The following is a 288,358-nucleotide window of genomic DNA, read 5'->3' as shown; positions in this document are numbered from 1 at the left end:
CAAGGAAAATCAAAATGAAACACTAAAAGGCTTTTTCTCATAAAAGTTGAGAAGAACTGGAATAAACAGGGGAAAGGATAAAAGAGGCTGTTATTGGCAAACTGTGAAAGTTCATGTTTAGGTTTGGGGGGGGGGGCTGGCAGCAGCAAAGAGACTTATGGCATGGCAGCACCGATGTGGTTGTGTGCATCTCTGAGGTAAATAAAAGGAAAAACAAACTAATCAAAAAAGGAAAATATTCTGGAGCAAAGGAAGAGATTAAGGAGAAAGAATTGTGAAAGCCTGTGATTTTTCTCATTATTCTTGTTATTTTTATGTCTTTTTTTTTATTGTCCTTCAGTTCTTCAAGCCTTCTGCAAGTCTTCAGTGAAATGTAAGTTTTAAATAGTTGCAAATAAATGGAACTCTGTTCCCATTCTCCCTGCAAAACAACTCAAAACCCACAAGACCATATAAACACAATCCCAATTTAGAGTTTTTTGAAATGCCATGAATTTTAAACTAATTTTATTACAGGGAGAGAGATGGTGGGCTGGCACATGAACTCTGACTCCTTTTTTCATAAAAAACTAGTGCCTCACAAATAGCAGCGCTTGTGATAACGAAAACTTGAACACATAAACACATACACATGCACACACATAGCTGGAAGGTTCTGAGAATGTGAAGCAGGGATAACAAAAGGGGCTGAGAAGAGATGAAATGGAGGATTTTCTTTTAACAGGCTTTTACAGAAGCTTATTTAATGTCATGCTTGCTTCTAAATTAGGGGTGATTTGGCTGCCTCAAGTGATGCAACCTCCAAAAATGTTTCCAGAATGTAGATAGCAAAAGCAAAACACACTTACGGGTACTGCCCCTCAGCATCTCTCTCTGTGTTTAGGGCCAACTATTTTCTTTTGAGAAATCTGTCAGGTAGTTTGTAACCATAAGTGTGTGTTATCTTGGAAGGTGTCTTTGTTTCACATTTTGTTTTAGTAGTTTAGTGCTACACTGTAGCACTTTTTTAAGAGTCTCTGTAAATTTACTTTTAGGAACAAATTCTTATTAATCAAAATCATCTGCTGGGTTTACAGACTGCTTTCTTTGCAGAATTGTGTTTGGAAGCTTAACCAGTGTAATTCCAGGGATGATTTTGGCCCCAGTGCTTTAGAATCTGTGCCTGCAGAGGGACTCCTCCTCTTTGGGAGGAAGAACTTATACTGCCAATACATAGTCCTCTGCCAGAATTAGACCCTGATTCTGCAAACTACCTCTATTATTTATGCTTCTGCTTAATTTTAAGCATGTGCTCACTGACACAAATGTTAAATACTTGAATTCTTTATGCATTAAGGTCCCCAGAACACTGTATTTGCTCAGGACACAGAAGGTCAGAAAGAATTCAAATATATGGACTGAGGGATTGGACTGGGCTGCTGGCGGCCCTAACCTTGAAGGAATGGAGCTATGTCCTTGAAACAGTTAAACCTGAGAGTGAAAAGGAATTTAGCAAGAAAACAGGATGTGAGAAAAACAAGATACAGAATGATATTCCAGCTGCCAACTATGGACTCGTGGCCAGCGCGTGATGGCCAATCAGCGGTTGTGGTCAGGCGCATGAACAGCGAGTGCAACCAATCATAAAGCTAGCCAGCTAGAGGAGGGAAGATATAAAAAAATGGAGTAAAATAAACGCAGGTGCTCTTTTTGCTTTTGCTCTTGCTTTGCTGCCTGCTTGGAACTATCCTTCTGTCTCCTGTTTTTAGTTGACTGCTGTGACAAATATAACGACAATGGACCAATTATGGCAGGCGACGACATGGGAGTAGATTGCTTCTTGGAGAGCATACCTGGTGTACCATGTAGCCCCTCCTCGTACAGCTTCTTCTGTCCCCAGGTGGAGAGGAGGCAATGAAAAGAGGCAAGAGACAAAAGGAGGGAGTCAGCTGGATGGACAAAAGAGTCTTAAGATGTTGTGGTAGGCAAGGCATGGGATAGTGCTGGTTGCAAAGGTGGGTAGCGGTTCATTTTCAGGGAGGAGGAAGTAAATACAAAGCCTTTGATGTTACAAATTTTAGTGTATATGTTCTACCATTCCTCTGCCTTCCCTGCTGTAAGAAGCGAGTACAGATACTGGTGACTGCTGGTGTTTTAGCACTATCTATCTATTGACTTTGTGCTGAGAAGTGTTTAAACTGTTAAGATATATCTGTCCAAGGATAAGTCCGGACCTGCTCATAGTAGTGAGGAAGAGCAGGCTTACAGCCCACCCTTAGTACAGCTATACCTGTGTCACGGTTTAAAGCTGGGCCAGCTATTAACCAGGTGGCAGATGCTCTCTGTTAACCCTCTCCCCCCCCCCCAAGGGAAAGGGAAAAGGGAGAGAGACTTATGGGTTGGAAAGTTAAAACAGTTTTAATAAACTATAATAATGAACAAGAATATAATAACAATAATAATAGAAATAACCAAATATATACAAATATGTACAAAACCAAGATCAAGAGCTTGGAAATCCTCCTCAGGCAGAGTTGCTCCCCCCAGCACAGGCAGAGGGGAAAATGCAGTAGCTCCACCCAGCACGGGCAGAGGGCAAAATGCAATAGCCCCCCTGCCATCACACCTGCAGGCTTTTAACTGGAGATTTGGCAAAGCTGGTACCAATCAGTGGGAGACAGGAGGGCCCCTCCCTCCTGGGCCCCACCTCCAGGAGGCAGTGGGTTAGTGATAAGCAGGAAAGTGAGAATGACATGTATGGGATGGAATACCTTGCCGGTCAATGCTGGGTCACCTGCCCCGTCCACCCCTCCCTGCAGGTACAACCCCCTTCGGCTCTTCACTCATAAGCAGTGAGGAATTTAGCAGTGACCTTGGTTTCTCTAAGACTAATTGGCCTGGTTTGGGCCAAACCAGGACAACCTGCTCTCTTCCCTCCGCTTGAATGGTAAAATGAGCTTAGACACTTGGAAAGGAAAGTTGAGCTTTTCAAAATCATTTATGGGATTGAATTTTTTAAGTTTTTCTGAAATCCCAGATGCTACATCTTAGAGAGTTTAAGTTTTGTTAGGGAATGGAAAACAAAACTAGAGTAGATCTAAAGTAATCACTATATATATATATATATATATATTTGTAGGTTAAAGCCCTAAACCAAACTGTTAATTTGAAATGGGGATATTTTAGTGTAGAAGAGGAAATAAAGGAGCAATAAATGCTATAAATATTTTACCCTATGCACCATGCTGTCAAATAAAAACCAAAAAATGAAGGACATTTTCTGGTTCCAACTGCTGACTCCACTTCTTTTAGAATCAAACAAAAATATCATTTGTTGATGTATAACAGGCCATGTGTGATAGCAGCAGGTTTTTAAAAGCAACTTTTTTTTTTCTGAAAGAAAAGTGGGAGAAAAAAAGCAATTCAGGCTCAGTGTTAAATATTTTTAAACATTTAACATCTGAGAAGAAGAAAATTAGAAAATTGAAGGAGGGAAAGTGTAAATTGGTGGACACAAAGAAAGGTACAGTGTAGGCAAATGGAGGTAAATCAGAGATCACAACATTTCAGATGTCATTCTAGCAAAGGCACTAAAATAAGGGGGGAAAAAAGGTACATTGTCCAACAGGAAATTCTGTTATGTTGAAACTTATTCCCATTCTGGACTGGCATGAAAAGATGAATTTTTTTTTTTTTTTGTGGAAAAAAAAAAGTTTTTTAAAGGAAGTTTCTGTCCCATATAGTTATAGAGAACTCTGAAAACAACGTGTTCTGAGTGATTCCAGTGTCTCAAAATCCAGACAGAAAACAAAGCTGTTTTTTAGATTCTTCAATTTTGGTAGCTGAAACCTGTTTTATCTGAATACTTGCTATTAGTTAATAACTGAATAACAAGCTCAGCCTTTTCAGGTATCTGAATGATGCATAAATCTAATTCAGAGTTTTCTGAATGAAAATGCAGACTTTTCACTGCTTCCAGTAGGTTTTGGCTGTACCTCAGCACTATATAGGCAGTTGCCCAGAGTAGCACACTTGCAGGAACTGCACAATGATTCCTCTTCTTGCTTTGCATAAATCACAACCCCAGGGCAAGCCACCTGCTGCTGGGGCAACTGTGAGAGGGGCAGGGGCATGCAGAGGCAGTTACTGCAGGGGGCCAGGGCATTCCCTCCAGAAAGCAATAGCTGCCTCATCCCCTTGGCAGGAAGAATAGCAAGTGCCTCATTTGTGTCACAGTAAAGTTCAAGTTTTTCTACAGTGCTAAAACACCTTTAGCTGCCTTTGTCCAACCCTAATGTGTTAGCTTGTTGCAAATACTCTGATAAAATAATCAAGATTTGATCATATAGAAGAGTCAGATTTGAAATAGGTAACTATAGGCACTGTTTGAAACAGATAATCATAGGCACTGTTAGGTTTGAAATAGGTAACTGTTAGGTTTGAAATAGGTAACCAGAGAAATCTCACCAGGAAGTTACTGGAGTTTTCTATATTTTGTTTAAGAAACTAAGGAGACTGTCATGGACACCAGTTATGCTGCTTGGAAACCCCCTTACCCTTCCCATCCTGATTTGAATATCAGGGATAGTTTCCAATCAGTAGAGTAGAACTAAGCAATGATTGTTTTAGAATAAGAATATTGATAAGGTTAAAATTAACAGAACCAATTGTTGTAAAGGTTAAATTTAAGAGTGAGCGTACTATGCATTTTTATGTAAAAGAACTTATATAATAGAGACTCAGTGTATAAAAACTGATGGATTTTAATGTTTGGTTTGACACGTATGGTGGAGCTATCCCCCGTGTCCCCAGCGCTGCAATAAAGAAGTGCCTGCTTATCTGCTTTGTGTGGATGAGTTTTCTTCCCAATTGCTAACAAGCTGAAGAAAAGGTACTATCTGCATAAGTGATCTGGGATGGATTCAGCTTTGGTGTCTACCAGGTGTGTGTCTACTGTGGTGGCTGGATGCATAATTTCTCATTACAGAGAATAGCCAGAGAGCTTACTCAGCTGACTAAATGTAGGTGTCTACGAGAGAGAAATCGCCTTCTAGACTCCACTGACTGGGTTGACTAGATATCCACTGACTATAAGGGAAGCCTGGACAACTTACCTAACCTAAACACCTGCTCAGTAGATACTAATAATTTGATGAGATGAATTTTACCCAGGATGTCCTTCAAATGACTACATAAAATGCACCGTATGTAAACTTTAAAAATGTATAAAGTAAAAATAGTAAATGTTTCTTTGGTTAGCCCTAGGGCTGCCCATTGAACATTTTTGACTATGGTTTTAAAAGCTCATTTAAAGGGTTATGATTTCTTGACAAAACTCATGAAATGTCAATTTGTATACTTCATCCTCATCTAAAACCTCATACATGTGTGTTTATGAACTGATCTCATCTGGAGACAGTAAGAAGGAACTTCAGAGTGGACTTCTGAATCTGAGAAGAATATGACAGTTTGCTAATATTGTATTTATACTTGAACCTTGCCCTAGTCACCATCTTTTTGTTTTTCTTTACAACATTCTGAATATACAGTTACCTGTTCACGATATGTCTCTGTGCAAAAAGGCTTGTTTAAGAAAGGATGTTCCTCTATATTCTAATCTACAACAGATATAAATATATTATGATTTCTTTTTTTTATAGTATTATATGTATTTTGGAGAAACAAGATTACTCACTTTTGCTTCTTTAGCAGTGAATTTTCTATCCATGCTATAACATATTCCCTGCATGGTTGTCATGTTAAAATAATGCTAAGAGTGGAAGAGCTGACATATCTACAGAGCTTTTGGTGGAAGTGCAATTGCAATTTTCGATTGTCTCATTTAATGAACAAGTAGCAACATCTTGTCACCCATATTCAGATCTCCTGTGAGCAAAATCTGGTCGTCTTTAGCAGTCTATTGTAAAGGCCATTATTCAATCTTTTATATGTTAATGATTTTGAATGCCTTCATTTTTCTGAAACCACAAAGCTATACATTTTTGCCTGATGACACTGCCATTTGCAGTATTGCTACTAATCCTGCCATGGCTACTAGAGCAATATGGTATAACAGTGTTGAAATGAATTATCAGAAACCAAGTGCATGTAAAACCAACTGTATAGAAATTGCCTTCTTCCTAATCCAACTTTAGCATAACAGCTTTCTCCGAGGGAAGCTCCAGACCATTTGCTTTTTAACAAATGGCTCTGAAATAGGAGTTGAAAGCCATTTAAATGTGTTATGCACTACACATCACAATGTTGCATAAAGAATAAAAGCTTATTGTGTGACATAATGACCATCTCATTCGAAATGGTTGGGGTACTGAGTATCTGACAGCTTTCACTGGACACAACAGGTCAGATTCATTCAGGGAGTAATCCTGTGGTTGACCAATGTCTGTCAAACACTTTGTCACAGAAGACTATGGAGTTCCTGTATTTTGAAAGTATCCCTGGTGTTGTGGTTTTATGAATATATTTCAAATCTAGTATTGGAATATAAGAAATTTTTCCTTTGGTCATTTCAGAATATGTAATGCTAGAACTGTGTGTTTGCAGAAAAATTATGCATGACGGGCTGGGAGTTTATTTACATGGTGCCTATTTTAAACTAAAGTCTGTGAGATCTTATGTGGCTTTATTGCTGTTTCTTCTGCAGTCTGTGTGTTGTTTTCCATCCTGTGTGTCATTCCAAACTGAGCAGCCTCCAGGGGACAGTGTGGACTACTACTTTGTGTTGTCACCTAGTGTGCTGACAGGATTAAGAAAAATATTTGGCACAGCTTTTCATTGGTAACATATACTGATAGACATGTGTGTCTCAGTCAAGCTGTTCAACATTTAAATGTGTAATTAAATATAATCACTATCCATATTAGAGCTGACAGTTGTGATGTAAATGTGTTCTTTTTTTTTAGGAAGTATTTAGTAACCCTTGTACTTTTCCTCATCAGTCACTTTTTGTTCTAGTAATTCATGCTGCAGTCGTAATGGGACAGGTCAGTTGGCTCAAAAAATCCTGTTCTTCAGATCCAAAATACAGTATTCTCATCAGCACATGAAAGGAGCCTTTCATGTTTGAGGTCTTACCTGCTCATACCTGATAATATGGGATCTTAAGGTGATGATCACTGCAGGAGTGAGGGGGGACTGTCAGTGGGAAAATGAGTGCTCCATATTGAGCATGTTTGTTTGGGTCTGTGTTTGGAGTATACATACTTGATTTGACTTTAGCTATGGCCTTTTCTGTTGTGGGTTTTGTGCAGTTATTTTTGTGTGAACAAAAACACTTAATGGAATAAGATGGGAGAAAATTCAAATGTGGGGAAGGCTACATTTTCTCACCATTGTCTTATTAATCATGAGAATAGATATTTCCCCTTAAGTTCCAAATGATCAGATCTATCATTGAGAAAAGAAAGATCTTACCGATGAGACTTTTTTAATAATGTTCCACTTAATCATATTTCTATGAAAGACAGTGATGAAAAAAACAAGTAGGAAACCCCATCCTGGATCAGAGCAGATAAAGATGGATGGCCTATCCAGGAGATGAACTGAATTCGGCTCCTATTTGTATCAGATAGGATATTACAAACTTAAACCTGAATGCAAGGTGAGGCCACTCAGTGGAATAAAATGAGAGGGAGCAGGAACTGATGACTTCAGATGTTTAGTACTAAGTGGTTCCACAAAGTCCTCTAACCCCAGCCCTGGCTCTAAGGAAGTTTCAGAGAGTAATGAGTAAGGGGGTAATGAGTAAGGCTAGAATAGGGGGTAGATATCTCTCTCCAGCATTTTTCTCAGCTGGACCTATATAGCTATTTTTTTCTGACCCTTTGTGCAATAGTTGTCACTGAAGTAGGATAAAGATAATCCAACAAAGATATGACTGGGCATAGTAAATGGAAAATAGAAAAGCTAAGGTGAAATGGCTTGCCAAAGTCATATAGTAGATCAGTAACAGAGATGGGAATAGTGTCTCGACTTCGTACTTTCCACCAATCCACTGTCATCTGGACTGTGCTACAGCAGCAGCACCAGATGAAGTTAACTGGCAATGTTTCCTTTTAGATTCGTGAACCCCAAATTTGGTTCTCATCTGAGAATTAGCCTTTTAAAACTATCTAAACACAATGCCACCAGAAAGAAATGATATCACATAGCTTTTGACTGAATTACAAACCAACAGAGCTGGCAAACCGTGACCTAAGGCTTCAGCTAGGTGTGTTGTTGGTAGAACCAGTGGTACTTGTAAATCATACTCAGGAAAAGCTAGCTGGTTGCTGATGAATTTTCGGTGGAAGGATGGTGACATCTAGTGGTATTGCTCTTTGCTCAGTCCACATTATGTCTCAAAGCACGTTGGAAATAGTTCAGCGACTTTTTATTTTATATGCTTAATTAATTCTCTTTTTGAAAGCTTTAATACTTTATGCAGTATCAGCTTTTCACCAAACACACTTGCTTCTGAATTTTTCAAATGCAATTGCTTCATTTGTCATTGTACTGAAAAACATAACTTGTCATAAAGGAGTGATTCAGTAGTCTGCAAATAATGCTGTATCATAAAACACTTTGTAAATATTGTGATAACAGCTTAGCCTTTTCTCTCTAAATTCATGACAAGTTGTCCTGGTTTGGCCTAAACCAGACCAATTTTCCTTTCAGTGATTTTTACTTTCAGCTAAGTCTCTTCTAAGTAACTGCACTTTCTGAAACTAACTGCATGTTTTGCAGACAGTGTCTGCTTCCAGGACTGATAACACTCGAAGTTTGTAGTTATCACTGAGGCACCGGTAGGGATGTTATGCAGAAAGGCTCTTGCTGTACTTATTCTTAGAGAAACCAAGGTCACTGCTAAATTCCTCACTGATTATGAGTGAAGAGCCGCAGGAGGGTTGCACCTGCAGGGAGGAGCGGACAGGGCAGGTGACCCAAAATTGACCAACGAGGTATTCTATCCCATACATGTCATTCTCAGTATAAAGCTGAGGGATCACAAGGGTCTCGCTGTCTTCTGCTATGGCCGGTGTCCGAAGAGGACTCTGTCCGTTTACCTGCTGCCCCCGATCCTAATCTGTGCATCCCTGAATCCAGTTCCCGTCCATCTCTGGGCCCAGCCTGGGCCTTCCTGGAGCCTGCCCTGCAGTGCCGGTGGTGACGTGACTAACATTGGAGGAGCTCGATCTTGGTTTTGTATATATTTCTATATATTTGATTATTTCTATTATTATACTCTTTTTCATTATTATAGTTTATTAAAACTGTTTTAACTTTCCAACCCATAAGTGTCTCTCCCTTGTCTCTTTTCCTTCCCCTTCTGGCAGGGTGGGGGGGGAGGGTTAACAGAGAGCATCTGCCATTGGTTTAATAGCTGGCCCAGCTTTAAACCGTGACACAATTTCATGAGTTACTTGCATCAGAATGACATGATGGATTCTGTTTCAGTAAGGATGTAGCTCCAGGGAGTGATTTATCCCTCATAAAGAAAGTGTTAAGAAAGAATGGAACAAATCACCCTTAAGGTGCTTTTCTCTCTCAGGTTTGGTAATTAGTATAGTCGAGATGCCTATACTTCGTGACAGTAAGATGAGTCATACCTAAAGTGACTTTGGTGCTTATCTCTCATTCAAAGTCAATAAAGTCTAGTCTGTTAAGTCATTGAAAGAACTGCTAGAAGTGTGGCTTAAAGAGAAGTTTGGACAATGAAAGATAAAATATAGGGGTGTGAAGAGAAACCAAAGTAATATGTATAACAGAAAATTAACCAGTGACAGGGCTTGTTTTTATTGCTGGAGATCAACTATATGAATTACTAACCTGCTGGACCAGCCCATGATCTGGGCCAGCTGGACCCTCCCAGATGGTTGTTGGACATGGGCAGGGGACATTCCCAATGAGCTGTGTGTACAGGCTGCCCTGGTTTGGGAGCAAAGACAGATTCATAGTATGGAGGTATGCTGTTCTGTGCCAGTTGCTTTACTAGTACAGTTGTAGTATAAATGTTAGTCTGCTAATGTGAGATGTATCGGTGAGATGCTCTCCAAACACAATAGTGGTAATTGCTTATAATGTTTTTGATGCAGCTTGAAAATGTAACAATGAAGAAGAATTCCTAAAAATTTTCAGCATACACTGACTCCCTCTTCCTTTGTCTTCACCTTTAGCTAGCCCAATACTAGGTTCCCAAGCGGTTTTGGTATCATATGTGTGCGGAGAAAAGGACTCAGCACACGATTCAATGTGAATCAAGCATAAGCTGTTTATTACAAAAAAAAGCCCCTTTTTATAACATATTTGCTTCCGTACATGCAGCCAGGCACTGTCCATGCAAAACCCGATTGGTCGCCCCGCTTCTGCCACACGCTGTCCATGCGCCCCCCCCGCAACCTCCCATTGGTCAGTCCTTTCACCATCCCCCTGTGCTGTAACATGATCCTGCAGGTGCCAAGTCCGGCACTGTTCACAGTGATGTCTGCGGTCAAGTATGCAGAGGCTCCATGGGAAGCACACAGGAGATTGGCCTGTGGCTCAAACTTGGAGAGCTTGTTGACTTCAGCTCTTGATTCTTTCCGTTAGCTGCAACAATATCCCCCAACAATTCCCCCTTTTTGTTTTAAAAAGATCATGGATACATCCGTATTTCCTTCATTCCCACCATTTCCTCAGGCATCATAGGATCAGCAGATCCCGTAAGTTCTTGAACCATCCATACCTTTTTCACTGATGATTCTATCATGCCTGAGATACACCGCAACAAACAACATCCAAACAACAATATCAAAAATATTACAAGGATAACACCCAATCCCATCTTGACTAATCCCAATAACCATCCCTTAATGCCCCAACCTGATAGAAGAGAATTCAACCATCCAAATCCATCTGATTCTTTCAGCTTGCTGACCCCATCTTTCAATGTTTGAATCGCCTTATGTATAGACTCTGAGTGATCTGACAGATTCATGCAACACATTCCCTCAAAATCTTCACACCCGTGCTCATGGGCTAATAGAAGAAAATCAATAGCAGCCCTATTTTGCAGTGTAGCGTGTCTAACTGAGTCTACATCTAACAGCAAATTACTTAAGGCCGCAGAAGTAGCATTGGTCTGTTTTGAAAGCCAGCATCCCAACTTATTCAAGGTACTTAATGCTCTAGCAGCAGCTGCTCCAGGCACTAGTAAAGAAGCTGCAAAAATTTTACCCTTATTCCATAGGGTGACATGGTCATCACATTCCTCAGTAAAGGCATGAATGTTTCTCTTGGTTCATTTATAGCGATGTTGATAAATCATAGAAGTGTTAGGAGCCAAAAGAGTTAAGCGTCCTAAGCTACATGGTCCTCCTTTTATGTGAGAAGGTATGGCCCCCCACGCTCGATCTCCATATAGAAAAAATACTCCTGAGGGCAGAGCCAGGGGGGCATTAGAAGATCTAGAGATGTTAGTAGAAGTGAAATTACACCACTCACTATCGTTCCTGTAGACAGCTAGACTCAAATTAACTACCCATGCCAAGGATTGATCTTTCCCTGTATAGTTGAAGTACAAGCAATAGTCCATTTTAACTGCCCCTAAAAGTTCAAGCTCCCGAGCTTCTAAGGGTGCTCGAGGCAAATAAGGCACCCATGCATCCCAGGTATTCACCAATGATTCATTCTGAAAGGTCACTTTAGCCTCTGATGGTACAGGCCACCTATCCAACGGAACACCCACCAAACAGGTGGAGAAAGGATTCTCAGGGGATGCAGTGGCAAGACAAACAGTGTCCTGCCTTGTGACATTTGCTAATGTGACCCAGACATTGGTTTTCGGTTGAGATGGTATCCATGCTGTAAGGCTTGCTATGAGAGTATATAGAAAAACAGCTATATACAACCCTCCCATCTTCAAGTGACTGTCTCCTGATTCTGAGTTTCTTCTTTTTCCTTTCCCACGGCAGGACGCACACACCTGGCTGGCATCCAACAAGGTCCTACATCTGTGGAAACACAAGCATAACTCCGTCCCCAGGTTAACAAATCATGTGGTCCCGTCCATTACCCTGTTTGCAAATCTCGAATAAAAACTTTTACACCAGGTTCCATCTGTGATCGTCCTTTCATTGATCCAAAGTGCATTACAACAGGAGGATCAGTTTTATCAGTTCGAATTTGGAGAAAGTTCAATACATATACTGCCTTGTCCAGTCTAGCTTCAGGTGTCTCACCACTCATTCCCCCTTTTTGTTTTAAAAGCATGTGTTTCAGAGTCTGATGTGCTCGCTCGATGATCGCTTGTCCCGTGGGAGAATGAGGGATTCCAGTGATATGAGTAACACCCCATGCCAGTAAAAAAGCCTGAACTTTAGTGGATCGATAAGCAGGTCCATTATCAGTCTTTATCTGTTTAGGGATGCCCACAGTTGCAAAAGCTTTCCGCCAGTGTCGAATGACGTGGCCAGCATGCTCACCTGTTTGCGCTGTAGCAATAAGTAAGGAAGAAAAAGTGTCAATCGTTACATGAACATATTTTAACCTGCCAAATTCAGCAATGTGAGTTACATCTGTTTGCCAAATGTCCAAGGCCTGCAGTCCACGAGGATTAGTTCCTCATATCTGCATAGGTCGTGGTAGTTGTTGACAATCAGGACACATAGCCACGATATTCCGAGCATCACTGTGTGACAAATGAAATTGTCGTCGTAATGCCCGATATCCTTGATGAAAAAACTCATGTGACATACGTGCCTGCTGTTTAATGTCCGGCACCTGTACAGTCATTGCAGTAGAATTTGTAGGGTCAGAAACTAAAGAGTCCACTCGGGCATTGCCTTCTGCAATCAACCCAGGCAAATTAGCATGACTTCTTACATGTAGAACATAAAACAATGCAGTTTGGACTTGAATTTCTTGCCACAGAGCTCGCAGCAATTCAAAAATACACTGATTACGTGTATGCTCTATGACAGATCTGTCCAATTGTTTTACAATGCCAGCTACATATGCTGAATCAGTAACCAAATTAAAGGGAGTGAGGAAATTTTGAAATACTTCTAATACAGCTTGCAATTTTACCACCTGAGGTGAACCCTCTTGTTGCACTACTATAGATTCCCACTTGCCCTCAAAATACCAGACAAGGCCCGCCTTGCCTGTTTTCCCAGATCCATCTGTAAAAATGGTAATTCCCTCCACAGGAGTGTCTGAGCACAACACTCTCGTGGCAATTGGAAGTTCTGCACTCAATTTTACAACAGGATGGGAGGGCAAGTGGTAAACAACCTGTCCCGAGAAATTCTCCATGGCTGTTTGCAAAGCAAAGCTATTAGCCATACACCACTCAAAATATTGAGCTGCAATAGGAACGGTTAGTGATGCTGGATCCCTGGCCACAAGCTCCCGACATCGCATCTATCCTTTGACGATAATCTGTGCCAACAGCTCTGCAATCATGCGGACAGTTTTCTTTGTTTTCAAAGGCAGAAACAACCATTCCAATATGTGTAACGGATCTGACCATTCTGAATTCCATTGACCAATTATTGCATACGGAATTTGCCTATCAAACAAAGTGACAATTTGTATTTCCTGATTCAAATCAATACGATGTATAAATTTGGAATGTAGCCTGCTTTCTACTTCTGTAATCAGTTGCTGTACCTCTGCAGTAGTCTGTTGTGGCGCTGTTAAATTTGTGTCCCCTGCTAACAATTGGAATAGAGGCTGCAATTGTGACGACGTAAGCCCCAAGTATGGCCGCAGCCAATTTATCGTTCCAGCGAGTTTCTGAACATCATTTAATGTCTGAATATTAACTTCTAATTTTACTGGTTGAGGGATAATCTGTTTTTCCAATACTTTTAAACCTAAGCAGAGCCATGGAGCTTTTCTCTGAACTTTCTCAGGTGCGATACAGAGTCCAAATGCATGAAGACTACTTATAGTACATTTTTCCATTTCTTGTAGTTTCTGATCTGTTGAAGCAGCCAATAAGATATCATCCATGTAATGATAACAATATTCCTGATTGAATTGTTCTCTAATTGGACTAAGGGCCTGAGCTACAAACCATTGGCATATTGTGGGTGAATTTTTCATACCCTGAGGTAATACTTTCCAATGATACCTCTTTGCAGGGCCACTGTTGTTTATTGCAGGTACAGTGAAAGCAAATTTTTCATTATCTTGTGGTGCCAAAGGACTGGTAAAAAAACAGTCTTTTAGGTCTATAACCAAAATTCTCCATTCTGAAGGGAGCATGGTGGGAGAAGGTAACCCAGGTTGTAGTGCTCCCATGGTAGCCATTACCTTATTAACTGCTCTCAAATCCTGCAATAGCCTCCATTTCCCTGATTTCTTTTTGATTACAAAGACGGGAGCATTCCAAGGACTTTGTGATTCTTCAATGTGTCCAGCAGTGAGTTGTTCATGCACCAGAAGATGGAGGGCATCAAGCTTTTCTTTTGTTAGGGGCCACTGATCCACCCACACCGGAGTGTCGGTGGTCCATGTTAACGCCAATGTAGGTTGCTTGACACCAAATAAGACAGCGACCCCTGTCAAAAATCCGTGGTGACACGAACACTCCACTGGGACGACACATCCCTTCCCCATAGGGTAATTGGTGCAGATGTTACATATGGACGAACAGTAGCATGCTGTCCCTCAGGATTAGTGATTGTTACTACCTCTGTTTAAATCAGTCCTATAGTGACGCCACCCACCCCCATCACTCCTTGAGTAGTAGTCTTTAGAGGCCAGGAATGTGGCCATGCAGTTAGCGCAATCAAAGTAACATCTGCGCCTGTGTCCAATATTCCACTCAAGGTGATGGACCAGGGTAGGTGTGTGTCTGACTGAATAGTGCATATCAAATTTGGCTTTTTTGCAGTAATGTCTTGTGTCCAGTAAACAGCTGGAGGTCCCGTAGATCCAAACCCTTGATCCCCTCTTTCATTTTCAAGGGTTTTTGCAACTGCACTCCTGAATGGTATCAATTGTGCTATGCGTGTATTGGCAGGAATAGTTACAGGAGGTGTTGCTGTAGAGACCATAGCTGATATTCTCCCAGTGTAATCTGCATCAATCACCCCTACATGTACTGTAAGTCCCATAATTGTGCTACTAGATCTACCTATTAACAAAGCACTTAGCCCTTTGCCAATTGGTCCCTTTGCATTTAATGGTACTTTATGGACTGCCATGTCCGTGATTGTTATTGACTTGGCAGTGGATACATCCACCCCTGCTGCCCCTGAGGTCTCCCCATGGAGGGTGTCGATAAGTTCTGATTCTTGAGTCCTGTCTGAGTTTTGGGTATTTGTGTCTGAGCCCGCCCATTCGCGCTCCTCCACCCATTTCCCAACTTTGCTCTACATTCTTTCGCAAAATGTCCAGACCTTCCTCATCGGTAACATAGCACATTAGGTCGAGTCATTTTGCCTTCATTCCTTGAACACTGTGTTTTATTGTGTCCTTTTTTCCCACATCTATAACATTGCATCTCCTGAGTTCTAATCGCAGCCATAACTTGAGCCTTATGTTCCACAGTACCCACTTTTGCACATGCCTTTATCATAGCATTCAAATCTGGCTCTCCAGGTAAAGTTTCAATAATTTTTTGACAATCAGCATTAGTATTATCCCTAGCTAATTGCTTAACTAGAGTATCTCGTAAACCAACATCAAAAACTTGCTTTTCAACTGCTTCTTGTAGCCTCTCAACAAAGGATAAAAAGGGCTCCTTGGGTCCTTGTCTTACGGGAGTATATCTGTGTATTGGGGATGCCAATTGTGCAGTTTTTACAATTGCATTCATACCCAGCGCTTTTATTTGTTCCAGGATAAGAGGGTCCCATTGAGCCTGATGGCTAGGATTAGCAAATTGACCCTCTCCCATTAAAACATCCACCCCATTACCATACCTAGGGTCATTCTGATTGATTTGAAAATTTACTACAGCTTGCGCTTCACATGCACTTCTCCAATTTGACATAAACACTGAAAATTGCACAGGTTGAAAAATTATCCTCCTTAGTTGCTTAAAATCCCAAGGAGTCAAAGTATCCATTGTCAACAGCCTTAACATTTGCATACATGGGGGAGAATTCACCCCATATCAAGCTACATTTCTTTGTAGATCTTGTACCACCTTCCATGAAAAAGGAACATGTGAATGAGGCTGTCCTGCTGCAGGGTCATTGAAAATGACAGGATAAGCAGAAGGACCAGTACTAAAAGACCCAGATTCACCCGCTGCACCTCCCTTGCCTCCCAGTTTCTCTACCACCTCCCACTCCCCCTCCTGAGCTGCCGATGATTTTACAGCCTCCCAAAATTTCCCATGATCCCGAGGGAACACAGTAATCCCAGGTAAACTAAGTAATTTATCTGGTGTGGGTTGAGGGGTTTTAATACTTAGCCGACTAAGCGCCTGAGACAGTTCTTCATCGTCAGCAGGTGGCGCAGAAGGAGAAGGATGTGCAAGCATATGAATCAAGCATAAGCCATTTATTACAAAAAAAAAAGCCCCTTTTTATAACATATTTGTTTCCGTACATGCAGCCAGGCACTGTCCATACAAAACCCGATTGGTCGCCCCGCTTCTGCCACATGCTGTCCACGCGCCCCCCTGCAACCTCCCATTGGTCAGTCCTTTCACCATCCCCCTGTGCTGTAACATGGTCCTGCAAGTGCCAAGTCCGGCACTGTTCACAGTGCTGTCTGCGGTCAAGTATGCAGAGGCTCCGTGGGAAGGACACAGGAGATTGGCCTGTGGCTCAAACTTGGAGAGCTTGTTGACTTCAGCTCTTGATTCTTTCCGTTAGCTGTAACAATATCCCCCAACAACATAGGATGCCAACTAGTTTAGATGTTCCCATAAATGCACGGGGAATGTGCGAGGTATTCTTTTGTAATTGCTACAATAGCACTGAAATACTATATAAAACTGACTAAGAAATCTAGTTTTCCCAAAGAATTTCTGTATTTTTTAGATAATGGGCATTGATGCAGTGAAATTGAGCTTTGTCAAAGCATGTCTTCAAGATAAACTTTTATCTTTACAGCACTATGAAGTCAGAGTGGTCTTAAATGTCATCACCATTCTCAGCTGCCCTGCTCTAATGGTATCTAAATCCACAGAAAGCAGAATATGCCTGTGCATCTTTTGAATTCCCAGCTGGAAGGCTCCTTACTTTAAAACAATGTGAGGGGCTTTCATTAAATTCATCTGGAATCTCGGCTCTCACACGAGAACTAGAAAGTGGTCCAAATTTTAAGTCAATTCTTTTAACATTTTTTTCCTAATTAAAGGGAAGGTTTGGTCAGAAATACATCTATTTTCCTTCCATTTCCATAGTCCTGTAACAAAGGTGCTTTGATTTTGCTTCAAATGGAGGTGGTGGTGATCTTTGAACTATAGATGAACATAGGCAATTTTAGCCCCAAAGGAACTGGTTTTGAGAAACTACTATTAAAATAGCAGTTGAAAAATAATACAAACTTAATTCTAGTTGGTGCTGCTTAGAGCATTATGTAGTTCTAGAAGCACTTTAATTTTGAAGGATGTGTAATAGAAGAGTTCAGCCTATCAATCATATGCATTTTAGCCTCTATAGGTACATTGGTGATAAAAAGGAAGGCTAGGTAAAATGTGGGCCCTCTGTGGAAGGAAATAGGAGATCTGGTTACCCAGGTTATGGAGAAGGCTGAGGTACTCAATGACTTTTTTGCCTCAGTCTTCACCAGCAAGTGCTCTAGCCTCACCACCCAAGTCACAGAAGGCAAAGGCAGGGACTGGAAGGATGAAGAACCGCCCACTGTAGGAGAAGATCAGGTTCGAGACCATCTAAGGAACCTGAAGGTGCACAAGTCCATGGGACCTGATGAGGTGCATCCACGAGTCCTGAGGGAACTGGCGGATGAAGTTGCTAAGCTGCTATCCATCATTTTTGAGAAGTCGTGGTAGTCTGGTGAAGTCCCCACTGACTGGAAAAGGGGAAATATAACCCCCATTTTCAAGAAGGGAAAAAAGGAAGACCCAGGGAACTACAGGCTAGTCAGTCTCACCTCTGTGCCTGGCAAGATCATGGAGCAGATCCTCCTGGAAACTATACTGAGGTACACAGAAATCAAGGAGGTGATTGGTGACAGCCAACATTGCTTCACCAAGGGCAAATCATGCCTGACAAATTTGGTGGCCTTCTATGACGGGGTTACAGTGCTGATGGATAGAGGTAGAGCAACTGGTTGAGTCCGTAGGTTAGCTGCATCACCCATCACTGGGGGCCGATTAGCTGCAGCCCTTGTGGCCAAGGTCTGGGTCATCACAGCAAGTGCTTCCTGTAGTTGGGTAATCACACTGCCCAGTGCAGAGATTTGAATAGCCTCTGGGGTAGCTGGGGTGCTTGCTGTAGGACTGGCAGGGTCTAGGTATCTGCAATTCCAGTTGTGGGGATCAGGGCAGCTGCAGTGGTCGCAGCAGCTGTGCCGTATCTGCCCTTATACCCATGTTGAAGCAAGAGCAGGAACTGAACAACATTCAAAAGGCCTGACAATATGACCATGGTGGTCGAAACATCCCATGGGTATTCAAAATTTTCAAAAGCCAGTGAGATCCGCTTCAAGGGAAAAAGAACATACAGATTACTCATTCCCATTCCATAGAAAGCAGAAATGGTCCCAGTTCCAAATGAATTTATAATACCATAAACCAATGTCAAACCACATAGCAGACTAATACCTTTATGTCCATGCCCAGAAGTGACAAACCACACAAAAACAGTGACAAACAACAGCCAAACCACACATTTCATTAGCCATCCCAAAAGCAACTGTAAAACTAAACACCAGAGAATGCCACCCAGTGGCCCTGCTACCACCACCAGCATGATGAAGACTCATACCAAAAAACAGTCAAATCTGTGAAAACTTCAACCTTTCAAGACTCTTAGACCAAAAGTCTATGGGTCTCCCAGGTGAGTTATTTACATTGGGCACCAAATAAACTGTCTTTGTTTAGCCCACACCCGGGGCTAAACAATAGCAGTTTTTCTATCATCCAATATCCCTTCCCCAAATGAGGAAGGGAATTGGGAAAAAGAGAGGGAGACTTGTGGAATGAAGTTAACCAGATTTAATGAAATGCAGAAAGTCAGTATAAATGACAACACAAAGCAGACAACAGTATAATCATCCACAGATCACCAGCCAGTTGCTCCAGGAATCACAGCAAGGAAGAAGGAAGAAAGGCAACAAGAACAGGAAAAATAAATCCCACCTCTTTCCTACAAACCCTCTCTTTTATAGTGAGCTTGATGTCAATGATATAGAATACACCTGTGGGCCAGCCAGGGTCAGCTGCCCCAGATTTAACTGCTCAGGGCCTTGATCACCCTGGCTGGCCACAAACTGAAACCAAATCCCAGTGAAACCAGGACAACAAGCCAGAAAGGACTATGCAGCAAAACTTGACCATTCAAGAGCTCAGTTTTGCCACCCATATGCAGCTAAAATTCTCTTTGATTTCAACCAGAAATGTGCTTGTGGGGTTGAGTCAGATGAGTTGTTCTCACCTGATTCATTTGGGAGGTTTCTACACATGTATTATGAGGAATCTTGCATGGGAAATTAGATGACTGTAATCAGCCCATCAGAGGAAAAATACCTGTTTGCACTATTGATCTTCATAAGCATCTGTTTACGCAAACTGTCATGTCATTCTTTGTCAAAACATTTTTTTCCCTTCCCGTGCTCATTTTCCCCCTTGCTGTGTTCATTGTATACACATCAAGTAGTATTGTTTTCTGACATTTTCACGTGATTACTTCATTCTTTCTTTCAGTCATACTTGAAAAATTATGACTGCATTGCACAACACAAGCCAAAAAGCAGTGTCTCAGCTGGTGTAAACCTACCTGGCTCCATTTTTCCATTTACGCAAGCTGAGAATCTCTTTCGATACCGATCCAAGCTGCAGCAATTTGAACCATATAGCAGCTGGTTCCAGGGGTCTGATTCCTGCCTTGTGTGGAGAGGGGTAAGATCAGAATCAGACCACAGAAGCCTAGTTTTAAAATCAGTGGGTTATTTACATTCATTTGCTGATGGTTACATTACTGGTTTTGTAGGTTCTGCCATTTCAAGCCATTCTTTTAAACATACACATGTGTATGCATATGTGCGTGAGAGGGAATGTATGATCCTGTATGCTGGGCTAAGTCTTTCTGTCATACTGGTACAAATCTAGACCATTTCTACTAATTTCAAAGCAGTTACTAAAGTTTTACCCTGAGATGAAAGGGAGTAGGTAGTCAGTGTATAGTACGTATATGCTGTGTTGCAAAGGAAACTTAAAATTGTGGAGGATAACTCCACAATATCAAAAAAGTGGAGTGCCCTGAAAACACAGCTCCAGTCCAGGGAGGACGGTAAAAATCCTTATTAGTGTGAGCTCAGCTTCAGTCAGACCCACCTGGGCAGTGATTGAGGGAAGGCAGAAGTCTGATTTCAGACCCTCTTCTGTTATCTTTGTCTACTTAAAATGCAATATCTTCCCACTCCTTTGCTTCTACTCAGTGCTTCTTATCTCAGCTTCTGCATACTCATCCCTTTAACTGCCAGCTGTGAGCAACACTGCTCAAAGTGAATATTATAGATTTGTCATCCTCAGTTCACCATCACAATCCAGAAGTTCTTATAAGGTGTTGAGTACAAGGCTAAAAGATGGCAGTGTCCTACATCTGATGTCCCGGGATGGTTTATCTCCACACTCCAAGTTATGTACACACGTCCTCTTAGATGGGCCTCACCTTGGCTGATGAGAATTCAGTTTTAAATTTTCTCTCCCCAAATTAAAAACAGATTGGATGGTACACCAATGAGTATCTCCTAAGATGGAGGTACACTTAGGCTTTTTCTTCTGCAGTGAGATGACATGTACTAGTCTCTTCCCTCAGCTCTTGGTCCTACAAAAGTCAATTTGATCGGCAGCAATTCCTAGACTAGCTGAAATGCTCGATACTAGCAAATCAGTTTTGCTGTGAAGCTGGGATCCTTAAAGCAGAATCCTGGGCTTTATATGTAATTATTATTATTGAAAATAAAAATACCAGTTAAAAAAAAAAAATAAATAGCTGGGCTGTCAGGTTCCGAATCAAGCTCATCGAATCAAGCTTGAATCACACGGTATGCTTTACCTGCCTGCAGGTAAAGCACCCCCAAAACCCTGACCGAAAATAAAATAGATCCGAGATCCTTGAGTTCAGACAAAGCACAACCGAGGCATGGTATCGATAAACTTAACCTTTGGCTTTATTGATTAGGGCAACTTCTTAAGATAAAGTGAACAAGAGAGAGAGAGGGAGAGGGAGAGAGGTAAATAAAAGCAAGAGGGAGAAAGAGATCAGTCAAGAGGGAAAGAATAGTCACCACCCTGGATCCCGCGGCGTCCCGTGGGTCCTCCGTTGATTCTCAGCAGTCGGTGGTGGGTGCACACATGGTGCAACAAAATGGCTCCTTTTTATAGAGCTGCAGAGCCACCAGTCACAGTCACAAAGGTGTGGTTACCGTTTCGCACCACTCACAGTCATGAAGGCGTGGCATGTGCAGTTCCCGCACCGTAGGATTGGTTTGTCACTAGGCTGTCGCCTGATCTCCTTGATGGATCTCTCAGAGGGGGTGGAGGGCTGTAGGGCTGGGACACCATACATCATTCACCCTTAGCCGGTAGGTAATTCCTTGCCTCAGAAAATGTCGTCCAGGTCAGGTAGTCCTTCATCCCAGAAGATGGCGTCCAAGCACATGGGATAGGATGGTTTCTGAGACAATGCCGAAGGGTAAGGCAAGGCATATCCAGGAGCAGATCCCCACATGGGCTTGTCAGGACAAGGAACTCCCTATGTTTTGTGCCCACAAAGGTTCACAGAGCTGCACTTTCTCTTTTTAGGATCTATTCAATGGTACTTTAATAAATGTTGTGTAAAAAATGCCTACAGTTCTGTATAGCAAATGTGAATTTTTATGACAAGAATGTGTATTTAATGTAAAAAAAAAAAAAGAATAATATAAAATCCAGTTTCTTTGTATCCAATGAAACATCTAATAAAGCTCTGGTACCTGTATTCTTGGTTTATAGCTTCATTGCTGCATTCAAGACGTTACATGTTGGAGGCTTCTTAAACACAATTTTGCAATATGGGATGGAGTCGGATGTTAGACCCAGGCTGTGCTATTATGTTACAGGTGTACGTGGACTGCCCCATGAGGGCATCACAGTGGGCGTACCATTTCCACGTGGTTACTGTGGGACCCTTGAATACCACAGGGCACTGTGATGTGTTCATGCTGTTGAGGATGCAGCAGGCTCTCGGGTACCTCTTCTTGGTACCAGCCCCAATTTGCCTCAAGCACCAAAGCGTATGACCCATCTCTGTAGCCTGCTGCTGACTCTTGCCGGTGGCAGTATCTTGTAATAAGGAGCGAGATGGAAAGCAGGAACTAGACCTCCAAAGTGTTAGTCTCTCCCACTGCTTCCCTGGGCCCTCTTGGCATTGCTGCCTGGCAGCTCATGTAGGCACGGTGACACAAACTCATCTTGCCTGCAGGTGCTGGTGGAGCAGACTAGCCGCTGCCTCAAGCCTAGCTCCAGGACGTGCCAGGCAGCAGGTGAGTTCCTTGGAGGGGGACACAGTCAAGCCCCGCACCAAGGGCTCTCTGCACCCAGGAGCACAGCCAGCAAGGCTGGGCTTTGCAGCATCCTGCTAAGTTGAAGCATGGCATGTTAGAAGCTAAAGCCTTTCCACATGGCAACAGCTTGGAGTTTAAGGTTCGTATTACCTTGTATTCCTAGCGAGACCAGAAGTGTTGCTTGTTTTCCAGGACAGACCTCTCTTGCTCACCTCTCGTACTGAGTCACAGGCAAACCCAGCTCAAGTGCTCTGCTCCTGCGCTCTTCATGCCCTCTCACTTGGCCCATTTTGAAGTTAAGGAGCCAGGTGCAGGCTGCCAGGGTTGCAGAAGAAGATGCCATGAAAGATAAACAATGACAAGGAGGCCTCTCTGTCAATGTCTCCCTGCAGAAACCCATGGATTAAATTTGCCTGCTGCTTAAAATGTCTCCCCTCCTCTTCCTACCCCACCAGTACTGTCTTACCAATGGGAGCATATGGGTTGCTCAGTACACAGAATGAATTTTCCTCACTGCAAAAGTGATTCTCTCTTTCTCTCTCTCTACTACTCCAATAAAAGAATCATCAGGCCAACTTTATCCTGCTGTTGTAATAACTACTTTACTTCAAATATGGGATGCCTCTATCCTGGTTAATATAGTAGTCTGATGATATGTGAGAATGCAGCCAGCTGAGATGCTGATGCCTTTAAGAAAGCATGTGTAACACTAGGTGAAACAGGTATTTAGCAAATGGTTCTGATTCCAGAAAGTAATTGTGTATTAAGTCACTGGATTTGGGTGGGGAAAAAAAAAGAAAAATGTTTTACCCTTATTTGTTTTTCATTTGATGTGTGCTATTAAAATGCAACTTTTCTCTCAGAAGGTCAATTTTAAATAGATTTTATGGAAATAAGCAGTTTGTGGGCATAGGCACAGTGTAAGTGATAAATAGGACTTCCACATTTTTGGCCTATTTTCTCACTCCTTAGTGCCCCAGCTGCAGTTTCTGGCTTTATTCATTTATTTTTGTTTTTCTCCCAGCAAGTGGGAAATTTACGAGGAAAAAATAATTGCAATGTAAGTGTATTGATTGAAATCAAAGTAATTTAAATAACTGGTCTTAATCAGGTTTAAATCTTCAAGTACAAAACATTGATTTAGATAATCAATTTTAGTCTTATATGACAGGTTAATCCTTACAGATAACCATTAAGACCTGGTTAGCACATTAGACTTGGTATGTCTATGGGGTAAACAAGTTTCCATTTTAACATACATTCATGTAGATTGTTATTTCACCTTTTATTTTGTGAGGAAACAGTAAACGACATTTCGTATTTATTAAATGATTTTTTTTTTGAGTTTTTTTTCATGCTGTCTCCTGAAGATGATTAGATTGAATTAACACATATAAAATCAGCACTATGGCTAATAAAAAAAAAAGTGTTGTAAATAAAATTGAGCTAAATATGCTGGATCCCAAAGAAAATCTATATCAACACTGAAATCTATGGAAAGTAATTTACTAAATGAAAAACTTTTTATCTAGAATTAAGGATTTGAGTAGGATTTTTTTTTTATAATTATAAAGTTCTCTTATTTTTTTTAGGACCAAAAGGCCCCAAAAACTTGCATATACTTTTTGTTCATAGATGAGCAGAAAGGGGAAGTGTTCCTGTCTTTTAAGTCAATTTTTCAGCTTTGAAAAAGCTAATTATTGAATTAAACTAAAGAGAAGAAAGTTTATTGATTTCTGCTGCAGAGATCCCACATGTCAAAAAGTCAGGGCTTCTTCACTTCAGGAAGCTTTATTCCCCAGTACTTAGAGCAGGAGACCTCACCCGTTTCAGCTTTTTACATTTGTCCATGTTTCAGTGCGAATAAAGTGTAAATGATTTTACAGTACTAAATAGGAAATGTGAGCTTTAATTTGGATCAGTATCAATCAACAAAGCTTCCATTTCTCCTTTAAAATGGTGGGATACCTAATTTTCATATAATCATTAATAGCTAGCAAACTTGCCAGGAAATGAGGGCAGCTGGAATAAAATCTGCAGCTCTTGGGAGAGAGGGAGAATTTGACTCCTGTGCTGTTGGAGAGGAGAGTGGTAGAGGTGGCAAAAACAGCAGAAGGAGCTGATCAGCTGGAAGGGACCCAAACATGGGGTTGAATTTCACAGGATGGCTCTGAACAGGACGTCCCAGGGGGCTGTGGTGTGTAAAGGGAAATTATCTTGGGGAGAGTCAATGAGAAAGTGGGAAAACCTAGGAACAGGGGGTGTTTCATTCACCTGAGAGGGGAATTGCCTCAGGAGGCATCAGATGGGAGGGGGCTGAGTTTGCTTCTTGGTAAAATGCAACAGTAAATGCTCCAGGTGTTTTGTTTCTCTGGGAGACGCAGATGTAAATACACTGCTCGGTTGATCACACAGATTCAGCCCAGCCAATATGTCCTGGCATACCTGAGCACCTTCACCTTCATATAAGCATATTTGAGTCAGAATGACCCATGGAAATACAAAAAATTATGACTGAACAATGAGCTGCAGGCAGATGGGAGCTCGCAGGGCTTCGGGAGAGCCATTGCTCCCTCACAGCATTCAGAGGAGTGCATGATGCATGCAGTCCTTGCTCATTAGCACCATGCAATCTATGCAAATATATTCTATTTTCTTGTTACCGTGTGGTTTGCACAGTCGAGGAAGTGTCATCCTCATTAGCAAAACTATTGTCTGACCAAACCACTTCCCATTCCCCGAGTAGCCGTCACATTTCCGAAACGCCTAAACAGCTTAAAATAAAACTTGTACAATTTGCAAGGAAGAATTGGAGGGCATGAGCTGGGGCGTATTTTAGATACGTCCAGTACCACATGGACGAAACAGCCAGAATAGATCTTACCTTGGAGTACAAAAGCTTATTATTAGCCAATTATCTAAGTCCTCTGGCTTTGCTTTTCTAGTAACTCAGAAAAAACACGAAACGCATCTCTCAGCTTGCATTCAAATCCAGGAGGACAGTGCATTATGTTACTGGGTGATACCTGAATGAATTGCTTATTCCTGAGCTTCCAACCTCTGCCTGCCCCGGTGCAGATCTAGCCTGTAGACAAGGTGCTGCAGGTGAGAGCACTGACACTAGCCATGGTTTAGCGCTTTTATCTTTCTCTAATGCTGTACTTGTCAACCTGGCAGTAGTCTGACCAGAGTCATCAAAGATCTTGCAAAAGGTTTTTGAGGGTTTGTTTCTTGATAGCAAATCACTATCTATTTCCCTGCAGTAATGGGAAGATTTGCCCGTGTTCATTAAAACACTCAACCTTAAATACGAGCGAACTCCTTTTCCACTGTATCTGCTACCCCATAAAATTCACATCTACTCTTACTCCAATTACAGAATTAAAAAATAGGAAGTGTGAGACATTGTCAGAAATAAAACATACTGGATGTACTTTTACATGCTTAAGCCTTGTAACTCATATAGAGTCACTGCAAGCTCCTAAAGTGGCTAATACATTTTAATAATTCCATTGGCATTGGCTTGTTTCAAGAATAAGTGTCTGATTCTATATTTTAACTGAAATTAAATATGCAATTAGCAGGGAATACAGACAGTGAATGGCTGTAGCCTATTCTCTGGGCTATTGAGAAATGTGTTTGTCATCTCTACCTTTCAATCCTCTAATGACTGTTAACATCACCACTGAAACAAACTGTAAATAATGGAGCAATAAAATTCATTTGATTTGGTGGTCAAAAAAGCGAATCACAGTAGGGATCATGAGGAATCACTGTGTTCATCTAAGCAGCGTCTGCATCTCGACTATTGAGTGCAGTTTGGTTAGCCAGTCTTAAGGAGGATGTGACAGATCTGAAGAAGACTTAGAGAAGGGCAACAAGGATGAGTAAAGTTGCGTCTAACTTCCACTTCAGGAAAGAGTAAGGCAGGACTCTTCAGGCTGGAAAAGCAGCTGATACAAGGAGGTATGACAGACAGCTGTGAAAACGTGAGTGGCATGGAAAGGATGGACTGCAACTGGTGGCCTACAAGAAGAAGGAGGCATCAGCTGAATCTTGCTGGAGGCATGTTCAGAGCAAACAAAAGGAGGGAGGGTTTCACCCACTGTGTAGTTACACCACAGAGCTCCTTGCCGCAGGATGCTGGGATGGGTGTTGAATGTTTTCATCAGCCCAAAAGGAGACTAGGCAAGTTCATGAAAAAGAAATTTATTACTAAATACATAGACACTGAATTAATCTTAGGGAGATCCTAAACTGAGAATAGTTTGGGGCTGGAAGGGTGCTTAGGAGCTGTTGTTTCATAACAGAAAGAAAAGTTATTACTTTTGACTGGTAAATAAAGTGTAATCTTTCACACAAAGCAAAATCCGATAGCACTTATCTAGTGATAAATAGGAAAAAAGTTAATTCGTGTTATATTGATGTGAAGGTAAACTCTGCTTGGATAGCTTGCTCTTGAGTACCCCACTGATTTGTTTTCATAGGGTCACAGAATAATTCAGGTTCATCGGTGCCCAGCAACAGGACAAGGGGCAACTGGCACAAACTGAAACATGAGAAGTTCCATATGAATATGAGGAAAAACTTCTTTACTTTGAGGGTGACAGAGCACTGGAACAGGCTGCCCAGGGAGGGTGGGGAGTCTCCTTCTCTGGAGATATTCAAAACCCACCTGGATGCGACCCTGTGCAACATGCTCTAGGGGAACCTGCTTTGGGAGAGGGTTGGACTAGATGATCTCCAGAGATTCCTTCCAACCCTAACCATTCTGTGATTCTGTGATCTATTTCCATATTGAATACTTCCTAATACCCTTGGCTAGACAGGATTATCAGATGCTGAAAACATTATCTTGGAGGAAAAGATCCTGCTATGCGTTCATTCATCTATTTGATGTACTGACTTTCATAAAACTGTCTGGCTATTTACCCAACATGCATTTGTGTAATAGTATTTTGTGGGCTAAAGATTTGTGCATATAATTTACAACAGAGTGGAGAACCAGGAGTACTTTATTAGCTGTAATTACGGCTTGTCGCAGGGCATGGTATCAAACTGACCTGTATGTCTTGTCTCCATAGTCCAATCTAATAAGCTATTGTGTCTTCATGCTCCGTGTTCAATGAAACAGACTGCAATAGCCTTTTCCAGATGAAAAGCAAGCTTCCACATTGAATGTTTTGGGATGATTAACTACATAGTTATACAAATAAGTAATCATATCTATGATTTATGGACTCAGACAAAATAGCAGCGCCTCAATTAATCAAACCTTTTAGAGACAAGTTTGTCATCTGCTTGAATTACTGCATTACTAAAGCTCTAATATGATCAGATCAGGTGGGTTTTTTTGTAATACAAGGACTATTACTCCATGCATCTGTTTGTGCAGACAATGTACTCTGCAAGAAAATCAGGTGATCTGTATCCTACTTACTAGAACAGTTAAATGTGCAAGCTAAACTTGGCTGAACCTTTTTGTACATATGCATAATCATGGAAAGGAGGGGGAACTTCTTCAACAGCCGCTTGCAAAATCTGACAGCACCACCATAAGCACTGACTACATAGTCTGAACACTGGGATTTTAGCTTGCATATATCAAAAACAAAGTTGAAAGTGAGGGAAGGGTTGGGGCAATTAGCTGACTCCTCTTCGAAATACAGCAAGGCAAAGCTGGTGTATCTCAAGGCTAGTAAAAATTAATGGGGGCTTTTATATCACGCATTTCCAGCTAGTGCTGGAAGTACACTTGCTTTTTTAGTGAGAACTAAGTCTCCTTGCATTTACTGCAGAAGAGCGTGGACCACCCAGCCAGCTGTTACAGAGTACTTAGGAGAAATTTAGGCTTTTGGGTTTTTCAGCAATAATTTATTGAAAAGCTGTTGCCCTAGGCTACCCCACCACTCTGTCCAGAAGAAAGCACATCAGGTAGGATCTTAACTTTCTAAGGGTTCAACTAAATGGTTCTGGTTTTATAAAATATGGCTGCAATTTAGCCTGATGATGACAAATTGGCCATTTAAAACCAGAAATAGGGGCAGCTGAAAACAAATGCAACCCCACCCTTGGAGTCATGTAAGAGGAGTCTGTTTGCTGGTGAAGGGAGTAAACATGGCTGCTGCTGCTCTCAGACATTTGTTGTCTTCCCTCTGCTTTCTTTTTAATAAAGCTTGAGTCCTAAATTAGAGCTTGCTAAAAGGACTTGACAAAGAGAAATGTAAATCAACAATTTATGATGAAGCTACTTGTCAACTTTCAGGGATGCTCTTTCTGTACATTGAAAGTGTCACTTGTGCAAAGGCTGCAGTTAACAAATATGTGTAAAGTGTGTTAATTTGCCTGTAATCATAATGTTTAACATGGTAGAGCTCTGAGGAGGTTTTCCCTGGTGTTCTCTTTGTGCAGCTAAGGTTAGATTTTGGATTAAATAAATACAACTTTAGAGTTAAAAAAGTAGCTTAATTTAAAAGACCAAGTTACTGATGTGAGAATTTGTATATATGCTACTAAATTAATTACTCGGTGAACCTCCTGATACTTTTTTTTTTAATTTGCCCTTTTTCCAGACATTCAGAAAAAGCTCTCGACCTTCTAGAAAAAGTAAATAAATAACTTGGAGAATTATGCTGATAATTTTGTGGTAACTTTTAGTTCCATAGCATTGTGCAGAAGAATAGAGAATTGGACTGGAATGTCTCACTTTTCATATCAAACCAAATGCTTGACCTGCTGCTGCCACTGCAAGGAGCTCTTTTTTTTCCTCTTTCTTGGGCATAGTGGAAAAAACAGGACAAAAACCTGATACTGTTAGCCAGTGATGTTTAATGCCAACATCTTGAGGCTCCTGTTACAGCCTTTGCTGCATCGATCAGATCAGGTGAGTGGATGGAAGTGGTTTAGTGGAACCTTCATGTGTTGACGCTTGTCTGCAGCAAGCTCTGTTCGGTTGCTGGCTGGCCTGAGGCTATCCGCACCCCAGGGCCATTGAGCACTGACACCAATGTGAGGATGCAACAAATGGCGTTTATTTAACTGCGCAACAGCCTTATATAGTCGTCTTGTCCCGTACGAACTCACACGATAATGACACATCCTGCTCCTTTCGCCACGCCTACCTTTCCGTTACAGCCTGAGATTTTCCGGTCGCCGTACCCTAATCTACCTACATTTCCCCCTCCCCATGCTTCAAGTCATGCGAAGTAAAGCGTATCGCTGATTCTGGAGCCTTGCGTCAAAGCATAAGCGTAGCTGGTGGATACAACATCCCGAGCCCAGGTTCTCCAGTAAGATTCCCCTGCAACTCCTGAGATGCAAAGCAAAAGCAAGCTAATCATAAGCGCATTGTTTAAAGCTTTTGTTTCACTCAGCAACGGCCGCCGTTCCTCATCTTTCTTGGCGCCCCGCCGCTTTACCAGACTCTCTGTACTGTCATGACTCCTCACGTCTGAAGGTCGAGGCTGGTGCTGTTTCGGCTTCCCCCACAGGTACTCCTGCAAAACATAAAGCTCAGACAGCGTACATATTACTTCGGGTTAGGATTTTGTTTTAAATCAGGGCGCAAACAGCGTGTAGGGACCCACTGTATAACATCATCCCGTTTGATGGCGGCATACCCCCTCCCGTGATGTAGCAGCTCCCAACCTGTTTCCCACTCCGCTGTCCCAGGGAACCGAACCTTGACTGGGGGGCCCACTTCTGGCACCCCTGGACCCCAATGTCACTCAATTGGGGCACGCTCTTGGTCTCCCCGGGCAAAATGATTTAAAGAATAAAGAGCGCGATGTAAAATGTGAGATTGGTAGTTGACAGGAATTACGTCTGGGAATCCTTCCCCCTCCCCAAGAATCTTAATTCCCTGTTTTTGTTTCTTACTCAAACCTGGTTCCCTGTGTCTCGCAGAGCCCAGTCAGAGAATCCCAGCCTTGGTTACCCATAAATCCTGCTCTCTGTTGTTGAGCCACAAAGGTTGTATTGACCATTCGTTGCACAGTTTTCTGCAAACATGCAAACAAACAGGGTAACACAAGTAGGATAATGCCTATTATAAACATTCCCATAAGCAGACTCTATCTACAAAACATGCAGTTTACTTCAGAACATACTGTTATTCTCTGTTATTCTAGCTGAAAGGAAAACTACTGACAGGAAAGCTGATTCTGTTTAAAGGTAACACAGATCAGGCCTTTCAGAGCCTACTCTGAGGCCTACTCTTGCTAAACCGTTGCTAAACCATCCGGTATCAATTTCCCCCTTTGGAAGTAGTTAGATTTATTATCTCACTACTTCCATATACTATTCTCAATGATTGCCTCAACACAACCCACGCAGATCCCTATGATAACTATAATCACAACTACATAAACTATTCCCTCTAATAATGTGGCTAATCATCCTTTTAGAAACAATCCACCGTACTCCTGTGCCTGTAGAGACAGAAACATAACCTCGACCCATTAGTAATAGTTCCCCTGGTCCCAACCACTCGTTAGTACCTGGTTCCCTATACCACACTTTGCCTTTGTTTTTCACATAGCTTGCTCCCTGTCAAACTGCCTCCCAATGTATTACAATTGGGGGTCGTTCCTTATCTCCTGCTAAAGTTAAATGGTTAAGTACATAAACAGCTTTTGCAAGTCTCTCAGAAGGTTCAGTCACCTCTCCCCCTTTTTGTTTTTGCAGAAGCTGTTTCAATGTACTATGAGCATGTTCCACAATCGCCTGACCCGTAGGCGAATGAGGGATCCCGGTGACATGTGTAATACCCCATAGTTGACAAAATTGACAAAAAATTTATGAACAGTATGCTGGTCCATTTTCAGTCTTAAGTTGTTGTGGAACCCCAAGACTTGTAAAGCAAGCAAGTAAATGTCATTTGACATGACGACCTGTTTCCCCAGTTTGTGCTGTTGCCCATATTATATGTGAAAACATATCAACGGATACATGAACATATTTGAGCCTTCCAAATTCTGCAATGTGAGTAACATCCATTTGCCACAGTTGCAACGCCCTCAATCCTTGAGGATTTACCCCTATTCCAATTCCCATGCCAATTTTCTGACAACTAGGACAAGCACTAACTAATTCACGTGCTTGTGCCATGGTGAGGTGAAATTGTTTCGCTAACATTTTTGCTGATTGATGAAAGAATTGATGGGATAGGCGAGCTTGTTCAAATAAATTTGGTGATATTTGCGTATAGGACACAAGTGTGTCTGCTTTATTATTTCCAATGCTCAAACCTTGATCAAATTGATGACTACGAATGTGGGTGACAAAATAAGGTATCTTTCTGAGGTTTATTGCTTGATGCAACTGTAGCAAAATGGTGTAAAGTCGCATATTTCTTATTGGTCGTATAAAAGCTCTTTCAATTCGATTTACAATGCCTGCTGCATAAAGAGAGTCTGTTACAATATTGACAGGTAAATCCTTCCATTTTACAAAGACCTGATATATCGCAAAAAGTTCAAGTGTCTGCAATGAGTCCTCAGTTTGTCCTGAGAATTTGCAATGTTTCCATTGTCCATCCTCTTGCCAGGTAATAACTGCTGAATGTGATCGCTTTCCTGCATCAGTAAAAACAGTTAGTCCAGTCACAGGTATCTCTGATCTGATAGGTTTTTCTTCCCAATCCTGTTTGCAAATAAACTGTAGCTTTTTATCTTTTGGCAAATGTGTTAACAATTGTCCAGTAAAGTCCTGTAAGGCCATTTGAAAAAGAGTTGACTGATTTGTTAACCACTGTAGATATTCCTTTCTGATAGGTAAATAGATAGCATCTGAGTCTAGTCCGGTAATGTCTGTAATCCTTTTATGTACTTTGATAAGCAATTGTGCTATTGCTTCCACTCTGGTACAAAGTGTTGTTTTAGGATGAAAAACCAAAGAGTCCACTCGAGCATTGTCTTCTGCAATAAACCCAGGCAAATTAGTATGATTTCTTACATGTAAAACACAAAACAATGCAGTTTGGATTTGAATTTCTTGCCACAGAGCTCGCAGCAATTGAAAAACACACTGATTACATATATGCTCTATAACAGATCTATCCAATTGCTTTATAATGCCAGCTACATATGCTGAATCAGTAACCAAATTAAAGGGAATGGGAAAATTCTGAAATATTTTTAATACAGCTCGTAATTCTATCACCTGAGGTGAACCCTTTTGTTGTACTACCATAGATTCCCACCTGCCATCAGAATACCAAACAAGGCCCGCCTTGCCTGTGTTCCCAGATCCATCCATAAAAATGGTAGTTCCATCCACAGGAGTGTCTGCACACCACACTCCTGTGGCAATTGGAAGTTCCGCACTCAATTTTATAACAGGATGGGAGGGCAAGTGGTAAATAACCTGTCCCGAGAAATTCTCCATAGCTGTTTGCAAAGCAAAGCTATTAGCCATACACCACTCAAAATATTGAGCTGCAATAGGAACGGTTAGTGATGCAGGGATCTCTGGCCACAAGCTCCCGACATCGCATCTATCCTTTGATGAATAATCTGTGCCAATAGCTCTGTAACGAATCTGATAATTCTGAATTCCATTGACCAATTATTGCATACGGAATTTGCCTATCAAACGAAGTGACAATTTGTATTTCCTGATTCAAATCAATACGATGTACAAATTTGGAATGTAGCCTGCTTTCTATTTCTGTAATCAGTTGCTGTACCTCTGAAGTAGTGTGTCGTGGTGCTGTTAAAGTTGTGTCCCCTGCTAACAATTGGAATAGAGACTGCAATTGTGACGACGTAAGCCCCAAGTACAGCCGCAGCCATAACTTGAGCCTTATGTTCCACAGTACCCACTTTTGCACATGCCTTTATCATAGCATTCAAATCTGTTTTTCCAGGTAAAGCTTCAATGATCTTTTGACAATCAGCATTAGCATTATCCCTGTTTGCCACAGGTCCAAGGCTTGGCAGCCGCACAGGTTAATCCTGCGTGGAAACACCAGTCCTGCGCTCCCTGCGGTTCGGGCTGCGAGTTAACTGCATGTCCTGGTTTGGCCCAAACCAGGCCAATTAGTCTTAGAGAAACCAAGGTCACTGCTAAATTCCTCACTGCTTATGAGTGAAGAGACAAAGGGGGTCACACCTGCAGGGAGGAGCAGACAGGGCAGGTGGCCCAGAATTGACCAACAAGGTATTCCATCCCATACATGTCATTCTCACTTTCCTATTTATCACTAACCCACTGCCTCCTGGAGGTGGGGCCCAGGAGGGAGGGGCCCTCCTGTCTCCCACTGATTGGTACCAGCTTTGCCAATTTTCCAGTTAAAAGCCTGCAGGTGTAATGGCAGGGGGAGCTATTGCATTTTGCCCTCTGCCCGTGCTGGGTGGAGCTATTACATTTTCCCCTCTGCCCGTGCTGGGGGGAGGTACTGCATTTTCCCCTCTGTCTGTGCTGGGGGAGCAACTCTGCCTGAGGAGGATTTCCAAGCTCTCAGTCTTGGCTTTGTATATATTTGTATATATTTGATTATTTCTATTATTATTGTTATTATACTCTTTTTCATTATTATAGTTTATTAAAACTGTTTTAACTTTTCAACCCATAAGTCTCTCTCCCTTTTCCCTTTTCCTTTCCCTTGGGGGGGGGGAGAGGGTTAACAGAGAGCATCTGCCACCTGGTTAATAGCCAGCCCAGCTTTAAACCGTGACAGATTTATTGGTGCCCAATGTGGGGCTCGAGAGAAGCTCCAACAGGTTACTCTGATAAGTTGAATCCTGGCTCTGGTGGGAGGAGACCCGGAGAGCTCAGCTGAGAGAATATCAGATTTCTTCCTTTGAGATTTACAAGGGGTTGGAAAGTTAAAACAGATAGTGAAGATGGTGATGTCATTTTTGAATGCTGTGTTATCTCATCTTTTTATGGAGTTTCTTTCACAATTTAGTATTGCAATGATGCCTTACCTGCCGTGGGCACTGTGTTATTGCTTGCTTCTTATGAATGTTTACATGCAGTTTAGCAGTGGGCGCTGGTCGAAATGTATTGTTTTGGTATGGGGTTTGATACTGATTTATGCTGTGATAAACTGGGCAGTTAATATTCTGATCTGTTATCTCTATGACACAATGATGGGCAGCTTTAATCGCGAATCAGTAACAGCGACTTCATCTGCACGCTCCAGGCATCCTTTAGCAGATTCTGTTAATGATTACACTTCCAGTTTTACTTCGGGAAATAGCACCTTCTCCTTTTCTGCCAAGCTGATTCCACTAGATTTTGCGAAATTAGGATGGTGCTGTCTAGGTGGCATGTTTTTATTTTCGGTTGTCCTGAATGTGTTTCTGATGTGGGATAAGATTAAATATCGGTGCAGGGACAGTTGTAGGTGTTATGCAGCCACCTCAGATCCTACAGTGTGTACTACCGCTACAGCCACTAAACCCACTGAAGCCTCGGCAACCTCTACCACAGCTGCTACACCCCCCAAGATGGCCACTGCAGCTACTCAGACTCTCAGCACTCCCCCGACAGCCACTGCATCTACTCAGACCCCAGCATCTATCGAATCTGTACCAATTGCTCCTGTAACCAGGAAGAAATACCAAAAGAAATCAGCTCGTGAAGTGAAGGATGATGACTCAGAGCTTTCTAAGGCAGAGCCATCATATGACCCAGGTGAGGGCCCTTCTCAGGCAGAGTTAGGGCCTGACACAGATGGGGGTTTCATCGATCGTCCTTTTAAAGCAGACCCATCACAGAAGAAAGGTCCTTCTAAGGCAGAACTATCACAGGAGGAGGACTCGGACGTAGAGATAACCTACCACTCCTTATCCCTGAAGGACCTGAGAAATATAAGGAAAGACTTCAGCCGTTATGACGGTGAACCTATTATTACCTGGTTGCTCCGATGCTGGGACAATGGGGCAGACAGCATGCAATTGGATGGCAGAGAAGCCAGATAGCTGGGATCCCTGTCCAGAGATGGTGGTATTGATAAGGCGCTTGCAAGAAAGTCAAACACTATCAGTCTCTGGAGGCGACTCTTGTCAGCTGTAAAGAGCAGGTATCCCTATAAAGATGATGTTCTGAGCCACCTAAGCAAATGGACCACTATAGAAAAAGGTATTAACTACCTTAGAGAACTGGCTGTGCAAGAGATCATTTATAGACACCCACGGGAAATTGTAGATCCTGTAGATCCTGATGAAGTGGAATGCAATCGATCCATGTTCCGGAAGGTTGTGAAGAATGCTCCACCGACATATACCCATACATTGTCAATATTAGTCTGGGGAGAAGATGCTATGGCATGACCTAGTGTGGATGAAATGGCTAACTGTATGCGACAGTATGAAGATAGTATTTCTTCCCCACTGCAGTCCCGTGTCTCGGCTGTGGAAAAACTGACTAAGGAGAACAAGGACTCATTTAAACAACTGTCAGACAAACTGTCCAGGATAGAGAATAAACTTGACTCTCTACCTACACAGGCGCGCGTTGCAGCTGTTAAGAGAAAACGTTCTCCTACAGGACCAGCTCAAAGGAAACGGAACACATCACGAGGTATCCTGTGGTTTGCCCTGCGTGGTTATGGGGAGGACATGAGCAGATGGCATGGACAACCTACCAGTACCCTACAGGCACGAGTACGTGAGTTGCAAGCTAACAGAAATACCAGAGAGAATTTTTCTAGGAGGATGGCTGCTCCAGTTACCAGTGAGCAGGACCCCAGTCAGGGGAGATGGGCCTCAAATCACTTTTTCCCAAGTGTGAATAGGAGAAATGAAGGTCCAGTCCCTGTGAGCAGCACGAATCCATTTCTTAATTAGGGGGGCCCTGCCTCCAGCCAGGTGGAGGAGAGGGACAACCGGATTTATTGGACTGTGTGGATTCGATGGCCTGGCACCTTTGTGGTTTTAATGTATCGAGCCTTGGTAGACACTGGTGCACAGTGCACCCTAATGCCTTCGGATCATAAAGGGACAGAACCTATCAGTATTTCAGGAATAACAGGAGGATCTCAAGTGTTATCTGTATTGGAGGCCGAAGTGAGCCTAACTAAAAATGAATGGAAAAAGCACCCCATTGTGACTGGCCCAGATGCTCCGTGCATCCTTGGCATAGACTACCTTAAGAAAGGGTATTTTAAGGACCCAAAAGGGTACAGATGGGCCTTTGGTATAGCAGCTGTAGAGACTGAGGACATTAAACAGCTGTCTACCTTGCCTGGCCTCTCAGAAGATCCTTCTGTTGTGGGGTTGCTGAAGGTTGAAGAACAACAGGTGCCAATTGCTACAACGACAGTGCACCGACGACAATATCGCACCAATCGAGACTCCCTGATCCCCATTCATAAACTGATTAGACAATTAGAAAATCAAGGAGTGATTGGCAAGACTCGCTCACCCTTTAATAGTCCTATATGGCCAGTGCGAAACTCTAATGGAGGATGGAGATTAACTGTGGACTATCGTGGCCTAAATGAAGTTACGCCACCGCTGAGTGCTGCTGTGCCAGACATGCTAGAACTTCAATACGAACTGGAGTCAAAGGCAGCCAAGTGGTATGCCACCATAGATATTGCTAATGCATTTTTCTCTATTCCTTTGGCACCAAAGTGCAGGCCGCAGTTTGCTTTTACCTGGAGAGGTATCCAGTATACCTGGAATCGACTGCCCCAGGGGTGGAAACACAGTCCTACTATTTGCCATGGACTGATCCAGACTGCACTAGAAAAGGGTGGAGCTCCAGAACATTTGCAATACATTGATGACATCATTGTGTGGGGTGATACAGAAGCAGAAGTTTTTGACAAAGGAGAGAAAATAATCCAAATTCTTCTGCAAGCTGGTTTTGCCATAAAAAGAGGTAAGGTCAAGGGACCTGCCCGGGAGATCCAGTTTTTAGGGATTAAATGGCAAGATGGGCGTTGCCAGATCCCGATAGAGGTGATCAACAAAATAACAGCTATGTCCCCACCAACTAACAAAAAGGAAACACAAGCCTTCTTAGGCGTTGCGGGTTTCTGGAGAATGCATATTCCAGATTACAGCCAGATTGTACGCCCTCTTTATCAAGTGACCAGAAAGAAGAATGATTTTCAGTGGGGCCCTGAACAATTGCAGGCTTTTGAACAGATTAAACAAGAGATTGTGCATGCAGTAGCCCTTGGACCAGTCCGTATGGGACAAGATGTTAAAAATGTGCTCTACACCTCAGCTGGGGACAATGGTCCTACCTGGAGCCTCTGGCAGAAAGTGCCAGGGGAGACTCGAGGTCGACCCCTAGGATTTTGGAGTCGAGGATACAAGGGCTCTGAGGCCAATTACACCCCAACTGAAAAAGAGATACTGGCAGCATATGAAGGAGTTAGAGCTGCTTCAGAGGTAATCGGTACTGAAGCACAACTTCTTCTGGCACCTCGATTACCAGTACTAGGCTGGATGTTCAAGGGTAAGGTTCCTACTACTCATCATGCAGCTGATGCTACATGGAGTAAATGGATTGCATTAATTACACAGAGGGCTTGAATAGGAAACCCTAATCGCCCAGGAATCTTAGAAGTGATCATGGACTGGCCAGAAGGCAAAGACTTCGGAATGCCACCAGAAAAGGAGGTGACACGTGCTGAAGAAGCCCCACCATATAATGAACTACCAGAGGATGAAAAGCAGTATGCCCTGTTCACCGATGGATCCTGCCGTCTTGTAGGAAAGCATCGGAAGTGGAAAGCTGCTGTATGGAGTCCTATACGACGAGTCACAGAAGCCACAGAAGGACAAGGTGAATCAAGTCAATTTGCAGAGGTAAAAGCCATCCCGCTGGCTTTAGACATTGCTGAACGAGAAAAGTGGCCAAGGCTGTATCTTTATACTGACTCATGGATGGTAGCAAATGCCTTGTGGGGGTGGTTAAAGCAGTGGAAGCGAAGCAACTGGCAGCGCAAAGGTAAACCTATTTGGGCTGCTAAATTGTGGCAAGATATTGCTGCTCGGCTAGAGAAACTAGTCGTGAAGGCACGTCATGTAGATGCTCACGTACCTAAAAGTCGGGCAACTGAGGAACATCGAAACAACCAACAAGCGGATCAGGCTGCTAAAGTGTTCCAAATAGATTTGGACTGGGAACACAAAGGTGAACTATTTTTAGCTCGGTGGGCTCATGACACTTCAGGTCATCAAGGAAGAGATGCAACATACAGATGGGCTTGTGACCGAGGGGTGGACTTAACCATGGACTCTATTGCACAGGTTATCCATGATTGTGAAACATGCGCCGCAATTAAGCAAGCCAAACGGTTAAAACCTTTGTGGTATGGGGGGCGGTGGTTGAAATATAAATATGGGGAGGCCTGGCAAATTGACTATATCACACTCCCTCAAACCCGCCAGGGTAAACGCTATGTGCTTACCATGGTGGAGGCGACCACCGGATGGTTGGAAACATACTCTGTGCCCCATGCCACTGCCCGGAACACTATTCTGGGCCTTGAAAAGCAAATCTTGTGGCGACATGGCACACCAGAGAGAATTGAGTCGGACAATGGGACTCATTTCAAAAACAGTCTCATAGACAACTGGGCCAAAGAGCATGGCGTCGAATGGGTATATCACATCCCCTATCATGCACCAGCCTCTGGGAAAATTGAACGGTATAATGGGCTGTTAAAAACTACCCTGAAAGCAATGGGGGGTGGAACCTTTAAAAACTGGGATAAACATCTGGCACAAGCTACCTGGTTAGTTAACACCAGGGGATCTATCAATCGAGCTGGCCCTGCTCAGTCAGACCTTCTACATACAGTAGAAGGAGATAAAGTCCCTGTGGTGCATGAAAGGAATCTATTGGGAAAAACTGTCTGGATTCTTCCTGTAACGGGCAAAGGTAAACCCATTCGTGGGATTGCTTTTGCTCAGGGACCTGGATGTACTTGGTGGGTGATGTTGCAAGATGATGAAGTCCGATGTGTCCCTGAAGGTGATCTGATTCTGGGTGAGACTACTTAAGTCAGAACTGTATGTCGTTGCTGCATAAGTGTCTTTCAGGTTAAGACAGTGGTGATGAGACCGGAACTAGCTTCATCAAGAGGCGTCCAGTAACCTCCTCGAGTCTGACATCTTTAACCTGCAACCCGTGGGCACGAACCATGACGAAAGAGAGACTGCTAGCCAGAGAGACTGCTGAGAGACTGCTAGCCAGATGGAAACCCACAATCCTGAACCAAATGAACTTAATGAACTTTTTGTATAGAGAAGAATCATAAACTAGTAATATGTATATATATATTTGAAAATGAAAAGGTAGTGGTGATCTGAGTATGACGTGAATGGTATGGAATAAGGGGTGGAATGTCCTGGTTTGGCCCAAACCAGGCCCATTAGTCTTAGAGAAACCAAGGTCACTGCTAAATTCCTCACTGCTTACGAGTGAAGAGCCGAAGGGGGTCGCACCTGCAGGGAGGAGCAGACAGGGCAGGTGGCCCAGAATTGACCAACGAGGCCTGGAACTGGTTGGGAAGATTCATTTGTGTCAGCCCACAGTTTCTCCCCGTGTTTTTTCTCCAGTTTCCCTGCACTCTGTAGCTGGTTGTTATCAGCTGACCTTGAGCATTATACTGAGACCTGCACAGCTTCACAAAATGCCCTAGCTTCCCACAGCAATGACACATCAAAACAGAGTTATCTCTCCCACTCAGCTTCAACTTCTTAAGGCAGTTTTTCTTAAAGTGACCTTCCTGTTCGCATGTATAACAACGATGAACTACCTTAACTGCCGCCGCAAAAGTTTTTGCTAAATGCTCCATCTGAGATGTGGTGGTTCCTACTTTCTCACAAGCATCCATTAGCTCACTTAAGGTGGGGTTACGATTTGCCATCCCTGCAACAACTTTCCTGCAGTCCTCACCTGTGTTGTCTTTCGCTAACTATAGTGGTAATGCTTCTTTTACAATTTTCCAATCTAACAGTTGCCAAATATTTCTCCCCTCAGGACCCGCACCCACAATCACCGGATATGCTTGTGGAATTATAACTCCTTCTAATAACGCATCTCGAATGACCCATTTCACTCCTCCCTCACCTCCCCCCCCCTTCCCCTGTATACGCGGGCGGAAGCTGACCCTCTCCCTCACCTCCCACATTACCAGATGGACGCAAACCTCCCCCCCCCGCCCTGATCTAAAGGTGGAATAGGGAGTTGTAAAGGAGGTTGAGGTGGCCCTAATACTTGTCTCGAACACAGAGGGGGGTTTTTGGGGGAGACATAGTCACGTGTCCCGAGGCGTTGGCTGAACGGTGCTGCTGCAATTCCGTCTTTAATTCTTCCAGTCGTCTACCAAGCTCTGTCATGTCAAGTTCGTGTCCATTTCGTGATGGTAACAGTCCTTTAAGTCCTTGTGACTCTGGTACTGCTGACTCCGTAAATGGCTAATCCGGTAAAGGTGGGTACAAAGCATGTTTACCCTCCTTCTTGTCCTCCTGCTCAGCCTCATCCGTAGAGAGATCAATGAGAGGGAGGGGGTTTCGGAGGGGGTTTCTGCCAAGTCTCCTGTTCAGCGTCTGAATCAATTAGTTCAAATCAAGTTTGTGTTTTAGGGCGCACTACCGGTTCTAATGGATCTGTATCTATTTTTCTCGCTCCCCGCTCCTCAGCTTTTTTCGGAGCCGTCCGTACCCACGGTGATAAAGGAGCTGCCACCGGTACAGCCACCGGGGCCGTGGGAGGTGTTGGTCCCGCAAACAGTGAGGGGGTAGTAGGCGCCTGTGGTCCTAGAGCCATAAAAGCTGTATGTGTGACTTCTCTCTCTGCTTTTATTCCTTTTAACGCTTCACTAACCAGCCTCCATGTAGCAGACAATTTAAAGGCTTCCTTATCATCACTTGACACCGCATTCCAGAGACAGTCACCAATCTTCTCCCATAAAGGCACTTCAAAGACATCATTAAAGGTTGTAAAATGTCCTTTATCTTTTGCCCAGAACAGTAACTGCTTTAACACAGCTTCGTCATATTTAATTCCTCTCTCAGAGAGTATATGTTGGAGGAGTTTCACCACTGCCACTTCTGTCTTGGTCAGGGTAGACCCCATGTAAACACGTCCGAGCCGCATCCCATGTCGCCCAGTCCTCCCGCGCAGCCCGTAGCAGCCACAAGATAACTCCCCATGTTTTTAATTCTTTGGCAGAACCCGCTGCCATAGCTCGCTCAGCGAGCTGCATCGAGCACTGCTCCCAGGCACTCGGCTGTAAACAATCAGCCGGTCCTGCCACCGCCCCCCCCCTTTAACGAGACGGTCCACACACTGGGCTACGTCTTTCGATTTCACAGAAATCTTAAATTCCCCGCCCAGTAACAAAAATCACCTTTATCAAGGTTTCCATGGCTTGCGAACCCACTCCGACCGCCTGCGGTCCGCCAGCCCAGCAATCACGTCGGGGTCACCATTTGTTGCCGCTTGTCTGCGGCAAGCTCCGTTCGGTTGCTGGCTGGCCTGAGGCTATCCGCACCCCAGGGCCATTGAGCACTGACACCAATGTGAGGATGCAACAAATGGCGTTTATTTAACTGCGCAACAGCCTTATATAGTCGTCTTGTCCCGTACGAACTCGCACGATAATGACACATCCTGCTCCTTTCGCCACGCCTACCTTCCGTTACAGCCCGAGATTTTCCGGTCGCCGTACCCTAATCTACCTACATCATGGAGGCAAAATATCTGTGGTAACTTTTGGTCTTGTGGGACTCAGTGCATGCTCAGAAATAGTTTGTTAATAAATATAAATGGGATCTATTTACAGGTCTGCACAAGTTCTCTCTTACTTCAAAGTAAACATGTGGTAAATATTGTAGCATTGATGATCTGAGTGCTATTTTCACAGAATCACAGAATCAATCAGGTTGGAAGAGACCTCGGGGATCATCGAGTCCAACCATTGCCCTGACACCACCCTGTCAACTAGATCATGGCACTAAGTGCCATGTCCAGTCTGTTCTTCAACACATCCAGAGATGGTGACTCCACCACCTCCCTGGGCAGCCCATTCCAATGTCTAATGACCCTTTCTGTGAAGAGATGCTTCCTAATGTCCAACCTGAACCTCCCCTGGCTAAGCTTGAGGCTATGTCCTCTTGTCCTATCGCTAATTGCCTGGGAGAAGAGGCCGACTCCCACTCCACTACAACCTCCCTTCAGGTAGTTGTAGACTGCAATAAGATCACCTCTGAGCCTCCTCTTCTCCAGGCTAAACAACTCCAGCTCCTTCAGCCGTTCCTCGTAGGTCATACTCTCCAGACCCTTCACCAGCTTGGTCGTCCTCCTCTGGACTCGCTCCAACAATCAGATGTTTTTTGCATATGTATTTGCATATGTGCAACTGTTTGGGGGTTAGGTGCCATCTTTTAACATGGGATTGCCTTGTGCTTGCCTCTTACAGCATTTCTGGTGTGAGGATGTGCCCAGGTTTTGCTCTGTTTTGCCTGCTCTCAGTTTATTTGCTCCGCTATCTCAGAGCTTGCCTGCCATTTATACCTCTACAAAGTGAGGGTAAGATATTGGTGCTCTAATTTGCTAGCACTTCACATTCAGTTGGCAAAAGCATAAAGCCTTGGGAATGGGCGTCTCTCTGTGGATTTTGCAGGCAGACCGGGATGGCGGTGGTGGGAGGCTTGGGGTCCAGCATGCACCCAGCTGCCCATGGGTGAGCAGAAACAGCCTTCCCATCTGCTGGGGAAGGCAACCTCTGCTACATCAAAAAGATGTGGAAAAGGATTATCTTTTAAACTACAATATAACTGCCAGTTTCTATGCCTTCAAGCTGTTCTTAAACAAGAGTGTTTTCTTTGGCTGTCCGACTCTGGGGATTTTGCTGTTGTATCAAAGCTGTGTTATTTGGGATCCCATTAATTGCATTTTTTTTTAAAGACGGAGATGGCACTTCCAATTCTTTGCTATATCTCGGAGTTTTCCTTTCTGAGGTGCAGCTGCTCTCCTGTATAGGTAACACCTCACTTGTATTCCCGTTCATGTCAGGATATAAGCATGGCTCCATAACACATCCAGGTGCCTCTATGTTGCAGCTGTGTGTCCAGATGGCAGATAGAATACTTGCTTTAAAACACCATCTGCAAACTATACTAATCCTGTTGCTTTGAAGATGATGAACTGTACAATTCTGAGTGTGTATTGCTGAAAAAATAAGAATTTTCGGGAAATTCAGGTGCAGAGAAAAGGACTCAGCACACGATTCAATGTGAATCAAGCATAAGCCGTTTATTACAAAAAAAAAGCCCCTTTTTATAACATATTTGCTTCCGTACATGCAGCCAGGCACTGTCCATGCAAAACCCGATTGGTCGCCCTGCTTCTGCCACACGCTGTCCACGCGCCCCCCTGCAACCTCCCATTGGTCAGTCCTTTCACCATCCCCCTGTGCTGTAACATGATCCTGCAGGTGCCAAGTCCAGCACTGTTCACAGTGATGTTTACAGTCAAGTATGCAGAGGCTCCATGGGAAGCACACAGGAGATTGGCCTGTGACCTTGCAGGTGCTAAGTCTGGCAGAGGCTCTGTGGGAAGCACACAGGAGATAGGCCTGTGGCCTTGCTTGGAGAGCTTGTTGACTTCAGCTCTTGATTCTTTCCGTTAGCTGCAACAATATCCCCCAACATTCAGGAGAGACATATGACTCTGAAATGAGCTCCTTCTTCAAACCAGACCTGGGGCTTGGATAAATCTCAGCCATTAAGGACCTGGTTCTTGGTTACTATAAATCTATGTGGTCCCATTGCCATTACTAAAGCAGCATATATACCAGTTTATTGCCTGGCTCTCACCTATGTTTATGTCTCATCTATGTTTAATCATGTTGCCCAAAAGTGGGATGTTCTACCCGGTATGCAAGCCAATATACACAGGGTTGAGGTATTCCTTTTCTTGCATATTTGTACAAAGCTGGGAGCTAGGTGGTATTCCACAAAAACTAGCTCAATGTGAATACAAAATCATCACAAATTTATAGGGAACAAATTATCATATTCTCTTAATACACTTTCCTATTGGTGCTATTCAAATTATTCCTTTCTCTGATTGGAGTATCTTTTCCTCGCTTCAATTTAAAGTGATCGCTACCCAGAAAAACATTGCGCGTGCTCTTTCGGAAGGGGGGGGGCAGTGGGTCTACTCCTTCCTTTTGAGTCGGAGGTCTCGATCTCCCCCTGCCACTTTTAACTTTACCCTACTTGTCTTTTCTTGCAAGTCTCCTGGCAATCCTCCAGTTAAGACCAGATGTTCCCTTCTTGTCCCCTAGACCTATAATAAGTAAATGTTCCTGCATAATATGCAACTACTCATTCTTGACAGTTTTACATTAGTAGATTAGGTAATGCTCAATCAGTAACCAAATTAACCTATTCTTGTATTTGATCAATTATATGGGATTAGTAAAGCATAAGATTAATAAAATTTTCTCATGAGATTACAATCACACTGAATCCATTCCCCTGGGAATCATCAAGGGTTCAAAATATTGCTACTTAGGCTGACCTGCAAGTCAGATGCAAAGAATGTTGCACTGGTATTGGGGTTTTTACAGGAATTTTACTGTAGAGGGGTTTTTGGAGGAGAATGGTCATGTAATGAGCCAGAAGTATGAGAGTATGGAGTGAGGGCCTAGCTGCGTGACAAGATTCATGTAGCTAGTGTCAACAAGCCGACCTTGGAGAGATGAGGAAAAACAGTAGCTGAGCAAACAAGAATTGAGGGAGTAGCCAGTGGGAGCCGAACACGGAGGAGAAGAAACAAGAACTGATGGAGCCAATTAAGAAAAGACCAGTGGCAGAGCAGTGACCAATCAACACATCAAAGAAGAGTATGTTTAGTAATATTAACCAGTAGCAATGCACATGCTTACAGCCAGGGACAGTACGAAATGTATAAAAGGGACAGCTTATGCTTAATAAAGCGTCTTCACTTTGATTCACATTGGATTTTGTGGAGGCGTGTTCCTTCTACTCAGATGGTGACCCCGATGAGACGCTGATCAACGGCAAGTTCAGGGAATAGCCCAGAAGGAGGTACACCGGCTGGAGTACGGCTCAGCGGGACTGAAGACCGGGGCGAGCCGAAGAACGACTCGCAAGAAAAGAATAGTACATTGCAACGGGACACCCAGTGAGGTGAGCAGCCGGGGAAAAGGAGATGGGACAAAATATTTCTAAAGAAGAAAGTGCGATAGTAAGGCTTCTCCTACATATCCTCTCTAAGAGAGGGGTAAAATACGATGAGCACTTGCTCCAGAGACTATTGATGTAAATAATTGGTGTAAATAATTGTAAATAATGGTGTAAAAAGAATAATTTGCCAGCTACAGCGCAGACTGCTTTCGAAGTTAGTACGTGGCAAAGCGCTGGAACTTCTCTGTTTGAGGCTGCCTCAAGGAGGGACAAGATCGCCACTGTGTCGTTTGACGACGTGGAGATTAGTTATAGACTCACTGGAGCAATTGAAGGAGGACAGAGAGGCAAAGGCGGCGGCTGAGGCGGCTACAGCTCCTTTCACAGTGACTTCACCCTCCGCACCGCCAGAGCCCCCCCCACCGCCCAGGGAACAGCAGCGGAACATTGATCCTTCTACCGTCCTGTTACCCGAATCTGAGACTGAGCCACCCTTAATAGACCTTTCTGAAGAGGTGGAAGCGGGACATAATTGCTGCAGAGCCCGAGGGTCGGGAAAGTCAGGCAGTAGTGTGGAGGAGTTATTCGCGCTGCAGCCAGTCCAGGTTACTGTGTCTGGCCTGGACCTGGCCAGGTTCTGGAGAAAATTACGAGAGCACGCACTTGCGGACGGTGATTTCGGGGCCGCGGCTGCTATGGGTGGCGGGGTATTGGCTTGTCCGGTATATCGAGGGGACGGAAGCGGCCCACCCGAATGGGAGCCATTCAGTTGGGGAGTGATTTGCCTTAGACAAACAAACACAAAACAGGGCTGCTAAAGAAGCGTTGTTGTTAGAGTTAGCGAAGGACAACGCAAACGAGGACTGCAGGAAAGTTATTGCAGGGATGGCAAATCGTAACCCCACCTTAACTGAACTAATGGATGCTTGCGGGAAAGTGGGAACCACCATGTTTCAGATGGAGCATTTAGCAAAAACTTTTGCAGCAGCAGTTAAGGTAGTTCATTGTTGTTATACATGCGGGCAAGAAGGTCACTTTAAGAAAAACTGCCTTAAGAAGTCGAAGCTGAGTGGGAGAGATAACTCTGTTTTGATGTGTCATTGCTGTGGGAAGCTGGGGCATCTTGTGAAGCAGTGCAGGTTTAAGTATAATGCTCAAGGTCAGCTGATAACAAGCAGCTGCAGAGTGCAGGGAAACTGGAGAAAGAACGTGGGGAGGAACCGCGTGCTGACACAAATGAATCTTCCCAACCAGTTCCAGGCCTAAGCAGTCAACTCGCAGCCCGAACCGCAGGGAGCGCCGGGCTGGATGTTACCACAGCAACCGCAATCACAACAGAGAATAGCAGAGTGCATAAGGTACCAATGAATGCCGTGGGACCCACTAGAAATGGGCTAAGTGCACTATTACTCGGACGTCCTAGTGTAATCTTGCAAGGTCTATTTGTTTTACCAGGAGTTATTGATGCAGACTATACGTTTTGGTTATTGATCTGAAAGATTGTTTTTTTCACTATCCCTTTACATGAAACTGACAAATGCTAATTTGCTTTTTCAATACCTAGTAGGAACAACATGGTGCCTTGTCAATGATATCAGTGGACGGTATTGCCGCAGGGCATGAGGGGCAGTCCCACAATATGTCAATGGTATGCAAAAGAAAAAGGTACATCGTGTGGATTTAGAGACACCAGTAAGTTTATATGTAGCCATTGCCAACTATCATCCCATGGGATTACTGGGCCAGTGGAAGGAGCCCTGGCAGGATCCGCTACACGTTCTAGAGTGGCTGTTTTTATCCGTTCAATCACCAAAAAAAAAAAAAAAAAGCGCTGGGTATGAATGCAATTATATACTACTGTAAGACAAGGACCCAAGGAGCTCTTTTTATCCTTTGTTGAGAGGCTACAAGAAGCAGTTGAAAAGCAAGTTTTTGATGGTGGTTTACGAGATACTCTAGTTATGCAATTAGCTAGGGATAATGCTGATGCTGATTGTCAGGGGATCGTTGGAGCTTTACCTGGAAAACCAGATTTGAATGCTATGATAAAGGCATGTGCAAAAGTGGGTACTGTGGAACATAAGGCTCAAGTTATGGCTGCGGCCGTACTTGGGGCTTACGTCATCACAATTGCAGCCTCTATTCCAATTGTTAGCAGGGGACACAACTTTAACAGCACCACGACACACTACTGCAGAGGTACAGCAACTGATTACAGAAGTAGAAAGCAGGCTACATTACAAATTTATACATCGTATTGATTTGAATCAGGAAATACAAATTATCACTTTGTTTGATAGGCAAATTCCGTATGCAATAATTGGTCAATGGAATTCAGAATGGTCAGATTTGTTACATGTATTGGAATTGGTTGTTTCTACCTTCAAGAACAAAGAAAACTGTCCCCATGATTGCAGAGCTATTGGCACAGATTATCATCAAAGGACGGATGCGGTGTCGGGAGCTTGTGGCCAGAGATCCTGCATCACTAACCGTTCCTATTGCAGCTCAATATTTTGAGTGGTGTATGGCTAATAGCTTTGCTTTGCAAACAGCCATGGAGAATTTCTCGGGACAGGTTGTTTACCACTTGCCCTCCCATCCTGTTATAAAATTGAGTGCGGAACTTCCAATTGCCACAGGAGTGTGGTGCGCAGACACTCCTGTGGATGGAATTACCATTTTTACAGATAGATCTGGAAAAACAGGCAAGGTGGGCCTTGTCTGGTATTCTGACGGCAAGTGGGAATCTATGGTAGTACAACAAAAGGGTTCACCTCAGGTGGTAGAATTACGAGCTGTATTAGAAGTATTTCAGAATTTTCCCATTCCCTTTAATTTGGTTACTGATTCAGCATATGTAGCTGGCATTGTAAAGCAATTGGATAGATCTGTTATAGAGCATATATGTAATCAGTGTGTTTTTGAATTGCTGCGAGCTCTGTGGCAAGAAATTCAAATCCGAACTGCATTGTTTTATGTTTTATATGTAAGAAATCATACTAATTTGCCTGGGTTTATTGCAGAAGGCAATGCTCGAGTGGACTCTTTGGTTTCTGACCCTACAAATTCTACTGCAATGACTGTACAGGTGCCGGACATTAAACAGCAGGCACGTATATCACATGAATTTTTTCATCAAGGACATCAGGCACTGCGATGACAATTTCATTTGTCACACAGTGATGCTCGGAATATCGTGGCTATGTGTCCTGATTGTCAGCAACTGCCGCAACCTACGCCGATACAAGGAACCAATCCTCGAGGACTGCAGGCCTTGGACATTTGGCAAACAGATGTAACTCACATTGCTGAATTTGGCAGGTTAAAATATGTTCATGTAACGATTGACACTTTTTCTTCCTTACTTATTGCTACAGCGCAAACAGGCGAATCCAGCAAACACGTTCAACGACACAGGCGTTCTGCTATTGCGGCCCTGGGCATTCCACAGACGATTAAAACGGATAATGGCCCAGGCTATGTGGCATGCGCCACACAGGACTTTTTCCAACTGTGGGGTATAACACATGTAACGGGCGTCCCACATTCACCAACGGGACAAGCTATTGTGGAGCGCATGAATCAAACTCTGAAACACCTTTTACAAAAACAAAAAGGGGGAGAGCCAGGGCTATCTCCTCCTGACAGGTTGTGTAAAGCGCTTTATGTACTAAACCTTTTACGCTTGCCACAGGACTACTCTGTACCCCCAGCGGTAAAACATGGTGCAGGGTTAAAGGGAGGTATGGAGGCTTTTCAGAAAGAACAGGAACAAGCCAAAGTGATGGTAAAACATGGGGTGACTGGTGTGTGGGAAGGTCCAATGAAATTAATAACGTTGGGTCGAGGGTATGCATGTGTCGTTACAGATACAGGAGCCAAATGGGTACCAGCTAAGTGGGTGAAGCCGTGGCTACAAAAACAACCTGAACTACATGAGCCAACTCAGGATCTGCCTCGGAACACTGACCTCTCGAGAGATCCAGTGCCCTGACTGCGGGAAGTGTGAAAAAAGGTTTGCGTGGGAGGTATAGAAAAGGGAGCAAAAGGCGCAGTCATGATGAAGCAAGGGGTTGTTTTTTCTGTGTTAAGCCTGCTTTGGATCCTGGACCTGACAAAAGGTCATCAACCGATAGTCCTTCCACCGACACCGTGGAAGGGGAGTCACAACGTTTGGGTGACTCTGATGCGGAGCCTGAACCCGACACAGTTTTGTGCCTCCTTAGCTCAGCCTGAACAACCCTTTCATACATGTCTAGTGGGGGTCCCCTTAAAGGGATCTGAAAGCAAAAATTACCAAAGGGTCTATTCCTAATTTGTGGGGATAGGACTTGGCCAAGGTTGCCAGTAAGAAGGTGGGAGGTTCATGTACGATAAGCAAATTAAGTCTACTAATGCCTATGTGAAAAGTCATACTAACCATACTAACCTACATAAGGCCAGGTAGAAAAGAAGTGTCACTAACATAGGGATAGAATGTAACGATGCTGCACAAGGACTAACACAATTGCGAAATTTAGCTTGCTGGGTTGCAAAAAGAGCTGATCAAACTTCTAGAATTTTAGGAACATTAGCCAATGATGTAGATAGTATCTGACATGCTACCTTACAAAATAGAGCTGCTATAGACTTTTTATTATTAGTGCATGGTCATGGATGTCAGGATTTTGATGGGATGTGTTGCATGGATCTGAATGATCACTCCAAGTCAATTCATAAGCAGATCAAAGAGCTCATGGATACCACGCAGAAAATACGGGAACAGCATGGGTTCCTGGATGGCTGGTCGGATTGATTAAAATGCTATTGATGGGATTGTTCATGATTTGTATTATCATGCTTATATTACCGTGTTTATTCTCCTGCTTGCAAAGGGCCCTGCAGCGGACAATAAACACGGCCTTTCTGGCTCAAGAAAAGAAAGGGGGAATTGTAGAGGGGTTTTTGGAGGAGAATGGTCATGTAATGAGCCAGAAGTATGAGAATATGGAGTGAGGGCCTAGCTGCGTGACAAGATTCATGTAGCTAGTGTCAACAAGCCGACCTTGGAGAGATGAGGAAAAACAGTAGCTGAGCAAACAAGAATTGAGGGAGTAGCCGGTGGGAGCCGAACACGGAGGAGAAGAAACAAGAACTGATGGAGCCAATTAAGAAAAGACCAGTGGCAGAGCAGTGACCAATCAACACATCAAAGAAGAGTATGTTTAGTAATATTAACCAGTAGCAATGCACATGCTTACAGCCAGGGACAGTACAAAATGTATAAAAGGGACAGCTTATGCTTAATAAAGCGTCTTCACTTTGATTCACATTGGATTGTGTGGAGGCGTGTTCCTTCTCCTCATTTTACAGTGGCTAATTGTGAACTAAGCTATCCCCAGGCACTTCTACTGGTCCTTCTGTTTTCAAACCCAAAAGTCTAGCATGGAATTCTTTTTTTTTTGGGGGCGGGACGACAAGAAAATATCTACTTTCAGGACAGTGGTCATGTGTGTGTCCCCCGCCCAAAAATATGCTTGTGAAATCTAAATACACTGATGTTTGATAGGATTTAGAAGATCTGCGCTGCATCAGTCTGTGATAATTCCTTTCACAATGTTGCTCAAGGACCAAATCAAGAGAAAATGGGCTGTTGGAAAACAAACAATGAATGTGCAATGTGGTCAGTTGTGAGACTGCCAGGACAATTTACCTTAGTGCTACCAGCCAAACATTCAAATGTGTTTGTGTGGTACTTCAAACAATTCAAGACTTAAATCAAGATGAGTGGTCAGGCTTAGCAACCTATAAAATCCTACATTAAAGAGCCAAACACACATAATGCAAGATGTGGTTGTTTTGTCTTGAAGTTCATAACTCTGTTGTTCTGCAAGTGCTCAGTATATTATTTCCAGTGCCAGCTACTGTTAAGGGTGGCATGACTTGCTTTTTAAGTCTCTCCTGTTTGATTCAGCAGTGTTGTGATCTAAAAGATATATTGTTATGAATTATAAAATGCAGTAATTCTTACAGAAACACTGATCCATACAGTCTCAGCATATGTTAGTCCTGGACTTAACACTGAATACTAAGGCATTAAATGGCAGTGTTTGCTTCCCCTTACAAGGGGTGATGGTGCAGCTGCAAATCACTCACCTGAATGCAGATAACAAGGTTCTGCTGTGATTTAATTAATACAGATCCAGTTTTCATGGTTATCCCTGAGGACTTGAAAAAGATCAGTTATTGCTCATGTTTGTAAATTCTCAAGTGAATAGTGCAATTAGGCTTCAAGTAATATTTAAAACCTTAAATCAATATTTTTAGGAGCATCTCTTCAGCATTCTTGCATTGTGTTAGGCAGAAAAGAGTAAGCCTGGCTATAATAAACACACATGCATGCACATATACACGAGGCAATATTTGTATTAAATGTCATGATTTCTCTTGGGAGAACATTCAGCACAAGCTCCCTGTTGTACAGAACTGTTCTCTCACTTCAGCTGTAGCTGAATGTGTCCTACAAATCCACAATAGTACCTCGCAAACCAGGGGATCTCCGAAGCAGCACCCAGGGCAAAGGCACGCAAGTGGGGATGCAGGCACCATAGAGCTCAGTTCCTGCTAGAGAGAGAGATTCCGGGCCTGCTGCCTTCGCTTGTATATTAAGGGTTTCTTGCAGGAGGCAGTTTTCCACCGTGCTTTGATCTTGCTCACGGCAGGGCAGGAATCTCAGGCATGAACAATTAGGTGCCTCTGAGTCTTATCACAGGCCTATGTTATCTAAACGTGGATGTTCTACTTGTCAAGCACACAAGACTAAACAACAGTTAGCAGTATGATATATGTGTTTTTCGACACCCCAGGTGCAAGTCACTTGAGCGTGTTTACAATCCTTCTCGCCAATCTTCCGTTATATTCCCACAGTGAATAAAAATAAAGAAAAGCGCACGAAAAGTAAGCGACTCGGCAAAATCCATAGAAAAGGAGGCATGGGACTGAGTGTTGTAATTTCTAATTCCTAATCTTGTCTTTGGTTGTCTGGACTACACTTCCTCTGCTGCCCTATCTTGAATTTCATTAATTTAATTACTTCAGTGGGAACAGGAGCAAGACCTTAGGCCAGGATTTTCAAGGATAGTTGAGGGACTCACTGCTGGTTTCCAGAGGGATTTTGTCGTCTTTAAAACCTATTGAAAAGCTGTCGTGTTAAAAGAGGTAATGAGTCTGTAAGGTGGCTGGGGAAAGCCCTCTCGTTGAGTCACGAGGTTCAGAAAGGATCCCCTTGCTTTCTAAACTCCTTCTCAGAGAGAAGTCTAGGTGCGGCTGGATTGGACCACTTGGTCAATTTCCGGTGTGTCTTTCGAAGAATGAGAGAGTCTGATTTAAGGTGCAATTGTCTGGCATTCGAAGTATCTGTGAACACATGAGAATGAAAAAGTGCTTGGTTGTTATTCAACCGGCATACTTTATATTAAAAGGTAGGTACTATCCATCGGGTACTGATTCGATGGAGTTTCCCGGGAACATCTTTTGCTTCTCAAGCATAAAGATTCTTTGGGGTTGTTAGCACCATTGCCACTGTCGCAATTTGAGGCATTTTAACCAGTACAGGCTGGCCTGTATAAAAACCAGTAGGGTATTCCCCCGGTTTTACGTTTGCCTTTGGCACCAAAGTTGTTGCAGAAGGACAGAAAGCCTTCATCTTTGGACAACCATCCCCACTCCATCTATTGTTTAATTGATAGATGGCATCGGACTGTCGCAGATGCCACCCGGATTCATGAGTTTTAGCAAATTGTTTGACCAACCCATTTGTTCATTCAACAATACTGTTGGCTTGGGGGTAGTATGGAGTATGGAATACCCACCAGATCTCTCCCTCCTTTGCCCAGTCTTGTACCACCGTAGCTAAAAAGTGCAGTTCATTATCGCTTTGAATCTCCTCAGGAAGGGGAAGCGTGCTGTCATGGTTTAAAGCTGGGCTGGCTATTAAACCTGTGGCAGACGCTCTCTGTTAACCCTCCCCCCCACCCGAAGGGAAAGAGAAAAGGGAGAGAGAGACTTACGGGTTGGAAAGTTAAAACAGTTTTAGTAAACTATAATAATGAAAAAGAGTATAATAATAATATTGGAATAATCAAATATATACAAAACCAAGATCAAGCTCCCCCTATGTCGGCCACGTCACCACCGGCACTGCAGGGCAGGCTCCGGGAAGGCCAAGTCTGGGCCCAGCGACGGTCGAGAGCTGGATTCAGGGATGCACAGATTGGGATCGGGGGCAGCAGGAAAACAGACAGAGTCCTTCTTGGACACTGGCCAACGGCTCAAGCCGCAGAAGCAGCCCGAAGCAGCAGAAGCAGCCCAAGCAGGCAGAAGCACCCAAAAACAGCAGGCGGAAGGAGGAAAAGGAAGGGGCCGAGACCCTTGTGATCCCCCAGCTTTATACTGAGAATGATGTGTATGGGATGGAATACCTTCGTTGGTCAATTTTGGGTCACCTGCCCTGTCCGCTCCTCCCTGCAGGTGCGACCCCCCCTTCGGCTCTTCACTCTAAGCAGTGAGGAATTTAGCAGTGACCTTGGTTTCTCTAAGACTAAGTACAGCAAGAGCCTTTCTGCATAACATCCCTACCGGTGCCTCAGTGATAACTACAAACTTCGAGCGTTATCAGTCCTGGAAGCAGACACTGTCTGCAAAACATGCAGTTAGTTTCAGAAAGTGCAGTTACTTAGAAGAGACTTAGCTGAAAGTAAAAATCACTGAAAGGAAAATTGGCCTGATTTAGGCCAAACCAGGACACGTGCTAAACCATCCTTCAAACTACAGACTGTATTTTCCCCAGCGGCAGCTGCAACAGCTACGGCCATGGTAATTCCTGAAATGACTTCCACCCCCACCAATATGTATTTTTTTTTACCCCCTGAGGGTCACAGTGGGCCTATGTAGTCAATCTGCCAGGTGTGCCACAGTGTCTTCTTGTCCCAGATATGCAGGGGAGGTGCCTTACTCAGATGGTCTTTGTTAAGTCACAAGCGACATTGTGAACAGGCAGTTACCACTTGTTCACGCAGTCTTACTGATACAGGCCATCCTCAGGCTATGCCTTCCGGATATAAATCGGCTCATCCAGTGTGGCCTTGTTTTACGTGTAACCATTCAAGTAAGCATTCCCATTCGTGGTCATCACTCATGACATCAATTTTTTTGTAGTCGTGTGAGGCTGTCGACCTGTTGATTGAACTGGGCAGTGATAGAGGCTGACCGATCATGTCCTTTCACCCAACCAATATGCAGTGCTCTTTGTTCTCCTATTTCGAGCAATTATTTCCAGCTGTTGATTTGCCAGACTGGGACTCTATTTACCTGCCAGTCGTTAGCAGCCCAGTGGCCTACCCACTTTGTGGCTCATTTGAAAACAGCATATGAGTCAGTACAGATATGGCTGGCACTGTGTTGTGTGGCTAGTAGGACTGCCCTAAGCTCCCCTACTTGTGCATCTCCTTTCCCTGTTTCACTTACCCTTTCCCCTGTGGTCACCTCCAGTGCCACAGCCTAATAATTCCACTCATTATTCTGTCTATAAGATGATACATCAGTGAACCATACCCCCTTAAGATCACTACCTTCCTTCAAAGTAGGTGCCTCCTGGATTGGAGATGGTTTGCTTGGCGGGGTTTGGAATAACAATGTGCTGTCTACATCTTTCTGCAATTTAGACACTTTAATTCTGCCTCCCGTAATGGGCATAATTTCATTGATACCTTCTAGATAGGCATACCACTTGTGGACTGTGGGTTTCTGGGCAATGCCTGCAGGTGGCGCCGTACCCTTGCGAACTATGTCTAGGAGACGGAAAGGGCCCCAATGATCCCACTCTGTCCTTTTCTTATCTGTTCCACCAGCTGCACTGCTCACACTAGGAATAGCAAACCTTTTTCAAGATCTGAATATCTCATTTCGGTATCATTAAAAGAGTGGGAGCTAAATTCTAGTGATCTCTCGGGCCCTTCTGGTCCCTTTTGCCATTCCACATGGATAGGGTCAGTCGGGTGTATGGGACCTAGTTGTTGGAATAGCCTCAGTTCTTTTATTAGTAATTCTAATGCATTTACATGCTGTTTAGTCCATTCCCATGTTTTTCCTTTTCTGAGCAAATTATACAAGGGATGGGCAATAATAGAAACCCCAGGAATATGCTTACGCCAGTAACCTAAGGTTTCCAGAATTTGTTATAACTCCTTCATGCTAGATGGATTCTGCCCATTTTCTATTCTTTCTAAAGTGTCAGGGAGAATAGAAACGGCTCCTTTAATCCACCAGACTCCCAGGAATTTAACCTCCTGCATGGGCCCCTGACATTTAGACTGAGGAATTTCTAATCCTAGTTTTGTCAACTCTCCTCATACAGCTTCCGTACTATGCCTCACCTCTTCTGGGTTTTCTCCTTCTATTAGTATGTCATCAATATATTGATACACTGTGATCTCTGGCAGAATAAGATTTTGGTTAGAATTTTCACCAGGGCATTATGGGCAATAGCGAGAGAGTGTTTATATCCTTGCAGTAGCCTATTAAAGGTATACTGCACTCCCTTCCAGGTAAAAGCAAATTGAGCCTTATCGCTTTCCTGGAGTGGGATCATAAAAAACATGTCTTTTACATCTAGGGTTGCCATCCATAAATGAGACGCTCCCTTGTAGGTAGATTAGGGTACGGCGACCGGAAAATCTCGCGTTGTAACGGAAAGGTAGGTGTGGCGAAAGGAGCAGGAAGTGCAAGTATCACGCGAGTTCGTACGGGACAAGATGACTATATAAGGCTGTTACGCAGTTAAATAAACGCCATTTGTTGCATCCTCACATTGGTGTCAGTGCTCAATGGCCCTGGGGTGCGGATAGCCTCAGGCCAGCCAGCAACCGAACGGAGCTTGCCGCAGACAAGCGGCAACAAATGGTGACCCCGACGTGATTGCTGGACTGGCGGACCGCAGGCGGTTGGAGTGGGTTCGCGAGCCATGGAAACCTTGATAAAGGTGATTTCGTTACTGGGCGAGGAGTTTAAGATTTCTGTGAAATCGAAAGACGTAGTCCAGTGTGTGGATCGCCTCATTAAAGAGGGGGCGGTGGCAGAACCGGCTGATTGTTTACAGCCGAGTGCCTGGGAGCGGTGCTCGATGAAGCTCGCTGAGCGAGCTATGGCAGTGGGTTCTGCCAAAGAATTAAAAACATGGGGAGTTATCTTGCGGCTGCTACGGGCTGTGCGGGAGGACCGGGCGACATGGAATGCGGCTCAGGCGTGCTTATATGGGGAACCAGGGCTGGATACACGTTCGCGGGATGTGAGTGATCGCGACACGCAAACGGAGCCCTTACCTCCGGAGAAGGAGGGGGAGGAATCCGGGCCAGGGGGTGGGCGCGGGGAGGGGGATCAGCGTCCCGAGCCCTCGGCTCCAATGTATGCCTGGGGTGAGATGAATGCTCAGCCGCTGGCTCCCCCGGAGGACGGGGTACAGGCGTGGCCGGTGAATAAGCCGACGCCGTTGTATTCCTGGGGTGAGATGCATGATCGGGACCCCGCGGTTCAGCCCCCTCAGTATACACCACCAGCGGGTAACCCCCCCGCGGAACCAGTGGTCGTGACCGACCCATTAGACGGGCTCCCCGGGACATACATAAAGATGGCGCCGGAGGAAGCGGGGGAGGGTCGGTCGCGAGCCTCAGGGGCGCGGCCTAAGACTTGCCCCAATCCACCTTCTGACCATAAAAGGCAACAGAACTTAGAAACCCTGCCCCTCCCGGAACAAAGCGGGGGGCAGGAGGTGGAGGAGCTCACCACCCACTTGCAACAAGCGTGGAGCCCCGCCTCGGTACAGCGGACGCGCGAGGTGGGGGGAAACCGCCACAACCGACGCGACCGCACTTGGAGGTAGTCGACCAACTCGTGGAGGCATTAGAGGAAATAAAGAGGGAGGTTTTGCACCAAAAACAGGTGTTGCAGCAAGTAGAGAAAGCAGGGGACAGAAAAGAGACCAGGGAGGCACCAAAGATCCCATTGACTAATTGGAGGATCATTGCAGAAAACTGTGCTTTGGAAGGGATCCAGCTACAACGCATGCCTGCTGTTTTTCCCGTCCGCGTGCAGGCAGGGGGCGTTGCAGAATGGGTCCCCTTGGAACCCAAGATAGTGCAGTCGCTGTTGCAAGCCATAAAAGACCATGGGCTGAAACATCCCTCCACGCGGATACTGTTAGATAGCATACATGCTCAGGGCCTGTTGCCCACAGATATACGACAGCTAGCACAATCTGTACTGACCCCAAGCTCATGGGTAATCTGGAAGGAGGCCTGGCAGACAAGGTGTTATCGATTAGCTGCCGCTGCAGCCTCCAGTGAAGACCATCCACTTGCAGGAACCACTTATGACAGGCTTGTGGGGAAAGCTGCGAACATGTTAACACCACAACAGCAGGCAGGAGGCTTGCGGCCTAGAGAAATAACTGCTACAACAGAGGCCTCAAGAATTGCTTATGAGGAAGTGGCTAGGGTGGTGAAATCGGAGCCTCCCTGGACAAAAATCAAGCAGGCAAACACGGAGCAATTTGAGGTGTTTTGTGATCGGCTACAAAGGGCAATAGAGGACTCTGATTTGCCAGAGGAGGCTCGCCCTGCCGTAATGATAGAGTGCATAAAGCAACAGAGTAATGACTCCGTGAAGGATATATTACAGCATTTACCTAAAGGATCCAATTTGGCACAAATAATTAGGTTTGTATTAGAACGTCAGTCCCGAGTTTCTGACACAACTGTCCAGACACTGTTGCAAGTTGCAGCAGCTTTTCCTCGCGATAACCAGTCTAGAGGCAGATGTTACAACTGTGGAGGAAAAGGTCACATAAAGATGCACTGTCCTACTAAAAGAGGATATGAGACCAGAAATGCACCGGGGCCGTGTTGGGCATGTGGAAGAACAGGACATATGGCCCGAGATTGTAGAAAAACCCAGGGAAACGGGAGATGGGGAGGCCAGACCCAGGGGCCAGCCTTCCCGCAGAACCCAGTTTTTGCCCCCGGAATCCCTTCATACGGCCCTCCGGGCAAGCAGGACCAAATAGGGGGCCATCAGTGGCCCTGGCACTAGATTTTAAACAACGACCGATCACCCGAGTTTGCATGGAAATAATCGAACACCCCGAGGCAGGATCTATCGCTTTGAATATGTTGCTTGATTCCGGAGCAGATGTTTCTGCCATATCCTTCCATATATGGCTGCCGCAGTGGCAGTTGGAAGGCGCCGGCTACATAGCCGGGGTGGGAGGCACCACCTCCACGTATAAAAGTAAGGAACTCATTCGATTCACCCTGTATGAACCTGATGGGCGCAGACTACAAGCCATCTCACAACCTTATGTAACAGATCTGTCAGAGTCCCTGATAGGCCGCGATGTGCTTGCTGCCCTGGGGATGCAAATCACCAATGTTGCTCCCGGCTTCCAGCATCAAGAAAAAGAGGTAACAAATTTATCCTAAGGGCCACTGCCCCAGCAGTTTCACCGATACCGCTGCAATGGAAAACCAATGATCCTGTCTGGGTGGAGCAGTGGCCATTAAACAAGGAAAAGCTTACAGCCGCGCAGCAAATAATACAACGAGAGTTAGAGCAAGGCCACCTTGAGGAGAGCTTTAGCCCTTGGAACACACCCATATTTGTTATAAAAAAGAAGTCTGGTAAATTTCGTCTTTTGCATGACCTACGAGCAGTGAACCAACAAATGTGTGACATGGGGGCACTGCAACCTGGCCTGCCCTTTTCCTCAGCAATCCCTAGGGGATGGCCAATTGTGGTAATGGATATTCAAGATTGTTTCTTCTCCATCCCATTACATCCTAAGGACTGGCACAGGTTTGCATTCTCTGTCCCAACTACGAATTTGGAGGAGCCAGCTACACGCTATCAATGGAAGGTCCTTCCTCAAGGCATGAAGAACTCACCAACCATCTGCCAATATGTGGTGGCCCAAGTGCTCTCACCGGTGCGCGCACACTTTCCTGAAGCAGTGATTATTCATTACATGGACGACATCCTGCTGGCGGCCCCAGAAACACCCCAAGTGGAAAAAATGGAGGAAGAAGTAAAAGCATCACTCCAGAGTGTCGGCCTTTTCATCGCAGACGCAAAAACCCAAAGAGGAGATGACGTTTCCTACCTGGGCACCTGTATAACAGGGAACACGGTACGTCCTATGAACATCCAGTTAAATCCAAAAATTTCCACCCTGCATGATGTGCAGAAGTTAGTCAGAGCCCTGCAATGGATGCGACCGATCATCGGGATCCCTCCAGAGGTCATGGCGCCATTTTACGAGCTGTTAAAAGGGAAACACCTATGGGAACCAAGAACAATGTCAAAAGCGGGAGAAGAGAGCCTGAGACAAATTGAGAAGCTTCTGGCCACGGCAAGCCTCAGCAGATGGGATCCCAAAGAACCTATTGTTGCCCTGGTCATGTTGGGTTCAGAGGGGGCAATGGGAGCCCTCACACAACAGCTAGGACGATGTCCTCAAGTCTTATTGTGGCTTTTCTCTAACCAAATGACGACCGCGTACATGACATACATTAGAGCCACCGCGTTGCTACTCCAAAAGGTTAGAACGGCTGCTGTTCGACACTTTGGATGTGATCCAGAGGAGATTCATGTGCCGTTCAAAAGAAAGGTATGGGATACCTTAGTTGTAACTGATGACGAAATTATGCTAGCTCTGCACACATATCATGGAAGGATAATCCCTGGCCAGTCACACCCCTTGCTCCAGCATCTCCAGACCTGCCAACCCACGATCAGGATTCGAGTGCTCTCAACTCCAAAGCCTGGGACCACCTATTTCACCGATGCATCTTCGCGTACTAGTACGGCCGCTGTGGTATGGGTCTCAGAAAAACAATGGAGGAAGGTCACATACACGGACAGCAATTCAAGCGTGCAACACCTAGAAGCTAAGGCAGTGTCATTGGCAGTGCAGATGGAACCCAATCAACACATTAACATCGTCACAGACTCCATTTTCGTTTGGAAATTGGCACAAAAAATGACTACTGCAGGGTACACTGGTTCAGCCATAGCCTGTATGCTAGAGGATGCGCTACAGCAGCGCCAACAAACATGTTCAATCATCCATGTTAACGGACATCAACGCTATCCAGGCCCCTTTACGGAAGGCAACGCGATGGCGGACAAAGCAGCGAATAAGATATGGACACTATCTGAAGCCAAAGATCTCCACGGCTTTCTGCATATTGGAGCACGAGCGCTCGCAAAATGCTGTGGCATCCCTCTCGCAGGCTCGAGAGGTCGTTGCAACCTGCCCGTACTGTCAGCATTCACCGTTATGGCGTGCGGGGGTCAACCCCCGTGGACTGAAGCCTAACGGCATATGGCAATCAGACTTCACCCTATGTCCTCAGCTCAGACCTCAACCATGGCTGGCAGTCACAGTGGATACTTACAGTATGATGATTGTGGCCACCCCGCATTGGAAACAAACAGCACGCTCCATTCAGCTACATTGGAATCTTGCAATCGCTTGGCTAGGCCTACCTGTCGAGATCAAAACTGATAATGGCCCCTGTTTTATTGCTCATACCACACGTCAGTGGTGTCAGCGGTGGGGTATCACGCTCAAACACAGCATTCCGTATAATTCTACCGGGCAGGCCATTGTAGAGCGCGCTAATCAGACGCTAAAACACAGAATTAAGATTCTTGGGGAGTGGGAAGGATTCCCAGACGTAATTCCTGTCAACTACCAATCTCACATTTTACATCGCGCTCTTTATTCTTTAAATCATTTTGCCCGGGGAGACCAAGAGCGTGCCCCAATTGAGTGACATTGGGGTCCAGGGGTGCCAGAAGTGGGCCCCCCAGTCAAGGTTCGGTTCCCTGGGACAGCGGAGTGGGAAACAGGTTGGGAGCTGCTACATCACGGGAGGGGGTATGCCGCCATCAAACGGGATGATGTTATACAGTGGGTCCCTACACGCTGTTTGCGCCCTGATTTAAAACAAAATCCTAACCCGAAGTAATATGTACGCTGTCCGAGCTTTATGTTTTGCAGGAGTACCTGTGGGGGAAGCCGAAGCAACATCAGCCTCTACCTTCGGAAAGGAGGTGTCCCGGCAGCACAGAGAGTCTGGTAAAGCGGTGGGGCGCCAAGAAAGATGAGGAACAGCGACCGTTGCTGAGTGAAACAAAAGCTTTGAACAATGCACTCATGATTAGCTTGCTTTTACTTTGCATCTCAGGAGTTGCAGGGGAATCTTACTGGAGAACCTGGGCTCGGGTACATAACCAGACACGGTACTGTCGAGGACCAAAGCTCTGGGGGGAACGTTTCCAGCCAGGGCGGAACACTACTGTAAATAGTTCCCTCGTTGTGGATGAAATAGATATAAGGGATACTCCCTTTTTGTCTGCAGCACCCGTTAGTATTATTATTATGTAATGGTACTGTTCACAAATGTTTCTACCCAAGAGAACCATGTGGGTGGTGCATATTTGGCACTCTAGAACCCATGGGCATCTTCCTGAAACCTGAGAGACGAGGCAGTTGATTGTCTCGATGAAGGAAGAGGGACTTAGGGACATTGAGAGTGGAACTGGATGATGGCGAGGTAATAACCGGTGAGAACTGTTATGCAGGGGAGTTCTTGTCTTTCCCTGTCTGGAAAGGCACTGCGGGAGTCTTTACATTAGCTTTAACAGATCCAGGAACGTAATGTAATCCTCCAGAAGGCAGCAGATAGCTTGGTAGAAATAGCTAAGGAGGATCCAGTTAAATGGCAATGGCTAGCTGATATCGGAGCTAGTGTCTGGGGGTGGGTAATGTCTTGGTTTTCTTGGGACAAACTCATAATAGTTGTTGCTGTTGTTGTTGGAGTTATTCTCCTAACATGATTTGGTTTTCCTATTTTAGGATGTTGTATCCGCCAGTTACGCTTACGCTTTGACGCAAGGCACCAGAATCAGCAATACGCTTTACTTCGCATGACTTGAAGCATGGGGAGGGGGAAATGTAGGTAGATTAGGGTACGGCGACCGGAAAATCTCGCGTTGTAACGGAAAGGTAGGTGTGGCGAAAGGAGCAGGATGTGCAAGTATCGTGCAAGTTCGTACGGGACAAGACGACTATATAAGGCTGTTGCGCAGTTAAATAAACGCCATTTGTTGCATCCTCACATTGGTGTCAGTGCTCAATGGCCCTGGGGTGCGGATAGCCTCAGGCCAGCCAGCAACCGAACGGAGCTTGCCGCAGACAAGCAGCAACACTCCCTGAATTTGAGTTACCAGCTCTGCAATATTTGGCACCACGGCAGTTAAAGGTGTGGTGTTGGCATTCAGTCGCCTATAATCAATTGTAAGCCGCCACTTTCCATCTGGTTATTTTACCGGCCAGACAGGAGAATTATAGGGGGAGTGTGCACGGGTGATAATGCCTCTTTTTTCCAGGTCTGTTACCACCCCGTCAATGCCCAAATGTGTGGCTGCTGGCAGAGGATATTGCCTTACATTAGTAATTTTTGATGGGGGTAAAGATATAGACATCTCTAATAAATTTATAGTTTTAGGTTTGTCTCCCCAGGGGTCATCTCCTTCAAACCATGCAGTATCTCAATATGCAATATCTCCATTGCCTCATCCAGCAAAACTCCAGACTGACCCATCAAGGAGTTTCCATGTTCTGCCATATAACAAATCAAACCCCAATATGTTAGAGCTGGCAGCACTGACCAGTACTTCGGTGCGGGTCATTTTCTTTTCACCTGTGAGCCACAAGGTAATTTATGCTGTAGGGCATTCCCTTATGACCCCATCAATTCCTGTAAATTTTACTTTATGGCAACTGGGTTTCACATTTAAGCTTTCCGTGGTCTCCTTGGTAATTACTGACATTTGAGCATCCATATCAATGAAAAAATCTGTATAAATCTTCCTTGTTCTCACCGGGATGGCAATGACAGTTTCATAATGTTTATCAAAGAGCCATTGTATAGCTAACACCCACTGGGCAGGGTGGCTCACTGCCCTCCCTGGGGATGCAAGTTTTTTTGCAGAGTATCTGCTAAATCAATTAAGTCCCTCTGCGGGGCCGAGGGCACTGGTCTAACAGGAACTGATTTATTTCCTGCCAGCTGACTTCTCCCTGCTGAATTGATTCTTCGGCTTAGTGATTGTACCAGAGCTCGGAGATCAGCAGTGGATGTGCCATATAATAACTGCTGAGGTACTCCCAACGCTAAAGCTCTACGCCAGAGATCGTTATGTTCTTTGTCAAACTTTGGCTTAAACTCTGACTTGGGCTTAGTGGTTTGAACCTGGCATACCTGTCAGGCATGGTCTGGCGGTTTCCCGGTGGTTGCTCCGACCCAACCCATGCAGCACCCGTAATTCACTCTCTCTTGCACAAACTAGCTCCAGGTGGTTACATGGACCTGCTCCTGTGGGGGCTGCATGGCAGCTGTGGCAGCATTCATAGCACGAGTAGTTTGTATGCGGTCCTGAGCATTAGCTACATATATCTTTAGGCTATCTGGGAGGCCATGGAGAAGGGGAGTTAATTTTGCCGGATCAATAGGGGCTAGCATTGGAGAGTTCCTTAACACACCCCTCTCATACATTGCTTGTATGCAGGCCGCCTTTTGTACAGATGCAGCCAAATCGGAGAACCCTGAGGTTTTAATAGCAAGGGGATCTCCTCTTTCTTGCGAGTCTATGCTGCCAGCCCAATAGACAGCCTGTGTGGTCAATGAATAATTGTGGTTGCCTGGTGTAGTGGTTAAAAACACTCCAGGGCCCCAATAGCCTCCTGCTTCTTCCTCACTTAATAGGACTCGGTCTCCCCCCCCGTAAGGGAGATTCGCCACACGTATTCCATCTTGGATTCCTCTGGATGCCTGGAATACTTTTCCTGCAACTTTGCCAATTCAGCAGGAGACCGGGGATGGTTCATACAGCAGTAAGGGCATCGTCATTTCCCTCGTTTGAGATTTTGGTTTTGATCAGCGATCTTATAGGTACGAGCTCTGGGGTAAGTTCATAATCCGAATCTTCCACCAGGTCATCGCTGTCATTATCACCCCAGATGTCTCCATCCCATAGGTCAGGATCTGCACAGTGTATTAATTTGCGGATTTATTTAGCCGAGATCGAGGATGGCATCTGGGCTACTAAGAGATTTAATTTTTCCTTTAATTGTTTTTCTCGCCTTTCAGCTGAGGCTAATAGCATTTTAAGTTCCCCATTTTTGGTTTTTAAGTTTTGGATTTCAATCATGAGGGTATCTACTCGTGTCCCCAATTTCTCTCGGTTCTCCCTTTCAAAGGTCAGTGATGCTTTCAATAATTCATTTTCTGACTTCAACACAGTATATTCTACATTTGCAATTTTTTCGGGGGAAGGGGAGTTTTTAATTTCCTTTTGTGCACAAGATAAGCAAGCCTCCAATACTGCACAAACAATTCCTTTACCTTTACCTTTTATGATCTTTTGTTCCTTTCTACATTGTTCAATCCGCTCTACCACTTTGTTCTCATCATTCCAAAATTGTTGGGCCCATTCTATTCCCACTTGGGATGGTGTACACTTGTATTTTTGCAGCAGTTTATCCATGGTAATCCTGCTGACTACATCAATTTTTTTCTGTCACGTTAAAAGGGATAATGAGTCTGTAAGGTGGCTGGGGAAAGCCCCCCCCTGTTGAGTCACAAGACTCAGAAAGGACCCCCTTGCTTTCTAAACTCCTTTTCAGAGAGGAGTCTAGGTGTGGCTGGATCCAATCCTAGTCCCAGACTTGGTCAACAGTTTATGTCTAAAGGATTATGTGTGCAGCCACCTACCAGAGTCAGCATTTGCCTGTTTCAGAGCCTTGTCCAGGACTTTCATTGAGACAGTTTGTCCTGGTTTCACTGGGGTTTGGTTTCAGTTTGTGGCCAGCCATGGTGATCAAGGCCCTTAGCAGTTAAATCCAGGGCAGCTGACCCTGGCTGGCCCACAGGTGTATTCTATATCATTGACATCAAGCTCAATATAAAAGAGAAGGTTTGCTAGGAAGAGATGGGGGTTTTTTTTCTGCTTTCTTTGCCTTTCCTCTCTGCTTGGTGTTGTGATTCTTGGGGTAACTTGCTAGTGATTTATGGATGAGTATATTTCTGTCTGTTTTGTGTTGTCATTTATATTGATTTTCTTCATTTCATTAAATCTGGTTAACTTCATCCCATGAGTCTCCCTTTCTTTTTCCCAATTCCCTTCCTCATTGGGGGAAGGGACACTAGGTGAGAGAAAAAACTGCTATTGTGTATTCCTGGGTGTGGGCTAAATGAAGACAGTTTATTTGGTGCCCAATGTAAATAGCTCACCTGGGAGACCCATAGACTTTTGGTCTAAGAGTCTTAGAGAATTGAAGTTTTTAGATTTGACTGTTCTTTGGTACAGGCATTCCTCATGTTGGTGGCAGTAGCAGGGCCACTGGGTAGCATTTTCTGGTTTTACAGTCACTTTTGGGATGGCTAATCAAATGGGTGGTTTGGCTGTTGTTTGTTACTGGTTTTGTGCAGTTTGTCACTTCTGGGCATGGACTTAAAGGTATTAGTCTGCTATGTGGTTTGGCATTGGTTTATGGCATTATAAATTCATTTGGAACTGGGACTGTTTCTGATTTCTATGGAAAGGGAATGAGTAATCTGTACGTTCTCTTTCCCTTGAAGCGGATCTCACTGGCTTTTGAGAATTTTGAATACCCGTGGGATGTTTCGACCACTATGCTCATATTGTCAGGCCTTCTGAATGTTGTTCAGTTCCTGCTCTTGCTTTAACAGGGGTATAAGGGCAGATACGGCACAGCTGCTGTAACTGCTGTAACAGAAACTGCAGCTGCCTGGTCCCCACAACTGGAATTACAGATACCTGGACCCTGCCAGTCCCTACAGCAGGCACCCCGGCTACCCCAGAGGCTATTCAGATCTCCGCACTGGGCAGCGCAATCACCCAACTCCAGGAAGTACTTACTGTGATGACCCAGACCTTAGCAACAAGGGCTGCAGCTAATCAGCCCCCAGTGATGGGTGATGCAGCTAACCTAGGGACTCAACCAGTGCCAGTATTGGTTGCCCCTGTACAGAAGACGAAAACCATGAAAAGGGCAAGCCGTGATGGCCAACCAGGGACATCACAGGAGGCTGAGCCAGAGGTGACTGCTCGATCCCTATCCCTCAGTGAGCTGTGAGACATACGTAGATATTACAGCTGTCATGTAGGCGAGCAGCTTGTTACTTGTCTGCTCCACTGATGGGATAATGGAGCTGATGGTCTCAAGTTAGAGGGTAGGAAAGCCAAGCAGCTGGAACCAATGACTAGAGAAGCAGGTATTGATAGAGGTCTTGCAACAGGTGCAGAGCCAATCGCCCTCTGGCGTTGACTCCTGCAAAGTGTGAAGAACAGGTATCCCTTTAGGGATGATGTTGTATACCACCCAGGCAAGTGGACAACCATGGAGAGAGGTGTTAAGAATCTCAGGGAATTAGCTGTGCGGGAGCTGATTTTTGCTGAGCTGGATGACCTGCAGATGCCACTAGATCCAGATAAACTCAAAGTTACCAGACCCATGTGGCACAAGTGAGTATAGACTGCACCACTGTCTTATGGCATCTCATTAGCATTACTTAGCTGGGCAGATGCCGATGCACCAACAGTGGGTGATGTAGATAATCATATGCGGCAATATGCAGTCTCGTTTCCTCCACACGGGCCAGCATCTCTGCTGTAGAAAAACCATCTAACAAATCCACAGAAATGCTCAGTAAGGTGTGGGACAAATTGTCCCAGATAGAGGATAGACCCTGATTCCCACCTGCACCGAAGAATGTCTCAGCCATCAGGAGACAGCATTCCCCTGCAAGACCTACTCGGGAGAGACTGTATGCATCACCAGGCACCCTGTAGTTTTTTTCTGCACAACCACAGAGAAGACATAAGGAAATGGGATGGAAAACCTACCTCGGCTTTGCAGAAACGTGTACATGAGTTACAACATAAACTGATTAGGAATGGGGCTTCTTCCAGGAGATTTGTTGCTCCATTTTCCAATGGGAAGGTCTCCATACAGCGTTGTCCTGGTTTGGCCTAAACCAGGCCGATTTTCCTTTCAGTGATTTTTGCTTTCAGCTAAGTCTCCTCTAAGTAACTGCACTTTCTGAAACTAACTGCATGTTTTTGCAGACAGTGTCTGCCTCCAGGACTGATAACGCTCGAAGTTTGTAGTTATCGCTGAGGCACCGGTAGGGATGTTGTGCAGAAAGGCTCTTGCTGTACTTAGTCTTAGAGAAACCAAGGTCACTGCTGAATTCCTCACTGCTTACAAGTGAAGAGCCGAAGGGGGGTCGCAGCTGCAGTGGGGAGCAGACAGGGCAGGTGACCCAAAATTGACCAACGAGGGTATTCCATCCCACACACGTCATTCTCGGTATAAAGGGGGGGGATCACGAGGGTCTCGCTCTTTTCTGCTATGGCCGGTGTCCAAGGAGGACTCCGTCTGTTTTCCTGCTGCCCCCGATCCCGATCCGTGCATCCCTGAATACAGCTCTCGACCGTTGCTAGGCCCAGCCTGGGCCTTCCCGGAGCCTGCCCTGCAGTGCCGGTGGTGACGTGGCTGACTTCAGGGGAGCTCAATCTTGGTTTTGTATATATATTTGTATATATTTGATTATTTCTATTATTATTATTATACTCTTTTTCATTATTATAGTTTATTAAAACTGTTTTAACTTTCCAACCCGGAAGTCTCTTTCCCTTTTCCCTTTCCCTTTCCCTTTGGGGGGAGGGGGGGGGGGGAGTAACAGAGGGCATCTGCCACAGGTTTAATAACAGGCCCAGCTTTAAACTGTGACAGATTTATTGGCGCCCAACGTGGGGCTCGAAAGAAGCTCCGACAGGTTGCTCTGATAAGTCGAATCCCAGCTCCAGTGGGAGGAGACCCGGAGAGCTCAGCTGAGAGAGTATCGGAGTTCTTCCTTTGAGATTTACAAGGGGTTGGAAATTAAAACAGATAGCGAAGATGGTAATGTCATTTTTGATTGCTGTGCTATCTCGTCTCTTTATTAAGCCTTTTACAGAGTTAAGTGTAATAATACCTTACTTGCCGTTGTTTGTTAGTGTTTATGTGCAGTTTATCATTGCTGGGTACTGGTCAACATGCATTGTTTTGTTATGGCGTTTCGTACGGATTTATGTCGTGATAAACTGGGTTGTTACTGCTCTGACCTCGGTAGCAGAGATTTTATCTGCGCACTCTGGGAGTCCTTTAGCTGATTCTGTTAATGATTATACTTCCAATTTTACTTTGGGAAATAGTACCTTCTCCTTTTCTGCCAAGGTGATTCCACTAGATTTTGCGAAATTAGGATGGTGCTGTCTAGGTGGCATGGTTTTATTTTCGTGTGTCCTGAATGTGTTTCTGGTGTGGTATGTGATTAGATGTCAGTGCAGCAACAGTGGTAGGTATCATGCTGCCCCTGTAACCAGGAGAAAACACCGAAAGAAATCAGCTAGTAAAGTGAAGGATGATGACTCAGAGCCTTCTAAGGCAGAGCCAGCACAGGACCCAGGTGAGGGCCCTTCTCAGTCAGAGTCAGGGCCTGACACAGAGGGGGGTTTCCTTGATCGTCTTTTTAAAGCAGACCCATTACACAAGAAGGACAAGAAAGGTCCTTCTAAAGCAGAACAATCACAGGAGGACTCGGACTCGGAAGTAGAGATAACCTACCACTCCTTATCCCTGAAAGAACTGCAAAATATAAGAAAAGATTTTAGTCGTTATGACGATGAGCCAATTATTACCTGGTTGCTCCGATGCTGGGATAATGGGGCAGATAGCATAGAACTGGATGGTAGAGAAGCCAGACAGTTGGGATCCCTGTCCAGAGATGGTGGTATTGATAAGGCGCTTGCAAGAAGGTCGAACAGTATCAGTCTCTGGAGGCGACTCTTGTCAGCTGTAAAGAGCAGGTATCCCTATAAAGATGATGTTATGAGCCACCTAAGCAAATGGACCACTATAGAAAAAGGTATTAACTACCTTAGAGAACTAGCTGTGCAAGAGATCATTTATAAACACCCTCAGGACATTGTAGATCCTGTAAATCCTGATGAAGTGGAATGCAACCGATCCATGTTCCGGAAGGTTGTGAAGAATGCTCCACCAACACATGCCCATACATTGTCAATATTAGTCTGGGGAGAAGATGCTATGGCACGACCTAGTGTGGGCGAAATGGCTAACTATATGCGACAGTATGAAGATAGTATTTCTTCCCCACTGCAGGCCCGTGTCTCGGCTGTGGAAAAACTGACTAAGGAAAACAAGGACTCATTTAAACAACTGTCAGACAAACTGTCCAGGATCGAGAATAAACTTGACTCTCTACCTACACAGGCCCGTGTTGCAGCCTTTAGGAGGAAACGCCCTCCTACTGGACCGGCTCAAAGGAAACGGAACATGTCACGAGGTATCCTGTGGTTTACCCTGCGTGATTATGGGGAGGACATGAACAGATGGCATGGACAACCTACCAGTACCCTACAGGCATGAGTACGTGAGTTGCAAGCTAACAGAAATACCAGTGAGAATTTTCCTAGGAGGATGGCTGCTCCAGTTACCAATGAGCAGGACCCCAGTCAGGGTAGATGGGCCTCAAATCCTTTTTTTCCAAGAATGAATAGGGGAAATGAAGGTCCAGTCCCCGTGAGCTGCACGAATCCAGTCTTTAATTAGAGGGGCCCTGCCTCCAGCCAGGAGGAGGAGAGGGACAACCGAGTTTATTGGACTGTGTGGATTCGATGGCCTGGCACATTAGAACCACAAAAGTATCGAGCCCTGGTAGACACTGGTGCACAGTGCACCCTCATGCCATCGAATCATAAAGGGACAGAATCTGTCAGTATCTCGGGAATAACAGGGGGATCTCAAGAGTTATCTGTATTGGAGGCCGAAGTGAGCCTAACTGAAAATGAATGGAAAAAGCACCCCATTGTGACTGGTCCAGATGCTCCATGCATCCTTGGCATAGACTACCTTAAGAAAGGGTATTTTAAGGACCCAAAAGGGTATAGATGGGCCTTTGGTGTAGCAGCTGTAGAGACTGAGGATATTCAACAGCTGTCTACCTTGCCTGGCCTCTCAGAGGATCCTTCTGTTGTGGGGTTGCTGAAGGTTGAAGAACAACAGGTGCCAATTGCTACTGCCACCGTGCACCGACGACAATATCGCACCAATCGAGACTCCCTGATCCCCATTCATAAACTGATTAGACAATTAGAAAATCAAGGAGTGATTAGCAAGACTCGCTCACCCTTTAATAGTCCTATATGGCCAGTGCAAAAGTCTAATGGAGAATGGAGATTAACTGTGGACTATCGTGGCCTAAATGAAGTTACGCCACCGTTGAGTGCTGCCGTGCCAGACATGCTAGAACTTCAATACGAACTGGAGTCAAAGGCAGCCAAGTGGTATGCCACTATAGACATTGCTAATGCATTTTTCTCTATTCCCTTGGCACCAAAGTGCAGGCCACAGTTTGCTTTTACCTGGAGAGGTATCCAGTACACCTGGAATCGACTGCCCCAGGGGTGGAAACACAGTCCTACTATTTGCCACGGACTGATCCAGACTGCACTAGAAGAGGGTGGAGCTCCAGAACATTTGCAATATATTGATGACATCATTGTATGGGGTGATACAGAAGCAGAAGTCTTTGAGAAAGGGGAGAAAATAATTCAAATTCTTCCGCAAGCTGGTTTTGCCATAAAAAGAGGTAAGGTCAAGGGGCCTGCCCGGGAGATCCAGTTTTTAGTGATTAAATGGCAAGATGGGCGTCGCCAGATCCCGATAGAGGTGATCAACAAAATAACAGCTATGTCCCCACCAACTAACAAAAAGGAAACACAAGCCTTCTTAGGCGTTGTGGGTTTCTGGAGAATGCATAATCCAGATTACAGCCAGATTGTATGCCCTCTTTATCAGGTGACCAGAAAGAAAAATGATTTTCAGTGGGGCCCTGAACAACAACAGGCTTTTGAACAGATTAAACAAGAGATTGTGCATGCAGTAGCCCTTGGACCAGTCCGTATGGGACAAGATGTTAAAAATGTGCTCTACACCGCAGCTGGGGACAATGGTCCTACCTGGAGCCTCTGGCAGAAAGTGCCAGGGGAGACTCGAGGTCGACCCCTAGGATTTTGGAGTCGAGGATACAAGGGCTCGGAGGCCAATTACACCCCAACTGAAAAAGATACTGGCAGCATATGAAGGAGTTAGAGCTGCTTCAGAGGTAATTGGTACTGAAGCACAACTTCTCCTGGCACCCCGATTACTAGTACTAGGCTGGATGTTCAAGGGTAAGGTTCCTACTACTCATCATGCAACTGATGCTACATGGAGTAAATGGATTGCATTAATTACACAGAGGGCTCGAATAGGAAACCCTAATCGCCCAGGAATCTTAGAAGTGATCATGGACTGGCCAGAAGGCAAAGACTTCGGAATGCCACCAGAAAAGGAGGTGACACGTGCTGAAGAAGCCCCACCGTATAACGAACTACCAGAGGATGAAAAGCAGTATGCCCTGTTCACCGATGGATCCTGCCGTCTTGTAGGAAAGCATCGGAAGTGGAAAGCTGCTGTATGGAGTCCCATACGACGAGTCACAGAAGCCACAGAAGGACAAGGTGAATCAAGTCAATTTGCAGAGGTAAAAGCCATCCCGCTGGCTTTAGACATTGCTGAACGAGAAAAGTGGCCAAGGCTGTATCTTTATACTGACTCATGGATGGTGGCAAATGCCTTGTGGGGGTGGTTAAAACAGTGGAAGCGAAGCAACTGGCAGCGTAAAGGTAAACCTATTTGGGCTGTTGAACTGTGGCAAGATATTGCTGCTCGGCTAGAGAAACTAGTCTTGAAGGTACGTCATGTAGATGCTCACGTACCTAAAAGTCGGGCAACTGAGGAACATCGAAACAACCAACAAGCAGATCAGGCTGCTAAAGTGTTCCAAATAGATTTGGACTGGGAACATAAAGGTGAACTATTTTTAGCTCGGTGGGCTCATGACACTTCAGGTCATCAAGGGAGAGATGCAACATACAGATGGGCTCGTGACCGAGGGGTGGACTTAACCATGGACTCTATTGCACAGGTCATCCATGATTGTGAAACATGCGCCGCAATTAAGCAAGCCAAACGGTTAAAACCTTTGTGGTATGGGGGGCGGTGGTTGAAATATAAATATGGGGAGGCCTGGCAAATTGACTACATCACACTCCCTCAAACCCGCCAGGGTAAATGTTATGTACTTACCATGGTGGAGGCGACCACCGGATGGCTGGAAACATACTCTGTGCCCCATGCCACTGCCCGGAACACTTTTCTGGGCCTTGAAAAGCAAATCTTGTGGCGACATGGCACACCAGAGAGAATTGAGTCGGACAATGGGACTCATTTCAAAAACAGTCTCATAGATAACTGGGCCAAAGAGCATGGCATCGAATGGGTATATCACATCCCCTATCACGCACCAGCATCTGGGAAAGTGGAATGGTATAATGGGCTGTTAAAAACTACCCTAAAAGCAATGGGGGGTGGAACCTTTAAAAACTGGGATAAGCATTTGGCACAAGCTACCTGGCTAGTCAACACCAGAGGATCTATCAACCGAGCTGGCCCTGCTCAGTCAGACCTTTTACATACAGTAGAAGGGGATAAAGTCCCTGTGGTGCATGAAAGGAATCTGTTGGGAAAAACTGTCTGGGTTCTTCCTGCTACGGGCAAAGGTAAACCCATTCATGGGATTGCTTTTGCTCAAGGACCTGGATGTACTTGGTGGGTGATGCTGCAGGATGGTGGAGTCCGATGTGTCCCTGAAGGTGATCTGATCTTGGGTGAGAATACTTAATTCTGAACTGCATGATGTTAATTGCTGCATAATCCTAACAGTGTTCATAAGTGTCTTTCAGGTTGAAGCAGTGGTGATGAGACCGGAGCTAGCTGCAAGTGGCGTCCAGTAACCTCCTCGAGACTGACATCTTTAACCTGCAACCCGTGGGCACGAACTGTGACAAAGCTCATACCATCTTTCCTACCCTGGGAGACTCCTAGCCAGATGGAAACCCACAATCCTGAACTAAATGAACTTGATGAACTTTTTTTTCTGTATAGAGATGAATCATAAACTAATGTTATCTGTATATATTTTAAAATGAAAAGTTAGTGGTGATCTGAGTATGATGTGAATGGTATGGAATAAGGGGTGGAATGTCCTGGTTTGGCCTAAACCAGGTCGATTTTCCTTTCAGTGATTTTTCCTTTCAGCTAAGTCTCCTCTAAGTAACTGCACTTTCTGAAACTAACTGCATGTTTGCAGACAGTGTCTGCCTCCAGGACTGATAACGCCCGAAGTTTGTAGTTATTGCTGAGGCACCGGTAGGGATGTTGTGCAGAAAGGCTCTTGCTGTACTTAAGAACCAAGGTCACTGCTGAATTCCTCACTGCTTACAAGTGAAGAGCCGAAGGGGGGTTGCAGCTGCAGTGGGGAGCAGACAGGGCAGGTGACCCAAAATTGACCAACGAGGGTATTCCATCCCACACACGTCATTCTCGGTATAAAGGGGGGGGATCACGAGGGTCTTGCTCTTTTCTGCTATGGCCGGTGTCCAAGGAGGACTCCGTCTGTTTTCCTGCTGCCCCCGATCCCGATCTGTGCATCCCTGAATACAGCTCTCGACCGTTGCTAGGCCCAGCCTGGGCCTTCCCGGAGCCTGCCCTGCAGTGCCGGTGGTGACGTGGCTGACTTCAGGGGAGCTCAGTCTTGGTTTTGTGTATATATTTGATTATTTCTATTATTATTATACTCTTTTTCATTATTATAGTTTATTAAAACTCTTTTAACTTTCCAACCCAGAAGTCTCTTTCCCTTTTCCCTTTCCCTTTCCCTCTGGGGGGAGGGGGGGGGGATAACAGAGGGCATCTGCCACAGGTTTAATAACTGGCCCAGCTTTAAACCGTGACAAGCGTAGATGGGCCTCGGATCCCTATTTACCAGATGTGAATAACGGAGATCAAATCTACATGAGCTGCTCGAACAGAGATGTTGATAATGAACACTATGTTCAGGATTAGAGGGGCCCTGCCTCCAGCCAGGTGGAGGAGAGGGGCAACCATGTTTTTTGGACTGTGTGGGTTCGATGGCCGGGCACATAAGAAATATAGCAGTATGTTCTAGTGGACACTGGTGCACAATGCACAATAATACTGTCAAACTATAAAGGGACTGAATCGATTTCTGTCATCTCTAGCGTGACAGGGGGCTCCCAAGAGCTGACTGTATTGGGAGCTGAAGTGAGTCTGACTGGGACTGAGTGGCAGATGCACCCTATTGTGACTGGCCCAGATGCCCCATGCATTCTTGGCATAGATTGCCTGAGGAGAGGGTATTTCAAGGACCTGAGGGGATACCGGTGGGCATTTGGTGTAGCGGCTGGGGAGAGAGAAGAAATTAGACAGCTGTCTACCCTGCCCGGTCTATCAGAGGACCTTTCTATTTTGGGCCTGCTGAGGGTCGAGGAGCAAAAGGTGCCTATTTCTACTAGAACGGTCCACCGACTATATCGGACTAACAGAGACTCACTGATCCCCATCCACGAGCTGATCTGTCAACTGGAGAACCAAGGAGTGATCAGCACAACGCGCTCCCCCTTCAACAGTCCCATATGGGCAGTGCGAAAATCCAGTGGGGGAATGGAGACTAACTGTGGACTATCGTGGCCTGGACGAAGTCACACCACCACTGGGTGCTGCCGTGCTGGACATGTTAGAACTCCATTATGAACTAGAGTCAAAGGCAGTGAAGTGGTAGGCCACGATTGACATTGCAAATGCGTTTTTCTCCATTCCTTTGGCAGTGGAGTGTAGGCAACAGTTTGCCTTCACCTGGAGGGGCATCCAGTACACCTGGAATTGACTGCCCCAGGGGTGGAAACATAGCCCCACCATTTGCCATGGACTGGTCCAGACTGCACTGGAGAAGGGTGGAGCTCTGGAACACCTGCAATACATTGACAACATCATTGTATGGGGTAATACAGCAGGAGAAGTTTTTGAGAAAGGGGGAAAAAGTCATTCAAATCCTTCTAGAAGCTGGTTTTGCCATCAAACACGCTAAGGTCAAGGGACCTGCAAAAGAGATCCAGTTTTTAGGGATCAAGTGGCAAGATGGCTGCCGTCAGATCCCAAGGGATGTGATTAACAAAATAACAGCCATGTCTCCACCGACTAACAAAAGGGAGACACAGGCTTTCCTAGGCGTAGTAGGCTTCTGGAGGATGCACATTCCCCATTACAGTCAGATTGTGAGCCCTCTCTATGAAGTAGCTGGAAAGAAGAATGACTTTAAATGGGGCCCTGAGCAACAACAGGCTTTTGAGCAAATTAAACAAGAGATAGTCCATACTGTGGTCCTTGGACCAGTTTGGATGGGACCAGAAGTAAAGTATGTCCTCTATACTGCAGCCAGGGAGTATGGTCCTACCTGGAGCCCCTGGACGTCCATAAATCCATGGGCCCTGATGGGATGCACCCGCGGGTGCTGAGGGAGCTGGCGGAAGTCATTGATAGGCCACTCTCCATCATCTTTACTAAGTCGTGGGCAATCTTCAGATTGAGTCCTGCTCAATCTGAACTGTTGTGCACTGTAGAGGGCGATGAAGTCCCTGTATTTCATGTGAGAAATATGTTGGCAAAACAGTTTGGATTACTCCTGCCTTGAGCAAAGGCAAACCTATGCATGGAATTGCTTTTGCTCAAGGACCTGAGTGCATGTGGTAGATGATGCAGGAGGATGGGCAAGTTGAATGTGTACCCCAAGGAGCTTTGATTCTGGGTGAGAATAGCCAGTAACTGTATGATGCTAAGTGTCATTTCTTATAGTAAGAATCACCCCAGACCCTGAACATGGGCTGCAGCAGATACATGCACTGCAAGATCAAGATGCAATACACCATCCTGCTGTGCCCAACTTCAACAGTCCATAACACCATATGGAGGCCTGGTCCTGAGCTCCTAACTGAGTGGATCCGATACCAGTGTTTTTTTCCTGCCCTGAGAAATACTATGAGAAATGGAACCCACGTATTCAGACTGAATTGATTCAATGGACTGGAGAGAGTATCTGTGTGGATATGTATTTATGTTGAGGGATGGGGAAAAATGGTAGTGACTTGATGTAAATGATATAGAATAAGGGGTGGAATCCTGTCCTGGTTTCACTGGGGTTTGGTTTCAGTTTGTGGCCAGCCATGGTGATCAAGGCCCTTACAAGTTAAATCTGGGGCAGCTGACCCTGGCTGCCCCACAGGTGTATTCTATATTGTTGATATCAAGCTCACTATAAAAGAGAGGGTTTGCTGGGAAGAGCTGGGGGTTTTTCCTGCTCTTCTTGCCTCTTCTCTCTGTTTGTTGTTGTGATTCCTGGAGCAACTTGCCAGAGATTTGTGGATGAGTATATTTTTCTGTTTTGTGTTGTCATTTATATTGATTTCTTCATTTCATTAAATCTGGTTAACTTCATCCCACGAGTCTCCCTCTCTTTTTCCCAATTCCCTTCCTCATTTGGGAAAGAGTTATTGGGTGGGAGAAAAACTGCTATTGTGTATCCCTGGGTGTGGGCTAAATGAATACACAGTTTCACAAAGTTGAAAAGATAAATGTTGCTTGGAGGGGGAGATAGGTCCAGGCCTGTTGACCCATCCAATAATTGGAGTTCTCATCTTCCCAAAAAAGAAACTCCTGAAGGCCAGATTTATACTCTTGAGGAGGTGGGGCTGAGTCATATGTACTATCTCTTTAACAAGGCTTGTTATGTTAAGGATAAGGTGAGGAGAGGGAGGATGAGGATAGATGTGCAATTGCTACATAAGGCAGCTTTCATGATCCCTCCAGCTTGACTGATGGAGTAGTGGGCTGTAAGGCCTCCACCGAACCCCAGGCACCACTCAGCTATCTGCTGGTCTTTGTAGTACTCATTATCTTTAAGCACATTGCAGATTTACTGTCCTTCCCCACATCTGGTATAAGATAAGCACATCGCCTAACTCCTGTCTTTGCTCCTTTAATTTATCACTGGCAATTTGACACACTAAGCCTGGTTATTTTTTACAGAAGCCAAGATCCCAGTTAATTGTAAATGGTGGCTTAGGGAATGTGAAGTTCTTTTGCTTTCCTTTTGCTTGCAAAGCAGGAGGACCCTGGTAGAGCTGTCAGTTGATTGTTGTGTTTGTTGGCCATTGCATGTAGCCATCAGGTTCCTTGACAGTAAGTGTACATTTATGCTTTCTACAGTACATTTTTAAGACAATTCCAAAGAAATGTAAAACCAAGAGTTGTGTGACAGGTAGACTTACAAAAACAAAATCACAGTATGACCTACTGGATCCGCCTCTTGCATGCCTCAAGATGTGTTGATACAGGTAATTGGTGGTAAGGCTGAAGATCATAAACCATTCAAAAATGAGTCCCTGAGAACCTACCAATGCCTTGAGCAGGGGAAAGGACAGCCTGTGACTGCATGGACATTCATAGCAGGAAACAAGGGAGGAGTTAGTTCTCCCTCTTCATCAGTCTAACTGTGTGGGTTTCCACCCATGTCTGCTATGGAGGACCTAGCAGCACGAGTAGATAGTGTAGGCATAAGGGAGATCCCCCTTTATTTTCCTGAATATGCACAGATTTATAGTGCAGCTCAGGAGATTAAGGCTGCCAGATGTGGCCAAGCTGGGAGTTGAGTCAGCTTGAGGATCTCGCCATGCACTCTGAAGGAGCGCAGTGGGAAGGATGAGAAGGAGGGTTTCTGGCAGAATGACTGTCTGAGCCAGATGACCTGGCATATAATTTTTCACCCATCTTCATACAGGTGTTCAAGGAGTCGTGCACACTGTTATCCTTGGATACAGAGACATACACATTAAATTTGTACAGCCAGCTGTACTCTCTATGCATATCACATGCAGGTTAATGCACATGCAGCAAGTTTGGCATGCAACTCTCCACACAAATGTCAGTGTAAGGCATGACAATTAGTGACCCACAGCTGAAAACCTAGCCATTAGCATGCAAAGGAGCTTCAGTACCATGAGTCTCCTCTGTGCTTTGTCTTACCATAAATGAATCATGAATAAAACATTCTGAATCATGGAGAAGAGCACAGTTCCCATAATTGCAGGTGAGCGATGTAAAGATGAAATGGCAACACCACCAATTCCATCCCACTAGGGGACATGGGGAGTGACAGAGAAATAGTCATCTCTGCTCTGTCAGCAGAGCCATTTCAGGAGCTTGTCTGCCTGCCATGGAGGCATGTGTGCACCTGCAAATTGTCATCAGATAAATCTACAACCACAGCTCCTGCTCTGCTGATGGGATGCTGGACCAGTTTAGGTCCATCACAAGGCTTGGGTGGGGAGCTGAGAGCATGCCTTTCTAATGCAACACCTCCATCGACTTTTGCCTGAACAGGTTTCATCAGTAAATTCTGTCCAGCATCAAGATTATCTCACCACAAAAATGTATACAGGTTTATTCATGTTTGCAGAACTGTAACTAAAAAGGAGACACAGCTGCATTTGAGACAAAATTCTCCCAGGATTTGTGAAAAGCTGTGGTACCTTACCACCCTCATCATGCCCAGGGCAAGGATGGTACCACCCAGCAGGAACTGTGGTGTGATCTGCCATCTCTAAAGCATTTCCATAGGGGTAGGGACTCTAATGGCAGAAGATAGAAGTGACGTTTAGTCCTAGGGAAAGGAAAGCAAAGCACCATTTCCAGACTTGCCCTTTTTTCTGGACATACTTTGTACAGCGTTTCCTATGCAAAGAAGGACCCATTGCTTGTTCCTCTGCTTCTGTTGTGGGTGACCTGTAAAACAAGCACACAAATATGCATGCACATGTCTGTCATTCCATCTGATACCGGGTGGTTTAGCAAAAGTAGGCCTCAAAGTAGGCCCTAAAAGGCCTGCTTTGTGTAACCTTTGAACAGAACCAATTTTTCTTTTTTACTTTCAGCTAAATAACTGCACTTTCTGAAGCTAACTGCATGTTTTGCAGACAGTGTCTGCTTCTAGGACTGATAACACTTAAAGTTATAGTTATCACTGACTCTTGCTTGCGCTTATTCTTAGAGAATCCAAGGTCTGGCCTTCTTGGCCACAAGGGCACACTGCTGGCTCATGGTCATCCTGCTGTCCACTAGGACCCCCAGGTCCCTTTCCCCTACGCTGGTCTCCAACAGGTCTGCCCCCAACTTGTACTGGTACATGGGGTTGTTCTTGCCCAGATGCAGGACTCTACATTCTGTGATTCTGTCTCTGTTAAATTCCTCACTAATTACAAAGAAGGGCTAAAGATAAACAAGACTGCGAACAATATCTTTATTGTGTCTTAAATGACTTGATTCACAGCTCTGGCGCCAGGAGAAGAGAGAAATCCTGTAAGAACCAGAACAGTATCTTTTCCTTGGAGCCACCTGCATGTGTCAACAGAAAGGCCTCAACCATGCTTGTGCAGAAGCAGGTTCATACAGCGGACAGCATAACTAGGGGGGGATTACCACCACGAGAGCCCACCCAAGACCCCTTCCCCAATTAGTACGCATGTGCAAAGACAGTTACATAATGTATTAGCATATGCACAAGGTTTCTTGGAATAGGCAGACTTTTCTCAGGAATTATATGAATATTCATTTTGCTATAATGTATATAATGAGTGTGCTTTTGTCCCTGGGTGTGCATGCTAGGAGGAGAGATTCCCCCATGCACCCAGCGCTGCAATAAACCAATGTCGGCTTTCTAAACTATCATTTGGTTTCGAGAGTTTCCTTGGTTACTATTTTCCGGTAACACACTGGAGGATGTGTGGCTGTCTCCTGAGATAGATCAGCTTAGGTGCTCTTCTTTCAGATGCTGCTTCCTCCTTCCTTGGTGGCTGGTTTGGCAAGCATGGTGTTGTGCAAAGGGTCACTGACTTTCCATCTACCCTCCGTGAGGAGGCTGGGTACTGAGTGAATGTCTTTATGCAATGTTTCTGGTTGGTTCCCTGTCCTCTCCTCTGCTGGTAATGATAACATAGTGCTTATTGCTGAGTTAAAAGTTAACCATGGTTTTTGCAGGTGAGCTAATTAGGAAAACAATAAACAATTGCCAAGCTGAGGCCAAGAACAGATAAACTGAATTCTGGAACATCAAGTCCAGAACAAAGACATAAGATTTCTTATGCAGGTGGTCAACTTGGCAAAGAAAGCAGGGATTTAAGTATCCTTAGCTGAACTACCTTCATTATAATACTAAAAAATCACACCCACAGGTCAAAAAGACCCTTGCCCGGGTGAAGACCCTTCCCCTGAGCATGCGTAGATCATATAGGAAAGACTAAGCGTTTATGTTAATTGTAATCAGATATATTAACCAATGAAAAGTATGTTATGCAAATAGAGGGATGATTTAATGTAATTCTTTGTGTATAAAAAGGTACTGGGATTTGCAGTACAGGTGCTTGATTTGTGGATGATTCCACCGAGCACCCTGCGCAGAATAAATACAATCTCTCTCCTGAGCGTGTAAGATTGGTTCATTGCACGCCAGGCATGAATCTGCTTTTTGGAGAACAGTTTTGGCGACCCAGATGGGACTGCTGTGATGCCTTGCCCGGATCGACTTGCCGGCTCCCAGAGGGGAGAGACTCACTGGATTCCAGCACGCACCGAGCTGTTTGTTTGGGGACTCCACGAGTACTCTCCCCACCCAGAGCAGGTAAGTGACACAACGGTTCAATGCTAGAATAAGAGATATGGTTTCTGATTAATGTGCATGCAAAGGTGGGTTACTGGAATATAGTTCGTATACGCTTGACAGTGACTACTGGAGTATATGAAATCATGATTAACGTGCATGCAAATGGAGGTTATTGAAATATAATTCATCTACGCTTGACAGTGACAACTGGAGTATATGAAATTGTGGTTGAGAACATTCTTTTTTTTTGGAAACGATATGGGTGGTCAACAGTCTAAATTAGGTCTGTGTTCTTCTCTTGGGTGTATTGTGAAAAATTGGGGAAAATCTGGAGGAGTTCCATTAACAAAAAAATGGTTGATTGATTACTGTACTAAGTGGTGGCCACTATATAAGTTGGATGGTGAGGAAAAGTGGCCGGAAAAAGGGTCATTGAAATATAACACCATTTTACAATTAATGTTGTTTTGCAGAAGGCAAAACAAGTGGGATGAGGTACCGTATTTGGTTTCCTCTCAGGAATGACCATGATATTAGGAAAAAAATGTAAACTTCTGGATTCTGATGCAAATGTGATCTTAATGTTGGATGATAAGGATACTGAATCGCATTGCTATTTGGCTTTTAGTATTAGCAATAGATGTTTGAAATATGGGGATGAGGAGGAGGATATTCAGATGTTGGTACCCTGTTATAGAAATTTTCACATAATTAATGTAAAAGTTCTTATGAGTTAGGGAGACAAGGATCAATAGGGATGAAATAGAATGAAGAATAGAATAATTAATATAAGTCTATCTGAATAAACACAGGTGGGCTTTCACAATCCATGAATATTGTTCTCAAAGCTCCTTGTGTAATCCTGACCTATGACTGAACAAATCATCAATCAAAGCTTAATGAGTAGCTAAGCAGGAGTAGGCCTAGAAGTATTACCTTCTGATGATTTTAGTAAAGGGGATGTGTGCTTAACCTTTTCTTTACCTTAAAAGAAATATAGGATACTTAGAAATAAACATTAATAGAAATAAAGTTCTAAATAGACTTTAGCTATTTTAGGTTAATACTTAGGAGACGCTGGCAGTGGAAACCAGACTCTGGTCAACCCGAATCAAGATGGGATGCTGATCACAGCAAGAACATTAAGGATGGGGTGTCGACTGGAGTCGGAGCGGAACCAGAACATAAAGATCAGCTAAGCAATGGAAAAGAATGGACTTTTGTGGACTCTTGACGAAGGAAGAAAAAGGAATTGAAATAGTTAGTGGATTATTAACAGAAGCTCGTGAGAAGTTTATGATGTAATTGATTATTAGTTTCTATATAAACCGATAGTGAATTTGAGTCAGGTACCATTCACTGTGGTGGTGGTCCAACTCTGAGTTGTTTAATAAAACCAGCAAACCTAGAGACCTGGACTCTGCCAATTTTCTTTAACATACCCCCACTGTCAGATAAAAGAAGGGAAACCAAGGGGGGCAGAGAAGGGAGTGAGACCTTTAGCCCCATTGCAGGGGGAACTAGAGCACAAAAGAATCCTGTTCTGTTGGGCCAGGAGAGCCATTTTCTACTTCAGATCTGAGAAACTGGAAAAAGTCTGCAGGATCTTGTATGGAAAATCTGGAAAAGATGTATCGTTGTTTTAGAATGATAGTTGAAAACCATAACCCAGATTGGCAGGATATACAGGTCCTATTAAATAATTTGCTTACCCCTGAGGAAAGAAGGATGGTCTTAGAAAAGGCAAACATGGAAAATGAAAGAGTAAATGCTAGAGAAGGTCCAGTACATTTTATGCCAACTCAGGAGCCAAATTGGAATCAAAACACCAATGATGGGAGGTTAATGATTAAGCAATATCAACAGTTAATCTTGCATGGAATTAAAAATGGTATATCTTGACCAAAGAATCTTGCAAAGTTAACACAGGTAGTCCAGTGTCCTGGTTTTGTGGGGATAAAATTTATAGAATCAAGGTTCTGTTACATTTTGTTTGTGGCCAGCTGTGATATGGTGATCCATTAGCAGTTAAATCCAGGGCAGCTGACCCAGGCTGGCCCACAGGTGTATTCTATAACATTAACATCAGGTTCACTATAAAAGGGAAAGCTTGGGGGGATGGATGGATTGAGCTCTTTTTGCTCTGTTATCTTTTCATATTGCTCTTTTTAATGATTGCTGTCCCTGGAGTGACTTGCCAGCACTCTGTGGGCTAAGTATAATTTTGTGTGTTTTGTATTAGTATTGATATTGGTTTTCCTTATTTTATTAAATCTGTTTAAATTTTAACCCACAAGTATCCTTCCCTTTTCCCAATTCCCTTTCTCAGTTGGGGAAGGAACATTGGGTGATAGAATAACTGCTTATTGTTTAGCCCTGTGTGGGAGCTAAATGAAGACAGTTTATTTGGTGCCCAATAGAAATAGATCACCCTGGGAGAACTATGGACTTTTGACCTAAGAGTCTTGGACGGTTGAGGTTTTCACAGATTTGACTGGTTTTGTTATGAACATTCATTATGCTGGTGTCGGCAGCATGGTCAATGGGTGGAATTCTCTGGTGTTTGGTTTTACAGTTGCTTTTGGTGTGGCTAATCAAATGTGTGGCTTTGCCGCTGTTTGTTACTGGTTTTGTGTGGTTTATCACTTCTGGGCATGGACTTAGAGGTATCAATCTGCTATGTTGTTTGGCATTGGTTTATGGTATTATAAATTATTTTGTAACTGTACCCATTTCTGATTTCTATGGAATGGGAGTGGGTGACATGTACTTTCCTTTTCCCTTGAGGCTGATCTCACCAGCTTTTAAGAATTTTGAATACCCTTGGGATGTTTCAACCATTACGCTCATGTTGTCAGGCCTTTTGATTGTCTTTCAGCTCTTGCTCTTCCTTAGAGTAAAACATTGGTATAGAGGTGATGTTATAGAAATTTTCACATAATTAATGTAAAAGTTCTTATGAGTTAGGGAGACAAGGATCAATAGGGATGAAATAGAATGAAGAATAGAATAATTAATATAAGTCTATCTGAATAAACACAGGTGGGCTTTCACAATCCATGAATATTGTTCTCAAAGCTCCTTGTGTAATCCTGACCTATGACTGAACAAATCATCAATCAAAGCTTAATGAGTAGCTAAGCAGGAGTAGGCCTAGAAGTATTACCTTCTGATGATTTTAGTAAAGGGGATGTGTGCTTAACCTTTTCTTTACCTTAAAAGAAATATAGGATACTTAGAAATAAACATTAATAGAAATAAAGTTCTAAATAGACTTTAGCTATTTTAGGTTAATACTTAGGAGACGCTGGCAGTGGAAACCAGACTCTGGTCAACCCGAATCAAGATGGGATGCTGATCACAGCAAGAACATTAAGGATGGGGTGTCGACCAGAGTCGGAGTGGAACCAGAACATAAAGATCAGCTAAGCAATGGAAAAGAATGGACTTTTGTGGACATCTAACAATTGAAGAAAAAAAGAATTGAAATAGCTAGTAGAATTTTCATAAGCTTCTGTTAAAAGTTTATGATGTAATTGATTATTAGTTTCTATATAAACCGATAGTGAATTTGAGTCAGGTACCATTCACTGTGGTGGTGGTCCAACTCTGAGTTGTATAATAAAACCAGCAAACCTAGAGACCTGGACTCTGCCAATTTTCTTTAACAGGTGAATACAGCACAGCTGCTGCAACCACTGTAAGGGGCCCTGCAGCTGCCCTGGCCCCTACACGAGGCACCACAGCAGTTCCAGCCCCTATGACAGACACTGCAGCTGCCCCAGCACCCATGACTAGCATTGCAGATACTTAGACCCTGCCAGCCTGTCGGGTTCCGGATTTAGGTCCGCCTCCAAAGCAAATTTAGAAATAAAATGCAGACAGCCTACGTAGGTCGTAGGCTCGCCTAATTAGTTCTCAAAAGCAAATCTAGAAATAAAATGCAGTCAATCTCCCTCCCAAGAGAGAGAGATCCGCCTAATTAGTAAAAAAGGAGCAAATGTAGAAATAAAATGCAGTCAATCTCCCTCCCCGAGAGAGAGATCCGCCTAATTAGTAACTCCAGTGCAGCCCACATGCGGCGTGCCTGGTCCAAAGCAGACAGCCCGCACGCAGGGCCCGCAAAAAATATAAATAATTCCAGTGCAGCCCACGTGAGGCGTGCCTGGTTCAATATCACCCGGAATGCTTAACCTGCCTGCAGGTAAAGCACCCCCAAAAATCCTGACCCGAAATATTAAAGATTCGTGATCCTTGAGTTCGGACAAAGCACAACCGAGGCACGGTATCAACAAACTTAACTCTGACTTTATTAGGTCCAACAATGAGGCAACTCAATATTCAAGGAAGAGAGAGAGAGGTAAAAGAAAGAAAGAAACAGAGAAAACAGTTGAAAGAGAAAGAATATTCACCACCCTGAGATCCAGCGGCATCCCGCGGGAATCCTTTGTTGTTAGTTGGAAGATGGCGGTGAGGGTCCTCTTTTATAGAGTTTTTCGGCAGAGTCATGTGACTTGAAGCCGTCGGTCAACAGTTCGCACCAATCACAGGTCCGAAGGTGGGACATGTCCGGTTCCTGCGCCGTAGGATTGGCCCCTTGCCAGGCTGTCACCGGAGACACACATCCGGAGGCGGGCGCAGGGCGGGCGCCTAGCTTATTGCGTCATCGAGCGTTGCCGAGATCGGGCATTCCAGGCAGCCGCCACAAGATGTCGCCCGAGCCCATGGTATACGATTTCTGAGACAATGCCGAAAGGAAGGGGACAGTTCCCCACACAGCCCCTACAGCAGGCATCCTGGCTACTCCAGAGGTTATTCAAGTTTCTGCACTGGGTACTGTGATTACTCAACTCCAGGCAGCACTTGCTGCGATTACCCAGACTTTGGCAACAAGGGCTGCAGCTAATCAGCCCCCAGCAATGGGTGGTGCAGTTAACCTAGGGATTAAATCAGTCCTGGTATCAGTTGCCCCTGTACAGAAGATGAAAACCACAAAAAGAGCAGGTTGTGATGGCCTACCAGGGACATCAAAGGAGGATGAGGCAGGGGTAACCACTCGATCCCTATCCCTAAGAGAGCTGTGAGATACATGTAAAGATTACAGCTGTCATGAAGGTGAGCAACTTGTTACTTGGGTGCTCTGATGCTGGGATAATGGAGCCGATAGTTTTGAGTTAGAGGGTAGAGAAGCCAAGCAGCTGGGACCAATGGCTAGAGAAGTGGGTATTGATAGGGGTATTGTGACAGATGCACAGCCCCTCACTCTCTGGTGGCAACTCCTGTGAAGCAGGAGGAACAGGCATCCCTTTAAGGATGATGTCATATACCACCCAGGCAAGTGGACAACCATTGAGAGAGGTGTTAAGAATCTGAGGGAAATAGCTGTGTGGGAGATGACTTTTGCTGACCTGAATGACCCGCACACACCACTAGATCCAGATGCACTCAGAGTTACCAGACCCATGTGGTGCAAGTGGGTACTGAGCGCGTCACTGTCGTATACCAACACATGAGCATTATTTAGCTGGGCAGATGCTGATGCACCAACAGTGGGCAACATAGATAATCGGATGTGGCAATATGCAATCTCTTTTTTTTCCCTGTGGGTAAAACCGTCTGACAAATCAGCAGAACTCCTCGGTGAGGTGTTGGACAAATTGTCCCAGATGGAGGACAGACCCTGCTCCACACCTGCACCGATGAATGTCTCACCCATCAGGAGACAGCATTCCCCTTCAAGATGTACTCAGGAGATGTGTTTTTTCCTGCGTGACCATGGAGAAGAGATGAGATAATGGGATGAAAAACCTACCTCAGCTTTACGGACATGTGTACGTGAGTTGCAAGGTGAACTGATTATGAATGGGGGTTCTTCCAGGAAATGTGTTGCTCTAGTTTCCGATGGGAATCTCTCCAGAAAGTGTAGATGGGCTTTGGATCCCTATTTACCAGAGGTGATTAAGAGGGATCAAATATACGTGAGCTGTTTGAACCAAGATGTTGACAATGAACACTATGTTTCGGATTAGAGGGGACCTGCCTCCAGCCAAGTGCAGGATAGGGACAACTGTGGTTTTTGGACTGTGAGGATTCCATGGCCTGGCATATCAGAACCACAGCAGTATAAGGCTCTAGTGGACACTGGTGCATGAAGCACCACAATACCATCAAACTATAAAGGGACAGAATTAATTTGTATCTCTGGCATGACAGGGGGCTCCCAAGAGCTGACTATATTGGAAGCTGAAGTGAGTCTGACTGGGACTGAGTGGCAGAGGCACCCTATTGTGACTGGCCCAGATGCCCCATGCATTTTTGGTATAGATTACCTGAGAGGTTATTTCAAGGACGAGAGGGGGTACCGGTGGGTGTTTGGTGTAGCGGCCATGGAGATGGAAGAAATTAAACAGCTGTCTACCCTGCCTGATCTATCAGAGGACCCTTCTACTGTGGGGCTGCTGAGGGTCGAGGAGCAAAAGGTGCCTATTGCTACTAAAACGGTCCAACAGCGGCGATATCGTACTAATAGACACTCGCTGATTCCCATCCACGAGCTGATCTGTCAACTGAACAACCAAGGAGTGATCAGCAAAACGTGCTCCCCCTTTAACAGTCCCATATGGCCAGTGTGACAGTCCAATGGGGAATGGAGACTAACTGTGGACTATCGTGGCCTGAATGAAGTCATGCCACTGCTGAGTGCTGCTGTACTGGACATGTTGGAACTCCATTACAAACTGGAGTCAAAGGCAGCAAAGTGGTATGCCACGACTGATATTGCTAATGCATTTTTCTCCATTTCTTTGGCAGCAGAGTATAAGCAACAGTTTGCTTTCACCTGGAGGGGCATCCAGTACACCTGGAATCGACTGCCCCAGGGGTGGAAACATAGCCCCACCATTTGCCATGGACTGGTCCAGACTGCACTGGAGAATGGTGGAGCTCCAGAACACCTGCAATACATTGATGACATCATTGTATGGGGTAATACAGTGGGACAAGTTTTTGAGAAAGGGGAAAAAGTAATTCAAATCCTTCTAGAAGCTGGTTTTGCCATCAAACACGCTAAGGTCAAGGGACCTGCAAAAGAGATCCAGCTTTTAGGAATCAAGTGGAAGATGGCCGCTGTCAGATCCCAATGGGTGCGATTAACAAAATAACAGCCATGTCTCTGCCAATGAACAAAAAGGAGACACAGGCTTTCCTAGGCGTAGTAGGCTTCTGGAGGATGCATGTTCCCCATTACAGTCAGATTGTGAGCCCTCTCTATGAAGTAACTCGAAAGAAGAATGACTTTAAAGGGGGCCCTGAGCACCAACAGGCTTTCGAGCAAATTAAACAAGAGATAGTCCATGCAGTGGTCCTTGGACCAGTCCGGATGGGACCAGAAGTAAAGTATGTCCTCTATACTGCAGCTGGGGAGAAGAGACACAGAATCACAGAATCACAGAATCAACCAGGTTGGAAGAGACTTCAGGGATCATCGAGTCCAACCGCTGCCCCTACACCACCCTGTCAACTAGACCATGGCACTAAGTGCCATGTCCAGTCTTTTCTTAAACACATCCAGAGATGGTGACTCCACCACCTCCCTCTGGCAAAAGGCACCAGGGGAGAGTTGTGGCTGACCCCTGGGGTTTTGGAATTAGGGATACAGAGGATCAGAAGACCATTATACTCCAACAAAAAAAGAGATACTGGCAGCCTATGAAGGAGTTGGAGCTGCCTCACAAGCAATTGGCACTGAGGCACAGCTCCTCCTGGCACCCAGATTGCCAGTGTTGAACTGGATGTTTAAAGGGCAGACCCCCTCTACACATCATGCAACTGATGCCACATGAAGTGGGTTGCATTGGTTACTCAGCGGGCCCGAACAGGGAACCGGAGTTGCCCAGGAATTTTGGAAGTCATCATGGACTGGCCAGAAGGCAAAGATTTTAGAATGTTGCCAGAGGAGGAGGTGATGCATGCTGAAGAGGCCCCACCATACAATAAACTATCAGAGAATGAGAAGCATCATGCCTTGTTCACTGATGGATCTTGTCATATTGTAGGCAAACAGCGAAGGTAGAAAGCTGCTATGTGTTGTCCTATGCGACGAGTGGCAGAAGCAGCTGAGGGAGAAGGTGAGTTGAGTCAGTATGCAGAAGTAAAATCCATCCAGCTGGCTCTAGATATTGCTGAGCGAGAAAAATGGACAGTACTTTACCTGTATACTGACTCATGGATGGTGACAAATGCCCTCTAGGGATGGCTGAAGCAATGGAAGAGAAACAACTGGCAGTGCAGAGGCAAACCCATCTGGGCAACTGAATTATGGCAGGATATTGCTACCTGATTAGAGAAGCTGGTTGTGAAGGTATATCATGTAGATGCTCACGTACCCAAGAGCAGAGCCACTGAGGAACAGCAAAACAACCAGCAGGTGGATCAAGCTGCTAAGATTACAGTGTCTCAAGTAGACCTAGACTGGCAGCATAAAGGTGAATTATTTTTTAGCTCGGTGGGCCCATTATACATCAGGACATCAGGGCAGAGATGCAAAATATACATAGGCCTGTGACTGAGGGGTGGATTTGACCATGGACACCATCTCACAGGTCATCCATGAATGTGAAACATGTGTTGCAATTAAACAAGCCAAATGGCTGAAACCCCTGTGGTATGGAGGACGATGGCTGAAATATAAGTATGGAGAGGCCTGGCAGATTGATTACATCTCGGTTCCACGGACCCGGCAAGGCATGCACCATATGCTCACAATGGTGGAAGCAAGTACCAGCTGGTTGGAAACATAACCTGTTCTTCATGTGACTGCCAAATACACTATTATGGGCCTTGAAAAGCAAATTTTGTGGTGACATGGCACTCTGGAAAAAAATTGAGTCAAACAAGGGGACTCATTTCCGAAATAGCCTTATAGACACCTGGGCTAAAGAGCATGGTATTGAATGGATATATCGCATCCCCTACCATGCACCAACCACCAGGCAAGTGGAATGATGCAATGGACTATTGAAGACTACCCTGAAAGCAGTGGGTGCTGGGACATTCGAAAACTGGGATGAACACTTAGCAAAGGCCACCTGGTTAGTTAATACCAGGGGATCTGTCAGTCGGGCTGGCCCTGCTCAGTCAGAGCTGTTGCGCACTGTAGAGGGGGATAAAGCCCCTGTGGTTCATGCAAGAAATATGTTGGGGGAAACAGTTTGGATTATTCCTGCCTTGAGCAAAGGCAAACCCACTTGTGGAATTGCTTTTGCTCAAGGACCTAGGTGCATGTGGTAGATGATTCAGGAGGATGGGTAAGTTAAATGTGTACCCCAAGGAGATTTGATTTTGGGCGAGAATAGCTAATAACTGTATGATGCTAAGTGTCATTTCTTATAGTAAGAATCACCCCAGACCCTGAACATGGGCTGCAGCAGATACATGCACTGCAAGATCAAGATGCTCATTCCCCCTTTTTGTTTTTCGAGAAGTTGCTTCAGAGTGTGGTGCACCCGTTCCACAATGGCCTGGCCGGTCGGGGAATGAGGAATGCCAGTAACATGTTCCACGCCTCAGGAGGCGAGAAATAGGGTCATGTGTGCAGATACGTACGCCGGCCCATTGTCCGTCTTAATATGTTTCGGAATCCCAAGGGCAGCTCAGGCTTGTCAAAGATGTGAGATGACGTCGATTGCTTTCTCGCCGGCATGGGCTGATGCCCACACGACCTTAGAAAAAGTATCCACAGAGACGTGAACATATTGTAGGCGACCAAAAGAGGGAATATGTGTTACGTCCGTTTGCCACAGGTCCAAGGCTTGGCAGTCGCGCGGTTTAACCCTGCATGGAAACACCAGTCCAGGTCCTAGGCGTTGACACTCCGGACAAGCGACGGTGATAGATTTCGCGTCTGCAAAAGAATTGACGGACTAATGCCTGAGCCCCTTGGTGAAAAACTGGTGAGACAGAAACGCTTGATGAACTAGGTCTGGCACTGGAGGGGTCCAAGCGGGGGCTGCGAGAGCGTCGGCACGTGTGTTCCCTTCACATATGAATCCTGGCAGACCGGCGTGGCTGCGAATATGCAAGATTTAATACCTATGCATACGTTGGTTCATTACAGTCCATAGCATTTTTAGCAACAAAAATAATTGTTCTGAGTTTACCTCTTTGAGTAGTGCACTATCAACACGCTGCACAATATCTGCTACATAAGCAGAATCCGTAACAATGTTTACAGCACAATGTGAAAATGTTTTAAAAGCAACAATGGCAGCACTAAGTTCAACCAATTGAGGCGATCCCTGTACTAAATGCACCAATTCCTTCCATTGCCTTCCGTCATACCAGGTAACTACTGCTTTTCCCGATTTTCCAGAGCTATCAGTAAAGACCGTGGGGCCTTGTACTGGGCTATCCGCTGCCAGTGGCTTTTGAATCACTTGTAACTCTGAATGAGCTTGTAATAATTTGTGACTGGGAAGATGATAAGATACCTGCCCTTCAAATCCTTCCAGGGCCAATTGAAATGGTAAACTGTTTGCCATACACCAGCTTACATAATTGCATTCAATGGGAATTATCAGTCGACCGGGGTCTCGGCCCATGAGTTGAATGCATCGTGTGCGTCTTTTCGTGATTATTTTCGATATCAGCTCAATCTGAGTGCTCACTGTTTTTCGTGGTTGAACGGATAAAAACAGCCACCCTAGAACGTGTAGCGGACCCTGCCAGCGCTCATTCCACTGGCCCAGTAATCCCATGGGATGATAGTTGGCAATGGCTACATATAAACTTACTGGCGTCTCTAAATCCACAGGATGTACCTTTTTCTGCCACATACCATTGGCCACTTCCTCTAAAGCCAAGGTGGCTTCCACTCTCAATGACCGGGGAGACATCAAATCAGTGTCTCCTTTCAACAGGTCAAAGAGCGGCTTCAATTGAGCAGTTGGGAGGCCCAAGTATGGCCTTACCCAATTGATGATCCCCAATAATTTTTGCACATCATTCAGGGTTTTTACATTTACTCGGAACTGGATGGATTGTGGCTCAATTGTCTGATCCAAGACCTTAACTCCCAAGTACTTCCATGGGGCCTGCTGCTGAACCTTTTCCGGTGCTATACACAGCCTGAAAGCGGCCAATGATTGCTGCAGAACTGGATATACTTGTTGAAGTTCTGCTTTATCTGCAGCTGACACAAGAATATCATCCATGTAATGCTAACAGTATACCTGTGGAAATTGCTCCCGTACTGGTGTCAACGCCTTAGCTACATACCATTGACATATTGTGGGACTGTTTTTCATGCCTTGCGGTAATACCGTCCACTGATATCATTGACAAGGCGCCATGTTGTTCCTACCAGGTATTGAAAAAGCAAATTTGCATTTGTCAGTTTCATGTAAAGGGATGGTGAAAAAACAATCTTTCAGATCAATAACCAAAATGTATAGTCTGCATCAATAACTCCTGGTAAAACAAATAGACCTTGCAAGGTTACACTAGGATGTCCGAGTAATAGTGCACTTAACCCGTTTCCTGTCATTGTTCGTGAGAGGGCACGGAGTAAATGCACGCAGACCAATATGATCGTTAAGCAGATCTCGTTTATTCGCATATCTGAGGGTACATTTATACTATTCTATTGAGGGTACATTTATACTATTCTATTTTTGTACACGCACTGTGTACATGTCATTTCTATTATGATTGGTTAGTATGCTTTGTTCACACGCCTCTACATTAGTTCTGATTGGCTTATGCTAAAAAGTTATATCTTGCAGGTGCAGCATTCTTTCTTATTTTTCAACTTCCCTATATCTTATTTTTCTCATAGCCAAGGCCCTTGTTCTGTATTATGATTGGCTAGTTCATTACCACCCCATTACCACCCCCTGGACATGCCTGGACATAGCTCGTTCAGTACGTGACCATTGTCCTGTGGGAACCCCACAAATCCCCCTTTTTGTTTTTGAACGAGCTATGTCCTGTCTCGTCCTTTTTGTCTTTGTTTCTTACTTAAACCCGGTTCCCTGTGTCTCGCAGAGTCCGGTCAGAGAATCCCAGCCTTGGTTACCCATAAATCCTGCTCTCTGTTGTTGTGCCAAAAAGGCTGTATTGACCATTCGTTGCAGTTTTCTGCAAACATGCAAACAAACAGGGTAATACAAGTAGGATAATGCCTATTACAAACAGTCCCATAAGTAGACTCTATCTACAAAACATGCAGTTTACTTCAGAACATACTGTTATTCTCTATTATTCTAGCTGAAAGGAAAATTACTGACAGGAAAGCTGATTCTGTGTAAAGGTAACACAGAGCAAGCCTTTTAGAGCCTACTCTGAGGCCTACTCTTGCTAAACCATTGCTAAACCATCCGGTATCAATTTCCCCTTTTGGAAGTAGTTAGATTTATTATCTCACTACTTCCATATACTATTCTCAATGATTGTCTCAGCACAACCCACGCAGATCCCTATGATAACTATAATCACAACTACATAAACTATTCCCTCTAACAATGTGGCTAACCATCCTTTTAGAGACAATCCACCTAATTCTTGCAGGATTTTGTTGAGCCAATTATTTTCTGCTGTATCCCTGATTGCCCTGCTGTCTTCTGCTACTCTCTGTCGGATCTCCGGATCTGGATTCCACCTCCACATATGGTTTAATACATTTGATCGGAAACCACCGTACTCCTGTGCCTGTAGAGACAGAAGCATAACCTCGACCCATTAGTAATAGTTCCCCTGGTCCCAACCACTCGTTAGTACCTGGTTCCCTATACCACACTTTGCCTTTGTTTTTCACATAGCTTGCTCCCTGTCAAACTGCCTCCCAATGTATTACAATTGGGGGTCGCTCCTTATCTCCTGCTAAAGTTAAATGGTTAAGTATATAAACAGCTTTTGCAAGTCTCTCAGAAGGTTCAGTCACCTCTCCCCCTTTTTGTTTTTACAGAAGCTGTTTCAATGTACTATGAGCACGTTCCACAATCGCCTGACCCGTAGGCAAATGAGGAATCCCGGTGACATGTGTAATAACCCATAGTTGACAAAATTGACGAAAAATCTGTGAACAGTATGTTGGTCCATTATCAGTCTTAAGTTGTTGTGGAACCCCAAGACTTGCAAAGCAAGCAAGTAAATGTCGTTTGACATGACGACCTGTTTCCCCAGTTTGTGCTGTTGCCCATATTACATGTGAAAACGTATCAACAGATACATTAACATATTTGAGCCTTCCAAATTCTGCAATGTGAGTAACATCCATTTGCCACAGTTGCAACGCACTCAATCCTCGAGGATTTACCCCTATTCCAATTCCCATGCCAATTTTCTGACAACTAGGACAAGCACTGACCAATTCACGTGCTTGTGCCATGGTGAGCTGAAATTGTTTTGCTAGCATTTTCGCTGATTGATGAAAGAATTGATGGGATAGGCGAGCTTGTTCAAATAAATTTGGTGATATTTGCGTATAGGACACAAGTGTGTCTGCTTTATTATTTCCAATGCTCAAACCTTGATCAAATTGATGACTACGAATGTGAGTGACAAAATAAGGTACCTCTCTGAGGTTTATTGCTTGATGCAACTGTAGCAAAATGGTGTAAAGTCGCATATTCTTCACTGGTCGTATAAAAGCTCTGTCAATTAAATTTACAATGCCTGCTGCATAAAGAGAGTCTGTTACAATATTGACAGGTAAGTCCTTCCATTTTAGAAAGACCTGATATATCACAAAAAGTTCAAGTGTCTGCAATGAGTCCTCAGTTTGTCCTGAGAATTTGCAATGTTTCCATTGTCCATCCTCTTGCCAGGTAATAACTGCTGAATGTGATCGCTTTCCTGCATCAGTAAAAACAGTTAGTCCAGTCACAGGTATCTCTGATCTGATAGGTTTTTTCTTCCCAATCCTGTTTGCAAATAAACTGTAGCTTTTTATCTTTTGGCAAACGTGTTAACAATTGTCCAGTAAAGTCCTGTAAGGCCATTTGAAAAAGAGTTGACTGATTTGTTAACCACTGTAGATATTCCTTCTTGATAGGTAAATAGATATAATCTGGGTCTAGTCCGGTAATGTCTGTAATTCTTTTACGCACTTTGACAAGCAGTTGTGCTATTGCTTCCACTCTGGTACAAATTGTTGTTTTTGGATGAAAAGGTGGAAAAACCCATTCTATGATTTGCTGTGTAATGTCCGGCACCTGCACAGCCATTGCAGTAGGATTTGCTTATATATAAAACATAAAACAATGCAGTTCGGATTTGAATTTCTTGCCACAGAGCTCGCAGCAATTCAAAAACACACTGATTACATATATGCTCTATAACAGATCTATCCAATTGCTTTACAATGCCAGCTACATATGCTGAATCAGTAACCAAGTTAAAGGGAGTGGGAAAATTTTGAAATACTTCTAATACAGCTCGTAATTCTACCACCTGAGGTGAACCATTTTGTTGTACTACCATAGATTCTCACTTGCCGTCAAAATACCAGACAAGGCACGCCTTGCCTGTGTTCCCAGATCCATCCGTAAAAATGGTAATTCCATCCACGGGAGTGTTCGTACGCAACACTCTCGTGGCAATTGGAAGTTCCGCAGCAATTTTACAACAGGATGGGAGGGCAAGTGGTAAACAACCTGTCCCGAGAAATTCTCCATGGCTGTTTGCAAAGCAAAGCTATTAGCCATACACCACTCAAAATATTGAGCTGCAATAGGAACAGTTAGTGATGCAGGATCTCTGGCCACAAGCTCCTGACATCGCATCCGTCCTTTGATGATAATCTGTGCCAATAGCTCTGCAATCATGGGAACAGGTAGGTAGAAACAACCATTCCAATATATGTAACGAATTTGATTATTCTGGATTCCATTGACCAATTATTGCATACGGAATTTGCCTATTAAACAAAGTGATAATTTGTATTTCCTGATTCAAATCAATACGATGTACAAATTTGGAATGTAGCCTGCTTTCTACTTCTGCAATCAGTTGCTGTACCTCTGCAGTAGTCTGTCGTGGTGCTGTTAAATTTGTGTCCCTCGCTAACAATTGGAATAGAGGCTGCGAGTTGACTGCTTAGGCCTGGAACTGGTTGGGAAGATTCATTTGGGTCAGCACACAATTCCGCCCCACGTTCTTTCTCCAGTTTCCCTGCACTCTGCAGCTGCTTGTTATCAGCTGACCTTGAGCATTATACTTAGACCTGCACTGCTTCACAAGATGCCCCAGCTTCCCACAGCAATGACACATCAAAACAGAGTTATCTCTCCCACTCAGCTTCGATTTCTTAAGGCAGTTTTTCTTAAAGTGATCTTCTTGCTCGCATGTATAACAACGATGAACTACCTTAACTGCTGCCACAAAAGTTTTTGCTAAATGCTCCATCTGAAATGTGGTGGTTCCTACTTTCTCACAAGCATCCATTAGCTCGGTTAAGGTGGGGCCACGATTCGCCATCCCTGCAATAACTTTCCTGCCGTCCTCACCTGTGTTGTCCCTCGCTAACTATAGTAACAATGCTTCTTTTACAATTTTCCAATCTAATGGTTGCCAAATATTTCTCCCCTCAGGACCCGCACCCACAATCACCGGATATGCTTGTGGAATTATAACCCCTTCTAATAACGCATTCGGAATGATCCCTTTCCATTTCACTCCTCCTCCACCTCCCCCCCTTTCCCCGTACACACGGGCAAATGCCGTCCCCCTCCCCATCCCTGACCTAAAGGAGGAGTAGGGAGTTGCAAAGGGGGTTGAGGTGACCCTAACACTTGTCCCGAATACGGAGGGGGGTTTGGGGGAGACATAGTCATGTGTCCCGAGGCGTTGGCTGAACGGTGCTGCTGCAATTCTGTCTTTAATTCTTCCAGTCGCCTATCAAGCTCTGTCATGTCAAGTTCGTGTCCATTTCGTGATGGTAACGGTCCTTTAATTCCTTGTGACTCTGGTACTGCTGACTCCGTAAATGGCGACTTTAACGGTAGTCGTTTAGTGCCGGAATGTAAACTTTGTTCAACAGACTCAGGAAACAGTGAATCCGGTAAAGGTGGATACGAAGCAGGTTTACCCTCCTTCTTGTTCTCCTGCTCAGCCTCATCCGTAGAGAGATCAATGAGAGGAGGGGGTTTCGGAGGGGGTTTCGGCCAAGTCTCCTGTTCAGCGTCTGAATCAATTAGTCCAAATCGAGTTCGTGTTTTAGGGTGCACTACCGGTCCTGATGGATCTGTATCTATTTTACTCGCTCCCCACTCCTCGGCTTTTTTCGGAGCTCTCCGTACCGACGGCGATAAAGGAGCTGCCACTGGTACAGCCACCGGGGCCGTGGGAGGTTTTGATCCCGCAAACAGCGACGGGGTAGTAGGCGCCTGTGGTCCTAAAGCCATAAAAGCTGTATGTGTGACTTCTCTCTCTGCTTTTATTCCTTTTAACGCTTCGCTAACCAGCCTCCATGTAGAGGACAATTTATAGGCTTCCTTATCACCACTTGATACCGCATCCCAGAGAGAGTCACCAATCTTCTCCTATAAAGGCACTTCAAAGACATCATTAAAGGTTGTAAAATGTCCTTTATCTTTTGCCCAGGACAGTAACTGCTTTAACGCAGCTTCATCGTATTTAATTCCTCTCACAGAGAGTATATGTTGAAGGAGTTTCACCACTGCCACTTCTGTCTTGGTCAGGGTAGACCCCATTCCTCCCCCAGCTGCCTGGGAAGCCCTACCCAGGTTTTTCTTTGCTAGCAAAACTCAGGCTTACCGCATCCGTTTCCCGGTGCGAACCGCATCAGTTTCTTTTTCCCAGTGCGAAAATCCAGTGCCGGGGCAGCACTCTACAGCTGGCTTCCTCTCATCCCCCTTTCGGTCCGTTGTCCGCTGCTTCTCCGCAGTCTCCGGGCCGAAGAGTCCCTGTTCTGGGCGCCACTTGTCAGTGTTCACGAGAGGGCACGGAGTAAATGCACGCAGACCAATATGATCGTTAAGCAGATCTCGTTTATTCGCATATCTGAGGGTACATTTATACTATTCTATTGAGGGTACATTTATACTATTCTATTTTTGTACACACTCTGTGTACATGTCATTTCTATTATGATTGGTTAGTATGCTTTGTTCACACGCCTCTACATTAGTTCTGATTGGCTTATGCTAAAAAGTTATATCTTGCAGGTGCAGCATTCTTTCTTATTTTTCAACTTCTCTATATCTTATTTTTCTCATAGCCAAGGCCCTTGTTCTGTATTATGATTGGCTAGTTCATTACCACCCCATTACCACCCCCTGGACATGCCTGGACATAGCTCGTTCAGTACGTGACCATTGTCCCGTGGGAACCCCACAGTTTCCAATGGGTCCCACGGCATTCATTGGTACCTTATGCACTCTGCTATTCTCTATTGTGATTGCGGTTGCTGTGGTAACATCCAGTCCGGCACTCCCTGCGGTTCGGGCTGCGAGTTGACTGCATAGGCCTGGAACTGGTTGGGAAGATTCATTTGTGTCATCATGCGGTTCCCCCCCACGTTCTTTCTCCAGTTTCCCTGCACTCTGCAGCTGCTTGTTATCAGCTGACCTTGAGCATTATACTTAGACCTGCACTGCTTCACAAAATGCCCCAGCTTCCCACAGCGATGACACATCAAAACAGAGTTACCTCCCCCACTCAGCTTCGACTTCTTAGGGCAATTTTTCTTAGTGACCTTCTTGCCCGCATGTATAACAACGATTCCTGTGTGATATGGTCTAGGCAATCCTGCCCCGGCAGGGGGATTGGACTAGATGATCTTTCGAGGTCCCTTCCAATCCCTAACATTCTGTGATTCTGTGATTCTGTGATTCTGTGATTCTGTGAACTACCTTAACTGCTGCCGCAAATGCTTTTGCTAAATGCTCCATCTGAAATGTGGTGGTTCCTACTTTCCCGCAAGCATCCATTAGCTCGGTTAAGGTGGGGTTACGATTTGCCATCCCTGCAATAACTTTCCTGCAGTCCTCGTTTGTGTTGTCCTTCGTTAACTGTAACAACAATGCTTCTTTAGCAGCCCCGTTTTGTATTTGTTTTTCTAAGGCATCTCTCAACCTATCTAAAAAGGACATGTATCCCTCACCTGGACCTTGTTTTATTGTGGTCCAAGATCGTTGAGGAGCACCGTTATCTGGGACCTGAAACAGGGCATGGAAGGCCAGATTTTTTCCCTGTTGCAGGATTAAAGGATGCAAGCGAGCTTGCAATTGGGGAGAATTCATCGGAGGATCTCCCATCAGCTGCGGTATCCCGGCCCCAAAACAGGGATCATCTTGTGGATATTCCAAATTCATCAATGCCTGTTCATTAGCCAATTGCCTCCAGTTTGCCTCAAAAAGCAACATTTGCATAGGGGTCAGTATCACTTGAGCAATCGCGCGGCAGTCGTGGGCTGTCAAGTCTCCCATAAAAATACTACGCAATAACGATTGAGCATAGGGCAAGCCCAGACCATGTTGCATACATGTAGCTCTTAACTCCTTAATAACGTCCCAATTGAATCGCTCCCATTCGGGTGGGCCGTTCCCGTCCCCTCGATATACCAGGCAAGCTAATACCCCGCCACCCATAGCAGCCGCAGCCCCGAAATCACCGTCTGCAAGTGCATGTTCTCTTAATTTTCTCCAGAACCTGGCCGGGTCCAGGACAGTCACAGTAACCTGGACTGGCTGCAACGTGAATAACTCCTCCACGCTACCGCCTGACTTTCCCGACCCTCGGGCTCTGCAGCAATTATGTCCCGCTTCCACCTCTTCAGAAAGGTCTATTAAGGGTGGCTCAGTCTCAGATTTGGGTAACTGGATGGTAGAAGGATCAATGTTCCGCTGCTGTTCTCTGGGCGGTGGGGGGAGCTCTGGCGGCACGGAGGGCCGTGGGGAGAGGGGGGGCTCTGGCGGCGCGGAGGGCGAAGTCACTGTGAAAGGAGCTGTAGCCGCCTCAGCCGCCGCCTTTGCCTCTCTGTCCTCCTTCAATTGCTCCAGTGAGTCTATAACTAATCTCCACGTCGTCAACGACACGGTGGCGATCTTGTCCCCCTTGAGGCAGCCTCAAACAGAGACGTTGCAGCGCTTTGCCACGTACTAACTTCGAAAGCAGTCCGCAACGTAGCTGGCAAATTATTCTTTTTACACCATACCAGCAATGTTCTCAGGGCATTCTCCTCATATTCAATGCCCCTTCTTTCAAGTATGCTTATCAGTATCGTTAGTATGGAATTTTCCTCGGCTGAAATTTTAGCACCCATGTTAATTAGTCCCCAACGGCTCACCTCTTCAGGTGTCTGTTACAGTGGTCCGGACCTCAAGCTCAACTCTGCATGTCTCAGCTACGTTGGGCACCGCCATCACCGCTCGTCGTCCGCGGTCTCTTAGCACCTCTAAATGCTCCGGTCCTTCCTCGCACACCCTGGTTGTGCTTCACACGCCCCGGTCGTGCCTCACACGGGGCACCATTTGTCGTTATATTTGTCATGGCGATCAAATAAAAACAGGAGACAGAAGGATAGTTTCAAGCAGGCAGCAAAGCAAGAGCAAAAGCAAAAAGAGCGCCTGTGTTTATTTTACTCCATTTTTTATATCTCCCCACTCTAGCTGGCTAGCTTTATGATTGGTTGCGCTCGCTGTTCACGCGCCCGACCACAACCGCTGATTGGCCATCACGCGCCGGCCACGAGTCCATAGTTGGCAGCTGGAATATCACTCTGTATCTTGTTTTTCTCACATCCTGTTTTCTAGCTAAATTCCTTCAAGTTCAGGGCCGCCAGCAGCCCAGTCCAATCCCTCACACCACCTCCCTGGGCAGCCCCTTCCAATGTCTAATGACCCTTTCTGAGAAGAGATGCTTCCTAATGTCCAACCTGAACCTCCCCTGGCGAAGCTTGAGGCTATGTCCTCTTGTCCTATCGCTAGGTGCCTGGGAGAAGAGGCCGACTCCCACTTCACTACAACCTCCCTTCAGGTAGTTGTAGACTGTAATAAGGTCACCTCTGAGCCTCCTCTTCTCCAGGCTAAACAACCCCAGCTCCCTCAGCCATTCCTCATAGGTCATACACTCCAGACCCTTCACCAGCTTGGTCGCCCTCCTCTGGACTCGCTCCAACACCTCAACATCTTTCTTGAAGTGTGGGGCCCAGAACTGGACACAGTACTCAAGGTGCGGCCTCACCAGTGCTGAGTACAGGGGGATGATCACTTCCCTAGACCGGCTAGCTACACTATTCCTAATAGAGGCCAGGATGCCATTGGCCTTCTTGGCCACCTGGGCACACTGCTGGCTCATGTTTAGCCGTCTGTCGATCAGCACCCCCAGGTCTCTTTCCACCGGGCCGCTTTCTAACCACTCTTCCCTCAGCCTGTAGCGCTGCATGGGGTTGTTGTAGCCGAAGTGTAAGACCTGGCACTTGTTGTTGTTGAACCTCATGCCGTTGGACTCAGCCCATCTATCTAACCTGTCCAGATCCCTCTGTAGGGCCTTCCTACCCTCCAGCAGATCGACACTCCCACCCAGCTTGGTGTCATCTGCAAATTTGCTGAGGGTGCACTCAATCCCTACGTCTAGATCATCTATAAAGATATTGAACAGCACCGACCCCAGAACTGAGCCCTGGGGAACACCGCTAGTGACCGGCCGCCAGCTGGACTTTGCCCCATTCACCACCACTCTCTGGGCTCGGCCATCCAGCCAGTTTTTAACCCATTGAAGAGTTCACCCATCCAAGCCCCGGGCAGCCAGTTTGTCTAGGAGGATGCTGTGGGAGACAGTGTCGAATGCCTTACTGAAGTCTAGATAGACTACATCCACAGCCCTGCCCTCATCTACTAAGCGGGTCACTTGGTCATAGAAGGAGACCAAGTTGGTCAAGCAGGACCTGCCTTTCATGAATCCATGTTGGCTGGCCCCGATTGTCCTGCATGTGCCATGTAATGGCACTCAGGATGATCTCTTCCATCACCTTGCCTGGCACCGAGGTCAGGCTGACAGGCCTATAGTTCCCTGGATCATCCTTCCGGCCCTTCTTGTAGATGGGCGTTACATTTGCTAATTTCCAGTCAGCTGGACCTTCTCCAGTTAACCAGGACTGCCGGTAGATAATAGAGAGTGGTTTGGCAAGTTCATCTGCCAGTTCCTTCATTACTCTGGGGTGAATCCCATCCGGGCCCATAGCCTTGTGGGTGTCCAACTGGCACAGCAGGTCACTAACCATCTCCTCCTGGATTACGGGGGGTTCACACAGCCCCCCGTCCCTAACTTCAGGCTCTGGGGGCTGTGTGAGCCGACACAGGCAGGACGCAGGAACAGCCACAAGACCACGGATAAAATGCAAAGAGCAAATTTATTCCAGTTACCTCGCAAACCGGGGGATCTCCGAAGCAGCACCCGGGGCAAAGGCACGCAAGCGGGGACGCAGACACCGCGGAGCTCGGTTCCTGCTAGACAGAGAGCGAGAGAGATTTCGGGCCTGCTGCTTTTGCCTGTATATAAAGGATTTCTAGCAGGCGGTAGTTTTCCACAGTGCTTTGATCTTCTTGCAGCAGGGCTGGAATCTCCAGCCTCAGCAATTAGGTGTCCCTGAGTCTTATCACAGGCCCCTGTTATCTAACTGCAGATGTTCTACTTGTCAGGCACACAAGACTAAACAACCATTAGTAGTATGATATATGTGTTTTTCGATACCCCAGGTGCAAGTCACTTGAGCGTGTTTACAATCCTCCTCGCCAATCTTCCATTATATTCCCACAGGGGCCGAGTCTCCTGAGGACAACTAAAGACCGAGGCAAAGAAGGCATTGAGCACCTCTGCCTTTTCCTCATCCCCTGACACTACACTACCCTCCTCATTCAGCAAGTGGTGGAGGCTCTCCTTGACCCTCCTTTTGCTGTTGATGTATTTGTAGAAGCTTTTTTTGTTATCTTTGACCGTAGCAGCCAAACCAAGCTCTAATCTTCCCCCTACACGACCTGGCAACGTCCCTATAGACCTCCCAGGTTACCCGATCCTTCTTCCGGAGCAAATAGGTTCTCTTTTTTTCCTTAAGTTCTAGCCTAAGTTCTCTGTTTAACCAGGCCGGTCTTTTTCCCCGACGGCTTGTCTTCCTACACACCGGGACAGCCTGCTCCTGAATATTTAGCAATTCCCTTTTGAAGCATGTCCAGCCTTCCTTGACTCCTTTGCCCTTCAGGACCAACTCCCAGGGGACTCGGTCCACCAACCTCTTAAACAGGCTAAAGTCTGCCCGCCAGAAATCTAAGGCAGAAGTTCTGCTCTTGCCCCTCCTTACTTCCCCCACTATCGAAAACTCTAACATTTCGTGGTCGCTATTCCCAAGACGGCCACCGACCCTCACATCTCCCACTAGTCCTTCTCTGTTCACAAACAACAGGTCAAGCAGGACCCCTCCTCTAGTGGGCTCATTTACCACTTGCATGAGGAAGTTGTCCTCCACACATTCGAGGAATCTCCTAGATTGCTTCCTCTCTGCCATGTTGTATTTCCAGCAGACATCTGGCAAGTTGAAGTCGCCCACGAGTACAAGGGCCGGCGACCGGGCGGCTTCCGACAGCCGCTTGTAAAACGCCTCATCCGCCTGCTCATCCTGGTTGGGTGGTCTATAACAGACTCCCACCGTAATGTCCGCCCTGCCGACCTGTCACAGTTTAAAGCTGGACTGGCTATTAAGATGTCAGTCTCGAGGAGGTTACTGGACGCCACTTGCAGCTAGCTCCGGTCTCATCACCACTGCTTCAACCTGAAAGACACTTATGAACACTGTTAGGATTATGCAGCAATTAACATCATGCAGTTCAGAATTAAGTATTCTCACCCAAGATCAGATCACCTTCAGGGACACATCAGACTCCACCATCCTGCAGCATCACCCACCAAGTACATCCAGGTCCTTGAGCAAAAGCAATCCCATGAACGGGTTTACCTTTGCCCGTAGCAGGAAGAACCCAGACAGTTTTTCCCAACAGATTCCTTTCATGCACCACAGGGACTTTATCCCCTTCTACTGTATGTAAAAGGTCTGACTGAGCAGGGCCAGCTCGGTTGATAGATCCTCTGGTGTTGACTAGCCAGGTAGCTTGTGCCAAATGCTTATCCCAGTTTTTAAAGGTTCCACCCCCCATTGCTTTTAGGGTAGTTTTTAACAGCCCATTATACCGTTCAACTTTCCCAGAGGCTGGTGCATGATAGGGGATGTGATATACCCATTCGATGCCATGCTCTTTGGCCCAGTTATCTATGAGACTGTTCTTGAAATGAGTACCATTGTCCGACTCAATTCTCTCTGGTGTGCCATGTCGCCACAAGATTTGCTTTTCAAGGCCCAGAAAAGTGTTCCGGGCAGTGGCATGGGGCACAGAGTATGTTTCCAACCATCCGGTGGTCGCCTCCACCATGGTAAGCACATAACGTTTACCCTGGCGGGTTTGAGGGAGTGTGATGTAGTCAATTTGCCAGGCCTCCCCATATTTATATTTCAACCACCGTCCCCCATACCACAAAGGTTTTAACCGTTTGGCTTGCTTAATTGCGGCGCACGTTTCACAATCATGGATGACCTGTGCAATAGAGTCCATAGTTAAGTCCACCCCTCAGTCACGAGCCCATCTGTATGTTGCATCTCTCCCTTGATGACCTGAAGTGTCATGAGCCCACCGAGCTAAAAATAGTTCACCTTTATGTTCCCAGTCCAAATCTATTTGGAACACTTTAGCAGCCTGATCTGCTTGTTGGTTGTTTCGATGTTCCTCAGTTGCCCGACTTTTAGGTACGTGAGCATCTACGTGACGTACCTTCAAGACTAGTTTCTCTAGCCGAGCAGCAATATCTTGCCACAGTTCAACAGCCCAAATAGGTTTACCTTTACGCTGCCAGTTGCTTCGCTTCCACTGTTTTAACCACCCCCACAAGGCATTTGCCACCATCCATGAGTCAGTATAAAGATACAGCCTTGGCCACTTTTCTCGTTCAGCAATGTCTAAAGCCAGCGGGATGGCTTTTACCTCTGCAAATTGACTTGATTCACCTTGTCCTTCTGTGGCTTCTGTGACTCGTCGTATGGGACTCCATACAGCAGCTTTCCACTTCCGATGCTTTCCTACAAGACGGCAGGATCCATCGGTGAACAGGGCATACTGCTTTTCATCCTCTGGTAGTTCATTATATGGTGGGGCTTCTTCAGCACGTGTCACCTTCTTTTCTGGTGGCATTCCGAAGTCTTTGCCTTCTGGCCAGTCCATAATCACTTCTAAGATTCCTGGGCGATTAGGGTTTCCTATTCGAGCCCTCTGTGTAATTAATGCAATCCATTTGCTCCATGTAGCATCAGTTGCATGATGAGTAGTAGGAACCTTACCCTTGAACATCCAGCCTAGTACTGGTAATCGAGGTGCCAGGAGAAGCTGTGCTTCAGTACCGATTACCTCTGAGGCAGCTCTAACTCCTTCATATGCTGCCAGTATCCCTTTTTCAGTTGGGGTGTAATTGGCCTCCGAGCCCTTGTATCCTCGACTCCAAAATCCTAGGGGTCGACCTCGAGTCTCCCCTGGCACTTTCTGCCAGAGGCTCCAGGTAGGACCATTGTCCCCAGCTGCGGTGTAGAGCACATTTTTAACATCTTGTCCCATACGGACTGGTCCAAGGGCTACTGCATGCACAATTTCTTGTTTAATCTGTTCAAAAGCCTGTTGTTCAGGGCCCCACTGAAAATCATTTTTCTTTCTGGTCACCTGATAAAGAGGGCGTATAATCTGGCTGTAATCTGGAATATGCATTCTCCAGAAACCCACAACGCCTAAGAAGGCTTGTGTTTCCTTTTTGTTAGTTGGTGGGGACATAGCTGTTATTTTGTTGATCACCTCTATCGGGATCTGGCGACGCCCATCTTGCCATTTAATCACTAAAAACTGGATCTCCCGGGCAGGCCCCTTGACCTTGCCTCTTTTTATGGCAAAACCAGCTTGCAGAAGAATTTGAATTATTTTCTCCCCTTTGTCAAAAACTTCTGCTGCTGTATCACCCCATACAATGATGTCATCAATATATTGCAAATGTTCTGGAGCTCCACCCTCTTCTAGTGCAGTCTGGATCAGTCCGTGGCAAATTGTAGGACTGTGTTTCCACCCCTGGGGCAATCGATTCCAGGTGTACTGGATACCTCTCCAGGTAAAAGCAAACTGTGGCCTGCACTTTGGTGCCAAGGGAATAGAGAAAAATGCATTAGCAATGTCTATAGTGGCGTACCACTTGGCTGCCTTTGACTCCAGTTCGTATTGAAGTTCTAGCATGTCTGGCACAGCAGCACTCAGCGGTGGTGTAACTTCATTTAGGCCACGATAGTCCACAGTTAATCTCCATTCTCCATTAGACTTTTGCACTGGCCATATAGGACTATTAAAGGTTGAGAGAGTCTTGCTAATCACTCCTTGATTTTCTAATTGTCTAATCAGTTTATGAATGGGGATCAGGGAGTCTCGATTGGTGCGATATTGTCATCGGTGCACCGTGGCAGTAGCAGTTGGCACCTGTTGTTCTTCAACTTTCAGCAACCCCACAACAGAAGGATCCTCTGAGAGGCCAGGCAAGGTAGACAGCTGTTTAATGTCCTCAGTCTCTACAGCTGCTATACCAAAGGCCCATCTATACCCTTTTGGGTCCTTAAAATACCCTTTCTTAAGGTAGTCTATGCCAAGGATGCACGGAGCATCTGGACCAGTCACAATGGGGTGCTTTTTCCATTCATTTTCAGTTAGGCTCACTTCGGCCTCCAATACAGATAACACTTGAGATCCCCCTGTTATTCCCAAAATACTGACAGATTCTGTCCCTTTATGATTTGATGGCATGAGGGTGCACTGTGCACCAGTGTCTACCAGGGCTCGATACTTTTGTGGTTCTAATGTGCCAGGCCATCGAATCCACACAGTCCAATAAATCCGGTTATCCCTCTCCTCCTCCTGGCTGGAGGCAGGGCCCCTCTAATTAAAGATTGGATTCGTGCAGCTCACGGGGATTGGACCTTCATTTCCCCTATTCACTCTTGGAAAAAAGGGATTTGAGGCCCATCTACCCTGACTGGGGTCCTGCTCACTGGTAACTGGAGCAGCCATCCTCCTAGGAAAATTCTCTCTGGTATTTCTGTTAGCTTGCAACTCACGTACTCGTGCCTGTAGGGTACTGGTAGGTTGTCCATGCCATCTGTTCATGTCCTCCCCATAATCACGCAGGGTAAACCACAGGATACCTCGTGACATGTTCGGTTTCCTTTGAGCCGGTCCAGTAGGAGGGCGTTTCCTCCTAAAGGCTGCAACACGGGCCTGTGTAGGTAGAGAGTCAAGTTTATTCTCGATCCTGGACAGTTTGTCTGACAGTTGTTTAAATGAGTCCTTGTTTTCCTTAGTCAGTTTTTCCACAGCCGAGACACGGGCCTGCAGTGGGGAAGAAATACTATCTTCATACTGTCGCATATAGTTAGCCATTTCGCCCACACTAGGTCGTGCCATAGCATCTTCTCCCCAGACTAATATTGACAATGTATGGGCATGTGTTGGTGGAGCATTCTCCACAACCTTCCGGAACATGGATCGGTTGCATTCCACTTCATCAGGATTTACAGGATCTACAATGTCCTGAGGGTGTTTATAAATGATCTCTTGCACAGCTAGTTCTCTAAGGTAGTTAATACCTTTTTCTATAGTGGTCCATTTGCTTAGGTGGCTCATAACATCATCTTTATAGGGATACCTGCTCTTTACAGCTGACAAGAGTCGCCTCCAGAGACTGATACTGTTCGACCTTCTTGGAAGCATCTTATCAATACCACCATCTCTGGACAGGGATCCCAACTGTCTGGCTTCTCTACCATCCAATTCTATGCTATCTGCCCCATTATCCCAGCATCGGAGCAACCAGGTAATAATTGGCTCACCGTCATAACGACTAAAATCTTTTCTTATATTTCGCAGTTCTTTCAGGGATAAGGAGTGGTAGGTTATCTCTACTTCCGAGTCCGAGTCCTCCTGTGATTGTTCTGCTTTAGAAGGACCTTTCTTGTCCTTCTTGTGTAATGGGTCTGCTTTAAAAAGACGATCAAGGAAACCCCCCTCTGTGTCAGGCCCTGACTCTGACTGAGAAGGGCCCTCACCTGGGTCCTGTGCTGGCTCTGCCTTAGAAGCCTCTGAGTCATCATCCTTCACTTTACTAGCTGATTTCTTTCGGTGTTTTCTCCTGGTTACAGGGGCAGCATGATACCTCCCGCTGTTGCTGCACTGACATCTAATCACATAGCACACCAGTAACACATTCAGGACACACGAAAATAACGACATGCCCTGTTCGAATTTTGCAGGAATCAGCTTGGCAAAAAAGGAGCAGATACTATCAAAATCAGTTAAAAGACGCCCGGTGTGCGCAGCTACGGATTCGCGATTAAAGCTGCCCATCATTGTATCATAGAGATAAGAGATCGGAATAATAACTGCCCAGTTTATCACGACATAAATCAGTATCACAACCCATACCAAAATGACACATTTTGACCAGCACGCCCTGTTAGACCACATGAAAGCACTAACACACAGCGCATACGGCAAGTAAGGTATGATTACACTTAACTCTAAAACAAGCTTTAGAAAGAAAAGAGGTAACACAAGGCTCACAAATAACATTATCATCTTCGCTATCTGTTTTAATTTCCAACCCCTCGTAAATCTCAAAGGAAGAAATCTGATACTCTCTTGGCTGAGCTCTCCGGGTCTCCTCCCACTGGAGCTGGGATTCGACTTATCAGAGCAACCTGTCGGAGCTTCTCTCGGGCCCCACGTTGGGCGCCAATAAATCTGTCACAGTTTAAAGCTGGACTGGCTATTAAACCTGCGGCAGATGCTCTCTGTTATCCCCCCCCCTCCCCCCAGAGGGAAAGGGAAAGGGAAAAGGGAGAGAGACTTCTGGGTTGGAAAATTAAAACAGTTTTAATAAACTATAATAATGAAAAAAAAAGTATAATAACAATAATAGAAATAATCAAATATATACAAATATATATACAAAACCAAGATTGAGCTCCCCTGAAGTCAGCCACGTCACCACCGGCACTGCAGGGCAGGCTCCGGGAAGGCCCAGGCTGGGCCTAGCGACGGTCGAGAGCTGGATTCAGGAATGCACGGATCGGGATCGGGGGCAGCAGGAAAACAGACGGAGTCCTCCTTGGACACCGGCCATAGCAGAAAGAGAGCGAGACCCTCGTGATCCCCCTGCTTTATACCGAGAATGACGTGTATGGGATGGAATACCCTCGTTGGTCAATTTTGGGTCACCTGCCCTGTCCGCTCCCCCCTGCAGCTGCGACCCCCCTTCGGCTCTTCACTCATAAGCAGTGAGGAATTCAGCAGTGACCTTGGTTTCTCTCAAGAACAAGTACAGCAAGAGCCTTACTGCACAACATCCCTACCGGTGCCTCAGTGATAACTACAAACTTCGAGCGTTATCAGTCCTGGAAGCAAACACTGTCCGCAAAAACATGCAGTTAGTTTCAGAAAGTGCAGTTACTTAGAGGAGACTTAGCTGAAAGTAAAAATCACTGAAAGGAAAATCGTCCTGGTTTAGGCCAAACCAGGACACGACCTTTCCCCTGATCTTCGCCCATAGACATTCAACCTTGTCATCCTCACCATCTTCCTCAATTTTGACACAGTCCAAGCACTCCCTAACATACAGCGCTACTCCACCGCCTCTCCTGCTTCGCCTGTCCCTCTTAAAGAGCTTATAGCCATCCATAGTTGCACTCCAGTCATGAGAGTCATCCCACCACGTTTCTGTGATGGCAACCACATCATAACCTTCCTGCTGTACAGTGGCTTCTAGCTCTTCCTGTTTGTTGCCCATACTGCGTGCATTGGTGTAAATGCACTTCAGCTGGGCTAGCGGCCTTGCCCCTGACGCAGGCCTGTCGCCCCTAGGTTCATTTGCAGTTGCCCTGGTCTTATCCCCCTCCCCCATCAAACCTTGTTTAAAGACCTCTTGATCAGCCCTGCCAACTTCTGGGCCATAACCCTTTTCCCCTTCTGATTCCGCTGTTCCCCATCCGGCATAAGCAGGCCTGGTGCCATGAAAGCCGCCCCATGGTCAACGAACCCAAAATCCCACCTACGGCACCAGTCTCTTAGCCACATATTAATCTGTTGTATTTTCATAGTCCTTTCCCTATTTTCACCTAACACCGAAGGAATTGAAGAGAATATAACCTGTGCACCTACCCCCTTTACCAAACGCCCCAGGGCCCTGAAGTCCCTTTTGATTGCCCTGGGACTTCTCTCTTCAATCTCATCCCTACCCACCTGGGGGGTGGGTAGTAGTCAGAGGGCCTCACCAGTTCAGGAATCCTCCTGGCTACATCCCTTACCCGAGCAGACTTCCCTGTGAGTTGGGTCTGGCCTGCATATGGGGCCCTCCGTTCCCCTTAGCAGGGAGTCGCCTATAACAATTACTTTTCTTTTCTCCTTTTTGGAGCTGGTTGCAACCCTCCTACTTGGTTGCTTCTGTTTACGTAGCCCCGTAGAAGGTCTTTCACCTAGATGCGTGTCTTCCTGACACTCAGGAAGACGCTCAGGCTCCAGCACCTCATACCTATTTTTCAGGGGGACGTGGGGAGGGGAGGAAGGTCGGGATGGGATTCACCTGCCACCCTAAGCAGGGACCTGCCTCCATTCCCCCCCATCCCCCAGGTCTCCTCCTGCTCCTTGTGGAGGAGGAAGAGGATCCTCAATTTCAAACCATGAGTCTCCCTCCTTTTCCCAATTCCCTTTCTTGGCTGGGGAAGGGTCATTGGGTGATAGAACAACTAATTATTGTTCAACCCTGGATGCGGGATAAATGGAGACAGTTTATTTAGTGCCCAATTGAAATAGCTTACCTGAGAGAACTGCAGACTTTTAATCTGAGAGTCTTGAAGGGTTGAAGTTTTAATTGATTTAACAGTGTTTGTTACAAGCATTCATTATGTTGGTGTGGGTAGGATAATTGCTTGGTGGATTTCTCTGGGAGTTGTTTTTGGAGCAGCTAATCAACTTTGTGGCTTTACTGTTATTTGTTACTGGTTTTGTGTGGCTTATCACTTCTGTGTGTGGGGTTAGAGGTATTGTTCTGCTATGTTATTTGGTGTTGTTTTATGGTATTATAAGTTCTTTTGTAACTGTGCCCATTTCTAATTACTATGGAATGGGAGTGAGTGAAGAGTACTTTCATTTTCCCTCAAGGCTGATTTCAATAGCTTTTGAGAATTTTGGATACCCTTTGGATGCTTCCACCACCATTGTCGTATTGTCAGGCCTTTTGAGTGTCTTTTCAGTTCTTGGTCTTGCTTAGAGTAAAACATCAGTATAGGTGTGAGTACAGCACAGCTGCTGCAACCACTGTAAGGGGCACTGCAGCAGCCCCTGCCCCTACACCAGGCACTGTAGCTGCCCTGGCCCCCATGACAGGCATCGAAGATATATAGACCCTGCCAGCCCATGAGGCAGGCATCACAGCTACCCCAGATGATAATCAGATTTCTGCAATGGGTACTGCAATTACTCAACTCCAGGTGGTAGTTGCTGTGATTACCTAGACTTTGTCAACAAACATGGCAGCTATTCAGACCCCAGTGATGGATGATTCAGCTGAACTAGGGATTCAACGAGTGCCAGTATTGGTCACCCCTATACAGAAGAAATACACAAAAAGAGCAGGTTGTGATGACCTACTGGGAACATCACAGGAGAAAGAACCAGAGGTAACCACTTGATCACTATCCTTGAGTGAGCTGTGACATATATGTAAAGATTACAGCCATCATGAATCATAGAATCATTTTGGTTGGAAAGGGCCTTTAAGATCATTGAGTCCAACCATTAACCTAACACTACCAAGTCCACCACTAAACCATATCACTAAGCACCACATCTACTCGTCTTTTAAATATCTCCAGGGATGGTGACTACACCACTTCCCTGGGCAGCCTGTTCCAATGCTTGATAACCCTTTCTGCAAAAAAATTTTTCCTAATACCCAGTCTAAATCTCCCCTGGCAAAACTTGAGGCCGTTTCCTCTCATCCTGTCACTTCTTACCTGGGAGAAGAGACTGACACCCTCCTTGCTACAACCTCCTTTCAGGTAGTTGTAGAGAGCAATAAGGTCTCCCCTGAGCCTCCTTGTCTCCAGGCTAAACAACCCCAGTTCCCTCAGCTGCTCCTCATAAGACTTGTGCTCTAGACCCTTCAACTTCATTGCCCTTCTTTGGACTCACTCCAGCACCTCAATGTCTTTCTTGTAGTAAGGGGCCCAAAACTGAACACAGTACTCAAGATGCAGCCTCACCAGTGCTGAGTACAAAGGGAGGATCACTTCCCTAGTCCTGTTGGCCACACTATTTCTGATACAAGCCAGGATGCTGTTGGCCTTCTTGGCCACCTGGCCACACTGCTGGCTCATATTCAGCCAGCCATTGATCAACACCCCCAGGTCCTTTTCTGCCAGGCAGCTTTCCAGCCACTCTTCCCCAAGCCCTGTAGCGTTGCATCAGGTTGTTGTGCCCCAAGTGTAGGACCTGATACTTGGCCTTGTTGAACCTCATACAGTTGGCCTTGCCCCATCGATCAAGCCTGTCCAGATCCCTCTGCAGAGCCTTCCTACCCTCAAGCACATCAACACTCCCGTCCAACTTGGTGTCATCTGCGAACTTCCTGAGGGTGCACTCGATCCCCTCATCCAGATCACTGATAAAGATAATAAAGAGAACTGGCCCCAATACTGAGCCCTGGGGAACACCATCTGTGACCGGCCGCCAACTGGATTTAATTCCATTCACCACAGCTCTTTGGGCCTGGCCATCCAGCCAGTTTTTTACCCAGCGAAGAGTACACCCATCCAAGCCATGAGCAGCCAGTTTCTCCAGGAGAATGCTGTGAGAGACTGTGTCAAAGGCTTTACTAAAGTCCAGGTACACAACATCCACAGCCTTGCCCTCATCCACTAAGTGGGTCACCTTGTCATAGAAGGAGATCAGGTTAGTCAAGCAGGACCTGCCTTTCATAAACCCATGCTGACTGGGTCTGATTGCCTGTTTGTCCTGTATGTGCCCCATGATAGCACTCAAGATGATCTGCTCTGTAATCTTCCCTGGCACTGAGATCAGGCTGACAGGCCTGTAGTTCCCCAGATCCTCCTTCTGGCCCTTCTTGTAGATGAGCATCACATTTGCTAGCCTCCAGTCATCTGGGACCTCCCTGGTTAGCCAGGACTGCTGATAAATGATGGAAAGTGTCTTGGTGAGCAGTTCTGCCCACTCCGTCAGTACCCTTGGGTGGATACTATCTGGCCCCATAGACTTGTGTGTGTCTAAGTGGTGTAGCAGGTCACTAACCATTTCCCCTTGGTTTATGGGGGCTTTGTTCTGATCCCCTTCCCTGTCCTCCAGCTCACGAGGCAGGGTAATGAAGGCAAGCAACATGTTACTTGGCTGCTCTGCTGCTGGGATAAGGGAGCTGATGGTTTTGAGTTAAAGGGTAGAGAAGCCAAGCAGCTGGGACCAATGGCTAGAGGAGTGGGTATTGACAGGGGTCTTGGAACAGACACACATCCGCTCACTCTCTGACTGCGACTCCTGTGAAGCGTAAGGAACAGGTATCCCATTAGGGATGATGTCATATACCACCCAGGCAAGTGGACAACCATTGAGAAAGGTGTTAAGAATCTGAGGGAAATAGCTGTGTGGGAGCTGATTTTTGAGGACCTGGATGACCCACAGACACCGGTAGATCCAGATGCACTCAAAGTTACCAGACCCATGTGACACAAGTGGGTACTGATTGCGCCACCGTTGTATGCCAACACATTAGCATTATTTAGCTGGAAAGACAACGAGGCACCAATGGTGGGTGACATAGATAATCAGATGCAGCAATATGCAGACAATCTCTTTTCTTCCCCATGGGCCATCATCTCAGCTGTGGAAAAAAAATCTGACAAATTAGCAGAACTGCTCAGTAAGGTGTTGGACAAATTGTCCCAGATGGAGGACAGACCCCGCTCCCCACCTGCACTGAAGAATGTCTCAGCCCTCAGAAGACAGCGTTCCCCTGCAAGACCTACTCGGGAGAGACAGTACACATCACGAGGTGCCCTGTGGTTTCTCCTACGTGACCATGGGGAGGACATGAGGAAATGGGATGGAAAACCTACCTCAGCTTTACAGGCACGTGTACATGAGTTGCGAGGTAAAACGATCGCAAAAGGAGGTTCTTGGAAAGAAATTGCTGCTCCAGTTTCCAATGGGAAGCTCTCCAGACAGCATAGATGGGCTTTGGATCCCTATTTACCAAATGTGAATAATAGGGATGGGGTTCTAATCCACGTGAGCAGCTCGAAGCCATATGTCAATAACAGATACTATATTCAAAATTAGAGGGGCCCTGCCTCCAGCCAGGTGGAGGAGAGGAATTCCTCATAAGACTTGTGCTCTAGACCCTTCACTAGCTTCATTGCCTTTCTTTGGACTCACCCCAGCACTTCAATGTCCTTCTTGTGGTAAGGGGCCCAAAACAGAACACAGTATTCAAGGTGTGGCCTCAACAGTGCCAAGTACAGGGGGAGAAGTCACACCACTGCTGAGTGCAGCTGTGTTAGAACTTCTTTATAAACTGGAGTCAAAGGCAGCCAAGTGGTATGCCACAACTGATATCGCAAATGCATTTTTCTCTACTCCTTTGGAGCAGAGTGCAGGCCACAGTTGGCTTTCACCTGGAGAGGCATCCAGTACACCTGGAATCGACTGCCCCAGGGGTGGAAACATAGCCCCACCATTTGCCATGGACTGGTCCAGACTGCACTGGAGAAGGGTGGAGCTTCAGAACACCTGTAGTACATTGATGACATCATTGTGTGGGGTGATACAGCAGGAGACGTTTTTGAGAAAGGGGAAAAAGTAAATGGAATCCCTCTAGAATCTGGTTTTGCCATCAAATGCAATAAGGTCAAGGGACCTGCAAAAGAGATCCAGTTTTTAGGAATCAAGTGGCAAGATGGCTGCCGTCAGATCCCAATGGATGTGATCAACAAAATAACAGCCGTGTCTCCGCCAAATAACAAAAAGGAGACACAAGCTTTCCTAGGCGTAGTAGGCTTCTGGAGGATGCACATTCCCCATTATAGTCAGATTGTGAGCCCTCTCTGTGAAGTGACTTGGAAGAAGAATGACTTTAAATGGGGCCCTGAGCAACAACAGGCTTTTGAGCAAATTAAACAAAAGAGAGTTCATGCAGTAGCCCTTTGGCCAGTCCGGATGGGACCAGATTTAAAAAATGTGCTCTGCAGTGCAGCCAGGGAGAACAGCCCTACCTGGAGCCTCTGGCAAAAAACACCAGGGGAGACTCAAGACTGACCCCTGGGGTTTTGGAGTCAGGGATACAGAGGATCAGAGGACGATTATAATCCGACTGAAGAATAGATACAGGCAGCCTATGAAGGAGTTGGAGCTGCCTCGGAAGTAATTGGCACTGAGGCACAGCTCCTCCTGGCGCCTCGATTGCCAGTGTTGAACTGGATGTTTAAAGGGCAGACCCCCTCTACACATCATGCAACTGATGCTACCTGGAGTAAGTGGGTTGCATTGATTACTCAGCGGGCCTGCATAGGGAACCTTAATCACCCAGGAATTCTGGAAGTAATCATGGACTGGCCGGAAGGAATCTCGCCAGAGAAGGAGGTGATGCGCACTGAAGAGGCCCCACCATACAATAAACTATCAGAGAATGAGAAGCATCATCCTTGTTTACTGATGGATCTTGTCGTATTGTAGGCAAACAGCAAAGGTGGATGAGTTGCTGAAGCAGCTGAGGGAGAAGGTGAGTCGAGTCAGTTTGCAGAAGTAAAAGCCATCCAGCTGGCTCTAGATATTGTTGAGTGAGGAAAATGGCCACTACTTTACCAGTACACTGACTCATGGATGGTGGCAAATGCCCTGTGGGGATGGCTGAATCAATGGAAGAGAAACAACTGGCAGCGCAGAGGCAAACCCATCTGGGCAGCTGACTTGTGGCAGGATATTGCTGCCCAATTAGAGAAGCTGGTTGTGAAGGTACGTCATGTAGATGCCCACGTACCCAAGAGCAGAGCCCCTGAGGAACAGCAAAAGAACCATCAGGTGGATCAGGCTGCTAAGATCAAAGTGTCTCAAGTAGACCTGGACTGGCAGCATAAAGGTGAATTATTTTAGGTGTGGGTTAAATTGAAAGATCGGGTAAGGAAAAATATCTAATACCTGTTCTCCTCTTGGTTCATTGGCAAGACTGCTCATTTCTGTCTTGAGTTTTAGCATACTTCTTGTTTTGATTATACTTAATTCCCTCTGAATGACTTATTCATTGATGAATTATTGTGTAAAGAGTACTCTGAGTTCTCACTACAACAGCTGTGTGAAGACTTATTGCCGTTCTTTACTAAAGGATGAAGCAATGTTTTGACTTGACACAACTTCTTTTTTTCTCAACAAGGTATAAAAATCATAATAGTGTATATGACTAAAAATCTAAAATAGAAAATGATTGCTCATTTCCCTTTAAATTATTCAAAATGAACACTTTTGGAGCATTGTTTTAAAATAAATACTTTGCTTTTAAAACTTCCTATTGGGTTTTCTTTTTTTGAGGCAAAACAAAATGGTAATGTTCTACCATAATAGCCTATCAAATTTAGTGTTGATTCAATTTCACAATGAGGGGGAAAAAAAAACTCTTGCATTTTTCAATGAATAAATAGCTTGTCTGGGAAATGTTTTTCAAGTTTACTAAGCATTATTCCTTCCCAAAGCCTGTCTATAACCTTCTGCCTCATCAAATAAAGTTTGACCACTGGAGTGAGAAATAGGCTAGCTGTTCTGTCTTCTGCTGTTGCTAGAAAATTCGGATAAACTTTCAATAGAGATGGTTTGTAGTTTAGACAGGCTTGTCAAAACCAAGAACAACAAAATGCTGAAGGAAGGATTCACTGCAGCAAAGCGCTTATGCAAAGGGGGATTATAGGCACATGAAAATGAATTGGTAACAGGGTAATATATTGGGGCTGTTTACTCTTAGGGTTCTATTCTTTGACATGTTATATAGGAAGAACTTTTTCATGCTTTTATTCTTATTCCTAGAAAATATTTTTGAGAATACTTTTAAGATCAATAGCAGGTTTTTATTTCACAGAATCAGCTAGGTTGGAAGAGACCTCGGGGACCATCGAGTCTAACCTTTGACCTAACACCACTGTGTCAACTAGACCATGGCACTAAGTGCCACATCCAGTCTTTTCTTAAACACATCCAGGGATGGTGACTCCACCACCTCCCTGGGCAGCCTGTTCCAATGCCTAATAGCCCTTTCTGTGAAGAAGTTTTTCTTAATGTCTAGCCTGAACCTCCCCTGGCGCAGCTTGAGGCTATGTCCTCTAGTCCTGTTGCTAGTTGCCTGAGAGAAGGGGCCGACCCCCACCCCTCTACAACCTCCTTTCAGGTAGTTGTGGAGAGCAATAAGGTCTCCCCTCAGCCTCCTTTTCTCCAGGCTAAACAATCCCAGTTCCCCCAGACACTCCTCATAGGACATACCCTCCAGACCCTTCACCAGCTTTGTTGCCCTCCTCTGGACTCGCTCCAGCACCTCAATGTCTTTCTTGAAGTGAGGGGCCCAGAACTGGACACAGTACTCAAGGTGGGGCCTCACCAGGGCTGAGTACAGGGGGACAATTACTTCCCTAGTCCTGCTGGCCACACTATTCCTGATACAAGCCAGGATGCTGTTGGCCTTCTTGACCACCTGGGCACACTGCTGGCTTGTGTTCAGTCAGCTGTCCACCAATACCCCAAGGTCCTTTTCCACCGGGCCGCTCTCTAACCACTCTTCCCCCAGCCTGTAGTGCTGTATGGGGTTGTTATGGCCAAAGTGTAGGACCTGGCACTTGGCCTTGTTGAGCTTCATGCCATTGGTCTCGGCCCATCTATCTAACCTGTCCAGATCCCTCTGCAGAGCCTTCCTACCCTCAGGCAGATCAACACTCCCACCCAACTTAGTGTCATCCACAAATTTACTGAGGGTGCACTCAATACCCTCATCCAGCTCATCGATAAAGAAATTAAACAGGACTGGGCCCAGTATTGAGCCCTGGGGGACACCACTAGTGACCAGATGCCAACTGGATGCAGTGCTGTTCACCACCACTCTCTGGGCCCAGCCATCCAGCCAGTTCTTAACCCAGCGAAGAGTGCACCTGTCCAAGCCGTGGGCTGCCAGCTTATCCAGGAGAATGCTGTGAGAGACAGTATCAAAGGCTTTGCTGAAGTCCCAGTATACTACATCCACAGCCTTTCCCTCATCCATACATCTGTCATGTATGCGGAATGATTTATAAGCAACTTCTTAAATAGAAATAATGTGCAGTCGTGATTAGTACTCCTGATAAATAAGTGGCCAAAAAAGCCATTGTGACTTCTGGTCCTTAAAGTATTAACTAAATTACTGATAAATGTGTATCTTGCATTATTGCCCCTTTCTAGTTACACTGCTTAGTAACTTTGTTTTGTGAAGCAGATTTGTAGACTCTGCAAATCAGAAGAGATGTGTCACTAAGATACAGGCACAACTGCTAGTGATAGTTTCTTGAGCTTTTGTTATCTGTCCACGTGCTGTAGATGGACACCTTTACTACAGACAAGACTATGTTAATGCACCTGAGCCTGGTGATTGGGAGAAGCCAGGGTTGCTACTGTGAACATTACCTGTGGGGGTCGTGGTCTGCCTGTTCACAAACCTGCAATTATGGCACAAGACAAGGCACAGGTAGGGCCAAATTGTCATGCTGCTTCTATGTTTCTATTTTCCCCTGAGAAAATACCACTTCTGAGGAAGGGAGGGCCTATATCTGAAGCTCCAGATTTCATAATATACTGAGAAAGAAAAATTGTCATATCAAAGTGTTTATCAGATGAATAGATTGTATTTTAAATGCAAGATTTAAAAATTACACAACTATGTGTATAGGGCATTACGGTGCATACAGACAAGCCTATATCTCCCAACACACATAATGAGGAGAGAATGGCCAGGTCCTACAATAGCCTTGCCAGCAGCGTGCATTCAGCAACCAGCCCCTGTGAGCAAACAGGGCCGGTGCTCAGTGCCTTGCTCTGGGAGCTCTGCCCAGTGTAGAACAATGCTGTGGGAGGTGTGAGCTCCAGTATGGCAAGACTACAGAAAGTTCCTCTCTGTACAATTAATTTTGTGACAACAGTTAAAGTCAAATAAAGATTCAGCAGCACCAAATTAGATCAATTCAGTGGTTGTAGAGGGGTTTTTGGAGCAGAATGGTCATGTAATGAGCCATAAGTATGAGAGTATGGAGTGAGGGCCTAGCTGCGTGAGAAGATTCATGTAGCTAGTGTCAACAAGCCGACCTTCGAGAGATGAGGAAAAACAGTAGCTGAGCAAACAAGAATTGAGGGAGTAGCCGGTGGGAGCCGAACACGGAGGAGAAGAAACAAGAACTGATGGAGCCAATTAAGGAAGGACCAGTGGCAGAGCAGTGACCAATCAACACATCAAAGAAGAGTATGTTTAGTAATATTAACGAATAGCAATGCACATGCTTACAGCCAGGGAAAGTACAAAATGTATAAAAGGGACAGCTTATGCTTAATAAATGTCTTCACTTTGATTCACATTGGATTTTGTGGAGGCGTGTTCCTTCTCCTCAGATGGTGACCCTGATGAGACGCTGATCGACGGCAAGTTCGGGGAATAGCCCAGAAGGAGGTACACCGGCTGGAGTACGGCTCAGCAGGTCTGAAGACCGGGGCGAGACGGAGGACGACTCGCAAGAAAAGAAAAGAACGTTGCAACGGGACACTTAGTGAGGTGAGCAGCCGGGGGAAAAAGGAGATGGGCCAAAATATTTCTAAAGAAGAAAGTGCGATAGTAAGGCTTCTCCTACATATCCTCTCTAAGAGAGGAGTGAAACATGATGAGCATTTGCTCCGGAGACTGTTAGTTTGGTGTCGAGAGCATGGGTTCCCTTCGGACCCCCAGAGCGCTTTTAAGGTGGACACTTGGGAAGATATTGGAAAGGGTTTATGGGACGCGATAAGCAGTGGGGAAAAGGAGGCAATAGAACTGGCAACTGCATGGAGGGCTGTTCTTACTGCTCTTCAAGAAATGAAAGCAGAGAGGGCTGTTGCAGCAGGGGCTTTTACGGCTCTGCGTCCAACAGAGGTTAACCCTGGGGCGAGAGGTCTTCGTGTTTTTGGTCAGCCGCCAATACCGTTTTTTTCAAACCCCTCCGCACCACCAGAAGAGCAGGAGAAAATTGAAATACCCCCTAAACCAACAGGGGAGCCCCCTAAACCGGAGGAAATGGAGGTTGATGAGCATCAGCCTGAGCCCACCCCCCCACCCTTCAAGCCTCCGCGAGCCGCCAATCTCGCAAATCGCGCCGAATACGAATATCCCCCTCTGCCCCCGTCGTCTCCCCCATCGCCTGCCGGCGGTCCAGGGAAATTTAAGGATCTGGTGGCTTGGGCGGAAAAATTGTTAGCAAAATTACAAGACCTGGAAAGACAGACGACCTTAACTGAGCGACAGCATAAGGAGGAGCAGAGGAGAGAAGAAGAAAGGGAACGCCTACGCGGGGGGGTCAGGGGGGCCGGGGGGGGTGCTGAGGCGGCTGGGACTAGCCGCATGAGAAATATGGATGGGAATGTTGGCATGCACTCTGTCATGGGGGGCGGGGGAGGAGACGATCCGCGATTACGGTGGCGAGGAGTTATACAGAATGCGCTAGTGGAGGGGGAGATTCTGCCCACAGCTTTCCCAGTTATTTTGGGAAATCGGAGAGAACCACCGCGCTGGGTAGGATTACAGTGGGAGATTGTTAAGGAGGCACGGAAAGCGGTACAACAAAATGGGTTGCATGCACCTTATACCCAAGCATTTATAAATAGTATCTTTATGTCTACGCTTTTAACACCTTTTGATTTTAAGCAATTGATGGCGATGATTTTAACCCCGATGCAGGAACTCTTGTGGCGGATGAGGTGGCATGACGCAGCACAGGCTGCAGCGGTGGAAAACCTGGGGAGGGGAGATAATGATCCTCTTTTAGGGATAACATTTGACCAACTGGTGGGAGAAGGGCAGTTTAGTGATCCACAACGACAGGCATGACTTAGACCAGAAGCCTTGGCACTTACTGCCACCTTAGCCCGAGAGGCTTTTAAAACCCTCCTAGAAGATGGGAAAGTAATTCCTGCCTATACAAAAATAAGGCAAGGTCCATCTGAGCCTTATATGACATTTTTAGAAAGATTGCGTGAAGCATTGGAAAGGGCATCGCTGACCGATGTAGCTCGAGAGGCGTTGCTAATGTCGTTGGCAGTCGACAATGCTAATCCTACTTGTAAGCGCATTTTACAGACATTACCCAAAAATTCTAGCCTGGCAGAAATGATGGATGCGTGTGAGCGCGTAGGAACAACGGAAGAAACAGCAGGATACATGGCGTCAGCCTTTGCGGCTGCGGTGAAACCTCTAGTATGATCAGGGAGAGGCGATCAGGGACCAAAATGTTACAGCTGTGGCAAACCGGGACACCTTAAGGCTCAATGCCGAGTAAAAAGTCACGAGTTTGCAGGGACCTGCAATCGCTGCCGGAAATACGGTCACCGTGCAGATGAATGCCGATCTAGATTCACTAAGCAGGGAACTCGGCTGGGAAACGGGGGGGGCGAGCGCGAGGAGACCCAGCGCGATGACACAAAACAGGTCTTCCACCCGGGCTGCCTGGATGGCGTCGCCGCCGCCACAAGAGGGAGTGCTGGGGTGGACATTGCCACAGCAGTAGAGGTGACTCTGATAGACCCGCAAGTACAATGTATACCCACCGATATGAAAGGCCCACTGGGTCACGGGTTGAGTGCCTTACTTATCGGGCGATCCTCTACGACCCGAAAAGGTCTTTTTGTTTTACCCGGTATAATCGATGCCGATTTTACAGGGGTCATATCTATTATGGTATGGACCCCCCCTGCCACCAATTCATATACCCAAAGGAGAAAAAATTGGACAACTGGTCCCCTTTAAATCAGCTGTGCCCACAGCTGGGAATCAGATAAGAGGGGCTGGGGGTTTTGGATCAACAGGCCAGGCTGACATTTATCTGGCAATGGATATCAGCAAGGCAAAACCAACAGAACGGGTAACACTAAAAGAACCTGGTGGGAAAACTTGCGTGGTCATTATGCTGATTGATACTGGAGCAGACGTTACAATAATCAGTCAAGCAGCGTGGCCTCATTCGTGGCCATTGGAGATCCCCCCTACGCCCATTTTGGGGGTCGGGGGAATACAGACCACTAAAATCAGTACAAATGTGATTTGTTGCAAATTGCAGGATGGGAGTACCTGTACAGTAAGACCATATGTGATGCCTGTCCCCATTTGTTTACTGGGGAGAGATGCATTAAGTCAATTAGGGGCACGTTTGGTAACTAACAGTGAGGGTTTTTAGAGGCGGCCATTGATGAAGGGCGACCAATCCTAAAACTAACCTGGAAAACAGAAACCCCAGTTTGGGTTGATCAATGGCCGCTGTCTGCAGAAAAAATCGCCCACCTTGAAAGCTTGGTACAGGAGCAACTGGAAAAAGGTCATATTGAGCCCACAACAAGCCCATGGAACACCCCAATATTTACTATTCCGAAAAAAAGTGGCAAATGGCGTTTGTTACATGACCTTCGAAAAATCAATGAGGTCATGGATGATATGGGAACCCTACAACCAGGGCTCCCATCCCCCAATATGATCCCTAAAGACTGGGACATTTTAATCATTGACTTAAAAGATTGTTTCTTCACCATCCCTTTGCACCCTGATGACTATCAGAAATTTGCTTTTTCGGTGCCATCAGTGAACAAAGCTGCACCTATGAAACGCTATCATTGGGTTGTGTTACCACAGGGAATGAAAAATTCACCGACAATGTGTCAAATGTATGTGGCCTGGGCACTTGCTCCTGTGCGAAGGAATTTTCCAAATTTGATTATATACCATTATATGGATGACATTCTAATAGCAGGGAAACAATTGGATAAAAAACAATTGATTAATACACTGCAGACTGAACTAGCAAAAGGTGGATTGCAAATAGCCCCAGAAAAGGTACAACAGGAGGAAAACTGGAAGTACCTTGGGTGGGAAATTACCAAAACAACTGTTAGACCCCAAAAACTAGAAATTCGTGTGAATATCAGTACTTTAAATGATGTACAAAAACTGTTGGGAGACCTCAATTGGGTGCGAACCCTGTGTGGTCTCACCAATGCTGAATTGGCACCTTTGATGCAATTGCTAAAGGGAGGAGGCGGTGCAGATGCCCCCCGCACATTGACACAGGAAGCTGAGCAGGCATTGAAACACCTGAGTACCAAAATAGCTATGGCATACACTCACCGTTGGGACCCAGATTACAGTATTGGAGTATTGGTTATCAATCACGATCGCCACCCCCTGGCATTAATTATGCAGTGGGTGACTGACAAGGATCCTCTACATGTGCTGGAATGGATCTTTTTGCCTATGCAACCAAAATGTACCATCACTACGAAAGTAGAGGCCATAGCACAACTTGTAATGAAAGGAAGGCAGAGGGTTGTAGAGATAGCAGGTGTCGAACCTGCTTTTTTGGTTATTCCACTGGTTGCAGAGTATCTACAATGGGCATTACAAAATTCCATACCATTACAAGTTGCGTTATTGGATTATAGGGGCGAGTTGAAGGTACATCTACCCCCTCACAAATACTTCTCCGTGCTGCAATTGGGTCAATGGGAAGAATTACCAAAAAGGTCAGAACGTCCGGTCAGTGGTGTCACCGTTTTTACAGATGCTGGAGGCAAAGCTCAAAAAGCAGCACTAACATGGTTAGACAATGGGAAGTGGCATGATGTAATTTTATCTGACATTCAAGGGTCTACACAACAATTAGAATTGCGAGCTGTGGTGGAGGTCTTCAGGCGATGGAACACAGCACCTGTTAATGTGGTATGTGACTCTTTATATGTCGTAGGGATTGTCCAGAGGATGGAGCGTGCTCTGCTCAAAGAGATAGCTAATGAACAACTATACCAACTTTTTCATGAATTATGGCTTTTGCTGACAGAGCGACTGCATCCATATTTCATCACACATATCCGTAGTCACACAGGACTCCTGGAAGGCTTAGCTGAAGGCAATGCTCGGGCAGACAAACTTGTCGCACCTGCCTGGGCTGCGCCTTCAATTGATCGCTTCGCTCAAGCACAACGATCCCATGCCTTTTTCCATCAATCTGCTAAGGTATTGCGGCGTCAGTTTGGGCTACGCAGTGCAGATGCACGTGGGATAGTCCAGTCCTGTCCAGACTGTCAACATCTTGGGGGTGGTTTAGCACCTGGTGTCAACCCCCGCGGTACTGGACCGTTGGAGATATGGCAAATGGATGTAACACACATCCCCGAATTTGGACGGCTGAAATATGTCCACGTGAGTGTTGACTGTTTCTCCCTTGCTACCTGGGCTACAGCACAAACAGGCGAATCCAGCAAACACGTTCAACGACACATGCGTTCTGCTATTGCAGCCCTGGGCATTCCACAGACGATTAAAACGGATAATGGCCCAGGCTATGTGGCATGCGCCACACAGGACTTTTTCCAACTGTGGGGTATAACACATATAACAGGTGTCCCACATTCACCAACGGGACAAGCTATTGTGGAGCGCATGAATCAAACTCTGAAACACCTTTTACAAAAACAAAAAGGGGGAGAGCCAGGGCTATCTCCTCCTGACAGGTTGTGTAAAGCGCTTTATGTACTAAACTTTTTACGCTTGCCACAGGACTACTCTGTACCTCCAGCAGTAAAACATGGTGCAGGGTTAAAGGGAGGTATGGAGGCTTTTCAGAAAGAACAGGAACAAGCCAAAGTGATGGTAAAACATGGGGTGACTGGTGTGTGGGAAGGTCCAATGAAATTAATAACGTTGGGTCGAGGGTATGCATGTGTTGTTACAGATACAGGAGCCAAATGGGTACCAGCTAAGTGGGTGAAGCCGTGGCTACAAAAACAACCTGAACTACAGGAGCCAACTCAGGATCTGCCTCGGAACACTGACCTCTCGAGAGATCCAGTGCCCTGACTGCGGGAAGTGTGAAAAAAGGTTTGCGTGGGAGGTATAGAAAAGGGAGCAAAAGGCGCAGTCATGATGAAGCAAGGGGTTGTTTTTTCTGTGTTAAGCCTGCTTTGGATCCTGGACCTGACAAAAGGTCATCAACCGATAGTCCTTCCACCGACACCGTGGAAGGGGAGTCACAACGTTTGGGTGACTCTGATGCGGAGCTTGAACCAGACGCAGTTTTGTGCCTCCTTAGCTCAGCCTGAACAACCCTTTCATACATTTCTAGTGGGGGTCCCCTTAAACAGATCTGAAAGTAAGGAGATAGTGGCAGGGTTGAATGTGCTGAAACAGAGCCTCTGTGAGAATGCAATGAAATGTGGCGAACATTGGGATTTATGGGACGATAGCTTGCCTGTCAGTCCCTTAGAGCCCCAAGAACTTGACATCCTAGGAACTTTAGAGGCAGAATCCTGTGTGTTTTTTCAATTACACAGAGGGATCAAACATTTATCAGAACGACATAAAGAGATTACAAAATGTCACACCCAGTAATCCATTGTGGCAAAATGAATCTATCTGGTGTGCAAACGTAGGGCGTAGTCGAACAGAGCCAGCACCGGATTTGGCCATGCCTAGAAAATTACCAGAAGGTTTATTCCTAATTTGTGGAGATAGGGCTTGGCCAGGGCTGCCCAGTAAAATACTGGGAGGTCCGTGTACCATAGGTAAATTAAGCTTACTAATGCCTACACGAAAGGTCATATTAAACCACACTAACCTACACAAGATTAAAAGAAGTGTCACTACCTTAGGGAAAGAATGTAAAGATGAGGTAGAACTATGGTCTAGGACCAAAGTAGTTCTTTCTTCTATTTTTGCACCGGGTGTGGCTGCTGCACAAGGACTAACACAATTGTGAAATTTAGCTTGCTGGGTTGCAAAAAGAGCTGATCAAACTTCTAGAATTTTAGGAACATTAGCCAATGATGTAGATAGTATCCGACATGCTACCTTATAAAATAGAGCTGCTATAGATTTTTTATTATTCGTGCACGGTCACGGATGTCAGGAGTTTGATGGGATGTGTTGCATGGATCTGAACGATCATTCCAAGTCAATTCATAAGCAGATCAAAGAGCTCATGGATGCCACACAGAAAATACGGGAACAGCATGGGTTCCTGGATGACTGGTTGGGTAATTTGGGAATTGGAGGGTGGCTGGTCAGATTGATTAAAATGCTATTGATGGGATTGTTTGTGATTTGTATTATCATCCTTGTATTACCGTGTTTATTCTCCTGCTTGCAAAGGGCCCTGCAGCGGACAATAAACATGGCCTTTCTGGCTCAAGAAAAGAAAGGGGGAATTGTAGAGGGGTTTTTGGAGCAGAATGGTCATGTAATGAGCCAGAAGTATGAGAGTATGGAGTGAAGGCCTAGCTGCGTGAGAAGATTCATGTAGCTAGTGTCAACAAGCCGACCTTCGAGAGATGAGGAAAAACAGTAGCTGAGCAAACAAGAATTGAGGGAGTAGCCGGTGGGAGCCGAACACGGAGGAGAAGAAACAAGAACTGATGGAGCCAATTAAGGAAGGACCAGTGGCAGAGCAGTGACCAATCAACACATCAAAGAAGAGTATGTTTAGTAATATTAACGAATAGCAATGCACATGCTTACAGCCAGGGAAAGTACAAAATGTATAAAAGGGACAGCTTATGCTTAATAAATGTCTTCACTTTGATTCACATTGGATTTTGTGGAGGCGTGTTCCTTCTCCTCAAGTGGTATACTCTAAACTTGTGAGAAATCTCCTGTTTCATTCCTGGCTCTTTATGTAGCCATTCTCTGGGATATTTGAAGTGAGATGAATCACTCTTTCTTGCTCTGTAAATTTTAAGGTGTATTTGGATTTTTCTTTTAATCAACATTCCAATACTTCCTGTTATCACTCAAGTTTTTCTTCATTGGGTTCAAATAATTTTATCAACCTTCATCCACAGTTAGAGAACAACTAAAATCTGTCTATGCTTCTTTCCTAGCATAACTTGTTTAATTTTTAGGCAAATAAGAATGGATGAATATTATATCCAAAACTTCTGTGACTAGCTGTGCACAAAGTGGGAATCTCATGCACGTAACCAGCAAACATATCCTATCAGCTGTTGACTTGGAGGCTTCGGCCCTTAGTCAGAATGTGACCCATGCATTAAAAAACAAGTAGGTAGAAAATGCATTATATGGGTTAAATGCAAGAAATTATGCTTAGGAGATCTCCTCATTTTGGACATTCAACTTATGGAAATTGATCTGCAAAATGACAGTTTAAGTTAACAAGGGAAATTGGTTATGAATTATAACTGTAGAAGATGGAGGGAACAAGTTAAAATAAGCAGATCAAAACAGAAAGAGGCAATTTAGTAGCATAAATCCATTTATGAGAACTTGCTTCAAAAGTTCCATTGTCACAATTAAAGATGAGTTTTCCACATGAAGGATAAATTAAGCTGTAGAATTTGCATGTCTGTTTAAGCAGGAGAAAGTCACAGAATCTTTAATTTATCCATAGCATTTTATATGTTTTAAAGACAAGAAAAATAATAGGAACAAATCATCTGTTGAAGAGTTAACTGGCAAATCCTAACCAGCACTGGCTAGAAATGCTCAGGCTATATCTTACACTGATAGTGATACAACCTGGTCGCAACTAGTTCGTGAATCCCTTGGAGTAAATTAAGGTGAAATGACACCAAATAACTGGTATGGAATTAAGAACAATTTATTAATACGGGGAAAGCAGCATGGCCATAAGTGTCTTAGATTTCTAAAGGCACTGAGAAAAGAGAGAGAGGGGAAAAAGAGAGAGAGGATAGAGAATATGAGAGAGAAAGAGATATCACCACCCTTGGATCCAGCGATGTAAGTTGTTTGTAGAGTTGGTCCTCTGGTAAATTGCTTGCAGAGTCGGTCCTCTGGTAAGTCGCTTGCAGGATCGGTCCTCAGGTGGTGGGCGGGAGGGTGCACTGGCATCCCAAGCAGGAAGTTCTAAATACTTTAGGTCATTTGCATGTGAGATAGGAGAGGGTGGTAACATCCCTCTTGTCTCCCCCCTCTGCTCGCTTCTCATGCTAATTGGGACGCCTGCGCATTTGTAGTCTTAGATTGTTCTTGAAATGAGTCGGTGGACCCCCAGAGGTCTCTGGTGGTCGTGATCCCCCATAGTTGTTGTGACTGCTGTATGACCCCCGCTTCTGCACAAGCGTGGTTGATGCCTTGATGTTGCAAAGATGTTGCACATGTAGGTTGACCCCAAGGAAAAGATACTGTTCTGCCTCTGCAGGACTTATCTCTTCCTCCAGCCAGAGTTGTAAATCAAAGGTATTGTTCTGCACCCCCCGCCCCCCCCCCCCCCCCCCCCGCCCAGGCCCTTATCTCTTCCTCTGGCCAGAGTTGCAAGCCTCTGCAGCACCCATCCCCTCCTCCAGCCAGAGTTGTAAAACAAGTTGTTTAAGGCATACAAACTGTGTCCGTCACAGATAGTCAGTATCAGTTTGAGATTGCTGTTAAGAAATCCAGAGGACCATTTCCCCAACCTTTATAGCCTATGCAAAAAACAGGTGGATGTGCTTAATATTTGTGGAACAAAGTCCTCCTGGGAGCAGGTCCCTGGATGGTCTTTTCCTCTTGAGCTTCTGTCTATTGACTGATGGTAGAGCTAGGCATTAGATGTACCTTCCCTGGCAGAGAAGGAAGAGGTGAAAGGGCAGGTTCAAGTGGATTTGACCTAAAGAAACCAAGCCCTGGCAAATGTAAGGTTGTAGGGAGTGGAATGCAGGTTGTTTGGGGTAGTTATGTGGTTGGCGGGTCTGAGCTTTGAGGCTGACCATAATAGCAGTTCTGAGCTTCTGTGCAGACACAGCCTACAGCTCTCCTCTGAATGTCCTGCTCAGCTTCAGAAATTCATCCCTGAAAAGCAATCTTGAAAAACCTGTCAGATACCATAAGTATATCTTTACATACATGTATACCTCTCTGATGCCCATGCAGGATGAGGGAGACATGGAGAAGCCATTCTAGGTGCGAGATATGTGAAACAACCTGTGGGGTTCCCATCCTGTAACTGGGATGGAGAGCATGATAGCAGAGCAGGGAAAAACAGTGGGAGAGTGAGAGATCTCAAACCAGCTGCAAGAGCTGAAAGGGGGCATTGCTCTCAATTGAACAGATTATTTTGTAATCAATATTCTCTCGTTAGGTTGCTGGGTTTCTTACCTACGCATCCATATATAGAAGCATTGTTCATTTTTAACTTTAAATATTGATGCAACATACTTGCTGCTTCAAGCAAAAAGGTACTTTTGTGGACTGTCATCCATTTTTTCCCTCCAAACTATAAAGATCACTCCTTGTGATACCAGACGGTTTAGCAACGGTTTAGCAAGAGTAGGCCTCAGAGTAGGCTCTAAAAGGCCTACTCTGTGTTACCTTTACACAGAATCAACTTTCCTGTCAGTAATTTTCCCTTCAGCTAGAATAACAGAGAACAGCAGTATGTTCTGAAGCAAACTGCATGTTTTGTAGATAGAGTCTGCTTATGGGACTGATAACAGTGTTATAGTCGTCAATGATTCTTGCTTGCCCTTAGTCTTAGAAAATCCAAGGTCTCTGTTAAATTCCTTGCTAATTATAAAGAAGGGCCAAAGACAGGACTGTGAAAAACAACTTTGTGATGTCTAAATTAACTTGATTCACAAACTCTGGCGCCAGAGGAGAGAGAAGTCCAGTGAGAACCAGAACAATATCTTCTCCTTGAGGCCACCTGCACTTGTCAACAAGAAGGCCTCGACCACGCTTGCACAGAAGCACAATTAAGGGGGTTTGCGACCACTAGAGACCCCCAGAGACCAGCCAAGACCCCTTCCCCCAATTTAGTACGCATGCGCAAAGACAATTACATAATGTATTAGCATATGCATGTTTCTTGGAATAGGTGGGTTTTTCCTGGAATTATATGAATATTCACTTTCTGTAATGTATATAATGAGCAACCTTTTGTGTCGGTGTTCGCGAGACGGCACAGAGTAAATGCACACAGACCAATATGATCGTTAAGCAGATCTCGTTTATTTACGTATCTGAGGGTACATTTATACTATTCTATTTTTGTACACGCTCTGTGTACATGTCATTTCTATTATGATTGGTTAGTATGCTTTGTTCACACGCCTCTATATTAGTTCTTATTGGCTTATGCTAAAAAGTTATATCTTGCAGGTGCAGCATTCTTTCTTATTTTTCAAATTCCCTATATCTTATTTTTCTCATAGCCAAGGCCCTTGTTCTGTATTATGATTGGCTAGTTCATCACCACCCCATTACCACCCCCTGGACATGCCTGGACATAGCTCATTCAGTACGTGATCATTGTCCCGTGGGAACCCCACAATTTTGTTCCTAGGTGTGCATGCTAGGAGGAGAGATCCCCCATGCACCCAGCACTGCAATAAACCAATGTCGGCTTTCTAAACTATCATTTGGTTTAGAGAGTTTTCTTGATTACTATTTTCCAGTAACAATGTGATCATCATCAGGAGGAGCTCAATAGTGGTTTTGTATATAGTTCATTATTTATTATAATCTTTTCATTGTTATTGTTTATTTAAACTGTTTTAACTTTCCAACCCATAAGCCTCTCCCTTTTCTGTTTTCCTTTTCCCCTCTGGGGAAAGGAAAAGTTAATAGAGAGCGTCTGTTGTCTGCTTAACAGCCCGCCCAGCCTTAAATGGTGACGGATTTATTGGTGCCCAACGTGGGGCTCCAGCGGGGCTCCAACCGGTCCCCTGAATAATTTGCATTCCGGCTCTGGTGGGAGGAGACCTGGACAGCTGAGTGGAGGGAGTATCAGATTTTTTCCTTTGAGTCTCCAGGGGTTGGAAACTAAAACAGCTTGAAACGTGCCGATGTCTCTGTCACTGGGCACAGTTCTTCATCATGTTTTCGTACAGCTTTCTTCTGAGTTAAGTGTCTTAATGTTGCCTTACCTGCCTTATGCAGGTTGTTTACTAGTGTTTACCTGCTGTTTGTCAGTTCTGGGGGCTGGGTGAAAGGCATTGCTTTGTTATGGGTTTTAGTGTCAATCTACTCGATGATAAAGTGGGCCATTACCACCTCGATTGCTTATCTCTATGGAACAATGGAACAACTCTAGGGCAGCAGGGAACACAACTTGGTAGCAGCAGCTTTAGCACTTCGGGTGCCTCCTGTCGGCCATCATAGAATCCTTTTGGTTGGAAAGGACCTTTAAGATCATCAAGTCCAACCATTAACCTAACACTGCCAAGTCCAACACTAAACCACATCCCTAAGTACCACATCTACTTGTCTTTTAAATACCTCCAGGGATGGTGACTCAGCCACTTCCCTGGTGTTTAAATCTGGGCCAGCTATTAAACTGATGCCAGACGCTCTCTATTAACCCTCCTCCCCCCTCCGAGAAGGGGAAGGAAAAGAGAAAAGGGAGAGAGACTTATGGGTTGGAAAGTTAAAACATTTTTCATAAATAATGAAAAAGAGTATAATAGTAATAATGGAAATAATTAAATATATACAAATATATACAAAACCAAGAACGAGCTCCCCTGATGTCAGTCACGTCATCACCGGCACTGCAGGGCAGGCTCTGGGAAGGCCCAGAGTGGGCCCAGCGATGGACAGGAACTGGATTCTGAGGAGAAAGAACACGCCTCCACACAATCCAATGTGAATCAAAGTGAAGACACTTTATTAAGCATAAGCTGTCCCTTTTATACATTTTGTACTTTCCCTGGCTGTAAGCATGTGCATTGCTACTGGTTAATATTACTAAACATACTCTTCTTTGATGTGTTGATTGGTCACTGCTCTGCCACTGGTCTTTTCTTAATTGGCTCCATCAGTTCTTGTTTCTTCTCCTCCGTGTTCGGCTCCCACCGGCTACTCCCTCAATTCTTGTTTGCTCAGCTACTGTTTTTCCTCATCTCTCCAAGGTCGGCTTGTTGACACTAGCTACATGAATCTTGTCACGCAGCTAGGCCCTCACTCCATATTCTCATACTTCTGGCTCATTACATGACCATTCTCCTCCAAAAACCCCTCTACAATTCCCCCTTTCTTTTCTTGAGCCAGAAAGGCCGTGTTTATCATCCGCTGCAGGGCCCTTTGCAAGCAGGAGAATAAACACGGTAATACAAGCATGATAATACAAATCACGAACAATCCCATCAATAGCATTTTAATCAATCCGACCAGCCATCCAGGAACCCATGCTGTTCCCGTATTTTCTGCGTGGTATCCATGAGCTCTTTGATCTGCTTATGAATTGACTTGGAGTGATCATTCAGATCCATGCAACACATCCCATCAAAATCCTGACATCCATGACCATGCGCTAATAATAAAAAGTCTATAGCAGCTCTATTTTGTAAGGTAGCATGTCGGATATTATCTACATCATTGGCTAATGTTCCTAAAATTCTAGAAGTTTGGTTAGCTCTTTTTGCAACCTAGCAAGCTAAATTTCACAATTGTGTTAACCCTTGGTCAGCATTGTTACATTCTATCCCTATGTTAGTGACACTTCTTTTTTACCTGGCCTTATGTAGGTTAGTATGGTTAGTATGACTTTTTGCGTAGGCATTAGTAGACTTAATTTACCTATGTGTCACGGTTTAAAGCTGGGCTGGCTATTAAACCTGCGGCAGATGCTCTCTGTTATCCCCCCCCCTCCCCCCAGAGGGAAAGGGAAAGGGAAAAGGGAGAGAGACTTCTGGGTTGGAAAATTAAAACAGTTTTAATAAACTATAATAATGAAAAAGAGTATAATAACAATAATAGAAATAATCAAATATATACAAATATATATACAAAACCAAGATTGAGCTCCCCTGAAGTCAGCCACGTCACCACCGGCGCTGCAGGGCAGGCTCCGGGAAGGCCCAGGCTGGGCCTAGCAACGGTCGAGAGCTGGATTCAGGAACGCACGGATCGGGATCGGGGGCAGCAGGAAAACAGACGGAGTCCTCCTTGGACACCGGCCATAGCAGAAAGAGAGCGAGACCCTCGTGATCCCCCCGCTTTATACCGAGAATGACGTGTATGGGATGGAATACCCTCGTTGGTCAATTTTGGGTCACCTGCCCTGTCCGCTCCCCCCTGCAGCTGCGACCCCGCTTCGGCTCTTCACTCATAAGCAGTGAGGAATTTAGCAGTGACCTTGGTTTCTCTCAAGAACAAGTACAGCAAGAGCCTTACTGCACAACATCCCTACCGGTGCCTCAGTGATAACTACAAACTTCAAGCGTTATCAGTCCTGGAAGCAAACACTGTCCGCAAAAACATGCAGTTAGTTTCAGAAAGTGCAGTTACTTAGAGGAGACTTAGCTGAAAGTAAAAATCACTGAAAGGAAAATCGACCTGGTTTAGGCCAAACCAGGACATTCCACCCCTTATTCCATACCATTCACGTCATACTCAGATCACCACTAACTTTTCATTTTAAAATATATACAGATAACATTAGTTTATGATTCATCTCTATACAGAAAAAAAAAGTTCATCAAGTTCATTTAGTTCAGGATTGTGGGTTTCCATCTGGCTAGGAGTCTCCCAGGGTAGGAGAGATGGTATGAGCTTTGTCACAGTTCGTGCCCACGGGTTGCAGGTTAAAGATGTCAGTCTCGAGGAGGTTACTGGACGCCACTTGCAGCTAGCTCCGGTCTCATCACCACTGCTTCAACCTGAAAGACACTTATGAACACTGTTAGTATTATGCCTCAATTAACATCATGCAGTTCAGAATTAAGTATTCTCACCCAAGATCAGATCACCTTCAGGGACACATCGGACTTCACCATCCTGCAGCATCACCCACCAAGTACATCCAGGTCCTTGAGCAAAAGCAATCCCATGAATGGGTTTACCTTTGCCCGTAGCAGGAAGAACCCAGACAGTTTTTCCCAACAGATTCCTTTCATGCACCACAGGGACTTTATCCCCTTCTACTGTATGTAAAAGGTCTGACTGAGCAGGGCCAGCTCGGTTGATAGATCCTCTGGTGTTAACTAACCAGGTAGCTTGTGCCAAATGCTTATCCCAGTTTTTAAAGGTTCCACCCCCCATTGCTTTTAGGGTAGTTTTTAACAGCCCATTATACCATTCAACTTTCCCAGATGCTGGTGCGTGATAGGGGATGTGATATACCCATTCGATGCCATGCTCTTTGGCCCAGTTATCTATGAGACTGTTCTTGAAATGAGTCCCATTGTCCGACTCAATTCTCTCTGGTGTGCCATGTCGCCACAAGATTTGCTTTTCGAGGCCCAGAATAGTGTTCCGGGCAGTGGCATGGGGCACAGGGTATGTTTCCAGCCATCCGGTGGTCGCCTCCACCATGGTAAGCACATAACGTTTACCCTGGCGGGTTTGAGGGAGTGTGATATAGTCAATTTGCCAGGCCTCCCCATATTTATATTTCAACCACCGCCCCCCATACCACAAAGGTTTTAACCGTTTGGCTTGCTTAATTGCGGCGCATGTTTCACAATCGTGGATAACCTGTGCAATAGAGTCCATAGTTAAGTCCACCCCTCGGTCACGAGCCCATCTGTATGTTGCATCTCTCCCTTGATGACCTGAAGTGTCATGAGCCCACCGAGCTAAAAATAGTTCACCTTTATGTTCCCAGTCCAAATCTATTTGGAACACTTTAGCAGCCTGATCTGCTTGTTGGTTGTTTCGATGTTCCTCAGTTGCCCGACTTTTAGGTACGTGAGCATCTACATGACGTACCTTCACGACTAGTTTCTCTAGCCGAGCAGCAATATCTTGCCACAGTTCAAAAGCCCAAATAGGTTTACCTTTACGCTGCCAGTTGCTTCGCTTCCACTGTTTTAACCACCCCCACAAGGCATTTGCCACCATCCATGAGTCAGTATAAAGATACAGCCTTGGCCACTTTTCTCGTTCAGCAATGTCTAAAGCCAGCTGGATGGCTTTTACCTCTGCGAATTGACTTGATTCACCTTGTCCTTCTGTGGCTTCTGTGACTCGTCGTATAGGACTCCATACAGCAGCTTTCCACTTCCGATGCTTTCCTACAAGATGGCAGGATCCATCGGTGAACAGGACATACTGCTTTTCATCCTCTGGTAGTTCATTATACGGTGGGGCTTCTTCAGCACGTGTCACCTCCTTTTCTGGTGGCATTCCGAAGTCTTTGCCTTCTGGCCAGTCCATGATCACTTCTAGGATTCCTGGGCGATTAGGGTTTCCTATTCGAGCCCTCTGTGTAATTAATGCAATCCATTTACTCCATGTAGCATCAGTTGCATGATGAGTAGTAGGAACCTTACCCTTGAACATCCAGCCTAGTACTGGTAATCGGGGTGCCAGGAGAAGCTGTGCTTCAGTACCGATTACCTCTGAGGCAGCTCTAACTCCTTCATATGCTGCCAGTATCTCTTTTTCAGTTGGGGTGTAATTGGCCTCAGAGCCCTTGTATCCTCGACTCCAAAATCCTAGGGGTCGACCTCGAGTCTCCCCTGGCACTTTCTGCCAGAGGCTCCAGGTAGGACCATTGTCCCCAGCTAAGGTGTAGAGCACATTTTTAACATCTTGTCCCATACGGACTAGTCCAAGGGCTACTGCATGCACAATTTCTTGTTTAATCTGTTCAAAAGCCTGTTGTTGTTCAGGGCCCCACTGAAAGTCATTTTTCTTTCTGGTCACCTGATAAAGAGGGCGTACAATCTGGCTATAATCTGGAATATGCATTCTCCAGAAACCCACAACGCCTAAGAAGGCTTGTGTTTCCTTTTTGTTAGTTGGTGGGGACATAGCTGTTATTTTGTTGATCACCTCTATCGGGATCTGGCGACGCCCATCTTGCCATTTAATCCCTAAAAACTGGATCTCCCGGGCAGGCCCCTTGACCTTGCCTCTTTTTATGGCAAAACCAGCTTTCAGAAGAATTTGGATGATTTTCTCCCCTTTGTCAAAAACTTCTGCTGCTGTATCACCCCATACAATGATGTCATCAATATATTGCAAATGTTCTGGAACTCCACCCTTTTCTAGTGCAGTCTGGATCAGTCCATGGCAAATAGTAGGACTGTGTTTCCACCCCTGGGGCAATCGATTCCAGGTGTACTGGATACCTCTCCAGGTAAAAGCAAACTGTGGCCTGCACTTTGGTGCCAAGGGAATAGAGAAAAATGCATTAGCAATGTCTATAGTGGCATACCACTTGGCTGCCTTTGACTCCAGTTCGTATTGAAGTTCTAGCATGTCTGGCACAGCAGCACTCAGCGGTGGTGTAACTTCATTTAGGCCACGATAGTCCACAGTTAATCTCCATTCTCCATTAGACCTTTGCACTGGCCATATAGGACTATTAAAGGGTGAGCGAGTCTTGCTAATCACTCCTTGATTTTCTAATTGTCTAATCAGTTTATGAATGGGGATCAGGGAGTCTCGATTGGTGCGATATTGTCGTCGGTGCACTGTGGCAGTAGCAATTGGCACCTGTTGTTCTTCAACTTTCAGCAACCCCACAACAGAAGGATCCTCTGAGAGGCCAGGCAAGGTAGACAGCTGTTTAATGTCCTCAGTCTCTACAGCTGCTATACCAAAGGCCCATCTATACCCTTTTGGGTCCTTAAAATACCCTTTCTTAAGGTAGTCTATGCCAAGGATGCACGGAGCATCTGGACCAGTCACAATGGGGTGCTTTTTCCATTCATTTTCAGTTAGGCTCACTTCGGCCTCCAATACAGATAACTCTTGAGATCCCCCTGTTATTCCCAAAATACTGACAGATTCTGTCCCTTTATGATTCGATGGCATGAGGGTGCACTGTGCACCAGTGTCTACCAGGGCTCGATACTTTTGTGGTTCTAATGTGCCAGGCCATCGAATCCACACAGTCCAATAAACTTGGTCATCCCTCTCCTTCACCTGGCTGGAGGCAGGGCCCCTCTAATTAAAGATTGGATTCGTGCAGCTCACGGGGATTGGACCTTCATTCCCCCTATTCACATTTGGGAAATAGGGATCTGAGGCCCATCTACCATGACTGGGGTCCTGCTCACTGGTAACTGGAGCAGCCATCCTCCTAGGAAAATTCTCTCTGGTATTTCTGTTAGCTTGCAACTCACATACTCGTGCCTGTAGGGTACTGGTAGGTTGTCCATGCCATCTGCTCATGTCCTCCCCATAATCACGCAGGGCAAACCACAGGATACCTTGTGACATGTGTGGAATTATTAGTAAAATTAAGATTTACATCTGAAAACTAAGGTTTATATGAAAAGCATAGCATTGTTCACCAAGTATAAAATCAAGGAGCTCTGAGGATGGGACACAGCTGCAGCAGGCATGCAAGGAATCCACTAACACAGCAACTCCCTGCAACAAATCATAGAGGACAGAGCAGAGTGGAGACTCCGTGGCCTTGCTCCGTGATGATGAATGGGAAGAAGATGTTCCTCTAGAGCTGATAAGCAGTCCGTTTGGCCCCCTGAGCCAACAGTTCTCCGAGACCTTGCCAAGGTATTATCCTTTCGTGAACTTTGCTCGTTTTAACCTCATTTTAATACCAAAACACACCTCCATCCCGAAGGCTACCCGCCTCCGAGGTGCGACCACTCCTCTCCGAGTCTGCGCCCTCGATTTCTTGTAGACTATACCTTTAAATGTGAAGCGAGAGAAATTTACACCAATCATAATAAAAGTATGTATGACTATAGTCACTCAAACTCCACCTTGAAGGTAGAAAGGATATAAAATAGCCAGACAAACGGGGAATTCTCGGAGGGAAGAAAAGAAGACATCACCGTGAGCAAGTCAAGGGAAACTCCATCTCAGACTGCCTCTGACTGCCGGGATCGGCCGACGGGCTGAGCCTCGCTCCCCCCCACCTTGGGATGCCTTGGGTGAGATTTATGCTAAACGCTTTTCTTGGGAATCTTAGAAATCTCTTTCAAGAGTTACTCCCTAACATTTGTAGCCAGGCTGTATTATTGTAATCTTTTCACGCGTGTTATTCTTGATAATACCATATTTGCACGTGCTTTCTTGCAGACAGCCACTATCACCAGCAATCCAAAAACCTGTATATCTGTTGCTAATAAAACTGCACTGTTTAAGTAGCCAGTTGTCAAAGTTTCTCACTGAACGCGACCGAACCCTACGCGGCCGTGCTAGTTCATGAGCACAATTGGACTGGCAGTGCAGACTGCTATCAGTGTATCCAGACCCGTGGTAGTTTAATATACATATTAAACGCGACTGGACTGATAACAGAAAATTGGACATCACTCAGAATTTAAACCTAGCCGCACCTAACCTCCCACTTCGGTGAGGAGAGTTAGAAAGCAAGGGGGTTTATCTTCTGCCAAATTCCCTTTTAACGCGACAACATGTCCAGTTTCCTTTGAGCTGGACTTGTAAGAGAGCGTTTTCTCCTAACGGCTGCGATGCGGGCCTGTGCAGGTAGAGAGTCAAGTTTATTCTCCAAATTGGACAGTTTGTCTGACAGTTGTTTAAATGAGTCCTTGTTTTCCTTAGTCAGTTTTTCCACAGCCGAGATGCGGGTCTGCAGTGGGGAAGAAATACTATCTTCATACTGTTGCATACAGTTAGCCATTTTACCCACAGCAGATCATGCAATATCATCTTCTCCCCAGACCAATATTGACAATGTAGGGGTATATGCCAGTGGAGCACTCTGCACAACCTTCCAGAACATGGATCGGTTGCATTCCACTTCATCAGGATTTACAGGACCTACAATTTCCCGTGGGCGTCTATAAATGATCTCTTGCACAGCCAGTTCTCTAAGGTAGTTAATACCTTTTTCTATAGTGGTCCATTTGCTTGGGTGGCTCAGAACATCATCTTTAAAGGGATACCTGCTCTTTATGGCTGACAAGAGTCGCCTCCAGAGACTGACAGTGTTTGACTTTTTCGCAAGTGCCTTATCAATACCACCGTCTCTGGCCAGGGATCCCAACTGTCTGGCTTCTCTACCATCCACATCCATGCTATCCGCCCCATTATCCCAGCATCGGAGCAACCAGGTAATAATTGTCTCACCTTCATGACGGCTGAAGTCTTTCCTTATATTTCGCAGGTCCTTCAGGTATAGGGAGTGGTAGGTTACCTCAATGTCTGAGTCTTCCTCCTGTGATGGTTCTGCTTTAGAAGGACCTTTCTTCTGTGACGGGTCTGCTTTAAAATGACGATCAAGGAAACCCTCATCTTCATCGGGCCCTGACTCTGCCTGAGAAGGGCCCTCACCTGGGTTATGTGGTGTCTCTGCCTTAGAAGGCTCTGCATCATTATCCATCGCTTCATGAGCTGATTTCTTTTGGTATTTCTTCCTGAATTACAGGAGTGACTGGTACCGGCACAGATTGGGTAGATGCCATGGTCTGAGTAGATGCAGTGGCTGTCGTGGGAGTGCTGGACTCGTTAGGGTCTGAGTAGCTGCAGTGGCCATCTTGGGGGGTGTAGTCCGAGTAGCTGCAGTGGCCATCTTGGGGGGTGCAGCAGCGTCCTGGCCAACACTCCTGGGGCAGGACTGAGTATCTCCATAGCACCTTTGGCCTCAAAAGACTTTTACCTGAAGACGTTTCCTTCCGGAGAGGGTTCACATTTTCCGTCGTCTTCCTTTTATCACTGACATACCTATAGAAGCTTTTCTTGTTGCCCTTGACATCCCTGGCCAGATTTAATTCTATCAGGGCTTTAGCTTTCCTAACCTGATCCCTGGCTGCTCGGACAATTTCTCTGTATTCCTCCCAGGCTACCTGCCCTCGCTTCCACCCTCTGTAGGCTTCCTTTTTGTGCCTGAGTTTATCCAGGAGCTCCTTGTTCATCCATGCAGGCCTCCTGGTGTTTTTGCCTGCCTTCCTCTTTGTTGGCATGCATTGCTCCTGAGCCTGGAGGAGGTAGTCCTTGAATATCAACCAGCTTTCTTGGGCCCCTCTTCCCTCCAGGGCTTTATCCCAAGAGACTCTACCAAGCAGGTCCCTGAAGAGGTCAAAGTCTGCTCTCCTGAAATCCAGGGTGGTGAGCTTGCTGTACGCCCTCCTCGCTGCCCTATGGATCTTGAACTCCACCATTTCATAGTCGCTGCAGCCAAGGCTGCCCTTGAGCTTCACATCCCCCACCAGCCCCTCCTTGTTGGTGAGAACAAGGTCGAGCATGGCTCCTCTCCTCGTCGGCTCCTCTGTCACTTGGAGAAGGAAGTTGTCATCCACGCATTCCAGGAACCTCCTAGATTGCTTGTGCCCTGCTGTGTTGTCCCCCCCAGCAGATATCGGGGTGGTTGAAGTCCCCCATGAGGACTAGGGCCTGTGAACGTGAGGCTACTCCTATCTGTCTCTAGAGGGCCTCATCCACTTGGTCTTCCTGGTCAGGTGGCCTGTAGCAGACGCCCACTATAATGTCTCCCATCCCTGCCCTTCCTTTAATCCTGACCCATAAGCTCTCAGTCAGCTCCTCCTCCATCCCCAGGCAGAGCTCCATGCACTCCAGCTGGTCATTGACATAGAGGGCAACTCCCTCTCCTCATCTCCCCTGTCTGTCCTTCCTAAAAAGCCTATATCCTTCCATATCAAGGCTCCAGTCATCAGAGCCATCCCACCACATCTCAGTGATGCCAGTTTGTAGCCTTGCAGGTATGTGCACATCTCTAGCTCCTCTTCTTTGTTCCCCATGCTCCATGCATTTGCATAGAGGCATTTCAGTTGGGCCCCCAACAAAGCTGACTTACTGGCTGAAATTCCTTTCTGTTGCTCTTCTGGCACTCTCCTGCTGACCTGCCATCCTTCTCCAGTCTCTGGGCACCTATTACTGGCCCTGGCATCAGACTGGCTGAATTGGGATGGACTGAGGTTCCCCTCCCCAGGCAACTCTAGTTTAAAGCCCTCTTTACCAGCTTAGCAAGCCTATGACCCAAGACACTCTTCCCCTTCTCTGACAGATGGACCCCATTGGCTGCCAGTAGTCCAGGTTTCTCAAAACGAGCCCCACGGTCTAAGTAGCCAAACCCCTGGCTGTGGCACCAGTCCTGTAGCCATGTGTTGATTTGCTTAATTCAACTATCCCTTTCAATCCCCTTCCCTTGACCAGGAGGATTGATGAGAAAACTACCTGGGCCCCAGAGTCCTTTACTGCTGCTCCCAGGGCTCTGTAGTCCTCCTTGATATGCCTCAGACTGCTCTTAGCTGTATCACTGATGCCCATGTGAAACAGCAGCAGTGGGTAATAGTCTGTGGGCTGTACTAGGCTCAGTAGTCTCTCCGTGACATCCCTGATGCAAGCCCCCAGTAAGCAGCACACCTCTCTAGAGAGTGTATCAGGTCACCAGATGGGCACCCCTCAGTAGAGAGTCACCTACCACTATCACCCATTGCTTTTTCTTGGTAGTGCTGGTCTTTATACAGGGAGCACACTGGGCTGCCTTACTGAGCTCCAGAATCTCTCCTGATGCAGCAGGTCTTTCCTCCTCAGACTTCAGGGGAGTAAAGCAGTTCTGCATGGGCACCTCAGGATTCAGGGGAAGTCTCTTCCTCCTGTTGGTACTTGCCTTTGCAACCTTCCATTCTTCTGCAGTTTTATCCCCCCTTCCTTCTGTGTGTGCTGCTGGGCAGCAGATTTTGGCTCTTTGGTCATGGACTGCAGGGCCACTGCAGACTGCACTTGGACCCCATTATCCAACTCTTTCTCAGCCTCCCTGATGGTACACAGCCTCCTCACTGCCTCCTGCAGCTCAGACACCTGCTGCAGGAGGTCCTCCACCTGGGCACACCTGATGCAAGCAGGTCTGCTGCTGCCCATCCCTGCCCCAGGCAAAAGATCAAGACACTTACCACAGCCCGAGGTCTGCACTCCAGCCTCTCCCTTCAGCAGCTCTGTCTGGGTGGAGGCATCGGTTACAGCTGGGGTCGATAGTACAGATCCCCGAGCCAGAGCTGCAGCCCTTGCTCTCAGGCGAGTGCCCACCATTCTGCCTTGAGGGTCAGGTAGGGTGTCTGCGCTCGCTCTGTGCTGCCCTCCCGCGTGAACTGCGTGCCGCGCTCTGTTTGCCCACTTTCATCGCTGGCGCTCCCTAGGCCGCCTTTTGTAGGAGCCGCGGTTGCTCTGGCAACGGCCACGCCTCGTCAGCAACTCTCCGCGAGAGCTGCTGGCTCCTGATGGGTCTCTCCGCTGCCCTGGCATTTCCTTTCCTCAGGAAAAGCCCCTGTGCACCAAGATCTGCCGCTCCACTGCGGGACGGGCTGGCTCCCGAGCAGCTCGCCTTGGCGACTGGCTGATATAACAATTCTTGATTACAATGTGGGAGGAAAACTCAATTTAACTTGTCTTAAGGAGAGGGAACATAATAATAATTCTGAAGAATTTAAAGAACAATTTCATGCAAAGAGTTTTTTGAATGAAATTGGCACTAATGCCATACCTATAGGAAACAAGAGAGAGTTACAGTATTATATTATTATATATTATTTATATTCCAGGACCAAAAGGGGACAGAAGAGAAAGTGATTCAAGCAACTACAGGCCTCATTATCTGACCCTGATAAAGAAATATTTTGAAATAAATAAACAATCGAAGATATGCAGATAAAGAGCTGAATGTAGAAAGTGTATTGCATGCAGAGAAGAAATGGTGTGTAAATAAAAATTTTCATATAATGCTTCATGGTGGCACAGACAAAATACCCCAGGTGTAAGAAAAGACAGTGATGTTTTAATTTAGCTTGCATGGAAAGTAGATTTGGGGTTAAACTTGGTGTTAGAGCTCAGATTTATTTGATTGCTTAGTGTTTCATGAGTTATCTAAAAAGGTTGTCAGCACCATAAAATTCAAACATCTGTTTGTGCGATAGAAGTAGAAAATAAGCTATTTCTGGGTTTGAACGTTACTCGCAACCAAAACTGGAAAGGAAAGTATATTTTAGGCTCTCATGAAGCAGCTGGAATTTGGCTGACAATCTCTTTGGAAAAATTCACATTCTAGAGACAATCTACTCCCTTAACAGTAACAATTTTAAATCCTCTAAAAACAGCTATTATGAATTCACTACCATCCCTTAAGAGAAATACTATGTATGGTACAGATTTATCAAAAGATGGGATTTCTTTTATTTCTTGCAGTTGCTGTCGATGGCCACTGGGGTTGCCGGTCTGAATGGAGTTCATGCAAAGCTTCCTTCAAGACAAGGATGACCTGGGACTACTTGATGAACAGTGGGAAGCCCTGTGAGGGTGAACGGGAAGAAGAGGAAGACTGTTATGTCTCTGTGTTCATGGACAGGTAAGAAGATGGTAGATCAAAAGATCTCCATAGTCATGGGGCAGAGTTAAGGAGCCCTCCAGAGTGGCTTTGTGAGTACCAAGGAGAAATAGCAAACTCTCCTGTCTGAACTTCTGTGGTGGGGGGCTGAGAGAAGGAAGTGTCTGAAAATCTTTGCAACTTGCTTCAAGTTTGCATTTATTCATTGTTTATTCCTAGAAAATGGCTGATGAATTACATACTAAAGTACGCCTGTAGACCTCTTATACTGCTTTGCATGGCTTCTTGTCCAAAGCCATGGAGAACTCATCTGCTACCATTCATGGGAGTTTGCAGTTTCCCTTTTTTTAATATCACATCCTCTTAGAGGTTTAGGTCAGAGAGAATTCCCCTGGAACTACCAAGATTTTCATATTCCTGCTTTGAGTACATCTGACACACCAGTTTTGCACGGTTTCAACTTAAAATCATAACTGCAACCCCAAACTGGCTGAGTTTCTTGCATCTTCAAGAGCAAGGCTTTGTACAGATTCAGTTTTTCTTCTGGAACCAAGAGCCGAAACAGGATTTTCATCATCCCTGCTGTAATGACTACAGAGGAGATTCTGGAATGGATAGGAGAGGATGAAAAGCAATGGGCTCCACAGTTCTTTGTTACTCATCTAAGTTAGACACCGTGGGCTGTACAGCTCCATGCTCACAGAGACCAGCCTCCTTTAACCATTGCCTGATAGCAACAGTCTGGTTTTGACTACACTATCTTAAACCCAACCAAATCATGTGGACCCCTTAGAGACTTCCTCCATCTGCTGTTCTTTGCCTCTTTCTCTTACTCTATAAAAATATTTAATGAGTTATGTTGATAGAAATTTTAGCCCTGTATCTATCACTTTCTTTAGCGCTCTCACAATCTGCCTCCTATCAACACCAGCTACTTTTGATGATCGCTGTCTTTTCTTTAATGGAATAAAGCTTTTTAACCATTTGAGGGGGGAGCAGGGAAGCCCTCAGCATTTCTGTCCAAAGCTCCTGACATTCTGCCATTGTGATTTGGTGACATCACTGCTTAAGATAGATCCTTACCAGCAAATTCTTACTTTTCAGAGAGGATCCATGTATAAATGATTATGAAGCAAGGAGAGAAGAGGATATATTGATTGGTGAACCTGAGTCTGGATACTCCAGGCCAGACCCACCAGAAAACATCTTTATCACAGTGAGCACGAATGAAAAATGAGTGAGTGAGGAAGGAAAGTGTAGCAGTTGCAGAGCTGGCAAATTTTACAGCCTCTTTGCTACATGTGCCTGATACCCAAAGTAGCTACTGTGCTAGCAAGCATGTTGCTCTGTATGTGGCATGCTGTGGGACTCTAGTCCACCAAAGTCCACCAGCAACTGAAGCAAAGGCAAGGTAAAATCCATTTCAAACAGTAGTCCTTGAATCCTCATTTTGTAACCATGACATCAATTAGTGCAGCTGGACAAACATATCACTGTATAGGTGAGTGGATGTCTCCTATTTCAGAGTAGGGAAAGCAAGCATTTATTACATCATATCATCAGGCTTTTATCATCGTTTCTTTTGACAATATCTATTCTCATTACCATAGATGGGGGGGCTTTTTGTTTTGGTTTGGGGGGTTTTTTGGGGGTTGGGCTTTTTTGGGGGGTTGGGTTTTTTTTTGTGGGTTGGTTGGTTTGTTGTTTTTTTGGTTTTGGGTTGGGTTTTTTTTAGAATTAAAAGAACCAGTATGCTGTGGGGGAAGAAGCCAAAATTGCCTGTGTGAGCAGGCATGTCCTCAGTGGCTATCAGTTCCTTTGGTGTCTGCCAGATCAAACCTGGATACAACCACCTGTTGAATGTCAACATAAGAAAGAGAAAGCTGATTTAGCCCAGCAACAAAACAGAAGTGGAAGTAAAAGACACAAAATAGATGACAATACAGGTTTTAACAGAAGAATCTGTAATGATATCTGAAGAGACAGAATTTTAAGAAGGTATTTCATGTATTCACGCTAGAGATGGCAAAAACCTACTGAATCGCTACATCATTCCTCTTTCAGTTCAGAAGTGTTACTATTATGTGCTTTGTAAGGATATTGTAATATTCAATGCTTTAGAAAACCCTCAGATGGATGCTGTGAAGTCCTTCTCTTGTCTAGTTTTAAATATCTTAACAGAAGGATTCATCTTTTGTTTCCAGACTTATATAGATATCTTTAAGTTGATGACAGTTATGCCGAAGAAAATGTTCTTGGAGGAATTTGACTAACACTTTTTATATTAAATGGATGATGTGTCTCTAACCACCCCCCTTCCCAGGCTGCCTGGAAAATCCCCACAATAAATCAATGTCTTTAAGTATTTATAGTCAAATTAAGAATTAAGGATCAGAACTGGCCTGGGTTTGCTAACAGGAGAGATTCCAATAGTTTTCTAGAATTCAGTGTGATTTCATTGATTTAGTGTTCATTTTATCAAAAAAATTTACCTGAATATACTTATGAGCATTCTATTGCCATTCATTTTAATTGTTTTAATAGCTTCATTTACAAAAGAAAAATTAAAATATGCTGTTAATGACATTCTTATTATTTTTAAACTGTAAAATGAAATTACTCATACTAGCATACATTAGAAACACATTGTAATTATTTAGTTATTGATTGAAAAATATTTTTACAGACTATACTGACATGACAGTGCACTGAAAATTTCTAGACTTTATTATGTTAAATATTTATTAGTTTTGAATGTCAGTCAAATGTTCAGTGTTATTGAGTGTCTTTATGGCTCTTCAACTGATGCATACTTGTGTAATCCCAACCACAGCAGCTTTTGAAGAGAGAAATATGGGATAAACTAAAATAAATCCATTTTAGGTTTTATGGCAGAATTCTAAGATATTTCTATTCAGTTTGTTACTAGTTACAATAACTCTCACTTTTGTTTCAGATATGCAAACTAAGATTAGAGGTGTTTGCAATCCAGGACAAAAGCAGGTTGAATCTCACTGTGTTTATATGTCTCCAGAAAAGGACTGTGGGTAATTTAAGTACTTTCATTAGAAAAAGAAAAGTTGCAGTTTCTCCACTGAGACTAAGAGTCCCATTGCAAACTCAAAACAGGAAGAGTAACAAAAGACAACAGCAACTTCAGGGTTACTCTCTGTTCAGATATATGCCTCTGTATCCAAATTACAGCCCCATTTATAGCCTACGAAATAAACGAACAGTGACATTAACCAAATGGCCCACCATGGAGCATCCTTCTAGTCTACATTGCCATCTGCTACTGGAGATCCCCACTCTTCCTTTTCTTCCCTTTTTCCTCCAAATTCTATATTTTCACTCTCATCACCTTGCTATAATAGGTCATGCTCCTTGCGTTTGAGATTCACCTTTTTTAGAATAACATGCTGCAAAATACACTGTATGTTTTAGTCTCCAGAGCATATAAAAATACGTAAGACTCGGATTTACTGTTTCTTTACACAACATAATCTGCACAGACCTTTGAGCCTTCAAGTGAATAGAGGGTTATCCTGGAGGACTGGCCAGAGTGGAGGTGTGGCATGGAGCTGGAGATGGGAAAGATGAGCACAGATTGAATATGAACTGGGCTGTTGTAGGGCTGAGATCAACACACATTCCACCACAGGGCTCCTATGTGACCACAGACAAGTCCCTTGGCATGGGATTCATCTCATTCATGTCAGCCCCCCAAATAACCAAGTATCTTCTCTCTCTCAAGAGGGTAGAGAGAGAGCATGTTCAGGGGGTGATAGACATTGTCAAAAGTACATAGGCAGAATCCTCTGATAACTAGAGAGGCTTTGATGACTAAAGCTATAAGCTTAACTCTTAAGAGGATAAACTAGGTGAGCTGTATTGCTCCCTCTCTCTGGGAAATGACTGAGCTGCACAACATGATGCTGCTTGGAAATGCCTGCACTTGCTGAGAACGGATCCACTCAGGAACGAAGAGCAATACAGAAAGAAACTACAAGCAGCATGGCTGTGTTTGCCTGCCACAAGTCCCAAAATAACAGTGCCTCAGAGGCAGACTTGCACACACTGCTGCAGTGCTGCATTAACTCAGTGAAGCCACCCTAGGGCCTGTGGAAGTGTCCCACATCTTGAGGAGGTAACAGCACCTCCTGTTTTGTTATGCAGGCACATGTCTGTTGTGGTTTAACCCCATCCAGCAACTAAGCACCACACAGTCACTCGGTCACTTCCCACTCCAAGCAGGATGTATGGAAGAGAATAGAAAGGGTAAAAGTGAGAAAACTCATGGGTTGAGATAAGAACAGTTTGATAATTGAAACAAAATAAAATAGTAATAACATATTATATAATAATATAATAATAATAATAAATTGTAATGAAAAGGAAAATAACAGAGAGAGAAATAAAACCCAAGACAGACAAGTGATGCAAATGAAAACAATTGCTCACCACCAACCAACCGATGCCCAGCCAGTGCCCCAGCAGCGGCTCCCCCCGCCAACCTTCCCCCTAGTTTTATTGCTGAGCATGATGTCACATGGTATGGAATATCCCTTTGATCAGTTGGGGTCAGCTGTCCTGGCTGTGTCCCCTCCCAACTTCTTGTGCACCCCCAGCCTACTCGCTGGCAGGGCAGTATGAGGAGCAGAAAAGGCCTTGACTCTGTGTAAGCACTACTCAGCAATAACGAAAACATCTTTGTATTGCCAACACTGTTTTCAGCACAAATCCAAAACATAGCCCCATACTATCTACTATGAAGAAAATTAACTCTATCCCAGCCAAAACCAGCACATTCTCCACCCCTTATTCCATACCATTTATGTCATGCTCAGGTCCCACACTATCCAATACATTCTCATTACCCACCACCATCCTTCCCATCTTTTGATATAATACACAGATATCATTCCCTTAAGCTACGGACCACCCTTGTGAAATGTCTGTGAAATGTCTATAAAATGTCCATAAATGTCCACAAAATGTCCATTGAATTCATTTAGTCCATGACTTCAGGCTCCATCTCTTATCATGGTCACTCAGGACAGGAGAAGTGGTGTGTTGCACGGAGTTACTGGGCACCAGCTCAAGTCGGGTCACTTCTGCACTTGCACTGCTTCTTGTAAGCCTGTCCTACATTGGTTCAGGTAGTTCCTGATATAGTAATTCCTATAACACGCAAATCAAATCATGGGTTACAACAATTTAAAGGTATTTCCATTACAATCTCCACCCCTGGTCCCTCTGGGCCAGGTTATAGGGTTTAACGTTGCAATGAACTTCTCCCCTTGCTCCAAGCCTGGCTAGCAACAAGGGGTTCCTGCTATAATAATTTCCATAACATGCAACTCAAATAATGGATTATTTTCACCCAGGCTTAAATCACCTTGAGGTACACATCGGACTCCCCCATCCTTCTGCATTACCCGCCAAGTGCACCCAGGTCCTTGAGCAAAAACAATCCCACAAATAGATTTACCCTTTCCTGAGGAAGGAATAACCCAGACTGTTTTTTCCCAACAAGTTCCTTATATGTACTACAGGGACCTTATCTCCTTCCACAGTGTGCAGGGGTTTTTCATTGGGCAGGGCCAGGTCAACTGGCAGATCTCCTCTAGTGTTAATTAGCCAAGTGGCTTCTGCTAAATGTGTATCCCAATGCTTGAATATCCCAGCATCCATTGCTCTCAGTGTAGTTTTTAACAGTCCATTGTAGTGTTCAATTTTCCTGGAGGCTGGTGCATGATAGGGGATGTCATACACCCAGTCAATGCCATGCTCCCTGGCCCAGGTGTTTATGAGGTTGTTTCGGAAATGAGTCCCGTTGTCTGATTCAGTTCTTTCAGGGGTGCTGTGTCGCCATAAAACTTGCTTTTCAAGGCCCAAGATAGTATTCTGGGCAGTGGCATGGTTCAGAGAGTCCCATGGGAAATAGTTCTTGATAACAAAGGGGTCCAGGAAAGCTGGACATACTTTAAGAAAGAAATCTTAAAGGTGCAGGAGCAGGCCATCCCCATGAGCCAAAAGACAAGCCGTGGGGGAAGAAGTCCGGCTTTGTTGAAAAGGGAGCTTTTGCAGGAACTTAGGGGAAAAAAAGAAGGTTTATGATCTTTGGAAAAAGGGGCAGGCAACTCAGGAAGAGTATAAGGATGTCACTACGTCACGTAGAAGGAAAATTAGAAAGGCGAAAGCTCAACTAGAACTCAATCTAGCCACTGCAGTAAAAGATAATAAGAAGTGCTTTTATAAATACATAAACAACAAAAGGAGATCAAGGGAATATCTCCATTCCTTATTGGATGTGGGGGGGAACATTGCGACCAGGGATGAGGAAAAGGCTGAGGTCTTTAATACTGTGAAAGACTGAGGCAAAAAAAGGTAAGACCAGTTATCCTCAGGGCAACTGCTGCCCTGAGCCAGTAGACAGGGACAGGGAGCAGAACAGACCCCCTATAATTCAGGAGGAAGTAGTTAGCGACTTGCTGTGCCACTTGGACGCTCACAAGTCTCTGGGACCGGACTGCATCCACCCAAGGGTACTGAGGGAGCTGGCGGAAGAGCTTGCTAAGCCGCTCTCCATTATTTATTATCAGTCCTGGCTAACCAGGGAGGTCCCAGATGACTGGAGGCTAGCCAATGTGACACCCATCCACAAGAAGAGCCAGAAGGAGGATCCTGGGAACTAAAGGCCTGTCAGCCTGACCTCAGTGTCCGGCAAGGTCATGGAACAGATCATCTTGAGTGCCATCACACGGCACATACAGGACAACCAGGCGATCAGGCCCAGTCAGCATGGTTTTAGGAAAGGCAGGTCCTGCCTGACCAACCTGATCTCTTTTTATGACCAGGTGACCCGCCTAGTGGATGAGGGAAAGGCTGTGGATGTAGTATACTGGGACTTCAGCAAAGCCTTTGATACTGTCTCCCACAGCATTCTCCTGGATAAGCTGGCAGCCCACGGCTTGGACAGGTGCACTCTTCGCTGGGTTAAGAACTGGCTGGATGGCCAGGCCCAGAGAGTGATGGTGAACGGTACTGCATCCAGTTGGCATCTGGTCACTAGTGGTGTCCCCCAGGGCTCAGTACTGGGCCCAGTCCTGTTTAATATCTTTATCGATGAGCTGGATGAGGGTATCGAGTGCACCCTCAGTAAATTTGCAGACAACACTAAGTTGGGTGGGAGTGTTGATCTGCCTGAGGGTAGGAAGGCTCTGCAGAGGGATCTGGACAGGTTAGATAGATGGGCCGAGACCAATGGCATGAAGTTCAAGAAGGCCAAGTGTCAGGTCCTACACTTTGGCCATAACAACCCCATACAGCACTACAGGCTGGGGGGGAAGAGTGGTTAGAGAGCAGCCTGGTGGAAAAGGACCTTGGGGTATTGGTGGACAGCCAGCTGAATATGAGCCAGCAGTGTGCCCAGGTGGCCAAGAAGGCCAAGAGCATCCTGGCGTGTATCAGGAATAGTGCAGCCAGCAGGACTAGGGAAGTAATTGTCCCCCTGTACTCAGCCCTGGTGAGGCCCCACCTTGAGTACTGTGTCCAGTTCTGGGCCCCTCACTTCAAGAAAGACATTGAGGTGCTGGAGCGAGTCCAGAGGAGGGCAACAAAGCTGGTGAAGGGTCTGAAGGGTATGTCCTATGAGGAGCAGCTGGGGGAACTGGGATTGTTTAGCCTGGAGAAAAGGAGGCTGAGGGGAGACCTTATTGCTCTCTACAACTACCTGAAAGGAGGTTGTAGAAGGGTGGGGGTCAGCCTCTTCTCCCAGGCAACTAGCAACAGGACTAGAGGACATAGCCTCAAGCAGCGCCAGGGGAGGTTCAGGTTAGACATTAGGAAGCATTTCTTCTCAGAAAGGGTCATTAGACATTGGAATGAGCTACCCAGGGAGGTGGTGGAGTCACCATCCCCAGAGGTGTTTAAGAAAAGACTATATGTGACACTTAGTGCCATGGTCTAGTTGACACAGTGGTGTTAGGTCAAAGGTTGGACTCGATGATCCCAGAGGTCTCTTCCAACCTAGTTGATTCTGTGATTCTGTAATCCAGTAGTCATTTCCACCACTGTAAGCACATGGTGCTTTCCATGGCAGGTTTGTGGTAATATGATATAATCAATCTGCCAGGCTTTCCCATATTGGTATTTCAGCCATCATCCTCTATACCAAAAGGGCTTTAGCCACTTAGCTTGTTTGATCATGGTGCACATTTGACATTCATGGATAACCTGTGCAATGGCATCAAGTCAAGTCCACCCCTCGATCATGAGCCCATTTGTATGTTGCATCCCTTCCTATATGTCCTGATGCATCATGGGCCCATCAAGCTATAAATAGCTCACCCTTATGTTCCCAATCTGGATCCACCTGAGCCACTTCAATTCCAGCAGCCTGGCCCACCTGCTTGTTGTTTTGATGTTTTTCAGTGGCATGACTCTTGGGTATGTGAGCATCTACGCAATGTACTTTTACCACCAGGTTCTCTACCCGAGCAGCAATATCTTGCCATAATTCAGCAGCCCAAATGGGTTTACCTCTGTGCTGCCAGTTGGTCTGCTTCCATTGCTGTAGCCACCCCCACAGGGCATTTGCCACCATCCGTGAGTCAGTATAAAGTACTGTCCATTTTTCTTGGTCAGCAATATCTGATGCCAGCTGGATGGCTTTCGCCTCTGCAAACTGATTTGATTCACCTTGACCTTCAGCAGTTTCTGTGACTTGTCATGTAGGACTCCACACAGTAGCTTTCCACCTCCGATGTTTTGCCACAATACGACAGGATCCATCTGTAAACAGGGCATATTGCTTCTCATTTTCTGGTAATTTATTATACAGAGGGGCCTCTTCAGAACAAGTCACCTCCTTTGGTGGCACTCTGAAGTTTCAGCCCTCTGGCCAGTCCATGATCACTTCCAGGATTCCCAGGCGGTCGGGGTTTCCCATTCAAGCCCGTTCCATTATCACTGAGACCCACTTACTCCACGTGGCATCAGTTGCATGATGTGTAGAGAGAACCCAGCCTTTGAACGTCCAGCTAAGCAGAGGCAATCAAGGTGCCAAAAGGAGCTGTGCTTCAGTACCAACTACTTCTGAAACGGCTCGAATTCCTTCATATGCTGCTAATATTTCTTTTTCAGTTGGTGTGTAACAGGCTTCAAATCCTCTATATCCCTGGCTCAAAACCCCTAAAGGTCAACCTTGAGTCTCTCCAGGCACTTTCTGCCAGAGGCTCCAGGTGGGGCTGTTATCCCTGGCTGAGGCGTAAAGCACATTTTTCACAGCTTGTCCTGTCCAGACTGGCCCAAGTGCTACTGCACGAACTATCTCCCGTTTAATTTCTTCAAAGGCTTGCTGCTGCTCAGGGCCCCATTCAAAGTCATTCTTATGGGTCACTCGATAGAGAGGGCTTGCGATCAGACTATAACCTGGAATATGCATTCTCTAAAAACCCATGATACCTAAGAAAGCTTGTGTTTCTTTTTTGTTAGTTGGTGGAGACATAGCTGTTATTTATCACATCCATTGGGGTATGATGACGCCCATCTTGCCATTTTTTTCCTAAAAACTGGATCTCCTGTGAAGGTCCTTTAACCTTACTTTGTTTTATAGCAAAGCCAGCTTTCAAAAGAATCTGTATTATTCTTCTCCCCTTCTCAAACACTTCCTCTGCTGTGTTGCCCCACACAATGATGTCATCAATATACTGCAGGTGTTCAGGAGCTTCGCCTTATTCCAGTGCAGTCTGTATCAATCCACAACAAATAGTAGGACTGTGTTTTTACCCCTTGGGGCAGTTGATTCTAGGTGTACTGGACACCCCTCCATATGAAAGCAAACTGTGGCCTGCACTCTGCTGCCAGAGGGATCAAGAAAAAAGCATTAGTGACATCAATTGTTGCATACCTGTCTTCATTTAGCCCGCACCCAGGGCTAAACAATAACAGCTTTTCTCTCACCCAATGTCCCTTCCCCAACCAAGGAAGGAAATTGGGAAAAAGAGGGAGACTCATGGGTTAAAATTAAACAGATTTAATAAAATCAAGAAACCAATATCAACAATAACACAAAACACACAAAAGTATACTTAGCTAGAGTTGCAGCAGGTTGCTCCAGGAATACCACTCATTGGGAATGAGACAAAGGAACGCTAGGGGGGAAGAAGAAAGGGAGAAGGAGAAAGAAAGAAAGAAAGAAAGAAAGAAAGAAAGAAAGAAAGAAAGAAAGAAAGAAAGAAAGAAAGAAAGAAAGAAAGAAAGAAAGAAAGAAAGAAAGAAAGAAAGAAAGAAAGAAAGAAAGAAAGAAAGAAAGAAAAGAGCCCCACCTCTTCCCAGCAAGCCCTCCCTTTTATAGTGAACTTGATGTTAATGATATAGAATACACCTGTGGGCCAGCCTGGGTCAGCTGCCCTGCATTTAACTGCTAAGGGCCTTGATCACCATGGCTGGCCACAAACTGAAACAAAATGTAACAGAAACTTGACTCTATAAATTTTATCCCCACAAAACCAGGACAGGATTCCACCCCTTATTCTATATCATTTACATCAAGTCACTACTATTTTCCCTGTCTCTCAACATATATATCCATATATAGACACAGATATCATTCTCTTTAGTTTATGTGCTATCTCTCTAAGAAGTCCATTGAATTAATTTAGTCTATAACCATGGGTTCCATTTCTCCTAATAGTCTCTCAGGGCAGGGAAAAAAAATTGTGGGGGATTGACTGATTCAGCAGATCGGGACCAGGACTGGTGAAGTTGGGCACAGCAGGATGATGTATTGTATCTGGAGCTTGCAGCTGGTGTATCTGGTGCAGCCCATGTTCAAGGTCTGGGGTGATTCTTACTGTGATAAATGACAATTAGCATCATACAGGTCAAGTTATTGGCTATTTTTGCCCAAAATCAAGTCTCCTTGGGGTACACATCTAACTTCCCATCCTCCTTGAGCAAGTGGGTTTGCCTTTGCTCGAGGCAGGAGTAATCCAAACTGTTTTCCCCAACATATTTCTTGCGTGAACCACAGGGACTTTATCCCCCTCTACAGTGCACAACAGTTCGGATTGAGCAGGACCAGCCTGGTTGATAGATCCCCTGGTATTAACTAACGAGGCGGCTTTTGCTAAGTATTCATCCCAGTTTTTGAATGTCAGCAATATCTAGAGCCAGCTGGGTGGCTTCTACTTCTGCAAACTGACTTGACTCACCTTCTCCCTCAGCTGCTTCTGCCACTCATCGTGTAGGACTCCACACAGCAGCTTTCCACCTTCGCTGTTTGCCTGCAATATGACAAGATCCATCAGTTGGAGTATAATGGTCCTCTGATCCTCTGTATCCCTGGCTCCAAAACCCCAGGGGTCAACCTCAAGTCTCCCCAGGTGCCTTTTGCCAGAGGCTCCAGGTAGGACCGTTCTCCCCAGCTGCAGTATAGAGGACATTCTATACATCTGGTCCCATCCAGACTGGTCCAAGGGCCACTGCATGGACTATCTCTTGTTTAATTTGCTCAAAAGCCTGTTGTTGCTCAGGGCCCCATTTAAAGTCATTCTTCTTTAGAGTTACTTCGTAGAGAGAGCTCACAATCTGACTGTAATAGGGAATGTACATCCTCCAGAAGCCTACTACACCTAAGAAAGTTTGTGTCTCCTTTTTTTTTTTAGTTGGCAGAGACAAGGCTGCTATTTTGTTAATCACGTCCATTGGGATCTGACAGCGGCCATCTTGCCACTTGATTCCTAAAAACTGGATCTCTTTTGCAGGTCCCTTGACCTTTCCACATTTGATGGCAAAACCAGCTTCTAGAAGGATTTGAATTACTTTTCCCCCTTTTTCAAAAGCTTCTCCTGCTATATCACCCCATACAGGGATGTCATCAATGTATTGCAGGTGTTCCAGAGCTCCACCCTTCTCCAGTGCATTCTGGACCAGTCCATAGCAAATGGTGGGGCTATGTTTCCACCCCTGGGGCAGTCGATTCCACATGTACTGGATGCCCCTCCAGGTGAAAGCAAAGTGTTGTCTACACTCCACTGCCAAAGGAATGGAGAAAAAACACATTTGCAGTATCCATTGTGGCATACCACCTCACTGCCTTTGACTCCAGTTCATAATGGAATTCTAACATGTCTGGTACAGCAGGACCCAGCAGTGGTGTGAATTCATTCAGGCCACGATAGTCCACAGTTAGTCTCCGTTCCCCATTAGACTTTCGCACTGGCCATATCAGACTGTTGAAAGGTGAGCGTGTTTTGCTGATCACTCCTTGGTTCTCCAGTTGACGGATCAGCAAGTCTCTATTAGTATTATACTGTCACCGGTGGACCGTTGTAGTAACAATGGTCACCTTTTGCTCCTCAACCCTCAGCAGCCCCACAATAGAAGGGTCCTCTGATTGACCAGGCAGGGTAGACAGCTGTTTAATTTCTTCCATCTCCACAGCCACTACACCAAACACCCACCTGTACCCCCTCGGGTCCTTGAAATACCCTCTTCTCATGTAATCTATATCAAGAATGCATGAGGCACCTGGGCCAGTCACAATAGGGTGCATCTGCCACTCAGTCCCAGTCAGACTCACTTCAGCTTCCAATACAGTCAGCTCTTGGGAGCCCCCTGTCACGCCAGAGATACAAATTGATTCTGTCCCTTTATAGTTTGACAGTATTAGGTTGCATTGTGCACCAGTGTCCACTAGAGCCTTATACTGCTGTGGTTCTGATGTGCCAGGCCATCGAATCCACACAGTCCAAAAAAACCACAGTTGTCCCTATCCTCCACCTGGATGGAGGCAGGACCCCTCTAATCCTGAATGTAGTGTTCATTATCAACATCTTGGTTTGAGCAGCTCACGTAGATTTGATTCCTGTTATTCACATGTGGTAAATAGGAATCCGAAGCCCATCTATGCTGTCTGCAGAGCTTCCCATTAGAAGCTGGAGCAACAGATCTTCTGGAAGAAGCCCCATTCCTAATCGGTTCACCTTGCAACTCACATACACGTATCTGTAAAACCAAGGTAGGTTTCCCATCCCATTTTCTCATGTCTTCTCCATGGTTACACAGGAAAAACCACAGGGTGCCTCATGATGTGAACTGTCTCTCCTGAGCGGTTCTTGCAGGGGAATGCTGTCTCCTGATGGCTGAGACATTCTTCAGTGCAGGTGGGGAGCAAGGTCTGTCCTCCATCTGGGACAATTTTTCCAACACCTCACCGAGCAGTTCTGTGGATTTGTCAGACGGTTTTTCCGTAGCGGAGACACTGGCCCGTGGGGAGGAAATGAGATTGTCTGCACACTGCCACATCCAATTATCTATATCACCCAGTGTTGGTGCATTGGCATCTGCCCAGTTAAGTAATGCTAACGAGTTGTCACACGATGGTGGCACGCTCAGTACCCACTTGCGCCACATGGGTCTGGTAACCCAGAGTGCATCTGGGTCTAGTGGTGTCCACGGGTCATGCAGGTCATCAAAAGTCATCTCCCACACAGCTATTTCCCTCAGATTCTTAACACCTCTCTCGATGGTTGTCCACTTGCCTGGGTGGTATATGACATCATTCCTAAAGGGATACCTGGTTCCTTATGCTTTGCAGGAGTCACATCCAGAGAGTGAGGGGATATGCACCTGTTGCAAGATCCCTGTCAATACCCACTTCTCCAGCCATTGGTCCCAGCTGCTTGGCTTCTCTACCCCCTAACTCAAAACCATCAGCTCCATTATCCCAGCTGCAGAGCAGCCAAGTAACAAGTTGCTCACCTTCATGACAGCTGTAATCTTTACATGTATCTCACAGCTCATTGAGGGATAGGGATCAAGTGGTTACCTCTGGCTCATCCTCCTTTGATGTCCCTGGTAGGCCATCACAACCTGCTCTTTTTGTGGTTTTCATCTTCTGTACAGGGGCAACTGATACCAGGACTGATTTAATCCCTAGGTTAACTGCACCACCCATTGCTGGGGGCTGATTAGCTGCAGCCCTTGTTGCCAAAGTCTGGGTAATTGCAGCAAGTGCTGCCTGGAGTTGAGTAATCACAGTACCCAGTACAGAAACCTGAATAACCTCTGGGGTAGCCAGGATGCCTGCTGTAGGGACTAGCATGGTCCGAGTATCTGCAATTTCAGTCATGGGTGCTGGGGCAGCTGCAGTGTCTGTCATAGGGGCTAGAACTGTTGTGGTGTCTGGTGCAGGGACCAGGGCTGCTGCAGGGCCCCTTACAGTGGTAGCAGCAGCTGTGCTGTATCCACCCTTATACCAATGTTTAATCAAGAGCAAGAACTGAAAGACATTCAAAAGGCCTAACAATATGAGCATAGTGGTTGAAACATCCCAAGGGTAGTCAAAGTTCTCAAAAGCCATTGAAATCAGCTTTGAGGGAAAAAGGAAGTACATGTCACCCACTCCCATTCCCTAGAAATCAGAAATGGTCACAGTTCCAAAAGAATTTACGATACCATAAACCAATGCCAAACAACATAGCAGAGTGATACCTCTAAGTCCACACCCAGAAGTGATAAACCACACAAAACCAGTAACAACCAACAGCAAAGCCACATATTTGATTAATCACCAAAAAAAGCAACTGTAAAACTAAACATCAGAGAATCCTACCTAGCAGCCCTGCTACTGATACCAACATGATGAATGCTCATAACAAAAGCAGTCAAATTTGTAAAAACTTCAACTCTCCAAGACTCTTAGATCAAATGTCTGTGGTTCTCCCAGGTGATCTATTTATATTGGGCACCAAATAAACTGTCTTCATTTAGCCTCCACCCAGGGCTAAACAATAACAGTTGCTCTCTCACCCCATGTCCCTTCCCTGACTGAAGAAGTGAATATGGAAAAAGAAGGGTGACTCAGGGGTTAAATTTAAACAGATTTAATAAAATCAAGAAACCAACATAAATTGTAATACAAAACACACAAAATTATACTTTGCTATAGAGCACTGGCAATTTGCTCCAGGAACAACAATCCTTAAGAATGGGGGAGGGAAGGGCTTTTTCCCCTCCTTCCTACTAAGCTTTCCCCTTTATAGTGAACTTGATGTTAATGATATAGAATACACCTGTGGGCCAGCCTGGGTCAGCTGCCCTGGATTTAACTGCTGAGGGCCTTGATCACCATGGCTGGCCACAAACTGAAACAAAATCCCAGTGAAACCAGGACACTGTTAGACAAGGCTATATAATTCTACAGTCAAGGTTAAATAAGTTGGTTTTATCATCAATTTCTGACTTTGAGACAAGTAGGTTTTGAAGTGGTGATAAGATAAACACAAATTTCTTCAAGTTCTCTCTGTACATGTTATTTCCCCCAAATTAACTCTTCTAAGATAAAATTGCCTATAGATTGTGAGTCTACTGAAGATGCGTGGTAGGCTGGTATGTGAGAGTTTTAATGGTGCATCTGAATAAAAAACGATTTTGCATTAATGATGTCCATTGCGATGCTTTAGACTGCATCCAGACTGTCATGTGGCTTGTCGGGGGCTGGGAGGGACATAGACAAGCAGAGCGTGCAGCTAAGCCAAGCACTGGCACTCTGCCGCGCCGAGGCCTCCCCAGTCGGGCCACTGGACCGGACCCCTCTGCCGCGCCCAACCGGACACTCCTAGCGCGCACCCGGAAGCGCTTGCCGGGCTATAGCGGAAGCGGGGCGGGTTTTGGCCTCTTTGGTGCTGGCGCCTGGAGAAGATGGTGAGCGTTAGAGTCCGGGTGCGGGGTATCCGCCACCATCTGCTGTCGCGCCGGGCCCTGCGGAGCCGCGGGCCTCGTCTAGGGCGCGGGGCGGCCCTGCCCCCTGCTGTAGCTGGGCTCGGCGGCGGGACGGTGCTGCGGGGAGGCCGCTGCGGAGCTGGGGCTGGAGCCTGAGGGCCTGGCGGTGGACGCCGCTGCTGGCCCGGGGGGGGGGCGGGAACGGGATGTCTCGTCCTGGGTGGGGAGGCCGCGGTGGGATGCGGGGCCGTTCTGCCGCCGGGGCGCCTCTGGGGTCTCCTTCGGGGTCTCCTCCGTGCTTGCTGCGGGCCTGGCCGGGCCGGCGCTCTCCCCGGTGATGAGGCAGTCTTTCAGATAACGTAGTAAGAGGGGGGGTTTGGTCGCCAAAGCCTCTTGTGCGTGCGGATGATCTGTGTGAAATAAATACCTTCAGGAAAAGGCAGTTTACTGTTTATCACTGGTGAATTTGGAGATGAGAAGGGAGTTGGAGATAACCGTTCGGTGGCTTTGTTTTATTTCAGCACTGGGCGGGGGGGTAGGAATGGCGAAGAGAGGTGTAAGGAACTGATTTCTAGAAATGGAGGATACCTATAGGCGAAACTGAGTTGGTGTTTTAGAGTTCAGTGTGCCTCTGACATGGTTATTGGACTCTGTGAATTTGTGTGTGTTCTTTAGAGGAGCTTATTATGTTTTGAGTTACGTGACTTGCAAGTGCTAGTGATATTTACAATGTGCAATGTCTTGAAATTTTTTTCAGACGAAGGGTACATCGTCATTTGGTAAGCGACGAAATAAGACGCATACCTTGTGTCGTCGATGTGGATCCAAGGCATACCATCTGCAGAAATCTACCTGTGGAAAATGTGGTTACCCCGCTAAGCGTAAGAGAAAGTGTAAGTAACAGACTTGAATTTAAAAACTTGTGTTTCTTTCTCGTCTTCAATAGTCTGGCTTTCTTCCAACCAAGGAAGAATACTGTGTCATCTTGCAGTGTTTGGAGCTTTTTTTTAGAATTAACACTGATTTAACTATATTTCGGCTAATGTGCAGGATTACTGCATAGAAATTTACTTAATTTATAATTTTTTTCTTTTGCTTCTGTCAGATTGAATAGTTGTGCTATTCAAATGTACTGTGCAACTAATTATTTGGTGCACATGAGTAACAGTAACTTCTGTGTTCTAGATAACTGGAGTGCAAAGGCTAAAAGGCGCAACACCACTGGTACTGGTCGCATGAGGCACCTGAAAAGGGTCTACCATCGATTCAGGTATATTTTATTACAAACTAGTGTAATGTGAAATCTTGCATGGATTTCACTGAATTATAAAATTTATCACTCAAAGTTAACACTCTTATTTAGTACGCTTAATGTGGTATGGTCTTTCTTTTTAAATATATTGTGGAAATAAATGATGCTTATATCTTCAAATGAATATTCTGCCAATTATAAAAAGCTCACTTATTGTTAATACATAGGATGTATAGCAAGCTCTGATGTTTCTGTTAAGTGTAGATAGTACAGAACACAGAGGATATTGTAATAAAATGCCCACATTTGAAAAGGTATGCTTCTATTTGTGAGTCAGTGAAATTGCTGGTTGCACTGAAGTGTGAGTTTTTGTAAGAAGCAATTCTTGAAATGTGTTTCAATCCCCTTTTGCCCACAAAAAAAGTTCAGGATTGAAATACTTCAGTAGTCACTAATTTGGAGTTCAGTTAGCAGTATGTAACTGTAACATCAGATTCTGAGTTACAGGTTTCTAAAATGTGTTATAAAGCTTTGAGTTGTACTTACAAGGTACTGTACTGTTAAACTCATAAAGAATTTCTTTTGTATGATCTCCATCTTCTAAAACGAAGCTCTGTAACTTCTGGCCTACTACACCAGGAAGTTGGATGAAAAATACCAAGCAATTCAAGAGTCTCTTCCTAAAAATGTAGATTGGATTTAATAGTGAAAAGTAGGAGTCTTTTAGGTCCTGGAACCAGGTGTAGTTGAGGGATCCATTCATCTGTGTTTGTTTTTGAGAGCGCAGTCTTTCCCAGCAGCAGCTGGGAAAACCTTACAATGTGCAACTGCAGCCTGATTTCCACCAAATGTTGCTGAAGTAAAAATGTCATATCCAAAAGGAAGCTTGGGGCTGACTCTTCTTTTGTCATGCCTGTCTTAATCTCTGGTTGGAGACATAGAGGATTTCTGTAAGAAATTGACTTGCATTTCAGTACTAACAAATGTGAAATCTTTTGCTGAGTTGTTTAGTAGGAGCATAAAGTAAGGAGTCCCTTCAGTGGGTGTGCTGTATCTGATTCAGTCTTGCAGTGTTTACTTAGTTACTGAAATCTTCCTGTTTGAAGAAGTCAAATTTACTTCAGCAGAAGAGAGAGAAAACCATACTGCTTATTCCAAACAGTTTGTCAGTGATATTTCTTATTAAAAATGTCTGAATGTATGAACTCCATAGTGATTTCAGTGCATTACTGAGAGAAGCTGAAAAAAGCTGGTGAACTTGATCTAAAACATTACTTGTTAGAGTGGTTTCTGCTCCAGGTTATTTTCTTTCAAAAAATGGTAACCATATTTCTACTTGTAGGAATGGATTCCGTGAGGGAACCACACCAAAGCCCAAGAGAGCAGCTGTTGCAGCCCGCAGTTCATCATAGACTCCTGTTTTAACCTGTTTGTTAAAATAAATGGTCTTATCCAGAAAATATCGCCTTTTATACATGTTTTACTTCAGTGAAATACAGGATTCCTGAAAATACTTATATTTACACACACAAATTCTTGATGGTATGCACTGAAGCAATTAATTAATCCTTTAATTGACTCCACCTTGAAAAGGACCATTATCTCTGTGTTGAACTTAAAAAGAGGCTTGTATGTGTTATTCAAAAGAACTCACCTGCAAGAGAAATGGAATATCAGCACTATGGACTGAGTTTCATTGTGCCCTAGCATGGAGAGTCAGAATTTATCTCAAAGATAGTAACTTGAATAATGGCTCTAAGTGCTATTCTGGGAGGGAATAGTTTAAGAGGGATTCCCAGTCTTAGCCATTGCTCGCTGTTCTGTGGCTCTGAAAGGCCTGTAAAAGTATTGTTTGTTCAGTGGGTCATTGCTTCTTGGGTAAAAAGAAACTCCTGAGTCTGGAGCACACATACTGCCAGACATGAAGGGACTAGAGATCTGCTGTAGTTGAGACAGAAGTTACCTAAATGGTCTGGGAAGGTCAGTGTGGAAAGCTGACACACAAATAGAGTTAATTATTCTGGGTGTAAACAACAAATGGTAGGTAGGATGATACAGAAGTCAGTGACTTGGGGGGTACACTTAAATTATAGAATCATTTATGTTGGAAAAGACCCTTAAGATCATTGAGTCCAACCATAAATCTAACACTACCAAGTCCACTACTAAACCATGTCCTTAAGTGCCATGTCTACATGTCTTTTAAATACCTCCAGGGATGGTGACTCAACTACTTCCCTGGGCAGCCTGTTCCAATGTTTGATAACCCTTTTGGTGAAGAAATTTTTCCTAATATCCAATCTAAACCTCCCCTGGCACAGTTTGAGGCTGTTTCCTCTTGTCCTATCACTTGTTACTTGGGAAAAGAGACCAACATCTGCCTCTCTACAACCTCCTTTCAGGTAGTTGTAGAGAGTGATAAGGTCTCCCTCAGCCTCCTTTTCTCCAGACTAAACAACCCCAGTTCCCTCAGCTGCTCCTCATAAGACTTGTCCTCTAGACCCTTCACCAGCTTCGTTGCCCTTCTTTGGACTCACTCCAGCACCTCAATGTCTTTCTTGTAGTGAGCGGCCCAAAACTGAACACAGTATTGGAGGTGTGGCCTCACCAGTGCTGAGTACAGGGAGACAATCCCTTCCCTACTCCTGCTGGCCATACTATTTCTGATACAAGCCAGGATGCTGTTGGTCGCCTTGGCTACTTGGGCACACTGCTGGCTCATATTCAGCTGGCTATCCATAAACACCCCCAGGTCCTTTTCCTCCAGGCAGCTTTCCAGCCACTCTTCCTCAAGCCTGTAGTGTTGCATGGGGTTGTTGTGACCCAAGTGCAGGACCTGACACTTAGCCTTGTTGAACCTCATAGTTTGCCTCAACCCATCGATCCAGCCTATCGATATCCCTCTGCAGAGCCTTCCTACCCTCAAGCAGATCAACGCCCCTGCCCAACTTGGTGTCGTCTGCAAACTTACTGAGGGTGCACTCGATCCCCTCATCCAGATCATTGATAAAGATATTGAACAGAACTGGCCCAATACTGAGTCCTGGAGAACACCACTTGTGACCGGCCGCCAACTGGATTTAACTCCATTCACCACAACTCTTTGGGCCCAGCCATCCAGCCAGTTTTTTACCCAGCAAAACTACACCCGTCCAAGCCATGAGCAGACAGTTTATCCAGGAGAATGCTGTGGGAAATGCTGTCAAAGGCCTTACTAAAGTCTAGGTAGACAACATCCACAGCCTTTCCCTCATCCAGGAAGCGGGTCATCTTGTCATAGAAGGAGATCAGGTTAGTCAAGCAGGACCTGTCTTTCATAAACCCATGCTGACTGGGCCTGATTGCCTGGTTGTCCTGTACATGCCGCGTGATGGCCCTCAAGATGATCTGCTCCATAATCTTCCCTGGCACCGAGGTCAGACTGAGAGGCCTGTAGTTCCCCAGGTCTTCCTTCTGGCCTTTCTTGTAGATGGGCATCACATTTGCTAACTTCCAGTCCCCTGGGACCTCCCTGGTTAGCCAGGACTGCTGATAAATGATGGAAAGTGGCTTGGTGAGCACTTTCACCAGCTCCCTCAGTACCCTTGGGTGGATCCCATCTGGCCCCATAGACTTGTGTGTGTCTAAGTGGCATAGCAGGTCTCTAACCATTTCCCCTTGGATTATGGGGGCTTCATTCTGCTCCCCATCCCTGTCTTCTAGCTCAGAGGGCTGGGTACCTAGAGAACAACTAGTCTCACTACTAAAGACTGAGGCAAAGAAGGCATTAAGCATGTCAGCCTTTTCCTCATCCTTTGTCACTATGTTTCCCCCCACATCCAATAAAGGATGGAGATTTTCCTTAGCCCTCCTTTTGTTGTTAATGTATTTATAGAAACATTTTTTATTGTCTTTTATGGCAGTAGCCAGATTAAGTTCTAGTTGGGCTTTGGCCCTTCTATTTTTCTCCCAGCATAACCTCATGACATCTTTGTATTCCTCCTGAGTCACCTGCCCCTTCCTCCAAATGTCATAGACTCTCCTTTTTTTCCTGATTTCCAGCCAAAGCTCTCTGTTCAGCCAGGCTGGTCTTCCCCGCTGGCTCATTCTTCAGCACATGGGGACAGCCTGCTCCTGCGCCTTCAAGATTACTTTCTTGAAGAATGTTCAACCTTCCTGGACTCCTTTGCCCTTCAAGGACTGCCTCCCAAGGGACTCTGTCCACCAGGCTACTAAACAGGCCAAAGTCTGCCCTCTAGAAGTCCAAGGTAGCACTTCTGCTAACCTCCTGTCCTGGTGTCATTGGGATTTTGTTTCAGTTTGTGGCCAGGCATGGTGATCAAGGCCCTTAGCAGTTAAATCCAGGGCAGCTGACCCAGGCTGGCCCACAGGTGTATTCTATATCATTAACATCAAGTTCACTATAAAAGAGAGGGCTTGGTAGGAAGAGGTGGGGCTGTTTTTGCTCTCATTTTTTTACTCATTTCTAGTGTTTGTGATTCCTGGAGCAACTTGCTGGTGCTCTGTAGATAAGTATAGTTTTGTCTGTTTTGTGTTGTCATTTATATTGATTTTTTTATTTCATTAAATCTGTTTAACTTCAACCTACAAGTCTCCTTCCTTTTTCCCAATGCCCTTCCTCATTTGGGGAAGGGACATTGGGTGATAGAAGAACTGTTTATTGTTTAGCCCTGGGTGCAGGCTAAATGAGGATACCCACCTCCTTACTTCTTCAAGAATTGAAAACTCTATCATTTTGTGATTGCTATGCTCAAGACAGCCTCCAACCATTGTATCACCCACAAGTCCTTCTCTGTTTGTAGACAACAGGTCCACTGGGGTGCCTTCTCTAGTTGCCTCCCTCACCAGCTGTGTCAGGAAGTTATCATTTCCCACACACTCCAGGAACCTCCTAGACTGTTTCTTCTCTGCTGTATTGTATTTCCAGCAGATGTCTAGTAAGTGGAAGTCCCCCATGAGAACAAGGGCTACTGATCGCAAGACTTCTCCCAGCTGCTTATAGAATATTTCATCTGTGATAAATCATTATGGATTGATACCTGATAAACTTGCACCCATGTGGTGTGTTACTGGGTCACTCAGTTGGCTCTCAAACTCAGCTTTAAAAAAAGTGATCATAAGATGCTGTTATGAAAGTTTTGGGAATTTAGAAGATAGTAATCACTGCAAGAGTTTATAGGATTTTCAGATGCCTTGAAAAGAAAATACTTAAAAAAAAAAAAAAAACAAAAAAAACCCCAAAAAACCACAAACCAAAACCAAAAACCACCACCAAAAACTTCTCATACTTTAAGCTTCTGAGGCTGTTCTATGATTTCTTTGGTTTCATCATGAATTTCCAGAAGTAGCATACTGCTTTGTCAGTATTGAGGGATCAGCAGTCAACAAATGTATCAGCTTGTGAAAAACACTGAAGAAATTTTCAGCCAGGTTTAAAATTGGAGTGCGCCTGACTGCACTTTCTTATATTTTAAATGAAGTATAGTTAATGCTTTTAGATAATTGAGTGTATCTACTTAGGTTGTTTCTAAACAAAAAGAGAAATTTTGCCCTGCTGTTCTCTTAGCATGTAACAAATATACTGTACTCACTCTGCTTTCAATTAGTCCTCCTGAGAGAATCTGAAAGTAAGTGGTGTTGAAGCTGTTAAATTAAAAATACATTTTGCACATATTACACATCTATGTATTCACAGGGCTCAGGAGCGCATCTAAAAAGTTTTTTGATTATATACTGGGAAACAAATGTAGGAGGAAGTAATCATAAATGTCGTCTTGTTTTGTTACACTCAGAGTGAGAATAACACCTCAGAGCATCTTAAAACAGGTCAGCAAGGCACTAAGGGTTTGTTGAACAATGGTACAGTTGGACAGTGGTATGGCAGGTACTCTGACTATGGGTGGGAATGCAAAACTCAAACCCTGATTCCCACCTGACTGCAATAATGTACTTTCCCAACAGATCAATAACTGAAGAAAAAAATGTTAGTGGTCTCAGCTTGTATTTTGTTTTTACTAACAGTAAGCGCTAACATGGGAAAAAGCCCATGCAGCCTTGCATGCCTTGTTACATTTGTTATGGACTAGGGCCTATAAAGGTCTGACCTCTCTTTAGAATTTGAAATGTAATTAATCACTGGAATCCTGTCATCCACTCAGGTACACTTACAGGAACTGTTTTCAGCTATTTTATTGAATAGGTGCATTCTTACTATATATTCCCCATATATCCTGGAAATACTGGTAGACTATTTCAGGCTTTTTGCTGGCTCAAGTAGTTACAGATGGTCCCAGCTATCACTTGATTTAAACACATCCTACTGAGCAGCATTAAATTCTTGGAACTGAACTTTTGTTTTTATTTACATGCTTGATTTTGTATTTCTGTAGCTTCTATCAACTGTTCTTGGTTCTATCTTGTGTGGTTTCTTCAAGGGCACCACTGGAGGTTTCTCAGATGTGAATCTACTAACCGGCCTTCTACAGAAAACATTTTCAATAAAACAATGTCTTACTATTTTTCTGCTGTGGGATATGGGAGGCAGAGTGTTGGTGGATAAAATATGTTACAAAGTAAAAAGTTGGTGAGCTTATGTTAGTCAATGTCAAAAACCTTTTAATGTTAGCATTTTTAAAGCTAAGGCCTCATTTTATTTTAGAATTGAAATTTAAGTAAATTAAAAGGCATATTTGTGGAAGCAAATAGCTCTAAACTTGTTCTGTTTTTCCTTAAAAATAGGAGATGCCATTTACATTTAAGCAGAACTGTAGGAAATCACATGGATATAGATGGGTACAAAGTCTGATGCTTGCACATTTCCCCCCCCATGCTCTTTCTGTACATATGCCAAGGCTCTGTTAGGAACAGATGGGTCCAGCAGCAGAAGGCAGGAAGTTCTGCTACAGAACTCAAATCTGGATAAAGAGAAATTGCCAGATTTCTGTACTCTCTATTCTTCTTCTCCAATTACAAGAACAAAAAAAATGCATGACAACATGATTCTCGAGCCTACTGATGCTGAGCATCAGTTATGATACAAATTAGAATTTCTGTGGGAATAGTTCTCTCTAGATGATGTCCAGAAAGGGCATAATTAACATATCTGAATTCAGAAGTCAGGAAGTGAAAAATCTGGCACTTTTACACATTAATGCAGGCTTACTGAGGAACACTAGTACCTGCTTTTCCTGCACTAGATACAATCTTTTAATATTAATTTATTATGTTTATATTGAAGCTTTATACTGGTCTATAAGTGCAGGCTGAAAGCTTCTCACATTTTCTGCTCAAAAATGATTCACATGAAAATGTTTGAAATTAAAATTCTAAATTACTCAAAAATTAAGTATTAGTTTTATTTTCCTTGTTTTTACTATTTTACCATTTACAGTATTATTTTATTTCATGTCATGCAAATTTTAACAGGGTAGATATTATGAGTAGTCCTTACATTGCTTACCAGCCTATGTTTTGGCACCGGCTGAACAAATTACTTGGTTTTATAAAAAAAAAAAAAAGGATTCTTTATATTTTCTATGAAATCTTTCAGATTTTTTCTACCATAGTAATGAACAGATGGGTTTTAATTTTTTATCTTGTTAGGTTAGAGGGATGTTTTAAAATATAAAGATTTTCCAGGGGCCAGAATATCTGTTTTCCAGTTTTCTGTTCATGACTGTAACGTAAGTAATACTGAATGTTCTCTGAATCAGATTTAGGACTATTACTAGAAAAAAAAAAAAGGTTTTTAACTTCCTGATGGCTGCACATTTAAAAATCTTTATATTGTTTCTGTAATATATTTATTTGTTTACAAACACATTCAGGGGTCATGCTTACGGTAGGCAAGAGAAAGCATTTTAGTTTATATCATTCACTTAGTCTGGAGAACTGGGGAAAGGAGGCGAAGGGACGGGAGTTGCCAGTAACCTTCCTCTTGAGTCGATGATCTCTCCATGCAAAAATATCCATCCAATTGTCACTCTTTCTCCAGTTTCATCTGTTTCTTGAAGGCAGGGTTGGAAAGGGATTAAAAAATAGTCCAGTTATAGTCAACAATAAAAGAATATGGTCTTTGGTATGTAGAAAGCACACAATACATGAATGTGTCCCCATTTAGCCCACATCCAGGGCTAAAGAATAAGCAGTTGCTCTGGTTTTTTTTGCACCCAGTGACCCCTCCCCAGCCAAGAAAGGGAATTGGGAAAAGGAGGGAGACTTGTGGATTGAAATTGAAACATTTAATAAAATAAGAAAACCAATATCACTACTAATATAAAACCCACAAAGTTATACTCAGCTAGGAAGGAGGAGGAGAGAGGCATCCCTAGCAAACTTTCCAATTTATAGTGAACATGACATTTATGGTATAGAATGCACCTGTGGGCCAGCCTGGGTCAGCTGCCCTGGCTTTTGCTCCTCATAGCTTTAGCACCTGGCTAACTCAAAATTGCTAATGGCCTTGATCACCATGGAAACCTGAATACCATGGCTAGCCACAAACTAAAACAAAATGTAACAGAAAATTGATTCTATAATTCTGTCCCAGCAAAACCAGGACAGAATGGAAGGAAGGATACTGCCCTAAATGCAATGTGAATGAATGAGTTGGCAAGACAAACTGGAGGACAGGTTATCTGGTCAAGGTAGTAGGAGTTAAGAGGTTCCTACTTCTCTTTGTATTCCCACAATAGGGTCTGAATTTGGACCTAGGTAGAGGAAGGGAAAAGGGGGAGGAGAACTAACAGATTTAATTTACAAGGTTGATTGAAAATACAGAGACTTGACATGTCTGTTTTTTGTGAGTGGCTATGTTTTCTGTCATAGGATCCCAATACTCATTTTTTAGTAGGACTGGTCTTCTGGCAGCTTATGCTCCTGAATTACCTTACTGAAGGATCAGACGGGTGTTTGCTTATGTCAGAGCAAGGCAGGGAGGCAGAAACATGGCTTCACTAGCTTGCTTCATCTTAAATTGTCACAGACCTTTCTTCACTGCTGAGAACAGGTGGTTTGGAAACAGTATGCTCCCTGTGCCTGGATGCTACTCCTCACGTGGCATGGCAAAATGGGTTTGCTGGCCATCAGCCCTCTCAGCATCGCTGGCAGAGCCAAGCATATCAGCAACAACTGCATCTTGAATGGACCTTTAAATTGTGATACACAACACACCGCATTATTAGCGCCTGAAACCCTGCTTGCATATGGGTGTTCAGTTGCCGCCCCAGCGAGAGCTGCTGCATGCTCTCCACAGGCAGGCCTTGCAGGATGCAGCAGCACATTGCACGGCACCCCGCGGCTGTGGCAATGCAGACAGCCTAGTGATCTCATTGCAATAGCGCGATTTCTCAATTAAAAGTACACATATGTTCGACACATCTCCTCGTTTTGGCATCAGGAGGGAAAACCCGTGCTGTGGGGAGCGCTTAGCCCCAGCTTCTCGCTATATGTGGGCACAGGCCCCGCGGACGATGGCGGTACCAGTCGGCAACACGGGGAGCTTCAGCTTCGAGGCGATGCCGCTTCCGACCGACACCGGTGGGCCCAAGGCAGCCCCTCGCACTGCGCCGGCGCTGAGGGGAACCGTCACCGACGCTGAGAAACGCCCTGCACCCGTCCTCCCCTCTGGTCCCAAAATCCGGGTGAATCCCCAGTGCTCCTCGGGGGAGGTGGTGGTGTAAAAACGCCCCAGCCCCCTCACTCCGCCCTGCAGCCTTTGGGGGCTGTTTCTCCCATTCCGCCGCCTCGGCCCGCCTGCAGGAGCCGCATCCCTCGGGGCGCAGCTGAGCCGACCCAGCCCTTCCCCCCCGAACAGCAATGGTTTGTTCCTGGGGAGGGCGAGAAGGCGATAAGTGGGGGGTTCACTTCCGGGTTTTAGTGTGGGTGGGCGTTGCGTGGTTGCTTCTCTTCCGCCAGCTCTCTGGCGCGGGCTCTGCGCTGACACGGCCCTTGGCTCAAGATGGCGGCTGCGGATAAACAGAAGCACGGGCGGGTGAAGATTGGGCACTACATCTTGGGTGACACGCTTGGTGTCCGTACCTTCGGCAAAGTCAAGGGTGAGCGGTGGGGAGCGGGACCGCTGTCTGCCCCACAGAGTGACACGGCCCGGTCGGGCTGCGGGGGTAGCGCGCCGGGCGGGTGTGTTGGACTGAGCAGCGGATTCTCTATTGCCGGTTGAGGGATGCGGCCGCGTGTGGTCGTCTTATGGCGGCTGGTCCTTTGGGGCTGGGGTCAGGCGGCCGTCGAGGCCTGAACGGGGCTGGGGGGTGTGCGGGGGCTTGGCCCCGCTCCGCCTCCCGCTTAGAGTGTTGGAGGGGGTCTGAACTTCACTGGGGGCGGTGCCGGGAAGCCTGAGTTGCTGGGCGCTGCCCGGCAGTACCCGCTGGGTCGGGTGAGGCGCCGGGCTGTGGCGGCGCTAGCACCGCGGGCCGACGGGGGCGGTGGGAGAGGGGTTGGGAGGAGTGACTGTAGGGCCGACGTGTAGTCGGGGCAGTCGCGAGAAGGCATTTCACGGGCCGTTAGCTGGAGCCTTGGCCCCAGCCGCGGTGGCTGTGGGGTGGGGGCTTGGGGCTACAGTCTGAATGCCGCTGACCGAATGTGGTGTTGTGGAAATAGCGCCTGGTATGCTGTGAACGTCTTTTAGGAAAGAGGAGTTGTATTAGCTGACTTCTCGCAGGGGGGGGACTTGCAGTTCTGCAGCGGAAGTAATCGCTGAAGGAGCAAAAGCTTTCTCTTCTGTATTTATAGAAATAATTCCTGGAAGCTAATTATGCTGCATTTAAAACCACTGGATGTGTAATGAAAGTAGGCAGTCTTAATTCTTGAGCTGTCTGTGTGTTTTGCTGCACAAATACTAGTACTTGATGCCCTTATGAGGAAGGCAAGCTTGCTTTCTCTACAAGGGGAGAAATAAACATAAAAAGATGGGCCTGAGATTATTGGATTAACTGGCAACACAGCTGACACACAGACATGGAAAGACTTTGTGCTAAAAACAGTTGACCAGTGGTTATCAAAGTTTTTTTCAACTCAGAGTTAAACAACTTTTCCCAGTAGGTGTGCAGATGCCATGCAGCAAACTTGAAGCCTAGTAAAAATAAAATAGAAATTAAACTCCCTTAATGCCATTCACCACAGGTAAAAAAACTCTGCATTATCTTAAACTGTTCCTGCTATGTTTGTGAGAATTGTTGAAATGTTGGGATATGCAAATTGAAAACATTGTTTCACAAATGAGTTAGACTAGACTCAGGTTGTGTTCTTAAAGTAAGTATAACCAGCAAAAAACCCCATCTTATCCTGTTGTATCTAATGTGCTAGCTGGCTTTTAACATATCTTTTTTCAGTGTAGATGTTCCTATTGTATGTTCTCTGCTCTAGCTCTTTCAACTATTGGCATGTTCTGAAGAAACTACTGATGTTTCAGCAGTCTATTACCATGTTTCATTTCAAGTTTACCTCACTTTAGTTTAAATTTTTCCTCCCAGAAGTAGCAGCAGATTATGGGCATCTCTGTATAATTGAAGAAAGTGGGTGAAGAGCATAGATTTCCCTCTCTATAAACTGAAACAGTGATGTTGTGGATGATGCTCTGCATAATAGTAGAACCAAATCCTACCTGGAAGTTGCTTGTTAATGAGAAACTTCTGGCATGCTATAGAAAATAGGAATATATTTGACTCTAAGAAAGCAGTGGAAGAATATTTTGAGAGTAAAGCCTGTTGAGTCTCCCCCCCCCCAGGCTAGCTTATAAAGTGACACCACCACCCCCCAGCCACTGGGGAGCAGTGACTCACAACTGGCAGCTGAAGTACCATTCCTTTCCTTGATAACTTGGTGCCTCCTTAAATAGAGAGGAAATGAGATAAGGGAGAAGACAGGCATCAGATTCTCTTTCCTCATAGAGGGACTACATGGTTGAGGGGAGGAGTCAAAGATTTCTTTTTTTCCAGTGCACTGCACAAAACTAAGGTTGGCATACCCATAAATGTTCTAATATGTTTTCTCTTACATTTCAGAGCAGGCTGTTTGCACTACTGCTCCTGTTCTTATCTGTATTGGCAAAAACGTGAAAGATAGTCAGTTGGTGGAGCTACTGTTAGAATTTTAACATATTATTGAATGTCACTCCTATTAATATTTCATCAAATACAATTAGCTTGAAGGGCTAATAATCTACCATATGGAAAAAAAGAGTTGTAAGTTTTATTACTGCTCTAATTCCATAATACCCCTCTGTCTACCTTATTTGGTTCAAGTTGGTGTTGCTGCTTGTCTGCGGCAAGCTCCGTTCGGTTGCTGGCTGGCCTGAGGCTATCCGCACCCCAGGGCCATTGAGCACTGACACCAATGTGAGGATGCAACAAATGGCGTTTATTTAACTGCGCAACAGCCTTATATAGTCGTCTTGTCCCGTACGAACTCGCGCGATACTTGCACATCCTGCTCCTTTCGCCACGCCTACCTTCCGTTACAGCCCGAGATTTTCCGGTCGCCGTACCCTAATCTACCTACATTTCCCCCTCCCTATGCTTCAAGTCATGCGAAGTAAAGCGTATCGCTGATTCTGGAGCCTTGCGTCAAAGCGTAAGCGTAGCTGGCGGATACAACATCCCGAGCCCAGGTTCTCCAGTAAGATTCCCCTGCAACTCCTGAGATGCAAAGCAAAAGCAAGCTAATCATGAGCGCATTGTTCAAAGCTTTTGTTTCACTCAGCAACGGTCGCCGTTCCTCATCTTTCTTGGCGCCCCGCCGCTTTACCAGACTCTCTGTACTGTCATGACTCCTCACGTCTGAAGGTCGAGGCTGGTGCTGTTTCGGCTTCCCCCACAGGTACTCCTGCAAAACATAAAGCTCGGACAGCGTACATATTACTTCGGGTTAGGATTTTGTTTTAAATCAGGGCGCAAACAGCGTGTAGGGACCCACTGTATAACATCATCCCGTTTGATGGCGGCATACCCCCTCCCGTGATGTAGCAGCTCCCAACCTGTTTCCCACTCCGCTGTCCCAGGGAACTGAACCTTGACTGGGGGGCCCACTTCTGGCACCCCTGGACCCCAATGACGCTCAATCGGGGCACGCTCTTGGTCTCCCCGGGCCAGATGATTTAAAGAATAAAGAGCGCGATGTAAAATGTGAGATTGGTAGTTGACAGGAATTACGTCTGGGAATCCTTCCCCCTCCCCAAGAATCTTAATTCTGTGTTTTTGTTTCTTACTCAAACCTGGTTCCCTGTGTCTCGCAGAGCCCAGTCAGAGAATCCCAGCCTTGGTTACCCATAAATCCTTCTCTCTGTTGTTGAGCCACAAAGGTTGTATTGACCATTTGTTGCACAGTTTTCTGCAAACATGCAAACAAACAGGGTAACACAAGTAGGATAATGCCTATTATAAACAGTCCCATAAGCAGACTCTATCTACAAAACATGCAGTTTACTTCAGAACATACTGTTATTCTCTATTATTCTAGCTGAAAGGAAAACTAGTGACAGGAAAGATGATTCTGTTTAAAGGTAACACAGATCAGGCCTTTTAGAGCCTACTCTGAGGCCTACTCTTGCTAAACCGTTGCTAAACCATCCGGTATCAATTTCCCCCTTTGGAAGTAGTTAGATTTATTATCTCACTACTTCCATATACTATTCTCAATGATTGCCTCAACACAACCCACGCAGATCCCTATGATAATTATAATCACAACTATATAAACTATTCCCTCTAATAATGTGGCTAACCATCCTTTTAGAGACAATCCACCGTACTCCTGCGCCTGTAGAGACAGAAATATAACCTCGACCCATTAGTAATAGTTCCCCTGGTCCCAACCATTCATTAGTGCCTGGTTCCCTATACCACACTTTGCCCTTGTTTTTCACATAGCTTGCTCCCTGTCGAACTGCCTCCCAATGTATTACAATTGGGGGTCGCTCCTTATCTCCTGCTCAAGTTAAATGGTTAAGTACATAAACAGCTTTTGCAAGTCTCTCAGAAGGTTCAGTCACCTCTCCCCCTTTTTTTTTTTTGCAGAAGCTGTTTCAATGTACTATGAGCACGTTCCACAATCGCCTGACCCGTAGGCGAATGAGGAATCCCAGTGACATGTGTAATACCCCATAGTTGACAAAATTGACGAAAAATCTGTGAACAGTATGCTGGTCCATTATCAGTCTTAAGTTGTTATGGAACCCCTAGACTTGCAAAGCAAGCAAGTAAATGTCGTTTGACATGACGACCTGTTTCCCCAGTTTGTGTTGTTGCCCATATTACATGTGAAAACGTATCAACAGATACATGAACATATTTGAGCCTTCCAAATTCTGCAATGTGAGTAACGTCCATTTGCCACAGTTGCAACGCACTCAATCCTCGAGGATTTACCCCTATTCCAATTCCCATGCCAATTTTCTGACAACTAGGACAAACACTAACTAATTCACGTGCTTGTGCCATGGTGAGGTGAAATTGTTTCGCTAACATTTTCGCTGATTGATGAAAGAATTGATGGGATAGGTGTACCTGTTCAAAGAGATTTGGTGATATTTGTGTATAGGACACAAGTGTGTCTGCTTTATTATTTCCAATGCTCAAACCTTGATCAAATTGATGACTACGAATGTGGGTGACAAAATAAGGTATCTCTCTGAGGTTTATTGCTTGATGCAACTGTAGCAAAATGGTGTAAAGTCGCATATTTTTCACTGGTCGTATAAAAGCTCTTTCAATTCGATTTATAATGCCTGCTATATAAAGAGAGTCTGTTACAATATTTACAGGTAAGTCCTTCCATTTTAGAAAGACCTGGTATATCGCAAAAAATTCAAGTGTCTGCAATGAGTCCTCAGTAAATTCCTGAGAATTTACAATGTTTCCATTGTCCATCCTTTTGCCAGGTAATAACTGCTGAATGTGATCGCTTTCCTGCATCAGTAAAAACAGTTAGTCCAGTCACAGGTATCTCTGATCTGATAGGTTTTTTTTTTCCCAATCCTGTTTGCAAATAAACTGTAGCTTTTTATCTTTTGGCAAATGTGTTAACAATTGTCCAGTAAAGTCCTGTAAGGCCATTTGAAAAAGAGTTGACTGATTTGTTAATCACTGTAGATAGCATCTGAGTCTAGTCCGGTAATGTCTGTAATTCTTTTACGCACTTCGACAAGCAATTGTGCTATTGCTTCCACTCTGGTACAAATTGTTGTTTTAGGATGAAAAGGTGGAAAAACCCATTCTATGATTTGCTGTTTAATGTCCGGCACCTGCACAGTCATTGCAGTAGAATTTGTAAGGTCAGAAACCAAAGAGTCCACTCGAGCATTGCCTTCTGCAATAAACCCAGGCAAATTAGTATGATGTCTTACATGTAAAACATAAAACAATGCAGTTTGGATTTGAATTTCTTGCCACAGAGCTCGCAGCAATTCAAAAACACACTGATTACATATATGCTCTATAACAGATCTATCCAATTGCTTTATAATGCCAGCTACATATGCTGAATCAGTAATCAAATTAAAGGGAATGGGAAAATTCTGAAATATTTTTAATACAGCTCGTAATTCTACCACCTGAGGTGAACCCTTTTGTTGTACTACCATAGATTCCCACTTGCCATCAGAATACCAGACAAGGCCCGCCTTGCCTCTGTTCCCAGATCTATCCGTAAAAATGGTAATTCCATCCACGGGAGTGTCTGCGCACAACACTCCTGTGGCAATTGGAAGTTCCACACTCAATTTTATAACAGGATGGGAGGGCAAGTGGTAAACAACCTGTCCCGAGAAATTCTCCACAGCTGTTTGCAAAGCAAAGCTATTAGCCATACACCACTCAAAATATTGAGCTGCAACAGGAACGGTTAATGATGCAGGGATCTCTGGCCACAAGCTCCCGACATCGCATCCGTCCTTTGATGAATAATCTGTGCCAATGGCTCTGTAACGAATCTGATCATTCTGAATTCCATTGACCAATTATTGCATACGGAATTTGCCTATCAAAGTGATAATTTGTATTTCCTGATTCAAATCAATACGATGTACAAATTTGGAATGTAGCCTGCTTTCTATTTCTGTAATCAGTTGCTGTACCTCTGAAGTAGTGTGTCGTGGTGCTGTTAAAGTTGTGTCTCCTGCTAACAATTGGAATAGAGGTTGCAATTGTGACGACGTAAGCCCCAAGTACGGCCGCAGCCATAACTTGAGCCTTATGTTCCACAGTACCCACTTTTGCACATGCCTTTATCATAGCATTCAAATCTGTTTTTCCAGGTAAAGCTTCAATGATCTTTTGACAATCAGCATTAGCATTATCCCTGTTTGCCACAGGTCCAAGGCTTGGCAGCCGCACAGGTTAACCCTGCGTGGAAACACCAGTCCTGCGCTCCCTGCGGTTCGGGCTGCGAGTTAACTGCTTAGGCCTGGAACTGGTTGGGAAGATTCATTTGTGTCAGCACACGGTTCACCCCCCGCGTTCTTTCTCCAGTTTCCCTGTACTCTGCAGCTGATTTTTATCAGCTGACCTTGAGCATTATACTGAGACCTGCACAGCTTCACAAAACGCCCTAGCTTCCCACAGCAATGACACATCAAAACAGAGTTATCTCTCCCACTCAGCTTCAACTTCTTAAGGCAGTTTTTCTTAAAGTGACCTTCCTGTTCGCATGTATAACAACGATGAACTACCTTAACTGCCGCCGCAAAAGTTTTTGCTAAATGCTCCATCTGAGATGTGGTGGTTCCTACTTTCTCACAAGCATCCATTAGCTCAGTTAAGGTGGGGTTACAATTTGCCATCCCTGCAACAACTTTCCTGCAGTCCTCACCTGTGTTGTCCTTCGCTAACTGTAGTGGCAATGCTTCCTTTACAATTTTCCAATCTAACAGTTGCCAAATATTTCTCCCCTCAGGATCCGCACCCACAATCACCGGATATGCTTGTGGAATTATAACTCCTTCTAATAACGCATCTCGAATGACCCCTTTCCATTTCACTCCTCCCTCACCTCCCCCCCTTCCCCTGTATACGCGGGCAGACGCTGACCCTCTCCCTCACCTCCCACATTACCAGATGGACGCAAACCTCCCCCCCCGCCCTGATCTAAAGGTGGAGTAGGGAGTTGTAAAGGAGGTTGAGGTGGCCCTAATACTTGTCCCGAACACAGAGGGGGGTTTTGGGGGAGACATAGTCACGTGTCCCGAGGCGTTGGCTGAACGGTGCTGCTGCAATTCTGTCTTTAATTCTTCCAGTCGTCTACCAAGCTCTGTCATGTCAAGTTCGTGTTTTAGGGCGCACTACCGGTTCTGATGGATCTGTATCTATTTTACTCGCTCCCCGCTCCGCGGCTTTTTTCGGAGCCGTCCGTACCCACGGTGATAAAGGAGCTGCCACCGGTACAGCCACCGAGGCCGTGGGAGGTGTTGGTCCCGCAAACAGTGAGGGGGTAGTAGGCGCTTGCGGTCCTAAAGCCATAAAAGCTGTATGTGTGACTTCTCTCTCTGCTTTTATTCCTTTTAACGCTTCACTAACCGGCCTCCGTGTAGCAGACAATTTAAAGGCTTCCTTATCACCACTTGACACTGCATTCCAGAGAGAGTCACCAATCTTCTCCCATAAAGGCACTTCAAAGACATCATTAAAGGTTGTAAAATGTCCTTTATCTTTTGCCCAGAACAGTAACTGCTTTAACGCAGCTTCGTCATATTTAATTCCTCTCTCAGAGAGTATATGTTGGAGGAGTTTCACCACTGCCACTTCTGTCTTGGTCAGGGTAGACCCCATGTAAACACGTCCGAGCCGCATCCCATGTCGCCCAGTCCTCCCACGCAGCCCGTAGCAGCCACAAGATAACTCCCCATGTTTTTAATTCTTTGGCAGAACCCGCTGCCATAGCTCGCTCAGCGAGCTGCATCGAGCACTGCTCCCAGGCACTCGGCTGTAAACAATCAGCCGGTCCTGCCACCGCCCCCCCCTTTAACGAGACTGTCCACACACTGGACTACGTCTTTCGATTTCACAGAAATCTTAAACTCCTCGCCCAGTAACAAAATCACCTTTATCAAGGCTTCCATGGTTCGCGAACCCACTCCGACCGCCTGCGGTCCGCCAGTCCAGCAATCACGTCGGGGTCACCATTTGTTGCCGCTTGTTTGCGGCAAGCTCCGTTCGGTTGCTGGCTGGCCTGAGGCTATCCGCACCCCAGGGCCATTGAGCACTGACACCAATGTGAGGATGCAACAAATGGCGTTTATTTAACTGCGCAACAGCCTTATATAGTCGTCTTGTCCCGTACGAACTCGCACGATAATGACACATCCTGCTCCTTTCGCCACGGCTACCTTCCGTTACAGCCCGAGATTTTCCGGTCACCGTACCCTAATCTACCTACAGTTGGGTGTTCTTTTAGGCTGCTTTGTAGCTATTGATCATGTGAAGAGTACACACATGCATGTATGAACATCTTTTTTTAATAGTGGTGAGAGGAATCACCTTGTGGTAAAATGCAGCATCATTCTGCATACTGAATTGCCTTCCTTAAGAGGTCTGGAAATTTATTTAGTAACTGGAGGCAAGTGTTAGAGTTCATGGTCTAATGCTCTGTTTCCATAAACAGTCTGTTTAAGTTTTATTATCTTGTCCCTAGATGATGTACTACATTGGTTTTGTCTTGCTCTAGCTGTACATCATAAAGGGTATATTTTATCTGTGATGCACTAGTTTTCTTCCTGAGCACGTTTTATTCATTTAATACCAGATCTGTGATTGTTTTCCTGTAATCCTCAGCATTTTCCTTCTCTGGTAACTGATATGGTTTCATTAATTGACAATAAAAGGAAAAACTAACAATTTTTTTATTTTTTTTTTATTCAGTTAAGGTTTTCCTTGAGAGCTCATGTGATGTAGAGGGTCAAACATATGGCTGCTTGAAAGTGGGTCTTTAATTTTAACAGTGGTGGTAGCCCCAAAAGATGAGTTGGAAACCCAGTGCTTTACTTAATTCTTAAAGGTCTCCTGCTGTCAAGGTAGCTGTCAGATGACTTCACCTTGCTGATACTTACCCTTTTACCCTCCCAGATAACTGTTACTGATGTGATGTTTTTCCAGTTTAACTGTTCATCTGGCTGTACTAGCCTGAATTAACTACTGACTGACTTAATTCATTTTACTGTGCCTCAGATGGGCAGTCATGGAGAAGACAGCTGTTTCTAGCCAATACCCAGGCAAAGCTAAAATACCACAGAAGTAAAAAGCTGTGGGGTAAAACAGAGTACTGAAAGTAAATCAGTTATGTGTTTAAAAAAAAAAAAGCAGATGTTTCCTGCTGAAACCAAATGCAAACTTTATTTCCAGATTTTTTTTTTTGAAATAAAGTTAGCTTTCATAAAGGGAAGAGTAGTCAGGCTTCCAGTGACTTGTACTGAGAAAATGAGGGTACTAATTAAATTGTAAATATATGATATTTGTTCCAGTCTGTAGAACTAGGTTAAAAACCCTGGTCTCTATAGCCTGCAAAAACTGATGTAAAAAGGTCGTCTTGGTTAAGGCAATGATAAGAGACCTGGGAATGGACAGTGAAGATCAGTTTGCTATCTAACATTGCTGTGCAGCAATATGCCTTTGCACAGCATTAACTTTTTTTTTTTATATATTAGTGAAAACATTTGTTTAGCTCATATTTTTAATGACTACCTTCCTCTGAGCCTCAGGTTGGCTTTTTGGCATATGACAGAAATGTTTCATTAAACACAGCATATGCTTGTTGAGCCTTTTTTACAGCCTTCATGACTGGTACCTGTATTTCATAAGAATGTTGTGTTTACTCAATGGCCTTGTGATCTGTTTTCTTTTCCAGTTGGAGACCTGGTGAACTGAGTTAAGAGACTGTTGCTCCTGTACTTGAACAGTTAAAACAAGTTATTGCTGCTTTGAGAATGTCTTGGAAATCTTGATTTTATGCATAGCCTTAGGGAAGATTGAAAGCAGTTGGCATTATCAAAGAATAAAGAAATATAGGGAAATGGTAGGTCTGTAAAGGGAACTTCTTTTTGCAGTGATTCTTTTGAAGGACTGATAGCTCATTGATGCTTAGGGTGATTAAACGTAAATATATTTTGATTACTTCTTATTTGTGAGCCTTCACCTTTATAGGTAAAACTTCTGTCAAGAGGTAATACAAAGCTTTTGTAGAGATAACACTGGCTTCTTTTCTACATGTTATCATCTGAGGTCTTGCTTTCAGTTCTGTCTTTATGCTGAGTTTAAAAGTAGTCAGCAGTCTTACCAGTTAGTGTCTGCTGTTTTGCTGATACCAGATACCTTGAACTGCTTCATCATACAATAAGTTCTTATGGCATGTGGATAAAGACTTAACTTAAAACCACAGTAGTAGTTCAGTATGTTTTCTCCATGGAATTAACAGTTTAGTTTTAATGTGATATTACACAAACAATAACAAAGCTGCAAAGCCACTTTACAGTAGAAAAAGACAACTCTATCTTGACTAAATGCATGTGGAAAAACTTGTATTTGCTATTACATTATGCAGCAAAGTGAAGATTACTTTTGTATGGGAAGACTGAAAGATTTCTGAAAAAAATACATAGTTTAAGACTTAAAGTATATGACTTGCAGTAGCTGAACAGTGCTAATGGATACTCAGTGGATCATATCCAAGACGACAGTTTTATTTCATTAAGTAGATGGTTAATGGTAACTTGTATCTTAAAAAGCTAAATTTGATATAATCTTAAATTGAATAAGAAAGGGGGGGGGAATTACTGAAGAAAATAACCATTCAATTTGAAAAGTCTTGAGCAAGTGAACAGGCTTTTTGGGATCTTTTTGCACTTGCACAAAATCACAGTATGTTTTCATTTCAGTAATTTATTTGAAGTTGGCAAACACCTGTAGAAGCAGAAAAGCTTGTTTTCTCCCAGTCAATGAATAAAATCGAGGCTTGAGGCACACAATCTTAAAGGCTGTGGTGTCTAGAATTGGTTTTAGTCAACTGCAAATGTTACTGTTTAATTACTTTGAAAAATGTGTGTTGATTAAACTCTTATGTGCCTTGCATATTGAATATAGAATGTTGTAGCTAATAAATGACCTTCTAATATTTTTCTGAGCTCTAATTTCAGTTTTCATCTAAGATAGACTGACAAATCAGAAATGAAATAAACCTGCTGATAAATGAAACTTTATAACACAATGCACGTCAGAACTGAATATCTGAATATTTATATGCTAGGCTGTAGAATTGCTCAAATGTATATGCTACTTACATTTAAGGAGGTGTTTAATTTAGTACTTTGTAAACTAAAGGCAGATGCAAATTAATGTGTCTTTTTGATTAGTTTCTAAGAACCTGTTTTACAAATTAATGTTAAATTTTAACTTGCTGATTAAAGATTTTTTTTTTTCTGAATACTTCTGTCTTACTTCAGTTCAGATTATTGATAGGCAAATACTCTAATTTGAATGGAATAGTTGCTTTTCTAGTGTTTTATGTTAGTGATTCATTATTCCTTAGGGTTTGGATATAGGTGATATAATTTGTTGGGTTCCTTTAAAACCTCAATCATATTTGAACTGAAGAAAAAATGGGGATGTAGATCTGACTGAAAGCAAATAATTCTTGTAGGTGACATGATTTTACAGTTCTAGGCAATCATCTATCACTGCTTTGTGGTCTTTCCAGAACTTGTGATGAATGTCAGCTTTGTCTTGTGTTCCTCAGTAGTGTGAATGTGCATGTCCAGCATTTTTGTTATTGTGGCCCTTTTTAGGTAATGGCTCCTCCGAATGAGGGGCGTGTTCTTTCACCTTGCAGCTGGAGCCTTTCTGTATTCTCAGGTACAAAAGACATCTCACCACTGCATCATGATGGTTCAGGGTGATGGTTCTTGAATGATCCACTACTTAGTTACTTCCCTACAGGAGTTTAGGCAAACTGCTTTATTTTACACAGTGACCATCTTTTTGTTGTAAGAATAATCGCTTGGAGATTGTCATGGTTTAAAGCTGGGTCAGCTATTAAACCTGTGGCAGATGCTCTCTGTTAACCCTCCCCCCCCCCACCCTAAGGGAAAAGGAAAAGGGAGAGAGACTTATGGGTTGGAAAGTTAAAACAGTTTTAATAAACTATAGTAATGAAAAAGAGTATAATAAGAATAATAGAAATAATCAAATATACACAAATATATACAAAACCAAGATCGAGAGCTTGGAAATCCTCCTCAGGCAGAGTTGCTCCCCCCAGCACAGGCAGAGGGGAAAATGCAGTAGCTCCCCCTGCCATCACACCTGCAGGCTTTTAACTGGAGAATTGGCAAAGCTGGTACCAATCAGTGGGAGACAGGAGGGCCCCTCCCTCCTGGGCCCCACCTCCAGGAGGCAGTGGGTTAGTGATAAATAGGAAAGTGAGAATGACGTGTATGGGATGGAAAACCTCGTTGGTCAATCTTGGGTCACCTGCCCTGTCTGCTTCTCCCTGCAGGTGCGACCCCCCTTTGTCTCTTCACTCATAAGCAGTGAGGAATTTAGCAGTGACCTTGGTTTCTCTAAGACTAATTGGCCTGGTTTGGGCCAAACCAGGACAGAGATGCTTATAGTTATCTCTGTATCTCTGCTAAGAATTTCTTTTTACTTGCATTGTTTTTTAGCTCAATATAGAGGCAAAAGGCAGCAGGAAAGTCTTGTGTTGGGAATGAGATTTACAGATTGATAGGTGTTTGCTAATCCTGTCAAAGTTATCTGTTGAATGCAGAAAGATTTTTGCGGATCACTGCTGTTTATCACAGTTTCCAATGGATATATTTAAATAAAGCTTGAAGCCTGGGGCTTAGTTAAATTTTCAAGTGAGGAGAGGCACACAGATGAATGAGTACTGTGTTCAGCAGAGGTCTATTAGCAGTGTCTATTCAAGTGGACAAGGATGAACCATGTAGGATGTCCCTGGAATCTGACTTGCCTTCAGAAGGTAGGATTCAGGGTGGCAGATGAAAGTGATGTAGTTATGATATTAGTAGTGTTAAATCACTGCATGCAGGAACCAATGCAGATAGCGAAGCCTTCTAGTGGAAGAGATAGTGTGAGAAACGAGCCTCAGTCTGAAACGCCAATCATAATTACGGTTGATTGCAAAGCAAAGGCAAAACAGTGCTGGGCAGCACGGGGGGTAATCCCATCAAAATCATGTGCGCCTTTACCACATAAATACAAAATGAATTACTGTGAAAGTGTTACATATTCATCATAATTTTAAGGACACCTATGTGGAAGACCCTCAGCCTGCAAACAGCTGTGCTTTACTTGGGGAGCATAAGATTTGCTTGGGAACACTGCACTGAGAATAGTTTTTGCTTGCTTCTAAGGTAAAGGAGCCAAGACCAGTTCACAGGGCTTTTTGAGGCATGAAAGAAGTAAACATGTGTTGAAGGTCAGTTCTGAACACAGAGCTGAAAACAAGGAATGGTTGTTGATGTTTTGAGCCCAGGACACTGTGGCTCTTCCCAGAATGGGTGATGAGTGCTTAGCGTGTGAATGTTGATGTTATCTTGAACTGCCTAGTCTGGCTCCTGCATTGTAGCAGTTAAATAGGGTAGTAGCATAACAATAAAAAGCCTTAGGCCTTTCGGCTTCAGGCCCTTGCATCCTGGATCTCAGAGTCTGTGCCTTCCTTGCCGCCCGCCGCAAATGGTGCCTGAACAAGGTTGAAGATTAACGAAGAAGCGGCGGCGACTCTGATCGAACGATTGTCGGGGCTAGCGCGTGCCAGGACTGGAGAGTGAGTCCCCAGGACCGGAGAGTCCCCAGGATCAGTGAGTTCCGCGATTGCAATAAACATGGGACAGGCTAGTTCCCAAGAGCGTAAGCTCTACACTGAGGTATTACAGCGTATATTACGCGAACAGGGCTATAAGGTCCAATTAGCGAAATTGGTGCAGTTATTAGTGTGGATCAAAGACAACTGTGCCTGGTTCCCTGTATCAGGGACTTACGATGCAAAGATCTGGGCGAAAGTGGGGGTAGAAATACAAAAACGGAACATGTTGCGGTCTGATATTCTAGAGGATTTAGAAGCAACATGGAGGGTTGTTTTTATAGCAGTCTCTGCGCTCCAGCCTGCAGAGGAGTATTTGCAATCTCTGGCATCCACTCCTATTAACACCTTAGTGGATGTGAAGGAGCAACAGGCGCCTGTATATGAAACAGTCTCCGGAGAATCAGACGATCCTTAGGATGTTGATTTCACAGATCCAGACATACAGTCCAATTTATACCCACCATTAACATCGGTAAAAGAAACGGCTGCAGCCGTCCCTTCGGTAAGGGGGGTCTCGCAGCCGGCAGCGGCTACGGCTAGAGCACAGTTAACACCAACAGCTCCTCCGTATCCTGCGTCTGCCGAGCCACCTATTGGCTTTGCTGAAAAGGCACCAGAGTCTTGTGTAACGAAATACAAAACGCTGGCAGAAAGATGTAGAGAGGAAGCTGCTCGTAAAGGAGATTTTGCCATGCTGACGGCGATGCCGGTAATCTATCGTCCATATCATTCTCCTGAGTATCACTACCTTACTTATGAAATGATTAAGGAAGTACGGGCTGCAGTGAGAGACTATGGTTTGCACAGTAACTATACTTCAAATTTAGTAACAGTCATTGGGGAATCCTATACTATGACTCCACACGATTGGAAGTCACTTTTACGGGTGATTTTAACACCTGCACAATATTCAGTGTGGCTGGCAGAGTACCAGGAAGCTGCTTCTGCAGACACTTTGGAAAATAGGCAAGAATATTTGGGAATTAATCAGTATGCGACACCAGAGGTACAGGCACGGTTACCTCGGCAGCGTTTACAACAGATCTCTGCATTGGCTTTAAAGTGCCTGAAACATGTTCCGGAGGCAGGGAAACAGCACCCCTCTTTTGCGGCAGTCAGGCAAGGAGCTCAGGAACCCTATGTTACATTTATTGATCGTTTGCAAACAGCATTGAGCAGGCAGATTGATGATGAAAATACAGTAGAAACGCTGTTATTACAATTGGCTTATGAAAATGCAAATGCAGATTGTCAAAGAATTTTGGGCCCTCTAAGAAACTCTTATAGAAGTATAGCAGAATTTATTAAAGCCTGTCAGAATGTGGGTTCTGAAGAGCATAGAGCTACTTTACTTGCAAGTGCCTTGGCTCAGCAACTCGTTGTGGGACGAGCAGAAATGAAATGTTTTGAGTGTAATCAAATGGGACATATTAAAAAGAACTGCCCAAAGCTGACAGTAAAGAAAAAAGATGAGCAGAAAGGAAGGTTCTCCCACAGGGCATGATGAACAGTCCCACAATTTGTCAGTTAGTGGTCTCTGCTGCAATAGAGCCGACTCGAAGTATTTTTAAACAGTCTCTTATTTACCATTATATGGATGACATTCTCATTGCAGCTTTGACACAGACAGAACTGATGAAAACTGTAAATCATCTAAAAGACTCTTTACAACAATTTGGGCTTCATATTTCCCCAGAAAAAATACAAACAGAACCGCCCTGGAAGTATTTGGGATGGGTACTGTTTACCAGAACCTTACGGCCACAACAACTTCGTTTGGTAAACAATATCTCTACATTAAATGGTTTGCAGCAACTACTAGGGACAATTAACTGGATTCGTCCTGTGCTGGGTATTTCTACTGAAGAGTTAAGTACCCTGTTTAACACCTTGAAGGGGGATTCAGATTTAACTTCGCCTCAAATCCTTTCTGACAAAGCAAAACAGGAATTGGCATTGGTAATTCAAAAACTTACAACTTCCCAAGCAGGACGTATAATCTTACATTTGTCTCTTTTATTTTTTGTGATTCACACGAAATTCCAGCCTTATGGGCTATTTGCTCAATTGACAGAATCACAGCAATTAGTTACCCTGGAATGGATTTTCTTATCACACACCTTTACAAAAACAATTATGACCCCTTTGGAGATGGTCATTATGGTGATTCAGAAAGGACAGTTCAGGATACAGCAGCTGACAGGTCGAGACCCTGACATTATTTACCTACCCTTTCATAAGGAAACGCACATTACTCTGATGAGGGACAGCCTTGAATTTCAGGCTGCTCTGGCTGATTATTTGAATGATATCCATTTTACTTTGCCACAGAATAAAATCTTGCAAGCCTTACCTTCCCTCTGTTTACAACCACAGAGAGTGATGGTGCCTCACCCTATACCAAATGCAAAAACGGTTTTTACAGACGGCTCAGGTAAAACAAAGAAGGCCGTAGTAGCCTGGAAAGAAAAGGCACAATGGCAACACACATCAGTTACTGTGGAAGCATCCACTCAGATTGTTGAATTGTCTGCAATACAACAAAGCTTTGACATTGTTTGACAACAAAGCTTTGACATTGTTTGACAACAAAGCTTTGACATTGTTTGACAACAAAGCTTTGACATTGTTTGACAACAAAGCTTTGACATCGTTTGCAAGTGAACCTATTAATATTGTATCAGATTCACTATATGCTGTTGGCGCTATTAACCGCTTAGAAGCTGCATTTATCAAAGAAATCAGCAATAAAGAGCTGTATAAACTTTTCCTTGCTATTGCAACTCTGCTTCAGCAACGACAGCATCCTTGCTTTTTTGTTCATATTCGGTCTCACACTCGCTTGCCAGGACCTCTGGTAGAAGGGAATGCAGTAGCTGATAAGTACACTGTTTTGCCCATAACATCATCCTCCCTTACTCAACGATTTCAACATGCACAATTATCTCCCTCCTTTTTCCATCAAAATGCTCGCAGTTTACAGAAAGAATTTGCTCTCACAAAAACGCAGGCTCGTGATATTATTCAGGCATGTAACGATTGTCAATTATATAATACTGCAACTTATCATGATGGTGTAAATGTCAGGGGACTGAAGGCTAATGAAATTTGGCAAACAGATGTTACACATTATCCACCTTTTGGCAGGCAAAAGTATGTTCATGTTACTGTGGATACCTTTTCTGGTTATGTTGTTGCTTCTGCAGCTACAGGGGAACGGACTCAGGATGTTAAGAAACATTGGACAAGGTGCTTTGCACTTATGGGCCTCCCCAAACAAATAAAAACAGACAATGGACCCGCTTATGTATCTCAAGCAGCGGCCTTATTCCTACAACAGTGGGGTGTGTCTCACGTTACAGGTATCCCGCACACCCCCACCGGACAAGCCATAATTGAACGGACACATCAAAACTTGAAACACATGTTACAAAAACAAAAAAGGGGGAGTGTAGCCACAGCTCCTCAAGAACAATTAGATATGGCTGTGTTCACTTTAAATTTTCTAAATCGGTCATCATCTCGATTAGATACCACGGCAGTGGAACGACATTTTCAGGCTAAAGTTCCCTTTACACAAAATCCTAAGGTTTGGTATAAAGATCTGCCAGGCCCAACTGATTGGCGTGGACCAGTAGAATTGTTGACATGGGGGAGGGGATATGCTTGTGTTTTACTCCCAACAGGTCCTCATTGGCTACCTGCGAGATGCGTGAAGCCATACCATGAGCTGGAGAAACCACAACCAGAACCCGGTACCAGAAATGCAGACGCTGAAAGTACAGGGACCACGCAAGTGACGTAGAACAGTCAACCCGACACCAGGCATTACTTGGGGAATGCTGAAATGACTGGATGAGCAAGCAAGTAGCATGCTGCGAGGGGTCTTGGGTAGTCTCTGGTGGTCGTGGTCCCCCCATAGTTGTGCTGTCTGCTGTGTGACTTCGCTTCCGCGCAAGCGTGGTTAAGGCCTTTCTGTTAACACATGCAGGTGGCTCTGAGGAGAAGATACTGTTTTGGTTCTCAGAGCAGTTATCTCTTCTAGAGCATGTGAATCAAGTAAATTTGGACGCTACAGGGATGTTGTTCACAGTCTTGTTTATCTTTGGCCCTTCTTCGTAATTAGTGATGCTACAGCATTATTGTATAGATATCTATGTTTATTCCTTTTTCTATATGTATTTATTGCATGCCTCTGTATATTGCTCTGCTCTACACCCCACAAGCCAAATGTGCACGTCCAGCTTTGCACTCCCCAGGAGAAGCAGTCTCTTGAGCGAGGGGGTAGAATGTGGGAATATAACGGAAGATTCGCGAGGAGGATTGTAAACACGCTCAAGTGACTTGCACCTGGGGTGTCAAAAAACACGTATATCACACTACTAACTGTTATTTAGTCTTGTGTGCTGGACAAGTAGAGCATCTGCATTCAAATAACATAGGCCTGTGATAAGACTCAAGGGCACCTAATTGTTTATGCCTGAGATTCCTGCCCTGCTGTGAGAAAGATCAAAGCACAGTGGAAAACTGCCACCTGCAAGAAATCCCTAATATACAGGCAAAGGCAGCAGGCCCGGAATCTCTCTCACTCTCTCTCTAGCAGGAACTGAACTCTGCGGTGCCTGCGTCCCTGCTTGTGTGCCTTTGCCCCGAGTGCTGCTTCAGAGATTTCTCAGTTTGCGAGTTCTTCACTTTACCTGGTCTGCAATCAGAGGACTCTGAAAAGCCAAAGCCCACATCATGACCACCCTTGTCATCGAATAAACAAAAATGGGGGAAATGTGGAAGACCCTCAGCCTGCAAAGAGCTGTGCTTTACTTGGGGAGCATAAGATTTGCTTGGGAACACTGCATTGAGAATAGTTTTTGCTTGCTTCTAAGGTAAAGGAGCCAAGACCAGTTCACAGGGCTTTTTGAGGCATGAAAGAAGTAAACATGTGTTGAAGGTCAGTTCTGAACACAGAGCTGAAAACAGGGAATGGTTGTTGATGTTTTGAGCCCAGGACACTGTGGCTCTTGCCAGAATGGGTGATGAGTGCTTAGCGTGTGAGTGTTGATGTTATCTTGAACTGCCTAGTCTGGCTCCTGCATTGTAGCAGTTAAATAGGGTAGTAGTATAACAATAAAAAGCCTTAGGCCTTTTGGCTTCAGGCCCTTGCATCCTCGATCTCAGAGTCTGTGCCTTCCTTGCCGCACGCCTATACATATTCATGACTGTCCCTGAAAAGGCGGTCTTTATTATAATGAGCCCCGAGAAATCATTTCCATAGTCTCTGCCTTTAATTCCTCCTGGTTGCGCACGCGCAGTTTCTCCTGGTGGTCGTGGGCCGGGGTCTCAGGGATGAAGGCCGTATGTCTTCCTCGCTGTGCACTTTTTACCCCAATTGCAAAACCTGCTGAGACCAGCTTTCTTTTGGCAGCAGTTATGTGATTTCCTTGACGAGTCCCTTCCTTGTATACAGTCTGCTCTATCTTATGTTTTTCCTGTGGTTAGTAGTTAGTTCCTGTTTAGGGGCTAAGATTATAGATATGTAGCTTAAGCTAAACAATGGTCCTGATGGTTCTGTTATTAACCCTTAAGTGTCAGTTTCTCCTCATCACAGTGGCTTAGTATTTTGTGGTCACTTATACATTGCCAAGAAGTCTCTACTTTTTCCCCTTTATTCTGACACGAGTCATATTTCACTTCTCACAATACTTACCTTCTGTGGCTTATCTGTGATCCAGTGTTGGGTTTAAAAAAATATTCTTGGCTACTTCCAATAGCACTTGCAAAATTAAGGAATTTAAGAGGGGTAACTGTCTAGGAAATGTTTTACACTTTTGAGTTCCCGTTGCAAGAAAAATTAAACTCTCCTAGAAGTGTTGTCTGAAAAGCGGATTCGTGCCTGGTGTGCAATAAATCAATCTCACACACTCAGGAAAGATATTGTATTTATTCTGCACAGGGTGCTTGGTGGAATCATCCACAAATCAAGCACCCCTACTGCGAATCCCAGTACCTTTTTTATATACGAAGAATTAAGTGAAATCATCCCTCTATTTGCATAACATACTTTTCATATGTTAATTGTAATCAGATATATTAACCAAAATGCTTAGTCATTCTTATGATCTACGCATGTTCAGGGGAAGTGTCTTCACCTGGGCAAGGGTCTTTTTGACCTGTGGGTGTGATTTTTAGTATTATAATGTATTATAATGAGCATAGTTTACTTCAGGGCATCCTAAAACTAATACTTCTGTCAAGGTTGATTTACATTAAACAGTAGCTATTAGTTTGCTTTAAACAGACCACTGATTAAAGTCCTTATGTTCCGGGATACTCCTTTGTTCTTCTTCTGGCTAATGTCCCAAGATATAGATAAGGACAATATCTTCTTTCCAACCAGATGTATCTTGACAAGATGTATCCTGCATGCATCTTTAAGCAATTAACAAGTACACTAAGTAAATGTTCAAACACGAATACAAATGCCACTATATCAGAAGTAGGAAAGAAACTGAGGAATGTAAGAGGTTGCATGTTTGCATTGCTTCTCATAGTTACTATTGGATTTTATTTTGTGCATTTCATATAACTTTTGCCACTTATTTTATATAATAAAGCCCTGGTGTTTACTGCACAGAATGTGGAGCTTATATAGGGTCAGACTTCTCCAAGGACAGATAAATAATTATTTTTCAAGTAAAATGATCAGATACTTGTAGCAGTAATTCAGAGTAATTGCTGAAACGGACTTCTTGAGGAAAGGAGAGCAGTGATTTCTTTAGTAAGAGTGATCCTTGCAGGTAAAGTAGAAGACCTATAGGAGAGCCTGTCTGAATAGGTTACCAAGTAAGCCAAAAGCTTGGAGTGACTTGTACAGGGAAAGAAAATGATCTCCCTAATTAGAAAGGATGGCAATGTTTTGGGATGCAAAACATTTTGTTTGCAATAGTGCAAAAAACAGTCATGCTGTAAGACTTGTGAAGGTTAGGTTTAAGGTTTGTTCCTGCATATCCAATTCATCTTCTAATGATAGAATTGTGGGAGGAATTGGGGTAGGGCAGAAGAAATGACATGCCATCTGGTTTTCAACCTCCCCAAAGATAATAGGGATATGCGGAATGCTAACATCTTAACTGGGGTATTTCTTGGCTATAGTTTAAATGATCCAATTCATGTCTTTACAGAGCAATTGAGAACTCTGACTAAATACTTCCTTGTTTTTTGCAGTTGGCAAACATGAGTTAACTGGGCATAAGGTTGCGGTGAAAATCCTGAATCGACAGAAGATTCGCAGCCTTGATGTTGTAGGAAAAATCCGCAGGGAGATTCAGAACCTCAAACTCTTCAGACATCCTCATATAATTAAGCTGTAAGTTTTGCTTGCTATTATCAAATCTATTTAAGCAGTAATCTGTTGCTCTCACTGATCTGAAACATGTTTAAAGGGCAATACTATTAGCAGTGTATTGTTAGGAAAGTAACCAGTTTACAAATATGCAACCATTTTCAGTGTACTCTGTAAAGCATTTTCACAAAACTGATCTTCTCTCCAGGGTAGAGAGCTTCTATTAGATCTTTACTTACAAATTCTTTGGGCAGGTATATAAAAGGTAGTGGCATGATGGATACTTATAGTAACATTCATCTTAGTTTTTTAGCTGCTGCTTCTATATTCTTTTTTTCTGGTTATATTTGATCTTTTTTTTTCTGCTTAGAAACTTGAGTTAAGAACAAGATTGTAAAGAGCATTTCTATAGTAAGTTTATTATGTTTTCTTTACTCAAAATGTTTTTTAGGGATGTGTTGGTCAGTGGCCTATGTTTTCTCTATGTAGATGGCACCCTGCAAGGTTTTTCTGAATGAAAGATGTGCAGTCTGTTAAATGTGATCTGATATTTCAGAGTTCTTCAGTATAGTTGCTACCACTTGTCTAAATAAATATAATATTTACAGTGTGCCTATTTACATCTGTTTGATCAATAGTTCATCAGCAGAGTTTGGAGTCCAATTAAATATGTCCCAGAGTAGACCCCTTATATCTGGTCTGAGGAAATAAAAGTAAAAAAAGTCAAGAGCATTTATAATTTGTTTCCTATAAAGTGAACCTGCACATCTAGCAGGGTGCATCTAGAGTGTGAGTGACTTTCACTGTTAATTGTGGCATTGGAGTTTATTTTTTTTATTGGCAGAGTCTTTTCTTAAGACCACACTGCCTCTGATAGATGCCGTCCCTATACACTCATTTCATTTGGCAACAACAATAAACTGGAGCTAAATCAGATTGTGTCAGATCATCACACTAGCTTCTTCAGTGGGTCAGTTTTCAGAAGACTATTGAGCTGATTTGTCTGGCTGCAGAACTGCTAGTGCTGCCAGTTAGAATTCATAAATGAGTCCAAAGCACGTACCTGTAGCCAAAACAAAATAGGAAGTGTCAGTGTACCAACTGAGATATGGGGGTGGAACAGGAATGTGTACTTCTGGTGCTGCTAAACTGTTAAGTCAGCTTAACAGGTTTCAGGTGACAATTTCTTTCTTGGGGAATTATGGGGAGATTTTTTTCTCCTGCATGTGGAAAGAAGGGACAAGATGTAGGAGATGATGGAAAAATTGATGGATCCCCAGCTTTTCAGCTGGTCAGCCTGCATTTCCAAAGCAGAAGGGTTATTAGCCTATGTGTAAATAACATTTGAGCTATAATTGATACTGTTGTGTAGGTAGACTTGCTGGTAACTTAGGATCATGCTGTTTGTGCTATTAGCTGGATTGGGGAACTGCTAGATAGCAGCTCAAGATACTTGGGATAAAGGTAAACAGATTACTTCAGCTGAATATTACAAATTGGATGTTGCTGTGCTTCATTAAAAATTTCATACAATGCTTTAGCAGTATATACTGTTGCAAGCCTGCCTCAATAAGATTTTCTTTCTATAAAAAAATAAAAACCTTTGGAGCATCTACTCTTGGGGTTTTTTACCTCTAGCAATAGAATGCATCTTGTTTTCCTATATAAAATTGCCTCTGTGCATTCTGGTCATTTATGCTGTGTGGTTTGATAACCTTATTTATATTATAGGTATGTAACTCTTCCACAGCCTCCTTTTCCATAACTAGAAAAATGAACTGACTATAGAGAAGCATGACTGAGTCTTTCAAGAGGCTGAAAACATGTGAGGAGCAGAATGACTCGTTCTTTTCAGTGATGCTGAGAGGTTTATCTCCCAGCATTGTTCACTAGCTCACTATCCAGAGGATGGAAAATCACTGTGAAGATGTAAACTATAAACTGTTGCTCATGTTTGCCTGAAGCATGGAGCTCATTGATTTCACAACTATGGGAAAGATCATTAACAGTAATGCTGTTAGAAATGAGGTTGCCCTGTAACTTTTGGATTAAAATAATATTTCTGTGTCTTAGCCATGACTTCAGAATGTTCATGCCTAAGTACAACATACTTTCAACCAAGTTATTTGAGAGAAAATTAGTAAAGGTAAAGCATCTTGGACTATAAGATGTTTGGTAAAGTTAACTTTGAAGATCTCCTGTTGATAACTGCCTCAGAATAGTATTCAGGTTATTGGAAGGTTATACTATAATACTAAGCTGTTAAAATAGATACACACATTCATTCACCTGGATAGTCTGAACTCATTGCTGTCTATGCAGTTCAAGAACAACTTGTCTCAGTAAGCTGAAGTGTGTCTGGTTTTCCCCCTTGTATTAGAATCAGTATTTTGAAGAACACTTCAGTTTTATAGTGTATGTGTGAATTCAATTATTTTTTTACAATTTTTTTACAATTGGGATATTTGTATGCTTAAGTGTAGCACCTTGAAACAGTCATTTTCATCCAATTGCTACCTCCTGTCTTCTTAATATAGTATCTGAATTTTGACTGAAGGTTTATCGGTGTGTATTTCCTTGTTATATTAAAAATCAATCACTTCTGACTGCTGTAAGGGGAAAATAATTAAACAGCTTTTAGGTAAGGATATGTAGAAAACGTATCAATCTCTTAAGTGGGGAGTTTGACCGTAAACTAGTTATTTCAAAACCTCAAAGCTTTTTTCAAACTTAATGTATAATGATAAAAATATAATAACCAGTGTCAATACTCTTAAATACTAATGACAAATTTAGGTGTCTCTGTAAAAGATAATTGCTCTCAATCATCATGAATGTGTTTTTTCAAGTCTTGAAGTACACTTTATTTATGGCAAGGCAGGTTTTTTTGCCTGTTAAGATTGAAAGGTGTATGCTTTTAAGACACTAGCGAAGTCCTTTTGAATTCCTTCATCACTGCACTAAGATGTCTGTGAGGCAGCACTGTAAATGGCTTCATAGAAATCATTTGGACTAAGAATAGTCCTCTGAAAGTATGAAGACTGATCTTCCTGGTAGGAAATACAAATTCCCTGCTAGTCTTGGCAATGAAGGCATCACATAGTGAAAGGAGAGGAAATAGCTTCTGAAAAAATATTAGAATTCCAGTAGCTATAAATTGGCTGATAAATTTTTTTAAAGTATACTTTTATCTGACTCTCTACACAACCATGGTTTTAACGTAACTAACTACTTTTACTGAATGCATAGACTAACAGATACCTTCTCTTATCAGGTACCAGGTCATCAGTACACCAACTGACATTTTCATGGTGATGGAATATGTTTCAGGAGGAGAACTTTTTGATTATATCTGTAAAAATGGAAGGGTAAGAAGTAGTCCAACTCTACAAATCAATGACTTGCATTCTGTTATTGCTTTTGCAACATTACTGTTGAATGTTTGTTTTTTATGTATTCAGCATTAATTTTGCAGTTAGCAATTAAAATATATTTTATGACTACGTCTTGTTCTGAAACTAAAAATGGTTATATGTTAACACGTTTCAGATCTTTATGACTTTAGCATTTTTCTACTCTACTGAAGAATAAATGATACGGATATATTAATTTACAATTACTGTGTGCAAACTGGATGGACGTGTTTTCAGCTACTCCAACTGGATACTATTTCTTCAGTATAACCTATTATTGGAAAGCTTCTGTCGTGCCTTTATTACCCTCTTCTACTAATAGAATGGTTTCTGTGAAAGTCCTAAAGTCACTTTTGACAAACCATCTAGATAGCTGGGATACTTTTAGTTAGTTGTTGTCAGTGTTCGCGAGAGGGCACGGAGACACTGCACGCAGACCGATATGATCATTAAGCAGATCTCGTTTATTTTCGTATCTGAGGGTACATTTATACTATTCTATTGAGGGTACATTTATACTATTCTATTTTTGTGCGCACTCCGTGTATGTGTCATTTCTATTATGATTGGTTAGTATGGTTTGTTCACACGCCTCTATATTAGTTCTGATTGGCTTATGCTAAAAAGTTATATCTTGCAGGTGCTGCATTCTTTCTTATTTTTCAACTTCCCCATATCTTATTTTTCTCATAGCCAAGGTCCTCAACTTCCCCCATATCTTGTTGGTCTCATAGCCAAGGCCCTTGTTCTGTATTATGATTGGCTAGTTCATTATCACCCCATTACCACCCCCTGGACATGCCTGGACATAGCTCGTTCAGTACCTCGTTCCCACCATTGTCCCGTGGGAACCCCACAAGTTGTTAGACTGAGCGAACTTTGATGTGGATTAGGGTGTTTTTATAGGAAATGCCAAGCTAAGTCTGCTGTTTGGGGCTAGCTGCTAATAGGAGCATAAGTAGCATCTAAAATTTATCACTTCTGTACTGAGTGTCAGCAGCTTTTGTCAACTTAAATCTTACACTGTGCTTAAATATCAGTTAATTAATATTCTAATTAGACAAAATTAATGTTTGGGTGCTAATATTTCTAATTACTGAGTATATCACATCTGCCTAACTAATTTCAAAAGTGTGATTGAGAAGTTCCAGTGACTTGAGTTGGTGGATATTGGTTTAGTTTAGTCATTTTAGAGCTGTAGTACAAACAAAATGACGTAAGCTATGAAGCTTTTTGCTTCAAGTTCTGATCATCTGCTGTATAAAGTATCAAAGCTATGGATGATAACTTGGGAAAATTTCCTTTAATTTATATAGAGGAAAACTAAGTTATCTTCCACTGTCTCAAAATTGTTTAAAACCTTTGTCTTAGCTTGATGAGAAGGAAAGTAGACGTCTGTTCCAGCAAATCCTTTCTGGTGTGGATTACTGTCACAGGCACATGGTAGTACATAGAGATCTGAAGCCTGAAAATGTGCTGCTTGATGCACACATGAATGCCAAGATAACTGACTTTGGGAAGCATTGATATTTTATATCTGATCACATTTCTGGTTTTATTTAGATCCTGTTAATTACTATGGGAATATTTAATAAAATGTGTATACTTGAATATCCTGGTGGTGGGACATAATACGAGAAAACCTGAAGAGTATGAATGTAAAACAAAATGGTGTTCCTGCACATATGTAGAATTTGTTTTCCTTTAAAGCTTTCTCTTCAAGTCAGGTATTTTCTGTGACTGGGTGAAATTGTGAACTACCTTTTTTGGTCTTGCTTAACAATATTTTCTCTGAAATGCTAAATAGGCTTAGTTCCCTACCTTGCCACTTCAAAATTGACTCTCTTACTGCCTGTTTCTCCATCTGTAAAATGCAGATGCTTAACTATTGGAAGTACAGTGCAAGGACAGTTAATCATGTTTAAGAACCACATTGCTCTAGTAAAATATACTACTCCTCCTGCGAAACTACTCTAAATTCACTTTAAAAACTCTAAAGATGTGATTGAAAAAAATGTAATTGAAGCATAAAAGGTAAAATAAGAACAGTTAATTTTGCAAACTCCTGTGCTTTTTGCTATATAGCTGCCTAACTAATCAGAAAGCTTAATTGTTTATACTAGCTGTTTAACACAGCTGCTGAGAAGACTGGTAGCTAGTTCTTGGAACTATCTGAATCAGGAAACCTGACAGTATAAGCATAGTAAAGTATCCATACTGCTACATCATCATGATATATCTCTTGTAGGTGTAGTAGATAATACCTGTCCTCGTTAAAGCACTTGGAGGTCTCTGAAAGATGCTAGGTAATGCTGAGTATTCTAAGTATATCTTAAAAGTATGGTGTTCGAGTATGTGGGTGCTGGGGTTCATAGTGATTTCTTAAGTGTAGAAATAGGAAATGCTTTGGGTGAAATGACTTACCTGGTAAAGAAATTAAGTATAGTAACTTATAAAATATCTTCCTGTAACTCAAGTATCAGCAAAGCTGTAGTACTCAGTTAATCACGACAAGCTTATTAAACAGGAACTTAATAAAAGCTTTTGTATATTAGAGTATAGAAGCTAGCCAAGCTGTGTTCTTTTATATTCCCCCACCTCTAGTAAAAGGGCATAATTCTTTCTCTGAGACGGAGTTCTCAGGCCTGTAGTAATCTTGATTATGCAGCCTCCACTGAGGAAACTGGAAGATATTTTCCACAGCTATTCTAGAAGTGGTAATTCTTTACTGATCATAGGATATGCTGAGGGCTGGTGAATGAAGATGACCTAGTTCTAAAGTATGCTTTAATCACTAACAGTATCTAAAAATCAAGCTATACTAAACTGCAGTGATTCAGGAACCAGTTGAAGTAATGTAGGTGTCTAAATTGTGGCAAAGCTGTGTGTATTCCTCAGTTCCCTTATGCTGTATAACCTCTTATAGAATTTCGGCAATTCTGTGGTAGCATCTTCCACTTCGGCATTTAGAAGCAAATGTGGTTTTTAAGACACTTTCTTATTAATGACCAAAATCCTATCTTGCTATGCTGCTCTCTCCCTTAGAGCAACTTTGTTTTCTGTTATGCCTGTGTAATCCAAAATGGACTGGTTTTTGTCTTGGATTGATGTTATTCAAATTTCTAGTAAACTAAATGCAGGATCATGTGGCATTCTCATATAAAAACTTCAATAATTCCAAACGAAGTTGCTTCCTTACTGAGATAAATTAGTTAACTTTCTAATTTGAATTACTACTGATTTGTTCTAGGTGGTATATGCAGTGTGAAATCATTTTGCTTTCTGAATCTTTAGTAGTTACTCTTATACACTTTCAGGTCTATCAAATATGATGTCGGATGGAGAATTTTTAAGAACAAGCTGTGGTTCCCCTAACTATGCTGCACCAGAAGTAATTTCAGGAAGGTAGTTTCTGTTGTATGCATGTGTGCATGTACTTCAGTCATTTTGCTGCTTAATTCTAAAGGCTACAAAACTAGTGCAGTTGACAAGCCTGATGCTGAGGAACTGTGGGCTGAACTCTTAATTGCCTTGATAATTTTTCGTAAGTACTTAAGGCTTCAATGAACTAGCTTTGAATAGTTCCTGTAAGGTGGAGGTGATGTCTTGTGGAAGACCCTCAGTCTGCAAACAGCTGTGCTTTACTTGGGGAGCATAAGATTTGCTTGGGAACACTGCACTGAGAATAGTTTTTGCTTGCTTCTAAGATAAAGGAGCCGAGACCAGTTCACAGGGCTTTTTGAGGCATGTAACAAGTAAACATGTGTGGAAGGTCAGTTCTGAACACAGAGCTGAAAACAAGGAATGGTTGTTGATGTTTTGAGTCCAGAACACTGGCTCTTCCCAGAATGGGTGATGAGTGCTTAGCGTGTGAATGTTGATGTTATCTTGAACTGCCTAGTCTGGCTCCTGCATTGTAGCAGTTAAATAGGGTAGTAGCATAACAATAAAAAGCCTTAGGCCTTTCGGCTTCAGGCCCTTGCATCCTCGATCTCAGAGTCTGTGCCTTCCTTGCCGCCCGCCGCAAATGGCGCCCGAACAAGGTTGAAGATTAACGAAGAAGCGGCGGCGACTCTGATCGAAGGATTGTCAGGGGCTAGCGCGCGCCAGGACCGGAGAGTGAGTCCCCAGGACCGGAGAGTGAGTCCCCAGGACCGGAGAGTCCCCAGGACCGGAGAGTCCCCAGAATCAGTGAGTTCCGCGATCGCAATAAACATGGGACAGGCTAGTTCCCAAGAGCATAAGCTCTACACTGAGGTATTACAGCGTATATTACGCGAACAGGGCTATAAGGTCCAATTAGCGAAATTGGTGCAGTTATTAGTATGGATCAAACACAACTGTACCTGGTTCCCTGTATCAGGGACTTACGATGCAAAGATTTGGGCGAAAGTGGGAGTAGAAATACAAAAACGGAACACGTTGCAGTCTGATATTCTAAAGGATTTAGAAGCAACGTGGAGGGTTGTTTTTATAGCAGTCTCTGCGCTCCAGCCTGCAGAGGAGTATTTGCAATCTCTGGCATCCACTCCTATTAACACCTTAGTGGATGTGAAGGAGCAACAGGAGCCTGTATATGAAACAGTCTCCGGAGAATCAGACGATCCTTACGATCTTGATTTCACAGATCCAGACATACAGTCCAATTTATACCCACCATTAACATCGGTAAAAGAAACGGCTGCAGCTGTCCCTTCGGTAAGGGGGGTCTCGCAGCCGGCAGCAGCAGCGGCAGCAGCTACGGGCAGAGCACAGTTAACACCAACAGCTCCTCCGTATCCTGCGTCTGCCGAGCCACCTATTGGCTTTGCTGAAAAGGCATCAGAGTCTCATGTAACGAAATACAAAACGCTGGCAGAAAATTGTAGAGAGGAAGCTGCTCGTAAAGGAGATTTTGCCATGCTGACGGCGATGCCGGTAATCTATCGTCCATATCATTCTCCTGAGTATCACTACCTTAGTTATGAAATGATTAAGGAAGTACGGGCCGCGGTGAGAGACTATGGTTTGCACAGTAACTATACTTCAAATTTAGTAACAGTCATTGGGGAATCCTATACTATGACACCACATGATTGGAAGTCACTTTTACGGATGATTTTAACACCTGCACAGTATTCAATGTGGCTGGCAGAGTACCAGGAAGCTGCTTCTGCAGACACTTTGGAAAATAGGCAAGAATATTTGGGAGTTAATCAGTATGAGACACCAGAGGTACAGGCACGGTTACCTCGGCAGCGTTTACAACAGATCTCTGCATTGGCTTTAAAGTGCCTGAAACGCATTCCGGAGGCAGGGAAACGCCAGCCCTCTTTTGCGGCAGTCAGGCAAGGAGCTCAAGAACCCTATGTTATATTTATTGATCGTTTACAAACAGCACTGAGCAGGCAGATTGATGATGAAAATACAGTAGAAACGCTGTTATTACAATTGGCTTATGAAAATGCAAATGCAGATTGTCAAAGAATTTTGGGCCCTCTAAAAAACTCTTACAAAAGTATAGCAGAATTTATTAAAGCCTGTCAGAACGTGGGTTCTGAAGAGCATAGGTCTACTTTACTTGCAAGTGCCTTGGCTCAGCAACTCGTTGTGGGACGAGCAGAAATGAAATGTATTGAGTGTAATCAAATGGGGCATATTAAAAAGAACTGCCCAAAGCCGACAGTAAAGAAAAAAGATGAGCAGAAAGGAAGGTTCTCCCACAGGGCATGATGAACAGTCCCACAATTTGTCAGTTAGTGGTCTCTGCTGCAATAGAGCCGACTCGAAGTATTTTTAAACAGTCTCTTATTTACCATTATATGGATGACATTCTCATTGCAGCTTTGACACAGACAGAACTGATGAAAACTGTAAATCATCTAAAAGACTCCTTACAACAATTTGGGCTTCATATTTCCCCAGAAAAAATACAAACAGAACCGCCCTGGAAGTATTTGGGATGGGTACTGTTTACCAGAACCTTACGGCCACAACAACTTCGTTTGGTAAACAATATCTCTACATTAAATGGTTTGCAGCAACTACTAGGGACAATTAACTGGATTCGTCCTGTGCTGGGTATTTCTATTGAAGAGTTAAGTACCCTGTTTAACACCTTGAAGGGGGATTCAGATTTAACTTCGCCTCGAATCCTTTCTGACAAAGCAAAACAAGAATTGGCATTGGTAATTCAAAAACTTACAACTTCCCAAGCAGGACGTATAATCTTACACTTGCCTCTTCTATTTTTTGTGATTCACACGAAATTCCAGCCTTATGGGCTATTTGCTCAATTGACAGAATCACAGCAATTAGTTACCCTGGAATGGATTTTCTTATCACACACCTTTGCAAAAACAATTATGACCCCTTTGGAGATGGTCATTATGGTGATTCAGAAAGGACGGTTCAGGATACAGCAGCTGACAGGTCGAGACCCTGACATTATTTACCTACCCTTTCATAAGGAAACGCACATTACTCTGATGAGGGACAGCCTTGAATTTCAGGCTGCTCTGGCTGATTATTTGAATGATATCCATTTTACTTTGCCACGGAATAAAATCTTGCAAGCCTTACCTTCCCTCTGTTTACAGCCACAGAGAGTGATGGTGCCTCACCCTATAACAAATGCAAAAACGGTTTTTACAGACGGCTCAGGTAAAACAAAGAAGGCCGTAGTAGCCTGGAAAGAAAAGGCACAATGGCAACACACATCAATTACTGTGGAAGCGTCCACTCAGATTGTTGAATTGTCTGCAATACATTTAGCTCTGACATTGTTTGCAAGCGAACCTATTAATATTGTATCAGATTCACTATATGCTGTTGGCGCTATTAACCGCTTAGAAGCTGCATTTATCAAAGAAATTAGCAATAAAGAGCTGTATAAACTTTTCCTTGCTATTGCAACTCTGCTTCAGCAACGACAGCATCCTTGCTTTATTGTTCATATTCGGTCTCACACTCGCTTGCCAGGACCTCTGGTAGAAGGGAATGCAGTAGCTGATAAGTACACTGTTTTGCCCATAACATCATCCTCCCTTACTCAACGATTTCAACATGCACAATTATCTCACTCCTTTTTCCATCAAAATGCTCGCAGTTTACAGAAAGAATTTGCTCTCACAAAAACGCAGGCTCGTGATATTATTCAGGCATGTAACGATTGTCAACTATATAATACTGCAACTTATCATGATGGTGTAAATGTCAGGGGACTGAAGGCTAATGAAATTTGGCAAACAGATGTTACACATTATCCACCTTTTGGCAGGCAAAAGTATGTTCATGTTACTGTGGATACCTTTTCTGGTTATGTTGTTGCTTCTGCAGCTACAGGGGAACGGACTCAGGATGTTAAGAAACATTGGACAAGGTGCTTTGCACTTATGGGCCTCCCTAAACAAATAAAAACAGACAGTGTATCTCAAGCAGCGGCCTTATTCCTACAACAGTGGGGTGTGTCTCACGTTACAGGTATCCCGCACACCCCCACCGGACAAGCCATAATTGAACGGACACATCAAAACTTGAAACACATGTTGCAAAAACAAAAAAGGGGGAGTGTAGCCACAGCTCCTCAAGAACAATTAGATATGGCTGTGTTCATTTTAAATTTTCTAAATCGGTCATCTTCTCGATTAGATACCACGGCAGTGGAACGACATTTTCAGGCTAAAGTTCCCTTTACACAAAATCCTAAGGTTTGGTATAAAGATCTGCCAGGCCCAACTGATTGGCGTGGACCAGTAGAATTGTTGACATGGGGGAGGGGATATGCTTGTGTTTTACTCCCAACAGGTCCTCGTTGGCTACCTGCGAGATGCGTGAAGCCATACCATGAGCTGGAGAAACCACAACCAGAACCCGGTACCAGAAATGCAGACGCTGAAAGCACAGGGACCACGCAAGCAATGTAGAACAGTCAACCCGACACCAGGCATTACTTGGGGAATGCTGAAATGACTGGATGAGCACGCAAGTAGCATGCTGCGAGGGGTCTTGGGTGGTCTCTGGTGGTCGTGGTCCCCCCATAGTTGTGCTGTCTGCTGTGTGACTTCGCTTCCACGCAAGTGTGGTTAAGGCCTTTCTGTTGACACATGCAGGTGGCTCTGAGGAGAAGATACTGTTTTGGTTCTCAGAGCAGTTATCTCTTCTAGAGCGTGTGAATCAAGTAAATTTGGACACTTCAGGGATGTTGTTCACAGTCTTGTTTATCTTTGACCTTTCTTCGTAATTAGTGATGCTACAGCATTATTGTATAGATATCTATGTTTATTCCTTTTTCTATATGTATTTATTGCATGCCTCTGTATATTGCTCTGCTCTACACCCCGCAAGCCAAATGTGCACGTCCAGCTTTGCACTCCCCAGGAGAAGCAGTCTCTTGAGCGAGGGGGTAGAATGTGGGAATATAACGGAAGATGGGCGAGGAGGATTGTAAACACGCTCAAGTGACTTGCACCTGGGGTGTCAAAAAACACATATATCATACTACTAACTGTTATTTAGTCTTGTGTGCTGGACAAGTAGAGCATCTTCATTCAAATAACATAGGCCTGTGATAAGACTCAAGGGCACCTAATTGTTTATGCCTGAGATTCCTGCCCTGCTGTGAGAAAGATCAAAGCACAGTGGAAAAATGCCGCCTGGCAGAAATCCCTAATATACAGGCGAAGGCAGCAGGCCCGGAATCTCTTTCACTTTCTCTCTAGCAGGAACTGAACTCCGCGGTGCCTGCGTCCCTGCTTGTGTGCCTTTGCCCCAAGTGCTGCTTCAGAGACCTGGTCTGCAATCAGAGGACTCTGAAAAGCCGAAGCCCACATCATGACCACCCTTGTCATCAAATAAACAAAAAAGGGGGAAATGTGGAAGACCCTCAGTCTGCAAACAGCTGTGCTTTACTTGGGGAGCATAAGATTTGCTTGGGAACACTGCACTGAGAATAGTTTTTGCTTGCTTCTAAGATAAAGGAGCCGAGACCAGTTCACAGGGCTTTTTGAGGCATGTAACAAGTAAACATGTGTGGAAGGTCAGTTCTGAACACAGAGCTGAAAACAAGGAATGGTTGTTGATGTTTTGAGTCCAGAACACTGGCTCTTCCCAGAATGGGTGATGAGTGCTTAGCGTGTGAATGTTGATGTTATCTTGAACTGCCTAGTCTGGCTCCTGCATTGTAGCAGTTAAATAGGGTAGTAGCATAACAATAAAAAGCCTTAGGCCTTTCGGCTTCAGGCCCTTGCATCCTCGATCTCAGAGTCTGTGCCTTCCTTGCCGCCCGCCGCAATGTCTGATGTCCCAAATTCGGTGTCTACAGTGTACCTGAATTGGTTTAAAAATCTCACAGCTCGGATCTTGGAAGTAGAGGTACAGATAGATAGAAATACAGGCAGTGTCTGCTGTGAAGTTGAGTAGCAGTGAAATATGTGATGTAGAATAGGTATTCAGTCTGAAGGTAACTTCTCCCTCCCCCCCCCTTTTTTTTTTTTTGACTCGGTGATTGTCAAATCTGCTGCTTTCAGCTACCTACCCTAATATCTCTTGCTGATTGGAGGCCAAATGTATGTTTTATTCAGGCAGTAGCATAGATGTGACAAGTTCTGCTATATGGACTTGTCTTAAACTTCTCAGCCTCCAAGATTTGGAGGATAGATGACTGCACAGATTCCACTCAGTGATAACAATGTATAACATGGGCTTTCTTAGTAGTAGGTGCAATTTTCATTCAGTTTACCATTGTCTTAAAATGTATCTGTGGATTATTTTTATACAATAGAGAGGAAAACTAAGTACTTGTGCCCTAGCTTTTGTTACATATTTGAAGGGGAAGGACACTAGAGTTCAAGGGAGGCATAGCACTGAAATGATATAGTAATTGTAGATTAGTTGTCCCAAGTTCACATGCTCTTAATTAATGTGATACAATGTAAGAAAGTAGGAAAAAAAAAAACACAAAACAACTATTTAAATGTATTAAACACAAATTGCTAATAGTGAACTTTTTCACAGATTATATGCAGGTCCAGAAGTAGATATTTGGAGCAGTGGGGTTATTCTCTATGCTTTGTTATGTGGAACACTTCCATTTGATGATGATCACGTGCCAACTCTTTTTAAGAAGATATGTGATGGTATCTTTTATACCCCTCAGTACCTGAATCCATCTGTAATTAGTCTTCTGAAACACATGCTGCAAGTAGATCCAATGAAGAGAGCAACAATCAGAAACATTAGGTAAAATGTTAACTGATGTCTGATCACAGGATGCTGGAATGGTAATCTCAGTGAAAATATGCAGAACGAAGAAATCATTCATATAGCTTGTCCCTGTTTTATAGTCTGAGATGAAAAAATCAACTTTTAGTTGTTTGGCTTTAGCTCTGATGGCTCTGATCTCCAGTGGCCAATGAAGTATCTATTGGAGGTCACAGTAAAACAAATATATTGTTACATATAGAAATTCTGAGAAACTCTAGTTTTAAGACTGCTAAAGCAAACCTATTTACCTCCAGAATGGCTTGCAAAAACTGCACTGTATTGACTTCTCTGGGAAAAAAATTTCTTTGCTGTTAAGAACCACTATTCTGTACTGTAAAAGTCTGAGAGGAAGTTATGGCTATTAAACCTGATAACTGCCACTTTTATTCATATTTCTGCAGACTCTGAAAAATCATCTGTTGAGGCTGAATATTCCATGTGTACAATGGCACTTTCTATTCTAGCTTCAAAACCCTGGAGTGAACTTGTGTATGAGCGACAATTACTACATAGAATACTGATAAGTTAAAGCTTGTAGCTACAGATAGCCATCACTGGCTCCAGATTCCAAGATAGGATTCTGGAGAGGGTGACTGCTTTGACAAGTGCGCAGTGGGTAGAATAAATAAATGGTAGCTGATAAAGTTGTCCTTCATGCAGTAGCTTAGTTAGGTTTTTCTGTTTCCTTTGTAAGAAGCTCTAAGGAGAGAGCTCTGAAATACTACCTTAGTGAAAATGCTTCCTCTTTTAGGGTTGGAAGTTAGGAAGTTGGCAATGTTCGTGTTCTTTCAGTAGAACAAAAAATGTGGTGCACATATCCCTTGCTACTTTATTACAATGGGAAGTACTTTCTTGCAGAAATCAAAGGACTGTGAGAACTTAGCTTAAGTTCATATCCACTTATCTAAGTCATGTTAAATAAATCCGGAAGAGAAGTGATGTGAAAAAGATGTTGAAAAATGTTGACTACAGTCCATGGATGGATTTTGAATACTAAACAATTATCTCCTGTTAGCCATGAGGCATGTCATCTCACAGTTTAAAGGACAAACTCTTGAGTTTAATTGAATACCTTAATTTTTCTAGGGGAGTGTGTGTGCATGCAAGGGAAGAGGCCGGCTGCAATGAGTGGCAACAAAATACTCCTCTTGACTCAGTTATTCAGCTAGAGCTGTGCTTTGTAGTCATATAGGAAAAGCTTTTTCTACTTCCAAATTAATTGCTTGCTTATGATGAAAGTACATTTTGCTCAATGCATTTGTGCTGAGGCATGTTCTCAGGCTCATACTGACTAGAGCTTGATCCATATAACTGCTCTTAAATCTGTAGCAAGTCTTTATGCTTTCTGAATGAAAAAATTATAGGCAGCTTGTTGGGGTGGGGAGCATGTGACTTTAATGTTCAAAAATCCTTGTCCAAACATCTACCAAAGAAACTATTCAGTATCAAGACTTCATCAATTTGTTATATATTGTCATGTATGTATTTGGGGAGGGACAACTTGAGTAGCATACAAATTTCAGTTGAAAATATCTCAAAACTAAGATAGTGGCAGTAAAAAAAAAAATTATATAAAAAGCTGGTTGATGAGTTATACAAAGATATTTTTGGAGATCAGGTAGTTGAAACTCTTGCAGGAAAAGAGGATTTTTTCAGTCTCCTGCAAAATGTCTAGCAAAATCTTGTGAAGGAGGTGATTACATTCCATTATGTACTGTTGTGCTGCACAGAAGGGGACTTGGACTGACAACTGTGGGTTTTCTGTACAGACTAATAATAATTTTATTTTTTAAATAATTTAATACTAAAAAGGCTTGCTTTACATATATATACTCAGACTTTGTTTATTTCTAAATCTAGGGAACATGAATGGTTTAAGCAGGACCTTCCCAAATACTTGTTTCCTGAAGACTAATCTTATAGTCCTACCATGACTGATGATGAAGCCTTAAAAGAAGTGTGTGAGAAGTTTGAATGCACTGAAGAGGAAGTGCGAACTTGTCTATACAGCCAAAATCATCAGGACCCTTTAGTGGTTGCTTATCACCTCATTATAGATAATAGAAGAATAATGAATGAGGACAAAGACTTCTACTTCGCTACAAGCCCACCAGATTCTTTTCTTGATGATCACAATCTGTCTCGCCCTCATCCTGAAAGAGTGCCATTCTTAGTAGCTGAAGCACCACTTCCACGCCATACTCTTGATGAGCTGAATCCACAGAAGTCAAAACACCAAGGTGTAAGAAGAGCTAAGTGGCACTTGGGAATACAGAGTCAGAGTCGACCTAATGATATCATGGCTGAAGTTTGTCGAGCAATTAAACAACTGGATTACGAATGGAAGGTAAAAGAATAAAGGGTATGTACAGCAGACAACAGTAAATTTTTGTTTGAGCTGTGTAATTACATAGCCTAGAAGTCTGAAACTACATTCTCTTGTGCTGGAAAATAATCTCATGTGCCTGTGCTGACTGCTTGTGCTAGCTGTGCAGGAAGGGTTTTGGGGGAGGCTATTTATGCGGACAGGAAAAAACCTTGCTAAGGTTTAGCGTTTCTACTCAGGCTATGGGAATATGTTGAGTGGTGGGGTGTTTTTGTTGGAAAAAAAAAAAACCACAACAACAAAAAAAAAACATTCTGACAGGTAAGCCTGAAATCACTTGATAATACCAATGAGTTGAAATGAGGAAAAAAAAAAAATATGTGGTGCTTCTCAAGCAGTTCTATGAGGAGAAGAAACTGGACTCCACACAATCCAATGTGAATCAAAGTGAAGACGCTTTATTAAGCATAGGCTGTCCCTTTTATACATTTGTACTTTCACTAGCTGCAAGCATGTGCATTGCTATTGGTTAATATTACTGTCCACACTTCAAGCACACTCTTCTTTGTGTTGATTGGTTACTGCTCTGCCACTGGTCCTTTTTTGATTGGCTCCATCAGTTCCTGTTTCTTCTCCTCCATGTCCAGCTCCCCTCAGCTACTCCCTCAATTCTTGTTTGCTCAACTGCTGGTTTTCCTCATTTCTTCTCTCCAAGGTCAGCTTGTTGACACTAACTACATGACTCTTGTCACGCAGCTAGGCCCTCACTCCATACTCATACATCTGGCTCATTACATGACCATTCTCCTCCAAAAACCCCTCTACAATTCCCCCTTTCTTTTCTTGAGCCAGAAAGGCCGTGTTTATCATCCGCTGCAGGGCCCTTTGCAAGCAGGAGAATAAACACGGTAATACAAGCATGATAATTAATACAAATCACGAACAATCCCATTAATAGCATTTTAATCAATCCGACCAGCCACCCTCCAATTCCCAAATTACCCAACCAGTCATCCAGAAACCCATGCTGTTCCCATATTTTCTGTGTGGCATCCATGAGCTCTTTGATCTGCTTATGAATTGACTTGGAGCGATTGTTCAGATCCATGCAACACCTCCCATCAAAATCCTGACATCCATGACCATGTGCTAATAATAAAAAGTCTAGAGCAGCTCTATTTTGTAAGGTAGCATGTCGAATACTATCTACATCATTGGCTAATGCTTCTAAAATTCTAGAAGTTTGGTTAGCTCTTTTTGCAACCTAGCAAGCTAAATTTTGCCTGGCCTTATGTAGGTTAGTATGGTTAGTATGACTTTTTGCGTAGGCATTAGTAGACTTAATTTGCTTATCGTACATGAACCTCCCACCTTCTTACTGGGCAACCTTGGCCAAGCCCTATCCCCGCAAATTAGGAATAAACCCTTTGGTAATTTTTGCTTTCCGATCCGTTTAAGGGGACCCCCACTAGACATGTATGAAAGGGTTGTTCAGGCTGAGCTAAGGAGGCACAAAACTGCGTCTGGTTCAGGCTCCGCATCAGAGTCACCCAAATGTTGTGACTCCCCTCCCAAGGTGTCGCCGGAAGGACTATCGGCTGGTGTCCTCTTGTCAGCTCCAGGATCCAAAGCAGGCTTAACACAGCTGGTGGGAAACCACCGTGGCCCTGCATCTGTGGAGACACAAGCATACCCACGTCCCCAGGTAATTAAATGTAGCACAATGTCTGCTACATAAGCAGAGTCCGTAACAATGTTTACAGCACAATGTGAAAATGTTTTAAAAGCGACAATGGCAGCACTAAGTTCAACCAATTGAGGTGATCCCTGTACTAAATGCACCAATTCCTGCCATTGCCTTCCGTCATACCAGGTAACTACTGCTTTTCCCGATTTTTCCAGAGCCGTCAGTAAAGACCGTGGGGCCTTGTACTGGGCTATCCGCTGCCAGCGGCTTTTGAATCACTTGTAACTCTGAATGAGCTTGTAATAATTTGTGACTGGGAAGATGATAAGATACCTGCCCTTCAAATCCTTCCAGGGCCAATTGAAATGGTAAACTGTTTGCCATACACCAGCTTATATAATCGCGTTCAATGGGAATTATCAGTCAGCCGGGGTCTCGGCCCGTGAGTTGAACGCCTCGTGTGCGTCCTTCCGTGATTATTTTTGATATCAGCTCAATCTGAGTGCTCACTGTTTTTTTGTGGTTGAACGGATAAAAACAGCCACTCTAGAACGTGTAGCGGATCCTGCCAGCGCTCATTCCACTGGCCCAGTAATCCCATGGGATGATAGTTGGCAATGGCCACATATAAACTTACTGGTGTCTCTAAATCCACACGATGTACCTTTTTCTGTTGCATACCATTGACATATTGTGGGACTGTTTTTCATGCCTTGCGGTAATACCGTCCACTGATATCGTTGACAAGGCGCCATGTTGTTCCTACTAGGTATTGAAAAAGATAATTTGCATTTCACAGAATCACAGAATCACAGAATGTTAGGGATTGGAAGGGACCTCGAAAGATCATCTAGTCCAATCCCCCTGCCGGAGCAGGATTGCCTAGACCATATCACACAGGAACGCGTCCAGGCGGGTTTTGAATGTCTCCAGGGAAGGAGACTCCACAACCTTTCTGGGCAGCCTGTTCCAGTGTTCAGTCACCCTTACAGTAAAGAAGTTTTTCCTCAAATTTAAGTGGAACCTCCTGTGTTCCAGCTTGCACCCATTGCCCCTTGTCCTGTCAAGGGATGTCACTGAGAAGAGCCTGGCTCCATCCTCTTGACACTTGCCCTTTACATATTTATAAACATTAATGAGGTCACCCCTCAGTCTCCTCTTCTCTAAGCTAAAGAGACCCAGCTCCCTCAGCCTCTCCTCATAAGGGAGATGTTCCACTCCCTTAATCATCTTTGTGGCTCTGCGCTGGACTCTCTCTAGCAGTTCCCTGTCCTTCTTGAACTGAGGGGCCCAGAACTGGACACAATACTCCAGATGCGGCCTCACCAGGGCAGAGTAGAGGGGGAGGAGAACCTCTCTCGACCTGCTGACCACACCCCTTCTAATACACCCCAGGATGCCATTGGCCTTCTTGGCCACAAGGGCACACTGCTGGCTCATGGTCATCCTGTTGTCCACTAGGACCCCCAGGTCCCTTTCCCCTACGCTGGTCTCCAACAGGTCTGTCCCCAACTTGTACTGGTACATGGGGTTGTTCTTGCCCAGATGCAGGACTCTACACTTGCCCTTGTTATATTTCATTAAATTTCTCCCCGCCCAACTCTCCAGCCTGTCCAGGTCTCTCTGAATGGCTGCGCAGCCTTCCGGCATCTCAGCTACTCCTCCCAGTTTTGTGTCATCAGCGAACTTGCTGACAGCGCACTCTAATCCCTCATCCAAGTCATTAATGAATATATTGAATAGAACTGGTCCCAGAACCGACCCTTGCGGAACTCCGCTAGACACCGACCTCCAACTGGACTCTGTCCCGCTGACCACTACTCTCTGGCTTCTTTCCTTCAGCCAGTTTACAATCCACCTCACTACCCGATCATCCAGACCACACTTCCTCAGTTTAGCTGCGAGGATGCTGTGGGAGACCGTGTCAAACGCTTTACTGAAATCAAGATAGACCACATCCACAGCTTTACCATCATCTATCCACCGGGTAACATCCTCATAAAAGGCTATCAAGTTGGTTGAGCAAGACTTCCCGTTGGTGAAGCCATGCTGAGTGCCCCTAATGATCCCCCTATCCTTGATGTGCCTAGAGACAGCACCAAGAACAAGTTGTTCCATCACCTTTCCGGGGATGGAGGTGAGGCTGACCGGTCTATAGTTACCCGGGTCCTCCTTCTTGCCCTTTTTGAAGACTGGAGTGACATTCGCTTTCCTCCAGTCCTCAGGCACCTCTCCTGTTGCCTGCGACTTAGCAAAGATGATGGAGAGTGGCCTAGCAATGACTTCCGCCAGCTCCCTCAGCACCCGCGGGTGCATCCCATCAGGGCCCATGGATTTATGGACATCCAGGTTGCTTAATTGGTCCCTGACCCAGCCCTCATCAACCAAGACAGACTCCTCCTCTATCCTGACTTCTTCTGAGGCCGCAGGGGTCCAGGGCTCCTCAGGACAGCCTCCAACAGTATAGACAGAGGCAAAGAAGGCATTCAGTAACTCCGCCTTCTTTTTATCCTCTGTCTCCAGGGCCCCCACCTCATTCATCAGTGGGCCCACATTGCCTCTAGTGTTGGCTTTACCTGCAATGTATTTGAAGAAGCCCTTTCTGTTGTCCTTGACCTCTCTTGCAAGGTTTAATTCCAAGGAGGCCTTAGCTTTCCTAGTTGCCTCCCTACATCCTCTGACAACAGACTTATATTCCTCCCAAGTGGCCAGCCCCTCCTTCCACGATCTGTACACCTTCCTCTTCCACCTGAGTTTGCCCAGCAGTTCCCTGTTCAACCATGCAGGTCTCCTGCTACCCTTCCTTGACTTCCTACCTGTTGGGATGCTCTGATCTTGAGCTCGGAAGAAGCAGTCCTTGAACGCTAACCAACTATCTTGGGCCCCCTTACCTTCTAGTACCCTGTCCCATGGGATTTCCCCTAGCAATTGCTTGAAAAGGCCAAAGTTGGCCCTCCTGAAGTTCAGGGTTGCGATTCTGCTAGCTATTCTGTTCCTGCCACATGAGATCCTGAACTCTACCATCTCATGGTCGCTACAACCAAGGCTGCCCTCAACCTTCACCTCTTCAACCAGATCCTCCTTGTTAGTGAGGATCAGATCCAGCAGCGCTCCTCTCCTAGTTGGCTCATCCACCATTTGCATCAGAAAGTTATCATCAATGCACTGGAGGAACCTCCTGGACTGGGGATGGCTGGCTGAGTAGGCCTCCCAGCAAATATCAGGGTAGTTGAAATCCCCCACAACAACCAGGCCCTGTAATTGAGAGACTGCTCTCAGCTGCCTGTAGAAGGCCTCATCACCCTCCTCATCCTGATCAGGTGGCCTGTAATAGACACCCACAACAGTATCACCCCTGCCAGCCTGCCCCTTAATTCGCACCCACAAGCTCTCAACTCGCTCCTGATCTGCCTCTGGACAGAACTCAATACATTCTAGCTGCCCACTCACATAAAGAGCAACTCCACCACCTCTCCTTAGCAGCCTGTCTTTCCTGAACAGGACATAGCCATCCATGACCACATTCCAGTCATGCGAGGCGTCCCACCAAGTCTCTGTAATTGCCACTAGATCATAGCCCCCCGACCGAACACGGATTTCTAACTCCTCCTGCTTATTCCCCATGCTGCGTGCATTGGTGTACAGGCATTTCAGGGAGCGAGCTGGGCACACCGATTTCATCCCAGATTCACCCCCTGATTTCACCCCAGGGGGATGGGGGGCCTCCTGGTCTACCTCAACACTAGAGCATTGCCCCAGTGGTGCAAGCCCAGCTACCACCCCATCCCCCTTCGAATCTAGTTTAAAGCTCTCTGAATGAGCCCTGCTAATTCCTGTCCCAGAACCCTTTTGCCCCTACGACATAAACCTTTCCCATGTATCACTGTCACGCCTGTTGTCTTATAAAACCAGCCATTATCAAAGAACCCAAAGCCCTGCCTGTAGCACCAGTCTCGTAGCCAGGCGTTAATAGAGAGAATCCTACTATTCCATCCCACGTCATCACCTGAAAATGGAAGGAGGGAGGAGAAAACAACTTGTGCCCCAGACTCTTTCACCAACCGTCCTAGGGCCTTGTAGTCTTTCTTCATCCCCCTCAGACTACAGGATGCAGCTTCTTCCCCACCTGTCTGGAAGATCAGCAGGGGGTAGTAGTCTGTGGCCTTCACCAGGTTGGGGAGTTGCCTGGTGATATCCCTGATTCGGGCTCCAGGCAGGCTGCAGACCTCCCTGTGATGGGGGTCAGCTCTGCATATTGGGCCCTCAGATCCCTTTAGGAAGGAGTCTCCAACCACTAAAACTCTTCTCTTCTTCTTTGTGGAGGAGGTAGCTATACGCCTGTCAGGTTTTTCTGACTGTGGTGGGACCTCTGATATAGGTTGCCTCTCCACCACATCCCCGTTGGACCGGCTGTATTCCACTAGGGCTTCATATCTATTGCTCAGAGGCACCTGTGGAGGCAAGGTAGGCAAGGAGGGCACTCGCCTTTTGCCACGGCCATAGACTTGCCTCCACTCACTCTTCTCCTCTAGGTTATCGTTTTCCACCTGAGAGGGGCAGATTTGTCAGCTTCATGTAAAGGAATGGTGAAAAAAAACAATCTTTCAGATCAATAACCAAAATGTATAGTCTACATCAGTAATTCCTGGTAAAACAAATAGACCTTGCAAGGTTACACTAGGACGCCCGAGTAATAGTGCACTTAACCCGTTTCCAGTGGGTCCCACAGCATTCATTGGTACCTTATGCACTCTGCTATTCTCTATTGTGATTGCGGTTGCTGTGGTAACATCCAGTCCGGCGCTCCCTGCGGTTCGGGCTGTGAGTTAACTGCTTAGGCCTGGAACTGGTGGGGAAGATTCATTTGTGTCAGCACAAGGTTCCCCCCCGCGTTCTTTCTCCAGTTTCCCTGCACTCTGCAGCTGGTTGTTATCAGCTGACCTTGAGCATTATACTTAGACCTGCACTGCTTCACAAAATGCCCCAGCTTCCCACAGCAATGACACATCAAAACAGAGTTACCTCTCCCACTCAGCTTCGCCTTCTTAAGGCAGTTTTTCTTAAAGTGACCTTCTTGCCCTCATGTATAACAACGATGAACTACCTTAACTGCTGCCGCAAATGTTTTTGTTAAATGCTCCATCTGAAACGTGGTGGTTCCTACTTTCCCGCAAGCATCCATTAGTTCGGTTAAGGTGGGGTTACGATTTGCCATCCCTGCAATAACTTTCCTGCAGTCCTCGTTTGCGTTGTCCTTCGCTAACTGTAACAACAACGCTTCTTTAGCAGCCCCGTTTTGTATTTGTTTGTCTAAGGCAAATCACTCCCCAATTGAATGGCTCCCATTCGGGTGGGCTGCTTCCATCCCCTCAATATACCAGGCAAGCTAATACCACGCCACCCATAGCAGCCGCGGCCCCGAAATCACCGTCCCCAAGTGCATGCTCTCTTAACTTTCTCCAGAACCCGGCCGGGTCCGGGCCAGACACAGTAACCTGGACTCGCTGCAGCGTGAATAACTCCTCCACACTACCGCCTGACTTTCCTGACCCTCGGGCTCTGCAGCAATTATGTCCCACATCCACCTCTTCAGAAAGGTCTAGTAAGGGTGTCTCAGTCTCAGATTCGGGTAACAGGACGGTAGAAGGATCAATGTTCCACTGCTGTTCCCTGGGCGGTGGGGGGGGGGGGGGGGGGGCTCTGGCAGCACGGAGGGCGGTGGAGGGGGGGCTCTGGCAGCATGGAGGGTGGTGGCGGGGGGGGTGCTCTAGCAGCACGGAGGGCAAAGTCACTGTGAAAGGAGCTGTAGATGCCTCAGCCACCGCCTTTGCCTCACTGTCCGCCTTCATTTCAGAATCAACAGAATCAACCAGATTGGAAGAGACCTCTGGGATCATCGAGTCCAACCGTTGCCCTGACACTACCCTGTCAACTAGACCATGGCACTAAGTGCCATGTCCAGTCTTTCTTCAACACATCCAGAGATGGTGACTCCACCACCTCCCTGGGCAGCCCATTCCAATGTCTAATGACCCTTTCTGAGAAGAAATACTTCCTAACGTCCAACCTGAACCTCCCCTGGCAAAGGTTGAGGCTATGTCCTCTTGTCCTATCACTAGTTGCCTGGGAGAAGAGGCCGACTCCCACTTCACTACAACCTCCCTTCAGGTAGTTGTAGACAGCAATAAGGTCGCCTCTGAGCCTCCTCTTCTCCAGGCTAAACAACCCCAGCTCCCTCAGCCGTTCCTCGTAGGTCAGACCCTCCAGACCCTTCACCAGCTTGGTCGCCCTCCTCTGGACTTGCTCCAACACCTCAACATCTTTCTTGAAGTGTGGGGCCCAGAACTGGACACAGGATTCAAGGTGCGGCCTCACCAGTGCTGAGTACAGAGGGACGATCACTTCCCTAGACCGGCTGGCTACACTATTCCTAATAGAAGCCAGGATGCCATTGGCCTTCTTGGCCACCTGGGCACACTGCTGGCTCATGTTTAGCCGGCTGTCGATCAGCACCCCCAGGTCTCTTTCCACCGGGCCGCTTTCTAACCACTCTTCCCCCAGCCTGTAGCGCTGCTTGGGCTTATTGTGGCCAAAGTGTAAGACCCGGCACTTGTTCTTGTTGAACCTCATGCCGTTGGTCTCAGCCCATCTATCTAACCTGTCCAGATCCCTCTGTAGGGCCTTCCTACCCTCCAGCAGATTGACACTCCCACCCAGCTTGGTGTCATCTGCAAATTTGCTGAGGGTGCACTCAATCCCTATGTCTAGATCATCCATAAAGATATTGAACAGCACCGGCCCCAGAACCGAGCCCTGGGGAACACCGCTAGTGACCGGCCACCAGTTGGATTTTGCCCCATTCACCACCACCACCACCATTTGCTCCAGTGAGTCTATAACTAATCTCCACGTCGTCAACGACGCAGTGGCGATCTTGTCCCCCCTTGAGGCAGCCTCAAAGAGAGAAGTTCCAGCGCTTTGCCACTTACTAGCTTCGAAAGCAGTCTGCGCCATAGCTGGCAAATTATTCTTTTTACACCATATCAATAGTCTCCGGAGCAAAAGCTCATCGTATTTTACCCCTCTCTTCGAGAGGATATCTAGGAGAAGCCTTACTGTTGCACTTTCTTCTTTAGAAATATTTTGGCCCATTTCCGTTCCCCCGGCTGCTCACCTCACTGGGTGTTCTGTTGCAACGTATGTTCCTTAGCCTCCGGGTTGTTCTCCACCCCTCCCCGGTCTCAGTCCCGCTGAGCTGTTCTCCAGACGGTGTATCTCCTTCCGGGCTGTTCCCCGAACTTGCTGTCGATTTACCACTAAATCAGTATCATGTCAGGGTCACCATCTGAGGAGAAGAAACTGGACTCCACACAATCCAATGTGAATCAAAGTGAAGACGCTTTATTAAGCATAAGCTGTCCCTTTTATACATTTGTACTTTCGCTGGCTGTAAGCATGTGCATTGCTATTGGTTAATATTACTGTCCACGCTTCAAGCACACTCTTCTTTGATGTGTTGATTGGTTACTGCTCTGCCACTGGTCCTTTTTTGATTGGCTCCATCAGTTCCTGTTTCTTCTCCTCCATGTCCGGCTCCCCTCAGCTACTCCCTCAATTCTTGTTTGCTCAACTGCTGTTTTTCCTCATTTCTTCTCTGCAAGGTCAGTTCAATGACACTAACTACATGACTCTTGTCACGCAGCTAGGTCCTCACTCCATACTCTCATACATCTGGCTCATTACATGACCATTCTTCTCCAGAAACCCCTCTACAGTTCTAGTTACTAACTCAAATCTCTTTTGTACTAGGTTGTAAATCCATACTATCTGCGTGTTCGAAAGAAGAATCAAGTGACAAGTGCATATTCCAAAATGAGTTTACAGTTGTATCAGGTGGACAGCAGGACATACTTACTGGACTTCCGTAGCATTGATGGTATGTGAAGACTTACATAAGTTAATGGAGTTGTTAAGGGAAATAATTCTAAATGCAAACATGTCTTAATTTACTTGTTTAGAAGTGAAGTAAGTGTTGCCCTTTATTAGTTTAAGCCAAGCTAGATTTGAATTAGTGTTTCTTTATTCCTTCCTGGTTTAGTGTTCCTGTTGTTGCCCAAAAAGTGGGATCTTCTACCCGGTATGCAAGCCAATACACACACAGAGTCAAGGTATTCCTTTTCTTGCAGATCTGTACAAAGCTGGGAGCTAGGTGGTATTCCACAAAACCTAGCTCAACATGAATACAAAATCATCACAGATTTATAGGGAACAAATTGTCATATTCTCTTAATACACTTTCCTATTGGTGCTATTCAAATTCTTCCTTTCTCTGATGGGAGTATCTTTTCCTCGCTTCAATTTAAAGTGATTGCTACCGAGAAAAATATTTCACATGCCCTTTCAGAAGGGGGCAGCGGGTCTATTCCTTCCTTCTGAATCAGAGGTCTCTATCTCCCCCTGCCACCTTTAACTTTACCCTACTTGTCTTTTCTTGCACGTCTCCTGGCGATCCTCCAGTCAAGACCAGATGTTTCCTATGAAGATAGGCTGAGAGAGTTGGGGCTGTTCAGCCTGGAGAAGAGAAGGCTCCAGGAGACCTTATAGCAGCCTTCCAGTACCTGAAGGGGGCCTACAGGAAAGCGGGAGAGGGGCTTTTTACAAGGGCAAGTAGTGACAGGATGAGGGGGAATGGTTTTAAACTGAAAGAGGGTAGATTTAGATTAGATATTACGAAGAAATTCTTTCCTGTGCGGGTGGTGAGACACTGGAACAGGTTGCCCAGAGAAGCTGTGGCTGCCCCCTCCCTGGCAGTGTTTAAGGCCAGGTTGGATGAGGCTTTGAGCAACCTGATCTAGAGGAAAGGTGTCCCTGCCTGTGGCAGGGGGTTGGAACTAGATGATCTTTAAGGTCCTTTCCAACCCAAACCATTCTAAAAATCGGAAAACTCCAAACCCCCCTTTCAGTCATTCCCAAGCTGTCTCTGTCCCTTTGAAATCACGAATCCCAGGTATATTACTTCTTTGTTCAGAATCTGGGCTTTCTGTAATGAGACTCAATAACCACTTAGTCCAAGAAAATTCAACAAATTCACAGTTCATTCTTTGCATTCCTCCTCCTTTTCTGTAGCTATCAAAATGTCATCCACATATTGTAAAAGAGTCCAATTTCCCGGAGGCCTTACCCAGGCTTCTCATTCTTTTGCTAATTGATTCCCAAAAATGGTGGGACTGTTCTTAAATCCTTGAGGTAACACTGTCCAGGTTATTTGGCTTTTCTGTCCTGTATCAGGGTTTTCCCATTCAAAGGCAAATAAATTGGGGCTTTCAGGAGCCAAGGTGAGGCAAAAGAATGCATCTTTTAGGTCTAATACAGTAAACCATTCATAGGTTTCCTTTAAACTGGTCAGCAAAGTATATGGGTTTGCCACTACTGGATACAAATCTTCAACTATCTGATTTATTGCTCACAAATCCTGCACCAATCGATAAGTTTTGCCATCAGGCTTTTTAACAGGCAAAATAGGTGTGTTATACTCTGAAGAGCATTCAATCAATAATCCATATCTCATGAAGTCCTCTATAATACTATTCACTCCTTGCCTATCTTCCAATTTCAGTGGATATTGTTTTATCCTAACAGGCTGTAGGTAGATTAGGGTACGGCGACCGGAAAATCTCGGGCTGTAACGGAAGGTAGGCGTGGCGAAAGGAGCAGGATGTGCAAGTATCACGGGAGTTCGTACGGGACAAGACGACTATATAAGGCTGTTGCGCGGTTAAATAAATGCCATTTGTTGCATCCTCACATTGGTGTCAGTGCTCAATGGCCCTGGGGTGCGGATAGCCTCAGGCCAGCCAGCAACCGAACGGAGCTTGCCGCAGACAAGCGGCAACAAATGGTGACCCCAACGTGATTGCTGGGCTGGCGGACCGCAGGCGGTCGGAGTGGGTTCGCGAACCATGGAAGCCTTGATAAAGGTGATTTCATTACTGGGCGGGGAATTTAAGATTTCTGTGAAATCGAAAGACGTAGCCCAGTGTGTGGACCGTCTCGTTAAAGGGGGGGGCGGTGGCAGGACCGGCTGATTGTTTACAGCCGAATACCTGGGAGCGGTGCTCGATGCAGCTCGCTGAGCGAGCTATGGCAGCGGGTTCTGCCAAAGAATTAAAAACATGGGGAGTTATCTTGTGGCTGCTACGGGCTGCGCGGGAGGACTGGGCGACATGGGATGCGGCTCGGACGTGTTTACATGGGGTCTACCCTGACCAAGACAGAAGTGGCAGTGGTGAAACTCCTCCAACATATACTCTCTGAGAGAGGAATTAAATACGATGAAGCTGCGTTAAAGCAGTTACTGTTCTGGGCAAAAGATAAAGGACATTTTACAACCTTTAATGATGTCTTTGAAGTGCCTTTATGGGAGAAGATTGGTGAATCTCTCTGGAATGCGGTGTCAAGTGGTGATAAGGAAGCCTTTAAATTGTCTGCTACATGGAGGCTGGTTAGCGAAGCGTTAAAAGGAATAAAAGCAGAGAAGTCACACATACAGCTTTTATGGCTTTAGGACCGCAGACGTCTACTACCCCCTCACTGTTTGCGGGACCAACACCTCCCACGGCCCCAGTGGCTGTACCGGTGGCAGCTCCTTTATCGCCATCGGTACAGACGGCTCCGAAAAAAGCTGAGGAGCGGGGAGCGAGTAAAATAGATACAGATCCATCAGAACCGGTAGTGCGCCCTAAAACAAGAACTTGACATGACAGAGCTTGGTAGACGACTGGAAGAATTAAAGACGGAATTGCAGCAGCACCGTTCAGCCAACGCCTCGGGACACGTGACTATGTCTCCCCCAAAACCCCCCTCTGTGTTCGGGACAAGTATTAGGGCCACCTCAACCTCCTTTACAACTCCCTACTCCACCTTTAGATCAGGGCGGGGGGGGAGGTTTGCGTCCATCTGGTAATGTGGGAGGTGAGGGAGAGGGTCAGCGTCTGCCCGCGTATACAGGGGAAGGGGGGGGAGGTGAGGGAGGAGTGAAATGGAAAGGGGTCATTCGAGATGCGTTATTAGAAGGAGTTATAATTCCACAAGCATATCCGGTGATTGTGGGTGCGGGTCCTGAGGGAGGAAATATTTGGCAACTGTTAGATTGGAAAATTGTAAAAGAAGCATTGCCACTACAGTTAGCGAAGGACAACACAGGTGAGGACTGCAGGAAAGTTGTTGCAGGGATGGCAAATCGTAACCCCACCTTAACTGAGCTAATGGATGCTTGTGAGAAAGTAGGAACCACCACATCTCAGATGGAGCATTTAGCAAAAACTTTTGCGGCGGCAGTTAAGGTAGTTCATCGTTGTTATACATGCGAACAGGAAGGTCACTTTAAGAAAAACTGCCTTAAGAAGTTGAAGCTGAGTGGGAGAGATAACTCTGTTTTGATGTGTCATTGCTGTGGGAAGCTAGGGCGTTTTGTGAAGCTGTGCAGGTCTCAGTATAATGCTCAAGGTCAGCTGATAAAAATCAGCTGCAGAGTACAGGGAAACTGGAGAAAGAACGCGGGGGGTGAACCGTGTGCTGACACAAATGAATCTTCCCAACCAGTTCCAGGCCTAAGCAGTTAACTCGCAGCCCGAACCGCAGGGAGCGCAGGACTGGTGTTTCCACGCAGGGTTAACCTGTGCGGCTGCCAAGCCTTGGACCTGTGGCAAACAGGGATAATGCTAATGCTGATTGTCAAAAGATCATTGAAGCTTTACCTGGAAAAACAGATTTGAATGCTATGATAAAGGCATGTGCAAAAGTGGGTACTGTGGAACATAAGGCTCAAGTTATGGCTGCGGCCGTACTTGGGGCTTACGTCGTCACAATTGCAACCTCTATTCCAATTGTTAGCAGGAGACACAACTTTAACAGCACCACGACACACTACTTCAGAGGTACAGCAACTGATTACAGAAATAGAAAGCAGGCTACATTCCAAATTTGTACATCGTATTGATTTGAATCAGGAAATACAAATTATCACTTTGATAGGCAAATTCCGTATGCAATAATTGGTCAATGGAATTCAGAATGATCAGATTCGTTACAGAGCCATTGGCACAGATTATTCATCAAAGGACGGATGCGATGTCGGGAGCTTGTGGCCAGAGATCCCTGCATCACTAACTGTTCCTATTGCAGCTCAATATTTTGAGTGGTGTATGGCTAATAGCTTTGCTTTGCAAACAGCTATGGAGAATTTCTCGGGACAGGTTGTTTACCACTTGCCCTCCCATCCTGTTATAAAATTGAGTGTGGAACTTCCAATTGCCACAGGAGTGTGGTGCGCAGACACTCCTGTGGATGGAATTACCATTTTTATGGATGGATCTGGGAACACAGGCAAGGCGGGCCTTGTCTGGTATTCTGATGGCAAGTGGGAATCTATGGTAGTACAACAAAAGGGTTCACCTCAGGTGGTAGAATTACGAGCTGTATTAAAAATATTTCAGAATTTTCCCATTCCCTTTAATTTGATTACTGATTCAGCATATGTAGCTGGCATTATAAAGCAATTGGATAGATCTGTTATAGAGCATATATGTAATCAGTGTGTTTTTGAATTGCTGCGAGCTCTGTGGCAAGAAATTCAAATCCGAACTGCATTGTTTTATGTTTTATATGTAAGAAATCATACTAATTTGCCTGGGTTTATTGCAGAAGGCAATGCTCGAGTGGACTCTTTGGTTTCTGACCTTACAAATTCTACTGCAATGACTGTGCAGGTGCCGGACATTAAACAGCAAATCATAGAATGGGTTTTTCCACCTTTTCATCCTAAAACAACAACTTAAGACTGATAATGGACCAGCATACTGTTCACAGATTTTTCGTCAATTTTGTCAACTATGGGGTATTACACATGTCACCGGGATTCCTCATTCGCCTACGGGTCAGGCGATTGTGGAACGTGTTCATAGTACATTGAAACAGCTTCTGCAAAAACAAAAAGGGGGAGAGGTGACTGAACCTTCTGAGAGACTTGCAAAAGCTGTTTATGTACTTAACCATTTAACTTTAGCAGGAGATAAGGAGCGACCCCCAATTGTAATACATTGGGAGGCAGTTTGACAGGGAGCAAGCTATGTGCAAAACAAAGGCAAAGTGTGGTATAGGGAACCCGGTACTAACGAATGTTTGGGACCAGGGGAACTATTACTAATGGGTCGAGGTTATGCTTCTGTCTCTACAGGCGCAGGAGTACGGTGGATTGTCTCTAAAAGGATGGTTAGCCACATTATTAGAGGGAATAGTTTATGTAGTTGTGATTATAGTTATCATAGGGATCTGCGTGGGTTGTGTTAAGACAATCATTGAGAATAGTATATGGAAGTAGTGAGATAATAAATCTAACTACTTCCAAAAGGGGAAATTGATACCGGATGGTTTAGCAACGATTTAGCAAGAGTAGGCTCTAAAAGGCCTGCTCTGTGTTACCTTTACACAGAATCAGCTTTCCTGTCAGTAATTTTCCTTTCAGCTAGAATAATAGAGAATAACAGTATGTTCTGAAGTAAACTGCATGTTTTGTAGATAGAGTCTGCTTATGGGAATGTTTATAATAGGCATTATCCTACTTGTGTTACCCTGTTTGTTTGCATGTTTGCAGAAAACTGTGCAACGAATGGTCAATACAGCCTTTTTGGCACAACAACAGAGAGCAGGATTTATGGGTAACCAAGGCTGGGATTCTCTGACTGAGCTCTGCGAGACACAGGGAACCGGGTTTGAGTAAGAAACAAAACCAAAAAGGACGAGATAGGACATAGCTCGTTCAAAAACAAAAAGGGGGATTTGTGGGGTTCCCACGGGACAATGGTGGGAACGAGCTACTGAACGAGCTATGTCCAGGCATGTCCAGGGGGTGGTAATGGGGTGGTGATGAACTAGCCAATCATAATACAGAACAAGGGCCTTGGCTATGAGACCAACAAGATATGGGGGAAGCCGAAACAGCACCAGCCTCGACCTTCAGACGTGAGGAGTCATGACAGTACAGAGGGTCTGGTGAAGTGGCGGGGCGCCAAGAACGATGAGGAGCGGCGACCGTTGCTGAGTGAAACAAAAGCTTTGAACAATGCGCTCATGATTAGCTTGCTTTTGCTTTGCATCTCAGGAGTTGCAGGGGAATCTTACTGGAGAACCTGGGCTCGGGATGTTGTATCCGCCAGCTACGCTTACGCTTTGACGCAAGGCTCCAGAATCAGCGATACGCTTTACTTCGCATGACTTGAAGCATGGGGAGGGGGAAATGTAGGTAGATTAGGGTACGGCGACCGGAAAATCTCGGGCTGTAACGGAAGGTAGGCGTGGCGAAAGGAGCAGGATGTGCAAGTATCGTGCGAGTTCGTACGGGACAAGACGACTATATAAGGCTGTTGCGCGGTTAAATAAATGCCATTTGTTGCATCCTCACATTGGTGTCAGTGCTCAATGGCCCTGGGGTGCGGATAGCCTCAGGCCAGCCAGCAACCGAACGGAGCTTGCCGCAGACAAGCAGCAACAACAGGCCATGCTCCCTCTTTACGTTTAACAAGAACCCATTCTGCATTTTTAGCCTTTCCAGGCACTCCTGAGGCCCATATTCCTGGATATACCTGGTCCTTTATTTCGTGTATAATTTCTTCTTCCCTGATTTGGCGTTCAGTGAGAGCCAAACTTAAAATTTCAATGTGATTCTTTTCTGGTATTTTAAACTCAGTTTCTTAATTTTTAAAATTTATCTCAGCATTCAATTGTTCTAATAAGTCTCTTCCCAAAAGTGGTCTAGGAGCATCAGGCAGGTAGAGAAATTTATGAATTTCTACACTTTTTCCAATTTTGAATTCTGATGGTTTCAAAAAGAAAGCTTCCTCATCCTGCCCAGTTGCTCTTACAATGTTAACACTTCGTTTGCTCTTGGCAATAAAGTCTGATTCAATACTGAAAATGTGGCACCTGTATCTACTAGAAATTATACAGTTTTCTCTCCTTTCCCTAGCTGCATTTTTACCAAGGGTTCTGCTAGGGAAGATTCCCCTGGTTCCAGTCAGTCAGCTCCTATGTCAGTAACCATTACCGATTTCAGTTTCAGACAATCCTTTCTCCAATGTATCGTCTGCTTACAATACACACACTGATCTTTCAAGAGGGGTTGATTTCCCCTCGGTGGGGCACTTGCACCTCGTCTCACAGCATTAGGGTTAGTTCCCAGTAAGTTCCGAGAGGGTCTCTGGCTCCCTGTGGTGCGCAGAGCAGCCGCTGCAGCACCAGCAACCGCTCCGCCCGTCACTCTCCCCCTCCGAGTCTCCCCATTCCGATACGCCTGCCATACAGTCTCCAGCAACCTCTCTAAATCTCTCACATCCATTCCTTGCACTTTCTATAGCTTTCTCCTAATATCATCTGCTGATTGTCCCAAAAACAGAGATCCCCTGTTCCCGGCAGAGTTCCAGCCAGAATCAGAGCCTGTACCTGGGTTCTGGCCGCTTTCATAACCATCTGCTTTTCTGATTCGCTAAACACCGCATCCAGCATTGCATCCACATCCTCCCAGTCAGGATCCTGGGTTTTCACAATTAGTTCAAATCCTTTAGCAACCTTTTCAGGATCATCCCGATAATTCCCCACAGCATCTTCTTCTCTATCACCTCCTCTAATCTCTCATTCTGTGCACCAACCTTTAAACACTTTTGTACAATGCTACAAGCTGAGCAACATCCTTTTAACTTGCCATTTTGCTTATTTTTCTTCTTTTTCTAGTGCCAGGACCATAGGGTCCTGGGGTGCTAAATTAATTCCACATTCCTTTTGCCACTCTGGGTGATTCCGCAGAGTAAAGAACATATCTGCATAAACTACTTCATCCCATTTTCCTTCCCTTTAAAAATAACATAAATGTGACAAAGTATTATAACTCAAAGTTCCGTTAAAAGGCCATTTTTCTCCATCATCTAACTTGTATAAAGGCCACCACTGATTGCAATATTTTATCAAAGTTTTACGGCTCACACTTCCTCCAGGTGGTCCCCAATATCTTTCCAGTGAGCCAGAACACAGCCCAAAGGGCTCCTTTTCAAAACTCCACCCTGTTGATTTCACATTTAGAAATTTATAAAACACAAAGACAAACATTTACACACACGGGATAACAGAACCACGGATCTGGACTCCGCACTCGCTTCGTACGTATTTGTACGTCTCACTCACACAATCATACAAGTTCAGATACAAGGTCAAGTTACAATAAACAATTTTTTTCCTCTGAATATTCACTCGCCCCCCCCAAAACCTCAGGGAGACCAACAAAGGTACAGAGATTACAAAGTTAACAACAGCTGCTACTCCCCAGATGACAAATGTCGACACAGGTTATTCAAAGATTTTCAAATATGGGTATACCAAACATATACGTATTACTACGCATATGTAAACCAAATGCCACCCTGCAGGGTTATCACGAACCGTGACTTATGAGTAGCTCCAAATGAACAGTCCCAAAACCAGAAACAAAACCAAAACAAACACAGAAAGAATGCCTTTTCTTACCCATGGTCCTTGTCTGTCCCCGCACGGATCCGCTGAATCGAGGAGTCCCTCCAGAGAAGTCTCCGGGGCCGGCCAAGGGAGTCTCTGACCCAGGGGTCCTGCAGCCGGACAGAGAGTCTCCTGCCTGGCTCGCCAAAACTGATACAAAAAATCGGAGATCTCCAAACCCCCTTGCTTTCTAACTTTCCTCACCGAAGTGGGAAGCTAGGTGCGGATGGGTAAAGAGTCTGAAAGAAAACTCAGTAACACTAGAGTGTTATTAAGCAGGCATCCTTTATTGTAGCACTAGGGATTATCCACCATGAGTGCTCTGCCGATTTGGCAGATTTTCAGAGACTATATACCATAAAGTTATACATAGTCATAGGATTTCCGAGAGCTCATTTACATAACCATGAGATATGCAAATGTCCACTCCGCATGTGCAGTCATCTTCCCAGGTGGTCATCGGGGGTCTTCAGATGAAGGCTTGTAGTCTTCCTCACTGTGTTTGCTGACTGACCCCTGCTTCACAGAATCAACCAGGTTGGAAGAGACCTCTGGGATCATCGAGTCCAACCATTGCCCTGACACCACCATGTCAACTAGACCATGGCACTAAGTGCCATGTCCAGTCTTTTCTTAAACACATCCAGCTTCTGCGCAAACTCAGTCCTGAAATCACGTAGGCCAGGTCCTTCGAGGCTGTTGTTGCAATTCCCTTATCTCTATGTTCTCGTGCATCTGCCCATCCCAAGGCCCAGCCATCTGAAGTGAGAACATCCCAGAGCCTCCTTATCTTACAGCCATTACCGCTCTCCAAATTGCAAAGGCTTTCCTTTGTTTAGTTGAGCACCCAGGATAGTTGAGTAATTAAGGTATTTACAACATCCCCTTTGCTCTTGGGGCCCCAACCATTTCAGAATTATATTCTTGCAGTAAGTGAAGTCTTAAAAGCAGTTGGACTAACCTGTACAGAGGTCTATTTTTATAGAGTGACAGTAACACAGCACACAGCTCTGTTGTGGTTTAACCCCATCTGGCAACTGAGCATCAGAGACGCTCGCTCATTCCACCCCAGTGGGATGGGGTAGAGAATCAGAAGGGTAAAAATGAGAAAACTTGTGGGTTGAGATAAAGACAGTTAAATAGATAAAGCAAAAGCCGCACAAGCAAGCAAAGCAAAACAAGGAATTCATTCACTACTTCCCATTGGCAGGCAGGTGTTCAGCCATCTCCAGGAAAGCAGAGCTCCATCATGTGTAATGGTTACTTGGGAAGACAAACGCCATAACTCTGAATATCCCCCCCCTTCCTCCTTTCTTCCCCCAGCTTTATATGCTGAGCATGATGTCATATGGTATGGGATATCCCTTTGGTTGATTGGGGTCACCTGTCCCAACTGTGTCCCCTCCCAACTTCTTGTGCACCCCCAGCCTACTTGCTGGTGGGTTGGTGTGAGAAGCAGAAAAGGCCTTGACTCTGTGTAAGCACTGCTCAGCAATAACTAAAACATCTCTGTATTTCAACACTTTTTTCAGCACAAATCCAAAACATAGCCCTATACAAGCTACTATGAAGAAAATTAACTATCCCAGCCAAAACCAGCACATTCTCCACCCCTTATTCCATACCATTTATGTCATGCTCAGGTCCCACACTATCCAATCCATCCTCATTAACCACTACTCCCCTTCCCATCCTTTGATATAATACACAGATATCATTCCCCTAGTCTATGGACTACCCCTGTAAAATGTCCACAAAATGTCCATTGAGTTCATTTAGTCCATGACTTTGGCCTCCATCTGTTATGGTGGTCACTCAGGACAGGACAGGTGGTATGTTGCATGGTGTTACTGGGCACCAAAGCCAGCTCAGGTTGAGTCACTGCACTTGCACTGCTCCTTGTAAGGCTTGTCCTCCATTGGTTCAGGTGATTCCTGCTGTAGTAATTCCTATAATATGTAACTCAAATCATGGGTTACAACAATTTAAAGGTATATCATTACATTCCCCACCCCTGGTCCCTTTGGCTCAGACCACAGGGTTTAACATTGCAATGAACTCCTCCCCTTGCCCCTGCTCTGGCTTAAACTTATCCGTAGACTGCAGTCCCTTAGGGGTGTACCTGCTCCAAGTGGAGCCTTATCTATGAGCCACAGTCTCTCCAGGGGTATACCTGCTCCAGCATGGCCTTAACCACAGCCACACTTGCTTTGAGGTGCACCTGTTCCAGCATGGCCTTCTCCATGGGCCACAATGCCTTCAGAGATATACCTGCTCCAGCATGGCCTTAACCACAGCCACACTTGCTTTGAGGTGCACCTGTTCCAGCATGGCCTTCTCCATGGGCCACAATGCCTTCAGAGATATACCTGCTCCAGCATGGCCTTACCCACAGCCACACTCCCTTCAGAAGTAAACCTGCTCCAACATGGCCTTACCCATGGCTGCAGTCCCTCCAGGGGTGTACCTGCTCTGTCGTGGGCTTATCCGTGGCCACATGCTTTGAGGTGCTCCAGCATGACCTCATGCACAGTCACAGATGCTTCAAGGTGTACCTTCTCCAGCATGGACTCAGAATCATAGAATTTTTTTGGTTGGAAAGGACCTTTAAGATCATCAAGTCCAACCATTAGCCTAGCACTGCCAAGTCCACCGCTAAACCATGTCCCTAAGCACCACATCTACACGTCTTTTAAATACCTCCAGGGATGGTGACTCAACCACTTCCCTGGGCAGCCTGTTCCAATGTTTGATAACTCTTTTGGTGAAGAAATTTTTCCTGATATCCAATCTAAATCTCCCCTTGCACAACTTGAGGCCATTTCTTCTCGTCCTATTGTTTGTTATTTGGGAGAAGAAACTGACACCTGCCTCGCTACAACCTCCTTTCAGGTAGCTGTAGAGAGCGATAAGGTCTCCCCTCAGCCTCCTTTTCTCCAGACTAAACAACCCCAGTTCCCTCAGCTGCTCCTCATAAGACTTGTTCTCTAGACCCTTCACCAGCTTCGTTGCCCTTCTTTGGGCCACAATCCTTGGGCCTTCACCCCTTCTTTGCCCTTATCCTTGGGCCACAATCCCTTCAGAGGTATACCTGCTGTGGCATGGACATAACCACGGCCACAGACACTTTGAGATGTACCTGATCTGGTATGGGCTTATCCATGGCCACAGATGCTTTGGGGTGTACTGCTCCCACATAGACTCATCCACAGCTCACAGTCCCTTTGACTCAAGTTCACACTGGAGTTCCAGCCTGTCCAGTACAGCAGCACAGAAACAGCATCGATGCCCTGGCCATCTGCCAGCCCAGGTGCATGGCCATTGCTGTTATCAAAATGTCCCAGGCACAGCAGAGTAAGATGACAAGCAGCACAGCAAGCAGAAAAAGCAAAAAGTAGCCACTAAGAAGCGGTGAAGGTTGAGGGCAGCCTTGGTTGTAGTGACCATGAGATGGTAGAGTTCAGGATCTCATGTGGCAGGAACAGAATAGCTAGCAAAATCACAACCCTGGACTTCAGGAGGGCCAACTTTGGCCTTTCCAAGCAATTGCTAGGGGAAATCCCATGGGACAGGGTACTAGAAGGTAAGGGGGCCCAAGATAGTTGATTAGCATTCAAGGACTGCTTCTTCCAAGCTCAAGATCAGAGCATCCCAGCAGGTAGGAAGGCAAGGAAGGGTACCGGGAGACCTGCATGGTTAAACGGGGAACTGCTGGGCAAACTCAAGTGGAAGAAGAGAGTGTACAGATCATGGAAGGAGGGGCTGGCCACTTGGGAGGAATATAAGTCTGTTGTCAGAGGATGTAGGGAGGCAACTAGGAAAGCTAAGGCCTCCTTGGAATTAAACCTTGCAAGAGAGGTCAAGGACAACAGAAAGGGCTTCTTCAAATACATTGCAGGTAAAGCCAACACTAGAGGCAATGTAGGCCCACTGATGAATGAGGTGGGGGCCCTGGAGACAGAGGATAAGAAGAAGGCGGAGTTACTGAATGCCTTCTTTGCCTCTGTCTATACTGCTGGAGGCTGTCCTGAGGAGCCCCGGACCCCTGCGGCCCCAGAAGAAGTCAGGATAGAGGAGGAGTCTGTCTTGGTAGATGAGGGCTGGGTCAGGGACCAATTAAGCAACCTGGACGTCCATAAATCCATGGGCCCTGATGGGATGCACCCGCGGGTGCTGAGGGAGCTGGCGGAAGTCATTGCTAGGCCACTCTCCATCATCTTTGCTAAGTCGTGGGCAACGGGAGAGGTGCCTGAGGACTGGAGGAAAGCGAATGTCACTCCAGTCTTCAAAAAGGGCAAGAAGGAGGACCCGGGTAACTATAGACCGGTCAGCCTCACCTCTATCCCCGGAAAGGTAATGGAACAACTTGTCCTTGGTGCTGTCTCTAGGCACATCAAGGATAGGGGGATCATTAGGGGCACTCAGCATGGCTTCACCAACGGGAAGTCATGCTTAACCAACTTGATAGCCTTTTATGAGGACATAACCCGGTGGATAGATGATGGTAAAGCTGTGGATGTGGTCTATCTCGATTTCAGTAAAGCGTTTGACACGGTCTCCCACAGCATCCTCACAGCTAAACTGAGGATGTGTGGTCTGGATGATCGGGTAGTGAGGTGGATTGTGAACTGGCTGAAGGAAAGAAGCCAGAGAGTGGTGGTCAATGGGACAGAGTCCAGTTGGAGGCCTGTGTCTAGTGGAGTCCCTTAAGGGTCGGTACTGGGACCAGTACTATTCAATATATTCATTAATGACTTGGATGAGGGAATAGAGTGCACTGTCAGCAAGTTCGCTGATGACACAAAACTGGGAGGAGTGGCTGACACACCGGAAGGCTGCGCAGCCATTCAGAGAGACCTGGACAGGCTGGAGAGTTGGGTGGGGAGAAATTTAATGAAATATAACAAGGGCAAGTGTAGAGTCCTGCATCTGGGCAAGAACAACCCCAGGTATGAGTACAAGTTGGGGACAGACCTGTTGGAGAGCAGCATAGGGGAAGGGGACCTGGGGGTCCTAGTGGACAGCAGGATGACCATGAGCCAGCAGTGTGCCCTTGTGGCCAAGAAGGCCAATGGCATCCTGGGGTGTATTAGAAGGAGTGTGGTTAGCAGGTCAAGAGAGGTTCTCCTCCCCCTCTACTCTGCCCTGCTGAGGCCGCATCTGGAATATTGTGTCCAGTTCTGGGCCCCTCAGTTCAAGAAGCACAGGGAACTGCTAGAGAGAGTCCAGCGCAGAGCCACAAAGATGATTAAGGGAGTGGAACATCTCCCTTATGAGGAGAGGCTGAGGGAGCTGGGTCTCTTTAGCTTGGAGAAGAGGAGACTGAGGGGTGACCTCATTAATGTTTATAAATATGTAAAGCGCAAGTGTCATGAGGATGGAGCCAGGCTCTTCTCAGTGACATCCCTTGACAGGACAAGGGGCAATGGGTGCAAGCTGGAACACAGGAGGTTCCGCATAAATATGAGGAAAAACTTCTTTACGGTGAGGGTGACCGAACACTGGAACAGGCTGCCCAGAGAGGTTGTGGAGTCTCCTTCTCTGGAGACATTCAAAACCCGCCTGGACGCGTTCCTGTGTGATATGGTCTAGGTAATCCTGCTCCGGCAGGGGGATTGGACTAGATGATCTTTCGAGGTCCCTTCCAATCCCTAACATTCTGTGATTCTGTGATTCTGTAATGAGCACTAGACTCTAATTTACAGTAAGGCAAGCAAGCACCGTGGCAAGTAGAGGAGCCTGCCAGTTAATAGCTAAACAGCAATAACAGCTATAAATTCTATCTATCTGGCACATTCCAATCAAATCTGTCGTTATCTCAAACCCTTTGAGCCCCATGTTGGCTGCCAAAAAAGGACTGTTGTGGTTTAATCCCAGCTGGCAACTGAGCACCACACAGCCGCTCGCTCACTCCCCTCACAGTAGGATGGGGGAGAGAATCAGAAGGGTAAAAGTGAGAAAACTCATGGGTTGAGATACAGACAGTTGAATAGGTAAAGCAAAAGCCACATGCGCAAGCAAAGCAAAACAAGGAATTCATTCATGAGGTTCAACAAGAACAAGTGCCGGGTCTTACACTTCAGCCACAACAACCCCATGCAGCGCTACAGGCTGGGGGAAGAGTGGTTAGAGAGCGGCCCGGCAGAAAGAGACTTGGGGGTGCTGATTGACAGCCGGCTAAACATGAGCCAGCAGTGTGCCCAGGTGACCAAGAAGGCCAATGGCATCCTGGCCTCTATTAAGAATAGTGTAGCCAGCCGGTCTAGGGAAGTGATCGTCCCTCTGTACTCGGCACTGGTGAGGCCGCACCTTGAATCCTGTGTCCAGTTCTGGGCCCCACACTTCAAGAAAGATGTTGAGGTGTTGGAGCGAGTCCAGAGGAGGGCGACCAAGCTGGTGAAGGGTCTGGAGGGTCTGACCTATGAGGAACGGCTGAGGGAGCTGGGGTTGTTTAGCCTGGAGAAGAGGAGGCTCAGAGGTGACCTTATTGCAGTCTACAACTACCTGAAGGGAGGCTGTAGTGAAGTGGGAGTCGGCCTCTTCTCCCAGGCAACTAGTGATAGGACAAGAGGACACAGCCTCAAGCTTCGCCAGGGGAGGTTCAGGTTGGACATTAGGAAGAATTTCTTTACAGAAAGGGTTATTAGACATTGGAATGGGCTGCCCAGGGAGGTGGTGGAGTCACCATCTCTGGATGTGTTTAAGAAAAGACTGGACATGGCACTTAGTGCCATGGTCTAGTTGACATGGTGGTGTCAGGGCAACGGTTGGACTCGATGATCCCAGAGGTCTCTTCCAACCTGATTGATTCTGTGATTCTGTGATTCGGTGATTCACTGCTTCCCATCGGCAGGGAGGTGTTCAGCCATCTCTGGGAAAGCAGGGCTCCATCATGTGTAACAGTTACTTGGGAAGACAAACCCCATAACTCTGAACGTCCCCCCCTTCCTCCTTTCTTCCCCCAGCTTTATATGCTGAGCATGATATTATATGGTATGGAATATCCCTTTGGTCAGTTGGGGTCAGCTGTCCCGGCTCTGTCCCCTCCCAACTTCTTGTGCACCCCCAGCCTACTCGCTGGTAGGGTGGTATGAGAAGCAGAAAAGTCCTTGACTCTGTGCAAACACTGCTCAGCAATAACTAAAACATCTCTGTATTGCCAATACTGTTTCCAGCACAAATCCAAAACATAGCCCCATACTAGCCACTATGAAGAAAATTAACTCTTTCCCAGCCAAAACTAGCACAAACTCCAAGTTGGATACCTTCCTGAAAATGGAGGAGCTAATATAGAGTGGCCATAATGCTTGTTCAAGGGCATAGTAGACTAAAACAGAATTATCTACAGCCGATGGTGTACATGACATGCCTAGGAAAATGTGGCATGGAAAAAGGATTTACTTGGAATATGGCTAGATTACAGTATAGGATGGCTAAGGCTCTGTGTCGTGACAGTTTAACCTGATCTGACTTGGCACTGCAGTTCTTGCCTTGTCCATTCTGACAAGTGCTTGTTTAGATCCAGTAGTATTTGATACAGGGGATGAATCGCTTTCCTGTGCTGACCTACTGCAGTATAGGACAGATGCCATCCCTGTTGGAGAGGAGATGACTGCTTAGAGCCATGCAGCTGGGGGAGGGCAGCCTGCTGGGGTCCTGGCCTCAACTCTTGAGGAAATACAACCCATAGGCATGGATTTGGCATTTGTCTTCCAGTAGTGAAGCTGATCTGACTTTCCTTTCCCTCTGACACAGCTAACTAACTTCTCTGTTCCTCTTACCAAACTGTAGTTTAAAGTAGCTTTGATGTGACAAGGCAATCTCTCCTGTGTTCACTAATTTCTCCTGGAAATAACTTTTCCTGGTGCTAGGTATGGGTCAAACTAATGTTGAGTATTTAAAGTAAGAATAGAGCTACTTCAGCAGAACATTACCTTCAGTATGAGGAGGAAATACTTCCATCTTAGAAGTAAACTTAAACTGCTGCAGCCCAAAAATGAAGGATAAATTAATGTAGATTCTAGCAATTAATGCATCAATGAATTATAATAAAAATACAAATAACCAAGTATAAATAGCCAAATCGAAAGAAAACAAATATAATAAAGTAGATGCTAGCAAAAAGCATCTACAAAATGTTTGAATTGTTATTTGACTTAACCTTATGATGCTATCCTGTTTCTGTTTTAAGTTTAAGCAAACTAAATCAGTTGAACTAATAGCTGCTGATACTAGTTCATGAAAAATATGGTGAGTGCTGGTCTAAACTAGATCAGAGAGTCCTGGAGCACAGTTCAGAGCACAAGAATAATTTGCATAAGGACATTTGATTCTGTGTTGCTATATGTATAAGCTTTTATTTTGTATCAACTATATACAGTTTGCAAAAGCTGTTTATGTATTAATCAAGATTTAAAAAACAAGATTAGAAGTGTGAGAAGGGGAAGATGTTTGCTGTTCCTATGACTAATTTGATACTGATAACTAATTTTCCTCCTCTTTCCACTTGCCCCTCAGATGAAATTATTGAAGCAAAATCTGGGACTGCAACTCCACGGAGATCAGGTTCTGTAAGCAACTGTAGATCCTGTCAAAAAGATTCAGATGATGATGCACAAGGAAAATCTGCAGATATATCCCTTACCCCATCAGTGACCTCTTCGCTTGGCTCTCCTAAAGCTGACTTAACTCCAAGACCAGGGAGTCATACAATAGAATTCTTTGAGATGTGTTCAAATCTTATTAAAATACTTGCACAATAATTTTGAAGATGGGCTTATTTCTTTTACAGCAATAAGCGTGCTTAAATCATAGTCAGATGCTTCCAGTTATAATCAAGTTAAATTAACTAAGGCGCTGAAAATACTAGCCACAGAATGCAATTTGCAGAGGGATTGGAATGATTACGGGCAGTTATGTATATTATTTTGAAGCTGGAGTGAATTCTGATTGTCTGCTGTCCAATATCATAATACAGGTACAGGAAGTCACATGCCCTTGGGGCAGTGTTCATGACACTTTACATTGATTGCACATTAGACTTCATATAACATTTAAGTTACACAGACCTTCTTGTTTTTTTCACTGGTAATGCATACATCTGATGCTCTGTAAGGTCACTGAACTAGTAAATGTACATTTACTAAGTATGACTTGTTGGTCACCATCTAAAATTGTGCCTCAGTTGATCAGAATTGTCAGCATCTAACAGTAATGTGTTAAAACTGCTGTGTTTCCTCCCCCTTATTTGGCAGTAAACGATAAAGAATAGTTTAATGCATTATAACATACTATAGCATACTACTTTTAATAACGGATAAATTTGATTAAATCCACACAAATCCAACCTGGTGGAAATGCATGTAGGTGCTCTGTAATGCACTAAGGGTGAAATTCTGTGGGCTGTGAGTAGAACAGTTGAGGCCACAACAGTGGTGAGAGACTTAATGCTGAGAAGACTTGGCACCCTGTGGGCTGAAACAAAATGTTGCTCTGTGAAGGAGAACTGTCAGCAGTTTCCACTGCTCATACCTTAGTGTGGTAGCAGCACAGCAGCTCCCCACTGCTACTGCAGGCTGAGAATCCTATTCCTTTGTCCTGGTTTGTCCTAAAACAGACCAATTTTCCTTTCAGTGATTTTTACTTTCAGCTAAGTCTCTAAGTAACTGCACTTTCTGAAACTAACTGCATGTTTTGCAGACAGTCTCTGCTTCTAGGACTGATAACACTCAAAGTTTATAGTTATCACTGAGGCACCGGTAGGGATGTTATGCAGGAAGGCTCTTGCTGTACTTATTCTTAGAGAAACCAAGGTCACTGCTAAATTCCTCACTGATTACAAGTGAAGAGCCGCAGAGAGGTCGCACCTCCAGGGAGGAGCAGACAGGACAGGTGACCCAAAATTGACCAACGAGGGTATTCCATCCCATACACGTCATTCTCAGTATAAAGCGGGGGGATCACAAGGGTCTCGCCTCCTTCTGCTATGGCCGGTGTCCAAAGAGGACTCTGTCCATTTTCCTGCTGCCCCCAATCCCGATCTGTGCATCCCTGAATCCAATTCCCGTCCGTCGCTGGGCCCAGCCTGGGCCTTCCCAGAGCCTGCCCTGCAGTGCCGGTGGTGATGTGACCGACATCAGGGGAGTTCAATCTTGGTTTTGTATATATTTGTATATATTTAATTATTTCCATTATTATTATTATACACTTTTTCATTATTATAGTTCATTAAAACTGTTTTAACTTTCCAACCCTTAAGCCTCTCTCCCTTTTCCCTTTTCCTTCCCCTTCTGGCGGGGGGAGGAGGGTTAACAGAGAGCGTCTGCCACCAGTTTAATAGTCAGCCCATCTTTAAACCGTGACAGATTTATTGGCACCCAATGTGGGGCCGACTCAACTCAAGACGGCTCTAACAGGTTGCTCTGATAAGTTGAATCCCAGCTCTGGCGGGAGGAGGCCCGGATAGCTCAGTCGAGAGAGTATCAGATTTTCTTCCTTTGAGATTCACGAGGGGTTGGAAATTAAAACAGATAGCTAACATTATAATATCGCTTTTGGGCACAGTGTTATCTCATCTCTTAGAGTTTCTTTCACAGTTGAGTATTGCAATGCTGCCTTACCTGCCGTATGCACTGTGTTCCTGCTTGCTTCTTATTAATGTTTACATGCGGTTTAGCAGTGGGCGCTGGTCGAAATGCATCGTTTTGCTATGGGGTTTGATACTGATTTATGCCGTGATAAATTGGGCCGTTGCTATTCCGATGTCTTATCTCTATGACACAATGATGGGCAGCTTTAATCGCGAATCAGTAGCAGTGACTTCATCTGCCTACCCCGCGCGCCCTCTAGCGGATTTCGTTAATGATTACATTTTCAATTTTACTTTGGGAAATAGTACCTTCCCCTCTTCTGCCAAGCTGATTCTGCTAGATTTTGCGAATTTCGGATGGGGATATCTAAATGGCATGTTTTCATTATCAGTTTTCCTGAATGTGTTTCAGGTATGGTATAAAATTAAATATCGGTGCAGGTGCAGGTGTTATGCAGCCATCTCAGCTCCTACAGTGCATGCCGCCACTACAGCCACTACATCCACTCAAACCTCGGCAGCCTGCACTGTAGCTGCTACACCCCCCAAGATGGCCACTGCATCTACTCAGACCCCAGCGAGCCTCAGCACTCCCACGACAGCCACTGTGTCTACTCAAACCTCGGCAGTCTGCACCGTAGCCACTGCACCCCCCAAGACAGCAACTGGATCTATTCAAACTCCGACAACAGGCACTGTGGACACTGCAACTCCAGCAATGGGCACTACAGCTACTCCAATTCCAACGACAGATCCTGCAGTCACTCCAACTCCGAAAATGGGCACTGTAGTTACTTTAACCTTGATGATGGGCACCGCAGCTACACCAACCCCAGTGTCTGCCACGGTGATTCTATCCCCATCTGCTACTGGTGCTCTGTGCAGATGCAAGTGCTCTATGTCTACTTCAGGACCAGAGGACCAATCTGTGCCGATAGCAATTGCCCCTGTAATCAGGAAGAAATACCAAAAGAAATCAGCTCCTGAAGTGAAGGATGATGATGCAGAGCCTTCTAAGGCAGAGCCATCACCTGACTCAGGTGAGTGTCCTTCTCAGGCAGAGCCACCACCTGACACAGATGAGGGCCTTCCTGGTCGTCTTCTTAAAGCAGAGCCATCACAGAAGAAAGGTCCTTCTAACACAGAACCATCACAGGGGGAAGACTCAGATGCAGAGGTAACCTACCACTCCCTATCCCTGAAGGAGTTGCGGAATATAAGGAAAGACTTCAGCCATTATGAAGGTGAGACAATTATTACCTGGTTGCTCCAATGCTGGGATAATGGGGCGGATAGCATGGACGTGGATGGTAGAGAAGCCAGACAGTTAGGATCCCTGTCCAGAGATGGTGGTATTGATAAGGCGCTTGCGAAAAAGCCAAACACTATCAGTCTCTGGAGGCGACTCTTGTCAGCCGTAAAGAGCAGGTATCCCTTTAAAGATGATGTTCTGAGCCACCCAAGCAAATGGACCACTATAGAAAAAGGTATTAACTACCTTAGAGAACTAGCTGTGCAAGAGATCATTTATAGACACCCATGGGAAATTGTAGATCCTGTAAATCCTGACGAAGTGGAATGCAACCGATCCATGTTCCGGAAGGTTGTGCAGAGTGCTCCACTGGCATATACCCATACATTGTCAATATTGGTCTGGGGAGAAAATGACATGGCACGATCTACTGTGGGCGAAATGGCTAACTGTATGCGACAGTATGAAGATAGTATTTCTTCCCCACTGCAGGCCCGCATCTTGGCTGTGGAAAAACTGACTAAGGAAAACAAGGACTCATTTAAACAACTGTCAGACAAACTGTCCAGGATAGAGAATAAACTTGACTCTCTACCTGCACAGGCCGACATCACAGCCATTAGGAGAAAACACCCTCCTACAAGACCGGCTCAAAGGAAACTGGACACGTCACAAGGTATCCTGTGGTTTGCCCTGCGTGGTTATGGGGAGGACATGAGCAGATGGCGTGGACAACCTACCAGTACACTGCAGGCACGAGTACGTGAGTTGCGAGGTAGAAGAATGTTAAAGAAAATTGGCAGAGTCCGGGTCTCTAGGTTTGCTGATTCTTTATTGAAGCAACTCAGAGTTGGACCACCACCGCAGTGAATGGTACCTGACTCAAATTCACTATCAGTTTATATAGAAACTAATAAGTAGTTACATCACAAACTTCTTACGAGCTTCTGTTAAAAATCCACTGACTATTTCAATTCCTCTTTCTTCCTTCGTCAAGAGTCCACAAAAGTCCATTGTCAGGAGTCCACAAAAGTCCATTCTTTTCCATTGGTTAGCTGATCTTTAGGTTCTGGTTCCACTCCGGCTCCGGTCGACACCCATCCTTAATGTTCTTGCTGTAATCAGTGTCCCGTCTTGATCCGGGTTGATCAGAGTCTGGTTTCCACTGCCAGCGTCTCCTAAGTATTAACCTAAAATAGCTAAAGTATATTTAGAACTTTATGTCTATTAATGCTTATTTCTAAGTATCCCATATTTTCTTCATACATCCCTTTTATTGAAATCATCAGAAGGTAATACTTCTAGGCCTACTCCTGCTTAGCTACTCATTAACCTATGACTGATGATTTGTTCAGTCATGGGTCAGGATTATACAAAGGGGCTCTGAGAACATTATTCATGGGGTATGAAACCCACCTGTGTTTATTCAGATAGACTTATATTAATTATTCTATTCTTCATTCTATTTCATCTCTATTGATCCTTATCGTCCTAACTCATGAGAACTACAACAATTATGTGAAAATTTCTACAAGAAAGACTGGAGAGAGTTTTCCTAGGAGGATGGCTGCTCCAGTTACCAGTGAGCAGGACTACAGTCAGGGTAGATGGGCCTCAGATCCCTATTTCCCAAATGTGAATAGGGGGAATGAAGGTCCAATCCCCATGAGCAGCACGAATCCATTCTTTAATTAGAGGGGCCCTGCCTCTAGCCAGGTGGAGGAGACGGACAACCAAGTTTATTGGACTGTGTGGATTCGATGGCCTGCCACATTAAAACCACAAAGGTATCGAGCCCTGGTAGACACTGGTGCACAGTGCACCCTAATGCCGTCGAATCATAAAGGGACAGAATCTATCAGTATTTCGTAAGTAACAGGGGGATCTCAAAAGTTATCTGTATTGGAGGCCGAAGTGAGCCTAACTGAAAATGAATGGAAAAAGCACCCCATTGTGACTGGCCCAGATGCTCCGTGCATCCTTGGCATAGACTACCTCAAGAGAGGGTATTTTAAGGACCCAAAAGGGTATAGATGGGCCTTTGGTATAGCAGCTGTAGAGACTGAGGACATTAAACAGCTGTCTACCTTGCCTGGCCTCTCAGAGGATCCTTCTGTTGTGGGGTTGCTGAAGGTTGAAGAACAACAGCTGCCAATTGCTACTACCACGGTGCACCGACGACAATATCGCACCAATCGAGACTTGGCTGACAGCGGCGGCAGCAGCGACAGCGGCGGCAGCGACTTGAGGTTAGTGCGGGGGCGAGGGTGACATCGGGCTTAACCGGGCGGTTTTCGTACCCTGGGCCCCCCCCGAGCCCCCACCCCCCCCACGAGCATCAGCCCCGAGCTGCTTCCCCCCGACCCCGGACCCGGAGGTTCCCGGCAACGAATCAGGAGAGGAGGGGGCGTAGCCAGAGGCACCGCGGGTGATTTAAACGCACCACCCCCTGTTGATTGGGTGATAAAAAGCCTCCTGGAGGGCAGGGACTAGTCCCTGGCCAGAGGGGAGAGGGAGACTCAGCAGTGACTGGGTGTGTCCCAGGGCAGGAGAGGCCGCAGCAGTTTGCAGCTCGCTGGGGAGGGCGCTGACTCCCTCCCAGTGCACAAGGCGAGGAAGGTGCCAAGGAGCTGTGAACCAGGGGTGTCACCAACAGGTATTTCCCAGCTCAGTGAAAGAACAATGGTATCTACCCGGCGGAAGAAGACCAAAATGGATGTGGGAACCCAGACAGAGCTCCCACGGAAGGAGGCAATGGTGCAGGTCGCAGGCTGCAGGGAATGCTACACCATCTCTGTGTTGTCAGGGGGCTGTGTGCGCTGTGAGCAGGTAGATGATCTGCTCGGCCGAGCGGCACAGCTGCAAAGCCAGGTTGAAAGGCTTCAAGCCGAAGTAGAAAGGCTTAGGAGCATTCGGGAGGCTGAAATGGAGATAGACTGGTGGAGCCAGGCTCTGCCCTCCCTGCAACAAAAATGGGAGCACCTGCCGGAGAGCTCCCAGGATCGAGGGACCCCTGTACTCTGCCCCTCTCAGGTGGAAAACAATAACCTAGAGGAGAGGAGTGAGTGGAGGCAAGTCTATGGCTGTGGCAAAAGGCGAGTGCCCTCCTTGCCTACCTTGCCTCCACAGGTGCCTCTGAGCAATAGATATGAAGCCCTAGTGGAATACAGCCGGTCCAATGGGGATGTGGTGGAGAGGCAACCTATATCAGAGGTCCCACCACAGTCAGAAAAACCTGACAGGCGTATAGCTACCTCCTCCACAAGGAAGAAGAGAAGAGTTTTAGTGGTTGGAGACTCCTTCCTAAAGGGATCTGAGGGCCCAATATGCAGAGCTGACCCCCATCACAGGGAGGTCTGCAGCCTGCCTGGAGCCCGAATCAGGGATATCACCAGGCAACTCCCCAACCTGGTGAAGGCCACAGGCTACTACCCCCTGCTGATCTTCCAGACAGGTGGGGAAGAAGCTGCATCCTGTAGTCTGAGGGGGATGAAGAAAGACTACAAGGCCCTAGGACGGTTGGTGAAAGAGTCTGGGGCACAAGTTGTTTTCTCCTCCCTCCTTCCATTTTCAGGTGATGACGTGGGATGGAATAGTAGGATTCTCTCTATTAATGCCTGGCTACGAGACTGGTGCTACAGGCAGGGCTTTGGGTTCTCTGATAATGGCTGGTTTTATAAGACACCAGGCGTGACGGTAATACATGGGAAAGGTTTATGTCGCAGGGGCAAAAGGGTTCTGGGACAGGAATTAGCAGGGCTCATTCGGAGAGCTTTAAACTAGATTCGAAGGGGGATGGGGTGGTAGCTGGGCTTGCACCACTGGGGCAACGCTCTAGTGTTGAGGTAGACCAGGAGGCCTCCCATCCCCCTGGGGTGAAATCGGTGTGCTCAGCTCGCTCCCTGAAATGCCTGTACACCAATGCACGCAGCATGGGGAATAAACAGGAGGAGTTAGAAATCCGTGTTCGGTCGGGGGGCTATGATTTGGTGGCAATTACAGAGACTTGGTGGGAAGCCTCGCATGACTGGAATGTGGTCATGGATGGCTATGTCTTGTTCAGGAAAGACAGGCCACTAAGGAGAGGTGGTGGAGTTGCTCTTTATGTGAGTGAGCAGCTAGAATGTATTGAGTTCTGTCCAGGGGCGGATCAGGAGCGAGTTGAGAGTTTGTGGGTGCGAATTAAGGGGCAGGCTGGCAGGGGTGACACTGTTGTGGGTGTCTATTACAGGCCACCTGATCAGGATGAGGAGGGTGATGAGGCCTTCTACAGGCAGCTGAAAGCAGTCTCTCAATTACAGGGTCTGGTTGTCATGGGGGATTTCAACTACCCTGATATTTGCTGGGAGGCCTACTCAGCCAGCCATCCTCAGTCCAGGAGGTTCCTCCAGTGCATTGATGATAACTTTCTGATGCAAATGGTGGATGAGCCAACTAGGAGAGGAGTGCTGCTGGATCTGATCCTCACTAACAAGGAGGGTCTGATTGAAGAGGTGAAGGTTGAGGGCAGCCTTGGTTGTAGTGACCATGAGATGGTAGAGTTCAGGATCTCATGTGGCAGGAACAGAACAGCTAGCAGAATCACAACCCTGGACTTCAGGAGGGCCAACTTTGGCCTTTTCAAGCAATTGCTAGGGGAAATCCCATGGGACAGGGTACTAGAAGGTAAGGGGGCCCAAGATAGTTGGTTAGCATTCAAGGACTGCTTCTTCCGAGCTCAAGACCAGAGCATCCCAACAAGTAGGAAGTCAAGGAAGGGTACCAGGAGACCTGCATGGTTAAACGGGGAACTGCTGGGCAAACTCAAGTGGAAGAGGAGGGTGTACAGATCATGGAAGGAGGGGCTGGCCACTTGGGAGGAATATAAGTCTGTTGTCAGAGGATGTAGGGAGGCAACTAGGAAAGCTAAGGCCTCCTTGGAATTAAACCTTGCAAGAGAGGTCAAGGACAACAGAAAGGGCTTCTTCAAATACATTGCAGGTAAAACCAACACTAGAGGCAATGTAGGCCCACTGATGAATGAGGTGGGGGCCCTGGAGACAGAGGATAAAAAGAAGGCGGAGTTACTGAATGCCTTCTTTGCCTCTGTCTATACTGCTGGAGGCTGTCCTGAGGAGCCCCGGACCCCTGAGGCCCCAGAAGAAGTCAGGATAGAGGAGGAATCTGTCTTGGTAGATGAGGGCTGGGTCAGGGACCAATTAAGCAATCTGGACGTCCATAAATCCATGGGCCCTGATGGGATGCACCCGCGGGTGCTGAGGGAGCTGGCGGAAGTCATTGCTAGGCCACTCTCCATCATCTTTGCTAAGTCGTGGGCAACGGGAGAGGTGCCTGAGGACTGGAGGAAAGTGAATGTCACTCCAGTCTTCAAAAAGGGCAAGAAGGAGGACCCGGGTAACTATAGACCGGTCAGCCTCACCTCCATCCCCGGAAAGGTGATGGAACAACTTGTCCTTGGTGCTGTCTCTAGGCACATCAAGGATAGGGGGATCATTAGAGGCAGTCAACATGGCTTCACCAAGGGGAAGTCATGCTTAACCAACTTGATAGCCTTTTATGAGGACGTAACCCGGTGGATAGATGATGGTAAAGCTGTGGATGTGGTCTATCTCGATTTCAGTAAAGCGTTTGACACGGTCTCCCACAGCATCCTCACAGCTAAACTGAGGATGTGTGGTCTGGATGATCGGGTAGTGAGGTGGATTGTGAACTGGCTGAAGGAAAGAAGCCAGAGAGTGGTGGTCAATGGGACAGAGTCCAGTTGGAGGCCTGTGTCTAGCGGAGTCCCTCAAGGGTCGGTACTGGGACCAGTACTATTCAATATATTCATTAATGACTTGGATGAGGGAATAGAGTGCACTGTCAGCAAGTTCGCTGATGACACAAAACTGGGAGGAGTGGCTGACACACCGGAAGGCTGCGCAGCCATTCAGAGAGACCTGGACAGGCTGGAGAGTTGGGCGGGGAGAAATTTAATGAAATATAACAAGGGCAAGTGTAGAGTCCTGCATCTGGGCAAGAACAACCCCATGTATGAGTACAAGTTGGGGACAGACCTGTTGGAGAGCAGCATAGGGGAAGGGGACCTGGGGGTCCTAGTGGACAGCAGGATGACCGTGAGCCGGCAATGTGCCCTTGTGGCCAAGAAGGCCAATGGCATCCTGGGGTGTATTAGAAGGAGTGTGGTTAGCAGGTCAAGAGAGGTTCTCCTCCCCCTCTACTCTGCCCTGCTGAGGCCGCATCTGGAATATTGTGTCCACTTCTGGGCCCCTCAGTTCAAGAAGCACAGGGAACTGCTAGAGAGAGTCCAGCGCAGAGCCACAAAGATGATTAAGGGGGTGGAACATCTCCCTTATGAGGAGAGGCTGAGGGAGCTGGGTCTCTTTAGCTTAGAGAAGAGGAGACTGAGGGGTGACCTCATTAATGTTTATAAATATGTAAAGGGCAAGTGTCAAGAGGATGGAGCCAGGCTCTTCTCAGTGACATCCCTTGACAGGACAAGGGGCAATGGGTGCAAGCTGGAACACAGGAGGTTCCACGTAAATATGAGGAAAAACTTCTTTACAGTGAGGGTGACCGAACACTGGAACAGGCTGCCCAGAGAGGTTGTGGAGTCTCCTTCTCTGGAGACGTTCAAAACCCGCCTGGACGCGTTCCTGTGTGATATTGTCTAGGTAATCCTGCTCCGGCAGGGGGATTGGACTAGATGATCTTTCGAGGTCCCTTCCAATCCCTAACATTCTGTGATTCTGTGAGACTCCCTGATCCCCATTCATAAACTGATTAGACAATTAGAAAATCAAGGAGTGATTAGCAAGACTCGCTCACCCTTTAATAGTCCTATATGGCCAGTGCAAAAGTCTAATGGAGAATGGAGATTAACTGTGGACTATGGTGGCCCAAATGAAGTTACGCCACCTCTGAGTGCTGCCGTGCCAGACATGCTAGAACTTCAATACGAACTGGAGTCAAAGGCAGCCAAGTGGTACGCCACTACAGACATTGCTAAAGCGTTTTTTCTCTATTCCCTTGGCACCAAAGTGCAGGCCACAGTTTGCTTTTACCTGGAGAGGTATCCAGTACACCTGGAATCGACTGCCCCAGGGGTGGAAACACAGTCCTACTATTTGCCACGGACTGATCCAGACTGCACTAGAAAAGGGTGGAGCTCCAGAACATTTGCAATATATTGATGACATCATTGTATGGGGTGATACAGCAGCAGAAGTTTTTGACAAAGGGGAGAAAATAATTCAAATTCTTCTGCAAGCTGGTTTTGCCATAAAAAGAGGCAAGGTCAAGGGACCTGCCCGGGAGATCCAGTTTTTAGTGATTAAATAGCAAGATGGGCGTCGCCAGATCCCTATAGAGGTGATCAACAAAATAACAGCTATGTCCCCACCAACTAACAAAAAGGAAACACAAGCCTTCTTAGGCGTTGTGGGTTTCTGGAGAATGCGTATTCCAGATTACAGCCAGATTGTACGCCCTCTTTATCAAGTGACCAGAAAGAAAAATGATTTTCAGTGGGGTCCTGAACAACGACAGGCTTTTGAACAGATTAAACAAGAGATTGTGCATGCAGTAGCCCTTGGACCAGTCCGTATGGGACAAGATGTTAAAAATGTGCTCTACACCGCAGCTGGGGACAGTGGTCCTACCTGGAGCCTCTGGCAGAAAGTACCGGGGAGACTCGAGGTCGACCCCTAGGATTTTGGAGTCGAGGATACAAGCACTCCGAGGCCAATTACACTCCAACTGAAAAAGAGATACTGGCAGCATATGAAGGAGTTAGGGCTGCTTCAGAGGTAACTGGTAGGGAAGCACAGCTTCTCCTGGCACCCTGATTACCAGTACTGGGCTGGATGTTCAAGGGTAAGGTCCCTACTACTCATCATGGAACTGATGCTACATGGAGTAAATGGATTGCATTAATTACACAGAGGGCTCAAGTAGGAAAACATAATCGCCCAGGAATCTTAGAAGTGATCGTGGACTGGCCAGAAGGCAAAGACTGCGGAATGCCACCAGAAGAGGAGGTGACACGTGCTGAAGAAGCCCCACCATATAATGAACTACCAGAGGATGACAAGCAGTATGCCCTGTTCACCGATGGATCCTGCCGTCTTGTAGGAAAGCATCGGAAGTGGAAAGCTGCTGTATGGAGCCCTATACGATGAGTCACAGTAGGACAAGGTGAATCAAGTCAATTCGCAGAGGTAAAAGCCATCCAGCTGGCTTTAGACATTGCTGAACGAGAAAAGTGGCCAAGGCTGTATCTTTATACTGACTCATGGATGGTGGCAAATGCCTTGTGGGGGTGGTTAAAGCAGTGGAAGCGAAGCAACTGGCAGCGTAAAGGTAAACCTATTTGGGCTGCTGAATTGTGGCAAGATATTGCTGCCCGGCTAGAGAAACTAGTCGTGAAGGTACGTCATGTAGATGGTCACATACCTAAAAGTCGGGCCACTGAGGAGCGTCGAAACAACCAACAAGCAGATCAGGCTGCTAAAGTATTCCAAATAGATTTGGACTGGGAACATAAAGGTGAACTATTTTTAGCTCGGTGGGCTCGTGACACTTCAGGTCATGAAGGGAGAGATGCAACATACAGATGGGCTCGTGACCGAGGGTGGACTTAACTATGGACTCTATTGCACAGGTTATCCACGACTGTGAAACATGTGCCGCAATTAAGCAAGCCAAACGGTTAAAACCTTTGTGGTATGAGGGGCGGTGGTTGAAATATAAATATGGGGAGGCCTGGCAGATTGACTATATCACACTCCCTCAGATCCGCCAGGGTAAACGCTATGTGCTTACCATGGTGGAGGCTGTAGGTAGATTAGGGTACGGCGACCGGAAAATCTCGGGCTGTAACGGAAGGTAGGCGTGGCGAAAGGAGCAGGATGTGCAAGTATCGTGCGAGTTCGTACGGGACAAGACGACTATATAAGGCTGTTGCGCAGTTAAATAAATGCCATTTGTTGCATCCTCACATTGGTGTCAGTGCTCAATGGCCCTGGGGTGCGGATAGCCTCAGGCCAGCCAGCAACCGAACGGAGCTTGCCGCAGACAAGCGGCAACAAATGGTGACCCCGACGTGATTGCTGGGCTGGCGGACCGCAGGCGGTCGGAGTGGGTTCGCGAACCATGGAAGCCTTGATAAAGGTGATTTCGTTACTGGGCGGGGAATTTAAGATTTCTGTGAAATCGAAAGACGTAGCCCAGTGTGTGGACCGCCTCATTATAGAGGGGGCGGTGGCAGGACCGGCTGATTGTTTACAGCCGAGTGCCTGGGAGCGGTGCTCGATGAAGCTCGCTGAGCGAGCTATGGCAGCGGGTTCTGCCAAAGAATTAAAAACATGGGGAGTTATCTTGTGGCTGCTACGGGCTGCGCGGGAGGACCGGGCGACATGGGATGCGGCTCGGGCGTGTTTACATGGGGTCTACCCTGACCAAGACAGAAGTGGCAGTGGTGAAACTCCTCCAACATATACTCTCTGAGAGAGGAATTAAATATGACGAAGCTGCGTTAAAGCAGTTACTGTTTTGGGCAAAAGATAAAGGACATTTTACAACCTTTAATGATGTCTTTGAAGTGCCTTTATGGGAGAAGATTGGCGACTCTCTCTGGAATGCGGTGTCAAGTGGTGATAAGGAAGCCTTTAAATTGTCTGCTACATGGAGGCTGGTTAGCGAAGCGTTAAAAGGAATAAAAGCAGAGAGAGAAGTCACACATACAGCTTTTATGGCTTTAGGACCGCAGACGTCTACTACCCCCTCACTGTTTGCGGGACCAACACCTCCCATGGCCCCGGTGGCTGTACCGGTGGCAGCTCCTTTATCGCCATCGGTACAGACGGCTCCGAAAAAAGCCGAGGAGCGGGGAGCGAGAAAAATAGATACAGATTCATCAGAACCGGTAGTGCGCCCTAAAACACAAACTCAATTTGGACTAATTGATTCAGACACTGAACAGGAGACTTGGCCGAAACCCCCTCCTCCTCTCATTGATCTCTCTACGGATGAGGCTGAGCAGGAGAACAAGAAGGAGGGTAAACATGCTTCGTATCCACCTTTACCATATTCGCCATTTACGGAATCAGCAGTACCAGAGTCACAAGGACTTAAAGGACTGTTACCATCACGAAATGGACACAAACTTGACATGACAGAGCTTGGTAGACTACTGGAAGAATTAAAGACGGAATTGCAGCAGCACCGTCCAGCCAACGCCTCGAGGCACGTGACTATGTCTCCCCCAAAACCCCCCTCTGTGTTCGGGACAAGTATTAGGGCCACCTCAACCTCCTTTACAACTCCCTACTCCACCTTTAGATCAGGGAGGGGGGGGAGGTTTGCATCCATCTGGTAATGTGGGAGGTGAGGGAGAGGGTCAGCGTCCGCCCGCGTATACAGGGGAAGGGGGGGAGGTGAGGGAGGAGTGAAATGGAAAGGGGTCATTCGAGATGCGTTATTAGAAGGAGTTATAATTCCACAAGCATATCCGGTGATTGTGGGTGCGGATCCTAAGGGAAGAAATATTTGGCAACTGTTAGATTGGAAAATTGTAAAAGAAGCATTGCCACTACAGTTAGCGAAGGACAACACAGGTGAGGACTGCAGGAAAGTTGTTGCAGGGATGGCAAATTGTAACCCCACCTTAACTGAGCTAATGGATGCTTGTGAGAAAGTAGGAACCACCACATCTCAGATGGAGCATTTAGCAAAAACTTTTGCGGCGGCAGTTAAGGTAGTTCATCGTTGTTATACATGCGAACAGGAAGGTCACTTTAAGAAAAACTGCCTTAAGAAGTTGAAGCTGAGTGGGAGAGATAACTCTGTTTTGATGTGTCATTGCTGTGGGAAGCTAGGGCGTTTTGTGAAGCTGTGCAGGTCTCAGTATAATGCTCAAGGTCAGCTGATAACAACCAGCTGCAGAGTACAGGGAAACTGGAGAAAGAACACGGGGGGTGAACCGTGTGCTGACACAAATGAATCTTCCCAACCAGTTCCAGGCCTAAGCAGTTAACTCGCAGCCCAAACCGCAGGGAGCGCAGGACTGGTGTTTCCACGCAGGGTTAACCTGCGCGGCTGCCAAGCCTTGGACCTGTGGCAAACAGGGATAATGCTAATGCTGATTGTCAAAAGATCATTGAAGCTTTACCTGGAAAAACAGATTTGAATGTTATGATAAAGGCATGTGCAAAAGTGGGTACTGTGGAACATAAGGCTCAAGTTATGGCTGCGGCCGTACTTGGGGCTTACGTCGTCACAATTGCAGTCTCTATTCCAATTGTTAGCAGGAGACACAACTTTAACAGCACCACGACACACTACTTCAGAGGTACAGCAACTGATTACTGAAATAGAAAGCAGGCTACATTCCAAATTTGTACATCGTATTGATTTGAATCAGGAAATACAAATTATCACTTTGTTTGATAGGCAAATTCCGTATGCAATAATTGGTCAATGGAATTCAGAATGATCAGATTCGTTACAGAGCTATTGGCACAGATTATTCATCAAAGGACGGATGCGATGTCGGGAGCTTGTGGCCAGAGATCCCTGCATCACTAACCACTATTGCAGCTCAATATTTTGAGTGGTGTATGGCTAGTAGCTTTGCTTTGCAAACAGCCATGGAGAATTTCTCGGGACAGGTTGTTTACCACTTGCCCTCCCATCCTGTCATAAAATTGAGTGCGGAACTTCCAATTGCCACAGGAGTGTGGTGCGCAGACACTCCTGTGGATGGAATTACCATTTTTATGGATGGATCTGGGAACACAGGCAAGGCGGGCCTTGTCTGGTATTCTGATGGCAAGTGGGAATCTATGGTAGTACAACAAAAGGGTTCACCTCAGGTGGTAGAATTACGAGCTGTATTAAAAATATTTCAGAATTTTCCCATTACCTTTAATTTGATTACTGATTCAGCATATGTAGCTGGCATTATAAAGCAATTGGATAGATCTGTTATAGAGCATATATGTAATCAGTGTGTTTTTGAATTGCTGCGAGCTTTGTGGCAAGAAATTCAAATCCGAACTGCATTGTTTTATGTTTTATATGTAAGAAATCATACTAATTTGCCTGGGTTTATTGCAGAAGGCAATGCTCGAGTGGACTCTTTGGTTTCTGACCTTACAAATTCTACTGCAATGACTGTGCAGGTGCCGGACATTAAACAGCAAATCATAGAATGGGTTTTTCCACCTTTTCATCCAAAAACAACAATTTGTACCAGAGTGGAAGCAATAGCACAACTGCTTGTCGAAGTGCGTAAAAGAATTACAGACATTACTGGACTAGACCCAGATTATATCTATTTACCTATCAAGAAGGAATATCTACAGTGGTTAACAAATCAGTCAACTCTTTTTCAAATGGCCTTACAGGACTTTACTGGACAATTGTTAACACATCTGCCAAAAGATAAAAAGCTACAGTTTATTTGCAAACAGGATTGGGAAGAAAAACCTATCAGATCAGAGATACCTGTGACTGGACTAACTGTTTTTACTGATGCAGGAAAGCGATCACATTCAGCAGTTATTACCTGGCAAGAGGATGGACAATGGAAACATTGCAAATTCTCAGGACAAACTGAGGACTCATTGCAGACACTTGAATTTTTTGTGATATATCAGGTTTTTGTAAAATGGAAGGATTTACCTGTAAATATTGTAACAGACTCTCTTTATGCAGCAGGCATTGTAAATCGAATTGAAAGAGCTTTTATACGACCAGTGAAGCATATGCAACTTTACACCATTTTGCTACAGTTGCATCAAGCAATAAACCTTAGAGAGGTGCCTTATTTTGTCACTCACATTCGTAGTCATCAATTTGATCAAGGTTTGAGCATTGGCAATAATAAAGCAGACACACTTGTGTTCTATATGCAAATATCACCAAATTTATTTGAACAAGCTCGCCTATCCCATCAATTCTTTCATCAATCAGCGAAAATGTTAACGAAACAATTTCAGCTCACCATGGCACAAGCACGTGAATTAGTTAGTGCTTGTCCTAGTTGTCAGAAAATTGGCATGGGAATTGGAATAGGGGTAAATCCTCGAGGATTGAGTGCGTTGCAACTGTGGCAAATGGATGTTACTCACATTGCAGAATTTGGAAGGCTCAAATATGTTAATGTATCTGTTGATACGTTTTCACATGTAATATGGGCAACAGCACAAACTGGGGAAACAGGTCGTCATGTCAAACGACATTTACTTGCTTGCTTTGCGAGTCTTGGGGTTCCACAACAACTTAAGACTGATAATGGACCAGCATACTGTTCACAGATTTTTCGTCAATTTTGTCAACTATGGGGTATTACACATGTCACTGGGATTCCTCATTCGCCTACGGGTCAGGCGATTGTGGAACGTGCTCATAGTACATTGAAACAGCTTCTGCAAAAACAAAAAGGGGGAGAGGTGACTGAACCTTCTGAGAGACTTGCAAAAGCTGTTTATGTACTTAACCATTTAACTTTAGCAGGAGATAAGGAGCGACCCCCAATTGTAATACATTGGGAGGCAATTTGACAGGGAGCAAGCTATGTGAAAAACAAAGGCAAAGTGTGGTATAGGGAACCAGGTACTAACGAGGGGTTGGGACCAGGGGAACTATTACTAATGGGTCGAGGTTATGCTTCTGTCTCTACAGGCGCAGGAGTACGGTGGATTGTCTCTAAAAGGATGGTTAGCCACATTATTAGAGGGAATAGTTTATGTAGTTGTGATTATAGTTATCATAGGGATCTGCGTGGGTTGTGTTGAGGCAATCATTGAGAATAGTATATGGAAGTAGTGAGATAATAAATCTAACTACTTCCAAAGGGGGAAATTGATACCGGATGGTTTAGCAACGGTTTAGCAAGAGTAGGCCTCAGAGTAGGCTCTAAAAGGCCTGCTCTGTGTTACCTTTAAACAGAATCAGCTTTCCTGTCAGTAATTTTCCTTTCAGCTAGAATAATAGAGAATAACAGTATGTTCTGAAGTAAACTGCATGTTTTGTAGATAGAGTCTGCTTATGGGAATGTTTATAATAGGCATTATCCTACTTGTGTTACCCTGTTTGTTTGCATGTTTGCAGAAAACTGTGCAACGAATGGTCAATACAGCCTTTTTGGCACAACAACAGAGAGCAGGATTTATGGGTAACCAAGGCTGGGATTCTCTGACTGGGCTCTGCGAGACACAGGGAACCGGGTTTGAGTAAGAAACAAAACCAAAAAGGACGAGATAGGACATAGCTCGTTCAAAAACAAAAAGGGGGAATTGTGGGGTTCCCACGGGACAATGGTGGGAACGAGCTACTGAACGAGCTATGTCCAGGCATGTCCAGGGGGTGGTAATGGGGTGGTGATGAACTAGCCAATCATAATACAGAACAAGGGCCTTGGCTATGAGACCAACAAGCTATGGGGGAAGTTGAAAAATAAGAAAGAATGCTGCACCTGCAAGATATAGCTTTTTAGCATAAGCCAATCAGAACTAATATAGAGGTGCGTGGACACTTACAGTATGATGATTGTGGCCACCCGGCATCGGAAACAAACAGCACGCTCCATTCAGCTACATTGGAATCTTGCAATCGCTTGGCTAGGCCTACCTGTCGAGATCAAAACTGATAATGGCCCCTGTTTTATTGCTCATACCACACGTCAGTGGTGTCAGCGGTGGGGTATCACGCTCAAACACGGCATTCGGTATAATTCTACCGGGCAGGCCATTGTAGAGCGCGCTAATCAGACGCTAAAACACAGAATGAAGATTCTTGGGGAGGGGGAAGGATTCCCAGACGTAATTCCTGTCAACTACCAATCTCACATTTTACATCGCCCTCTTTATTCTTTAAATCATTTTGCCCGGGGAGACCAAGAGCGTGCCCCAATTGAGCGACATTGGGGTCCAGGGGTGCCAGAAGTGGGCCCCCCAGTCAAGGTTCAGTTCCCTGGGACAGCGGAGTGGGAAACAGGTTGGGAGCTGCTACATCACGGGAGGGGGTATGCCGCCATCAAACGGGATGATGTTATACAGTGGGTCCCTACACACTGTTTGCGCCCTGATTTAAAACAAAATCCTAACCCGAAGTAATATGTACGCTGTCCGAGCTTTATGTTTTGCAGGAGTACCTGTGGGGGAAGCCGAAACAGCACCAGCCTCGACCTTCAGACGTGAGGAGTCATGACAGTACAGAGAGTCTGGTAAAGCGGCGGGGCGCCAAGAAAGATGAGGAACGGCGACCGTTGCTGAGTGAAACAAAAGCTTTGAACAATGCGCTCATGATTAGCTTGCTTTTGCTTTGCATCTCAGGAGTTGCAGGGGAATCTTACTGGAGAACCTGGGCTCGGGATGTTGTATCCGCCAGCTACGCTTACGCTTTGACGCAAGGCTCCAGAATCAGCGATACGCTTTACTTCGCATGACTTGAAGCATGGGGAGGGGGAAATGTAGGTAGATTAGGGTACGGCGACCGGAAAATCTCGGGCTGTAACGGAAGGTAGGCGTGGCGAAAGGAGCAGGATGTGCAAGTATCGTGCGAGTTCGTACGGGACAAGACGACTATATAAGGCTGTTGCGCAGTTAAATAAATGCCATTTGTTGCATCCTCACATTGGTGTCAGTGCTCAATGGCCCTGGGGTGCGGATAGCCTCAGGCCAGCCAGCAACCGAACGGAGCTTGCCGCAGACAAGCGGCAACAGGAGGCAACCACCGGATGGCTGGAAACATACTCTGTGCGCCATGCCACTGCCCGAAGCACTGTCCTGGGCCTCGAAAAGCGGATCTTGTGGCGACACGGCACGCCAGAGAGAATTGAGTCAGACAATGGGACTCATTTCAAAAACAGTCTCATAGACAACTGGGCCAAAGAGTATGGCATTGAATGGGTATATCATATCCCCTATCATGCACCAGCCTCTGGGAAAATTGAACCGTACAATGGGCTGTTAAAAACTACCCTGAAGCAATGGGTGGTGGAACCTTTAAAAATTGGGATAAGCATTTGGTACAAGCCATCTGGTTAGTTAACACCAGGGGATCTATCAATCGAGCTGGCCCTGCTCAGTCAGACCTTTTATATACAGTAGAAGGGGATAAAGTCCCTGTGGTGCATGAAAGGAATTTGTTGGGAAAAACTGTCTGGGTTCTTCCTGCTTCGGGCAAAGGCAAACCCATTCGTGGGATTGCTTTTGCTCAAGGGCCTGGATGTACTTGGTGGGTGATACTGAAGGATGGTGAAGTCCGATGTGTCCCTGAAGGTGATCTCATTCTGGGTGAGAATACTCAATTCTGAACTGTATGATCACAGAATCACAGAATCGTCTTGGTTGGAAAGGACCTTTAAGATCATCAAGTCCAACCATTAACCTAACACTACCAAGTCAACCACTAAACAATATCCCTAAACAATATCCCTGAGCACTACATCTACTCGTCTTTTAAATACCTCCAGGGATGGTGACACCACCACTTCCCTGGGCAGCCTGTTCCACTGCTTGATAACCCTTTCTGTCAAGAAATTTTTCCTAATATCCAATCTAAACCTCCCCTGGTGCAACTTGAGGCCGTTTCCTCTCGTTCTATTGCTTGTTACCTGGGAGAAGAGACTAACATCCTCCTCGCTACAACCTCCTTTCAGGTACTTGTATACAGCAATAGGGTCTCCCCTGAGCCTCCTTTTCTCCAGACTAAACCACCCCAGTTCCCTCAGCTGCTCCTCATAAGACTTGTTCTCTAGACCCTTCACCAGCTTCGTTGCCCTTCTTTGGACTCTCTCCAGCACCTCAATGTCTTTCTTGTAGTGAGCGGCCCAAGACTGAACACAGTGTTCAAGGTGAAGCCTCACCAGTGCCGAGTACAGGGGGATGACCACTTCCCTTGTCCTTCTGGCCACAATATTTCTGATACAAGCCAGGATGCTGTTGGCCTTCTTGGCCACCTGGGCCCACTGCTGGCTCATATTCAGCCGGACATCGATCAACACCCCCAGGTCCTTTTCCTCCAGGCAGCTTTCCAGCCACTCTTCCCCAAGCCTGTAGCGTTGCATGGGGTTCTTGTGCCCCAAGTGCAGGACCCAACACTTAGCCTTGTTGAATCTCATACAGTTGGCCTTGGCCCATCGATCCAGCCTGTTGAGATCCCTCTGCAGAGCCTTCCTACCCTCAAGCAGATCAACACTCCCGCCCAACTTAGTGTCATCTGCAATCTTACTGAGGCTGCACTTGATCCCCTCATCCAGATCATTGATAAAGATATTAAAGAGAAGTGGCCCCAATACTGAGCCCTGGGTAATACCACTTGTGACCGGCCGCCAACTGGATTTAACTCCATGCACCACAACTCTTTGGGCCCAGCCATCCAGCCAGTTTTTTACCCATCCAAGCCATGAGCAGCCAGTTTCTCCTGGAGAATGATGTTAATTGCTACATAATATTAACAGTGTTCAATAAGTGTCTTTCAGATTAATGCAGTGGTGATGAGACTGGAGCTAGCTTCATCAAGTGGCGTCCAGTAACTTCTTTGAGACTGACGTCTTTAACCTGCAACCCGTGGGCACAGACCGTGACAAATCTCATACCATCTCTTCTGCCCTGAGAGACTACTATGCCAGATGGAAACCCACAGTCATGAACTTAATGACCTTAATGAACTTTTTGTATAGAGATTAATCATAAACTAGTGATATCTATATATATTTGAAAATGAAAAGGTAGTGGTGATCTGAGTATGACGTGAATGGTATGGAATAAGGGGTGGAATGTCCTGGTTTGGCCTAAACCAGGCCAATTTTCCTTTCAGTGATTTTTACTTTCAGCTAAGTTTCTTCTAAGCAACTGCACTTTCTGAAAGTAACTGCATGTTTTGCAGACAGTGTCTGCTTCTAGGACTGATAACGCTCGAAGTTTATAGTTATCACTGAGGCACCAGTAGGGATGTTATGCAGAAAGGCTCTTGCTGTACTTATTCTTAGAGGAAACCAAGGTCACTGCTAAATTCCTCACTGATTACGAGTGAAGAGCCGCAGAGAGGTCGCACCTCCAGGGAGGAGTGGACAGGGCAGGTGACCCAAAATTGACTAACGAAGGTATTCCATCCCATACATGTCATTCTCAGTATAAAGTGGGGGGATCACGAGGGTCTCGCTCTCTTTCTGCTATGGCTGGTGTCCGAAGAGGAGTCTCTCCGTTTTCCTGCTGCCCCCGATCCTGATCTGTGCATCCCTGAATCCAGTTCCTGTCTGTTGCTGGGCCCAGCCTGGGCCTTCCCAGAGCCTGCCCTGCAGTGCTGGTGGTGACATGGCCAACATCGGAGGAACTCGATCTTGGTTTTGTATATATTTGTATATAGTTGATTATTTCCATTATTATATACTTTTTCATTATTATAGTTCATTAAAACTGTTTTAACTTTCCAACCCTTAAGTCTCTCTCTCTTTTCTCTTTTCCTTCCCCTTCTCAGGGCGGGGAGGAGGGTTAATAGAGAGCGTCTGCCACCAGTTTAATAGCCCGCCCAGCTTTAAACTGTGACATCCTTATAAATGTGTGCATGTAGTTAAGAGCACAGCCCTAAGGACTCTTGTATGCTATTCCAGAATCTAAAATTTACAGTTTTTTAAATATATGTTAATACTTTGATACATCTGTTTATATCGTATGCTAGCTTAGCGTATATTATATAGACAAACTGGCTGCCCGGGGCTTGGATGGGTGGACTCTTTGATGGGTTAAAAACTGGCTGGATGGCCGAGCCCAGAGAGTGGTGGTGAATGGGGCAAAGTCCAACTGGCGGCCGGTCACTAGCGGTGTTCCCCAGGGCTCGGTTCTGGGGCCGGTGCTGTTCAATATCTTTATAGATGATCTAGACATAGGGATTGAGTGCACTCTCAGTAAATTTGCAGATAACACCAAGCTGGGTGGCAGTGTCGATCTGCTGGAGGGTAGGAAGGCCCTTCAGAGGGATCTGGACAGGTTAGATAGATGGGCTGAGTCCAACGGCATGAGGTTCAACAAGAACAAGTGCCAGGTCTTACACTTTGGCCTCAAGAACTCCATGCAGCGCTACAGGCTGGGGGAAGAGTGATTAGAAAGTGGCCTGGTGGAAAGAGACCTGGGGGTGCTGATCGACAGCCGGCTAAACATGAGCCAGCAGTGTGCCCAGGTGGCCAAGAAGGCCAATGGCATCCTGGCCTCTATTAGGAATAGTGTAGCCAGCCGGTCTAGGGAAGTGATCGTCCCTCTGTACTCTGCACTGGTGAGGCCGCACCTTGAATCCTGTGTCCAGTTCTGGGCCCCACACTTCAAGAAAGATGTTGAGGTGTTGGAGCGAGTCCAGAGGAGGGCAACCAAGCTGGTGAAGGGTCTGGAGGGTCTGACCTACGAGGAACGGCTGAGGGAGCTGGGGTTGTTTAGCCTGGAGAAGAGGAGGCTCAGAGGTGACCTTATTGCAGTCTACAACTACCTGAAGGGAGGTTGTAGTGGAGTGGGAGTCGGCCTCTTCTCCCAGGCACCTAGCGATAGGACAAGAGGACAGCCTCAAGCTTCGCCAGGGGAGGTTCAGGTTGGACATTAGGAAGAATTTCTTATCAGAAAGGGTTATTAGACATTGGAATGGGCTGCCCAGGGAGGTGGTGGAGTCACCATCTCTGGATGTGTTTAAGAAAAGACTGGACATGGCACTTAGTGCCATGGTCTAGTTGACATGGTGGTGTCAGGGCAATGGTTGGACTCAATGATCCCAGAGGTCTCTTCCAACCTGATTGATTCTGTGATTCTGTGATTCTGTGAATTGACTTTGCAGTTGAAACTACATATACAGGTTTAGGTTTTCCCAGGCCACCTTTATAGCGAACTCTGCCATTTAAATTGTGACATTAATAGTCCAACTTTTCAGTTGAATGTTTAAAACTGATCATGACAACTTGAATGCTAATATTCAAAAAGTTTTCAATGGTAGATTGCCATTACCAATGACATAAATCCTGCATTTATGGTTTTTGCAATGTTTCGGGAAGAAAATTGAACCTTAAATGTTAAAATTGCAGCTAATACTTGCACAAAAACATTTAATCTCTTGTAAACTGGATGTAATTATCCACAGTTCTAGCACTAATAGATGTAAACATTAAACAAGAAACTTTATGTCATAAAACATTTAGTTTTGCATTCAAGAATGAGTGTTCTCTTAAAAATAAACTTCATGACCTCAGTTTCAAAGGTTGTTCTCCCATTTAGAGACTGGAAATCAAGTCATTGCTATGAACAGTGAAACCTGGACTCTTAAAATGAATGGGGGTTCTTGCCAATGACTAGCTGAAAACTGCTAGCTACAGTTATAAAAACAGTCTAATCCAGGCCAACTAGCTTCAGTTCAAAAATTCATGTTATGAATATGCACAGCACAGAATTTGAGGAAACTTAAAGCTGCTTAAGCCCTGGAGCTGCTGTAACTGTGTTCTGAACTGGGCAATGGTGTGGTCTGCCTAGTATGTAGGTACAAGTTACAACTTCAGTTCTTTATCCTCAAGTGTCACACATGGTTCCTGTAATGCAAGGTTGTATTACTGTATCTCAAAGTGGAAGATTTTTCTTAAATAAAGCTTTGGGTTTAAACTCCTGAAATTGAGATGTCAACATGAGGGACCAGCTGCAAATACTACTTGAGTCTTTTTTTTTTTTTTAGCCTTGTAAGAGTTGGTTCTGTTGTACTGAATAAATCAGTGTACTCATTTTCATTACCCTTTTATTTTGAAATTGTTAAATATTGCACTTGTACAATATAACCAGTGCACAGATTTTATTTTTTTTTTTTTTATTGCAGTAATTCCTCATCTGGAACTGGTTTGGGATCACTGAAAGGGTCTCTTTCACATATTAAACTAAATATTTGCAAATGGTATCTGCTCCTGGTTTGCAAATTTGTAATGCTGACCACAAATGCAAGGTATCAAGGTGCAAATAGCTTTTAATTTTTATAGACCTTTTTTGGCCCTCTTGTGCATTAAGGCAACCGTGGTTTTTACTTTGTCTTGGTATCTGGAAGTTAAAGTAAGTTTCTGGCAGGAGTATACTATATGCATAGTTTTAAATAAAGTAAATTTTATTGGTATGATAAATCAGTTTTGATGGCCAAAAGTTTCCTGATGGAACAGAGTTGAGGGTTTTTTTGGGTTTTTTTGATACAGCGTGGGGGAGGGAGAAAGGGAGGCTGACAAGCTATTTGAATCCAGAACAGTTGTCTGTTGTGTAACTTTCCTATGCTTTGTAGATCTTGCTGCTGAAACTGCTTTCTTCAGATGTTCCTGCTGATCTTGCAGACCTTTTTTAGCATCGCACTAGTATCTGCCAATAGGCTGTGAAACAAAACTTCACTGAGAAATCTGCCAGGGTTGTAAGGAGGCAGCTTATGCAAATATACAAATTGGTCAAGTATGTTTACTCTATATTCCCAAGCTTACTCCAGTTGGAGTATGTTGAATTATCTTGCCTTTGTATTGTAATTTTTTCAAAAACATGGATAAACCTGATTGTCCCTGTGCAATATAACTCTTTAGGTAATGGATAAAACTTGCATCTTGGTGGTGCAATATTTAAAAAAAACTTTCATGGATGTTTTGATATGAGTTTTTAATACAAACTTGGAAATAAATTTTATTTTACCAGTTGATTACTATTATAAGATATTGTCCTGGTTTTGTGGGGATAAAATTTATAGAATCAAGTTTCTGTTACATTTTGTTTCAGTTTGTGGCCAGCTGTGGTATGGTGATCAAGGCCATTAGCAGTTAAATCCAGGGCAGCTGACCCAGGCTGGCCCACAGGTGTATTCTATAACATTAACATCAGGTTCACTATAAAAGGGAAAGCTTGCAAGAGAGAGGGACACACTCTTTTTTGCTCTGCTCTTTTCTTAGTGTTTGCTATCTCTGGAGTGACTTGCCACCACTCTGTGGGCTAAGTATAATTTTGTGTCTTTTGTATTAATATTGATATTGGTTTTCTTATTTTATTAAATGTGTTTAAATTTCAACCTATGAGTCTCCCTCCTTTTCCCAATTCCCTTAGTTGGGGAGGGGAGATTAGGTGATAGAACAAGTGGTTATTGTTTAGCCCTGGGTGTGGGCTAAAGGGAGACAGATATAAAGTCCTGTTCTTTAACAAAGATGTGCCTACTTCCTGTGTTGTGGGGTTTGTTTTGGGTTTTTTTTTTGACAAAGCCAAATGGCTCAAATACTTCTTTATAACTTCTTAAGCTGTCAAAACAAAATAATGATACCCTGTTGAGCCAGCCTTTTACCCGTGTAGGATAAATTGTTTGTGAAGTTCACGAAACCACCCTTGGCACTGTTGCCAAATCAGCATTCTGTAATGAACAGACTCTCTAAAAAGATGATAAGAAGAGGCCTCATCTCCTGCTAAGGAACTATACTGGCTTAAACTAGTTTGTAAGATGACACTGTGGCAAGATGTACAACCGGCAATGACTGCGCATCCCCTTTCCTAGAGTTCAACTACAGGACATAGCGTAAAGATCATCAAAGAACACTAGAGACCATTCTAAGACCATTGCTTGTTAACTTTGTGCATGTGTAATAAGTATGTGTCCTGGTTTGGCCCAAACCAGGCCAACTAGTCTTAGAGAAACCAAGGTCACTGCTAAATTCCTCACTGCTTATGAGTGAAGAGCTGAAGGGGGGTCGCACCTGCAGGGAGAAGCAGACAGGGCAGGTGACCCAAGATTGACCAATGAGGTTTTTCCATCCCATACATGTCATTCTCACTTTCCTATTTATCACTAACCCACTGCCTCCTGGAGGTGGGGCCCAGGAGGGAGGGGCCCTCCTGTCTCCCACTGATTGGTACCAGCTTTGCCAATTCTCCAGTTAAAAGCCTGCAGGTGTGATGGCAGGGGGAGCTACTGCATTTTCCCCTCTGCCTGTGCTGGGGGGAGCAACTCTGCCTGAGGAGGATTTCCAAGCTCTCGATCTTGGTTTTGTATATATTTGTGTATATTTGATTATTACTATTATTCTTATTATACTCTTTTTCATTACTATAGTTTATTAAAACTGTTTTAACTTTCCAACCCATAAGTCTCTCTCCCTTTTCCCTTTCCCTTAGGGGGGGGGGGGGGGGAGAGGGTTAACAGAGAGCGTCTGCCACTGGGTTAATAGTTGGCCCAGCTTTAAACCATGACAGATTTATTGGTGCACAACATGGGGCTCAAGAGAAGCTCCAACAGGTTGCTCTGATAAGTTGAATCCTGGCTCTGGCTGGAGGAGACCTGGAGAGCTCAACTGAGAGAGTATCAGATTTCTTCCTTTGAGATTTACGAGGGGTTAGAAATTAAAACAGATAGCGAAGATGGTGATGTCATTTTTGAATGCTGTGTTATCACATCTTTTTATAGAGTTTCTTTCGCAGTTGAGTATTGCAATGATGCCTTACCTGCCGTGGGCACTGTGTTATTCCTTGCTTCTTATGAATGTTTACATGCACTTTAGCAGTGGGCGCTGGTCGAAATGTATTGTTTTGGTATGGGGTTTGATACTGATTTATGCTGTGATAAACTGGGCAGTTACTATTCCGATCTCTTATCTCTATGACACAATGATGGGCAGCTTTGATCGCGAATCAGTAGCAACGACTTCATCTGCACGCTCCAGGCGTCCTTTAGCTGATTCTGTTAATGATTACACTTCCAGTTTTACTTCGGGAAATAGTACCTTCTCCTTTTCTGCCAAGCTGATTCCGCTAGATTTTGCGAAATTAGGATGGTGCTGTCTAGGTGGCATGTTTTTATTTTCGGTTGTCCTGAATGTGTTTCTGATGTGGGATAAGATTAAATATCAGTGCAGGGACAGTTGTAGGTGTTATGCAGCCACCTCAGATCCTACAGCGTGTGCTGCCGCTACAGCCACTAAATCCACTGAAACCTTGGCAGCCTGCACCACAGCTGCTACACCCCCCACGACAGCCACTGCATCTACTCAAACCCCAGCATCTATCGAATCTGTACCAATTGCTCCTGTAACCAGGAAGAAATACCAAAAGAAATCAGCTCGTGAAGAGAAGGATGATGACTCAGAGCCTTCTAAGACAGAGCCATCATATGGCCCAGGTGAGGGCCCTTCTCAGGCAGAGTTAGGGCCTGACACAGATGGGGGTTTCCTTGATCTGCCTTTTAAAGCAGACCCATCACAGAAGAAAGGTCCTTCTAAAGCAGAACTATCACAAGAGGAGGACTCGGACGTAGAGATAACCTACCACTCCTTATCCCTGAAGGACCTGAGAAATATAAGGAAAGACTTCAGCCGTTATGACGGTGAGCCAATTATTACCTGGTTGCTCCGATGCTGGGATAATGGGGCAGACAGCATGCAATTAGATGGCAGAGAAGCCAGACAGTTGGGATCCCTGTCCAAAGATGGTGGTATTGATAAGGCGCTCGCAAGAAAGTCAAACACTATCAGTCTCTGGAGGCGACTCTTGTCAGCCGTAAAGAGCAGGTATCCCTATAAAGATGATGTTATGAGTCACCTAAGCAAATGGACCACTATAGAAAAAGGTATTAACTACCTTAGAGAACTAGCTGTGCAAGAGATCATTTATAGACACCCACGGGAAGTTGTAGATCCTGTAGATCCTGATGAAGTGGAATGCAACCGATCCATGTTCTGGAAGGTCGTGAAGAATGCTCCACCGACATATACCCCTACATTGTCAATATTAGTATGGGGAGAAGACGATACGGCACGATCTACTGTGGGTGAAATGGCTAACTGTATGCGACAGTATGAAGATAGTATTTCTTCCCCACTGCAGGCCTGCATCTCGGCTGTGGAAAAACTGACTAAGAAAAACAAGGACTCATTTAAACAACTGTCAGACAAACTGTCCAGGATCGAGAATAAACTTGACTCTCTACCTACACAGGCGCTCGTTGCAGCTGTTAGGAGAAAATGCTCTCCTACAGGACCAGCTCAAAGGAAACGGAACACGTCACGAGGTATCCTGTGGTTTGCCCTGCGTGGTTATGGGGAAGACATGAGCAGATGGCATGGACAACCTACCAGTACCCTACAGGCATGAGTACGTGAGTTGCAAGCTAAAAGAAATACCAGAGAGAATTTTTCTAGGAGGATGGCTGCTCCAGTTACCAGTGAGCAGGACCCCAGTCAGGGTAGATGGGCCTCAAATCCCTTTTTCCCAAGTGTGAATAGGGGAAATGAAGGTCCAGTCCCTGTGAGCAGCACGAATCCATTTCTTAATTAGGGGGGCCCTGCCTCCAGCCAGGTGGAGGAGAGGGACAACCGAGTTTATTGGACTGTGTGGATTCGATGGCCTGGCACATCAAAACCACAAAGGTATCGAGCCTTGGTAGACACTGGTGCACAGTGCACCCTAATTGCCCAGGAATCTTAGAAGTAATCATGGACTGGCCAGAAGGCAAAGACTTCGGAATGCCACCAGAAGAGGAGGTGACACGTGCTGAAGAAGCCCCACCATATAATGAACTACCAGAGGATGACAAGCAGTATGCCCTGTTCACCGATGGATCCTGCCGTCTTGTAGGAAAGCATCGGAAGTGGAAAGCTGCTGTATGGAGCCCTATACGATGAGTCACAGAAGCCACAGAAGGACAAGGTGAATCAAGTCAATTTGCAGAGGTAAAAGCCATCCAGCTGGCTCTAGACATTGCTGAACGAGAAAAGTGGCCAAGGCTGTATCTTTATACTGACTCACGGATGGTAGCAAATGCCTTGTTCGGGGTGGTTAAAGCAGTGGAAGCGAAGCAACTGGCAGCGCAAAGGTAAACCTATTTGGGCTGCTGAATTGTGGCAAGATATTGCTGCTCGGCTAGAGAAACTAGTCGTGAAGGTACGTCATGTAGATGGTCACATACCTAAAAGTTGGGCAACTGAGGAACATCGAAACAACCAACAAGCAGATCAGGCTGCTAAAGTGTTCCAAATAGATTTGGACTGGGAACATAAAGGTGAACTATTTTTAGCTCGGTGGGCTCATGACACTTCAGGTCATCAAGGGAGAGATGCAACATACAGATGGGCTCGTGACCGAGGGGTGGACTTAACTATGGACTCTATTGCACAGGTTATCCATGATTGTGAAACATGCGCCGCAATTAAGCAAGCCAAACGGTTAAAACCTTTGTGGTATGGGGGGCGGTGGTTGAAATATAAATATGAGGAGGCCTGGCAAATTGACTATATCACACTCCCTCAAACCTGCCAGGGTAAACGCTATGTGCTTATCATGGTGGAGGCGACCACCGGATGGCTGGAAACATACTCTGTGCCCCATGCCACTGCCCGGAACACTTTTCTGGGCCTTGAAAAGCAAATCTTGTGGCGACACGGCACGCCAGAGAGAATTGAGTTGGACAATGGGACTCATTTCAAAAACAGTCTCATAGACAACTGGGCCAAAGAGCATGGCATCGAATGGATATATCACATCCCCTATCATGCACCAGCCTCTGGGAAAATTGAACGGTATAATGGGCTGTTAAAAACTACCCTAAAAGCAATGGGGGGTGGAACCTTTAAAAACTGGGATAAACATCTGGCACAAGCTACCTGGTTAGTTAACACCAGGGGATCTATCAATCGAGCTGGCCCTGCTCAGTCAGACCTTCTACATACAGTAGAAGGGGATAAAGTCCCTGTGGTGCATGAAAGGAATCTATTGGGGAAAAACTGTCTGGGTTCTTCCTGCAACGGGCAAAGGTAAACCCATTCATGGGATTGCTTTTGCTCAGGGACCTGGATGTATTTGGTGGGTGATGTTGCAAGATGGTGAAGTCCGATGTGTCCCTGAAGGTGATCTGATTCTGGGTGAGACTATTTAATTCTGAACTGTATGTTGTTGCTGCATAATACTATGAGTGTTCATAAGTGTCTTTCAGGTTAAGACAAGGGTGATGAGACCGGAGCTAGCTGCAAGTGGCGTCCAATAACCTCCTCGAGACTGACATTTTGAACCTGCAACCCGTGGGCATGAACCGTGACAAAACTCATACCATGTCTCCTGCCCTGAGAGACTCCTAGCCAGATGGAAACCCACAATCCTGAACTAAATGAACTTGATGAACTTTTTGCATAAAGATGAATCATAAACTAGTGATACGTGTATATATATTTGAAAATGAAAAGGTAGTGGTGATCTGAGTATGACGTGAATGGTATGGAATAAGGGGTGGAATGTCCTGGTTTGGCCCAAACCAGGCCAACTAGTCTTAGAGAAACCAAGGTCACTGCTAAATTCCTCACTGCTTATGAGTGAAGAGCTGAAGGGGGGTCGCACCTGCAGGGAGAAACAGACAGGGCAGGTGACCCAAGATTGACCAATGAGGTTTTCCATCCCATACATGTCATTCTCACTTTCCTATTTATCACTAACCCACTGCCTCCTGGAGGTGGGGCCCAGGAGGGAGGGGCCCTCCTGTCTCCCACTGATTGGTACCAGCTTTGCCAATTCTCCAGTTAAAAGCCTGCAGGTGTGATGGCAGGGGGAGCTACTGCATTTTCCCCTCTGCCTGTGCTGGGGGGAGCAACTCTGCCTGAGGAGGATTTCCAAGCTCTTGATCTTGGTTTTGTATATATTTGATTATTTCTATTATTCTTATTATACTCTTTTTCATTACTATAGTTTATTAAAACTGTTTTAACTTTCCAACCTGTAAGTCTCTCTCCCTTTTCCCTTTCCCTTAGGGTGGGGGGGGGGGGGGAGAGGGTTAACAGAGAGCGTCTGCCACTGGGTTAATAGCTGACCCAGCTTTAAACCGTGACAGTATGCAAGTATCAAGATGAGTTCCCAGAAGTGACTACCTCTTTCTGAGAAATTTAATGAATATGTATGATTATACTAGATAAAAGAACCTGTTTCTTTGTTCTCAGGTGAACTTGCTGGGTGGAGTGATCCCCTGTGTTCCCAGCGCCATAATAAAGATGCCTGCTTTCTAAATCTACAAACTGAGCCTTAGAAAGTTCCTTTACACTGGCTTTTATGGTAACAGTAAACATAAAATACTAAACCATCTTGTTTGAAACTGTGTGCATGCTGTCTTCTGGTGTTATATATGTTACAAATTAATAGGCAAACTTACACTTGTTTTAAAAACAATAGTAATTAAGATTTTAGAATAAACAGCAACATGACAACTAAAATTATTGCAGAATTCCTAGCTAGGCAGGCTGGGTGCCACCAACTGCTAGCCTGGTGACTGACTGTTTTCCCTTAGATCCTATAAACCCTCTTACAGCAAAATGGAATTTGAGATGGAACACTGGGAAAGTCCCCTCTTGTGCTGCCCTATGGTGACTTGCTTTATCTAGCATCTTGCACTTTGCTCTTTACATGCACCATGGATGGTTCTTTTATCTTGATATTTGCCCCTATAAAGAGGGAGCAATTTAAAACCTTATAGTCTGTCTTTTCTTTTTCTTCCTTTTAGAAAAAAAAAAAAAACACACCTCATCTTCATTCTTGGTCATTTTTCCTTCTTGTATTTCCTGCTTTTAACAGATTCCTTGTGAAGAGGTGACTGCTCTCACAAGCAAGTCACATATTGTCAGTTTTGTGTGATATGTGGCATTCCCATCTTTCCTTCACCTCTCCCTTTGTGATACTTGCCTTCATAGTTGATCACTAGCAGGTGGTAACAACTCAGACTTGCATATTTTCATCCCCTTGCATTTCCACAAGTAGCACTTCTGTATTTAACTGTGTGATGTACTTAGCACTGATGTTATTAAAATCTTCAAAGCTGTGTCTCCTGCCTTGCAGCATGGAACAGGGCAGCTAGTCTCATTCACAGGGTGTTCCTTTACTGAATTGGTACTCCCACTGCAATGCCTGTATGTGTCCCAGTTGTCTCATTAAAGCTGGAGTTCAGTTGCATTTATACATATATTATATAGGGTGGTGAGACACTGGAACAGGTTGCCCAGAGAAGTTGTGGATGCCCCCTCCCTGGCAGTGGTTAAGGCCAGGTTGGATGGGGCTTTGAGCAACCTGGTCTAGTGGAAGGTGTCCCTGCCTGTGGCTGGGGAGTTAGAACTAGATGATCTTTAAGGTCCTTTCCAACCCAAACCATTCTATCATACACATCCGAGGGCCCTCCCAAGCTGGGGCCTCCAGGGCAGGAACCCAAGGCACCCCAGCTGACCCCAGGGAATTACACCTCCTGGCACACCTTAGCGGCAGCCCTGGGACTACATCTCCTGACATGCCCCGTGGGGCCGATGGCAGCGGTTGTCCCTTGTGCCGTGGGAGACGATGGGCCCTGCTGCTCCCGCCAGGTGGACGGGGAGGAGCTCTTCTTCCCCCCCTTCCCTTTTCTGCTGCTACCGCCCTGCCTTTCCTCTTCCTTCTGGTTGAAGGTTAAAGGTCATGTGGGCCTTCCAGCTGGACAAGAAGTGCTTGGGGGAGATGGGTAGATAGTGGCTTTTTGCTGTAGGTTACTGCTCAAGGCTCAGTCTGTTGGGGGCTGTAGGGAAGGAGGGCGGGCTGGCTGGCTGGCTAGCCAGCTAGCCACAGCCAGGTCGGTGCAGGATGTGGTCTCTCTCAGCCCACCTGGCTGCTTGTTTCCTGCCACCTGCCCATCAGTTGTGCTGGGCCTTGTTCATGGCCGCGGTGAGTGGTGGGTAGTGCCCCGCCAGAGACGCCCATCCTGGGGGGTGCCTTGCTGGCTGAGGAGTGGCCCTGCAGGCGGCTGGGCTGAAGGCATTTAGGGCTGTGCAGCGGGAGGTCTGCATGGATGTTGCAGCTTGTAGTGGTTTGGGGCTAGTGACTGTGCCTGTGATTTGTTGCTCACCTTGGACTGAGTTGTTTCCTTTTTCCTTTTGTCTGGTTTCCGGTGTGTTGGCTTCAATGTTACAAGGCTTTCTGGTGTGTCAGAGCTCCATGGTGTCTTTTTTGTTGCTTTTTTTGGTGTGTGGGGGTTTTTTTGTTTGTTTTTGGGGTGCAGGGTTTTGCTTTGTTTTGGGTGGGGGGGCGCTGTTTCTGCTCAAGAATCTCTTTTAGCTAGGCTCAAAATTATAACTGCCTGACTAACATCTATAGTGAAGCTGATGGGCAGAATTTGTGTGGATGGGTGGCAGTCTGTTACATATTATTATTTTACAATCAAGATAAGCCAGTTGCATTTTTTTTCTTCTGCATACTTAAAAACTAAACTACCTAACTATTGAAAACATGTTTTTCTCTAGTTCTCCAAATGACTTCTTTTGAGTGGAAGAGAAAGATTAGTGAGAGTTTCAAAAGCTACTTCTAAGCAAGTTGAAGCAGAAGCTGGGGATGACAAGGATCTGGTCGATGATGACAATGTTAACTGGGTGAATGCAACTAAGAGAAGAAAGGAAATTCTCTTAGAAGATTGTGTAAAGAAAAGTAAGCAGATAAAGGTGCAAGTTTGGCTGAAAATAAGAGGTACTAATACTATCTTATTCAGTCAGTGAAAAAAGTAAGTGTTAAATAGTATTTTAATCCCTTCTCTAAACACTAGGTAATTTGCTAGCAGCTGCATTCACATTTATCATATTTGAAAAATTGATCATTCCTTTCATTCTACCTTTACTGTCTGGTACTAAATAAATTGGGTTTTTTGATGGTGTTGGTAGCTGTGAAATGAAGCCTGTATCCAATCTAATTTTTGTGCATTCACGTAACAAAAAAATGATAGAAGGAGGGAGATGAAAAACTGACTGTATCTGAAAGTTGAAAGGGTAAATAAGTTACCATGAGATAAGCCATACTGTAAGTAATGCTTTAGCTACTCTAGTAACTCTTTCCTCTCCTGTAAATGTACGGTAAACTTACTTTTCTGTTATTAAGAGTAAACTTATTTGCATGTATACAGTGCCTAGGCAAATAATGCAAAACAGCTAATGCACTGTAATTACATTAATTCTTTTGGAAAGTCAGGTTCAGGTAGCTACTCCCTTCTATTATGCTTCAAGCAGAAAGTAACTTTGGAGTGGGGGAGGGGTAGAGGAGGGAAAAAGACTGTAAATTACATATTAATTGTATAATTGGACTAGATCTTCTTGGGGACAATGGACATAGAGGACAGTTCCAAGAATAGTCTCATTAAAATCTTCAGAATGCTTGACATCTAAATCTGTATCCTGACTTCACTTGTATGAGCATTTCTATTTTATTCATTGTCACAGACCAGTGATGACATCTTTCTGATACAAATAATTAATCACACAGAATCACACAGAATCACAGAATCACAGAATGTTAGGGATTGGAAGGGACCTCGAAAGATCATCTAGTCCAATCCCCCTGCCGGGGCAGGATTGCCTAGATCATATCACACAGGAACGCGTCCAGGCGGGTTTTGAATGTCTCCAGAGAAGGAGACTCCACAACCTCTCTGGGCAGCCTGTTCCAGTGTTCAGTCACCCTTACAGTAAAGAAGTTTTTCCTCAAATTTAAGTGGAACCTCCTGTGCTCCAGCTTGCACCCATTGCCCCTTGTCCTGTCGAGGGATGTCACTGAGAAGAGCCTGGCTCCATCCTCTTGACACTTGCCCTTTACATATTTATAAACATTAATGAGGTCACCCCTCAGTCTCCTCTTCTCTAAGCTAAAGAGACCCAGCTCCCTCAGCCTCTCCTCATAAGGGAGATGTTCCACTCCCTTAATCATCTTTGTGGCTCTGCGCTGGACTCTCTCTAGCAGTTCCCTGTCCTTCTTGAACTGAGGGGCCCAGAACTGGACACAATACTCCAGATGCGGCCTCACCAGGGCAGAGTAGAGGGGGAGGAGAACCTCTCTCGACCTGCTGACCACACCCCTTCTAATACACCCCAGGATGCCATTGGCCTTCTTGGCCACAAGGGCACACTGCTGGCTCATGGTCATCCTGTTGTCCACTAGGACCCCCAGGTCCCTTTCTCCTACGCTGGTCTCCAACAGCTCTGTCCCCAACTTGTACTGGTACATGGGGTTGTTCTTGCCCAGATGCAGGACTCTACACTTGCCCTTGTTATATTTCATTAAATTTCTCCCCGCCCAACTCTCCAGCCTGTCCAGGTCTCTCTGAATGGCTGCGCAGCCTTCCGGCATCTCAGCCACTCCTCCCAGTTTTGTGTCATCAGCGAACTTGCTGACAGCACACTCTAATCCCTCATCCAAGTCATTAATGAATATATTGAATAGAACTGGTCCCAGAACCGACCCTTGCGGAACTCCGCTAGACACAGACCTCCAACTGGACTCTGTCCCGCTGACCACTACTCTCTGGCTTCTTTCCTTCAGCCAGTTTACAATCCACCTCACTACCCGATCATCCAGACCACACTTCCCCAGTTTAGCTGCGAGGATGCTGTGGGAGACCGTGTCAAACGCTTTACTGAAATCGAGATAGACCACATCCACAGCTTTACCATCATCTATCCACCGGGTAACATCCTCATAAAAGGCTATCAAGTTGGTTGAGCAAGACTTCCCCTTGGTGAAGCCATGCTGAGTGCCCCTAATGATCCCCCTATCCTTGATGTGCCTAGAGACAGCACCAAGGACAAGTTGCTCCATCACCTTTCCGGGGATGGAGGTGAGGCTGACCGGTCTATAGTTACCCGGGTCCTCCTTCCTGCCCTTTTTGAAGACTGGAGTGACATTCGCTTTCCTCCAGTCCTCAGGCACCTCTCCCGTTGCCCACGACTTAGCAAAGATGATGGAGAGTGGCCTAGCAATGACTTCCGCCAGCTCCCTCAGCACCCGCGGGTGCATCCCATCAGGGCCCATGGATTTATGGACATCCAGGTTGCTTAATTGGTCCCTGACCCAGCCCTCATCTACCAAGACAGATTCCTCCTCTATCCTGACTTCTTCTGAGGCCGCAGAGGTCCAGGGCTCCTCAGGACAGCCTCCAACAGTATAGACAGAGGCAAAGAAGGCATTCAGTAACTCCGCCTTCTTTTTATCCTCTGTCTCCAGGACCCCCACCTCATTCATCAGTGGGCCTACATTGCCTCTAGTGTGGGTTTTAGCTGCAATGTATTTGAAGAAGCCCTTTCTGTTGTCCTTGACCTCTCTTGCAAGGTTTAATTCCAAGGAGGCCTTAGCTTTCCTAGTTGCCTCCCTACATCCTCTGACAACAGACTTATATTCCTCCCAAGTGGCCAGCCCCTCCTTCCACGATCTGTACACCTTCTTCTTCCACTTGAGTTTGCCCAGCAGTTCCCTGTTCAACCATGCAGGTCTCTTGGTCCCCTTCCTTGACTTCCTACCTGCTGGGATGCTCTGATCTTGAGCTCGGAAGAAGCAGTCCTTGAACGCTAACCAACTATCTTGGGCCCCCTTACCTTCTAGTACCCTGTCCCATGGGATTTCCCCTAGCAATTGCTTGAAAAGGCCAAAATTGGCCCTCCTGAAGTTCAGGGTTGTGATTCTGCTAGCTATTCTGTTCCTGCCACATGAGATCCTGAACTCTACCATCTCATGGTCACTACAACCAAGGCTGCCCTCAACCTTCACCTCTTCAACCAGACCCTCCTTGTTAGTGAGGATAAGATCCAGCAGCGCTCCTCTCCTAGTTGGCTCATCCACCATTTGCATCAGAAAGTTATCATCAATGCACTGGAGGAACCTCCTGGACTGAGGATGGCTGGCTGAGTAGGCCTCCCAGCAAATATCAGGGTAGTTGAAATCCCCCACAACAACCAGGCCCTGTAATTGCGAGACTGCTCTCAGCTGCCTGTAGAAGGCCTCATCACCCTCCTCATCCTGATCAGGTGGCCTGTAATAGACACCCACAACAGTGTCACCCCTGCCAGCCTGCCCCTTAATTCGCACCCACAAACTCTCAACTCGCTCCTGATCCGCCTCTGGACAGAACTCAATACATTCTAGCTGCTCACTCACATAAAGAGCAACTCCACCACCTCTCCTTAGCGGCCTGTCTTTCCTGAACAGGACATAGCCATCCATGACCACATTCCAGTCATGCGAGGCGTCCCACCATGTCTCTATAATTGCCACTAGATCATAGCCCCCCGACCGAACACGGATTTCTAACTCCTCCTGCTTATTCCCCATGCTGCGTGCATTGGTGTACAGGCATTTCAGGGAGCGAGCTGGGCACAGCAGTTTCATCCCAGATTCACCCCCTGACTTCAACCCAGGGGGATGGGGGGCCTCCTGGTCTACCTCAACACTAGAGCATTGCCCCAGTGGTGCAAGCCCAGCTACCACCCCATCCCCCTTCGATATAATTCCATACTAAGTCATTATATGCTCCTGTTCTGTTAAGCTATTTGTGTTAAGAAATTTCAGCCTAAAAAAGGGTGCCCTGGGCAGTCTGGAAGAGAGAAAAACATAGAAGTATAAAGCAGGAAAGTTTTTTTTTTTTATAATAATAAACACACTGTGTGTGTAGTCTGATTTTAAAAAATAACTAAATAAAATACTTCCTTTGAGAAAAGGCTTTCTGTTCAAATATTTAAAGTTTCCTCTTTTCATTGTTCAGTCTGATGGTGCCACTGTTCAGGGGGGGCAGTGATTCATTTTTGTACATCCTCTTGTGTTCCTGAGTTCTGTAATTCCTGAATAAGATTTTGAAGTGTTTTAAAGGTGACTTAAATTAAAACCAAATTAAGCTAAATCAGTTTTAAGCATGCTGCCTTCAATACCTTTAATGTAGTAGCTGCATAAGTTGGTTAAATTAATATTAATAGTCCACACCAGAGCAGGTACCCCTCAAAGCATCTGTGGCCATGGTCTGTGCCACATCAGGTATACCTCTGAAGGGATTGTGGCCCAAGGATAAATCCATGCTGGAGAACGTACACCTCGAAGAAACTTAACTGAAAGGAAAAATTACTGAAAAGATAATTGGTTCTGTCTTAGTCCAAACCAGGATACTATCTTAAAAGACAGAATACACAAATTATGAGTATTTTGTTAACATCTGTTTTTAAAACTAGGAATAAATCATACAGTAGCCTACAGGAAGGTAGGTCTAATCTGTCCTTTTTGGGATTGTCTTCATTTAGCCCACACCAGGGGCTAAACAATAGCAGTTCTGCTCTCACCCAATGTCCTTTCCCCAACCAAGGAAGGAAATTGGGAAAAAGAGGGAGACTCATGGGTTAAAATTAAACAGATTTAATAAAATAAAGAAACCAATATAAATGCTAACACAAAAGTATACTTAGCTACAGAGCTGCAGCAAGTTCTCCAGGAATATCAATTATCAGCAATAAGGAAAAAGGTCAGCCAAAAAAGAGGAAAACAAAACTAGTGTGGCATGCTCCCCCCTCAGCCCTCCCTTTTATAGTGAACTTTATTGTTAATGATACACCTGTGGGCCAGCCTGGGTCAGCTGCCCTGCATTTAGCTGCTAATGGCCCTGATCACCATGGCTGGCCACAAACTGAAAAAAAATCCCAATGAAACCAGGACAGGGATATTGTCACAAAAATTTTGAAACTGCCCTGTGCCAGCCGAGGAGAGAGGCTAGACCACAAAGTATAGAATTACAAGAGTTATTCTTCATGCACATGAGGTGTCCCATTCAAATAGAAACACCCCAAATCATAGAATCATAGAATGGTTTGGGTTGGAAGGGATCTTAAAGATCATCTAATTCCAACCCACCTGCCATGGGCAGGGACACCTTCCCACTAGACCAGGTTGCTCAAAGTCCCATCCAACCTGGCCTTAAACACTGCCAGGGAGGGGGCATCCACAACTTCTCTGGTCAACCTATTCCAGTGTCTCACCACCCTCACAGGAAAGTATTTCTTCCTAACATCTAATCTAAATCTACCCTCTTTCAGTTTAAAACTGTTACCCCTCACCCTATCACTACATGCCCTTGTAAAAAGTCCCTCTCCAGCTTTCCTGTAGGCTCCCTTCAAGTACTGGAAGGCTGCTATAAGGTCTCCCTGGAGCCTTCTCTTCTCCAGGCTAAACAGCCCCAACTCTCTCAGCCTCTCTTCATAGGAGAGGTGCTCTAGCCCTCTGATCATCTTCGTGGCCCTCCTCTGGACTCGTTCCAACAGCTCCATGTCCTTTTTATGTTGGGGGCCCCAGAGCTCGACTTGGTACTCCAGGTGGGGTCTCATGAGAGCAGAGGGGCAGAATCACCTCCCTTGACCTGCTGGCCACGCTTCTTTTGATGCAGCCCAGGATATGGTTGGCCTTCTGGGCTGCAAGCACATATTGTCAGCTCATGTTGAGCTTCTCATCAACCATCACCCCCAAGTCCTTCTCCTCAGGGCTGCTCTCAATCCATTCTCCGCCCAGCCTGTATTTGTGCTTGGGAATACCCTGACCCACGTGCAGGACCTTGCACTTGGCCTTGTTGAACTTCCTGCGGTTTGCACGGGCCCACCTCTCAAGCCTGTCAAGGTCCCTCTGGATGGCATCCCTTCCCTCCAGCATGTTGACCGCACCACACAGCTTAGTGTCGTTGGCAAACTTGCTGAGGGTGCACTCAATCCCACTGTCCATGTCACCGACAAAGATGTTAAACAGCACTGGTCCCAGTACTGACACCTGAGGAACACCACTCGTCACTAGTTTCCACTTGGACATTGAGCCGTTGACCGCAACTCTTTGAGTGCGACCATCCAGCCAATTCCTTATCCACCGAGTGGTCCATCCATCAAGTCCATGTCTCTCGAATTTAGAGACAAGGATGTCATGTGGGACAGTGTCAAATGCTTTGCACAAGTCCAGGTAGATGACATCAGTTGCTCTTCTCCTATCCACCAGCCCTGTAACCTTGTCGTAGAAGGCCACCAAATTTGTCAGGCATGATTTGCCCTTAGTGAAGCCATGTTGGCTGTTGCCAATTACCTTGTTTTCCATGTGCCTCAGTATAGTTTCCAGGAGGATCTGCTCCATGATCTTGCCAGGCACAGAGGTGAGACTGACTGGCCTGTAGTTCCCTGGGTCTTCCTTTTTTCCCTTCTTGAAAATGGGGGTTATGTTTCCCCTTTTCCAGTCAGTGGGAACTTCACCAGACTGCCACGACTTCTCAAAAATGATGGATAGCAGCTTAGCAACTTCATCCGCAAGTTCCCTCAGGACGTGTGGATGCACCTCATCAGGTCCCATGGACTTGTGTACCTTCAGGTTCCTTAGATGGTCTCGAACCTGATCTTCTCCTACAGTGGGCGGTTCTTCATCCTCCCAGTCCCTGCCTCTGCCTTCTGCGACTTGGGCAGCGTGGCTAGAGCACTTGCCGTTGAAGACTGAGGCAAAAAAGTCGTTGAGTACCTCAGCCTTCTGTGGGGATCTGTCCCCTTCCTTTTGGGCATTGTCTCAGAAATCGTAAACCATGTGCTCGGGCGACATCTTGTGGTGGCTGCCTGGAATGCCTGATCTCGGCAACGCTCGATGACGCAATAAGCTAGGCGCCCGCCCTCCACTCGCCTCCGGATGTGTGTCTCCGGTGACAGCCTGGCAAGGGGCCAATCCTACGGCGCAGGAACCGGACATGTCCCGCCTTCGGACCTGTGATTGGTGCGAACTGTTGACTGACGGCTCCAAGTCACATGACTCTGCCGAAAAACTCTATAAAAGAGGCTGGATCGCTCGACCACGCGGGACCCTCACCACCATCTTCCAACTAGCAACAAAGGATTTCCCGCGGGACGCCGCTGGATCTCAGGGTGGTGAATATTCTTTCTCTTTCAACTGTTTTCTCTGTTTCTCTCTTTCTTTTATCTCTCTCTCTCTCTCTCTCTTCCTTGTTCATTGGGTTGCCTCATTGTTGGGCTTAATAAAGTCAGAGCCAAGTTTGTTGATACCGTGCCTCGGTTGTGCTTTGTCCGAACTCAAGGATCACGAATCTGTTTTTATTTCGGGTCAGGATTTTTTTGGGGGTGCTTAACCTGCAAGCAGGTTAAGCATACCAGATGATAATTTGGCGGACCCCGCGTGGGGGGTGTCTGCATTGAACCAGGCACGCCGCACGTGGGCTGCACTGGAGTTATTTATATTTTGGCGGGCTCGCTGCGCGCGCGAGCTGTCTGCATTGAACCAGGCACACTGCACGTGGGCTGCACTGGAGTTACTAATTAGGCGTGTCTCTCTCTCTTGGGAGGGAGATTGACTGCATTTTATTTCTAGATTTGCTCCTTTTTTACTAATTAGGCGGGTCTCTCTCTCTCCCTCTCTCGGGGGACAGGGGGGGCGGACGGGGACTGTCTGCATTTTATTTCTAGATTTGCTTTGGAGGCGGACCTTAAATCCGGAACCCGACACCTTCTCCATGTCCCATGTAACCAGGTCTTCTGTTTTCTTCTGGAGAGGACCCACATTTTCTGTAGTCTTCCTTTTATCACTGATGTACCTATAGAAGCTTTTCTTGTTGCCCTTGACATCCCTGGCCAGATTTAATTCCATCAGGGCTTTAGCTTTCCTAACCTGATCCCTGGCTGCTTGGACAATTTCCCTGTATTCTTCCCAGGCTACCTGCCCTTGCTTCCACCCTCTGTAGGCTTCCTTTTTGTGCCTGAGTTTGTCCAGGAGCTCCTTGTTCATCCATGCAGGCCTCCTGGTGTTTTTGCCTGACTTTCTCTTTGTTGGGATGCATTGCTCCTGAGCCTGGAGGAGGTGGTCCTTGAATACTAACCAGCTTTCTTGGGCCCCTCTTCCCTCCAGGGCTTTATCCCAAGGGACTCTACCAAGCAGGTCCCTGAAGAGGCCAACATCTGCTCTCCTGAAGTCCAGGGTGGTGAGCTTGCTGCGTGCCCTCCTTGCTGCCCTATGGATCTTGAACTCCACCATTTCATGGTCACTGCAGCCAAGGCTGCCCTTGAGCTTCACGTCCCCCACCAGCCCCTCCTTGTTGGTGAGAACAAGGTCCAGCATGGCACCTCTCCTCCTCGGCTCCTCTATCACTTGGAGAAGGAATTTGTCATCCACGCATTCCAGGAACCTCCTGGATTGCTTGTGCCCAGCTGTGTTGTCCTTCCAACAGATGTCAGGGTGGTTGAAGTCCCCCATGAGGACCAGGGCCTGTGAACATGAGGCTACATCTATCTGTCTGTAGAGGGCCTCATCCGCTCGGTCTTTCTGGTCAGGTGTCGGTTTTACATATGGTTCTTATACCTTTCAAGCATTCAGGTACAACATGGTTTGACCAATCACTACTTAACACACACACACTACTGTTTTGTAAAGCAACTGTGATTCTATGGTGTCATCATCCACCTGCTTCTTTCTTGATCTAGATGTCCCCGGAGTCGGTCTTGCTACAGTTACTTATCTACGATGCTAGATAATGGGAGGGTTTCACTGAGGTGTTAGAGGGGCTAGGATGCTGGCATTATCTTGGTAGTCTGGGGTATCCTTTATTCTTCATAATGGGGGCTGTCCTTGAGATGAGCTGGGGTCCTTTAGTCATGCTTACTTAACCATGACTATGCAGCATACAATGTAAGCTCTTGTGCTCTCTTTCATACAATTTCATACTATAAAGACTATGGTACAATAGTTAGGGAATGAGATTTTCCTAACAATATAGAGATTGTGTTTTTAAGCTTGAGAAAGTAGAAGTATTTCTAAATGTTTTCATTCTACATCTGGTAGGTAGGTAGCCTTTGTTTGTTTAAGAACAGGTTTAGGCGAGATTAAACAAAGGAGTATGTCTTCAAACATGTGGTATGTAAAGAGCTAAGAGCAAAGAGAGGAAAACTTATGTGTCAGACTAGTATCTGTTACGACCTGGTCGCAACTAGTTCATAAATCCCTTGGAGTAAATTAAGGTGAAATGACACCAAATAACTGGTATGAAATTAAGGGCAATTTATTAATACAGGGAAAGTGCTGCCAAAAGAGAGAGAAGGAAAAGGGAAAAGAGAAAGAGGATAGAGATTATGAGAGAGGGGGAAAGAGATATTACCACCCTGGGATCCAGCGATGTAAGTTGTCTGTAGAGTTGGTAAGTTGCTTGCAGAGTTGCTCCTCCGGTAAATCGCTTGCAGGATCGGTCCTCAGGTGGCGGGAAGGAGCGCCAGCATCCCATGAGAAGGTCTAAATACTTTAGGTCATTTGCATGCGAGATAGGAGAAGGTGGTAACATCCCTCTTGTCGCCCCCCTCTGCTCTCTTCTCATGCTAATTGGGACGCCTGCACTTTGTAGTCTTAGATTGTTCTTGAAATGAGTCGGTGGTCCCCCAAGGGGTGTCTGGTGGTCGTGATCCCCTAGTTGTGGTGTCCGCTGTATGACCCCGCTTCTGCACAAGCGTGGTTGATGCCTTGCAAAGTTGTTGCACATGTAGGCTGGCCCCAAGGAAAAGATACCATCCAGCCTCTGCAGGACTTATCTCTTCCTCCAGCCAGAGTTGAAAATCACAACAATTAAGGCACAGCAGGGGTATTGTTCTGTTCCCAAGGCCCTTATCTCTTGCCAGACTTGCAGGCCTCTGTAGTACACATACCCTCTTCCAGCCAGAGTTGTCAAAGAAGTTGTTTAAGGCATACAAACTCTGTCCGTCACACTACCCCATGACTTAAACGCTTGTTTGTATGTCCCCTAAGTCCCCTGGGTTGGTTGGTAGCTCCAGGTCCTCGTCGATAGTGGTGATCTTTACATAGCGGATAGAGGGAGAGGAAAGAGAAGAGATAGAAGACAGTAATCGAGTGATCATACATCGCACAATAGCTATGCCTAACATCATCAATACAATCCCAATCAACAAAGTGATTCCAATTTGTGTCAACCATTTTCCCCACCCCATGAGTCCCAGAGATTTTAATATGGATGTGATCCAGGATCCAGGGGCCAGTCCATCAAACCAGTCTTTTGGTTGCATTGATTGGAATAATTCAGCCATTTGGTCTGCAGTCTTCTTCATCTTTGCACGAGCTTCGTCTATAGACGAAGAGGCATTGTGGATCGTAACACAACATTCTCCTTCGGTGAGGTTTAACATTCCACATACTCCATGCTCCTTTAACAATAACATGTTTAGTGCTAACTGATTTTGAAGGGTCATTTTAGAGACTTGTTGTACTTGCTGATTCAAATCTCCAAAAGCATATCTGGGCCAATTGCTTAGGACATGTACCTGCCAGGTTATGTTTTCTAAAACAAATTGATGTCTCCTTAGGGGTCTGTAAAATTTAAAATGGTTATTTGAGGTATAAGAGATATATTGCAGGTAGGGTCCTGGTTTCTCCAGCCCTTTGGAGGGGTATCCTCAGCAAGTATACATGCCTTGAATTAAGGTCCTTCATCTTGCCCCCACACACACACATTCTGACAAAACCTTGTATTAAGCATTAAAATTGTTTTCTCCACAATCTACATAACTGATTAATTAGATTAACAAGATACATAAGTTCCCTCCCCAAAACACCTTGTTCGATAACAATAAATGCATGTTATAAAGATACATAAACAAATGATTGCACAAATGATTAATAGGTCTAGTATCAGCATTCATTTAGCATTCTGTCATCCGGTCCTTTTCCTCTGGGTAGTTCCTGAAAGAGAAAAGAGAACAGGACTCGGCCCAATACAGAGCCGGTTGTTAAAAAGAAGGAACAATCCACCAGGTATTGATTTTGTGCTCTTTGCCATGGGCATCGGTGGCCACCCATGCATACATGTTTAATGGAGTTCTCAATGTTAGGGGGACTTCCCCTATAGTGGGGAGTTCCACCAGGACTGGTTGCCCTGGGTAATGTGAAGGTTTGGTTGGTTCTTTTCATTCCTGCTTTTCTGGAAGAATAGAGGGTGGTACTGGGCAAAAGGCTGTAAGCCTTGGGCATCCATTTACCCCCCATCTGCTCTTTACTTTATTTACCGCATTGGGTAGCCGCAGAAACCATCCAACATCATGTGGTCTGAGGTATCGTTTAATCAGGCCATTGGTTCTTTCTACTATCCCATTCGCTTGTGGATAGTAAGGGGTGTGGAAAAGCCATTTAATTCCTTCTCGGGCGGCCCAGTCCTGGACCACCCCGGCAGTGAAGTGGCTGCCATTGTCAGACTGGATAAAGTGGGGTTTAGGGAGGCAACTAAACCACAGCTGAAGCCCTTTTACTGTATTTTCTCCTGTGGCTCGTGACACTGCAGTGGCTTGGGTCAGGCCCGAAATCACCTCATCCCCAACCAAGACATATTGTTTTCCCTCTGATTTCCTGAAAGGCCCTATATAGTCTACCTGACATGTTTCCCAAAGGCCTTTGCCCTCCCGTAGATGGAGGGGGGGTTCTTGTAGTGGATGTCGTTCTAACCGGATTCTACACTGACCACAGGCAGAAACAATAGTGTTGCATGATTCCCGAGTAACAGGCCAGCCTCTACTACCGGCTTCCTTAAATAGATCTTTGCTCCCGGAGTGGCCTCTCTTCACATGCAACCATTCTAACAGTCAATCCCATTTTTCTCCTCCTGTCACTGTCACTTTAGCTAATCGGGTTAGTGAGTCTACTTGATTGTTTAAAAGATGGGCTGGGTGGTTTCCCCTCTGATGTGCCGCAACCCATCCCACTAAAAAGCATCCCTGCTTGGCGATATTCAGGATCTCTTCCCACTTTTCTCTTTGCCACACTGGTACGCGATTAACTTCCCACTCATTTTGCTCCCAGAAGGGGAGCCATTCAGTACATCCCTTGAATACAGTGTAAGAGTCTGTGTAAATATACACACTCTCTCCTGTGTCTGCCTCCCTGGTAAACACACTCCACACTGCTATCAGTTCCCCCACCTGGGCACTTCCTTCCCCTTCTGTTATCACCCGATCTCCCGAGTCAACATGTAGTGCTACTGCTCGGTACTTCCAGATTTTCCCCTCCTGCTTGGAGGATGCATCAGTGAACCACACGTTTTTTAACTGGGTTTCAAAAGGAGGTGCGGGTTTTATGTAAGACGGAGGGGGGTTTTGATCTGTCTGATTAGCAGGTGGTTCTTGTATTTGGAGCACCTTAGGGGCTCCTTCGGTTACCTGATAGATGTGACAGTAATGATCTATTTGCGCATACCATTTTTGGACTGTTTCCCTTTGAGCTACTCCTGCAGGAGGAGGGGTTCCGGTTAGCACTGGCTTCAAGACCTTAAAAGGTCCACACAAGATGATGGGCTGTTGCCGGATGGTTTTCTCTGCTTCCTGTAAGGCAAGGCTAACCACAAAGAGCCCCTTTTTCCACATTGAGTAACGTTTCTCTGCATCTTTGAAGCTGTGCGAGTAGAACCCAATTGGGCGAGTAGGACCCTTGGGTCCTTGCTGCCACATATGTATTGATAACCCGTGGATAGCAAATCCCCATTCAATTTGGAATGGATCTGTGGAATGTATTAGTTCCAAAGTTTGATACACACTAGCTTCAAAGATTAGCAGTTTTAAAGCTTCCTCGTGGACAGGAGTCAACTCCCAGGTTGTCCTTTTCCATGTCAGATCATATAAAGGACGAGCAATGATGGAGAAATCTAGGATGTGTTTTCTCCAAAAGACTAGCAAGCCTAAAGCATGTTTTAATTCCTTTTTATTCTCAGGCATTCCTACTTGTTTGAGGGTGGTCAATGTTTCTGTCGGGATGCATACTGCTCCTCCCTTCCACCAGATACCAAGGAACTTAACCTCGGAGGAGGGGAGCTGTATTTTTTCTGCTGGGATTTGGAGCCCCAGCTTCTCCAAATGATCAATAATCTCAGTTTGGGTTTGTTTTACGGCAGCAGCATCGGAACCACCAATCAGTACATCATCAATATATTGGTATATTTTAATCCCCTCTTTTGGAGTGATCTGTGCCAATTCTTGTGCGAGTGCATGGTGAGCTAAAGCAGGAGAGTGTTGGTATCCTTGAGGGAGACGGGTAAAAGTATATTGCTCGCCCTCCCATGTGAAGGCAAACTGATCCCTGTCCATCTCCTGCAAGGGAACCATAAAAAACATGTCTTTCACATCAATAGTTGCAAGAATTTGATGTGCTTGTTCTTGGATAGTTGCAATCAATTCAGATATGTTGGGTACTGCAGCAGTTAATGGGCCAGTATTGGCATTGAGGCGATGATAATCAATTGTTAGTCGCCACTTCCCATTAGGCTTATGGACTGGCCACACTGGAGAATTATACGGGGAGTGCGTGGGGATGATTATCGCTTGTTCTTGTAATTCTGCTATTACAGGGGTAATCCCTTCACGTGCTCCCAGAGGAAGGGGATATGGCTTAACATTTGTTATTTTGGAAAGGAGTAGGTTAGGGGCAGTCTGTAACAGGCGAACAGAAAGGGGTGGAAGTCCAAATACCCACTCTCTTCCCCTTGCGTCCACCCAGGCACGTCCCTTAAGCAGATCAAGTCCCTGGTAGGTGTCCAGAATCATGATAGTTTCTGTAGCTGTCTCATCACCAGGCAACCAACACTTTACCTGAGCTGTGGATTGGGGTTGGGAATTGCCAAAGGCATCTGTGACCCAGATTACCTTCTTATCTGGGAAAATGCCATTACGGGTGGCAACCTCTGTTTGGAGTGCTGACATTTGTGTCCCAGTGTCCACAATGAAGGCAATAGGAGTTTTAAAAGGGCCAAGGGGAAAGGTAATTATCATATCTCCTTGCTTATTCTCGGTGAGCCTTCTCATATGTATCCATTGGCTGTCCCCCAGCCCACTTACTGGGGACAGCGCCACAGGTTTCCCGACTCCGAAACGGTTAAATTAGTAGGTCTTGGTTCTGGAGGGGCAGAAGGGGCCAGGTCACCAGGTCCCTCAGGGCGATTACCTCCTGGGGGTGGCTCCTGTCTGTTAACCCTATCCCAGCTACCTATTAAGCTTTCCAAATTGCTGGTAGGTAAACCATCCATTACTTCTCTAGGAATTCCCTTGGAGAGCCCCTCTGCCCACAAGCTGTGCCTCTTATATCTGGGGGAGTGGGATACCAAGGGAGGGTGACTGTTTTGCAGCGGTGTTGTGCCTTTTCTCCGGTCTTCTCCCACCCTCCTGATATCTGCTTTTCACTTAATGCTGCCTTGGGGATTAATTCCCATCCTTCTCCTGTAACTCATTAATTCCTGAGCGACATCCTCCCAAGTCATTTCTGGCTCACCGCCCCTCCTACAGGGTCTCGGGGCCCTCAACCTATCTTGTAATTGTCCTGCATATAACTTCAAGATATCAGGCAGTCCCCTAATTAAAGGATAGAACCTATCAGGGTCTGCTGCATATTGCATGGGAGAGGGTTGTTGCGGCACTATCATACGATCGTGCATCAGCTGGAGGCAAGCAGTCTTTTGGACACTTTCCAAAATGTGACTCGCTGTAGGTGTCCTGATGGAAAAGGGGTCTCCCCTTTCCATCAGGTCAAATCCTCCAGCCCAGTAAGCCACTCTTTGAGTTAGGGACCACGGTTCTCTGTTATCATTAGTGGTTAGAAAGACTCCTGGTCCCAAATATCCTCTCGCCTCCTCCTCACTCAGCAAGATGCGGTCTCCCCCCTTGAGAGACACCCTCCAGACATACTCAGTTTCTGTTTCTTGGAGTCCCCTGTGGAAGACCCTCGGCCTGCAAACAGCTGTGCTTTACTTGGGGAGCAGAAGATTTGCTTGGGAACACTGCATTGAGAATAGTTTTTGCTTGCTTCTAAGATAAAGGAGCCGAGACCAGTTCACAGGGCCTTTTGAGGCATGAAAGAAATAAACATGTTGAAGGTCAGTTCTAAACACAGAGCTGAAAACAGGGAATGGTTGTTGATGTTTAGAGCCCAGGACACTGTGGCTCTTCCCAGAATGGGTGACGAGTGCTTAGCATGTGAATGTTGATGTTATCTTGAACTGCCTAGTCTGGCTCCTGCATTGTAGCAGTTAAATAGGGTAGTAGAATAACAATAAAAAAGCCTTAGGCCTTTCGGCTTCAGGCTCTTGCATCCTCGATCTCAGAGTCTGTGCCTTCTTTTCCGCCCGCCGCAAATGGCGCCTGAACAAGGTTGAAGATTAACGAAGCGGTGGCGACTCTGATTGAACGATTGTCAGGGGCTAGCGCGCACCAGGACCGGAGAGTCCCCAGGACCGGAGAGTCCCCAGGATCAGTGAGTTGCGCGATCGCAATAAACATGGGACAGGCTAGTTCCCAAGAGCATAAGCTCTACACTGAGGTATTACAGCGTATATTACGCAAACAGGGCTATAAGGTCCAATTAGCGAAATTGGTGCAGTTATTAGTATGGATCAAAGACAACTGTGCCTGGTTCCCTGTATCAGGGACTTACGATGCAAAGATCTGGGCGAAAGCGGGGATAGAAATACAAAAACGGAACATGTTGCGGTGAAATGGTTGGGGGCCCCAAGAACAAGGGATGTTGAAAATACCTGAGACACTCGATTAACATAGATATACAAAACAAAGGGAAGCTTTTACAATTTGGAGAGTGGTAATGGCTGTAAGATGAGGAGGCTCCAGGATGGTCTCACTTCAGATGGTTGGGCCTTGGGATGAGCGGATGCACGAGAACATAGAGATAAGGGAATTGCAACAGCTACCTCAAAGGACGTGGCCTACCTGATCCCTAGACTGAGTTTGCACAGAAGCAGGGGTCAGTCAGCGAACACAGTGAGGAAGACTACCGGCCTTCATCTGAAGACACCTGATGACCACCAGAGAAAACGACTGCGCATGCGAATGGACGTTTGCATATCTCATGGCTATGTAAATGAGTTCCCGGAAATTCTATGACTATGTATAACTTTAAGGTATATATTCTCTGAAAATTTGCCAAACCAGTGGAGCACTCATGGTGGATAATCCCCAGTGCTGCCCAGCGCTGCAATAAAGAATGCCTGCTTAATAACACTCTGGTGTTATTGAGTTTTCTTTCGGACTCCTTACCCAGCCGCACCTAGCTTCCCACTTCGGTGAGGAAAGTTAGAAAGCAAGGGGGTTTGGAGATCTCCGATTTTTTGTATCAGCGGTCTGATATTCTAGAGGATTTAGAAGCAACGTGGAGGGCTGTTTTACAGCACTCTCTGCACTCCAGCCTGCAGAGGAGTATTTGCAATCTCAGGCATCCACTCCTATTAACACCTTGGTGGATGTGAAGGAGCAACAGGAGCCTGTATATGAAACAGTCTCCGGAGAATCAGACAATCCTTAGGATGTTGATTTCACAGATCCAGACATACGGTCCAATTTATACCCACCATTAACATCGGTAAAAGAAACGGCTGCAACCGTCCCTTCGGTACGGGGGTCTCGCAGCCAGCAGCAGCAGTGGCTACGGCTAGAGCACAGTTAACACCAACAGCTCCTCCGTATCCTGCGTCTGCCGAGCCACCTATTGGCTTTGCTGAAAAGGTACCAGAATCTCGTGTAATGCAATTCAAAACGCTGGCAGAAAAATGTAGAGAGGAAGCTGCTTGTAAAGGAGTTTTTACCATGCTGACGGCGATGCCGGTAATCTATCGCCCAAATCATCCTCCTGAGTATCACTACCTTAGTTATGAAATGATTAAGGAAGTACGGGCTGCGGTGAGAGACTATGGTTTGCACGGTAACTATACTTTAAATTTAATAACAGTCATTGGGGAATCCTATACTATGACTCCACATGATTGGAAGTCACTTTTACGGATGATTTTAACACCTGCACAATATTCAGTGTGGCTGGCAGAGTACCAGGAGGCTGCTTCTGCAGACACTTTGGAAAATAGGCAAGAATATTTGGGAGTTAATCAGTATGCGACACCAGAGGTACAGGCACGGTTACCTCGGCAGCGTTTACAACAGATCTCTGCATTGGCTTTAAAGTGCCTGAAACGCGTTCCGGAGGCAGGGAAACGCCAGCCCTCTTTTGCGGCAGTCAGGCAAGGAGCTCAAGAACCCTATGTTACATTTATTGATTGTTTACAAACTGCATTGAGCAGGCAGATTGATGATGAAAATGCAGTAGAAACGCTGTTATTACAATTGGCTTATGAAAATGCAAATGCAGATTGTAAAAAAATTTTGGGCCCTCTAAGAAACTCTTACAGAAGTATAGCAGAATTTATTAAAGCCTGTCAGAATGTGGGTTCTGAAGAGCATAGAGCTACTTTACTTGCAAGTGCCTTGGCTCAGCAACTCGTTGTGGGACGAGCAGAAATGAAATGTTTTGAGTGTAATCAAATGGGGCATATTAGAAAGAACTGCCCAAAGCTGACAGTAAAGAAAAAAGATGAGCAGAAAGGATCAAAAAGACCTAGAACACCCAGAGGATTATGTCCTAAGTGTGAAAAGGGCTATCATTGGAGCAATCGGTGTTGATCAAGGTTTGATAAGGATGGAAACCCCATGCAGGGAAACTGGAGGAGGGGCATGAGGCCCGGTGCCCTCCAATACAACAGGGTCTGTTGTGCACATGCTCAGCCCGAGAATCCGATAAACGGACAGTCTCAGAACTCGTTGCCAGCACAGCCGGCAGCGCCGGGTTGGATCTGGCCTCAGCCACCAATACAGAATTGAATGATAAAAGGACTAAGATCATAGATACCAATGTATATGGGCCTCTCCCTTCGGGACTGGTAGGATTAATTTTTGGGCGTTCTTCTGTGGGAAAGCAAAATATATTTGTCATACCAGGAGTTATTGATTCAGATTATATGGGCCAAATTCAAATCATGTTATGGACATCAGAACCACCTTGTTTTATACCTAAAGGTCAGTGTGTGGTGCAGTTGCTATTGATACCATATACCGTGCCGGCGGCTAATCCACATCCACGTGGCACAGGAGGATTTAGCAGTACTAATACACCACAGGTGTTGCGGAATCAAAAGGTAACTAATGATCGGCCTATGCTCACAATAAAAATTGATGGATGGTTATTCACAGGTCTGTTAGATACTGGAGCTGACGTGTCCATCATCAGCAAAAATGACTGGCCGTCAGATTGGCCTCTTAAACAAGTAGCTGCTGCTGTGAATGGAGTAGGAGGGTTGCAAATTCCATTGCAAAGTGCACTACTCTCTGTGTGGTGGGCCCTGAAGGAAAAACAGCAACCTTAGTTCCTTTTGTTCTTTCAGTTCCTTTTACATTGTGGGGATGTGATCTTTTAGCTCAGTGGGGAATTGTATTTTCAGCTACGATGGCACATTTAACCCAAGGGTCACTGATCTCTTACCCCGGCTCAAACTGACTTGGCTAACAACAAAACCGGTTTGGGTAAATCAGTTGATGTGAAGGACTGCTTTTTTACTATACCTCTCCATCCTGACGATCAGCCATGTTTTGCTTTCTCTGTACCTTCGATTAATAATCAGGCACCTATGAAAAGGTACCAATGGACGGTTCTCCCACAGGGCATGATGAACAGTCCCACAAGTTGTCAGTTAGTGGTCTCTGCTGCAATAGAGCCGACTCGAAGTATTTTTAAACAGGCTCTTATTTACCATTATATGGATGACATTCTCATTGCAGCTTTGACACAGACAGAACTGATGAAAACTGTAAATCATCTAAAAGACTCCTTACAACAATTTGGGCTTCATATTTCCCCAGAAAAAATACAAACAGAACCGCCCTGGAAGTATTTGGGATGGGTACTGTTTACCAGAACCTTACGACCACAACAACTTCGTTTGGTAAACAATATCTCTACATTAAATGGTTTGCAGCAACTACTAGGGACAATTAACTGGATTCGTCCTGTGCTGGGTATTTCTACTGAAGAGTTAAGTACCCTGTTTAACACCTTGAAGGGGGATTCAGATTTAACTTCGCCTCAAATCCTTTCTGACAAAGCAAAACAGGAATTGGCATTGGTAATTCAAAAACTTACAACTTCCCAAGCAGGACGTATAATCTTACATTTGCCTCTTTTATTTTTTGTGATTCACACGAAATTCCAGCCTTATGGGCTATTTGCTCAATTGACAGAATCACAGCAATTAGTTACCCTGGAATGGATTTTCTTATCA

The 288,358-nt window shown here is 45.2% G+C and overlaps 2 protein-coding genes and 1 non-coding gene across 4 annotated transcripts; all 3 read left to right on the top strand.

Annotated features, from left to right (window-relative positions):
• The first annotated feature begins 70,061 nt into the window (after positions 1-70,061).
• LOC137675765 (large ribosomal subunit protein eL37-like) lies at positions 70,062-162,692 on the top strand. 2 transcript variants are annotated; one of them, XM_068421979.1, is made up of 4 exons: positions 70,062-70,066; positions 160,738-160,873; positions 161,166-161,250; positions 162,575-162,692. In XM_068421979.1, exons 1-4 carry the CDS (start codon positions 70,064-70,066, stop codon positions 162,642-162,644), a joined length of 294 nt encoding a protein of 97 aa, XP_068278080.1. In that variant the 5' UTR covers positions 70,062-70,063; the 3' UTR covers positions 162,645-162,692. The 2 variants fall into 2 exon arrangements, with proteins under 2 accessions (XP_068278080.1, XP_068278079.1); XM_068421978.1 differs by lacking the exon at positions 70,062-70,066 and adding an exon at positions 159,877-159,962.
• Positions 162,393-162,473, top strand: LOC137675808 (small nucleolar RNA SNORD72). The gene has a single exon (XR_011050013.1). It is a non-coding gene; the product is annotated as a small nucleolar RNA SNORD72 (small nucleolar RNA).
• Positions 162,693-171,133: 8,441 nt separating the features above from the next.
• Positions 171,134-235,372, top strand: LOC137675688 (5'-AMP-activated protein kinase catalytic subunit alpha-1-like). The gene is given in 9 exon segments (XM_068421858.1): positions 171,134-171,287; positions 192,268-192,409; positions 195,660-195,753; positions 197,170-197,313; positions 199,115-199,203; positions 205,792-206,016; positions 207,901-208,387; positions 217,863-217,989; positions 235,128-235,372. Coding segments are annotated over 9 exon segments (1,650 nt in total). The 5' UTR covers positions 171,134-171,190.
• Positions 235,373-288,358: the final 52,986 nt, after the last annotated feature.

The sequence above is a fragment of the Nyctibius grandis genome, chromosome W (assembly GCF_013368605.1).
Source record: "Nyctibius grandis isolate bNycGra1 chromosome W, bNycGra1.pri, whole genome shotgun sequence".
NCBI lineage: Eukaryota > Metazoa > Chordata > Aves > Nyctibiiformes > Nyctibiidae > Nyctibius > Nyctibius grandis.
Note: the sequence above shows the minus strand (reverse complement) of the source record. Positions and strands in the feature narration are given on the sequence as shown.

Coding starts and splice junctions, on each gene's coding strand:
- LOC137675765 (XM_068421979.1), top strand. Junction 160,874..161,165: donor CGCTAAGCGTAAGAGAAAGT/GTAAGTAACAGA, acceptor TCTGTGTTCTAG/ATAACTGGAGTGCAAAGGCT. Junction 161,251..162,574: donor AGGGTCTACCATCGATTCAG/GTATATTTTATT, acceptor TTCTACTTGTAG/GAATGGATTCCGTGAGGGAA.